The sequence below is a fragment of the Anabas testudineus genome, chromosome 15 (assembly GCF_900324465.2).
Source record: "Anabas testudineus chromosome 15, fAnaTes1.2, whole genome shotgun sequence".
Taxonomy (NCBI): Eukaryota; Metazoa; Chordata; class Actinopteri; order Anabantiformes; family Anabantidae; genus Anabas; species Anabas testudineus.
In genome coordinates this window covers 11,146,920-11,433,425 of record NC_046624.1, presented here as the reverse complement: position 1 = coordinate 11,433,425, position 286,506 = coordinate 11,146,920, and the positions used below count along the sequence as shown (strand labels likewise).

The following is a 286,506-nucleotide window of genomic DNA, read 5'->3' as shown; positions in this document are numbered from 1 at the left end:
ACTAAAACGTACAGTCAATGATTAATGTCCCTCTCAGAAAAAGAAATTATATGGAATAAATTAAACTACTGCAGCAGCAAATTGAAAAATAAGAATGTAAATGAGCTTTGAATACTTAATATCATAGAGAAAAATAGGCAATGAGGCCCAAAAATGATGAGGGATTAGCACAGAAACATGACATTAGCTCTAATGGCAAAGAGTAGATTTTCTCTACTGTCAAAATTTAACTGTCGCATCTGATTTTCTGCCAGGTAAATGAAAAATGGGAGATAGTGTATGGCAATCAAAAACTCTAACCTTGTTCATAAGGTAAAAAATAGGAACCAGTACTTTCAGTACTTTGAGTCTGGAATAAGAGAAATATTTATTTTGCAAATGCAGTTATACAGACTAAGTGGCACTTATCCATTAACTGATTTACTTCGGTCTTAGCATTAGTCTTTGTACTAATAAATATCTTACAGTGTATGGAAATTGCTGTGAATTATGTGCTGTAGCTTTGTTTACCTTCCAGTGCTGTACTCACGTGTGCATGGGAACAAACAAGCTCTTTAACAGTAGTTAAAATGCACTTTTCAGCTGCTATCCTGTCTCCTACATTATTCCTCTAGTTATCCTGCAGGAAAGAGGAAAGGTGTGAACTGCATCAAGTGAGGTTCTCTCAGTTGGAACCTTTAATTATAACTTCACAGTATCAGTTACAGCAACCTTGCACAGATGCTAAAACCCTCAGAGGCTTGGCTACTCTACCTTACTTAATCTGAGCGGGAGGCACTGAGACAGTGCTGTATCATCAGCCAATTCAATCACAAGCCGGGACGGCACCGCGTCCTGCATCAGGGTCCAATCAGAGCACAAAACAGTTCAAGTCACATGACCTGGCTTCTTAGCATCCTTCATCAACACCTGTTTTCTTTTTTTATTCTTTTTTTTCCTGCAATATTGTTATTTTCTTCTTCTTCCTCCCTGCCTCTCGCGGGCTCTCTTTTTCCAGAGGATATAGTGAGGACTGTGCGTGCAGAGCTAAAGACGCTATAAAAATTGCTGAGGTATAAAATCGAAAGTGCTCAAGCTGTCTGCGACTGGAATTGCTGGCTGGCTCAGGCCTGTTGGAGGTGGTGAAGAATCCCCGGCCAAGACCAGCTAACGCTGTAAATCAGAGAAAGTTTGGGCTTGTTTGTTTACATATTACAGGCTTTACAGTGGGCCTACTACAGTACACATAGAGTTGTGCTTGGCCCAGGCTATTGTATGGGTCATAAAACTAAAGAATATAATAGCTGTTTGCTGCTTGAACCACCCACTGCTGCACTTGTTCATTGCTAATACTGTTTTGTTCAGATGAGGAAAAACGTATGTTACGATAACAACAACAATTTAATTCAGTGGCACGTTGTTTTGTTCAGAATCACGTGGGTGGTCCTAAATGTACATGATTTCTAGCAAACAATTTGTCACAAAAGGTAAAAGCATTGTCCACACTCACGAATGACAGATCTGAATGTTTTTACACTTTTATAAAGGGGTATACAACTGCACTACTATTCAAAAAAAAATTAGTTGTGGAAAATGTGAAACATAAAGAATGAGTACCACTGGATAAACATTCATTTGAGTGATATACTTATGTTTATAATTAAAAGTTGATTAGCAAGAATGAAGGATGAATAACTTACCCAAAGCCTGACTTTTATAAGTCAGAACTCATTTATCTTAAACCTACAGGGTGATGGTGAGCAAAAAAGCGTTTGTGTGTATGTGTGTGTGTGTGTATAATCCCCAGTTGGTTCACCGATACATACTGTGGCACCCTGGTATACAGTACATTTTAAAAACATCCACTCAGGTGTTACTGTGTCTTTCCAGGTGCACTGTGAGCCAAAACACTTATCCTTAAGAGAGATCAAGCTTGCACGCTATCTTATCAGCTCTTACAGTGGTACGCGTACAGTAGAAGTACACTCAGCTGCTCATGCAGACCCTGCTTACAGGAGATCAAGCACAGGTCAGAGACTCCAACATACACTTGCTTATAATCCACACAAGTGCATCTTTGTACATATGTGTATAAATATGTGTGTGACAGAGAGAGAAGGGAGAACGCGAGGAAGAGAGTGTCGACAGCAGTGGTCTGCCTGTTTGGTAACAAGGAGGACAAGAAATGCAGAACGATGTGGCCAGTCACAGTTTGGAAATTCTTCTGTGGGGATATATTTTATTACACGTTGGTCTGACAGTCCATCCTTACACTGCCATAATGGATTTGCAAATACTACATCCGTAAAGCAAAATACATGTATGCGTATGTGTGTATTGGTAGAGCAAGAAAAGTGTTATAATTTTCTATATTTATTTCTGTTGGTCTGATTTAAAAGAGAACATACGTCATGCCTGACCTCTTACACGTGCACTCACACACACACAGACACACACAAAAGGAGAGAGAGGGAAAAAAAAAAGGAAGGATAGTGGAAGGTGACAGGTAAACAAATTCAGTGTCATATTCTCCTGCTGTCTTCACTGTGCCACTTGGCATTTTAATGGAAAGGAATCTGATGTAACATATAGTGGTAACTACAACAGCAGCCTCGTACCAGAGGGGAAAACTTAACTCCTCAGACCTATGCATTAAACATATTGTAGAATAGAGTGTAACATTTATCACTGTCATTCCTAGAGAGTTTGTGTAAATTTAAATGCGCTCAAGCATGCTGATCCTCCCCCCCACACACACACACCCCCACCACCCCCCCTCCACAAAGCATGCGTACAATGCCACACCAAAGCCCATTTTCCTGAAATCCTTCTCATTGTTCTGCACGACCATACCACCAAACAGCTATTCATCTTTGGGGAATATGCTGTACAGAAATGTCTTTGTATGTGGGGCCCTTTTTTCTGTTGCTCCATCCCATGCTTCTTGCGGCAGATTCTGTTCACCTACTTTTCATGGTTTACCGAAAATCAAAAGTAGAAATGAAATTAAATACAGCAAAATGTATCCAATAAGGCTGCATATTTGTTTCACCTTGAAACACATTCGTAGGTTGATTTCAGCAAGATATGCATAAATCATAACCAAAAAATTGTTATATGGCAAAACCTGTAATTTTATACCATGTTGCGAGTTTTATCATTTTGTAAAAACAATATTTATATATTGCTGTAATCTATTAATGGTTTTGAGTTTTACAGAAACCTTTTTGTCAACCACAAAAAGACAATTAAATAAGACTTTGTTGATTATTCATGACAAGTACTTTTCCTGGATTGTGAGCTGGAGTAAAATGGAACAATAATGCCTTTAAGTGTGGAATATATCAGGATAGTAGTGCATGGCAATACCAGCTGACACATTAAACATTAAAATAAATCACCTAACCTTTACAACTTGCAATGCAGATAACAGGAAAAATGACAGATTATAGGTTATTATTCGCCAAGATCCTATACATAATGATGATGTCATCAATAATGGCCACAATGTCATGGCTCCAGTACCTTTTAAAAAACATTTAAGGGAATTACTTTATTTTAAATCATCAGTCTATGTTCAGGCTTAAACCACCCAACTGAAAAAAAGAACAGAGTGTTGTAAAGATTGTAAGAGAGACAGAAAGAGAGGGAGAATGAAGAATGCTGAACGACCAAAGAGAAAGAAAAATGGGCCACGATATGTTTCTGTTACCAAATGGCACTCAGGAGTCAATTTACCAAATAATGTGAGCAGAACTTGACTGAAGAGGTACATCAGTAGTGTGAATGTGTGTCAGTGGCCAGCGGCTGACAAATACATCTCATCTGACAAATAACAGAAATACCACAAAGGGGGTTTACAGTTAGTGGTGGTCTTTAATTTTTGTCTGAGGCCGTTCGGTGCAAGTAGAAGTCGTCTTGACTGAAGCCAGGACATCAAGCCTGTAAATGTGTTTAAACGTTATGTTTTTATTGTGTCACTTTCCTTCTTTATGCACACAAAGACCACGTTTAGCCCTCGAAAGCACAGTATGTTCTGCAATGCACAAATAAATTTACGGAATTTGTATCTGTGTGTATTATAAGTGTTTACTTTGATTTGTACTGTATGGATTTTTGAAGGCTTTCATGCCTGCATTTCTCTGTACATGAATATTGTTTGTACATATTTGGATTTAGAATTTTAAAAGCAATCTTTACAATGTGAATAACATTGTTTGCATTGTGCATGTATGCAGTTTGGGTGACTTTTTACAGGGCACACGTCACCACAAATCCCTGAAATTACTCATCAGGCACATGAAAAAGAACAAATCTCATGGTTCACTTCTACTGGATCTCCATCAGAGCTCCACAAATCCCAACACATATCCAGCTGGGGAGGCACTTCTCTTCTGTGTCAGGCTCACGTACTTATCCTTTTCCTGCCCTTCGTTGTTTTAAGAAACTCTTGTATACTGCGGTATCAAAGTGAAAAACAAGATTTTCTTTACATGACTTTCTCATGACTCCTGCAGATTGATAGCTCCCATCCACCCTCTTTATAGATTATAGAACACATTACAGCATATTGTGCATTTCAGTAAGGGTCATTTTCAGAAAGCAGTTTTCTCTGCCTCTGCAGAAATTCTTAAATAAATTTAATTGTCTGCATCCACCATCAGAAATGACTTTATGCATTTTGCTTCATAATTAAGAGCTTTCACATCCATAAACTTAAATCACTATGCACAGCTGTTGAGGTGTAATTAAAGCATTAAATATGTGAACGATGAACTCCCGCTAAACAAGATGACACCAACACCCCCGGCACAGAACTTAGAGGTGAACTGCAGGCTTGGCTGGGCTTTTTCTAAAACTAAAACCCAGGCTCCTGGAGCGTTTCTCTCTTTCCTCTGTTTTCCAAATCTCAGATGTCATTCCCATAAATCTCACTGGTTCGTCTCAGCATAAGTAGCTGAACTGATGCTAACAGCATTAGCTGATGATTTAATGACACTGTAGATGAGGACAGTCATCCTCTTTTTATCATTCTGTCTTTTTCATCTCCGCCTGCTGGCTGAGGATACAGGGAATCTGTGTGTTTTTGTGGATGAGGGTGGTGGCGCTCGTATCTCATCCACCTCCATTATGCCAAGGTCACTCCATTGCTTTTCTTAATGTGATCAGGGAAAGTGTCACTTTTGCAGTTCTGTGGCAGTAAATAAGAACTGGCTCTAATTTGAACGTAGTGTACCAGAGGCCCTTTATGGGTTGTTAATTTAGTGTTTAAATACATTTAACAGTTGAGAGAGAGTACTGATTAGGCCAGCTCTCCAAGTGAAGGCTATTTTTCTCTCCACCATTTCCACTGACTCGCTGTAGATTATTATTGTTATGATGTGTCAGACGAACACTGAGCTTATTTCAGATGAAGTGAACCTTCAAAAGCAAAGAGAATAATAAAATTTGTTTTCACATAAATTCCACATTTATTTATTTCTGTGGTAAACTAAAGTATTTATGCACCCAAAATGCAAAAGTTGACATTTTAGGTTTGGTAATTTAAATAACTTCAAATGCGAGAAATTTAATGTCCGTTCACTTACGTTTTTAACATAATGAATTTACATGACACCAAATCTTTATACAGAAAATAAAAGATTTAATGATCACATATTTCATATGCTACATTTTATTTCATACCAACTAACATATATTAACATTGTTTTGTTTATGATTAGCAGTCAATGATTGTGGCTTTGGCTAAATATTGAAAAAAAAAAAGACTTAGAATTAGAAAATAGTTTCACTTTATTAAAATTTCACAAAAATCTGGTAAATTTGGTTTAGATTATTTATTTATTTATATACAACTCTTTCGTTGCCTGAACCTGAACTATTTGTTACCGATACAATACAGTGACTGTAGCATATCCACCCACAATTTGATGTCAGTTATACTGTTGTGAAGTTTGTCAGTTTTATTAAATGACATCATACATAAGGTCATACTTGTGTAGTAAATTGTACATTAATAGTCAAGTAAAGCCAGGACTAAATGACAGTCTGCACATTGTTCACCATGAGTCCAGCAGCAGCTGATAATCCCTCGGGTTTCTAACGTCTTATTATTTTAGTGTAACTCGCCACTTTCGCCCACTTCCTCCACCAGTTGAGAGCACACGACGGCCATGAAAGCCAATAAGGTCCAACCAGCCACCTCCACACTACAGATTTCTCCTGACACCTAATGCCAGTTATGAAATTGGTGGATAAGTTAATGTGTCACAGTAGCATTGATTTTTCATTTGCTTCTCGCTGCCCCCAGTCTCAGAGCCAGCCTGGGCCTTTCCTTCATGCTTCAGGATGGATTACTATGGCCCTAGTTGAAACAGAGCATTGTGGGGTGACAAGGGATCCAGTGTGGGTGTTCATGAGAGGTGCCACACCGGATTACAGGTGACACCCTACCACCGCCATCGGCTGTGCCAGGAGAGCTCAAATATCAAGATCAAGTACCTAACTGCAGTTTTAACTTACCATTTGAGAACAAAATAATACAATTTTAAACCATTCTTTAATACTACTTTTATGAATTATGTATTTATGGGCCCACCTTTTTTTTAACAGAAAATATAGATTTAATTCATTTCCTTTATCTGGTCTAAATTGAATAAAAATTTGAATTTGGCTCCAGTGATACATAGAACATTAAGAAGGTCTCTACAGTAGGGATAAAATGAGTGGTACAAGAAATCTGTGCCTGCTCCCTATGAAAGGAAAAATACGCTCACGTAACAACAACACGGTGCTCAATGAGCTATGTCCTCAGTTCCATATGAGATTGGTTAATACAAAAGCTTGCTGGTGAAAAACATTGTACTGCTCCCAGTGACAAAGACAAACTGCCTGTGTTTGGTGTACACGAGTCAAAGGGACAGGTGACGACAGGGAGGGAGACCAGGGAGGGAATTTGAATTTCACATCTAGGAGGAGGCAGCATGTCATTAAAAACCCTAATTTCAGTGTCAGGTAGACTTACAGGTGATCCATCATCTTGTCAGAAGAATTTTATTCTATTTCAAAGGAGTTCAAAGCAGGCTTTCCAGACTTTTTACTTCAGTTCCAATTAGAGTTAAACACAATTAACCAAAAAGTCTAGTCCCAAGAGTTGAGAGGTACCTGCTCGCTCAAGCAGATCTGAGGGAAAACAATTTATAATACAACTGAAAACAAATATCCTGCATAAATGAGAATGGAACCAAACTCCTTATGTGTTATCACCTATATCATAATGAACACATGATTATTGTTGTTCAAGTTACAAATTCCGCTGTTGCACAAATAGCTGCTGCACTGCTCTTCGTAAATCACCAGCAAACTGCATATCAGCACCCATGAATGCCATTTATTGGTACATTTCTAAATGTTAACGCCTGTCAACTCCAATCTCTCCAAAGGAGGCGCTCGGGAAATAAAATGCATCGGAGGGGACCTGAGAGTAGGACACACGTTAACCCAGATAGACTGTGACAAAACACCATTACCTTCTCCTGTTCACATGCTGACATACAGGACAGCTAGTAGTCCCCTGTCCCTAGGAGGAATCCATCTAAATGAGACACACATACAGACACACACACAAATGTATAACATTTTTAGAACAACTTAGGAGTTTTCAGTTTAAATAATGAATAGGTATTTATTATATTAGATTATATTATAAATCCATTAATGGTTGGATGTTTCTCTTAAACAAATGTAATTTAATTGTAGTGGAGTTTAAGTATAGTAGTAGTAGCAATAAAAAGTAGCTTGGAAAAGTAGCAAAAAGTAAAATTACTGAAGTAAAAAAGGAATTATTATTGTACTTGTTAAGATACAATATAGTAAGAACTATACTACTAAACAGTACAAGTACCTCAAAATGTATTCAGTAAATATAATAGTTACATTTCACTACTGCATGCTTAACTCGCTGACTGCTTTCTTCGATGAACTCTAACAGACGGGCTGAAAACCTTCCCGCCCTCCAGTGTGTCGATGTTGAATGGTGACAGACCTCAGATGGATGTGACACCAACAGTCCAACCACAGTGTGCTGGTGTCATAACATGGATATATAACCACTGTCGTCTTTACATCAGGCTGTCTAAATGGACAAAAATGCCAGGGCAGCAAAAAATGGCGAACAAACCCAGGGCTTCATTAGCAGAACCTTCCCAGCATGCTTTGCGATGACAAATGATTGACTTGGAACAATATCTAAGGCGATCAGGATAAAGTACCAGCCATTTCAAGGCTCAGCAAAATTCAAATTCTAATTAGACCTTGCACCACATTCCAAATAAAAATGGGTCCCTAGGTGGTTTACCCTATCAGGTGTCTCTCCCAGACCACTGAAACAAAACGAATAAAGAAAATGATTAAAGCGATAACAAAGGCATAAAATTCAAATTATAGCAGCATCACATCTGGGATCTGTATGTCACCGCACTACCATTTCTGCACTCTCCCTCTTTTTCTCTGGTGCTGTCTAGCCCATTCTCACACACTCACAGCATTCCCTTCTTTCTGCATGAGGGCAATGAAAGAACAGAAAAAAAGACAGAGCAGGAGAGAGAGAAAGTGAAAAAGCAGGGAAATTAAAAGGTAGAGAGCGAGAACGCAAATAGGCTCTCAGCTTTAAGGTTATTAATGACTCCTCAAAAATGTGCGACTTTTCCAATCTCTCTGAGAAGCGCTTGAAGGAGCCTGCAGATGAAGCTGACCTTCACAATGTTCTTTGGTCTTTAGTTAAGAAATTCACTCACCATTATGGCATCATTAGGGAAACAAGGATAAAATTACTCCATGGTTAATGACCTATAGGATCCCCACCAAAATTTGTTTCAGATCTAATAAAACTGAGCTTAACACACTCGAATGAATTATGAGGACTGCTACGCGGGGGTATTAAAATGTGGGGAAATAGATTTTCTGAAGCTAGGAGGACTGGACTTTTCAAATCAGATAGTAGAATGGAATTTTCTGGGCAATAAATTCTACCATGTCTCAATTTCATTTTTTTTTACCTCACAGAATTTTTCAGGCTATGATGGAATCTGTGAGTGGGATGGCCTCTAAAAATTCATTGCCAATTGCCGTCTCCTCCTCTATCCCCTTAAGGTAGATAGATTGATGGATGAATGGCTAAATGGGCAAATAAGTGGAGAAAAGTATAGCTGAACAAAAACTCAGTGTATGATGGAAATAAATGATTAGATACACATACAGATACTTAAAAAAATCCCAGCAGCCACTGAAAGAACGTATGATACGTTAGAAAAAAAGGGCCTTTAAAAGTATATAAAAATCTGATTATCTTGTATGTTTTCTCTTGCTTGCCTCTAAATATAGTACATGCCAAACTGGTCATTAGCATAATGCAGGGGCAGCTGAGAGGACACACAAAAACTCATTAAAGAGGACAACATAAAGCTGCAGGCGATGGTGCCTCTGCAACATGCAGCACATAAACATACATCAAAGTGCAAATACTAATACACCTATGAAACTTTGCATGAAATGTGATGAAAACTATGATAAAAAAAATGCCATTTTAAAATCAGCATTGGTTTAGCATGGTTTGGTTGCAGCCCATGAGAAGGGGTTTGTGAGCTAATGGCATTTGCTCTCTTTAAACTTTAATCTTTCCTATTAATTCCCTGCAACTGGAGAATGTGCGAGAGTTAATGTTCCATGAACGTGTTTCTCACTCTGCAATCTCTTCAAGCTAATTACCTTCAGGTGCTAAATGGGGGGAAATTGCAATCCATTTGGAAGGGAGAAATTTCACCTCCCCTTTGCCTATGTAACACTGTGGGTGCAGTTAAAAAGAAAGAAAATCAAACATAAGAGGCTTGGGCTAGAGTACATTTAATCAAAAAATGGACACTCTATGCAGAGCCCTGATTGGTTCTCCCTTTCCAAGGTAGCTTTGGGAGAGTAAATTGCTTCCTGTGGTTTCCCGCCTCACTGCTTATTTTGCAGGTCACTTGGAGGTCAGCAGGTGCAGCAGTGGACAAAACGCTGAACAGATGTTTGATTGATGTGGATCACACAGATTGGCAATCAAAGTTTTCTGATGAGAATGGAGAGGCTCACTGAATGGCCATTTTGAAGGGTGAACACCAAGGAGATACAGAAGAAGTGAAAATACAAATTAAAAGCAGATTAAGTCGACGTGACAGACTCATGGTTGCTTGTACAGAACATTAAATCTGTCAGTGACAGGATGAAGTTTACAAATGGTTCCAGAGTCAATCGCTAATCAGTAATGCAGGATGAACAGGCTCATTGCAGACAACAGCTTTGATAAGTTTTACCTTTTAAGGGCTAGTCTGTGGAGGAGGGTTATGCAAAGAGGAAGTGGAGAGGGTCAGGGCGAGTGAACAGTGGGGGTTCCTCACTCTCCTCAGAGGAGTCTGGAGCGTGGAGGGCCACTTTGTCCCCTGTTTGATCTTTGTCTTCAGATGGCACGGCAGGAAATTAAAGATGAAAGGAGATTCTGACTGCTATCTAATAAACACAGAGACAGAATGCCCTCATTTCAGGAACATATCCGGTGTAAATATGTCAGATCTGGATGAGCCACACATAGACCTGGATTAGCCAAGTCTTTTTGTACACAGTGTCCTGAAAAGAGCAGCCTCGTCACACTGTGTCAACCTTAAGAATTTGTTCTTATCAACACAACTTTATTTGTTGTTGAAGCCATTAAAAAGTAAAAAATTTAAAACTGCCTTCGTGAACATTTGTTTTTCTAATTCATTGCCAATGTCTTTCGATAATAATGCACTGTAATTGTCTTTTTCATAGCCATTAGATACAGTGGATGTGTTTAATTCATCACTGAATATATTTTATGAGCATACTTAAGAGATAAAATGATTTGTATCGGAACAAAAACTCCAACTTCTAATTTAGCTTACTAATGCCAATAGTTTTAACCACAGGGAGTTGGTGTCCTGATGTATAATGACAAAAAACACCAACACACATTTTTCCGGGCCATATTTCTTGTGTGTAATAATAAATGAATTATTGGAGGGGAGTACTACAAACAGTCCATATCTTAGACAAACACTCGTAGTGACGGCCCTGAGCTCCCACTGTGCTGAGGAATCTCCTACCAACAGCACTCCCTCCCATTTATCTCAATGGCTTAGAGCGGGACAAAAAGTGCGAGTTGGGAGGCTGAGGGATCAAGAGAGGAGCATCCCAGATAACTGTAGCTGTGTTTTTCTAGCGCCTTGTGAAAAACACTTACACGCTAGTAACTAAAACCCAAGAAGCAAGATAACTTACTCGATTGCACTCTGTGTGGCCTTTTGCTCGATCATTTCAATGCAGATTGCTTGAAGGCATAAGTAAACCCAGAACCACTGATGTTTTCTTGTGTTTTTTATTTTTTCCTGAATCGCTGTTTGAGAAAGAAAATAAATAAATAAAAAAATGTGCTCTTTATTGTTTTTCCCCCTATCTTCCTAAAATGCCAAAGCTATTTGGTTAAATCATTAGAGGTGTTATGGTCATAGAATGGCTCAGTCACATAGCATCCCTGTATAGTACTGAAAGGTTATTTTCTTCATGAACACTTGAGGGTCCACTGATCCCTTGTAAGTGTCTGTTGGAAAATGCATTGACATTTTACATGAATGGAAAAACCCTCCTCAATAGACTCTCTTTCATTGCTCTTCAGGTTTCAGGTCATTATACCCGCAATAGGGGACCACTCAACCTAGTTTGGTATTACCTCTGAGAAACCCCTTATGCTACTTGACTTACTCCATTCACAAATTTGGTTTGGAAGTAAGAGATATAAACCTCTAGTCTTGTTGTTTGTCTAATGAGCATCACTGTTTTGAGTTAATGAATTATGTTTGACTATGCATTGCTGTATTTTTCAGGCTACAATATAAATAAATAAAATATAATTACATTCATTTCTGTACAACTGGCAGCATATCTTATTTTTATTAATTGTTCTTGCTTCAAACTAAAGCTACAAGCTCAAATAAGGGAGCTTCACATTAGATATCTACATAGAAACATGTATGTGTACTTGCATGTGTACTTACTCAGAGTATATGATACTGTAGGTCCTGTAAAAGATGCATTACAGCTATAAGTCCTGCAAAAATTCTCAGTATGCCTAGAAAGAAATGCTGGATGAGTTATTACAGTGTGTTGTGTACTAAAGCTATTCCACTGTTCACATTGATAATCAATAATATCAAGATGTGAGAACCATTTAATTACAGTTGGGTTATTTTTACTACAAGATTATTACACTGAATTATATTTTACAGGTTTTGTTGTGTCCACCCCGTGTATGTGAATTTAATGTCAAGGGTAAAAAAAAAAAAAAGTTGAGGCAAAGTTTCTCTGATCAACCAAGGGTCAGATGCAGTCATGGGCACCAATCTCCATAGACAAGTCAATTCAATGCAAATGCTGAACCTGCCATGAGTTGTAAAAGCTTTTGAGATTTCAGTGAAAACAGGGTTCACATCATTTGGAAAGGTAGACTTGCCATTTCACGCACCAGTATCCCAGCAATCCGAAAAGACCTGGAGACATTCCTCGACAGGATTAGAATTTTACAATCACCAGAAAAACGACTTCAGAGCCAAAAAATCATCCTCTTACTACCTGCTCTTTACTTTGTCCCCCAAATTTTGATGTTAACAGCCTATGTATTCACTCTGGGAGCATTAATAAGTTCGCATTTTTATGTTTTTTAGGGATGTGATCTGTCTTATCTATACTATCTTACTGCAAATACTGAATAAATAACGTCCATTTAAACTAAATATAATTCAGGTGAAGAGAGCTACAACACAGAGGTGGTCAGAGACTATATGGATAGTAGCTGGCCAGGCTTCCAAGTCCAGTCAGGCTGAGTCGGTTCACACTGATAACGTAGGTAATGGTGTTTCTGGAAGAGTGAGGCCAGATGAAACACACCACATGGACAGATACCACAGGCATACTGGCCCCTTCTGTTGGAAAATTTCATTTTTTCCGGCAGGAAGCCATGAATGCTGAGGCTGAATCCAAATCCGGTTTTCCGCACTTTATCAGCGTGTGGCCCACCAAGTGGTGAGATGGCGGGGGGCGAGGAGGGCTAAGGGTGGAGGGAGAGGGATGGGGGGGGTGGGCATGATCCACTCAGCCGAGACTCTCCACTTTAATCCAATTTACAGCCTCCCCCAGCAAAAGATAATTACAACCCTTAAACCAGCTAGGAGAGGGGTAGAAAGAAAAGGCCTCACTCACCCAAACTGTGCCCCTGGCCCCTGAAGTCTCCACCTAGAGAAAGAGCGGAGGGGGGGGGGGCTCTGTTAGTAGGACTTAAGCAAAGGCATTGTGACAAACTAAGAGTGTGTGTAGCTAATGAGGCAAAGTGATTTTTTCCAGCAAATGGATGCCCGCTGGGCAGCAGTAGAATGCACCCCAGGACATCTATGCTCACTGATGTAGGGGAGGTGTATTTTAGGTTGGTATTTCAATAAGTGTGTGTGTGTACTCCATGAACTACTACTTCAACAATACGTCTGTTAAAAATAAACCATTATTGAGTGTTTTACCTTTGTATCAATAAGAAACAAATTTAAGAAAGGTTTGTTTATTAAGGAATATACACAAAATGCAAGTCATGTGTTTACATTGTTATTGTATTTTGCAATAAAGTGGGTTTGAATTTTGTTTTGGATTCTAGTTTTTTAAGGAAATGCTCTGAAATTAAAGATACATTTTTTTTTCTATGCATTTTTGCCAGAAGTATTTGATGTTTGAATGAAGGAATGGGGTTAACTTTTGTTAAAGAATGTGAAGAAATAATAATGAAGGGGCTCACAGGGGAGCGGAAACGGTGGCCAGTCCTAATTAATGGAAGGTGAGACACTCCCAAAGTCTCCCATTCACAAGCTCACAATGGAGGTCTCCACCAAGCAGAACCTGGAATGGAATATGGGAGGAGTGAATGGAGACTGGGCAAAAAAAAAAAAAAAGACAGACTCAAGCCCTCATTCTCTTTGCAGCCGTCTTTCTTATTGTATTTCTATTTTCTAGCATCAGCCCCAGGCTTGTGGTCCTATAGTCCACGTTCCATTCAGTGAAACTGTGTTCAGAGAATCCCACTGGTCAGTTTTGTAAATATGTGTCCTGGTAGTGTGTATGAAAGGATGGCACAATACCAGAACCTGTCGCCTTGCTCTTTCAAATGTTGTTCCATCCTCTCCTCACACTGTTACTCTCTCCCTCGCACTAGCTCTCCCTCTGTCAGGTAGCTGGAGTCGACGGCGCTGGTAGCCTATAATGCAGAGGGGACTTATTTTTTGCCACAAGTGAAGTCAAGAGGGGAGGGGTTTGTGAGGGGCAACAGGAGAAGTGTGGACCCACCTGCCACTGATTATCCTCCCAGTTAGAGGGTTTAGTCTTGACCTCTGAACTTCAGAGCTGCCCCACACCACTAATCTGTTAATTAACCGAGAAATACCCTGGAAAAACTTTGAAGCGCTATTATGCGTGTGAGTGTGTGTGTGTGTGTGTGTGTGCGTGTGTGTGTGTGTGTGCACAGAAGTGTATAAAGGGAAGAGACAACAAGAGCAACAGGAATAAGAGAAAGAGAGAGCAAAGGGTTACTGTATTCAGCTGGCACATTGTCTCTGCCATGTTACTGGATAAGTAGGACAATTGTAGTTTTATACAGTCATCTTTCCAGTCACCTTATTGTTGTACAGTTATTTCTTAACGTAAATTAATATACTGACACTGTAAACATGGTCTAACATGCTACAATATACTGACCTTAATTATGTTCTGGTGGTTTATCCATAACAATAAAGGATTGACTGATGGTGTTGATTGTATTATATTTAAAACATTACGCTCTTGACTGAAGTGATGATGAAGTGTTTCATCACTAGCACTGCAACTATACTTTTGGTGTGTTAAAAGTTATGCAATATATGACATCCTGTATAAAACTAGCTTTATACAGCCACCAGGTCCAAAGTCTGAAAACAATTATGTATTAACCTGTTTATCCATCTAAAGCAGATAATAGGAATCAACATTTGAACCTAGTTGTCATTTCCATTTAATTAGTGTGTCATTCCCTTGTCCTGACATCCTAAAAGGGCTGTTTTATTTAAGTTAATTTTTGAGACATTATTCTCCACTATAATGACCCCCCCAACACTAATATAATAAGCTATATTTTTCTTGGTTGATGAGACACACCTGTTAGCGCGGCTGTAAACAAACAAAAATCTCTGCTTTGACTGGTGAGGCAGCTGATAAGTGGGGCAACAAAGTCAATTAGTTCTGTGTTTATTAGTATGTGACAGGTGCTGGGTCATGCAGATTAACTCACAACCCTTGGAGGGATGGGACAACAATAATGGTGAAACATGTCCGGCCGACCAGAAAGTAAAGGTAGCAAAAGAAACATACCAAAGCCTGCTCAATTAATTATGTGGATTAATGAAGTTCTGCTTGATTAAATGCTGGTGGTATTAAAACACCAATTTTTTTCTCCCCAATGTGACACAATGGACACTCTAACATAAATAATGAAATCCTTCATGGTTACAGAAACCAACACATCATGTTGTAAAACACTCCTCCTCCAGCTCTCAGTTGATTAATTAAGGTTATTGCCCTTAATTATCCAATCACAGGTTTCATTCAGGTTTGACCTCTAACCTTCAACCTTGCCTGACTGGAACGATATTGATTAAAGGGAATGGCTTTTCAGCAACTGGAAACAACATTACCTTTAAAATAGTAGCTGACAGAGAGTCTTTTCATTGACCCACAAGAGCTATTGTTGCTATTGTTTTTGTACCCTTCAGGTACAATGAGCAGTTCAAACATCAAATTGCCCCCATTTAGACAACTATTACATTAAATAATTGTCAAAATGAACCAAATGATCAATAACACTCACTGTTCTCTGAAAACCACTGATGCAAAAAGTTACCCATCTTGTATTTCAGACACCATAATACCATGATTATCACTTTCAGTGTAACTAATTATTTACTTCAACTCTTTGACTCTATGTGGGGGCAGGTGTTAAGATTGTTTTTAAAGATATGTCTGTTGCATTGTTTTATGGTAAACTCAGTCTATGGTGAATAATCTCTCTCTTTTTTTAAGTACAGTGGCATGTAATGTTTGCAAATACAGCCACAGTACTGCTCTTGAATAACCAATCCATCAGCGAAATGCACCAATCAATGGTTTCTGTTATTGTCACCTGAAGCTGCTCACCTGTCATTGCAGCAAAGCTATGCCAGCATAATGAGCTATAGCTTTAATGAGTTATAAACTATGGTCAGCCCCAGGATGTCCTCTTCATCACAACACTTTGATCCAATTTATAAGCAGTCCTGTCCTGGGCTGTACTGTAATGTTCACTTCAGGAAATGTAATCTGTTAGGGTCGCAGCAAGTTCACAGATCTGCCATTTCTTTTTAGTCATTCATGTAGGATGAATCAAAATGTAAATCAAAATGTTTCCATGGAGACATAATGTGTGGCTAATGCTAGCGTGATGCTTTTACTTGCCGCTATCCTTGTTATCACTATGGGGCCCAACTATAAACAGAATTAAAATGTTAATAATTAACCAACCAAAGTCATGGCATAGACTCTAAAATGTAAAAATATTAACTGGGCTCTGCCCTGCAAGTTTTTGGTAGATGATTAACTAAGGTCACGTTTGTGTTTGGTCTCTTTAGTTTTTAGGATTAAATCCAACAGATTACTAAAATATTAGTTCTGCTGCACTTTCCCCAAATGGATTTGAAGTGCAGGGATTCATGTGAACAAAAATCCCCCTGGCAGAATTTGAAACACCACCGATGTGTCAACATATCAAATCACCATTGTGAAATGCCATGGCTGCATTCATTCCTTGTTTTGGTGCTTGTTGAACAAGGCGGCGTGGGATTGCTCTCCCTCACCCTGTGGTCTGTCCTCTAGGGTGCAAGGAATCTGAGTCACTCACTGCACATCAGGCTTTCCCCCCGGGGGCCCTGGCACTGGCAGAGACAGGTTAACAAACTGTAAAGGCTTCAACTGAGCAGCACACAAACTGTTTTCTCTCCACAAAGGGATTGGCTCCAGCAAATGTCATAAGCCTATAATGAGATAGCTGATCTCGGTAGTAAAGAAGAAAAGAAAAGAAAAATGCTTCCCCTCTCCAGTCAGTGGCTATTAGAGTCAGTGAGAGTAAAAAGGGGAAGCTTCCCCATTTTCTTAGAAGCCCTCAGAGGCTGGCCAACATGACAATGCTGGTCAATTAATTGGTGAAAAAGTGAAAATCCAATTAATGTGTATCAAGCTGGCAGTTTTGCATGATGATGGCTCATTAGGAGACCAAGCTGAGGGTGGAGGAGTAGATGGGTGGAGGGGCCTAAACCCCACTCATTAAAGCTCTGTCTTTCTCAGCGGGGTTTTAGGGACCAGCTTATTTATGCAACAGGTTCTAAACAAAACCTCAATGTAATGCTCATTTGGTAGATTTGAAACTGCTGAATTCCTAAATGGCGTGGGTGGGGATTCTTTGATTCTTCGGCCAAACTCAGCTCTGCACAGAGCTACTGTATTTATTCAGCATGCAGTCATACAAATGCACTTTTATTTAAGGTTTTGAATGCGACCGGACAACAACTAAATAAATGCATTTTGAATTGAGCAATTTATGTATCTATACATACCAGTGCATACAAAGTCATCTTCAGGACATAGACACATGCAGCAAATTGTCTTTGTACTTGTTCTATGGTTCTTGCTTCATGCTGAATGTAATACAGTATGTATTCAATTTATATATTATATCTGTTGCATTATATGGTTTCATGTTATTGTCCATTTTAAAAACTGTCCTCTTCGAACATGTAGAATTGATCGAATTGGCATCAAAGCATTTAATTGTTGCATTAAGTAACATTTATACACAACAGATTTTATCAAAAAAAAAATTTAAGAGCGGGGTGTAATAGCCCTATCAGTGCATTACAAAATGAGATAATGGTGCTCTCTCAGCCACTTCTGAACTCCACCATACGCTGACAAAATAAAGAATGTGCTCCCATACTCTTGCAGCCAGCTTGTGTTTGTCTAGCCTCTGCCTCTATGTGTAAGATTAATACTGTTGCCACACTCTCATAGAATAATGTCACTTTAATCTTGTTTGGGGCGAAATTCGAAGTGGAGTGTGTCTACTTGTTTCCTGAGATTACTTCATCTTTCTTTCGGCAGCGGTGTGTGACTCTGCCGCCTGCTGTCCCCTGGCGTTGGATGTCCCATTACCCTTCACACGCCGCAACTTTCTGCTGTTTGCACAACACTGGCCACAGGACCCAACAGGAGGCCAGTATACTATTGATGTTTTTAGTTTTTCTTTACTATCGCCAAGCTCATTTTTGCTGTGTGTAGCCTACTGTAGAGGACTTTAGCCAGTGGCAGTGGTAACAATGGCTGTTGTGAAAATTTCAGATGCTTTAAAATATTTCACAAAAAATACGAGTGCATCATGTATTGTTGCCGCTGTCTGCTTAAAAAGAGTGTGTATTTCTGGTTTATCCTCGTGTTTTACACATGCAAGTCTCATTTGCATTTGATTTTAGGCAGGACTGACTTTGTATTCAACTGATATTGTTCTGAATATAAGTAATTCACTTCTCAAATTGTACTAAAGGTTTCAAAACGGCTTTCTCTCTTCTCATTCATCACTAATAATGATTCAGTCCTATTGTGCAACAGAAAAATAGCCCTCCATACTCTACCACAAAGTTACCTTTTAGGGTTATAAGCCTTTTTAGTTTCCAGTCATTTGTATTTTTCGTATTCTCATTCAGTAATTTACAATAAGCATTTCCACATTTCCGCCATCTTGACCCCAGCATTTCTGAGTGAGTGAGCTGCAGTGCGTCAGCTATAAATCTCTAATGAGGCTTGATGTAAACGCCACAGTACAAACCACATAAACAACTCTGAACCTTTTTCACACACACACAAACACATGTACACACAAAACACGCAAACACAACCTCTGGTCCAATAGCAGTTATTCTCAATGTGTTCCTGTCTGTGTTCTGTAATTAATTTGTGTTTTCTCTTTGGTCTTTAACACCTGTAAATAATTTATTTGACTTGACTAATACACTGTATGTCTGAATGCAATGCAATAATTGAATGTTTAATATTCTTGTTCATGAATATGAATTACAATTTATGTCTGCTAATGGCCAGAGTAGCGCCGTAGCTTCTTTATATCTGAGGAAGAGAAACACTTTGTAAAGCAAGCCTTGTGCCTGTTTGGAGAAGCAGTGTGTTTTTTCCCCTCACTTCCTAATAATCTATTCTGTTCAGCCAGCTGCATACATTGACAAATGTTTCCAGCGTTAGGTATTTACCCGGTGAAAAGTAATAGATGCAAGGGTTTAAAAACGCCTGCTGCAAGAAACAGCAAGCACACTGGCAAAAAAAGAAAGAAAATCAGGAACAGGAAACATTGCCTCTTTTGTACAAGGATAAAATTTGAGAAATTTTATAAAAGAGGGGAGTTTTAAGACGTACTTGTTATTTTTTACTATTCATGAGGGTGTGGCTCTGTAAACATGTGCACTGTTTGACCTACAGTAAAAGGAGAAAGGGGCCATTTTCCACAGATGACTGTGAGCACTGCATTTGGGAGTTGGTAAGAGAGCAGTTCCGTTCGTTTGGCTGCACCAAACAAATGTGTCACAAGCTGCACTGAAGTTCATTCACTCACACTGCATTTAAGATCCAGGCTAATTCACTGCTACTCGCGGAGTAAAAACACACCCACATAGAGTGCTCCAGGGCTTTACTTTTCACTCTTTCTGATCTGCTGATTGCCTTTTAGTTTGCAATTTCTTTTATATCTCTTTTTCTGTCATTTATATTGGTTCAGCATGTTGTTGGAGGCTAATGAAAGCTGTGACATTGCATTAATGAGGCTGCTTATTTCAAGTGAACTCCACCTTCTCCCTTTACCTCACCCATGTTGTTCTCCCAGTCCACATTTCCTGTGCCACTCTTGTGTGCTCTGTGGTTGGGCTGTTAACACTGTGCCCACTCCTCTGTGTTCTTATCTCACATTTTTCTGATTTATATTTGATGCTTCTTACAAATTCTTTAGCAGGACACAATGTTGCTGATTGGGTTAGTAACTTCAAAATATGATGCCGAGCATGACCATGAAATAAGGATTGTGTCAGCGCTGATAAACAAGAGATTAGACTTTTGTTCATCTGTGTTCTTGACATTTTTTTACAATGTATCTGATGTACAGTATGTGTAATAACACTGTACTATTGCCTGTAACAAAAGAGGAGTAAATGAAAAATGATATTGTATATACGAAATAGCTAGAACGTGCATTGTACAACTTAAAATAACTGGAAATCAGGTGGATAATTTTGGAATTTAAGTTTTTTTTTTCATAATGATCATAAATAATTATTAGAACAAAATAGTGAAACTGAATATAAACATCTAAATAGGAAGAATGTCTCAGTGCACCACACATCCACTGCTGACAAGTGGATTTAAATGAACAAAACACTATTACAAACAGAGTTAAGAATCTGTTTGTGTTGTACGCTCGTACTCTCAGTTTGGATTAATGGATAACTCCAGTGAGAGACGCCTCTGTTCTTAGGAAAGACAAAATGACCACAGGCAGCCAAAGAATTTGGCGGTCAGTAACTGTGGCTGTTTCCCATACATATATTATTATAGCAATAGCAGCAGTGGTGATTGAATTTCTGACCTTTTGTTGAAATGGGAAAGGGGAGGGGTGCATTTCAATTTTTGTTGTGTCATTCATGTCCTAAAATAACTACAGGGATGAAAGATCATGGCTTGATTCAATTACTGTGCTGTGTAAAGGCTAAAGATTACTGTATTCTACATGGAACCTTGTACATATCTGAGATAAATATATATGCCGATTTCACAGGCTTTAAATGGATTAAAATAGGTTAGGCGAACAGCCACAAGCTTGCTCTTTGGAGGCAAGAAATGTTATTACATTCAGTTCACTTCATGGCTAATAAAAAAAAAAAACATACCTCCAAAAAATGCAATACACAGCTCAATCAACAAACATGGTGAAAAAATACTTTTTTCTTCTTTTTTCAGGTTCAGTATAATTGTAAATATGACAAACCTGATACTGGACTCCTCATACCACACAGTCCATCCAACACTCGAGAAACTATAAGCTGCCAAACTAGAGGAGTTTGGTGGAAGAACCTGGCCGGCTCTGCCAATCAATAGCAAAGTTCACATTAAAAACTGCTGACAGCTGTGGGAGAGAGTTCCCACTTTCATATAGCGCTGTCTGGCCCCTCCAGCTAACCTCACCATCACCCTCTCCCTTCGCAGACCTGCTCTCTTTATTAATCTTTGTCGCATCCCACAGCCCAACCCAGAGAACTGCCCCAGCCACGTTTTCACTTATCACCAAACTTTTGGCTCATTTCATTTCACTTTTTTTTTTTTTTTTATGAAAGAACACTTCACTTGATGGCCTTGAACTCAGGGCCCTGCACTCTCGACAGAGGGGCCCACCCAGCGGCTCTGTCTCACTATTGAAATCTGTTTGCTGAAGGAAGGAAAACAAGCTCAGCAAATTAGCTCAGCATGACGGAGAAGATGAGGTTTAACATTTCCCTCAGTACTTAAAGTTAAATTAGCTAATCAAGTAAAATAAATGTGTATAACTAATATTATTTAGATGGCAAAAAAAAAAAACATACTAAACAGGTCATACCGACATTTGAAGTTTTTGTTGATGTGATTTTTCCTTTGTTCCTTTTCACTGTATTTTTGGTTGTGGAAGCAGGAGGGTCCCAGCTGACAGTCACTGCTCGAAGGCGAGCTGTCTCTGGTTAATGCAGGCCTCTGCTGCCCCTTAGGGGAGGATAAAAAAAGAGCACTTTGAAAAGTTGTGCTATGGATAACATCTAATTTTATGGATTAAGGATTATTTGTTTCACTTTGAGTGCAAGTTGTTAAAGCCTTTCTGTCAGCTCTGACCCTGTGTGTGCATGGCCGATCTAATGCCATTAGTGCTGCTGATCCTGGGCCTCAGGATCTGTTGTGTCTCTATCAAACCTGCTTTATGCTATGTCTGTTGAACTCAAATAGGTTTGGTCAGAGGCAGCCTTAAACAATCTTGTTTTCAGGTTGTAAAAAGACCAAAGCGAAATCTCCTGAGGCTCGTTGCGCACCTATTTTCACAGTTCAAATTGTATTTTAGTCAACACTAAGCTGAACACCTAGCTTTTTTTAAGCCGTTTGAGGTATTATTTTAGCATTGGAGATGCACAACTGCATGTTGACTGTGCCATACTACAATTTTAGTTAGATTATGTGTAGTCAAATATGGCCCCCTGGGAATCAGAAAACTATAAAATGTAGGTTGCAATTATAAAATAATATCCTCCATTTAAAAAAAAAGAAATCAAGATTTAATGACAGACATTAGTGGTAACACTGAAATAATCCCCAATGAAATTATAGTAAACATAAAATGTATTGTTAATCTAACACATCTCTTGGTAATGTCACAGTCTTTTGTTTAAGTTTAATTGCAGTTTCTTTTTATAAAACATTTCAACCCCACATATGCAATATCAGTTTACAAATGATTAACAAAATGTTATATTATGGCACTGCAATTGAAAAGGCACAAATTTATGAAAGAGGGGTTATGAAACACCGCAGAAGAAAAGCCTGTTGGCAAAGGTCAGAGCAGGACATGTGACAAACTCTAAGGATTTGTGGATGTTAAAGGGGCTCAGCAGATGCTCAGATTTTTGTTGAATCAAATCTTCATAACAATGGTAGCTGTGCTCTTTCTACTTTCCTGACATGCTGGGTCAAAGTGCAAATAGTACTTGTGATTCATTTTGGTAATAGACTTATAACATACTTATCATAATAACCCTTATAACATCATAATTATTAATATTAAAACAAACAAATAAACATTATTCGGGTCTGTGTAAACTTCTCATGAACAAAGCTGTTGAAATAAAGTTTTTTCCAATAAAACAGAAAACTGTTGAGACCATGAAGCCTTGCTGTCAGAAAGTGTTTTTTGTTTAACTACATATGGAGCTATGGAGATTCTATAAGGGTGAACTGGGAAGAGTAATTTTCAATTATTGTTGACAGCTCAGGTTCAGTGATGATACAACTGCTGCACATACTCTGTTTGCAAGTTAGCAATCAATTAAGCTTGCTTAAAGTTTATTCCAGCTTTGCCAAAAAACAAAAACAGAACATATAGAGGCTTTGGGGTGTGATCTTCTGCTCTTTGAAGGCAGAGACAGTGATACAATTCAGGGCTAAGAGAAATTATATGCAATGTCATTATATCTCAAGGTGTTAAGTTCCTCTTTGTGAGTATTAATACATGCACTTAACCTTAAATCTCCAGACACAGCCCCTTTGGGCTTGTTACCTAAGAAATATGTCTCCTCTTTTCTCTTTTTCTGTGAGGTTCCCCCTGAAACTTGTCAACGAGACAATGTGGAAGGAAGTAAGAGATAAAGTTGCCGGGCTCTCTTTCTGTGCAGTGTTTATTTGCTGTGTCAAGGATTGAGAGATTACACTGTTTCTACGCAGTGAGGGAGGAATCTGGTCAAGCATTGCCTCAGGCTAAAAACATCACTTGAAGAGGCAAAGGAGGATCACTGACATCTGCGTTAAGAACAAAAATACTGACTTGGGCTCATTTGCTGTGAGTAAGAAGTCATCGATCATTTATTTTAAGTGCGGGCTGTTTACACTGTGGGGACTTTATTATGGGATGGGGGTACTAGAAATGTGGCCTGTACAGTATTAAATGGCTTCTCAGTTGTGGTAGACCCCTCTCTATTATGACAACACTGAAACCTTTGTGGGAATACTACAACTCAACATAGCATTAACTGTTTAAAATATCATTTGTATGCAGTATATACATTTATTCACTAGAGATTCATTTAAAAATCTTCTTAATGACTAAATGAAATACATCCAAATTAGGATAAGTCAAATGTGATGATAACTTAGTTTGTATTCATACCACAGAGAGCTACTGTATATAGTTTAATGTATTGTGTAAATATTCAGTACTAAATATTAACATTGAATTTTGAATTAAAATAATGTATTTCAGCCCTTGTTAGTGGTTACCTGTCCTTTGTGTTCACTCTCTAGACACCTCTCATCGGCAGTGGGGATGGGTAACACTAACCCTTATGCTGTCAACAGTGTGATTGATCACCAGCAGATAAACATCAGATCGGGGAGAGAACAGGACAGACATTGATCCCCAGAGGAAGAGAAGACTTGTCACACACCAGCATACACAAACCTCTGTGAAACATCTGTCAAAATACCACAATGACAGAGAACTGTACCTCTGTGACTAACATGGGAACCCACAGACAGCTGTCAGCTGCTTTGGATGCTAGTTGATGACCAAAGACTACAATTCTTTTCCATTACTTAACTCAGATGTACTGTGCTAATAAAGAAAAGTTAGAATAGTACACAGACAAATTCATAATATGATCAGTATAAGACGGTAGAAATCTCTCCCAATAAAGTTTGACAAAGCTTTTTTTTTATTATTATATAATGTCCCTATAGGACACCAAAGAACACATCCTCATGGCCTAAGGCACACCAAACAACAGAAGGCAAAATATCCCCTGTTATACTTCTGGCTGCGATAAAATATCCTGTGTATGTGTTTTTACAAAATGTCAGTCCCGGATGGTCACATGAAAATGGCTCACCTGGCGGGGCCCTGAATATGTTTTTCCTGTCATTAGCTACAGACCTCATGCGATGCCATACTTAAGAACAGAAGAAAAGGGAAAAGAAAATGAATGAAAAGTGAATGGTCAATCTGACAAAAGGGGGCCAGCCTTGCGTCGACAGGAAGAGAAGCATTAGCGCCCTTTATGTGCATGGCAGCAGATTTCTGTGTGCTACACTGTCAGTGTAGTTTTCCCTTAATTAAAACAGTCACAAGTTTCATTGAGCGGTGAATCAAAGGGTGGCTACACCATAAAGCAGATTCAACTCTGTAACCCTGAGTGTGTGTGTGAGTGTGTGTGTGTGTAGCATTTGAGAATCAGACTGAAGCACACACAGGGACAGGGATGAAGGGGATTTAAGCTGTGCCCATTCCCATGGTCAGTCACTCAGAATTGGTCATTACTGTCCTGCCTGGAGATGAAAACACAGCGATTAAGAATTACTTGGAGGAAAACATGACCACTTAGAAAGCTGCCTTGCCCACAACCCGAAGTGTGCACAGGAAATGTTTTTTAAATATATTTATCTATTCTTATTTGCAGTTCATTGGTCAAATCGTTGTTATTAAAGTCGCATTTAAATGCAACTTTCAAGAAAATTGACTTAGATCAATTATATTCTAATCACCAAGAACAACAGCTCATTGAATGTGCTGAGGTTCAGGTCCAGTTTCTTTCAGGCCAGATCCACCTTCTTATTTTGCCAAAATAAATTGTCATGTTAACCTGTCCCACGTTGAGCCAGAGGCGGCTTCTCCAATGACAAGGGAAGGGGAAATACTTGCTCCAGTCTTGTCAGTGTATGGAAACCTCCTCTCTGTGGTATTGTCATTCTCGGACTCTGTATCAGGAGAGGACCCAATCCTGATCCCCAATGACCTAATGACCCAACACTTTCCACACCATTTAATTTCCTTGATGGTAGAGGAACAAACCTACACCTATGATCACCTGATCATTAATTATAAATCATCCGAGGTTTGGATCATTTAAAATGCAACATTATTTTTTCACTCCTACCACAAGACAAGCTCTCTTGGTTTTGTTATGGCAGGGTGGGATTCCCCTCTCATGTTCCCTTCAGAGGACAGTCAAAGAGACTGAAGGTCATCAATTATGCATAAATGATACATAATGGCAGAAATTGCTAATCATAGCTCACGCAACTTGAGAAGGTTGGACCAGCAGAGTGACTGACAGAGGGGTGCAGAGGAGACAACGCAGGATAAAGTAACATCAGTGTCTATAGAGTCTTCTGTAGGGACTCAGCGTGTACTGATCTTGGTGGGGTACACAGAGGTGTACTGAGGAAGTTGGCATTTAAACAGGAAAGTGTGATGGTTGGACAAATAAAAGAAGAAGAAAAGTATCAATACTTTAAGAAACTTAATGAACTTTGATTGCCAATCATGAAACGTAATTGTCATTTCTCAAATAGTGTAAAGATAAAACTGCAGTAGTTGGACAACAGCCAACGTTTTGGAGGTAACGTGATAAAATATTAATAAAGATGGCAGTGACAGCAAAGATGGGATTGTATGATTATATGTAAAGCTGACATTCCCACAGTGAGCTTTAATCCCCAACTCTGGCACTTCAGATAGACCTTTCCTATGGGGCTCTGCATCTGGAAGACATTCAGCTGCACACTGTTACCTTTTGTTTCATGTCAGTCTAACATAACCTGGCTGCTTCTATGTTCACTGGGAGATTAAGAAGTGAATAGGAGGGCTTAGGATTACTTAGTGGGTGGCACAATGTCATATGATATCAATTTCTGTTGAGGATGCTGCTGCTATCAGTTTTCTTTGCAGTCTTTTATAACTTGCTTCACAAGGCGGATTCTCTTCAACAAAGAAGGTTGTCTTTATCATTCAAATACAAACATAAAATAAATATAAATGAACTTATGTTAACCAAACCAAATATATAGAGCTACGCACATCTTCATCTTCATCATCAACAAATATAATGTGTCTAAAATAATAACACAAACAAAATTCTGATCTTATATCTATTCAGTTTGCTCCGAACAAGAAGATGCTTATGTGAGCCATGCCTCGCCAAAAAGAGCTTTCTGAGGATCTACTATCAAGAATTCTTGCTTTACATAAAGCTGGAAAGGGTTAGAAAGTGATGTCTTTCATCAATCTACATGTAGGCAAACAATCTACAAATGCAGACACTTTGGGACTCTGGTTACTCCCAAGAAGTGGGCGGCCAGTCAAAATGACCCCAAGAGCACAACAAACACTCATCAATGAGGTAAAGAAACAACCCAGAGTGACACATTTGAAGGCATCATTGGAGTTTATAGTAGGTAAAACATCGAACTGGCAGGGTATCTATGGCAGGACACCATAAAGGAAGTTGCAGCTTACTAAAAAGAACATTGCACACACTGTATGTTACTACATTGTTTTTTAAACATTTGTCTTGCAGAAACTACATTTTGTTGCGTTTTGTGTGGATAATATTAGGTGCAGTGAGCTCTCAAGCCAGATTCAGCTCAGTTCTCAGCTGTCCCACCCATAGTTTCACTGTTTTGGTTCATTCTTATTTCTTCTTCTTCATATTGCAGAGTTTTCATTCACAGCAGGAAGCTGTTTTCAAAAACCCACTGTACACTACCTGCTCAGCACCAAAAAGAAGACAGACAGTTAATGGCAAGCTGGTGATTTCAGCTGAGCATTTAGCAGCTAAAGGGCCAGATCATATGGAAAGTTGGAGTATGGAGTTTTTTTTTCCAATTGCTAACAAGCATTGGTTAAAAATGAAGTCACATTGTCAAAAATCTTCAGGCAGTCAGCAAAACAGACATTAATGGGAGCAAACTGTGAATCACTAGTCATTGCTTTCACACAAAATCCATTCAGTGACCACAGATACCAAAATTCACATTTTTCAAATGCTAACATACTTTAGTTTATTTAAATGCCACCAAATCACAAGTCCGACCTTTCAGAATATAACTATGTAAACAATATGTAGAAAACTGGAGAGAGGGAGAAGAGGAAGCAGAGAAGACCAAGAGCTGTGATGAGATAAGAGCCACAATTACTAACCATGTGGTGAATCGTAGACTCTCTTCGAGAGAGGCTGATTTAAGGGTGCAGCCAAACAAAATCTATAAATGGAACTGTCAGTGTTTGGTTCCTGAGTGAGACTTGTTGGAGGAACCAGCTTCTTTTGAGACATGCATGATGTGTTTTGTTGGAGAGAGAGGCTTTTAGAGGTGAGATGAACTGTTTAGATGAACATGTTTGCAATGCAGGCTGTGTTTTGAAAAAGCAGTTTCAGTATTGACCAATGCTTGTTAGCATTTGAAAAAAACTAAATAATGATGATCATGTTGCATTCACAACTTGTTTCTACTGCCCCCAAGTGGACAAAGAAATAAATTATCATAGATTAAACAATGTTTTCTAGTACAATTACAGTTTTCTTTTGGTATTTCTGAGACAAATGAAGGATACCCCTGAACTGCAAAAGCAGAGGCAGAGCTACAAATAACTTTCCAAAAACAGAACAGTTGATGAGTAAAGCTGATGAGTAAACATAAGAATGGAGTTGCTCAGCAGTGAGAATTTTTGCCGTTTGTTGTCAGTCTTCTTTGTCACAATGACTGAGTGTCTGTCGAACAGGTGCTGTGATTACCCTGACCCCATTGTATTCCAACAACACAAGCTCCTCACACAGGAAGAGCAGAGAAAACAATGGTACAGGTGAGTCTGGAAGAGTTTCCCCTTAAGGGCTGCCCACCTGACAGTTTAAGAGGTGTGTTTGCGTGTGTGTGTGTGTATGTGTGTGTGTGTGTGTGTGTGTGTATGTATGTTTCTATGGGTATTATAGAATGAATTTTCAACTATTGGACTGAGGACATTTTTACAAAGTGAGGACATTTTAGCCAGTCTTCACAATGAGAAGAACGTTTAAAGACGAGGTTTTTAGGGTTAGGATTTTTTTGGTTTGGGTAACATTTAAAGGGGGGGCAGTACATGTGATGAATAAAAAATGATAACAAAGTAGATTAGCATGGCCTATAGGAAATGCATTATGTCACTGAGTGTCCTCACATTGACTGCCATACAAAGATGTGTGCATGTGTGAAAATGCTTGTTTTATGTAATTGTCCCATGTACTGTTTATGACACTTTTATTATATTGCATTTAGTTTTAGAAAATGAATCTACTGATGTATTTTGTATTTTTATTCATTTACCTGAGCTCTACACACTTGCCCTTCACACTCCTCCTCATAATAAAACCTTTGTCCACTCATTTCATCCACTCTTACACAACATCCATGACAAGCTTCTTTATCCGTAGTGCAGGTGTTATGTTGCATGATGGTCCTCATCATGGACTGCTGTGTACCATTCAAGATTAACAAGAAAGGAGACATTTGTGTCATTATTTGCGGATTAGTGCTGGCCTGCACCCTCTTTGAACCAACAACGGATTGAAGAGGAAGAGGCATAAGCAGGAATCATTATCTGCTTTGTCTTGAGCTGCAGGAAAACTTCCTGTAATGAGGAAGATAAAAACGTCACAGTAATTATCCACTAAACATATGAGCAGTCACCTGAGAGAGGTGAAAATATGTGACAGTATGTGCCGCACTTGTGGAGCTGTCTTGGTGATCTTGTGGGGTCTGCTGCCATCTGCAGGTTTTGCAGAAAATAAACAAAACATTTCACACTATGATTCCACTGGCATGTCCTTAGCTTTTGTATAAACATTATACATCCTGAAATTATCACTTGACATGGCAACAGTAGTCTATTTTATTGTGCATGAGCCACTTTGTAAACCATCTGCATTACTGACTCATGGGTGTCTCACAGAGCGTTCTATCTGTGCATGTTCAGGGAAAAACTGAGTGGAGCCCCTTAAAGAAGTGAACACAAGGCCTCTTTCAGGTAGAGCAATTCCAGAGGCATATGAGGGCACTCAGTGTTCCACTGCAAACATGGGATTTATTTACCTTCCAGTGAGGGGCAGCCAGTAAGAGGTGATGGAGTGTGCTTAGAAAAAGGTAGGGGTGCAGAGTGTCTGTTTGCACGTGTGTGTTTGCTCGAAGGGAGGAGAGCTGAACTGGTGTAGCAGTGGTTGTGTGACACTGGATAACTTAAGATAGAAAGCTGATGTCGGGATCCTGCTCAAAAAAGTCACAAAGTGGACACACACCCAAAAAATACACAGAAACATTCCATTTTAGCTAGACACCAATTAAGAAACATGTCTTTGTTTGTGTTTGTAGGAAAACTGAGGTGGGACAGCAGAGGTTTAGGAGAGGAGGAACATGGATAAGAGCCAGGAAAGGTCAGTAGGGTGGGTTTCCCATTTCCTGAGCCCTCACTCTTCTCTTTCGCAGCACAAGTAGAGTCATTGAATCTGTAAGAACATACAAGCACACTGTGTATATCTGTTGGTAGCATAGTTTAATGGCATGACAGTCTCAACCAGTGTAAAACTTTGCCAAATTATCTGCCCATGGTCTGGCTAAAGGGAGCAAGGCAACTATACAGAATCAAGTAGTCGCAAGGCACTCAGTTCATCTATGCATATCTTACAGGATGCATCCATTGATATGTTCATGTTTCAGTTTGGAGATTTTAGAAATGAGATAAGCCAAAAATTAATGGTCATGAGACACAAAAGCCTCCAAAGAGAAAAGCACCCAGTAATAAACTCTTTGCAGTGTACAGCTCCACTCCTGTTCCAGTTCCCAGCTCTGACCGGCTGAGGCAGTGTCCCTGGAAGTTTCCTGTTTTTTGTTTTTCCTGGTTTTGTGTTTCTTCCTTTCGGGGGCATGTCTCAGCTGGTCCAAGTAGTAACAGGTCTGTTGTTTTGTGTTCTGTCATCACTTTCTTTGTATCTCAGTTAGTCCTGTATCAGCTGTCTGTCCCGTGAGATGCCTTGTTCCTTTTCCCCTGACCCTGTAGCGTTGTACTCAACGGTTTGTTAGTAAGTTTCTAGTATAGTTAGTCAGTAGTTAGTTTGTTTGTTTCTTAGTTAGATCGTTTGTTAGTCCAGTCGGTTGCAATTTGTTAGTTCCTGCTTTGTAGCTCTTTGTGTTATAGTCTTTTCTAAATTTGAGGGTTTGTTGCCCAGAGCTGTGATTTGGTTTTCTAGTTTTCCCCCCTGAATTCTTAGTGTTTTTCTCTTGTCTTTGCACTGTGATTTGCTTTTCTTTCATCCTAGTTAGATAGCCATCGTCAGTTTGCCTGCTTTGCAGAGATTCTGCGATTCTGTGTTTTTTGTTTTTTGTTTGTTTGTTTGTTTTTTATTTGTGATTTTTGGTTTGTTTGTTTGTATTATCAGACTTAACCTTTGCATATCATCCAGTCTGCTCTGTTAGTTTTCTATTCATGCTGTTAATAAACTGCTAAAGTTAAATATTACCTTAATGCTGAGAATAATGGAAGACAGCAAAAGTACATTTTGATATAAAGATATGTTTAGGGAACATATCTTTGCCTACTATTTCCACTCTGTGGACTGCTGCTGTCTTACATAACTCAAAGAAAAAGATCTAAACATCATGTTGTAAATTGTTTTCATAAACATGTTTATCTTTTTGTTTATATTGGTATGGTCACATGCAATGCATCATCTCCTTAATCTGTTGACTTGTGAAATAGCCTCATTATATACAGTACATAAACAGTAAAATAATAATAAAATGTCTAAGATCAGATTGTTAGATTGACTACAAAAAGATACTGAATTGCAGTGTAGTCATTTTGTAATTCTACATGATCATCTCAGTACATTTCATTAGCAGCAAGTGTGTATAACATGACACCTTCCACATGTTGGAAAAATCTACAGCACTACTAGTGGTTAAAAACAGCACAGGCTACTTTGAGGAAACCTGACTGGGGATTGGACCTGACTTTTCTGTATCTTGTCCAAAGCCTTTCCCATTTTCTGATGTGCATGTATTCAGTTTCTGGGAAATGATCTGGTTGATGATCAACAGCTGTGATCTATAAAAAAGTAATTTCTCTTAGCTGGAGTGTGAATTGGCCAGAAAGAATGCTGACCTGAATGCACTCTTTGTTTCTACTTTTTTTTTCCCTGGCTAGTTATTCCCACCCAGCTTTTTGGGGATCCCTGACAACAGCATGTATGTGAGTGTGGAGCTACAACAAAGCCACCTTCATTCGTCATTTTGTCCGTCTTGAGCCTCTACAATCAGTGGTTAAAAAAAGACACTGATAAGAAAGGAATCTATGAAGGAGAAATGCCTGAGCAATGACTGAACATTTCCCTACTGAAAAGTCTTTAAAAGGAACTGTGGATCTCACAGAGCATGACTATGTTTTCCTCTGTCTTGATAGTGATCCATGCACTCAGCTATGGCAGTTGTCCACTGTGGTCAGTTAAATGTACAAAATGCAATACAAATACACTAAAACTGAATTATCATGAATCATTAGCACATTTCCTGTGTTTCTGCCACAAAACATCCTCTACAACCACTGAGCCACTGCCCCAGCTGTACATTTGTCATGTGCAGTCGGTCACTTTTTCCCACTGCTGAAAATACTTGAGGAATTGACATTACAAGGGCGTGACTGTACATTATAACATATTCTTATAGATGGACTTATGTGTCGTCATTGAACTGCTAAGAAGTCATTTCCATGTGTGACAGAAGTAGTATTTACATGTATAAGAATAATATTCATGTTTCCATAGCTTAAATACCAAATTTTACAAAAAGGAATAATTTTACATATTTCAATAGAATAAACTAACATTAACATCTGTGTGTCACATTTATAGTATCACATGCAGTGTCTGTGTGCAGGCCGTTGGTTTCTTCTGCAAGAATAATAACAATGTGATGGTCCAACAACATTTTAATAGCAAATACTCACAGCAAGTCTTTAAAGAAACTCTGAACTTTTCACATCCCATCAAACAATTGCACTCTGTGTCAGTAAGAGTTGTTTATTTCAAAGTGATTTTTTTTCTCAAATTCTTTGAAGAAACACATCTTACATGGTGACTATAAAAAGTGTGAGCGTCTTCATTCAGCTTGAGTTTGTTACATGTCCGCACGTCATAAAATATCAAAACATTCAAACAACCAGCATGACCAGTCTCTTCACTTTCTGTCTGTACGCCCAATTTGTTCCATTTATTGTTTCACTAAGATGAGGCTAAATACATTTATTTCAGCTAAAAACGGGCGATACCTTGGCACAAAAACAATGCATTTATTTTAGCAAAATAAAAACAGTGTATGAATGGAGCAGTGTCTGTGACCACAACTGTGAACTTAAGTCATTAATTTAAGACTTGGCCAGACTTAAAGTCTCACATCTGGTAAAATAAAGCTCATGTTGTAATTTTGCCCATGCGTTAATAAGATGTGGTTAGCTTTTTAACTCTGCTATTATTACTTTTTTCAAATACAATGACATGTTAATTCAGCATTCAAACATCCAACTAACTTTCTGGTGTAGGGTTGTGACAAAACTTGGACGTGAAACTTCAACTGAGACTTGAGACAAGACCTAAGCCTTGACTTTAAGACTGCTTATGACGTTTTTCCACCATGAAAACATTTAATTCCAGTTGACAATCGCATCAGCTCTCTAAAAACTCAATCTTAACTTAAACCACGTTCTAACTACACCCACTGTTTAGGACACACTTGCTATTGCACAGTATTCATTTTGGCTTAAATACTTCAGTAGTGAGTCTGCGCAACTCAAGGTCCGCCAGTTGTAATGTATTCATATTTATGTTTTAAACACTAAGGCAGTATATGGACCTCAGATGCATGGCAGTTTAAGCAGTGCCTCAGCCAAATCGAACACAATGCTGCCATTGAACCAGAGTCACAGTGGATACCTTTATATACCATCATGCATGACAGTTAACTCTATAGTACCTGGGTTTTACTTTAACCCTAAGGTGTGTGTTAATGTATAATGACACACAAGAATCACACAACCTTTAAAGGAATAAAGTACTAGTTAATGGAGTCAGGAAGTGATTAGAAAACTCCTTGTATAATAGTTTTGGTTTGTGGCCATGAACACACCTGTCTGACATAAATGAATTATGTCTGCCTTCTGATGTTGAGGCGTGAAGCTGCTTTCATAAAATCACACCTAAACTGCCTGTTTACTTAGTGCTGGGGCAGCTGTACTGGGAAACACATTACTTCTTCCACTATGGCAACTGGGAAAAACAACACTTGGATGTTGAAGACACGTGCAGGTAAGGCATATTTCTCCTTCTTCCTCCATAGTGTTACCTCATTTCACATAGTAACCTCATGAGCACTTTACATTATATCTATCTTGGCTGGCTTTGCTGCTATGGTATTTTCTGATGACATATTTGAATTAGACTACAAAGATACTTTAAAAGATGTGTTTAAATAGATCAAAGTACTGCTGGGAAGATGTAGATACTCTTCAAGAACAAAAAATGCAATTCCACATTCCCATTACCTCAGTCAGTTATGAAAAACCTTCAATCAAAGAGCATCAGGTTTAACCCAAAGGGATTCCATCTGCTGCCTGGCGTAGTGCACGTATATCAGAATACAAAGCAGGTTGGACTAGGCAGTATTAATCACTATTAATCATCATGCAGACATACACACAAACAAAACACATAACTTTCTCTTTCACTGTAGTGTATCCCTGAAAATCTAAACATGATCAGCTATCAGTAAAGTCTTACATAATACTCAGTCAGGATTGACATCCCTTCTTCATGAACATCTCATACAGCTTAGGTACCAAGCTTGTCAGTAAACACCGAACGTAAATAAATACTACTCTTTATCAAGTGGCTCTTCATTGTTACAATGAGGCACATCATTGGTCACTGTGAATATTATGGTCATACAGTTTGTGTCTTGTATGGCACCAAGTTTTGGTCTGTGCAATTATGGCTTCTCCTTTTTTTGATCCATCATGTGCAGATTCACAGCTGCATGTCCTAAGACTAGGGAAACACTCTATCCTCCAGTAAACTGATGGATTTATTGGTCAATGTCTTTTCATCATCCACAAACCTGTACCCAAAAAGCTCCATGGTGGGTCCGCACACTCTCTGCACTGCCTGAGCCAGTGTAAAAGGAATTCTAAATCTCCACTTCTCTGCCTGCTCTGATGAGTTCTTCTGCGTGGAGTAAATCCCGCTAGCTTCCTGCGTGGTCTGCGTGTTCCTCAGAATCCACTCCCTAGCCTGGGGACTAAACGGTATCCCCGTGAATCTGTACATCTCCTCTGCCTTCTGCATGGGATAGCGAGCAATATCCTCATAACGCACCAACATGTAGCGGCTCTTCAACCACTGAGGCTGGCTCAGCCCCACCTCTGCAGACATCCTAATATTGTCACAGTTTCCTTTGAGCCTCTTCACCTCCTCATCATCTTCAGGTACCTGGCCGTCCTGCGCCCAGGCCTTCCATGTCTGGTATTTTGAAGAGAAAGCCACCATGCGGGATGCTAAAATGGCCCGTGGATCTCGAACAAGCTGGATCACTCTCATATCCAGGCGAGGGTCCTCCATTAATGTCTGCAATGTTTCCAGCTGGCGCACGCGGACAGTCTTAATAGCATGGTGTGGTTTGGAAAGGCAGGATTTGGATGCAAGGGTCAAGTTCAGCGGCCCACAGCGGCGAGTCTTACAGTGATACCTAAGACAAGATTGTTAGAGTTTTTATACAAATCAGAGCTTATAAAGAAAACTCTTGTTTATTTTCTAAACAGATGGTTGGAGCACTTCCACTAAACCAAAGGAAAATGCATAAAATTATTATTTATACAGTCAAAAAAACTAGTTCCTCATTTTGATCATTAATAACGAGTATGCAAAAAATGTGCAATACCTCTCAAAGACATCCTTGATTACAGGGCTGCAGACATGTTCTTCACAGAGAGACAAACTGGACTCCCTGCGGAAAAGAGCTGGGGTGACATGGTCCTGAGGTGGGGGAGAGATGAACTTCTCAAGAAGAGAGAAATCACACAGGAAGAGCCCCTGGAGTACATCCCGGTAGATTCCTCCCAACACTGTCCCATTGTTTGCCTCTGCTGCCGTGGTCAGCATGCGCTCAACGTGCCACAAAGGCTCAAACAGGTAAAACATGTTCTCTCCATGGTGGTTGAAAAATTCACCTACAAATGAGGAGCCTGTTCGTGTGGTGGCCAAGAGCAGTATGTGCTTACGGCCACCTCTGTAGCTGTTCGTGCCTAAATCAGGGAAATTTGAGTAATTCTCCTTTCTACCAATGAGCTTAGACAGCAGCCTTTTGAGCATGGACAGGGAGCCATTTTGTGTTGTGTTGTTGTGATCCACTGGAGTCTGTGGAGTCTGCCTCTGGATCAGCTTGTCAGAGACCCTGATGGGATACAGAAGCATGACTAAAATATTATCAAGCAGCAGCAGATGAAGCAGAGTAAACACCAAAGACGGGTCTTATATGTCACATTTGGCATTTAGCTGACATTTGCATAAAGCTGCTGTATGTTGGAGGTGTGATTCAAACTCGTGTTGGGTGTGAGATGAGAAGATCAATATTGCTATCATTCCTACAAACAGCCAACAGTCTGTTAAACCCAAACTTCTTGTTTTTACCTAAAGATTCACTGTTAGGCAGCTTTCTTACCTTTATTCTAAGCAAAGACAAGCAGCTGCTGGCAGTAGCTTCATATTTATAGTACAAGTGATTGGTAACAATCTTCTCTCCTAACTGTCAACAAGAAACCAAACAAGTGTATTTTCTAAAATATAATGCTATTGCTTTAAAACAACAACCTAAAGCTTGCCATTGCAATATGCCTCCACCCAATTTCTGCAGCACACAAAATTTCTTAACATTTCATCATTTAAATTGAAGATTAATATTTTAGAGAGCCTACTCCCTCCCTCTTCAGTGAATCCTACTCCCAGAGGAAATGGGAGGGGCCCTGAGTACAACTATTATTTTCCCAGATATTATGATTCTATCTATTGCCCCCCATTCTCATACCTTGATATGATGTTGCTTTCCTTTTCGATGATAACCAGGGCAACAATACAGATGAAGGCAACTGCATATTTGGGCTTCATTCTTGAGTCCCGGCGTTGTAACTGGATGCCTAGAGTCTTGTGTGGATGTCGGTCATAGCTTGTCATGCAAAGGATACAGCTTCATTCTGCAATGAAAAAGACATTTTAGTAAAAAACAGGATGTGTTTAGATGCTATTCCTGGTTCCTAATGGCATTCAAATGACAGCAAACACCAAACAGAAGATGGAAGAGAGCGAGAGGCATAGAGACTTAGTGTAAACACAAGAGGTTTTCAGTGGCAGCGAACAGTGGAACACGAGTTGCACAATTTTCCATGTAAATTCCCAAGTATAATTTCTGGAAGTTACGAGTCTAGTTATGAGCCAATGGTAGAGCATGCAGCAACATGTTGACAGTCAAGTGATCTTTGATGCACCTTTTCAACGAGTAAATCAATCTTTACAGGTATACAGCTCAGGACAAGTCAGGGCTTGGTAGCTTAAAAAACAAACCAATCAGGCATAATAGTATCTTTCCCATCCATTGGAAGTGTTGCATTATGTCTGTATGTTTGAGGGTTATTCATGCAGCTGGAAACTAGCTTAAGCATAGCACTGGTGTAACATTGCTCTTCTGTGAGACTAATTAAAAACTGAACTATTGATGTGAATTTAATTTGAAATTATTAATTCTGTCTGTGGACTATTTTCATGTTACTGACATACACACCATTTGGGCTGTCAGGAACGTGAATAATTCCTACAAAGCATATCATTAAGGGGAAAAAACACAGTTTTCAAGGCGTTGTGAAGTAATTGTGTGCTCTGTAAGTAAATATCACCCAATTATCTGAGCTTAATACGCCATAGCCGTCAAACTGTCAGGCTGAAGCACTTGAGCTGTGCACTTTTACATATTCAAGAGTCACTGGAGCGTTTGGCAAATCTGACTATCTGCTCAAGCAGAAACACACATCACTCTGTTTATCTGACTACAAATTACATTAATGGCTGCCTTCAGAGCCTTGAAGCGGCATCTCATGAAGTCGCTGGGAGCTAAATCTGAAAGCTGTGCTGTTCATCCAGGGGTGCTGGTGTAAACAATTAACTGTTATGGGCAAATATTGAAAAGCATTATAATTTATATAGGTGCTGTTTATTATATCCGTGTGATGATTGATTTTAGTTTGGCTGTCATGCTGCTTTGCATTTGGCAATAAAGATAAAAAACGTGTGTGTGTGTGTGTGTGTGTGTGTGTGTGTGTGTGTGTGTGTGTGTGTGTGTGCCTGTGTCCTTTTAATGCTATAGAAGTCGTTTAGGGGGGAGGGGCCATTCAATTCCCAACATCCTCACCATTGAACCAGAATAAATAAAGACTAATGAATACTTGTGCATGTTATTAACCTCTAGTGGCTTGATGTGATGGGGAGATACTTTCACATATTCTAAATTAAATCAAGAAAAACTGGAGACTATAGCAGCTCACGTCTAAAACAGAGGGTAATATTGATTAGTGGACCAGCCACAGCCTCCATATTCGCACAATCATCGCTTATATCTACAATATATAAGGAAACCCCTACACATCACACGTGTGCTTTGACAGTAGTGGAAACAGGTCACATCTTATCATCCACCAGTATTTAAACATTTGTGCGTATTACGCGCACGGCGGCTGGATGTTTACTCCCTGTACCGCGTGTCAGTGGGTCTTTAAGTTGTTTTTAAAGCTTTGACTCGTTTCTTGTTAGGAAAAAACACACACACACACACACAAACACAAACACAAGATGATGGAGCTGATCGTGCAGTGGAGGTTACAAACCTTGAGCTGGTGTCTCTCCGTAATCGAGCAAAACATCCCGGATCCTATGAGAAGCGGCATCGTCCCCTCGTAGCATCTTGCTGTATTGTCTCGGACAAGGACACACTGCCTCATTGTATCCTGGGACGCGGGCTCCTTTCCTCTGCCAGATGGTCGAGGGGCGAAGCGGAGGTACTGCGGAGCTCTTGTAGAGACATCGACGTTAAAGCAGGAGGAGTGCGCAAGCGAGACTGATGTTTAGTGTTTGAATGAAATATATCGAAATAAAAAATAAAAAAAAGGCTGTGCCACAGAGGAGACTCTAGACTTTATAGACTGGATACACGCAGTGATTTACCCAGAATAGGTTTTTTGTTTGTGAAAATATTCACTTCTAACTTTTCCTATGCGCTGGCTCCCACTGCCCTGACTGAGCTGACTGTGGCCACGCTTCACACCACCGCTTTTTCCTGCGTGGGACATCCTGTGTAGGCGAGGTCACGTGATCCGCAGGCTCCCTGCGCTCCAGCATAAAGACCCCCACTGTTCGTGGGGGTTCCTCCACGACCTGTGCCACCCTGCATATTCGTTTGCAATAAAATAATGTTAAATAAACTGAAATAAATATAAAAATAGTTGTTGTTGTTGTTGTTGTTGTTGAGTTGTTTTCACTTAGTTATAATGTTATTTATACTGTAACTCTACTAATGAGAGTAATTTGTCCTGTACAGCAAACATATTATAGGACACATTGTGTTAAGAGCCGCTAGATTTCATTATCCATGGACAAAAATAACTAAATGACAGGATTCATCTGTCCTATGTTGTTCGATTTGTGACAACGTTACAAAACCAGAAAAAAAAAGTCATAAAAGGACATGTGTAAATGCTAAAATTCATCTGATTCAGTTTGGGTATGAAGTTATTCATTCTGCCTCACTCACTCATACTGAATTCATGTAAGTGCAGATCAAAACGCACAATACCAGTGATTTGATTTTGTTTTTTTGTTTTTTTTACTGGTCCACCACCTGTTTTTTACCACTTGGAGGCAGTACTGTAAAAGAATACACTTTACTGGAGCAGCACATCAAAGACTGGCTCTCAGCACAGGTTTAGTTTGAAAACCAGCGCCCAACATGAAGTTGGGAGGATAATATTTTACCTACAATTTCTACTATATACATATTAAACACTCTTTTTGAGTTTGCGCCGCACAAGAAGAATGTGCTTATGTAAAAAGGAGCTTTCAGAGGATCTACGATCAAGAATTGATGATTTACCTAAAGCAGGAAAGGGTTACAAAGTGATGTCAGAGACTTTAAATATTCATCAGTCTACAGTTAGACAAACAATCTACAAATGGAGACACTTTGGGACTGTGGCTACTCTATCAAGAAGTGGGCGGCCAGTCAAAATTACCCCAGGAGGACAACAAACACTCAATAAAGAGGCAACTCAGAGTGACAGCCAAAGATTTGAAGGAATCATTTGAACTGGGTAACATTTGTGTTCATGAGTTTACAGTAGGTTGAACATTGAACAAGCAGGGTGTCTACAAAGGAAACTGCTGCTTACTAAAAAGAACAGTGCTTAACATCTGAAGTTTGCCAAAGACCACATGATACAATGACAGTGACAATGAATGAAAGCATACTGCGAAAGCTACACAGACATGGTTTACCGACAACAAGGTGAATGTTCTGGAGCCCAGACCTCAATCCAATAGAGACTTTGTGGAAGGACTTGATAAGGGCTGTTCACACCCGATCCCCACGCAACCGGACAGAGCTCGAGCAGTTTTGCAAAAAAAAATGGTGTTAAGCTGTGTGAGCCTAACTGAGACCTATTCACACAGACTCCATGCTGTGATTGCAGCTAAAGGTTCATCTACTAAATACTGACCTGAAGGGGGATGAATATTAATGCAAACATTGATTTCACCTTTTATTGATCACGAGTGATTTATGATGTCAATAAAAGGATGGAACATCCAAGGGGTTGAATTCATTTCACAGGTACAGTAATGTATTATAGATAATATAAAGGGAATTGGTTTGACATACTTGCACTTAGCTTTGTTTTTAAGGATAATCCAATATACCAAGATAAACATGATAAAGATGATAACTACACCATGTGTGATGTGCTTGTGTTCTATTATGTGAACAGCTAAACCAATACAGCAGTGGTACCACATAAGTTGTTATTTAAACATATTCTGGATTTTATGTACTTAGAGATTAAAAGTATTAGATTAAATTTATAGTTTAGTTTGTTTTAGTTAGTTTAGTTTATTTACATATATTTTGTATGTTGTTGAGGGGCAGTGGCTCCTGCTATAACCTTCACCCAGCCAAACCTTATACTGGACTAGCTTGTTCATAAATTATTTTTAAATTATATACATATGTTGTTAGTGGTCTTCTCAGTCCATGATGACGAAGAAGAAGAAAAATGTCACATCTTGTAGGATTTTGCATGATGCTGTGGGTTTGCTGTGCACTTACTGCGGTTTATGAAAATGAAAGGCAGTTAACCTACAGTGTGCTCTGCATGGAGAGATTAAAAGAATGACCTAGTTTTAGAGTGGACCAGGACTAAAAGCAAACCTCTGCCCTTGGCAAACCACAGTAGAGATTATCAATAATAATCCAAAATGGTAAAGCTGAATTGGGTATCTTGACAACAGGTGCTCTAACAGATAGTGTGATCGTGTAGCATATCACTAAGCAAACTGCAGGAGTCAATGTATTGTTTGTTTTCATACAGCTGTTTAAAATTAAAATCATATTATTATAAAACATATTATACATGCTATTTGGAACAGCTATAACAGAAAAAGGATGTGATGGGTGTATTTGAGATATAGTTGGGATGCCTCTAATCCAAAATGTTCTTGATGTATTAGTGAAAAACAGTTTTATTGGTACATTAGTCGACATGTTCATTTGACATTTTTACAGTACCATCACGTTTCAGAGACATGTACAGGACGAGAGCCAAACTAATTCTACTTGTAGCTCCCTCTGTCAACACCGCCTCTTGATAAACATCCAAAAACATGCTCCACACATCAGCCTTCTGCAAATGATGCTGAGAAAAACAGTTTCTCATAAAGTATAATAACAGTATGATGTAATGTGAAATTAAAATATATCTTAGCTTCAACTATGACAGAAAACAAAGTGTGTAAAATAAAAAATGCAAGTCAATAAATGGCAGAATTATCTCAGAGGTAAAATAATACAATTTGTAGGGCAGCTCTAAAGCAAATAATGTCACTGAAAGCAACAGTAAACAGATTTATTTGTTTGCATTGTTTCGAAAGGATTCCAGATATTTCCATCACAGTACCCTCACGCATGAATACCAGTGGTTGGATTTTATTTTGTGATAGCTCGACAAACAGGTGCTGACTGACCTAAGATATATAAAGCAAACATAATATCTATGTATCATTCACTGATGCACTTAATTCCTAAACCCTTTAAATGATATTTAAACTTAAAAGGAGGACCCTCTTGGGGTATATATATATATATATAGCATATATATTTTCCTACGTGCATCCTCACATCCCTGTCACAGCAGCAACAAAGAGGTCGGCATGTGCTGCTTTGATTGAAAGCACAGGATTAGAAACTAAGAAGATGACTACAGAAGAGCAGTGAGCTCTTATCTGTTTGGTTTTTTACGCTGGTCACTGTAAAGACGTGCACATGCAGTATATAACGGTCAGTGAATACACAGACACACATCATAAGTGATTTAAGAGTCACGTGTACTATGACTGAGAATATAGAGGCTAGCGGTCAGACGTTTGTGAATTCACATCATATTACCTGCAATATGCAACGTGCAATAGGGCTACAAGTCAGTTCTGTGGCTTGCAGCAACATTGTTTGAGCTAACTATGTCTTGCATTTATGTACGGTATGTTGGACCTGTGTGAACAAAGACAGGGCCTGTGCATTACAGGATGAGAAGGGATTAGACCACAGTGGGTTAATCTTTAGGCTTGCCATCTGCCAGTACTATGAGAATTAAACCTGATGCCATGGCCTTTACCACCAACATACAGATATAACCTGACAGGTGAGGGTGGCCATCATGTTAAAAAAATAATAATAAAATAATAAAATCTAACATAGCCTAACTTTGAATGTGTCTCAGCCACTGCACTTGTGTTGGGTGCTGCACGTTCTACCAGGAAGACTCAAGTTAAAGTGCGCAGGCACAATTTAAACAGCAGACTGTTGCAGTTGCTCTCTTATTACAATGTCCCTTTCGGATTAATAAAGTTCTTTGAATCTTGAATAAAGCAGATTTAATTTCAGTATGACAATGGACTGTAAAAGGTTTATTCATGTGGGTAAATCCTCATGCATGTGCACAGGCACCATACAGTTGTTGCTGTGCACTCCACATTTTCAATGGGAATGGCTACATTACATACTATATTTGCATATTAGATATTACAGAACAGATACAGAAGATATTTTCAAATATGAATGCACACAGAAAAGGCACAACCCATTGGTCATTTTGGATTGAATAACTGCAAATAAAAGACAGAAAGGTGGTCATTGGGTAGTTGGAGGCAGATTTGCCCACTTTATTGTCTAGTTTACTCTTAAAAAAAAAAGTACCTAGTAAACTTGATGACAATAATAAACTAACCCATGGGCTGATGTTTGTAGACAGATTATTTAAGACAAATAGTGGAAACACATTAAGTTGATTATGATTTCAATTAAGAAAAATCTGTACAATTCTTCATTTATTGTTATTATCACGAATGTGGACCTAAAAACTGGAAATAATAGACAAAGAAAGATGCAACACACCAAAACACAAAACTCACATGCAAAACTGAACCTTTAACTTTAATATGGCTCAAATATGATCCTGCCTTGTTTATTTAGATTTATTTAAATGTTAGTACATTATCATCAGTATCATCAGCCCACACATGATTATTTCTACCATACAATTCAAACAGGAACTATAATCTCATCAGATCATTCACTGCTTCCATCTAGAAAATCCTGTTTATGCTTCTATTAATTGAATAATTCATAGATTTTTTCTTTTTGCAATGCAACAGATGATTGTGGAGCAGATGGTATTGTATACACAACGTTGGTGGGCTTAGTGGTATAAATTCTGCATAATTTTTAATCCCTCTACTTGTCCCTGATAGGGCTGGTCACAGCACTTCATGTAAAACAGCTACATGTATAATTTTAATTATTAAATTGACCTTAGTTACAGTACATTTAATGCAATATTTTCATTCCTAAAGCAGCAACAGCACTTTAAATCACTTACAAGCCAGTGTGCACTCAAGGCACTATAATAACAGAAGTAAAATATTACAAATGCTGACATTAGGATTATTCTTAACATGAGGGTTATTTAGGTATTAAAATTAACATTCTAAATATTTTTGTGTAATGATAATAATAGTAATAGCGCAAACTGACAAAAATCCCCTGAAAGTTGTTACATTTTCTTACCTATAGAAAAACATCTCTTCTATCAATCAATCAATGTTAAAAATCTTCAGAAGGTTGTGCAGCAAATGAAAGCTGATGAGTTAAATAAAAAAAAAAAAACGATATAAAATAAAATAAAAAATCCCTGTCTGTTATCTGCAAAGTTGTTGCATATCCCTGTTTTGTCTGCTGTGTAGACACAGTCACCTCCTGCAGGTTGGTGGTTGAAAAAGTCCAGGTGCACGGAGGGAGTCCAGGAGAAACTCTTAAGATGTGTCATTGGATTAGCATGTGAGCAGCTGCCTTTAGCTTTCGCCAGGAGACCACAAACACCTTGAGAGCCACATCTCATGTGCGGGACTCTCGACAGAGCCGTCTTCATGGTGCGGTGTCATGACTCCATTCTTTAGGATGAAGAATGTGAAGATATTACATTTGCCGCTACTTTTTGTGTTTATCCATGCCTGTGTTGGTGAGTTTCATTATTTAATTGTTTACTAATGGTACAGTAGGCACACTTTGCTGTGGTGAGATGGCAAATGGTCTATAGATATATTAGGAACCTACATCTGTGCTGATGACTGTAAATTTGTCTCATTCTTTTCTATGTTGTTCTTGCTTAACCTTGTCATAAATACTTGTGAGTTTGAACACTGGATGACTGACTGATTTAAATTATATTAGAACTAGGTTTTGATGGTAATATGAGCTTGATAACGCTAAAAAGTAAATTCGGATGACTATGACTTTTAAAATACCTTCCACCAGAGAGTACAGGTCTATGTGTAGAAAAGCTATTTTAGGAGGTTGATGTAACTCACCTGTAATCTCAGTCATGCAGGGTGCATAAACACACAGTAGACAGCTTGTTTTCTATCTGCTTAGTATTTAAGCCACAATGCAACTTTGATGTACCATCATTGCCAATCATGAAATACTGGTGCATATTGGACACTTTCAAGCCTTTAGTTTCAGTTTGATTTCTCTGTCCACAGCACGAGCAGACTTTGCTCCCTATTTCTATGACAATGGACCTTACAGCCAGAACGGGAACCTGGCACTCTTCAGCCTTTCAGAGGACACGCCTGTGGGTGAGCTTGACCTCTGACATACACAACATTTATTGCAAACAGCTATTAGACGGGAGGAGCAACCAATCAAACAAAAATGTGTCTGCCCAGAATGTTAAACAGTCTTTAATAGAACAGATGTTGTGTGGCATGTAAGTCGTCGCACTAACATGCTCAGCTGCTGGTGCCACCTGTTGAGTAGGGACATTTTACTGGCTGTGAATCCAGTGCATTAGTCCCTTGAAAGACCTTGCATCAGTTCAGAGTGCTTATCATACTGCAGCCTATGACTCAGCCTGGCTTGTTCCACAGCAGGTCTTGTCAGTTGTCAGCTTACCTACACAATGGCAATTCAAAGAGCTTCACATTCACCTTAAACTTACTATGTCTCAGTGGGCTTTACAAATGACATCCTCTGTCCTCAGACCCTCGAATCGAACAAGGAAAAACTCTCACAAAAAACTTAACTCACACTCTTGATTGTAATTGGCTAGAATCATGTCTGTTTTATGCTCATAAATAAAGAATCTTTGTCTAAAATTAGAGTTATGCAGTCCAAAGCTGTGCCCAATTTTACTAAGTTATAATTTCTTCCTTTAGGTACACAGATCTATTGTCTTAATGGTACAGATCCTGAGGGTCAGGAGGTGAGGTATGGCCTTTCATTTGATCCCGGTTCTAAAGAATACTTCAGTGTCGACCCAGAAAGTGGGAACATCACATTAGTGGAAAAGCTGGACAGAGAGGTACATTTAAGATTGGTGTTGGAGGTAATTAGGTTAGAAAAACCTTATTTTGACATATAATCCTTAAACATTAGTTTTGTTCAACATTGGCCACATCAACTTGTTTCCCATCTTCATCCAGAAACAAGACTCTTTTGATGTTTTTGTCAGTATCACTGATGGGCAAAGCAAGGTACAGTATGAACACCTGGTTCAACGTGAGATGATGTTATTTAATGCCATCCCACGTACTAATATAAACTTGAACATGTTTCACATGGGGTATTTTCTTCTTCTTTTCAGGTTGTGGAACGAGTCACAATATTTGTAATGGATGCAAATGATGAAAAGCCTGAATTCAAAAACATGCCTGCAATCATTGATGTACTGGAAGTAAGTTAAATGTAACACGTGTAATTTATTTAATCAGTTTCCACACATAAAATGAACAAAATATTTCATTAGTATTACAGAAAATTAGGAAAATATGTTTTTTATTGCTGTTGTTAGTTTTGTTCTTGATTTTTAAGATTTTCTTTAAGCCTTGTACTGTAAATTGTGACTAAAATATTTTTCTTTATTTCACATTTTAGACAACAGAGTCTGGCAGCAGCATTTACAAAGCTGAGGCAGTGGACAGAGACACAGGATCTGGGGGCTCAGTCACCTACTACCTCCAGGTATCACTTAACAGAGGGAAAATACTATGTATACTCACCTTGCATCTAATCTTCATCCACTTCATCCACTACACCTAAAAAATCCTTTAGATAGACACACAGACAAGAAATAGTTGAATTTGAAATTAAACTAATCAGTTCTGTTAATCTACATGTGAAAAAAACATTGTACAGTATAGTGATAACAAAGTTAACAGTTTAATTTTGTTGTGCGTGCACATAATTACGCTGGTGGCAGGGATTAAATCACAATTACATTTGTGTCAGGTACTGGAGGCTTAGAGTGCTGCTCTGGCAGGGGCTGGTAGAGAATGGCATTTTGCGCTTTGGACTATTAGGGCCAAAGAACATCTGGCCTGGAGTGACGAGGGAGGCATGTGCACATCTGGACACAACAGCTTTTACCTGCCTCCTCTGTCCTTGAGCATATTGGGTTCTTTACATCCAGCTGGACCAAGAGACTTACATAGGATACAGCGTAATTTCAAGAGACCACGTTGTGTTTTCATGCAGCAGTCTGACCGACAATGACCATGAAAAGCTTTTCATGACATCTCACATGTGGCCTTATTGGTGCCTTTGTGCGTGATTTTAATCTTGACTTCTTTTCTCTACAGAATCCACAGACCAATTTGTTTGCTATTGACAGACATAGCGGTGTCCTACGTATAAAACCTGGAGAAATGTTGGACTTTGAGAAAACAAAGACCCATTTTGTCACTGTTTTTGCAAAGGTAATGGATCTATCAAAACGTATTAAATGTTCCTGCACTGTTAGTGACCATAACAAAGAGAACTAATCAAACTAATTGACAGTACTCCTGCTCAGGGGCTCTGTCTTTGTTTAAAAGATAAAAGTAAATGTACATTTTTTCCAGGATGGAGGAGGTAATTATAACGGCAAGGAGCAGTTTCTTTCATCCTCTGCTACCCTGACAATTAATGTCATCGATGCACAAGACACTCCACCGTCTTTTATCGGGACACCATATTTTGGCTACGTTTATGAAGTTTCAGTGCCCGTGAGTATAAAATATCACACATTCTGATTTTACTCAATCGAAAAATAACAGGGTTGATATAGTAACTATACGTGATACAGGTATTTAACATTTTTTATGATTCTGTTACATTTATTTCTTCTGTATTATTATAGCCTGCTATGTTATATAATATCGACATCTAAATATTAATGCAGAAATCAGTTTCAGTGCAGTGCAAATAAGAACATGTCACCTTGTGAATGACAGCAAGCAGCTTTAATTGCTGGCTTTTTACACATTCATGCTGTCTTCTGCTTAGTTTTTCTTACAGAATGTGAAAGCCACATTACCTCCTTAGTCACAAAATGTCATTGCAGTGGTTCATCACAGAGGAGAGATTTCACATTTTGACTTTCATCCAAAAGACAATTAGAGCTGTGACATTTTCATTTACCTTTGAAGGCCCAGTGAAGGCCAGATGCCTTTTTTTTTTTTTTCCAGGGATCTGAAATATTCACTGTTGTTGCAAAAGATGGTGATGTGGGGAGCCCAAATCCAATCTGTTACTCATTTGATGATGGTAAACATTTCACTCAAAGAAGACTTAATTAATTGAATTAACCCAGACTATTATAAACGTAATAAATCTCAGATAAATCTTCTTGCCTCTGCAGGGGATGATGGCGTTTTTCACATCAATAAAACAACTGGTCGTATCACCCTCCTGACCCTCCCCATGTATCTGAAGAGAGAGATCTTTAACATTAAAGTCAGGGTAAGCTACAGGGCCATATCTGCATTCTTTTAAGCATGATTTATGTTAAATCTTTACACACATATATATATACAAATCTTCATATTTGTCAGTTGTTGTTTTTTTAATTACTATTCATGAAGTATCCGGAAGTACATACTGTAGAGAAACTAGAACTCACAAAGTAAAGCTGCTGTTTTTGAAACTAGCAGATAAAATGTTGTAACTACATCTCTACTATGTGGACATACTTTTTACTTCTTCCATCCAGGCTTCAGAAGTCAGTCCTGAGGGTAGACTCATGGACTATGGGGTGACCACCGTGGTGATCCGTGTGGTGGACCTCAACAATAATCCACCCACTTTCTATGGGGAGAACGGCCCACAGAACATGTTTGAGTTGACCATGTACGAACATCCACCGGAGGGGGAGATACTCCGGGGGCTGAAAATTACTGTCAATGACTCCGATCAGGTGGGGGAAGAGCATTATCATTGCCCACATTTCTCATACAGTAACACTGATTAATTTTAAAATGACTTCAAAATGTTCTGTGGTGACGTATTAATGAGCAGGTATCATCTTTTAGCTCTGACACAGTAAAATTGCCTTTTAAAGCTTCACAGTGATTGTTATTATGTAATAACAAATGACACCGTTATCTAATAAGACACGCGCATTCTACTATAATATTGTGTGCAGGCTAGTGTCTGTCTTGCTCTCTATGACAGGAGTTTAAGCCTGCCATTATCAGGCACTCCTTTTAAAATGCCATGGGCACACATTAAAAGGTACCTCTAACTGCCATTTGTCAGCTTATGCAAGTCTATGTGTGTTTCCAACTCCTTGCAAGGTCCAACTGGCTGGTCCAACCAAACGTATTCTGTGATAATACTGTTACAACATCAGGCTAAGCTCTTTCTGTCCACTGATTTTATAGTTCGAGAGTTATGTTGCTGCCACTGATATTCTGTTGATTCCCCTGACACCAATTTAATAACGAAATTATACAGAGCTGTTTTATTGATTGAATGGACTATATACCACATAGATTATATTGTATGTCTCCCTCTTCACAATAGGTTTGTAACAAATGCAGATTACTATAGATATCTTGTCACATCCATGCAACAAAGCTCAGTCATGTTCACCAATCAGACTTTTTAGTGCATGTTTTGTTTTTGCAGGGTGCCAATGCTAAATTCAATCTGAGACTGATTGGACCAGGAAGAATGTTGCGTGTTGTGCCTCAGACTGTTCTCAATGAGGCCCAAGTCACAATTTTAGTGGAAGACTCAGCTGCCATGGACTACGAGAAACATCATTTCCTTACATATAAGGTTAACCCATTATACTAAGTGTGCACCACAGTATTGCAGACTGAAATGAGAATAAAAACCACAAATACACACATTTCTCAACCTATGGCAGCCATGTATCACCTGCATCTGCACCTGCATTCTGCTCTTTTTGCACTTCAGCTCCTCGCAGTTGAGATTGATACACCGGAGAGATTCAGCTCCACGGCAGACATTGTCATTCATCTTCTGGACACCAATGACAATGCTCCCAAATTTTCCTCGGATTACTACATTGCCAGAATTCCAGAAAACTCACCCGGTGGCTCTAACGTGGTGTCAGTCACGGTGAGTGAGTTTTTATCCTGTCTAAAAATACATGCGATCACCAGTGCACGTCATTCTGGGCTAAAGAGGAACACTGATTTTAACAAACTGCCCAAGAGGGCCATTAATTCTCTAAATGTAGACTTTTTGGATGCTGGGGGTTGGGATAATATGTGAAAACATGTAGATAAAAGCTAGGCGAGGTAAGCTGCCAGATGGCTATCACTTTCACTTTGTTGTGTAACACTAAATTCCCAGATTTTTCTAATGCTGACTAGCACATGCAGCTCCAACACAGAAATATATGCAGAAATGACATGAAGATTTCTAATAGCATTTTCGGTTTGCAGAGAACTAGATATTTACCCTTGTCAGGTTATATCAGCCCTGTACAGACTCACAGCAACGGGGGGCTATCTAATAAATCCTGCCCTTGCGTGAACACCACAGAGGCTCTTTGCCTTGATCCGAGGCAATTTCAATCAGATAAAAGAACAGCCAACAAGTGACCTTGGACACATGGAGACAGCGAACAGGCATCCCTGCAGCGACAGGCAGACAGATTAGCCGATGCCCATGATGATGTCCCTATGACATCAAAAATCTGTCTTTTTATAGCTGACCTCTGCAGCATCATGTCCCAATCCAGCACAGATTCATGCTGTTTACAGAGTCCACGTTGGCAGACAGTTCCTCGTTCTCCTCACACAGTTTAACAAAGAGATGCAAAGAGAACAAGATTCTAATCTCAATATGTTGACCTTTGTAAAAGACAGAGAAAACAAAAAGAAAGCAATATTGTTCACTAGCCTGTGATTTAAACCCTCAGTAATGCTACTGTATGGCGGCATATGCCTTAGCTCTCTGAGCCACATACAGTATTACACTAAAACCCTTAAAGAGAAATTGCAGATTGACGTCTGTGAAAGCTGTGTTGATCTAATCTAATTTATCCAGTGAAACTCATAAGCTTTTTTTTTTTTTTTGTTTAGTTTTTTTCCTAAAATATGCCTTTTCTGTTTGTCTGCAGGCATCAGACCCAGACTCAGGACCCTGGGGTGAAGTGAAATACTCTATCTATGGATCAGGGGCTGACATGTGAGTTTAAGAATAAAACTGAGATATGTCTGGAGTTTAAGAAGAAATCGATTCAATATTCCCTATAAATTCCTCACCTCCTCATGTTTGTAGTATAACAATTAATACCATCAGTATTTGTCAGCTATAGAAAAGCAGACTATACTCTTTATAAAAACATAAAATGCACACTTTGTCAAGAAAATATTTGAATTAAATGTGACTTTTAACTACCGACCAATATACTCAGCAAAGAGCAACTATCTGAAAGTTGTAAAGGCAGTAGACTTGTTTTTCATGTTAGAATTCGGTCTGTTCATTACATCTAAGTACTGTAGTCCCTCTGAGGATTTGCTGGCATTTTCTGTCCACTCGATTTTTATTAGTTTTCCAATAGAAGTCTAACTTCAGAGAAAATAAGCTCAGGGGTCACTGCTGTTTCTCACTGATAACAGTTTCTACCCACAGCTTGCTTTTCCTTTCATCATTTTACATAGAGTCCTGTTTCCCTTAGATCACCTGTATTTCATATAAAGTTAATACTTAACATACTTCTGCCATACACCAAATGCTTTGTATGAAGGAATTTACATGGAAACTACTATTTTTTGACCTGTCAGTACAGATTGTGAGCTCTGTAGCAACGAATTAGAGGAGATACGTGATGTCACACGGCATCCAGAGCCCAGATTTCCAAAACAAGCACAGGAGAGAGATTTGGAACCCTTTTAGCTTAGTGCTTACTTGTTTGGTCAAAGTGATTTTGAAACTGTGTCACTTCAGATCACTTCATGTCCCTGAACATTTCTTGGTCCTACATCTGCAAAAACATTACATTTTAAATTTCCAACACAGAACTACGCAGTCCTGATCTTTGACCGTTTGTGCTCTGTCTTTCGTAATCCTCTAATGGGATCAGAGAAGAAAATAGACTGTTCTTAAACTGGCTACCTCCCACTGGGACAAAGTCACTGTAGGGTAACTAAACCAGTCATATCAACAGTTACCCGGTAAATGTTTTGGCCATCCTATTTGTATAAATGAGGGGAACAGGTCAATCTAACAAGACACAACATGTTAATCCCCATTTATTCTCATTAAGCCCAAAGAAAGTGAGCAAAGGTTTATATGCCATAGACATAATCAATATAAAGTGTTCTATATATAGTATAAATGTGTTGCTCTGCATTACTTGCAAAGTAAATTAGATTCAAATTTCATAACTCACACCAACATTTACAGATTTCTGATCCAGTCTGCATCAGGGATCATCTACACGCAGCCATGGGCGAGCCTTGATGCAGAGGTGAGGTCCAAGTATAATTTTTATGTAAAGGCTGAGGACGCAGAGGGGAAGTATAGTCTGGCTGAGGTCTTTGTGACGGTCCTGGACCTCAATGACCACCCACCTGCTTTCAACGACAACTTCCTCGAGAAGACCATGGTGATTGGAGCACCAGTGAAAATAGAGGTATACGCTGTCACGGTCAGTAAAACTCAGAAAAACATCAGCTTCATTACATTTTTAACAAAATGTACACGTACATGTACACAGGCTGTAGATGATGATGCAGAGATACCCAACAATGTAATCGAGTACGCCATCATGAAAGCAGAGCCAGACAACAACATCTTTGACATTAATGCTGACACGGGGGAGATCATGCTCAAATCCTACATCAAGTCCATGGCCATCATACAGAACATCACCAAGCAGACAGACTTCACCTGGTCGCTGGTGGTGCAGGCCCGAGACAGAGGCCAGCCGTCCTTCAGCACCACTGCCGTCGTCAAGATCGACATCACAGAAGAAGTAAGTTGCACCAAATTACATTAGAAAGTATAGCGTTCCAAAACCTGTGCACACATGACACTATGTGATGAGAGGTGATGTCTACAGTATGTCTACAACATGACATGATAAAATCCACAAGTTTTACATTTTAAATACCAAAAACCACAGTATGCCTAATCCAGCTGCCACTGAGCAGCATCTTTTAGATAACCATGACCAAGAATCTCCAACAGATATATGCTGCTCTTATTTCATACTTAGATACATCTGCAGCTGTTATGGAAATAATGAATGTTGCAATTTAAAAACAAAAATCTACATTATATATTTATAGCATGGGTCTCAGACAATGAACAATCTCCAGGTTGGCAATAAAACTGTGTTTTTCTACAAATTATTTTTAACGCAAGCCCCTGAATCTAATGTTTGACTGGGAGTAGAGCTGCAAGACAGAATTCAGATATTAAACATTGGACCGGTTTGTGTGCAGAAATGCAGCTTTCCTAATAACCAATGTGATCACAGCCAAGAAAACTAGTTTCACTGGTAGCTTTCGTAGCACTTTCTAAAAGTGTAGTCACTCAAATTTTGAATCTCACACAAATGCAATTGTCATGTTTTCAGATCAAATCCAGGTTTTTCTCATACTTCTTGGGCCTAAGGAAACGTCCAGGGACTGTGTTTGGGATATGTTTGACCATTGTCGCCCTCGCCATTTCACTGACAATCTTCATTTCAACTATGATATACTGGAACTCTGTGAAAAAGTCACGTGTACAATCTCAGGGCAAGATCAGAAAGATTATAAGGAGGCCTGTGCCATAAATGAAAGCTTGCCTTGAGACACAGCAGTATCTTTGTTTTTACTCTGTGGTACCAAGAATTTGTAGCCATTCATTTTCAAAGGATTTGGTTGTAGAACAAGGCTGTGTCTGTAAAAGAGTACAAGAGCACAACATGACCTATCCTCTCAACAACTTCCCATGCTCACATTATGACACCACAAGCAAAACAAATGAGTTCTGTTTCTTCTTCGTTTTTACAGTCATTTATATTTGTATTCTCAGATACTGAATGGTCTCAACTATAACCTCTCTGATCTTGTCTTAGTAGAACAGCAAATTAAAATAGATCATTTTTATTATGTTTAATAAACAGAATCATGCCCACAGAAGTAGAAAACAATATTTGAATTAAAGTAGCACATATGCAATGTATATTTTTTTAAATTAACAGAATTTAAACTTTTGCACTTCATATGACATTTTCAGCCAAATGATGAATAGTTGCCATACTACATACATACACAGGGCCATATTACCAAGTTTGTCTTTGTGTGGTAAACCATAACATAAGTACCATGGATGTGAATTCTCCCTGTGCTCTTTTACAGACCCAACTCAGTGGGGGGCCTTTGGGATCATTTTTAATGCAGAGTAGAAACAAGCCATTGCAAATCCTAGGCATGCTTGCTGGTGTCATTGTTCTCATGGTCATAGTCACAGTCATCATCTCCACTGCAACATTCATGCGCAACAAAAAGTCCAATCGGATCCTGCCTAACCGCCGTGTAAGGAGAAGGCAGAGGAAACAGCCCACCTGGAACTTCAAAAACCCCTTCAAGAAACCGGAAAGTTCTGGAGAGAAATTCAGAGTCGAAGAGGAAGAGCCAGAGCCAGAGGTCGTCGTGGAGAACGTCAACTATAACAACAATGTCAGCAACGTCGCGAGACACTGGCCCCCACCGCCCTGTGCCCCATCTCTGCCGCCTCCAGCACCCCCCTACATCCCAGGGGAGAGGCAGTGGGCTGTACCCAGTGTATCAGCAACAGTGGCACCCAAGCCTAGAAAGAAGCCAGTGATGACCAGGCAGGACACTGTGAACAAAGCGCTGGTTTCCGAGCTCAAGATGAGACTGGAGCAGAAGAGGCTGCTGAAACATCAATAGTGCTCGACAAAAACAATCTCACCTCAAGGTCCCGTTCGGTGTGTGTTTACGTGCTGTTTATCAGCGGATTGAGTCTGCACAACTGTCAATGCAGATATGTTTTAATTTTCATTTTTTGTAAATGTTATGGAGATGATGTGAAATGATAAAAAATTCAGAACACCTTCAAAATGGACCTAGAGGTGAGACTTTGTACTGCTTCAAGAATGAACTCAGTCATTCATAGTGCTTGTGTGTGTGTGTGTGTGTGTGTGTGTGTGTGTGTGTGTGTGTGTGTGTGTGTGTGTGTGTGCGTGCGTGCGCATGTGTGTGTGTTTCAGAAAGTTTAAAGACACTGAAACAGCAAGCAGCTTAATTCATTGTGACTGAATACTGTTTCTTTGATGGTGTGAAGATCATTTAGATCATTATTTCAGTTGATCATTTGCATTTGGTTCACGTTTCTGGGACATTTTGTAACACATAAATCCCACCTTTTGAACTATTCTTGACACACTAGTGGCTTAAACTTCTTCAACCCTGATCCCTTGTCGGGAATCAAGACCTTCAGATTTCAACAAGCGCGACTGTTTATTTGGGATCCAACCAAGCTCCTTACAAGAGATTTCATGACACTTGAACTGACTAAAGAGATCAGCCCAAAGGAAGGGAACCAAAGTGATCATGTTAGCAAGACCTTTAATCCCTCTGCGCAGGTGTAACACACTGTTTAGAGCCCTGTTTCGCAGCAGTCACGGTATGTTTATTTTCTGATTTAAAGGACTGAGCTTGATGTGTTGTACTGCTGTACAGTACTGTATATGAAGTGATATCTGTTTCATTGGTCTTCTTGTCAGCAAAAACTGTTAAAACGCTCTTAATTTTACTACCAATAAAACAACATGATTTGTAATTTCACTTGTGGTTTGAAAAAGTATTTAGATAATTTTAGTCAAGTAAAAGTAGTAATATCATAGATGTATTTTCAATATATTTATGTAGTTTAGTCTGATAAAGGGCATTATTATCTGTAAAATCATCCCATTTTATATGAGCTTTGTTTTGTGCTCTTAATTTGAAAAATAACTGCAACTGATAAAGTAGTGTTGTGATACTTGGGTAACTAGATTTTCTACCAATGACTTCACTTTTACATTAGTACTTGAGTTTTTAACATCAACAAGCAGGTAACTTGCTTTTCTAAACATAATTTAGCTTTTAACTCACTCAGTGGATTGTTTGGGAATTTAGCTTGGCCTCGTCACAACCAGCTACAACCATCCAGGATTGAGGAAAAAAGAAATAATTAAAAAAAAACAGGCCACTCATATTATTATTTTGTAGCCTTGACGTCACTTTGAAACATATCAGGTTTGTTGCCATTAGCCTATGACCAACACTTCCTTAATGAGCCTGCAAATACACTCTACAGCCCCCTTCTGGAGACAGTAGTGAAGCAGCTTGGACCACAGCACTCAGCTGAGGGACGCAGAAGGTTTGTAAAAGATTTGAGATCAGTGTTCCCAAACGCTAAAACTGAAGTCATGGCTGTAAAGAGGGAAGACGTGTTGAAATGTAACAAAAGCAGAGCAAGACATCCACATACTGAATAGCAGTCAGGTACAACAACAAGAATATGCATCTCATTCAAATGGCGGCAACTAGAGTGAGATGGATGAAGAAGGCTTTGTACACGAATATTACTGTTGCTGTTGTTTTTAGTAAAACCTCAGCAGATGTTCTGCAAATATGCAATATATTATCCTGACACAAGCCCTTCTCCTTATCTCCAGTTTCAGTGTGAGTACGACCAATTATGAAGTTACACTGAACCACTCACTGGGTACTTGTGTAGACATGCACACTATTTCAAAGTTACATAAAACATGAAATTTACAGATTACCCTCTCTAATCCAAGAAGCAACTTGTTCATCTTTGTGCAATATTGCGCTGTTGGCTAAAAACCAAAAGTCCATCTGCCCTGATCTAGTTTGGACTGACAAGATGTGTGCTACTGGCATTGTTGAACTTTTACATGGTTGTAATGATGCAAAGCAGGATTTTTCTTTTTTTTTTTTCTGCCTCTCAAACTGAGTCATATTATGCAGAACATTCATGTATGGTTTCAATAAGCGTGTAATACTTTTAAAGGTCAGTAGAGTTCCTAAGATTCTTAAGGAGCCAAACAATTTTTTACCTTTTTAGGTCAAAACTGTCACACACACATTAGCACGAACACTTTAAAATGTTACAAGCTGTTAATGCTCTGAAGTGAAATGAGGAAATATGAGGAGCGGCCCAACTGATCATGCATTATGCCATGTAAGAGGCAGCCGGGATTACTGGGCTATTTGATAGAGGATTACAGAGTTGAGAGCTGCAAAGAGCATTGATGCTTTAGAATGAAAGAAAGCGACACACAGGGTTCAAAAACCCTGGTAAATGTTTGAAGCAATGGAGTTTCTAAAAGGCAAATTAAATAATTGTTTTTTTTTTTCTGGAAAACATTTGGTAACTCTTGATCTTTAAACACTTACCTATGAGATAAGCAGCTGTCACATAGCTTATTATTTAAATAATACAGCGCTTTATACAACATCGGGGTTTGGAAGGAGAAAGATGTAATTCATTGCTGAAATTGAGTGTTTACAGAATCTGTACGGTCTTCCCATACACGGAGGATATGGATTACAACATAAAGCAGCACCAATCCCCCAGCCACAAATCATATAAACACATAAGAACAAGCAAGGAAGAGGACGTGTCTGTGCTCCAGAAAATGAGAGCTGCCAATCTTACCAATCTTTTTGTTTAAAACCCTGATTTTAAGTCAATAGACAGCAGAGATTAACTGACACATGGAGACAGAGGACGGGGCTTGTGTGATCTGATCATAAATTGACAGCAGGAGGGGATACTGCCGAGGATGCCAATGTTTGGGTATTATGTCAAATGAACAATGCCATTGGCTGAGGCACATCCGAAACGCCATCTGTCTGGGTTGGTCATCGTGGATCATGTGTGACGCATGGCTGCTGTGTGTTGTGGGAAACAAGAACTGTGATGTAAATTTGCAGTGACGCACTGAGAGGATTAAAGTGTTCTTGAAACTTTACAGTTTTGCACTGTATAGATTATTGATAATTCATAATTTGTTTGTAGGCTTGTGTCGTGGATTAGTTTAGCTCAGAGTGCTGATGGTTTTCCTGAGTTTCTGGAACCTTTAATTCACAGTTGAGCACAGATATCAAGTTTTAAAAGTGTTTTTACCTGCTGGAATCTTTCTTTGTCGTTAAGAAATGTCTTCTTTAAATATCCCCTGACAATATTTCCTTCTTAAGTTGCAGTGGAGAAATAGTAACACTGACATAAAACACAGTAATAGCACGTCAAACGGCTGCAACCTCATCTTTGCCTCTGATACACTTTGCATGGAACAAGACCTGCAAATTGTATACAATAGTAACTACAAACTATATAAAAAAACACCTATGATGCTTAACATGACTACACTACCAAGGTAGTATGTTAACAAACACGTGAACCCACACACACACAACGGAAGGTTTTTATTGTTCATTCATACATGAATGTTTCTTGTGCTCGTCTTTGTAACAGACGTGATCGGCATATTAAGAACCTGTGTGTCTAGACTCTAATTTCTAATATTTTATTATCAACATTAATTTCTAATATTTTATTAGAAATTAATAATATTTCTAAATGTCTAATAACATTACTGCACTATCACCTATTTCTTTCATGTAACCACCACATCTGGTTAATGAGACTTCTTTGTTCATACAGTATATATATACATGAGACAATATTTAAGTACTAACACATATGACAAAGATCAAGAATAAAACTATAAACCTACCACTGGAAAATCTAACCAAGAAAATTTTATAAAGTCATGCTGAGCTCTCTATTTACGTGAGTCACAGTGGCTTCATACAAAGCAGCAACAATAAAAAAAAAAACATATCATGAAGACAAGTCTCAAACTGACGAGACCCAAACTGCAGAATAATGTCTACACTGGTGCAAATCCTTGAATTACACTCTCGACATAATGGTCATCATTCACATCTTTGCAACAAACTCCTCGGCCTAGAACAGAGGAAGAAATAGAATTAAAACCAAGGCAGGCAATGTAATCTTCTGAAAATTGAAATTATATAAAAGTGGGCATCATTCAAAGAGGCTAATACAGGATGAGATGTTGGTTTATTACAAGTTCACTTGTTGATTTAACAAACTCAATATAGTTCAGCTGTGAGCCAGCTGTGGCCCCTACTCAGTCTGTCATCTGACCTCCTCCTCACCTTCCTGTCTTCAGTGGAATCTTTGTGAACCAGACCCTCGTCGCTGGCCGCCTGCAAGCTGTCAAAGGTGCCTTGCCTCTCTCGCTCCATGCCTGATGGTCTGCTTTCTCTCCGTCGATTCTTCCAGGACTCCATGATACCCTCCAGACAGGTGAACCTAGTGTCAGTGGTGCAGGCGTACATACCTATAGGCACTGCCAGCACCATGGCTAAAACTATCACCACTATATGAATCAGTTTCTCCCTCTGTTCCATCTCAGTAATGTCACTCCCTGTTACAAACATGATGCACTGGCCTGGACGTGGCGCCTGGTTCTTGAGTGTTACACAAATTTCATATTTGGTAGCAGGCATCAAATCAGAGACGGAGTAAGAGTGAATCCCAGGACCGATGTAGATCATTTCTTTTTTGTCAGCGTCTGCGTGGCCAAAGTGAATGGTGAACCAGGTTTCAGCAGGGTGGTCCAAGGCGGCATACCACTCGATGGAGATACCACGTACTGTCTGTTTGGCGATGCGAATGTCAATGTAGACATTTTCATCGCCAGCACCAGGTGCATCTGGGAAACCAGGGAGGGGCGATGACTGGGAGCCGTCAGGAGTTTGAACATCCAGGAGGATGCTGGCAGAGGAGTTTCCAATGAAGTTGACAGCGGTGCAGCTGTAGACTCCGCGATCAGCCACATGGACAGAGGGGATCACCAGAAAGGATCGAATTGTATCTTCATCCACTCTCTCCTGAGACTCTAGGAGAACAAAAGATGTCAAATGTTATTTTACTAAGCATGTAAGCATAATATGTTTCAACAAAATTCAAAACTGAACACAAATTCTACCTGAAGGTAGGAAGTATTTTTTATATTACATGCATTAAACGTATAAAATGTGGCATAGAAATGTTTTTGATTATTCAGTTTTTGTATGACTCCCTCTTTCTGATAAGGCACTTTGCTCTATGAGTAACCAATGGCTCTATTAGTGGGTAATAAATAATGTATCAGTCCTTTATGAGTAAATTATAAGCCATCAATACAAGTATTTAGTATTTAGTGTTGCTGGGTTGGTGTTTGAACAGGTCTTTATTCTTCACATTAAACTCAACTCCGATTTAATGATCATTTTATTAACTATTAATGATTCACAACTGATTTGTCAAACCAAAATATGTTTTAGCAAACTGTTGTACAAGCACTGATTACATCATGTAATATCTTGTATATATAAGTGATAATAGTACAGGGGCTCTACTGGGAGCAGCAGCCTGGTTGCTGTGTGTTTATGATGGACTGATTACTTGCAGTGATGAGCCACTATAAGCACTCCGCTCACAAAGATAAGTCTAATGACGCAGAGCTTTATGCAGCATCCCAACACGGCCCACATTAGGTAGACTACGTTATAATCTCCAACACTCTTGATCAACACTGATGGTGTTATGCAGCTTGAGAGAATCAGTAGTGATTATAACGCGGTGGGCCAATATCCAGACTTATCCCTCCTCATCTTAAGGAGGGTTTAGAGGGGTCTGCGATTAAAGTTTGTGATTAAGTATCTAATTTACCACAAGATATCACTCGAGCTGGGTGTGTGGATAACGTACTCTGGATATCACACTCTTACCATGAAATCCTCTGATTATCTTCAGACCATATGTCCACCACACCGCGGGGTCTGGCCTGGCCTTGGCGAGGCAGCGCAGCGTGATGTTCGCGCCCTGAGGCAGACTGATGTTGGAGGACGCGGTGCTGACCACGGGCTTCATGCAGGCCTGCAGCTCTACCTCATGGAAGAACTTGCCCGCCCTAAAGTCCGGCCCTGAGCAGGTCAAGTAGGAGTTCATCAGTATAATCGGAGGGCTTAGGGATCGGATGAACTCCACGAAGCCCTTTAGGCGGCAGTCGCAGAGCCAGGCGTTGTCGTGAAGCGCCAGGACCACGTTCGGCCCGACGGCGGTCGCCTCCCGCTCCCCCATTCTCTGCAGTTTTTGATATAGAGGCCAGTTTTGGAAAACATCCTTCGATATGACCGTAAGCCGATTGAAGGATAAGTCTAAGTAAGTCAGACCTGGCAAATATTTTAACGCATGCTCCGGCAGGACGTCCAGCTGGTTGTGCTTCAGGTCCAAGATCTTGAGGGCCGGCGTGTCCTCGAACGCTGTCCATGGTACTGAACGCAGCTTGTTCCCTTGCAGACGGAGCTCGGTTAAATTGCCCAAACCCTCCAGACCCTTTGAGTTTATCACTGTGATGTCATTAAAGTTCAACCACAAGTTCTCCAAGGCGGGTGTTTTTGAGAATGCTCCTCTGGGTATTTCAGTAAAGTGAGATTTTTCTATTCTGATTTTGGTCATATCATCTGGAAGGTTCTCAGGGATGGCCCCAAACGCGCTCTCCTCCATGCATATGAGTGACCTACAGGGAAGAGTATAAATAAGCTTTGTTTACCGTGTAGCCTTATCCCTCATGGCCGCATTTTATCACCTGTGGTAACTGGTCAGGGCCACAAATTAAAGCTTAAAGTGTCAATCTAACCCAAAACGTGTATCCTCTCCACTTTAAATGACAAAATATAAACTCTGCCCTTCATATATCCACATAGCTCCATGAATGATGTAACCACCGTCACCCACTAACACAACCTGTCCGGTCATGGACAACATGAAGCCTTACCTTCCATGACGGTCTTCTATACAGCTGCACCCGCGTAAACATTGAGAGTACGTCTCATGAACCTGACTGTTAAACAAAACTATAGCCAGCAAGTAACAAATTATGTCCATAGTCTGCGAAAAAAGCCTTAAGTTGAGAGCTACATTCGTGCTCAAGACATGTCGAGCGCAGCAGACAGGAGAAGCCTATTAATCCTAATCCGTGACGTACCACGCACTGAGCAAGTGGCATCTGATGCTTGGGAAAAACACTTGACACTGATCCACTGTGTGTTTACGTGGCACCATTTTCTGGAAGGTCAACATTTAAGAAGAGGTTCTAGGTTATAACTACTGTGCCTAATGTTAGTCTAAAGATTGTTTATCACACAGTTAAATCAACTACAAAATAAAGTAGTTGTAAAAGTTGACAATCCACTCAATTTGAGAGTTTTAATCAATATGATGACGTCAAAACAGTTGGAAGAAAACACATATTCACTTACTGGGTGTGTATATATATAAAAGTTTATTTAGCTATATTCAAATAATATCATTGGAATGAATAGATCTACATTTAATGGGTAAATGGTAATGATGCCTCTAGGTGGCACAAAACAGGTACATAGAGATATTTCAGTGTGTGTCATTTCAGTTTGCATCATTTCCACCCTATTTACATTGTGTCATAGTTCAGTCCATTCTGTAGTTGTCTCCAGCTCCAGCTTTATCTCCGTTCACCAGCGTGTTGAACCATGCCTATGTGTATATCTTCTCTGAAAACTTATGACAGATATATACAGAGGCACAGACTTAACCTTTTATGTAATTGTACATCACCCAATATAGTATTTACAAATCATACACATGCATATAACAATAATAGTGGTGTATCTACTTTGAGTTCCCTTTTAATCAGATCAGGTTGCACAGGTTTCTTTGCTGCGTCATGCAGGTGACACGAAACATACGTAGATTAGAATGATTGTTGCTCTTTCGGGTTTTGATGTGTTTTTTTTTTTCTTACAGGCTTAGTGATAAAAACATTCTTTTAGACGTACTGTAACAGCAGTGTACTTGAGTGCCATGTTACTACTAATGCATGTATCACACTCCAGAAAAAAACATCAAAATGTTGGATATTTTTTAAACCGATATTTCCATTATAGTGCAGCGTGCAAAAGTCCTTTGATAGAAGTTGGCTCTCTGTGGTGGTGGAGTTGGTGGCGTGATCCAGCGAGGAGGGACGGGTGGAGGGGAATCCCATGGTGTGGGCGTATGAGGGTGAGAGAGGGGGGGGGCTGACGTCAGAGTGTTGCTGAGGTCCAGAATATGGGTAGTGATGGGGATATGGATGTGGATGGAGGTGGGGATGGGGATGGTGATGGGAATCTGAATGGGCATTGGGCTTTAGACTGGGATGCGGATAAGGGTGAGTACGAGGAAGATGGCGTGGAGCAGGAGCCGGAGCTGGAGCATGACGTCAGCAGAAGTATTCATTAGGCTGTCCCTCTATCTTAGCTGTGGCCTCGGAGTCCAGGCTGGAGCGGGCTGACAGCAGCCTGTTGGACTCCTCTGGGTTCAGTCTGTTCAAATACTCGCCCTCGAGCCCTTTGGCTTTCGTCCCAGGCGACAATGTTTCAAAGGTCACATATGAATCTTGGATGTCCTTGGATTTCTTTCCCCAGTACTTCTTAATGCGTCTCTTCAGCGCCCCACAGCACACAATGACAGTGAGGGGAACCGCAATGACACAGGCCACTGTGATCACAATGACATTAATCAGCTTCTGGGTGCCAGTAGCACTGGCTGCTTCATCAGTGGAAAAAATGACACACTGCTCCTTCTTGGGGATTAGCCCCTTTACACACACACAAGCAATATACTTGGTCCTGGGCACTAGTCCTTCAATTGTTACCCGTGTCTGCCCCGCCCCAACATTGATCTTCCTCATGTCCCTCTCTCCAAACACAGCATACAGCACACTAAATGCTGTTGTGTTCTTGGCTTTAGGGGCTCTCCAGTTCAGAGAAATTGTATTGTCTGTGTCCCCTACAACCTTTACTGAGCGAACCACCCTGTCCGGGTCCTGCTGTAGCGACGAGGTGTTGGCCGCCAAATTGCTTAAATTTGTCTTCTCCAGATCCAGCAGCACATCTGGGTTGGAGGAGGTGGCAGGGACTGGAGTGGCTCTGTCAGCCAGGCTGTAACTGGCCCGTCCTGGATCAGGACCAAGCCCAGGTAGAATCCCGGGATCGAGGGCAGGCATAGATGAAGGGGTGGAGGTTGGGACCACATATCTGGCCACCAGTTTCTCCTGGTAGGCAGCTTTGCCCATCTGGTTGGGTTTCTTGACTTTGGATTTTTTTTCATTACTCGTTTGGTTCCCCTCTTGTTTGGGGGAGTTGGAGATGATTAGAGAAATGACAGCCTCTGCATTCCCTGCATAGTTAGTAGCCTTACAGATGTACTTCCCTGAATCTCGATATAACACAGCTGGAACACTGAGAATAGACCAGGTGATTCCATCCTTTGATGTTTCCTGCTGAACTGTGGGAGTAGAAAAATGAGAACATGCAAATTTATTACAAAGCACAACATAAAAAAAAATATTAAAAGATGATGTGGCATTCGAGAAATATCTACTTTCATAAACAGACAAAGAGATGTCAAACAGGTGATTATACAATATTGCGCTCATCGTAAAGAGTGTTGCATAACTCACAGTTGTGGTCACAGCTGTCAGTCAGACTTAATACCATTCTATCTTCACCGGTGGCTCTCTGTTTAATTAACAGCAGCACTGCAGTGCAGACCAAAGCATCTTATGCCAGGCAGTGAAAGCTCCTGACTCACCTGTTCCATTGATGGGTCGCCCATCTGCCCTGCGCCATGTCAAGTCTGGGATGGGGACCCCAATGGTCCCACAGCGAAGAAGCACATTGTTTCCAACAGCGCTCCTGACTCGAGCCACTGCTGTGTGGATACGTGGGAGCTGACAGCGTCGCAGCTCTGCATCACTGAACAAGACCCCTGAGACACTTTCTGGAGCTGAACACCGCAGCCTTGTGTCAATGAATGCCACTGAAAGAGTTGGAGACTTCTGGAACTGGATCAAGTCATAGAGCCGACAGTCGCACACCCAGGGGTTATCATGGAGACCTGAGGGTGAGGGTATAAGTGAGGATACAGGAGAAAGACAAGCATCCAGCTGTGTACAAAGTGATAGACCAGCCTGCAGATGGCTGGTATGGATGTTAGGATGTTAATCCTGTAAGAGGATTAACATTTAATTCATAAACTACATCATGACTAAGACCACAGCAGTGATGATGATGATGATGATGGTGGTGGTGGTGGTGGTCTTCTGGTGATCAAGGTCAGGTTTTGCTGTCATTTCAACGTACTGTCTTTGACCAAAGCATCAACCTTTCGAGTTAAACCTAGAACATCTGTCCACTGTTTGAAATATGAGGGTAAATTAAATCCAGAGGAGCAATTATAAAAAAAAACTTTGTCCTTCTTACCAGTCACTAAACTATGGCCTTAATTTTAAGGTATTTTCCATCCAAGCTTCATTAAAACAGAATGGTTGCAAAGAGTAGATATTTGTAGAATAGCATAAATATAAAAGACAAAGAATCTGAACAAAAGCAAAACTTTTAGTGTTGGGTTTAGGACACAGCCTTGAGAAAATAATTCATCTTAGCATAATTGTATTAGCATTAACCAGTCTTAACTAAATACAAGCGACGTTCAGGCACTGGTTGGATGTCATGATAAACTCTGTCCTTACCAAGTATCATTTTGGAACTCTCTGGCCCTTGCGCAGGTTTTACCGCCAGCCATGTGGACAACACCTCTTCCGGCAGGGTCACAAGACTATTGCTAGACAGATCCAGGTAGGTGAGGTTCTTAATATAAATGGTGGCCTCCGAGGGCAGCGAGGTGAGCTGGTTGTTGTGCAAATCGAGAAGTCTGAGGCTGGGCATATCCATGAGAGATTCCCAGGGAAAGGCGGTGAGGGCATTCCCGTCTAGACGAAGTTCTTCTAAGTTTAATAGTCCCCGGAAACTGTCCGGGTTCAAGGCGGACAGCGTGTTGAAAGACATCCACAGGAATTCTAGACTGGAGAGGTAGTTCAAGGCTTCGCTTGGTATCTGCTGGATGGTCGTCTTCTCAATCCGCAGCTTGGACGTGTCAACAGGGAACCCGACAGGCACAAGAGATATCTCAGGATCATTGCAAATCACGCTCCTACAAGAGGAAACACACAAACGAACGCGTGTTAATCTTCAACTCACCCATCCAAAGGTTGGGCATTTTAACACATGTAATAAAAGTAGAAACAGTCAATAAGATATTATCAATACAAGTCTTAATTCATGTTTTGGAGTCTAAACGACACCAAAATATGATAAAGTCACATGTGGTATCCAATGGCTAATAATTCTGGAAAAAATACTCATTCCCCCTATCCATCCGAACATATAAAACGCATGGATAGGGAGGTTAAAGTGCCTTTCTGAGATAATCCTGCATTAAATAAAATTGGACCGATATGCACTCCCTGAATTATCTTGTGCACACGTTTTCTGCTCTATGCAAACATCTGTCCTCATATCAGGACAGGACTTTCCCGTCTATAACGATGCGTCTGTGCGCACAAACCCAAAGGCATTATAGTGGGGTGCTGATTTAAAATATATTCTATCTGGGCTTCCTCCTTACCTGGTCTTTGATCCGTCACTCAGATTGTGGTAAAAACAGCTGCACTGCGACGGGCAGGAGCTCACTGGGGAGAAAAGTACACCTGTGGCCACGTAGAGCCCCAGGAGCAGGACGAAGAACATTTTGGCCCACTTTTACGCATACGCTGCTTGACTACATGCGCCCCGTTTGCGCCCACTGAAGTCAAAAAGACTTGTTTGTTTCTTTCATTTACATGAATATCATCCGCATGGCTTTGTCCCACCGCTTCGCTGTCCCATAGTGATGAGACTGCTATGAGTCCCGAGATAAAAAGGATAGACAAGGATTAACGAAAGGACTGGCGTTCTTTTCATTTGGATGCGTATTGCATCCCGGAATCCGATAGGCTCCGCAGAGACGTCCCTATTTATTATTACAGAAAAAACACTTCCGAAATGGTCATAATCCACCGTGATGTTTGGATTTTTTCTTTCCCTCAAATGTAGCTTGTTCATTTGAGCCCTGACGTGACTGTTAATCTCAAAGTGGACAGCGCTGTGTTTTACCACAAGGTGGCCCCTATATCACAGCATGCGGCTCTTACCTCGGAGTTCGTGTACTCAACAGATCATCATCAGATTCATATAACAACCACTATAACACAGACTAACAAATAACTCTGCTGTCAGAAAAGTATTGTAATTAAAACAAAACAATGACATTATGTGTTTCTCACGCAAAATTAAAGAAAAAGACAGCACGTTTCTCATCACAGAAAATAAAAATGTGTTTCACTTTAACGAGTCTACATATTAGACCCACATTGTTCCTATTTGGATCCGCCTTTTGTCACTCGTGTTTACATACAAGCACGTAATTACACACAGAGATCAATTGATTAAATGGTTGATTAAAGGAAAACTCAGTATTTGCCAAAACCACGCAATCTATCAGAGTTTAAAGGTTTTTTAAGGTATGCATGTTTAAACCGTTTAAATGTAAGAGCCTCTCTGTGACCTTTAGGTTTCACTTCAATAATCCACTTGGACAGAATCCCACTCTAGAGTAAATACTTTGAATTGTAAAACTTCTGTTTTGCACTGTGTGTAAATACTACATACATTTCATCATACCAGACGTTCAGTGTTACACTTGGCTCGCACTGCAAAGTGTGCTGACTCTAACCTGAAGTAAATAGTAAAACACAGGCCTCTAATGAGCTTGAACACACTGGCAGCAATAACCCTCTTTACATGTTACATGAATTAAGATAAGAGTTTTTAAAATAGGTTTACGACAGTATAACAGACTAATATTTTTAAACTTTGAGTTTGCTTTGCTCTTTTTCTCTGTATCCTATGTGTAGATGCTATACTGTATAAGAGTCTTCATTAATCCATCTTGAGTATTTGTATGTTATTTTAGTTTCCTTAACATTTATATCAAAATCCCCCCTACATTACAGGCATATCAGTATGTAAGGAAACCATGTGACCAATCTATATTATACTGCATCTAGTTAATCTCATTTACTAAAGCCAGGAAATTTAAAGCACAACATCATTGTTTTATATAAACAAATATACTGAAGGTTTTCACTATTTTACAAAATCGCTTCTGGGCAAAAGCAGAAGAAAAGCTTAAATGCACAACATGCAAATTGCATTTTAGTTGTATTGATTTTAAGAACAAACTTCCACAAAAATAGGCAAGTTGATGCAAAACTGGGACACCAGCAAAAATAATGTTGGGGCCAACACCAGGACACTGGAATGCGTGAGTTTTCAACATTAATAACAGAAATGGAAGAAGGTTAACCTGTTGTCACTTTGTCTCCAATTTCAAATCAGAAATAATGTAAGGTTTTGTTTTGCTTTGTTTTCATAAAGGCTGCATAAATCATCTGAAACCATATCTATAAATTGTCCCAAAATGAAAATGAATAAGTGATCTTGACAATTGGCATTTCCATATGATTTAAGCATGTTATACACGTTCAGCTAAGATTCCTGATCCTATAATCCTGAGACTGAAATAGACTTATTTTGCCTCCTGCCCAGTGGCATTAAAAGCTCCAAACAATGTTGCCACTGAAACATAAAGAATCCATCAGGGGCGGGGGGCGATAGCAGGATTTCAGGCAATTTACACACTTTGTTCATGGCTGAATTTGAACACAGGCTCTTATTGTACAACATATTCTGCCCTCATCACACAGCACAGCCAGGCTGAATGAAGCCTCTGTTGACACATGTTGTGTCTGCAGTGCCAAAGGTGCAGTATTTGTTTTCTCTATCCTTTTAAAAAGATGTCAGAGTTGGGTTAATCTCCTGAGGTCTGTGTGTGTGTGTGTGTGTGTGTGTGTGTGTGTGTGTGTGTGTGTGTGTGTGTGTGTGTGTGTGTGTGTGTGTGTGTGTGTGTGTGTGTGTGTATCTATTTCAGTACTACATGAAAACTAACAAATGCATTGCTCCTAAAACAAATGCTGACGTGACGCAAACACAAAGGAGTCAAAGGATTAATAAAGACACATATCAACAATACTCACACGGATACTACACCGTATTTACAATCATTATATTATTAGTATATGCTATATTTTGCCTGCAGATGAAAACATATAACACGTCTTTACACTTAATCATTAGTTATGCACAGTATTTGTGCACAACATGGGAGAATAATGTGAATATTATATTATAGATTGGTAAATTGGGGGTGGAGGTTGGAGGGTGTGTCATGATTTGAAGGTTTTGTTTTGGTATTAAACGTCAGTGTAGCTCTGAATGGCAGGAGACTGAAGCTCCGCAGACACCTGTTGTGTCTCCTTAAATCGACACCGGTCTGTGATCAGCATCCAACGCGCCACCTCGTCGTTTTTTGCATCAGCTTCTGCTCCAACCTCACCGGGACAAACGGACACAAAGGCTTGTTGTGCAACTAATTGCGAGCTTTACTGTTGCTGCTGTGGGTAAATACGCATTAAGGGGTCGCGGTTTGTGTGGTTGTGTTCATTAAGACATTCCTGCGCGGATTGGGGCGACGGAGCGAGCGCAGCTTTACATAATAAAGCGCACGCTTTTCACGTGAGACGCCCCTTTAAAAAGCTGTTTCCCTTCGCTCCCACTAAGGCGCATCGTAAACAAGTGGACGGAGAGGAGTGGAAAAGTCTGTGGCAGCTGTACTTTGTGGTGACAAGGGAGATTCACGATGGTCTCGTCTCACCCTTTACCGGAGGGCTTCTCCGACTTTGACGTGTTCTCCCTGGGATCTTGTCTGCTGGTGGAGGGTGAGTGCTTTTGTGCCTGGACTTCAGAAACATACTATGAGGGTTACAGCCGGGTAACATTAACCTCTGACAGGACCTGCTGCCCCCCGTCTCTGACAGTAGGACGGATCTGTAGCTTTCCAAGCAAATTAGCCTTCACTTATAATCTGACAACAAACGAGCTCAGCAACTGTTTAGTGTCATCATGAAATGTCCCTGTGCTTCCGTGTGGCGCGTATTACGCGTCATTTCCATTCATGACTGTTTTCTCTTTGCTCCGCCAAAGGTCTGCTGGGGTTCGTCCTAAATGCCGTGACAGTCGTTTCTTTCCTCAAAGTGAGAGGACTGAGAACCCCCAGTAATTTCCTTGTGTTCAGCTTGGCACTGGCAGATATGGGCATCTGTACGAACGCCACCATCGCCGCTTTCTCCAGCTTTCTGAGGTGAGTGCTGTAGTGAAGGTTTGACCTTCTGTGGCCAAATGAACTGTAACCAGCAAACAATACACTTAGTGGTAAACTATCCTCGAGATGAATAATGTGTAATGTATTGTATGTTACTGTAATTTAATGTATAATGCAGCTGCACAACTGTCCCCAGGGGGAAAGTGGAGAAGGGGGGTCAATACACTGCTGAGGCTGTGACATGATGTGCACTAGCAGAGGATTTTCAAGCGGTAATCAGGAAATGAGAGATGCTGCTCTCAGTGTTCACAAGTTCGGGGATTATATATATTGTTATTGGTTTTCAGGTGCCTCCTGTTTGCTTTGATTATCCTTGAATCATATCTACAACTCATAGCAGCATCATGCTATGGAAGGCGTCTCAGTACCTGAGACATAGACTGTCCAGAATTAAGGGAAGGATAATTGCAGCTAAATACAGGTGCTCGAACCTGGTTTACAGAGCATGAGGCTTCACACTGGGTCAACAGTTTACCTTTCAGTATGACAGTGACACAAAGCAAATAGCCAGAATGATGCATTCAGAGGGACGGTTTTTACTAGACCTTTGCTGATGACTGAAACACTCATCTGCTACACATCCTTTGTCTTAAGGTACTGGCCTTATGGTTCTGAAGGATGCCAGACTCACGGTTTCCATGGCTTTGTGACAGCTCTCGCCAGCATCCACTTCATTGCTGCCATTGCCTGGGACAGATACCACCAGTACTGCACTAGTAAGTCAACACCAGCTTCTTTCTTTGCACAGCAGCTAACACATACAGCAATTAAAACCAAATCCATTTTATTTTCCCTCCCCCAAGGAGCAGACTCTGCACCCTGCTCCACACACATTCACACATGCTCTCAGCAGGTTTTTGTTCTTTGTCTCCAGCTGATCTTAAGACCCCTGGCTATTCTGGAGAGGCAGCTGGTCAGCAAATGGCCTGTTGTCTAAATTTGCCACAGATTGTCCAAATCAAAATGACACAAAAGGCCATTGAACTAACCAACACTATAGATGTCACAATGAGAGTTTTAGAAACAAATTTATTGTTGGTTAAGAACTTTACTAGAATGACTAAGCAATCGTATTGTTATTATTAAAGAGCGTTTCAGCAGTCGTGTGAGGCTATTTAAACGTGCATTCACATTGTTGAAAACACTAATGATAAATATCTTGAACATGTTCTTGACAGGAACAAAGCTGCAGTGGAGCAGCGCCATCACTCTGGCTGTATTTATTTGGCTCTTTTCTGCTTTCTGGTCCGCCATGCCCCTCTTTGGATGGGGAGAATATGACTATGAGCCCCTCAGGACTTGCTGCACACTGGACTACAGCAAAGGAGACAGGTACTGCCAGCTCACACACATAGACTTTTCACAGTGTTTTTATGATAAATAGACAAATAGAGATATCTTTAAATTTGCTGTCTGGTGTTAAAAGAAGCTTATGAGCCGTTTATTCATTTTTCTCTTCACAGAAACTATGTCTCCTACTTGATCCCTATGTCTACCTTCAACATGGCCATCCAGGTCTTCGTTGTCATGTCCTCTTATCAGTCAATTGCAGAGAAATTCAAAAAGACTGGAAACCCCAGGGTATGTGAAAATCTGCCTTTAGCAAGAATTTATTATACTATGAATATGTCAATGGATACGAGCTGATTTCAGACTGAAGTTGGCATAGCATTTGTAATTTTCATATAAACACAGAGGCAGATATGCTCACTTTTGTTTCAGTGGATCCAATCCCAAATATTATTTCATGTATGATGCAGGGGAAGTCCAAAAACCCGATAGTTGCTAGTAATGTCAGTAATTATTAGCATAAGCATAAGTTCCTCACATGGTCCATATTGAGTGTAACAAAACAAACTGTGAATAGCAGGCATACAGGCTGTGACACACTGCATACAGGTCATTGCTACTGGGTGCTTCAGTCGGGAATGTTGACAGCAGCTGGTGTGTACTGAGAAGAACAATGGATCTGTGAAAAGCAAGTTCATTAGTGGAGTTCCTCAGGGACTGAATTACGTTGCCTCTCTTCATGTTGCATAAGCCCCTTACTGACAGTGATCAGAGTTGGCTGAAGAGACTTAAATTTCAAACTAAAATGTTGTTCTTCGCCAGAACAATGCAATTATGCGATGGTTACATCACATGCAGTCACTCATCGCCCAAATTGTGGAGCATGTGACATCTGCGTTTACATTTAATTTATATTTAGTCATTTAGTATTTTTCATGTGTCACCAGTGTGCTTGTCAATATAAAGTCATGTTCTGGAGCTAAACCTTGTTCACACCCTCAGAAATATATTGTAAATTCCAGTTTCCAAAGGCAGATTTTTTGGCAAACATGTATAAAATGATGCAGAGACCAGGCACAGGTTTGACTGTTTCACCGAGGTTAAACATCATATTGCTTCTATGTGAAGTGTACTTTGACCCCTGGATTACAACAGCCTACTCCCTTGCTCACTAGCTGTTCTGTTTTCTAGTTGAGCATGGGCAAATGATCTTAACACTGATAGTATTTTCCCCCCAGACATTATCCCACGCATGTGACTAGCCTCTAAGTGAAAAACCTCATGACACAAGGCATTTTTTTTATCCTTTACTTTTTATGGTTTAACAGTAAGTGGTCAGTCTTGTTCTGATCCTCTCTCCCTCTTTTTATCCTTTACCTTCTACAGTTCAACACCAGCACTCCTCTTAAGGCCATGCTGTTCTGCTGGCTCCCTTATGGCATCCTGGCCTTCTATGCTGCTGTACAGGACGCCAACTTGGTCTCCCCAAAGATCAGGATGGTAAGAACAAATAATACGAAATTGCAAAAGTATCCTTTTATACTATACTTTAATATATTACTACAGTAACTGGCCAAAAAAAAAAAATCAGTTACAGTCCTCTTTTCCCCACATTTATTTCCATGCACATTTGCATTAATGTGCCTGTGGGATTAAGGTCTGGACTCTGTGGTGGACAATCTACATGTGAAAATGATGTTTCACTCACTGTAAGCCACAATTTCACAATTTGAGTCTGATGAGTCCTGCTTTTGTCATCTTGGAATATCCCACCAAATTTTGTGGTGTGCTGCATTAATTTGTAATTAAACATGATCTGATATTAACAAATATAATGTGCCTAAAACAGTAACACAAAACATTCTGGTCTTTCATGTCTTTAATTAGAACAACCATAAAAACCTATTAGTGATACTGGAAAAAGTATGTGAACCAGGCACTTCCTGTAGCTGTGTACCAAACGTTCACATTGTTCAGGAGGAATTGTAACCCATTCTTCCTGCAGAACAAACATCAGGCATTCATCAATGTTTTTTTAGTAAGCAACAGCTTCCTTCGTGGTATTCTTCTTTTGTGTTATTATTTTAGGCACATTATATTTGTTAATACTCTTGACTTTGATGAAGATCAGATCACATTTTATGACAAATGAATGCAGAAAACTATGAAATTCCAAAAGGTTCACATACTTTTTCTTGCCACTGTAGCTAATAGAAGGTTTCCACCTACTTTCAGTAAATTCAGGTGTTGACATTTTTTAGGCAGGCGGTGTATATTTTAATTTCATAGACTCTGAATTGTAAAGCAATGTGTTTACTACCACAGGTTGGATGTGTGTTCACATATACAGTAAATTGATAGACACTATACAACCTGACCTTTTTATTTCGGTGGCAGTTTTAAAAATGCATGAGGATCCCCATATTCTTGAAGACGTCTTACACCGTTAGAATAATTACATGTATGTTAATCTGTATTATGTAGTGACCACCTTGCTCCTTGCACTTCTCTGCAGATTGCTCCTATCCTGGCCAAAACCTCTCCCATGTTCAATGTCTTCCTGTACGCTTTGGGAAATGAGAACTACAGAGGAGGCATCTGGCAGTTCCTCACTGGAGAGAAGATTAATGTGCCTCAAACTGAGAATAAGTCCAAATGAACTAAGCACGCAAGCATTACACACAGTTACCGTCCTGGTGGTTTCTCTCAGGTACCTCGATGTTTCTGTTTGTGAATGTATGTGCATTTAATTGTATCTTCAACTGTAGCAGTCAATACCCCTTTGTACGAATCCGTCCTTGTATTTTGTAATGTGATTTGATCCAGTTCTACAATGATAGCATGAGTACAGAGTGTGACAATATGATTAGCTGTTTCACAGTTTTCTCTTAACACTTTTATATTATATCTAAGCACATTATGTTTTATATACGTCACCAAGACTGCATTTTTTACATTTATAACCTAACTAGTTTGATCTTATACCGTATGTTCTCTGCAGATACAAAAATATGAACTCATGCTTTTGTCATCAAAAACATTTGCGCCCCGGCCTGTCCAATACTGATAAGAGAATTAAAATAAATTAAATTAAATCCTAGCCTTACCTTTCAGTTAGTAGTTAGTAATTACTTCATGCCTTTAACCTGCTACCGTTCTACCTCCCTCAGTTTCAATTAACCTGTTAAACCTAATAATTTCTCTCTCTCTCTCTCTCCCTTCTCTCCTCTTGTGTGTTTGTGTAGTCTGTCCTCTTGATAGGTCCTCAGTGGTGGAAAGGATGCTGGCACATGGAACTTGCTTGATGTCATTTCAGATCATATTATTCATATACAGTATCTGTATAATCTACAGTGTGGTGTTGTCCTCCAGAGTGTTCATATAGTAAATTTATCATCCTGCTCTATTTCCTTTTGCTGTTTGCAAAAGAGTGGCATTTTTCGAGGAGGGAAAACTGAAAGATATTAATGTCACAACAAAGGATTGAGATTAATCACATTTCTGACCTTGTTGGCCTTCATACAGTTGATAAAGCATCCTCCCTCGTTAACATGCCTGTCAATTAAATAAGAAATTGTGTACAAGCCACTGATGCCTTGTCATGCTCTGTTGGGTCATGAGTTATTTCTGTATCCAGGGCCGGACTGAACTAATCCACTGAACAAAGAGCACTAACAATACACAGCGCCCACAACAAGTCGGAGATTAGTTGCTGGCTGTAGATTAACTTGACGTGCAGATCGCCTGCAGATTTGCATATGAAATCAAGACAGACACGTCTGTACGTCTTCAAAAAGCATTGAAATAAATTAAATCAGCCTCAATAATTGATATTTAATTAACACAATTCACTACTACTAGGATAATGCTTCAAAATATCATCATAAACTTTACACAGTATTTCTATTTATGTTACTGTATGTGTTGTTTCTACTTATGCGGAAGTAGTAGTAGTTTTTCCACTACTGAATGTGTCTTAAAGTGAAGCAGACATTCAGCCAGCATGATGAAGATAACACCCAGAGGTTGCAACATACAGTGGAAGTCCCAATTGGCGCTTCTAAGCTGATTAATTGACGACAGCCTGTCAGTGAAGTGGGTTGTTGCATAATTATGTGGCAATGACACTTGTGCATCAGGCAAATCCATGCAGCCCCTGTGCCATCAGCATCGTTCCAGCTTTTCTTCCAGCTAATTCAATCATCTGCATTAAAACACTATGGATTAGACTGATATAAACGTCCTTGAAATAAGAATTCATTTTCAGTGTTGAACATATTTTTTATGTTTTTATAATCAATACAAAACTTCTACCCGAACCTTCATGATGTGATTCATCAAAGTCCACAGACATTCATCGACATATGGAGATGTCATCTGGTGGGAAGAGCTACTTTGACCCAGCTTCCTAAACAACTGCAGGTCATGATTAACTGCCAATATGAATGGATTTTTAATTTTAAAGAAGATTATGTAGGAAATAATAGTAACAATAAAAAATTACTAAACACCAGATAAAACAGCAGTGAGCCAATAGAACTAAATTTATTTAGCTATATATATTTATATAGCATATATATTTCTAATTCTTCTTTATTTTAACAGGGCATGCATCTATAGTATGTCTTGTGTCTGTGAAATAGAAAATAATGTTAATGTACAGTATCTATGTATGATTTTTTCAAGGATCAAAATAAAATGATTGACTCAGCTGCAGATGAAATACAACCAACAGTAAGTGAGTTTATTAAATTGAATGCTACATGTTTTTATGTTGTTTATCATATTTGTATGTGCACAGGCCTTTTAGTTCATACAATAAAAAAACTTTTAAACCCAACAAACAACTGCTGGATTACATCATACTTTGAATCCAAATGTCTGGCAGGAGACCATAGTTTACTTTCTCCCCAACAGCTTTCCCTCTGTTACAGTCAAACATATTCAGGTACTTAGAGTTCAGTGAGGATTATGTCTAGTCAACCAATGAAGTTTTCATATGGGCTTTTTGAGAGGATTACACAGCAACATGACCACGAGTGCAGGACAAATAGAGAACAGAAGAGAGTGAGGACTGCTGGAAAAGAACAAAATGTTATATGAATCGGTTTGAAAGTGTGTGTGTGTGTGTGTGTGTGTGTGTAGTCATGAGAATACTGCTGAGACTTACCCTTACTGTGGGTGAAGAGGAGAATCAGTCTACACTAGAAGGAAATAGCATGCAGTTAATTTGGGCTACTGTAAGTTTATATTGTTGAACAGCTGCTAGAAATGGGGGTGATTGTTCCATAGTAAGAGATGCAAAAAAGATAAATAAAAATACAGGACAGTGGGCTACAAATGAACATGAGTAAATACACTAAGACTGACTTTTTAGAAATATTTAACCCAAGAAAACATTCAACAATAACTGAATTTGAAATGGGACAGAAGTGGTTTGACAATTTAAAACGTGTGAATGAAAATGAAAGTAACTTTTTTCATGTATTTTACATTTCAAACATGGACACAGGCACAAATTTCATGCAGATGAATTTCAAAATGCTGTTGGCACATCTGACCTAGCCATTTCACTCTGTCTTTAAAATGAAGACTGGGAGGATGTAGTTAAGTAATGTTGTCCTTTGACCTTAAAGGTAGGTTTAACATAACAATATCATTAAGTGTATTATTTACCATCTAAGTTTAGTACTTTAACACTGAATTTATGACATTTGCAATCACAGGGCCATATAGATGCAAAGGAGGTGAAATGTCAGTCTGTTGCCTCAGGTCAACTGCACTTTCATTACTCCCTTTATTGTCCTTACTGTCAGATGTGAAGTAGATTATATAACCCCATAAGACGGCACATACACAGACACACCAACATATACACTCTTACTGAGCAGTCGATGGTAACGCTGAACACAGCTGCTCTTCCAATCAATTCCCTGGGCTTGAGAAATGACGCCATTTCTGCACAGTGTCATTTAAATCAAATGAATGGTCAATAACATACAACCAAATACATGCCTTACAGATAAATTGGACATTAGAATAAAACATATTTGTTTGAAGAAACTGTATTTCTACAGGATTAGTGCTTCAGTGTAATCTGGATTAAAGTGGAGCTGTGCGTCACTGCTCTTTAGAAATCATTGTTTTAATTCATTTAATCGTTCACTTTGACCAGTTAAGGTTGGACAATATTGTGACCACTGACACTGACCTACACACACACACATAAACACACACACACAAATTTAAACAGAACCCAACATGTTGTAGAGAAATATACAACAGAGCACATGCATGGTAAGCTACTCACTATCTCCTTATGATTAAAAATACATTTTAATATTTTCAATTTAACCTTTTGAAAACACAGGTGAGCTTGTGCTTTCCACAATGTTCCACTCAAAATAAAGATGACATATCTATTTATCCAGAGGTGATATATGGAAATTAAATTCTCTACTTTTGTCAAATATGAAACTTTGCGTTCAGTTGGATTGATTTTATATGTGGGGATGATGTTTTTTGTAATCCACTCAGCTACATGAATAATGTTATTATCAACTTTTAAGCAGTATGCACGCAGCTTCTACAAAAGAAAGCATTTTCTGTATTGCTTGTCATATTTCATTTTTACAAGAAGATTCGAGAGATCATCAAGTTATTACAGTGCATCCTGATAATGACTTAAGTATTTTATAATGTTTAGGCTGCGAACAATTGACCGCTGTGGATTGGGATTTTATATGGACATTAATAATTTGGCAACCACTCAAGATTACATGGTGATCTAGCTAGTTTCAAATCAGAGCAGAGCAAAAGCAGATCCAGTCCAGTTTGGAGGACAGTCCACCATGTGCAACAGTCCAGAGGACAGTGAACTAAAAACAGGTCATTCTCCCTAAAAATAGAGGGGATTGAAAACACCATTTTAAAGTTAAGTAAGTTTAAACTGTGTTTGCATTGACTGTTTATTTTGCCTATCTATATCTATGTGTGTGTGTGTGTTTGAATGGCTATCATTGTGAGGACCAGCATGAATTTTTAACCTTTGGAATGAGGACATTTTTACAAAGTAAGGAAGTTTTAGGCGGTCCTCACAATGAGAAGGGTGTTAAAAGAGCAATTTAGGGGTTAAGACTAGGTTTTAAGGTTAGAATTAGGTTTTAGTTAGGCTTATGGGGAGGCAGTTAGTTGTGATGGTTAGAGTTAGGATAAGGCAGTACATGGGATAAATTAAAAATTGAGTAGATAGATCAGTAGGGGACTAGGGAATGCATTATGTCAATGAGTGTCCTCACAATGAATGCCAAACATACACAGTATGTAGCAGTCTCCTGGGTTGACCAGAAGCCGAAACCTTCATGACACTGCTTTAGCTTTTCAGTATGTTTAGCGAGGGAAATAAATATGATTATCAAAGCTGTTCTTTCACTAATGTGATGTAACATTTTATCTAAAAATAAAACTTGTAAGTCCCATTTTTGGTTAGATTCCTAACTTCCTTTGACTAAGCTTCACCCATCTACGTCAAACAAAGCTCCAGTGGGAAAGGACAGACTGGATTTGTCAGATTTGATTCAAAGAAGCTGGAAATAAACGGTGTGTTTGGTCGCTTCAAATAAAATACTATTTGACTTGTTTTCTCTCTTACAGTGAGGCATGTACGGTCCCTTCCAAGAGCATCGGGTTTGCTGTAAACATTCTGGTTTAGGATTAAAAGATGGAAATGACATGAAAGCTTAAAATTTGAGCTTTTATTTGACACCTGGATATGTTAAACAATACAGAGCACATCACCCAAAAGTTTAAGTGAGCATTAGTATTGGATCAAGCTTTTAAAGTCAATTAAAATCAATATAATTTGATATTTTGGAAATCCCTTCTTTGCTCTAATGCTAGTTTCTGTGTAAAATGCTTCTGCCCACCTTTCATCCTGCTGCTATTATTGTGTGTTATTGCATTAATAAACACTAAACCTTAAGTCTGTTCCAGAAGCGGCCATGAAATCCCAAGACACAATATTACCTTCATCATGCTTCACAAATGAGCGATTCCTTCCCTCATCCACACTTTGGCCTTTCCATCACTTGACTAATTGAGGTTTATTTTGGTCTCATCGACCCATAAAACTTCAGAACTTTTTGGAGCCTGGCTTTCCAGTTCGTACCCTGAGGAGAGGTTTGCTTTTTTTGTTTTTGTGCTTTGTGTTTGTGCAGTGCCTCTGATTTATTTTTCCCTCTTCTTAGGTTCAAAATGACTTGCTTTTCTCCCAAAGATAGTTCCATGGTTTTCATGTTGTTTTACCCTTTTAACTGTTACATACTTTCATTGACTGTATTGGTTTGTATAAATGACTTGCTGTTAAACACTACTCCTGATTTTACAATGCTCACTGATCAAAACACATCAGGAATGAAACCAAATGTACAGCTGCTCAGACATTGACTACTTTGATGGCATGCAACCTTTGTCTTTTTTGAGCTTCCTGGTATATTAAACATTAAAATTGAGTCTAAAATCAACCTGTGGCTGTATCATTGTGTGTAAACAAGGCCTTTCTAGAAGCTTTAGAGTAGTGACCATGTTATAATGTGAAAATGCAAGGAAGGGCCCTGGGCTTTTTATTTATTGTAAATATAGGGATATGAGGACATCTACTGGCTGAACAATGATGTGACTCTCAAAGACAAAACCAGCCAAAAATTACTTAGGAACATAGATTGCTACTGAAATCTCGTGCCTTTTTAGAACCATTTGAAATAAAAATCTACATGGTTTTACTGTCTAGTAGGCTTACTCTCTCCGTCTTGATTACATTCATGAAATCAGACCTGATTGAATCAATGTTTTTCAGCAAAGGAATCTAGACTTTATAATATTAACATATGGAATAACATATTCAGAGGGAACCTGTTAGAGTCCACTTTTCAGGTTTCAGGGGCTCCTTGACTAGTTTATTCCTCCACTGGTTGACAATACTGCTCTGTCTTTTGTTTCCTATCTACTCTTCAATCTGTAGTCTCCAGCAACAGCTGACAAGCAACTTAGTATTATTAGGCCTATCTATTTTGTATTTATTCTGAAAATAAATAGGGTTAAGCAAAACAAAAGAAGAAGAAAACACTTTATATGAAAAGAGATTTCAAATGAATCCAATCAAATTGTCGGAGACTTTCATTCTAACTCTTGAGAGAATATGTAAATGATAAAATAATATTTATTTTGAAAAGGCTTATCTCTTAACATGCACACATAGATTCACATCAGAATCAACCGTCAAACGCCACAGGAAGAAGGAGATGATGAAGTCCTTCTGCTCCAGTAGATGGCAGCGTCCACCTGCGACTCCACGTCTCTCGTGCTGAGTGAAAGCGCAACAAACTTGATCTCATCAAGGTTTCTTAAGTAATATAATTAATCATTTTAACGATGGTAAGGGTGAGTGTATGGACTTCCTATAAAGGCTAAATATGTTCAAAAGAAACAGAAAAGAAATGACCAGTACAGTTCAGTTTGTGGAAATAAAAAAACAGGATGTAGATGCAGTTCAGATAAAATCCTGTCAGATGTTGACACAACTCTGATCTTTTAATACTAATTTTGATTATTTGGGTGTGGCATAGTTGAAAATCAGTACATTTGTTCTGTCTACCACAGTCATCACATGAACTGGAAGGTGAGAGCTCAAGATCCCCGTTACTGGATGTTTTCATAGCTACTGAACAGCGTGGATGTGGACGATTGGACGCTGGAGCGAGCTACACGAAACTTTGGTTTTCTTGTCTGTTATAGTTTTGATCTTAAGCTTAAATAGTCTATAATAACTAGATTCCCTTGGGTTAAAAGCTAAATGAGCGCGGATTCTAAACATTTAACGATTTTACCCTTATTTTCGACATAAATAAAATAAAATGGTGTACTTGTCGTTTTAACTGGAGAAAGCTGAATGGAACAGAAACTGAAGCGAGCAGATTCAGCTCTGCTTTGGAGCAACCGACTGGACTGCAGTGTGCACTCGGGAGTTTGTGTTTAATTAGCATAAAAGATCTGGAGATGCTGGAGACCAGCAGGACTGTGCGTCACAGCCATCAGCAAGATGCGAGGGGGAGGGGGGACACCTATGGGAGCCAACTAACTGCAGTATGTGTTCCTTCCGCGGCCGACAAAAACCAGCCTGGTTGATGTGAAATGATGACTTAGCTCACAGCGTTACAGGTGACTGGAGATAGCTGGGCAGCTGGGAGCGTCTGGGAGCCGTGGGCGCGCAGCAGTCGGACCTAAAACGGCGAGTGCGCTGATGGAACCGGCACAGTGAGCTGCAGGTGAATCCCCGACTTACGAGCGCTGTACGGGACCAGCGCGTCACCTGGATGACGGGATAGGAGACAATGAAGCAAGCGGGGACAGCGGGCATAAAACGACTCCAAGTCACGAGAGCGGAAAAGAGCGTGCGATGACGGACGGCGCGAGGCACAGAGAATAGGTAAAGCAGAAGAAAGTTGTCTAGCTCGTTAGTAGGGCTCTCGGTGCTGGATAAGACTACAAAATAAAACACACAACAGATGCGCCGAGCGTGCGTAATTCTGTAAACAAATCAACAGGGGCAAGCCGATTTTATTTTTTAAGGGACACTTAAGCCAGAAGGAGAGAAAACATGGAGCCGGAGGGGACCACAGAGGGACAAGCCCCTAATTTGGCTCAATCCGCCGCCTCCAAACTGTCCCAGATGGGCCAAAGAACTAAACAACTGGGCAATGTAATCAAAGACCCAGATCGGCAGAAAAGGATTATTCTAATAATAGTTTGTACAGCACTTTTGTTAGACAACATGCTTTACATGGTAATTGTACCAATTATACCCGATTACCTTGAAGGGCTACAGAACGCAGCGGAACATGCCCAAGATGCTGCATCGCACACGAACTCCACTAACAGCACCGTGCCCAGAGTGGCCAAGGGGAACTTCGACTTACAGATAGGTATTCTTTTTGCCTCCAAGGCCATCCTGCAGCTGCTGGTGAACCCACTAAGCGGCACCTTCATAGACAGGGTCGGCTATGATATCCCACTTTTCATCGGGCTCAATATCATGTTTCTGTCCACTTTCATTTTTGCCTTCGCTGAAAACTATGCCACTCTGTTCCTGGCGCGCAGCATGCAGGGCCTCGGCTCTGCTTTCGCGGACACCTCAGGGATCGCGCTGATCGCGGACAGGTACACGGAGGAGGCTGAGAGAAGCAAAGCGCTGGGTATCGCCTTGGCCTTCATCTCTTTCGGAAGTCTTGTTGCGCCCCCCTTTGGAGGAGTCCTATATGAATTTGCAGGAAAGCGGGTGCCCTTCCTGATTCTGGCCTGTATCTGCCTCGCTGATGGCGCATTGTGTCTGACTGTGTTAAAACCTTTCTCTAACCGAGAGAGAGAAAACATGCCAGTGGGTACACCTATATATAAACTGATGATTGACCCTTACATAGCTGTAGTGGCTGGTGCTTTAACAATTTGTAACATCCCACTGGCTTTTCTTGAACCCACTATTGCCAAATGGATGGAGGAAACCATGCATGCCAGTCAGTGGGAGATTGGCATGACATGGTTCCCCGCCTTCTTCCCTCATGTTTTAGGTGTGTATCTAACTGTCAAATTAGCCGCAAAATATCCTCATCTCCAGTGGTTTTACGGAGCTATAGGTATGGTGTTTATAGGCGCCAGTTCCTGCACAGTGCCAGCCTGTAAAAACTTTGGACAGCTCATGATCCCGCTGTGCGGAATCTGTTTTGGCATCGCCTTCGTGGATACGGCGCTCCTTCCAACGCTGGCTTTCCTGGTGGATGTGCGTCACGTATCAGTTTATGGCAGCGTGTACGCCATAGCAGACATCTCTTACTGTGTGGCCTATGCCCTGGGGCCCGTAGCGGCTGGACAGATAGTGCACAATCTGGGCTTTGTTCAGCTCAACTTAGGCATGGGCCTCGCCAATGTACTTTACGCACCCGCGCTCCTTCTGTTGAAGAATGTCACACAGATGAAGCCCTCTTTCTCCGAGAGGAACATGCTCCTGGATGATGGCCCGACAGGGCTGTATGACACGATTAAGATGGAGCAACGAGAGAAGAAGAGAAAGGGTTTGTGTACAACGATCGACGAGAATGGCATTGAAACCTTTGCGCAACGGTCACATTCGGAGGAGGAATCCTCTGGAGGAGAATACGCGTAAAAGACCTTTAACTATGTGTGTAACACTATCGAAGTGCCCATGTAGAGTTGTGTGCATCCCATCAGATCCAATCAATTGCATAACACGTTTAGCATTGTGTATTAACACCAGTTATGTACTGACTTTGGTGACAATTCCTCCGGGTTCTGTCAAATCAAGCAGCGTAAAAGTTTTTGCAGTAGAAAGGCGCTGGCTGGCGTGTGTGAGAGTATTGTGAAAGATTTGTTGAGTTAAATGTCTATTCATTACCAATATTTATCACTGTATCAGAAACAGACTCATATTGTATTCAGGGATTATGTGTAAGTGTAAAGAAAAAAGAATTATAATAATGAATATGTCTTTCAGTGTAATCTGTCTGTATTTCGCCAGAGTTGTGCTGCTAAACTTAATATGCAATATTGTGTCACACGGCAGTTTCAGAAAGATACAACAGATGGAACTGAAGTGAAATCTGCGTCTTTTTGGTTCATGTTGTTTCTTTTGGATGGTGTGCTTCTGGAATGCATAGCCTCATTGTATGATCTGCGACTGTACATACATGTATATTCATGTATATAATTAAACAATATCATGTGAATGATACAGTTTGCGGTTTATTCCTTCTATAAAAGTTATTTGTTTGGGGTAAATGACGATTTCCTTTAATTCTACAACAAAGGAATCCACAAAATTTGCAAAATAATACAGTGATACTTTAAAAATATGGTTATAATTTAATCGCAGAGTGCGGAATTTTCACTTTTCCTGGATTTTTTGCCTTTGCTTAAGCCAGTAAATATTATTAAGGGCTCATACTTTGTAGTTTTGCGATACTTATTACTGTAGTAAAATAGAACATCCAATAACTAAATAGTCGTAATACCTAAGTCAATTATAAAGACTGATTAAAAATAGATTTAGAACCAAATCCAGTAATTACTTAATGTGGGATCCAGCTGTGGCTCCTGTGTGTAAAATAAATCAACAGTTTGTCAAAGCGTCTGTGCCTGTCCAAATTGCAAATCCTTGCATACAATATTACATACACAACGCAAATTAAAACAGCTACAAGTAAGAGAAGGAAGCAATGCATGAGCTCAAATTGCTCAACAAGGAGTCCAGAGGAAGACATTCGTGCAAAATACATCCGAACTGTTGTTGCGCACAGCGTGTGAAGGTCTAAATCGTTGAGTCGTGTCTAAATAAGCTCGGGTGAGGATGAAAAGTGCCAAATAAACTTCTCGGCGAATAGCAGGACTTCTGGGAGGAGCTTAGCTGCCAGGAGGGTGAGATACCTTCTCAACATCTCTCCTGAGCAGGCGAGGGAGTTGTTCTCTTGCCATGCTGGGGACTGAAAGATGCTCAAAAGATCCAAGTAGTGAAATTTAAAAAAGAAATCCTGCCAGAAATGGATTCAAGTCAAGATGGACAAATCTAAACTTCTTGTTTGAGTCCTCGGGAGGAGCGGGGCTGTTTTTGTCTCTGGTGAGTAAAACATTTCAATAGTGTGTGATGGATTATTTTTACTTTGGTAAATGTATTAGAATTAGTTACAGCAGCCTGTCAGCATTTGTTAGCGTTGATGAGCAATGCAGAACATAATACTGCCCGTTCCTGTCTTGTTATCACAGGGATGCATTTGTATTTGTCTTCTTCTTCTTCATTTGTCTTAATTATCCAAACAAGAGTGCAACGTTTAAAGACGAGTGGGCTCGCACTGTCAGTCATTTAAAAGTGCCCTCATTTGCATTCATTTGATGCTGATGATATAGGTTTTAGGGAAGGACACAGCCTGTCTCAATAATCAGCATCACAGCCCCTGTGCTCCGTCAACATGCCAGTTCTGGACCGAGAGCCCCCCAAAGCTTTAGCGGGCTCAGAGGTAAAAATATCATGTGTCATTTATTTTGACATGAAATCTATTTCACTGGAATATACATCACCTAACTATATGCATATACATATTTTACAATCAATAAGGACATCCTTTAAAAATTATTTTGCATGAAGGTTTAAAATTAAATTGTACAGGATGTCTTTTTTTAGCCTAAATATTCTCTAACTCTGAGTTAAGTGAATTAATTGTTAATAATTCTGACTTGTAGTTTTTTCAGTCAAACAATACACTTAAAATGTATTAACATTATTGCTTAGCTAAATACTTCTTAACAAAAACATGTAGGTGTTATTGGAGCTTCTCTACATGTTGAGCTGATGTGCAGACAGTGCAGAGTGTAGTAGGGTGATGAGAGTGTTTCCTCCCTCACACTGCAGGGCCTGGCAAAGCTGCCACTCCCTGCCCTGAAGGACACTCTGGACATGTACCTGAGGTGCATGAAGCACCTGCTCACAGAAGAACAGTTTAACAAGACCCAACATCTAGTGAAGGAGTTTGGAGCCCCTGGAGGGGTGGGGGAGCTACTGCAGAGCAAACTCGTGGAAAGGAGGGAGAGCAAGGCAAACTGGGTAAATAAAATCAAAGAGTAATGTCTTGTGGAGACAAAATCAAATTAACAACGAATAGTAGAGATAGCAACTCAAATCACTGTGTGACAAATGGAAAGTATGTTTGAATAATCTACATTATTCTCATTTAAAGTGCAGACAAATTATGCAGCAAATTACACTGTGTTGAGATTTAAGTGATCATTAATCATTGTTTACATTACTGGAAAACATTTTGACCCCTGTAAATCCACATCTCATCTTGTGTTTTACATGCTTGCAATCGTGTCCCCATTACTTCCAAATTCCTTCATTTCCCCCTGCAGGTGTACGACTACTGGCTAAATGACATGTACCTGAATAATAGACTGGCTCTGCCCATCAATTCCAGTCCTGCAATGGTCTTTCCACAACAGAGCTTTAGGGCCTCCATCGACTCTTTAAGGTATAAGGTACTGCAGAACAAAGACAAATGAGTCATGAGACAAAACCTCAAAGTGTGACATAATAACACAGGACAGATAGTAATCCAGTAGTGAGAGTGATCTTTTTGTCAGAGTCAGGTAACAAGTCATCCCTTGTTACCCAACCTCTGCACGACACCCATTAAAGAACAAGCTGTAATGTTCACGATTTTTTTTTTTTTTTAAATCAGAAAGATATCAAGTGACAGGCATTTTGTACTGTTTCCAGCATGAAGAGTTTAATAAATGATTTTGAACAGAATAAATTGATCATAGACCAGCTTTGATTGATTACAGCAAACTGAATACATCCCTGCTCACACAGATGGATAGGATAAATTACCTTGAGCGCTGAGAGGCCAGGCAAGGCGATTGGTGGCAAGGCTCACAGACACTGAAGGCTGTGGTTTGGTTAAAGTGGCATTGATCTGAGACTTGCTCCTTAACCACATGATTTACATGAAGCAGTTACACTGTTAAGTGAGATATAGCTTTACAATAAATCAAGAACAAGGCCAAATACAGAGAATAATTAGCTCAACAGCATGTGTGTGTATCGTAAAAGAATTTAACAAAGCAATGATTTTGCTTTTTAGGTTTGCCGCACACTTAATTTCTGGCATTTTGGAGTACAAGACTTTACTCGACACGTAAGTTAACGTGCAATGCGAGCACAAATTGTAGCAGACTATGTTCATAAACAGGTGTAGCAGCTGTGTTTTTCCCATGTGTGCAGACGTGCCCTGCCTGTAGACTGTGCTAGGGGCCAGCTGGCTGGAACCCCTCTGTGCATGGACCAGTACTATCGTCTCTTCACTTCCTACCGCCTACCAGGGCCTGAGAGGGACACACTAGTGGCCCAGGAGAGTAGTGTCATGCCAGAACCGGAACACATTATTGTTGCTTGTAAGAACCAGGTCAGACAAAGTGAAAAACAAAACTGCCATAGACTAGTTATCACAGAGATGTACATGATGACATCCTGTTTCCTGTCCTGTTCAATCTGAACCTCTGCCTAGTTCTTTGTGCTGGATGTGGTGATCAACTTCCGCCGACTGAATGAAAGAGATTTGCTGACACAGCTGGAGAAAATTGTCAAGATGGCTGACAACGAAGAAGAGCTGCTCCCACCTATTGGTCTTCTCACTTCAGATGGGCGAACAGAGTGGGCAGAGTCACGCAGTGTGCTCATGAGAGGTCCGTTTCAAAATAACCTCTAACGTCAGGTGAATGTCAGTGTCTCCAAATTGAATTGTTTCTACTCATTATCTTCTAGAGTCTACAAACAGGGACTCTCTGGACATGATCGAGCGTTGTCTGTGTCTGGTTTGTCTTGATGACGCCAGTGGTCCTGAGCTGAGTGACAGCGCACGTGCCATGTTGATGCTGCACGGAGGAGGACCGGCCAAGAATGGCGGCAACCGTTGGTACGACAAGCCCATGCAGGTCTGTGAGCACAGTTACCATGTGAGGCTGTTATCCTCCTGCACAAGCATGTTTGAGAACTGGTTAAATAAAGATTACTGAAGAAAGAAAAGAGAATGAGAAAGGAAATGACTTACAACTTTATTGAATATAGCACGATGGTGTCAGTTTGTTGTAGGAGCTGACGGCTGTTGTGGAGTCGTGTGTGAACACTCCCCATTCGAAGGAATTGTCCTTGTCCAGTGCACAGAGTATCTTCTGAAATACATGTAAGGATTTTAATCCATTTGGATCTTTGAAATGCTAAATGTATGCTTTGAAACTGCAATTAAGTTCTGAAGGAATGCTAAGTTACTTTATATCCCTGTGTGACATCAGGATTGGCAGCCCATCAAAGCTGGTCAGAGCTGCAAGTGTGAGCGAGCTGCCTGCACCTCGCAGACTGCGCTGGAAATGTACTCCAGAGATTCACAAATGTCTCGCCTCTTCTGCTGACACACTGAAGAGGTCTTGGTTAACTTTGGTTTCTATACAGTCCAACAAATCAATAACGGCTCAAATCAACATTTCCTCTTACTGTATTTCCTCAGGCTGGTGAGAAATCTGGACATAAACGTTCACAAATTCTATGAATATGGAAAAGAGTTCATCAAGAAGCAGAAAATGAGTCCAGATGCTTACATCCAGGTTGCTCTTCAGTTAGCCTACTACCGGTAAGAAAAATCACATCACTACAGCAGTCAGTCTCACATGTCATATTAACCCAGACCTCCAAGCCACAAGGCTTTTACTTTGTGTATTACTCTAGATGTCATGGTAGACCAGTGTCAACCTATGAGAGTGCTTCCATACGACGTTTTCAGCAGGGCAGAGTGGACAACATCCGCTCTGCCACACCCGAAGCCCTGGCTTTTGTAAAAGCAATGACTGATGGGAAACTCAGCACAAGTGTAAGATGTCTCACTGTGGAACTGTCAATTTCCTTTGGTTGTTGCTCTGCTGTAAATAAGACAGATTTCCTAGTCTAATACTGATTGTCAGTTGTTTCCTTCTCCAGGATAAAGAAAAGATGGAGCTGTTACAAGGTGCCATAAATGCCCAGACAAAGTACATGATTCTGGTAGCTATTCTCCAATCTTGTCCACAGATATCGAGTCATACAATGTTGATTTTTAATTATTATCAAAGAAAATACAATAACATACATTTTGTTTTTCAGGCTATTACAGGTCTGGCAATAGACAATCACCTGCTAGGACTACGTGAAATTGCACATGAACTGAAGATAGAGAAGCCAGAAATATTCAATGATGAAGGATATCTCATCAGTAATCAGTTTGTTCTCTCTACAAGTCAGGTACAGGTACATTTTAATAAAATACCAGTTTCAGGTTTTGCTTTTGTAATTGCTAGACATCATAACTCTACAGCAGCATTTGAGTGCAATGGTAAAAGCACAGCACTGAAGCAGTGACTCTTCCCTCAGGTCCCGACTACTGTTGAGATGTTTTGCTGCTATGGACCCGTCGTTCCAAATGGATATGGAGCGTGCTATAACCCTCAGTCAGAGCACATTATCTTCTCTGTGTCCAGTTTCCACGAGAGCTCACAGACATGTTCAGCAGAATTTGTCAAGTGTCTTGTGCAGGGACTCTTGCACATGAGGGATCTGTGCAACAACTGCAACTCTAGCTCGAAAATGACGGAGCGGAAACAATGTCAGACGCTGGAAACCCACACGCAAACAGAAACAAACTGGCAAAACAAAAAACCACAGAGACCTTCGGACTTGACCAAGAATCAGCAAACACTACCACAGGTTGTGGTGAAGACAGAAGACCAGACTAGAGCGGAGGCTCAAACCCAGACTTCATCGCAGGGAGAAGCACAAGGTTTGGAGAACGGAAGTAAACGATAAAAAGTCAGCACTGATGGAGTAACTTTTATTGTGTGTTTGTGGTTATACAATGTATTTCCGTTGAGTACTTCTTAAAATATACACTATAACTGTGATGCAAAATAATCTGTAGAATTGATTATAACCATTTTTATTCTTAGGAATATCAGAGGTGTGTGATACTTTCTGTGGCTGTTTCAATAATATCCAAGCAAGGCAGGAATTGAATTACTACTACACATAGATGAACACTTGAGCCAATTTTGAGCTCTTGATCATTGTTTTGCACTTAATCGAGATTAGTGAGCCAACGATAAGACTGCATTTATTGTTAGATGACTACCTGAGCTAGAAATAATGTTGACGGGAAATGAGCAAACATTAAAATGGGGGAAAAAAGGAAATGCAATCCTCGAGATTCATTCTCTCACTTACATATCAGTTTGTCTATGAAGCCTGTCAGTCAGTTTGACAAAGCATAACTCGTATGTGACTTATGAAAAATGGCCAGTTGTCTCAGTATATGTCAACCTCCTAAATGCATGCTGCTATTTAATCATTTTCTGAAGATTACGATACATTGGGAATCTTCTATGCAACTGTCAGTTGTGCTGTCTTCATTAACTGTTGTCTATTGTATCAACAGTGTGTATGTATTACTTATATGTTTGTTTTAAAAAGTATCTTTATAAAATAATGTATACGCTAAATTAAAAATGCCAAATACTGTGCTTGTGTACATAATACCTATTAGTTTAAAAATGTGAAGTGATCAAACGTGTAAATTTATGAGCAGAATATATCAATTCAGTTATTTATTTTTGTATGATATAATCTAATGTTGCAGGGTTTAAATGTAAGTTTGAAAAGGAACTTACTAACCAGAGGTGACCACTGTGTTTATCAAGATATTGTATTCATATAGAGTATCATTGAACATTAAAGCAAAGGAAAAAAAACTAAACAAACCAAGGACTCCTGTGCATCTTTGCTGCTCATACAGTAGATCACTACTATTTGTGTTTGGATAGAAAAACTGTCACATTCACCTAATGAACATTACAGGTGCTGAAGCTGAAGCAACTGAGCATTTCAGCAGATGCTCTAATGATGCCACTTTATTAGAGACATCCACCACACATTCACATTCACACCTTTCACTTCATGTATGCGCCACTTCTTCTGGGTGGCAGATGAAGTGCTTTTTAAAGAGGCAACATACTTCAGACTCTCACGTTGTTGTGAACCATTTCAGCTTGAACTGTGGCTGTCAGGAGGTCTAATTACGACTAGTTAATGATGAACAGAGTCCAGCTGTTGGTGTTGGCAACAGGCGTATTGTTTGGCACAGTTACCCAGGTAACCAACACCAACAATGCCGGTAAGCGCGCAGGTGACGCTCTGCTACGGACCTTATGAATCCAGCGGAGTCGTCCAGCACAGGACGGTCCGACTGCAGGGTCTCCAGGGTATAGTATGGCTCTTCTCCTCTGTGGATACCATGTGGGACATGTGCATGCTGTCTCTCTCCCCTGGTCAAACACTGTGCGTCCCCACTCGTTTGCAGCCGCCCTGAGAGCGCGCGGCCACCGGTGCGTGTTGGAGGAAACCAGCGACTGGAACCTGGTGGAGCTGGTTGTCAGCGGGGAGCTCGTCTTCAGGTGTCACATAAAGCAGCTGCACTTTGGTGAGTTTTTTTTTTTTTTTTTTTTGGAGGGGTCTGATCTTGACGCACGACCACCACGCTTGCGTGTGACCTCATGCTGACTGTGTGATGTCACAGCATGTCATGTTTGGTTTTGTCTGAAGGTGGAGACGGGAAACTGGATCCTGTTTGCAAACAGGCCGTAACCGCTGTAGAGGACGCTTACTGAAGATAACCAACCTGGCTGATTATAAAAACACCCATGAATATACGGTGCAGAGCTCTTTTGTGCCTTTTCCAATGAATGACCTATACTCACTGGCTACTTTCTGAGGTTCACCTGTACAATCTACTGCAGATCACAGCAGCTCTACCACTGTGGGTAGGACTAAGCATTTCCAGTCATATAGATGGGACAATGCCAACATTTCACTATGGGCATGGTTTACTAGTTGATCTGTGAGCCATAGCCCCCTGTGCACTTAAGTTGCATAATGTACTAGGAACTTGGAGGAAAGATGTGAAGAATCAACAGGCGCCTAAGCAATTTAAAAGAGATCCATTAAGATTTAGATCAATTTTACCAATAAAATTAAACTGTGTTTTACAACCAAACACAAAGCTGAACTTAAACATGCAGTATTTTATTTCACATTTTATTATTTATTATTATCATTATTATAAGTCCTTGGATAAACCTCTTTTAAGGGCATTAAATATGTCAAACAGTGGGTGCACATGGCTTATTGTTGATTATCCCAGCTGTAAGTGAGACAATGTGAGCTTCAGTGTTGTTATAGAGGAAGCGTATTGTTTTGAAGCATTTCTAAGCAGAGTAGTAACTAATATCAGTTCTGCTAAATACCTCGAGATTTTAATTTGACAACCAAATGTCAATAGTGCTCTCAAAACATCCAAGGCTTTGCTGTGCTTATATGTGTGTGCGTCCCTCAGCCTCCAAAGAGGAAGCTGAGCCTTATGTCCTAAGTAGAAAATATGGCTGCAAGTCTCTGTGCCAGCTGGCTCATGTCTCCTGGTGAAGTGATGTGTGACAACAAACACACACTCCTTCACTCACAGCTAAGGTAGCCATGGTAAATAAAGGAACAAAATCTACTGATGTGTTTAATTTCAAACAGTTTTTAAACCTGATTCATGTTCTTTGTTACACCAGTCTCTTATGTGTGCATCTCATGCCTTCTGCTAACGTCTGTTCAGGTCTGAAGATGATAATGTCTACCTCCAAATTCCGTTGTTTTCTCTCTTTAGCCAGTTCACAATAGACTTTCCCAGTGCAGAAGATCCCCCTCTTCACTTGGACTTGCAGGACCATCATCAGGAACAAACCTTAGTTTAGTTAATTGAATTAATTTAGTGCATACATACTGTACATTGAACATGGCGTGTTCACTGTACAGTAGTTGTACCAATACTTACAACACATTCTTGTTCGTAAGAAAACCCACCATTGGCGAGATCATCAAAACTGGACCTTGCATCTGGGTGCCTCTGCAGAGACTCTGAAGTGAATATAATCAGCTGTGAAAAAAGGAAAGAGAAAAGTTTCTGTCAGTGACAAACAACAGATTGATTCTGTCATCCATATCTTCATTGAAAACTCCAGAGATAAAAGTTTTTATCTCTTTTCACGCTAATTTGTTGCCACCATATAGCACGCAACATCAGCATTGGGAAAACAAAACATTTCTTTAACAATCAAATAATTAAAACCCTTTGTGCTCAGCCAGCCAAGTCCAGAAATTCTGAGATTTTCATAAAAAACAAACAATATAATTCCCTATTGGCCCTCTCACTAATTTGCTCAGGAAGTAATTTTCTCATGCTTCGCAAAGCATTGCATTTATATGCAACAGGGGATCAGTTAAGACATTCACTGTGGCTGAAAACTGAGAGACTGAGAAAAGAGCTGTGCATATACAAAAGAAAAAAGAGAGAGAGAGAGAGAAATCTTTAATATCCCAAAACTTTATCCCCAAACTACAGCTAGTTTAGGGGTTCACAATGTTAAATAAGAACATAAAGCATCATTTGAGTTATGAATGATCTATTAAAAGTGATGCATGTTTCTGCAAACTGAGATTTTTTGTGCATGATTGGGATACAGTAATGTATCAATCAACAATAATTGTTAACGAAATGCGAAGATGAAAAAAATTTAATAGATATTAAGACATTATCTGCTTTCGTGTTTTCGTGTTGAATTATGGTGGAGATGATGTTCAGTCTCCACTGAACATATACAATTACAGAAGAATTATAAACTGTACTGTAGTCAAACAACATTTGACTTTATGTAGAACAAACTGTGTCCTACAGTCTATAAACTGTCTTTCAATCTTTCACATACACACACAGGAGGACAGAGAATAGTAATCCCTTAGTATGTTTCCACTAATAGTTTGATCAATATCCCATTTAAAGATGAATCTGGAAAGCCTCTGCTGACACAGCCCACTGTACTGTGCTTCCCTCTTCAAATGTTGCCTCATCCCTGCTGACCCTGAGTTAATGCTGAATACCAACACTTTGTAGGGCATAATAAAGGGACTTTTTTAGCTTTAAAGAAATTGGCAATCATCTCTTAGGCCATCACTGAAGTGGTCTTGACCTCAGCACAGCCACTGAAACAGAACGCTATTGGCAGCTAACATTAGAGCATTCGAACTGGTCAATGCAAAAACAAGCTCAACTGAGATCACAGTGATCGTTACACACAGCCACAAAGTGACTTATTCAGTGTCTCCAGTCTTACCTACACTTTGATAAGGAGCTGTTACAGACAGTGTAAAGAGCCTGGTTAGCCCAAAGGTGGTTCATGAGAACACAGATATGTTGATGGTGGTGCTACTTACAAAGATTAAGCAGCATTGAAAAAATCAATGTCATGATATAATCTGCTGCTAAGTAAGATATAGTATGTATTACACCTAGCAGACATTAATAAATGATGTGTGATATAAACTAAAACGATCTAATCTAACCTAATGATTAGTCATTAGTGTTTAGACGAAAACAAACTGCATAATCATATCATTTTCTGGAATAAACAACTGTCTTAGCAAAACTGATTCTTTAAAACGGTTCTTTACCCAGTAAATACAAGTTAAATGTGCACTTGCAAACACATAAAATCCTGTCCTAAAAGACACTCTGTGAACAGTTTCCTCTCTACTGGTCTTCAGACACTCTGAGGGGCCAACAAGAGTTGATGTGAGCAAAGAGCCAGGCTTTAACAAGCTCTGCCAGTTCGTTCGCTCACAGAGTAAGAATCAGCCTTCAAAAGCAGCTCGATCAGACAATCACTTAAACCCCTTTAACATCACTTTAGTGACATGTACACACAGAGACACACACACAGCACTAGAGGTTATGTAATGGTCAGACGGAAGAACTGCAGGAAATAAAATCTATTGATTATTATCTTTAATGTGATAAATTACCTCCTTGGAGACTAGATGATCATGATTTGAGTACTTTGAATAATATCATCCATAATTATGGACCAACGAGGGAACATAAGGTACTGTTTATACAAATGCAGGCACTTTCTCTTCAAGAAATAATTTGAATTAAAGAACATCAAGAGACACACATAAAGTCATGCTTCATTTTCTTTCTACACTCCAAAAAGGACACAGAAAATCTCATAACAATGAGGTCTTTATCTGGGGTTGCCCACCTCTTTCTTCATTCTTTTATTCACATATACCCAGAAACACAAACAGACATTTCCTGCGCCTGGGGCCCCCATTAGTAAGGGAAAGGGGCGCACAGCCCAGCGCATGTAACTCACCCAAACACAATGACTGAATCCATTACTCCACACTGTTACGTAGATCACAGAAACGCAAGCAGGTCCACTCAACTGTAACATGCCAATATGCTCAGCTGTTAAGTTGGGAAACAGAGTCATGGGGGATGGAAAAAGTACAGGTGGAAGAAAAACAAGGTGGTAACAACCAAAACAAAGGTAACTCAAAGAATAAAACTGACACCATAGACACCTAAAAGAATGAAATAAACAACAGGTGATGCATGTACTGTTTGACTGCTTTCATTTTCTTTCAGCCAGGAAAATTACCCTGCTAAAGGGGACAGCAGATATGGAGAAGTGAATGTCGGTGGTAAATGCAAGGAAAAAGAAAAAACCCTGTTGTTAGTGTGATGTATGTCACTGTGAGCTGGGGTGGTGGTGGGGGGGCACTGTCAGTGAATATGGGCTGGTGGAGAAATGATAGGGGACAGACGAGACAGGCGCAGTGAAAGGGGGAGCTGGTTTTGTTCATGTGTCATTCGTTCCATGCCACACCGTGACAACACCATGTGGGCTTCACAGATCCCAGGAGACTCTGCTGACGTCTTCTCTCTGTCCGACTATCTCTGTAGAACCCCTCCTCAATTACTTAATTCACTATCATTAAGAAGATATTCTTTCTTTAACTCCGTCAGGCATACTGACCCTGACAGGCTCAACAAACATTCTGAGCAACATCAACTTACAAGTCTTTGTGGGGCTGAGTGACATAGTTGGAATCATTACCACAGTATTAGTAGGGATTTCCAAAATCAGCATACACTCAGTGGCCACTTTATTAGTTACCCTATTCCAGTATAGTCCAATACATTCTTTTTTTTATCTTACCCTGATGGTAAAATCATATACTCTTCATTTAGGTAAATAACTAATTTAATACATTTTCATCGACAGTTCCTCAATGACCTGAACAACAGAAATATGTGCTGTAAAAATGTCTCATTTCATCACAGTATGATTCAGCTAAAAGTTGACAGTGACTTATCCCAGAGCTTTAGTACATCTCTGTAATGAAAGATGAAGCTAATTTGTGATGAGTGTGTGAGCTCATTCAGTAAGTGGGTAGATTATGACTCCACAAGGACTCCCAAGGTGTAAAAACCCAGATGTAAAAAGAAAAAAAAAAACAATATACTTAAAGCACTCTCTCTATTCAGTAATTACACTTGAGGTTTCTTTAACACAGCAGATCTGCTCGTTGGCCCATAGCTGAAACGCTAGATGACATTTTTTTATTTATGCAAAATAAAAAAAGTCATCTAGATCCCTGTGTCGATATTGACTCACCTAAAAAGGGCCATCTTTAAGAAGGGAATGGAAAGCCATGTATTCACCCAGAGCTCATGTCTGTCTGCTGATTTTTCACCCGCTCAGCTTGGCCACGCAACATACAGGACACACCTGGAGAACACATATACAGAGAAAACAAATAAATTATGAAAGAAAGATGAAACAAAGTTATGTCTTAGGTGGACACTGGAAAAGGGACTGATGAACTTTATTGTAAATAACAATACAAAAACCCTTGTGGCAGGGTTAACACCATCTGCTGTCAGGAAGGGGTCTGTTTAAAGTGATCAATTTTAATTTATTTAATACTGTGTGACACATACATGATAGAAAATATGCCAAAAATGAAGAAATTGTTTCACTCAGGTTTGTGTAGTTCACAAACCTTAAGCGTATTATTCAGGGGCATGTATCCTGGTATTACCTCTAGGACCTCTATTACTATCACTGCTAGCCTGTCTCCTGTAAAAAGCAGCTACACTCACTAGGGTGGATCTTAAAATCTTCCAGAGGCACTGAGCTCGCTCTCAGGCCAATGTGCTGCAGAACGTCCTAGTTCAGTCCAGAGGGGGACACAGTTCACGCTCTTGGGCTCTCCCTCTGTTTTCAAGAAATCTACACAGAGAGAGAGAGAAAGACAGCTTAATTCCAGCAGGAACACAAAGAATTAAGTACAAATGAACTGGATTTACTTTATTTGCCCACCAAATTATCAGGTTTTCTTATAACGTGAAGAGACATGAGCCAGTGTCAGACATGCCTCTTCGCATATGTTGACAATTTTCGCAACTTCCTCCAGCAACCACATTTGGTATTGTGAAAAAAGGACAATGGGTAATGCCACATAGTAACTGATGCAGAATGTTTTACCTTAATTAAAGGACGAAGCTGTTGAACCAAAACTGCATGTTTCTGTGTAGAGACAGCGAGAAAGAGGGTATATGCAGAGAAAGTTATAAGAGGTGGAAAAATTCTCCATCAGCAAGATAGCTCTGCAGTGCTACAGTATATTACAAATAGGCTTTTGTAATACTCCAAACAGCGGGCCACACAACAGAAAACAGTGTCCATCAAAATCCTGAAACTAGCACAGAGGTACTGAGGCATTTCTCTGACATGTGGGACGAAAAAACGTTTCAGAATGGATGTTGCAATGAATGACGCCAGAATATGAGGTCTACTTCAACTTCATTGAGCAATATATACTCTGTGAGGGATTGTGAGGTTAGGTGATTCAACTGAGGCAGCAAATTGAATCTCAAATACAGCAGTGCTGGCACAATATGTTTACTCGAAGGCTAGGGTAATATCTAACTGTGATTTAATGCACATAGTCCAGCAGATGGTGATACCAAATAAAACAGCATACAGTATCAGCTACCAACATACAGTATATTTAACAAGAGGAAACAGCATTAAATCACAAACCGCACATTCCTGCTGCATCACCACTTCGCCAGTGATGAGCTTGTATGAGTACTTTTTCAACACATGCTCCTGCCAACGGATCTGTTTGTACATCAGTGCCTAAGTGAACGTGGGCTCCATTTTATTATGGCTAAATCATCTGTAACAAACCTGTCAGAACACACACTTTAAAAACCAAATATATGCATGTCACAGACTAGGTCAGTGACGACATCCTTCTGAAGATGACCCCACACTCTGCAGCCGCCTGACAAATGTACTTGACAGACTCTGGGTCATCAGCATTCACATGGAAGATGGAGGCGTGAACAACCTGTGGGTGGGGTGAGGAGGCGAGCAGGCGTTAGGCAGACGTACCACATGCTGGATATACTGTTTGCATTACATACGTGACTTGACGTCAATGTTTACTCCCTCTCTTGTATTCTCCTAAATTGTGATTAAATAAATTCTATTCAGTCATAGTTATTTCTTGGAGAAGGAATTATTCTAATGCAATTTGAACATTTGTAGCTGTAATGAGGTGATAAGTTGATAACTGATCAAAACAATTCTGATTGTTGGTTAATGTTAAAGCCATTTATCAAGCATCCTTTATTATTCACAATTGTTTCCAGCTTCTCAGTATGAAGAAGCTGTGGACTTAATATGTTTTATGTCAATTAAATAAAACAAGTACTCTGAAGATGTCACCACGGGCTCTGGAAAATTGTCATGGCCATTTCTCATGCTTCAGATTGAAAGATTGTTCAGTCAAAATCTAAATATAATAACCAAAAGCTTAATTAATAATGAAAATAGCCATTAACTGCAGCACAAAGTCAGACTGCAGTGCTTCCAAACTCACAGCAAAGCACAGACTTACCGTAAATTAACCGACTAAATTAAAAATCAAAAACATAATCAGAGTTGATTTATTTGATGAAAACTGTAAAAATAAAGTGTGGGTAGATGAGCAAAAGATGGATTTGTAGATGCAGACAGTAAGGATGACCTAGGAAGAGACAGCATTAGTATCTGTACCCCACATAGGTTTTTGTTCTGACAAAGCCCACCTGAGAGAGCTGGTCAAGCTCAAGATCACAAGCAACATAGGAGGAGACAGGTGCAAATCATATTAGGAACACAGCAAAGACGAAGGGGGCCAAGAATAGACTTATGTACGCTCAGCTGGACAAATAAGAGGGCACAGAGGCTCTCATTAGCTTTCATTAGGGAACTATAGTCCTGGTGACAATACATAATGCAACGCTATGTCCTGACGTACACAGATGAAATCAGAACATCTCCCTCTCGGTCTCGGTCTCTCTCTCTCATCTTCACCAGCTATTACTGTAGCCTTCGATCGATTTCTCTGGCCATTCCACATCCTCCGATTGTCAGTCCACTAAATGAAATGAAGAAAGACAAGAGGTAGGCCTCAGATAAATGACAGCAGTAGGCTGACCAACCCGTATGTGAATTTGGAGAACATGAAGGGGCTTTTCATATAAAGACTATTAAGACTCTTAGGTCTGACGAGTTATGCTATCCTGGATTGGAGATGTTTGTATAAAATATGTATACATACACATATGTGTATAGTACGAACCCTCATGCTTCATATATTTGTCGACAAAGCCTTGACAAACCAATGTATGATTACAGCTGCAGTTAGATTTGACATCTGATGGAGAATAAGCTAACACTTAGTTATAAGTTGACTTCTCTGAGAAAGGAGCCCCGTGGGAGCGCTTTTATGTCTTTGTTCACAGTCACACACAGTCCCATTAAGACTGCAACAAGCTGGGAATAAAACTGACTCCTTTGCCAAAATACAGAATTTAATAAATCCCTTGGATACGTCCTCACATTAATTTAAGGGCAAGAGGAAATGTTACCACCTGTTTTGTTTAAGTAGTCTCTTTGATATTTCCATTTTCAAAAAGCAGCCGGGGTAAGTAGGTTAGAGTTAATCCTGCAATTTGCATAACCTTGTGCGGTGACAAACAAATTAAATATTCCTTTTAATGCAAGGACGCACGGTATAAACAGCTCCCATTGCTAGTGGCATCTGTTTTGGCAAGTCTGGTGGATTTTCCTTGACGCACTATTCACACACGTCGGAGATGTGAATGGTCAGCCACCAGTGGTTTGATGACATCTTTTAATTCTGTACACAGATACTGCTTTTACATTTAAAAAGGTGCTCGTGAGATATGAGATCAATTTTAACATTTGTAAACCTGTGTGTGTGTCTCTGTATGTGTGTCTTCCTACAGCTGGGCCGGCTGAGTGTTGAGTACCTGGTAAGCTCTAATGAGCGTGTGTACAGCCAGGTGGTCCTCTACCACTTTCTGTGCCATGTCTGGCGAGTGGGACAGCACTCGGCCCTGGAGCAGAGCGGAGGGGTGTCTTTCTCCCGCCTCAGCAGACGGACTGGAAGCTTGGATGTTACGGAAGAATGCATCCCAAGAAGACTACAACACAGGGAAAGACAGATCCAACAGAGACAAACAAATCCATCTCAAACATGGGCCAAAACCATCCCTGCTGCTTGGTGACTGATAGTGGATGAAACGTGTTTGGTGTTTTCGTGCTCTTTTAGTCGCAATGTAGCCACAAAGGAAAACAGGTTGGGCAGAAATCCATGATGCAGCTACAGCTAAAATGTAGGAGCCCCACATAGTATGTGCTGCTGTGTTTTCACATTTAATTATTGAATATTATTTTATTTGTCAGTGTGGAGAGAAATGACACATGTTGAACACTGTTACCTTATGAAGCTTTTTTTTTTTTATTGTCCTCCAGTCATGCAAAGTCTTCTCTGCATAGCTGAAGCTCTTTGTCACAGCTAAGAGAACAGGCACAGTCCCACACTGGCAGCCTTTCCAGGGACTAACCCAGTTTCTAACAGGGCCCGGCCACATCCCCACAGCCAGTGTCTCACACCCGCAACTACCGGAAACTGACTCATAGCAAGAGAAAGTAGGACGATAGCCATAAACATGGATTATTGGCTATATAACTATATACCTATTGCACCTATTACACCTTCAGACTGAGAAATGCCTTAGTGTCAAGTGACTTCACAGTTGGTTATGCACATATGGAACCATTCAATTGCACACAGCTTCATTATGGATTAAAAAGCGTGTTGTTTCGATGGGACTTCAACTGATGGAAGCTGAACAAAAAATGCACCCTGTCAGCTGTTGCCTGCTCTCTCTGCACAGCAAGCAGCCTACTGCACCCAAAGGTGCTAGTGGTGCCTTGGTAACAGACCAGTTCAGGGGCACCAAGAAAGGATAACAATTATCTAATTTAATTATATTTTCAGATCAGTCGTTTTCAAGCGATGTAAATGTCAGGAATCATTTATTTTACTTATTGCTGTCAGATTTGAACCAGACGAACATAAAAAAAAAGCCCCTGCCACTCCTCTTTTTTTTCCCTCCAAGCTACAACACACATATGCTTTTCTCCACAGTGTTAATTATATAAGTCACTATAAGCCAATTAAACTTTCATAAAGGCTGAGCATGAGTCATTTGAGCAAGTGGTTTCAGATTGATGGGCTTCTACCTTGAGTGGGTTAAACAATAAGATAATTGGCCCTCCCCTCCCTCACTCCATCCTCTTTTTCTTCCCCCTTTCCCAACCCCGCTGTCCTCCTCATCTAGATTTTCATCATTCTGGCACTGAGCGAACAGTATTATCAATCATGACAAACGCTGAAAAATGGGAAAATAGAGTGAGCCTGAGTTGCAGGAGCATCTGCCAGACAGCATAGCACAAGGCTAAATATCCAAACATCACCTTAATCCCAGCATCATTACTTTTTTTCAAAGCTGTATGCAGTTCTACCCTTTCAATAACTGGTTTTAAATGTTGTCAACCATTAATATATTCACTGTGCTCTAAAGCCGCATTTACTTCCTTTTCCTCAGTGCTGCTTGAAAGAGACTCCCTTTTCATTATTTGCATTTGTGTTTGCTGCTGCTCCCTGACTGACCTGGAGAATGCAGGGTCAGGTAATTATGAACTGAAATGCCATTTTGTTGTAGTGACTTTGCTGCCTGACAGAGATGGAGTGAAGACCAGTTGCTTTTTGGCATTTTATTAATAGTGTTCATTGATGAAAAGACCTGTGCTGCTGGGTAACATTACGGTCTTGGTGTTAAATTACATCCTGTTCAGAATAATTACATCACTATAGGGGACAAAACTGGACCAGCTATTAGGTGTATAAAACATTACTTGTGTTTGAGGAAATTAAACAAGTGGCTACTCTACAATGTCCTATTTCTGGTGACATGTAAATTGTTTTTGACACATGAAAAAGCTAATAACATTCAAAATATGTCATAAAAATATGCAATATTCACTTGAAGGATTTGGAAATGTGTGATTGAATCCAGGAGACACCAGTAACCTTAATAAAGTTCAATGTCTAGGTTACCCAGACTCACAGCAGCCATCAACAGTTAAGTCTGCAAAAGACACTGACTCTGTGCGCGTGTCCACAGCTAATCTGGTCAACGCCACCCTCAGTACAAAGAGCAGGGCGAACCACATAATGTATAACTCACTTAGCCAAGCCAAGCCTACACACCATTTATGGAAGTACACGTCATGACGTTATTTAGGAACCCTAATTTATCTAATAAAGCATGTTTGGAGGCAGAATTAAATTTGTCTGAAAGCCCTTGGTACACGTGCTATCACAAAAATCAATCACATTTCAAATGATTAAATAAAGCATGACTCCATGAAATTAAGTGACAAATCTGTGGTGCCGAGACATAGTTAAAAACCTTCGTTTTGAACAGAAATAAATCATGTGATGAAGGAAAGAGTCTTCAATAAAATGTATTATTTCTATATGATCTGTGAATAATTAAATTACCCTGACAGAAACAAATGACATAATGCCGAATGGTTTGTTTGCTTAACATTAAAAATGTTGCTTGTATTGTAGTTATCCATTGGTCAGTAAATCATACTGATTGATATAATTTCATCAGGATATACTTTAATTAAGAAATTATAATAAAAAGAGTACAGCCTAAAAACCTAAAGTACATTACTATGCAATACATTTATCACCTTCTATTTATCAATCTATCATTAAATAGAGTTCACTGTCAATCAGAAAATATCCGTAAATAATAGAAAACATAACCACATCCCTAAATGAAATGTTGAGTAAAAACATTAACAAAAATATTTTTCTTCGTGCAATCCTCTTTATCTGCGCCCTGCCTTTCCTTGTAAATACAGTATCAATACTGTGCTTAACGATGTATATGTCAAAATAATCAAGTTACAGAGAACATAATCAATGGTCTAACATAACAGCGACCATAAATATCTAGTATTTGTTCCATTTAAGATGATTCTCCATTTTACTGATGCTTTGACGCATTAAAATAAGATTTAAGGATAATATGTGTGTCGAACTTAGATATCCTAGAGGATATAAAAGAGCAGCATATATTTGTAGAATATTTGATAAATAAATATTACCCATGCATAGACTACAGTATGGCATTCATCTCTGCATTCAGGACCCCACCACAGCCTGTGTATGTTAAATAGTGAAGACAATTCCTTGTCCAAAAAAGTGGTAAACACAACATTAAGACAAGAAAACCAAGGAGGATTATCGTGTCCTGGAATTATCAATAGTGAGAAGTGTCCACAACCATGCATATGAATATTTGGCAATATCTGTAATTACTATAAAAAAGAAAAACTGACAAACAAAGGAACTCTACATCACATTTAGACTAAAGAAAGGCCTAACAGCAACCAGGATTTACTATTGCTATAAGTCTCTGAAACATTTCACCACATGTGGTGACATACTAGGAGGCTCCTATAATACCATCAGTGAGAAAGGCAAAACAGTGTTTTGGTAGTTTGTGTGTTGGGATCACAAATTTAAAGGGAGTGTGTGTGAGAGAAAAGGTGATTGTAAGCACAACACTGAGCACATTCAGGTTTCTGAACCTGGAGTCCTATTAATACTAAGAGACAAGAGAACAAGGTGAAGTCAAAGCTGTCGCCGTGTTAATGAGAGTCTAACGTTGCAGGTGACATCCCAGAATCCTTGGCAGAGTCTGGGACATTGGTGGGTGTGGCAGAAGAAACCCTCTCATAGATGAAACTGTAGAGGCTGACATCAGGCCGAGTCGTGAGGCAGTTCTTACACACGACACTGGAATACTGGTTCAAAAGGGTGTAAAGCTGCCCTGTAAGGGGAAATGAGGGTGGAGGAGAGAGGTGGAGGGGTAAGGAGAAGGAAGAAATACAGAGGGAGATAAAACAGGGTTTACAAGACAAAAAGGACAAAAGGAGCAAGAGTCACACAAAGAACAAGTAAGCAACATTGAAACTGTCACACGCACACAAAAAAACAAAAAACTCGTAAAAAACAAAACACAAAGAAAAATGAAAGCGTGTTTGGGCTCATTTATAAATCAAGTGCACATACACCCGCACACAAGCCATGAGCTTTTTCTCTGTAGTTCCACTTTAGGAAATGGATGGCTAGAGGGGAAATTCTATGAAAGGCTTCAATAAATGTCAACGGAAGAAAAATGAAAAGAGGGGGAGGGGAGAAGATGGGGTCAGTTCAGGCAGTAATCCACTCTGCGGCTGAGGCTGAATAGATGGGGCAAAGAATGAAGATGGCCCATAAGGTGGAATAACTTAAGATACAGATGGAGCATATTCTGTTATTTATGCAAACTGTCCCTGTAATGACGGCAACAAGGACAGCCGCCATGTGCTGTAAGAGCTTCAAGAGCCCCACAATCTCAATAGTGGCTGATATCATCGCCATTCCTGTTCATTATGTAATGTCAGAGCTCAACAGAGGAAGGGATGACAAGATAATAACTGTGCAGCTCGGTCAGAACATCTAACTCCGGCAATAAAATACTAAAAATATTGCTTGCTGTTTTGCAAGCTAGACTTACCAATGGTGACTTGTCTCTCGGTGAGGAAAGTGTGCATTTCATGAACATCTCTCATAAGCTGAGCGTCTCCAAATGTGAAGTACGCCACGTCCCTGCCAGCCTCGGCTGCGGCCATCAACTGAATCAGGGCTAAAAAAAGAGAGGGAAATTCAGGCAACAATATACTGTATTAGCATCATTAGTATCCTTGACGTCCAGAGTGAAATCATAAACGTGTAATTGACCACTGAAAATAAGCTACGGAAACTATGTAATTGGTCAATAAACTAGATAAGGTACGGCTTCTGACAGATGCCAGACAGGCAATTTGTATCAGAAGAGTAAATAATACTACCCATAGCATAACCTCATCAACTGCACTCAATCTTCGAGTCTTTCTGCAAATTATGTCTTAAGCTTTTTAAATATTTAACACAATGGATATTGATTCCAGATTAATGAACACACAAAATAAACCATCATTTGCAAATCTGTAATTTTTACCACAGCTTACCCTTATGTAACTACCACATCTCGAGTTCACTCCCAGACTTTAATGTAAATAAAACAGTTATTGCCTTCTAAAAATACTAGCTATGCTATTTCCAGTGCTAAGAGGCGGGTCCCCAGAAGCTAATATCGTCCTCGGGGACATTATAAAGTACAGTGTATCTATTCATAGTGCTGTAGTGGAAATGAAAACCTTCACCAAACTGTTCACATACTAGTGTTAATACATTCAGCTTCATTCATAAAACAGGACATTTGTGAGAAGATGTGTTTGTTAGTCCAGCACATCCTGCATGAATCTAGGCATACCACAGCAGATGCACCTGTTAATGAAAATGTGTCACTGACACTGACACAAACACAACTGGCATAAATAAGCAATGGTGTATTTGAGGGGACAGTAAGGGGCTGCTTATGAAGAGTGATGCTGTGAGCCCACAGAGACCTGCAGGGTGGATTTATGGTGTCCCTTCCCTGCAATCAATCGGCCTTTTAATGGAAGACATAAATGTGTGCCAGCTGATCAATAAAGGGAGGGAAGGAATGGGTGAGTGACATCCTGGGAGAGCTACTAATTGACCAAGGAGAACAGCATCTATGACAGCGCCGTACAGTCCTGTGAACATTGAAATGTCCTTCAGCAGGGGCTTCCTTTTCTGGGACAAGTAGTGCAGATGAGTGGGTGATCTTGCCCAACCTAGCGATATTAACATGCTGCTACCATTTCAGCTCTAATGTACAACAACTGTGCACTTTTTCATACTAGTTTGTATACAGTCTTCTGCTTGTCCTCATTTAGATGCATGTTTGTAATGTTTCAGCCAGTGATACCTTTGAGTCGCGTGTCTCCACCAAAGGCTCCACAGCCCCAGTTCCCTGTGGCTACTGCAGATAGGTGCTTGCTGTGGGCATTATTTCGGAAGAACCCACAGTATGCCTGGGATGGATGCACAGGGAGTAGGAGGAAGTGAAGATGAAAAAGAAAAACAAGAACACAAGGAATTTTTTTTTAATCTTTTCTATGACCTCTTTTCACTAAAACCTAAAACTCAACTGCAAGATCTAGACAATGGTAGTGTTTTCAGCTCAGAGGGTTTCATGTAGGCTGGACATCAAAAAGGAGAAGTCAAAATAATTTTTTTGTTAATAAGTTTTTGTGAGGTGCATAATATTACCAATACTATCAGCTGTTAGCTGTCAGTAGACTTGAAATTCAATGGTATTACACATCACCAAGCTTTTATTCTTAAATTATTATTGTAACGGCCAATTCATGCAAATCGATACTTAGGATTTTTTCATCTTTGCAGGCAGTATCTGACAAAAAGTTTGCTTTCATTAGCTTTTAGCCAAAAATCATATGTATGATCTCCAGCATTCTCCTATTCATCAACCTCTGACAATGACATCTCATGAAAGACACCAAGAGCTGAAGCTATATCTTATAGTGAGAACATGCAATGTTGTATTTAATCCAACTTTGATGTGTAAACAGACTGAAGCACCACCTTGTTAAGTTCTCTGGTCATCTTCTCAGGGAGAAACTGATCTAAGAAGTTCCTGTATTTAAGAGCATCGATGGCCACAATCTCTGTACATCGTCTCTGCCAGTCATCCCTGGAAATTAGAGAGAAGCAATGAGTAGATGTGACTGTCAGTGACATAGAATGATCCTCACAACTTCCCCTCAGCTTTTCTGACTGAATTAATGATTTTGAATTTATATATCAAACAAGAATCCAAAAAAAATGTAACTGTAACAATACCTTGGGGTCTCATCTGTGTAGCTGTCCTTCCATTTGTAACTCTCTGCATAACCAGAATATTTACTGTACTGTTCAGTGCCTGCAGAGCAAGAAAAAAGTGAAGGAAAAAGATGACATTACTCAGGATTCAGCAGTCAGAGCACACAGTGGGCCTAAATCTGTTTCAGCGCCTTATTTCTTAAATCAAATTTAGAGCTTTCTATGGTCCCCTTATGAGTACACAGTATCAGCTTGTATTGGATTGTCATAAATAAAGGCCACTGATTTAATAAGTAATCCGCTTTGGAGTTAGAAATGAAAAGCTTTCAGCCATAATAAGAAGAAATGGTTAGAACAGAAGACGCTAACCTTCAGAAGCAACTTGAAATACATGTAATATCAACATTTCATTCATTATCATTCACTGACAGGGTTAACATACATCTGTTTCAAAGACATAAGCCTTTGTATAGCTTACACTGTACTGGTACAGTATGTGCTCAGAGTTTCCTCCTTTGTTGCTCAATTCTGAAAATCATGCCTACTAAAGGCTACATTCATTCACATGCATGAGCAGCAGGTGTTAAACGTGATTAACAGAGCCTTTGTGGCTTTATTGTATGTACTATCAGTGTACTAACAGTATGGGGAAGATTTTTAGTTAGCCTAAATAACCAATAACCAAAAAGCTCACAATTATCTGAAAAGTAATGCAAAATGTTATTCTATATAACAGTTTTTATTGTTCTATAACTCACTTGATGTAATTTCAAGCACATAAAGTCTACTAGTAATCCAAATTTAAGATAAACCTGAACTCCAAGTGTGAATTATGTTTTTCTACTGTATGTTAGTGTGACTCAAGCTAATGGCCTGTATTAGAGTCAGGATATAAATCAACAATGACAGTACAACTGGGGAAAATTAATCATTTTTCTTAAGCCTTTACTAAGTGAACAAAAAGAACATTTATTTTAAAACACAACACTAGCGACTCCTAACGACAAAGAACAGACTACCCATATCAAATTCTCCATCAACAGAGTTGTTCTCCTCCTGCATCTTGATCCTATTTATCCTAGCAACCTCCATCACTTCATCCTTGTATACAAGCTTCCATCACTTGATTACATCATGAATCTATAACTTCCGATCTGAAAATGCCTATAGACAAAAAGTGATATGATGTTTAAGTTCCAAATGAGACATGTTAGGACACCTCTAAAGAGATATGATTAGCTGCCGAGAGAAAAGCAAAGACAGAGGCAGATAGATATAAAGAGTCTAGAAACAGTGACTAGACTTTGAGAGGAAACGCTATACGTGCAAGGAATATTCTCAATGTCTTAATGAATCTATGGCGTAACTTGCCCATTCCATTAGTGGAGCAATGACCTTTGTTGGGCTATAAATTCCTTTCTGTCCAAATGTAATAAAGTTAAGTGCAGAGGTGGAGGAGGGAAAGAGGGAGGCAGACAGACTGATTGGAAGCATGATGGGAGGTGACTAAGCACTGAAGGTGACTTGGAAGAGGTGGGAGTTTCAGGGAAGACAACACGACGCCATAGAAAAAAAGATAATACTTGGCTTACTGAGAGGAAAGTAGTAAACGAGACAGAAATTTGTTTTTACATGGTAGCGTTTGGTGGTCTTACCACTGTGGATGAGCGTCTCTAACACCATGTTGGCCATTCCTTTCAATATTCTGTGTACACAACCAGCCTATGAGCAACACGTAGTGTATAGGAACAGATAGAAAGTGTGCCCATTGACCATGCAAGCTCCTAGTATCTTCAAATTTGTTTGTCAATTTTTCTATTCTTGTTAGGCACAAGTTCAAAGGAGACTCTGCAGAGAGAATCAATCAAGTGCAGACATTTGGGAGCACCATTTATATTTGAGTTTCTGTTTGCACACAGCTAAGTTATTATATATGTACTCATGTCAACAGGATGGATTTGTCAAACAGCATAATGACGCCTCTGGCTCATTTTATATGCCAGCGAAACAGAAGCACAGGCACAAAAGTGGATGTTAAATATTTGTTTTTCTACACTAACTCTTATAGAAATAGTTCAGTAAATATGTGGTCATTAATCTGAATCTTGATAGCTATAATGGAGCCAAATTTCAATCAACATGTATGCACTTGTTTGAACTAAATTATACCAGCATTTATATAGCATTCATATGTTTAGTGTATTAATTGCACATACGATTGGCTACCAGTAATAAATAAAGTAGTGCTTGAATGTTTGCAAACCCTTTGGAATATTCTCTTTTTGGCATAAATATGAACTTATACGTGATCAGATTTTCACTTTAGTCCTAAAAGTAAATAAAGGAAATCCAACTAAAGAAATAAGACAAAAAATTAAGTCACAAATTTGTGTATGTAGCAAAAGTATCATGATACTGCTACTGCTTTGTTTTACAGATGTGGGAAAGTTCTTAAGCTGAAATCAGTTTGGTTGTCACCAAACAAGCCCAAACCTTCTACTTTGGTCTTAAACCATCCACAGAACATTCTTCAGTATCCTTGAGGCTTTTCTGCATGGTCTTGAGTAAATTGTACACTGGTAGCAATGTTCTGTTTGGTTTCCTCTTTGTAACACTGCCATGTAGACCATTCTCTGTTTCTGCTGGTGGACTCAGTGGTCCACTTGTCAGCAAGTGAAGCCTTTATGCTGCCTTTACACATACTGTGGCTGGCTGTTACTGGACTGTGTGGTATTTAGCATGTAATTTACATGCTTCGCCACTTGACAGATGTCTTCATGCAACATATGCACTAAACCAATCTGCGATTTTTTTAAGACCCAGCGGGTTATACTGAGTGACTTTGCTGGATAAAATGAATTACACCTGTAAAATAGATATAGTAAAAATGTAAAAAAGTTTATTTATGTTTGAATGTAGCATCAGTTGCCTGGACATTAACCTGGGGCTCATTGTGATCTCCTGAACAATTACGTGCCTTGATCTTCGTGTAATGTTTGAACACAATCCACCTGACATTTAACTGGTGGAGTCCAAACTCTCAGAATGTTTTCTGATCCTTTTCCAGACTGGTGAGCATCAACAACTCTTCTTCTATGGTCTTCAAGAATCCCCCATGTTTGTCTGTACTATCAATATCAGACTTTGGTAATTAGGACCCCGATTTGTGTTTTTGAAATAAAACAGAGTCTCCCAGACTCACCTTACTGTCATTCCATTATTAAAACATACGACTCTAATTGCCCATTAAAATTAACTGACAATGGCAGAGGTTCACATATTTTTAGATTGGATCATTTAGCAATAAATGAACAAAGCTGAGAAGCAGGAAAATTGCAGGATGGTCAAAGAAGGAGGAGGGAGGCACGCAAGAGGGCAGAACACTTAGGTCAACCTAAGCACAGTGAGTTTGAGGTTGAAAAATAGAGCAATTCTTCTGGGGAGAAATGAAGGATACATGGGTAGTCCCAAGTGAATCAATGCAATGGATTTTCCTTTGAACTGAATAGATGGGCAGGCAAAAAAAAAAAAAGAATGGTGCCCAATAAACTCACAGGGCTGAACGAACAAATATCTAAAAGATGAAAAAGCAACAGCACATATTATATGGATGTGTGTTGTTTCTAGAGGAGTAACAAAAGTACAAAATGGCAGACAGCATCAAGCAATAAAGGGCCAATACACCACATGTAATAAAAGTGCACTACATTCGGAGTATGCACCATGTAACCATGTTAACCATCTTAACTTAAGAACAGAAACAAAATGACCTATAGATAATCACCCATTCAGTTAGTGCTGCTAATCTGGTGTCAAACTGCAGAGCGAGCAGGACAAGCAAGGCAGTAGAGAAACTCTATTCTGCCTAACCACATCCTCCACCACCTCTGGGTTCCTGTCATTCCTCCAGAGTGCTCTGGATCTGCCCTGGGATCTCTAAATATGGACACATACTGTAAAGGAATTCTTCTGACTAGAATTTATTCATTAATGAGATGATGGTCTGAAAAATTATTTACGGGCCAGCTTCCTTTTCATATCAAAATGCTTATATCTCTTGCAACTTCTCCCAAACCAATAGGGTCATTTTTATTTTCATTTGTAGATCCTGGGGCAGAACTACAGCATGAGATTGACAGAAGCAGCTGACTCTCAACCCACCTGTTCCATATGCAGTTGCAAACAGCAACTATATTTTAAACTAGATTTATATTTCTTTCTTTAATCATTATTGGATTTGTTGTTATGAATATTTGAAATTGTCTGTTTTATCCCATTTAATCAACAAGCAAAAACAGTGAAGCCACATGGAAGGAAGCAACTGATTCCTAAGTCCTAAAATTAAAGATGTATACTTTGAAGAGCTTAAGATAAAACAAAGTAAAGAGGTCTACTAATTAATGTGCTACAATGCAGGATTTAAAGGCTGATGTCAAATTATTCATGTGAATATATACCTGTGATGATGAGGCATTCATTGTATTCCAAAGCTTCAGTGAAGAGGCGAGAGACAATAAGTTCAGGGTTGATGAGGAACCTGATTTCTTCCTGGACCAGTCCATGTCCAGTTACGCCTCCACCTACATACATATTCGCAAAATCTACCTAGTGAAATAAATGAAAAAAGGAAAGTTAACCAAAATGACACAGTCTGTCTTCACTTCTGTTCTTAACATCATCGCTGTCAAACACTCTTAAATTGTCAAAATCAAATAATATATAAAGATAACCTTTGTGTATTGTGCGCAAGATACAATGTGATCAGTTAGACTATATATTCACAACAACAAACATTGATTGAACAGCGTCAATACATTGCCTTTTGTCCTGCTCATTCAATGCAGTTGAAAAGAACTGTGAGGTTTAGCTACTGTCACTCCCATTATTTGAACAAATGACTGTATTAGTGTCTCCTTATTATCTGTCAACCACTGTGGTCATTTAACACAGATAAATGTCTAAGGATCATAAGGCTGCTTCCTGCTTGGATATAATCAGATCAGGTAATTGTAGCCAAACACATGAAATCTAAAAAGATACTTCAAATACCAATAAACTACATTTAATGCTGAGCAGATTGTTAATATAAAATCTTTTGCAATCTTGTGCAACGTCTATTTTTATACACGAGGGTTCTGAGTACACCTGGGGTCACGATCACCAAAATAATTATGAATTCCGCTCTTTTAATACAATATTACTTTTTTATCCAAAGCCAGAGAAGAATGAAGGCAACTCAATGAAAAAATTAAATAAATAAATCATAATGAAAGAATATAAGAAGCAAATGCAAGCCAAAACAATATTTGTTAGTGAGAGCCTTTTTCTTACCTTTTTAAAATGTTATAAGTATGTCTTTAAATAATTGGTAAATCTGTAATTTTGGGATTGGTACAAAATTTTCACCAAGATATTGGTGTGAATTTGAAACACACATTCAACACCCTTAGGATCATTTTGGCTGATCCCCTGACTCTTCATCATATCGTTATCACCAATTACCTGTAAAATTAATTACACTAAAGTTGAAGCAAATTAATTGCTATTACCAGAATTAACAAGTAGACTGAGAAATAAAGTCAAATTATTGATGAGACCACTGTATTATAGATGCTTGTGTTCTTTTTTTCTCTGGGTCTTCGGTTTTAACAAACAAAATACGTTGACGTGATCCTCGAACTTCATGCTATGTAGGCCCACTCCTTGTTTTTGTTGCATGGACAAAAGGACAGTCCACTCAATGCTGATATTTAAACAGTCTGTCAGGGGTGAGGGTTCTGCTCACTGGGCCACAGCTATGTCAATCTGTGTGACAGTGAGAGTGTTTGTATGTGTGTGTCTGTTTTCTAACCAGTCGCTCAAGTCCTCACCTCCTTCGCTGGTTCACCACTAAACTCACCCTCCTCACCCTTCAACCTCACCTCCTGACAGAATGACAACCCACTCTGCCCTATCACAATTCAACACAAAGCCGGCACCCAGCCTGCTGAGGTAGCCATCAATCCGCCTGCAGGACTCCTGGCCCACTGGGTCGCCACAGTTTTTCTCTGCACATCTCTGTCTCCCTCATCCCCCACCCCAGGGTACTCTTCTCCACCCTTGCCTCTCTGAGCTATTCAAGTGTATACATCAGCTGTCAACCAGAGTAAAATATGCATCAGCCACCCCGGAACACTGAGGGGAGTGAGGAGAAAGGGTGAATCAATGCAAACACAGATAGAGAACCAATAAATGTCACAGATATGCAGAAAATTTATACAACCAAATCTGAGCTGAAGGTACCGGACAACTACTCAGAAATGCTCTACTTTACTTTGGTTGCTTCGTGCTTTGCTTGGTAGAAGGGGTGGCCATGGTCAGAGTCATGTATATCAGGTTTGACTAAACCAACAACACAAAGAAGGCATCATACATCAAATCTGAGGTCAAAAATAGATTTTGACACTGGGTTTGTAGTACCACCATTTTTAAAGAGAAGGCTTTCACAATGATTGAGGGACAGTGACAGGTGCACTGACTTTTATTATCCCAGGCCAAATAACTGAATAAATAGAAATAGAAGCAAAACAATAAAAGAATTCCTACCTGCAGCATCCCGTATCCATCATCCTCTATCGTCCCCTCACAAGTGATATGTAGGTGTGTTAGCTGAGTCTGGGACCTTTGACAAAAAAAAAAAAAAAAAAGTCACATATTCAGTGTTCACCAAAGTAGCATTGACAGTTTGTTTAGAATAACCAGCCAGGTAACATGCTAATATGTTTCCAATACAGGATGTGTGATGTATCACTCAAACAACATATGCACCTACTGCCCATATGATAATAATATTTATATTGTACTCAATACAATGTAGAGGAGCATAGAGTGTTACCTTTCCCAGTTTGGTGGATTGATCAACATTTGTCTTGTGAATGTAACAAGACCCTTGGGTCCTTGCAAATGGAAAAAAAAAAACAATTATAATGCAAAAATATTAATTAACTGAAAACGGTTTGATTTATCACATATACTGTATCTATAATTTAACATAATGTGAGATGTTTTTCATGCTTACTGGTTTGTGTAACTCTCCTGAAGTAACACAGCAGGGTTTTCAATTTCTCAATTTTTCTTGGTGAAGAACCTTCAAACAACCTGGAACAAAGGCAAAAGGAATAAAGAGTCTACAAAGGAAATTTCTGAAAGGTATCGACAAACTTTCAAATGGCATAGTATCTGACAAAGCAACATACGTTTTATTGAAAACTTTATTGCTAATAATGTTTTTTGTATTACATGAAATTAGGTGTTACATTTTAGGTAGGCATTTTCAGTGTTAACGTTTCATTATTTATAGCTGACAGCACAACCATGCTACAGCATGTCATAATGAGGTAAAGCTTTCAAACTGGTCTTCTACCTACATCTATCCTTCATACAATAATTCCTTGTTTAATTTCTTTAGTAACCATAAAAACTAGGGTCAAGTAAGGCAGAGAGCAAGGTACTGCATGGACAGCTTAAATCGCCCCATGCTGGTACTCTCCCTCCATTAAAAGCAACCCAAGCTCATGTCTAATTACAGTTCTGCATTCATCTTTCCCTCCCACTGCTTTCTGCCCAGGCCAGTTAAGAAATAGAAACAGGAATAAATTAAAAAAAAGGCAATACACTAAAAGCCTTTAAAAGTGAAACACTTCACATTATCTATAAATAAGGATGAGAGTTTCAGTGTAGCCACAAATCATACCTTACTGAAGACAGAATAGGACCTAATTATGAAGGATTTATTTACAAAATGAACTGCAACAACTTTTATGTCTAGGATAGTCATATTAATTACTGGTTCTTATCCTATAACCTTATCTACTATTTAAAATGTACCAGGAAACAAAGTTTAGGACAGTTTTATCTTTACCAATTAGGGTATTTTCTTCATGAGTCAGGCCACCTCAGATCACAAACAAACAAAAAAGGATTTATTTCTCAGTAATGAGCTTTCATTGTTAACCAAACTGTTAAGCGGATTTCCTGTGTCATTTTCTTCTCAAACAGAGAAAAACACAGACTAAAAACATAAGTCTCCTGCCTTCTTTCCTCCCCTCGAATCTATCTATCACTTAACAGAGGACAAACCTTGACAGTTCTGCCAAAACAGCAATCAGCAGATTGCTTGCTGCTCTGCTTGTCGAAGACAGAGCACTACTGTGCCCAATAAGCAAAGTGACGGGCACTCCCTCAATTACGGGGGAAGGGGAGGGCCAGTAACGATCCAGGGTCCATTTTTGACTGCACGGGTCGTCTTGTCGTGTCTCATCTTCTCAGACCAAGACTTTTTCTTCTTGCATTTCACTTCAGGCAGAAATGCTGATAGTGACAGCAAGCCCAAGTGCCTGCAATCAAGTGCTGGCATGGGTCTGAAACGACTAGCCCTGCAACTGGAATCAATGCTTACATCATTACAGAGGATTCGTCACTTAGCTTGCCACTAAGATTTGATGCGAAAGGAAGATACCATGCCCTCATACAGATGACTGATTGTGAAAGTACAATTAGGGTTAAGATAAAGATGAATGGGGGTATGTGGTACAAATCCAAAATAATCAAGATGACCATCCGTGGGATTCATAAAATAATACTGCCACCCACTCCCCAGGAAGAGCAGATGGCTAATTAGACTCTGGATAGCAATTAGCATCCATGCAGATTGCAGTGAATATCAAAAATACATATTATTAAACCAACCCTTCAAGTTCTGCAGACCCTACTATGAAAATAAGATACTACCAAACCAATGCCTTCAGTGTGCCAGGCAACAACACCAGACGTTATTATACGTACATATCACTAATGAGAAGACAGTGCCTCAAAGAAATGCAGGAAAATTGAGTTGAGGTAAAATCTGGACTATGTCTAATGAATACAGAGGTGCATCCAGACTATAAATACAATAACAGAGGTGGAAGCAAAATCTCATTATCATTCAGTTACTGACTGCACCTTCACCCATACACAAATTTTTAGACATTATGATTTTTAAAGCAGATACACTAATATGCTTACATATTATTATATCTGTTAGTGTATTACTGGCACTGACACACTAACAGAATATGTCAGTGTCAAAAACTTTCCACTAGATTCATTTAGATGTCTGCTGAAAGTCATATTATCAAATAACAACAATTAAGTCTTACATCAACAGAGAATAAGCTGATTAACAAAGACTCATTCCACAGACAACCTAAGTGCAATACCAACACCCTCATCTGCCAAGCACATTCATAACACCAGTAAAGCAGAGGCTGTGTTAGATACAGCAGCAGCACTCCCACTTATAAGTAAGGGCCTGAATGTACACTGAAGGCATCACTTACCTTCTTCTCAGGTGTACTAACAATTTGTCTCAATTAGCCAAAGCTGTCTTAGCAGACCACTGGTTCTGAGTAGGTAAAAACACAGAACACCAATTTAGCACGCCCACTCTGGATCTGTCTCCCACACATAAAGACAACAGAAACATGGAGCCCTGCCCACAGTCCTGTCCTAGTCTTTACAGAGGCAGGGGCAGTTACCGCACTCAGGCAATTCATGACTCTAAAAACCTCAACATGCTCTTGACAAAACACCAATGAAACACCATAAGCTCTGACTCTGTTTAATAGCCAGATCCAACCAGTTCACCTTGCTATGACCCACTGCATGTGGTCACAATGGACTTACTAAATGAGAAGAAACTTAGTAAAAACACTGAATTTATCTAATAGGGTTTTCAAGTCAGCAGTGCCCCCTTATGGAAATCACTTTAACTTTCTCTGAATAATAGGTTGACTTAAAGCAGAGTGGTCAAAGACAGCTGTACTCAATTATGAACATAGTACACATCTCTGAGTGTATCTGATGCCCAATTACTGGAAAAAACAAGAATGACAACAGTGAAAGAAAACCTGACCCCGTCCTGCTGCAGTAAGACCTAGAAAAGAGCTTTCATAGTCACTGAGGACTAAAAAAAAAGTTAAATGATGCTAAAGACTGCAACCATGCTCTTGTCTGGCATCACAATAAGCTTCTCCTCAAAGTGAACAGACCAATGAGGATGACTCAGGATCAATATACAACATCTAGTCAGTCTCCTGCTTAAAGTAATGGCTTAAAGAGGGACTCAGCAAAGGACTGAATGGGCAAATTTCATTTTGTGAAAAGAAAAGTGCAGCTAAAATCCTCTAGTGAACTATTGATCATTGTTTCATGTCTGTCTAGTTTTCTGCAAAACTAGACAGACAGAGGGGTGGTGTGCTGTTTACCTGTAGAAGTTGATTTCAGGATAATTGCAGTACTCTGATTTGCGTGAGTTGCGTCTGGGGAATGTGCAGAAGAAGGCATTGGCCAGAAGACAGGCTATTTGCTCCTGAGACAGAGTCAGGGAATGGTTCATCCTTGACTTCAGTAAGGGAATTGGCTAGATGAGGGAAAGAAAGGAGAGCAATCAAAACAGACGAGCAGAGGTGTGGAGTCAAAGCAAAAAGATAACTGTAAAGATAGAAAGACAGAAGATAAGAATAGGAAACGTAGAGACATAAGCTAAAGAAATGTATAAGGTTACATGAGTGAAATAATGTACATCTAAGGGCTAATGGAGGAAGGTAATTAGTTTAGCAATCTAACAAGGAGAGGAGACAAGGAGGGTTACATTAAGTAAATGGGTGGTAGTAATTAAGGTCCTGGTTTTCTTGCTCTCCTCCAGGTTTGCTCAGTCAGACACACAGGGCCCATCTATCTTCACTGATTAGGGCTAAAGAGCCTCCCAAGGCTGCCCAGTTAGCAGATCAATACCACCTCTAATAACACACACATAAACAGTATCTTGACACATAATACTGTCAAATCTTCACCGTCTAACTACTATAAATGATTTTGAGGTTAGATCTGTACCAGAAAATCCCGTCTTTAGTTAAACTTGACCATTCTGATTTTCTGCCCCTGGTTTCTGTCTCCAATAATAACCTGATGGATCTTCCTATCCTGACCGAAGTTGGAGCTGATTTTAGTTTATTAAATTAAACTCTGTGAGACATAACTGTATTACAAAAATACCAATCTTGGAATTCTTGCATTGCTATATTTGATTACAGATCCCGAAAATGAAGACAAATGGGGATGACAGAAGGGGATTTAATAGATCTGACAAAGATCAGCCCCATTTAACGCTAATAAAAGATTTTTGCAGGGGGTCATTTCAAACCTTGATTCCACCAAACATGTTACTCAGAGGACGAATGCCTAGTGTGCAACTCCAAAGGCAGACTTTTTAAAATTCATCACTAGTGTCGTGGAATTTCCTAAATTGGATGACAGGGCATGAGATCGACAGTCCTCTTTTTTAATGGAGCATTTCTTGATGTGGTCCAAAAAGGGGCATTCATTATCTACTAGTTGTAACTCCTGGTCCATGGTTAATATGGATCATCTAAAACTTTGCCTCTCCTCCCTTCTGACTGCACTTTAATAATTCCTTCTATGTACCTCAGCTTCTCTCTTGAATTTTTGTAATTTCCTCAAATCTCTCTAGCAAACTGAAATAAACATTGTACTATATACACATTCAAAACTTTGTACATGCGCTTACCATGGTGCAGAGGCGTGGAGCGCTGAGTGCAAGGTCGACCATGGCTGGTAGTATAACCTCAAACAAGTGCTGTACCTCACAGTGCTCAAGATACTGGAGAGAATAGGAAAAGCAAGCAACAAGTCACTTGATGAAAATTTTAAATTGTGTAATAAGTTTAACAGTAAGGTCATAACCCTTTACCAGTAACCAATATCTAACAAAGGTTCTCTCATATCTAAAAAGAAGACTGTGTTAGTGAAGGCAACTGAGTTGTTATATGATAAACTCTTCCTCAGATATCAATAATGCAGTTCAGGAGTTAAAGAGGAAATAGAAATTGCGTAGAGATACACCATACACAGATCCTGTTTCAGAAGGAACTACCATCAATCTAGGGGTGATCCCACCATGACCGGGGCAGCAATACTTCAGCCTATAGCTTAGCTCAGCATCCATCTGCAATTCCCTCTAAAATAAACATCCAGTTATTCCATCATAGACTCAGATTTACAACGCAATCACTTATGAGTGTATCGGCTTCGAATGTCACTGTCATCAATCACCTTATTCTATCAAGGTAAGCAGGGGAGCCAGTGCTGATTAAATGGACCTTCTGGAGCAAATGCAAATGACCAATTGTGGAGAGAGTGGAAGGGTGGCTTGATTTTCAACAGGAAGTCTTTGGTGGGTGATTTGACCGGGGGCATTTATATGGCTGCAGAGCAGGTCTGACTAAATGCTGTCAGAAGTAATGAGCTGGCAGACATCATAAAGCGCTCCTGTGGGACTAATAGATGGTAGCTGGTGATTCGAGTGAGGATGAGAGCAGAAAGAGGATCTCTGGGCTTTTCCACAGCTACCACAGCTGGTCACAAAGCTAACACAGAGGTTGGGATACACACAAACGGCACCTTTCCAATCAACAGAAGACAGAATTCCAGCAGGAGTGTCCAGATTTACTGCTGCATAAGCTAATGATCAATTACACTCCGATCTTCCAGTCATTCTGATCCTTAATAATTATTCTCATTTTCTTGGCAGTTCAAACTAAGCACACCTAGATTCATATTTTTTTTATTAAGCAACATTTTTCAATTAATTTAGTGTCAAGCTCTGACATGACAATAGTTTTTAAAATCAGACAGACAAAAGCAAAGTGACAAAGCACAAACTGATGGCGATAGAACGTGATGTTGTCTTGCTGTCGAATGCTTATATACTATTGGAACATCAGCTGTACTTACTCCCAGACTGCTTTCCTGTTCACCCCCTCAGACATTTATCAGGAGGTGACATGGTGACAGTTTCATTTGGCAGGGGAGAAACACTAAGACAACTAGCAGACAAGCCCTAATTTGGGTAACTCTTCTTTTTTTTTTACCCCTCGTATGGCTATTTTACATTGAGTGGCGTGTCAATCACTGGCCCAGGGGTAATGTACCTCTTGACAATTACCACAATCCTGCACAAATATTGCGGCAGACTTAATTAAGGGGCTGAGAACAGTTAGGATTTAAACTGACCATGGTCTCTCATGCTGCATCCATAAACTGATGGAAGTCAAATTGACAGAATATGATCCCAACCATTCAGTATTACATATCTGAGTACTGTTAGTAAACTTTAGTGTTCGAGCCTTGATTTGTGCATATGCTGTGAATACCGGCCTCTCTTGATAAATATGAACAAACAAATGCAGCAAATAAATGAACAAATAGAGGAAAATGCTGCACTCAGGGCAGTGAGTGGACAGTTGGCATCGCTGCCACAATAGAGTCCTAGAGGAGTGACTTTCTTTCTGGCCTTACTTAGCACCGCTACAGATTTAATGGTTCCTTTTAATTAAATTGGATTAAGCTATAAAAAGGCACAGGCTGTATTGATCTACTGAGTTCCCTGCATTACTCTGAGAAATTGTCTTAGAGAAGTGGGGATCATTTTGGAATTGTTTGAATTTAATTAAGTAATCACTAACAAGAAGGGCTGAACATCAGGTCCATTTTCAATCTGAGTAGAATGAAACAAGTCTCAAATGGTCCCTTTTAAAATAACTGTAAGGAGTTCATTTGAAAAACTAGCTTGTTTCTATTGAATCTAATCAAACATGAGCTTATATACATAGAATCTGACAACAAACTACATGCTTTACTAAATATAGGTAATCAAGTTCAGCTTCAAGTTTCTATCTATTCGGAGAGTCCATGATTTTATTGGCCACTTAAAGGAAATTCGCTAACATGCAATATTGTTAATACACCATCTACAAATTTAATGTAAGAAAAAAAGAGGTGCTTCTCAGTGTAAAGATGTACTCCTAAAATTCTAAAATAGTTTTAATAGTTTTTTGATTACCATGAAAGAGGCCTAAATAATAATGCCCATGGGAAGAAGTCTGTCTAACAAAAGGTATGTAATTACACTCACTGACTGTTGAGACAGAAGATAAGGATTGTTAAAAGAGAGGAGGAATGAGACAGAAAGAAACACATTCCCTTGGTTCACCTGCAACAGCTGCTGTTACTATGCTCTGTGCTCATCTGTCCTAACTGTATGATGCATATTTTGTCCTGTGAGACTTCCAGGTACTGGGAGGGGACGACGCACACTGATGGGCTTGAAGCCAAACAGAAAAGAACAGACTCCCCTTGCTGCAGCAACTCTCGCTTCATTATTCATTAAGGTAAAACTTTAAGACATGATTAATCACGGTGAGTTAAACATACACTGCCAGTCTCTGCAGGGCAAAGTTTACAGGGGCTGGCTAGTACAACTGTGGTGCACACAAATTGTTTCATTTTACTGACAATGTGTTTATAGATCAACTATAAAAAATACAAATGTGAAGCCCTGTTATACAACAAATAAAAACTGCTAAACAATGAAGTTCTGTGTTCCTTTGGACAAGATTTTCTCATTAAAGAACTGAATTAAATATTTTCTAATGTGTTCAATTTTCAGCAAAGATGTATACCCAAATCAATATACATTTAAATTATTTTAATCTTCTTACTTTGTGTACAATGCAGCCTAAAAAGGGGAAAAAAAACAGTCACATTTTGGACATCTTACCTCTGTGCAAAGAAGGTTCAGGGCAGTGAAGTCCCATCTCTTTGCATGGGCCGTGTTGTATCTTAATATTGCATCCTGACAAGGAGAATAGTTGTTTTTAAACATGTAAAACAGTATGGCTATAGATTAACATCATTTTATGCACAAAAAACAGTAGGATTGTAAGATCTTTAATGCATCACATAAGGAGCTATAATTAAACTCTGCCACCATGTGGCTGTTTAAGGAATTGGTCTTGTAACCAGGAGCAGATGTTCTGTATCAAAGACACCCTAGTGAAATAAAGCCAGATGATAAAGTGGATGGTTACGAGAAAGATTCCAATTTTATTACAGTGGCTACACTGAAAAAAATGTATTGTTCTTTTTTTTTCCTTCTCTCTACACCAAAAAGCACTTACAGAGTAGACAATTCTACAAAGTGTGCAAGGACGTTTCACATGTAAAACCACTTTCCACAGTTTTTTTTACATTATGTTAACACAGTTAACTTACCCTCACATCCAGAGAGCTTTTGAACCCTCCCTGCAAGGCAGTTTGAATCAGCTCCCAACGACTTTGGACGCCACCTCCATCCTATACAACACAACAAAAGATTTTACTACAATGTTTCTACATTAATTAACATTTGGTAGTAAACTACAACTAGTATACCTCAGTCTCCATAGGAAACAAATTCTTCTCAGAGCAGGGCATCTTCACTGACACATCATCCCACGCATCTTTGAACTTAGTGGGATATGGGACAGGGACCTCGCCCTCTCTGAGGAGATCCGTCTGTAAAATGCAAATAAAACATTAGAGAAAACTAAATGCCTTTAGATATTACAGTTTCTTTTAGAACAGTAACAACTGAGAAATAGTCACTCACTCAGGCTCCGTGCATGAGTGCTGCTACTACTACTGAGATTAATGCCTAAGGCTTTATTTTAAAGTGAAATTTATAGATAATAAGCAAAAAAAGTCCCTTTTTGGTAATTTGGTGATATGGGGTACTTATACTTGGTAAATCAAGAGATTTACCAAGTCCTTTGGTGGATCACTACTTTCAACAACTGAAAGTATTTTTAATGTAGACATAAAATTTTCTTAAAACAGTAATTAAAATTCTAATATCATCATTTGGATTTTGGGGGGGTGTACAGATGGGAGTCTAACTTGGGTGTCAGTGGCTGTATAACAGCGATGACAGTGTTCCTTTGGGACTAGCAGCAGATGACACAGTCTGACAAGAACGCCCTGAGGGGATCACGGAGGATGACTTTGCTCTTCCTAACACCGTCTCATCTATCTGCATTTAATCAGCCTTCTTACAGTTTCTGTGCCAATCTTCCCAGTGTAGTCCCACCAAAAAATGCCCAATCACAAAAAATACGTAGGTGCTGGCTTACCCTGACTGCGACAGTGTGGTTAGGCACTGCTTTCAAGTGAGACAGAGGAGGGGCACATTGGGGCATTCTGTTCAGCTCATTTATGGGTGTCCCCCGCCATCCTTTGTCTATGTATGGTGGTGAAACACTGTGCAGAACAAAAACAGAACAAATCAGTGTTAACAGTGTTACTTAAGGAGCACAGTGGGGCTACCGCACAAAAGAAGAAGTGAATTACTAATCCTTAAAAAATATATAAGACATTTTTACAGAGAAGTAAAATGTTCACAAGTACCTTTCAAAAATTACACCTGACTTGCATCCAATTAAGTCCTGGTTCACATCAGATAAGCCACTGCACTCTGCTATCTCAGCATCCTGAGTCCCCATGGTAACCACATGGGGTTTTTCTTTGGCCAGACATCCAGAATCAGAGTTGTTGACAAACTGCTGAGACTCCACTGCTTTAGCATTTGAAAAGCCAGAATCTGCACAAACACTGCCTTCATGCTCCTTATCTGCGGAGTTGTTGAAGAGAATGGTTTTACCGATCGGACTGTCAGGACTCAGCATCTCCACATCATTGGACGTACTCGCACCCTTCCTAGGACTAAGACAGAGGGCGAGTTTGGGGTTTGAAGAGTGTGTATCGACACAGGTTGTTTTAACAGGGTGGGGACCAGGTGAACTAGGCCTCTTAGATTTATGTCCATTAGAATATTGTGTTTGAGCTTCGTCACTTCTGCTGCCAGAAAGGTCAGATTCATCCAGCCCATCCGCAGACCCATAATCCATTGACGGCTGAGATACTACGTCATCTGGTGCGTTCTTTGTTTGTATACAGTCTTCTGTAGTTTCATCCTTTGGTGGTCCACAAAAGAGTTCATCTTTTCCATCTGTTAAGTTTGTTTTTGGCGCATCATTAACTACATCCTCTGGCTTGATTTCAGCAGTCCCACTGCAGAAGAACATAAAAATAAAATGAGACACATCTTTGTTATTAAATTGAATCTGCTTATGAGATTGTTATCTTCTTTTTTTCCCCAGGACTTTGATCTCCTCTGGTTAACATATTCTATATTCATGTTTTTCACTTTGCAATCTAAACAAATATGTGAAGTACTCAAAATCCTTATGACTGGCTTTACCTTCTTTGAGAATCCATCGTTTCATCCGTCTTTAACAGGTTAAACAGGACGAAACAACAGCAGCTGTTTAAAAAAAGAAATGACGGCAGATGTTAAAAATGTGGAACAATTTATATTGTTTAAAACAGGCCTAATAAATTATGATGCACTGTAACTAGCTGTCTTTAATCCGGAGTCCGTGGATTTATCCTGGAAACAAACATGAAGCTTTGTTTACGTCTGGTTTGGACTCAAGCTGCACTCAGACTTTGTGGAGGACAGACTGTAAAACGTAAAGTTAAAGACGTGTTTTCGGACTTTAGTCCACTTTTCTGGTCATAATAGAGCGCAGTTCATCTGGCTGCAACCAGGCTGTCATACACAGTATTTCAGGTTTCAGTTCAGCTTCTTTCCTTGTGAAAGTATCGGTTTCAGAGAAAAGGAAAAGCTGCTGCTGAGAGCTAACATTACAACTTGCTAACCACCCGTACAGGGGGTTACTTCTAACATTACATTCACGTTAAAACAGTTGGCTCGGCTATAAATTACACAATATTTCCCGAAGGACGTCGCTTTTTATCTAATGCAACACACGCTACAAAGCAAAGGGTGGATAAAATCGTAGCTTTCGTTTGCTCTGATGTTAAACGTTAGTTGTTCCTTGCTAGCGTCGATTATTGTAGATAGCAATAACGTAACTCAATATGATCAAGCTAGCAGTGCTGTCTCCATTACAACCAAGAGATACAACTTACAAGCATGTTCCTCTTTGTGCAAGACTTCGGAGTTAGCTGTATTACATAATTACTTATATTCTACATGCATCCATTTGTCTCCAGACCACATATCTCTTGAATGTAATCGTCCTGTTATCGTTATAGATTTACTTTCACTTCGTTGTTGCAGCTGCAGCTTCTTCTTCTTCTTCGTGTTTTTTAATTGCGGTTACTAACCTCTATCGGAGCATGACCGCCACCTGCTGCCTCGGAGTGTGGACCACAGATTAAATCCCACTTGATGCATAGTAAGAAAAGTTTTACAGCTCACCAGCTTTTCAGATTGATTTATATGCACATTGAAACACACTGTGGCATTGTTTCTGAGACTAATCAAACCATTAAATTTATTATAAAGTAGCAGTAGTTTAAGTGAGTTATACAAGTTATTATACAAAGTGATCACCATACAACCATCATTATGTAACCCAGTGACGGTCATTATATTCAGACAGTAGGAATAAGTTAAAGTTGTTTTCCACCGTTTTCTAACAATCAATCAATCAAATCATTTAATACATTTTTTTTGAGACATTGAAAATAAGTAGTATGACGTACAGCAAAGCTCCCCAGCTGGACTCAAACCCAGCACACTGCCCTTATGGGGTATGCACTCTAACCATTTGGCTACCTAGGCACTCCAGCAAAACAAATTATTAATGATTATTCAACTTCCCAGTCCCAAATGATGTGGAGAACACTTGGGACTTCTGAAGTATCTGGGAGTCCGGAGTACTTCTTCGCTTTGCCTAGGTGGTAATCCAGTATTGACACTATTGCTCTTACTTAATTTACTTTTTATTGTTTCCTATAATAATTGATTCAATTTATACAATAATTGTTATTTCTGACTGTCTGACTCTAAGGAAACTTATGTCAACCCTGTTAATCCATCTGAAATTTCTGTATAAAGTGATAAGATTTTTTCATGTTTTTCTTTCATCAGCATTTGTATGGAACTCACACTCAAAATAGACTCTTCATAATATGACAATATATGAATCATTTCCTTGTATCAAACTTTATGAATATTTGATTCTTAATATTCTCGATAAATTGTGCTGTGCAAGAGATACAGTTCAAGTAATGATGAGAGTGCAAAAAATAAAAATAGACATCTCTGATGAGAGGAAAGCATAGATGAGTATTATTGTGCTATGACAGCAGCAGAGAAAGTTACTGCATATTTAGAGGGATGTTAATGAAGACAACTGTAGATTCTGCTCTAGGAAGACAATGTCTTTGCATAGCTCCTCAGGAGAAAGGCTTCACAATCTTCATTGATATGTAATTCTGAAAATAGAATATTTAAAAAATCACTCATACGGCAGTGAATGAACATTCAAATACATTTTAACATAATACCAACATTGTTATTATGAAAGAAAACAAAAATGTAACTCATAGTGGCTGCAGAAATAATCAAATACTGCAAATTGCACTGATTGATCTTACGGGCAGTGAGTAGAACAGGATCCCCAGGAACAAGATAACCAGCAGAAGAAGAACCACTCCAATGAAAATCCATCTAAATCTGCGCCAAACGATGAACTTCATGGTCTTGCAGGGATTTGTAAACCAGAAGAATGACGTGTCAGGGCGGCTGTAGAATGAAGACAGATAGTATTATTCAAAGTATGTAAACCGATGTAAAACTATTTGCAATTGTGTTTTTGAAAAGACAAATTTCCTACTTTGGTAGGTCCAGTTTGGGATTCATGTTGGGCTCATCTCTGCCTTTCCCTGCAGGTCTCTCCTCCATCTCCTTCTCCTCCACTATCTCCAAGGTCATCTCTACTTTTCCCCTGTGAAATATTGAAACAAAGATTTAAACAGAAACCAGGTGAAAAAAAAAACTAACTAGAGAATTTGCTGTTGACATAAACATACACCAAGCACATGTTTTCCATCCATCTGAATTGCACACGGCCACCAGCCTCGAACAGACTTCTGGGAGAAGAGCGAGTTGGGTGGTGGACGTTTGGAGTTCATCATCCCTGGCAACATCTTCAGGCTGCATTTTTCTGGGGTCTTGGCAGGAGGAATCAGATTGAGTAGGTCCAGCTCAATTGACCCTATGACACAGATTTGGATTTAAAAAGATAACATTTATTTATGTTGCACCGGTACAGTGCCCACATTATAGAAAATCTGTTTTTCAAGGTTTCCCCTTTATCTTGTGATGGCACAAAATGGGATTAATATCAATGCTGCTTCACCTAAGTAGTCATCCAGGGAAAATTTGTCATTGTCCCAAATCTGGATTGTCAGTTTAGGAGGAATCCGAAACTCAGTTTTGTCCAGATTCCAAAAGTGGTCCTGTAAAAAGACAGAAACCTTATTTGTATAATGACTTACAATTATACCGTTGCAACAAAATGCATATGGACATGAACTACAATCACTTGATGCTTTGTTCTTGAACCATGATTTCACTCACTTTCCTTGAAACGACACACAGCTGTTCTGCAGGCAGGTAGTCGAACCCAAAGATGAACCTCCAGTTAAAATTTCCATCACCATCCAGGGATCTGTAGTGGACATCAGTCTTCTGCTTGTCCTCCTCCATTCCTGGCATCCATCTGGGAAAACATGGGGAGATTTTATCCAGATGAGCTATTTTTAATTAAATCCAATATATATTTAATTAAGACACATGAGGAAACTATTGTACCCTTTCACATAGATGTCACTCATTTTTTCTCCAGTGATGCTTGTCTCGTCCAGAGTAACATCAGCTGTGTTCCAAATGATGGCCCGTAGGAAGTACCTGTTTCAAATACATTATACATACATTATAATTGATCCTTGAATGGATTATGATAAAATATTATTTTGTCAAGTGCTCTCACTTCTTGGCTTTACGTGGAGTGATATCACATGGAGGCCCTGGCAAACCAAAGCTCTTAGGGAAAATGTCTACCCACATTTGAATTTGTCCCTGTATTTGCAGAAAAGGACAATTCTCTTTAAAAAAAAGCTGTTAAGCACAAAAAGGTTCATTCTGCAGAGCACAGATGTTCAAACACTAAAGAATGTTCCTAATTATATCTTTGCTAAAAAAAATAAATATCACTACTATTGTTTTAACCTGAGATAGGTTGGGTTGGTGGGTGCTGCACAGGGTTCTGGTCTCCACATGCTCTGGTACCAGGCCTTCATTTCTGAGGACATGCAGGGCCAGTCGCTCTCTGGCTGGGCCCAAGTGTGAGTGGATCACAGTGTTTGCCTCTGAAGAGGATGTAAAAGATCACAAAAGGGAAACAGAGAACAAAATCAAACTGTTAAGGCTAATTGTTATTCTACATAAAGGAAATTCTACATAACAATACTACATAATAATAAAATAGACTTATAAAGTAAATCATGAGCAGTACCAAAATCTTGCAGGTTGTATTGTCTTCCTGAGAAAGACAGTGAGTTTCCATCTCCCTCTATGTGTGGAGGAGGAACACCTCTCATTCTGGCCAAGTTCTGGAGGATCTGAGATGGCTTCAGCTGGTCTCTCCACTGATTGATCCCTGACCTACAACAAAACAGGATCAATTAGGTCTCAGTGTAATGTTAACTTAATCACAGCATAGAGGTAAGGTTGTTTTGCACAGATTAGCTGAGAAATGAATGAAATTAAAAGGAGAAACCCCTGGCGTAATTTTCAAGATATGTCAGCATACTGTAAATACAGGTAAGAGTACATAAATACACAACAAGGATATACTTACACAGAGTAAGTCTGTGGCAAGCCACAGCACGACCTGAATCGGGACAGGAGCCTGTTTTCCAAATCAATGACTGTCTCACCCACTTTGTCATCACTGCTCAGCAAGTCATAATCATACACAGCAATCTTCAGGTCCTTGTCTTGAGGTAGGAAGCAGGACAGCTCAAACATCCTGGATATTAATGATGATTCGAATGAATTAATTTATTTTTAAGGTATGACCCTACACACAAAACTGTGTTTTAATCATTTGAATAAACAAAAAAGGAACAAAAGGGGTCACAGTGATGACACACCTCCCAAACTCTGGGTTAAGGGTGTTTGGCTTGTAGTGGTCTCTGTCATCCAGTGTTTTCTTCCCCAGTGTAATCTTAATGTATGGGTCACACTGAAATTAAATGCAAAGCAAAAAGGGTTATAGCTTCAGTAGCAACAAGCAATTTTCTTCTTGAATCTAAGACTACATACAAGAGTGGTGACTTCTCCTTCAATCTGGATAGTTTCTCACTAAACTAAGGTGGTTGTTCAGCAGTAGGGTCATACAAAACTCACCAAGCCATTTGTATCTTTAGGCTGCAGGTTAATACAGCGGACTATATATATTCTGACCAGACACTCCTTAGGGCCACTCTCAGGAAGCTCTGTGAACTGGCGAGGTGGTGCTGGAACCCCTGGGTCATCAGGCAGTGGGTAAATCTTGAATGAGCCCTACAGCAACATAGCAAACATAACAGCCCCTTTGGTTACATATACTGTAGTTCTCACCTAAAATTAATTATGATCATAGCCGAGGTAAAAATAGGTTATAAAATTATACAGTAAATTAAAAAAGCGAGGAACACACTGGCACAATTAAAATATACAACCGTTGAAATGTACTAAATCATTTTAGGCAAGGTAATGTTTTTATATTGCTAATATTTTTAAGATAATGTAATGTTTCACTATGGTATATAATAAATTATGTACAACTTAATTGCTTATCTGGGACAGTCTAGCATTTCTAAGCTGTTTAGCTTCCACTGGAGGGCAGACAAAGACTACAAGATTAAGTGCAAATGGATTTCATGTAGACGCAACAGTGGTTCAGTAATGGGATGCCTTGTGGCAGACAGTAACATTCCTTTACCTTGAACTCTCCCACCACAGAGGGATCCTCTTCCTCATCCTCAGTCTTTCCTCGTTTAAGTTTGAAAGTGCTGCAGAAATCAGTGAGTCCCTGGAACTGTGCCACGTGTTCCAGTTCACCATTGTATACCTAAAAACAGATGATCCAATAAGGTTAAATCGTGTGTTTTCTCACAGCAGGGGAATACTGCAGTTTTCTTAATGCTCGTGATTTTGGATATGTTGCTGTAAGTTCTTGACTTCCAAGAGGACACAACAAGGACTTTCTAACTGCAACCCTGTCTGTCACATTTCGATACCTTTAGCTTGTAAAAACCATTGTAAACTCAAGCACAGATTAAATCAGTTCTTGTGTTTTTGCAGTGTGTGATGGCATGTCCTCACTTGTAATGTGTCATATCCCTTTTTCAGGTAAGGTCCGCACTTCTCCTGCTCTCCGACAGAGGCATAAAACTTACTCCACCAGTCTACTGTCTCCTCCTCCTACACAATGGAAAATAATGATTGGCCTAATTTAATTTTTAGAGACACTATGTATCAGCAGACTAAAAAGAAGGCTGAAATAGGAAAACCTTACCATTTCTACTTGAAGCTGTAATGAGAAAATCAAAAAAGCAATACTTTTTAATAAAAACACGCAGATGTATAAAGCTTGTCAGACTACTTATGTGGTTACTTCTATTTACCTCAGTTTTCATTATGGGACGCTTCTCAATGTCTATGACAACATCTCCCTGAGCAGCAGCTATCATTGCAACTGGAAGTTAATGGAAAAGTTCATCACTACTCACTGTAGCCAATTGTGTGTAAGTGATAATCAATGCACGTGGTTGTAGATGTATACTGTACCTCTAGCAGACATGCAGACATCAGTATTAATGCGATACGGATCACAGCGGAACTCCTCCAGACAGTCAATGGTGCACTGACCCACTACAGGTTTCCTACCGAAGGGTCGGTGGTCAATTACCTTCAGCGTAATGGGAGGGGTGTACATGTCCTCTTTGGGAAGAAGCTGTAGTGAGACAACAGGCCATGTAAGAAAATAGTTAAAATCAATGAAATACCTGCAGAGGTCTTAATATTTTCTCTATAAAGTTTAATAAGCAGTACCACTTTGAGAAGCAGCACAGATCCAGGGAAGTTTGGGTTCTTTTTGAAGTGCTTGATGGCGGCAGTTTGAACAATCTCACCACCACATTCAACTATCAAACTTGGGGAAGAAACTGTGGCCAACTGGTAGGTCTTCATGTTCCTTAAGCCCCAAGTCAAGACCTGGTTTCAAATAAACACATTAACAACACTTACAAAAACTAGTATGGGCAGATTGAGGCACTGGCATAGTGGTATGAGATAAGTGAATGGAAGAAAGTGAGTTACAGTTGAGAAGTGAACCACAGCAGGTAACTTAGGGTTAGGCTGGTCTTGTCTAGTCCTGTAAAGTGTGTGAAAGGAATTTATAGAAAATGTCAAAGGAGCTGGATGGTTTACCTCAATTGCGGTGAGCTGCACTACAGGTCTAATTCCCTGGGGAACCATGTAGAGCTTCTCTCTGTGCCGAGGAGGGGTCAAGGGCAGATCCCCATCCTTCGCCTGAAGGGCAAAGCACCCCCTTAGCATAGTTTCACAACCTTGATCTACAGTATGTTTATTTCCTGTGGCGAGTCTTTTACACATTATAATAAATGTAGAGAAACATGGGCACATGCTTCTTTTACCTTGTCCTTCAGAAGGAGCTCTGCAGCCACTAGGACATCCCCAGCATTGCGTCCCTTTTTCGTGACTGGGAACCACAGCAGTTTAGGGCTGACATCCACACTGGGGTTCAGTTTCACCAGTGGGGGGCATGTGCAGCGACCCATAGGCTCATCTTTACCCTAGGGAATCAAGTACAGCAGCACACCAACACACAGCAAAGCCTGATTACTGTACAGCATATGCATCATGGGCCACAGTTGAATGTCTATGATAAAACCCTATGATATTGTAAATTGATCAGAATTTGATAGATTAAACACATCACATACCACTTGATCACTGTCATAGAGCTCCAACACCACATCAGGAGGGTTGCGGGCAATGGTCTGTGGGTCTCCATAGATTTCAATGTCCTCAAAGATAAGTGTCTGATCCCACGTGGGGTTCAGAGTGGCCCTTTTGACTTCTGTGGTCTTACTTACATGTAGGAATGACACGTGGGCATATGGATCTGGAGAGGACAAGAGGATTAAAGTGATTTAAGCTGAGGAAGCAAGTGTGATATTTTCATATTAACTTTCAGCATAATGTGTAGATGTCATTATTCCCTCTTGATCCGGGTTGCCCATTGTCTGCATGTTGTATACTAAGCCACAAATTCACTGCTTTGTTTTTACCTGAGAAACTGTCTTTGTCCATGGCACAGAGATTCCTTGCCTGATACACGTACACCCTGAGGTGGTAGGTATAGGACCCTGAGGGGAGACTGTTTTTATCAACATGCTCGACTGTGCCACCACTAAAAAGTTTCATAATCTCACAGGACAACTGATACACTGTTAATTATGCATGAAGACATATTTTTTCCAGTGTTATCGTGCATTAGAATCAGTTAGGAAGTATAAGAAACAGAGCCTTTAATCAGCATCAGTGACCAGGAATGATTTTTATCTGATCAAAATACTTACGGCTAAAGTAGCAGGAAACAGTGGGTGTGTTGGCACCAAACAGTTTTGCTGCATCCGTTTTACTGGTCTCGTCCACATCAACACCCTGTTAACAAAGTGTAGGGTGAGGTGCAAGAAGGAAAACCTCACAGTAAACATGAAAATAAAACTTGAAGAAACAAATGCAGAACTAAAACAAACTTCTTGAGTTTTTTGCCAATATCTAACAGGAACAGGGACATGCTGGGGAATAATTACAGGATGTGACTCATTTGTCATTAAATAACTCTTGTTGTCATGGCAACTACCCTGTAAGGGAATATTTAAGATTACAACAGAAATTCATTTCTCACAGGAGTTAACCAAAACCCACTAGTGCTCCTTCCAGTCTGAATATAGCAGAGGCCCCAATGCAATCTGATGGGACCATCTTTCTCCTCCAGCGGCGGCGGCGAAACGTGTCAGAGGAGCGTTCCTTCCTGTGGAACTTCCAGCCAATCAGGGAGGAGTATTCCCACCCTTCCCCTGGGTCTCGTCTCTGAAGAATAGACAAGAAACGAATGGGAACCTGCACTCATGTCTGTCAAGTCAACTCTTCTTCTCATCTGCCACTTCCTCACCTCAGCAGTAGCGGTTTTATTAGATGTCTTCTTCCTCGGTCTTACAAGTCTCTTCCTGCGATGGACATGGTACATCTTCTCTGCTGCAACCCAGGATTTGGGTTTATCATCAGGAGGAATGGTAACCCCATATTCCCAACCTAAGGTCAAAAGAAACAAAGAGGTACAAACAGACCTGGTTATAATTCACTCATTGTCATTTTAAACATGACAACACATGTTTAAAATTGTGAAAACGCACCTTTCTCGTCTACAGCTCTGTTGCTGTCAAAGCTCCAGTCGTCCTCCCAGGTCCATCCGGGTGGACACTCAAACTCTCCTGGGCTCTGAGCCTTTTCTCCATTCTATACAACACAGACACAATGTCAGTAATTTATGTCAGTTATATCTAGATAGTATCTTTATATTCCACTACCAATAACAATCACAATCCTTGTAATAGCAGTTGGTGATAAAAAAGAAGATACTTTGGGCCTTGATGAAGTCTAATATTCACTACACTTGAAGCTTATCTTGATCTCCATCACCAACTCCTTAGGGACATTTCTGGCTCTTTAACTGGTAAATGCTCCACTATATTTGTTGTCTCTAAGATTGTGTGTTTAACATCTGTATATTACCACATGATTTATCGCAGATTTTAAACTGAAGACAATGTCCCTGTCTGATGTGTCAGTAATGAGATTACATCTAAAAACAATAAAGCTGCAGGTCATAAACCAAAACAATGAGCTGACAGATGGTAAAACACTCCACAGAGCTGAGGAAGACAGCAGAGTGTGGTAATAATAATCACATAGTCACTTGAGATTTTTTAGCTATTGTTCAACTTAAAATAATGGTATAACCATTTGTAGCAGCGCTAATTAAATCACACATCTAAACACGAATCCATAAACAGTCATACGCCACAAAGCAGCTAAGTACATTACTGCACAGGGGAAACTGATAAGATTGAAAATAACTCAACAAATAAAGCTTTTGTGCCGTTATCGTCACCCACATTTTTCATAAAATGTCCCAAAAGTTAAACAAGTGTATGCGTGTGCACGTGTGTGTGAAAGAGAGATCAGTATGTCGTACCACGTCTGTGTAGGGCTCTGCAGCAGGCTTCCACTCCCCACCAGGGAAACGTGTTTCATTCTGAAACACTTCGTCTGTGAACTCTGTGTGGCCTGCGTCTGCTTCTGTCAACAGGCTGCAGAAAACACCACCGCAGCACATAGGCTGATGAGAGGTTTTGTGACTCAGACAGTAGCTATGCTAGACCATGATAAACAACTCAGGAAGACTGGGCTCAGAGTGCTTAAATGATTTACATCGACCTTGAAGGGAGAATGTAAGCACGTCAGAAGTAGGACTCACTAATGGAGGGAAGGAGTCTCCTTAAACCAAAACATTGGCTGATGCTGAATTCCTTTTCATTTCCTCTAATTGTACTCATGGTTTGGTTCTGTGCTGTGACTAGTACAAGCATTCACTGTGATTACTGACAATTTTACAGAGCTGCAATAAGAAGTGTATTCAACTGCACTGTGATAAACAGGATGTTTGCACTTAACAGTACAAGCTATGAATCATGAGGGAGTTTGTGTTCGTGTCTGATAAACAGCGATTCATAAACTTACCATCGCTCAGGGTCAACAAACCAGTCACCCTCCCATTCCCATCCTCGTGGTGGCATAAAGCGTTCTTGTTTGAGTTTCACCTTTCCAGTCACGTCTGAGAACTTATGGCGACCAACCAAACCAGTGGTTCCCCACTTCCCAAACACCTGAGCCTGGTTCTCGTACTGCAAAGACACAACAGCTGGTAAAAACTCAGCAGTGTTTGCATATTTTTGAAATTGCTAATATTCTGTGTTGCTACTGTACCATTTCAGCATATACACTGAAGTTTCCCTCTGAAAAGCTGTTGAACTTCTTCTCATCGGCAGAGAGACCAAGCCACATGCTGACCCGCAGTTGAACAGGGATCTTCACACCTTTGTTTTTGTCCATGGGATACTAACAAATGAGAAGTCATCAGAGTGAGTCTTTCTGAAATGAAACAATGTCATAAAAATAAACAAATGTGTTGCTGTATGCTGATTACACTTGTACCTGCATGAATATGGTCTGGGTTCGTCCACAGTGTTTGCCACAGGACTGTTCACTGACGCTGGAGTAAAGGATCTGGTTGGCTGGAACCCGGGCAAAGGCCACCCGTTTCTCTCCTCTCAACATCCAGATGATCACATCTGGCATGCTGTTCTGAGGCTTATGGAGACACACAACATTTCAGCTGTATAATTCAAGTTCTAATCAAATGTGCTTGAGGTACACAGAGTGTATTTTCTAGAAGTGTGCGTCGGGCTGCATTTAAATTTGCAGTATAATTTTTTTCCTGACCTCTTCTGCCAGCTGCTTAATCCTGTCCAACCAGTCTTCAATGTCGCTGACAGTAGCCTTAATATCTGTGGCCTCCTCTCTTATGTGTTTGGCTGTCTGTTTGATGCTGTCTATAGCAGCATCACGCAGGGTTTTCATTTGGAGATCCAGTGTGGTCACATTGGGGTGGCCCTCCAGCACTGGAAGCTGGAAACTGTCAGAGAAGAGAACAACAACAGAATTCAGTGAAAATTTGGATGTTTGTACTGAAGATTTGTGACCAAATGCAGAGTTACAGCTATGTAATTATGATATGTAGTATTACTTCATAAATCCAACAGATATGGCGTAGGATCTGTCTGGCTCTGTCTTACCTGTCTAGGTCCTCAATAAACTGATCGATTAGTTTGAGCCACATATCTGCTAGACGTGTCTCTGACACCTTGGCTAATATGGCTGTTTTTAAAGAGGAGAGGTGGGACTCCTAAAACAGATATTCACAAAGACAGATAAAAACCAATTATTGAGCAGTTTCGCGTTTTAAACATGTGTGATATTTAGGCTAACACTGTGCCAATGTGCCAATGTGACTTATTCTCACCAGTCTCTCAGCTATGAAGAGCAGAACATTGACAGTGTCCAAACGGTGGCTGATGTCTTCCCAATATGAAGTGACTATCACCACAGGCTTAGTGTCAGCCCAGGGCAGGTAATAGTAGTGATTACCTGTGGGAAAAAAATACATGCACCCAGTCATTTTAAACACAAGTTGTGGAGTTCATCTCATCCTTATTTACTGAACATGATCTCACTCTGCATGATCCCTTAAATACACAGACACACAGTGCAAAGACATGGTTCAACTGGATCCAGTCAGGATAGAGGACACAGTGGAAGTCCTAAGGAGACAAGTACTCACAAGTGTCCTCTGTGAGTAACAGATGTCTCACTGCTCCTGAATTGACTCGATTGTTGAATAAAACAAGAAAGAACCAGTGTCCACAGACACTGTGCATAAGAGACTCAGGTCAGCTGGTAAAATGCACCAGCGACGTGTTTTTTGATGTTTTACATGCTTATTTTACTTCTGTGCCCAGATATGCTTAAAAAAGGGTCTTTTCATTTTTTGTATACGGTGATCCATTTACAGCCATTTCACCAAACCAATGAAACTCTCACCAATGTAGATGAAAGTGGTACATCAGAATGAGCCAGCAATTTGTGGTATAACAGTTGTGATACAGCCTTTATACCACCAATTGTTGTGTCATTAAAATAATAACTATCATAACCTAGAGAAAAAAAAACAAAACAAGCACTAGATTATGTCTAAAGTTTAGAAATGAAGAATCAAGTTTTCATTTTCTTTTCATACCATCAAATACAGCAAAACTGTACTGGGTGGTGGATGCCAAGGGCTTGCATGTGGAGTCCAGCTTGTTACCATAGTTGCCGATGCTGACCTCAAACTGAATTGGCTCACCAGGCTCTTGCAGCATGCATGCACTGTGGAACACAGCGCACATAGAGTACTTCCTCCTCCGCTGGTATTTCTGCCCTCGGTAAAAAGGATGTGGTAGCGTCAGAAGTTAAAGGAGAAATATTGTTTGTCTATTTTCTCTTTCATGATTCCAGCAACAAATCATGAAAGAGAAATAGTTGTTAAACAATAAATGACTTGTAAAATCTAAATCTACTACCAATTACTGGCTTCCAGTATAAACAGTATGCAATGTATACCTGCACCACCAGGATGTCATCACTGGAGATATTATCAACATTTTTATCAATCTTTCCATCCAGCTCTGTAGACAGCTCAACAAGGACTCTCCCCCTGTATGCAACCCCTTCACCCTGCAACAGAAATGGAAAAACCTTATGCCTACATACTTATGAAGATGAAATATCATACGTCTAGCGTAGCGGCAGTATTGTTTTACCTTGCCAAAGTTCAGTTCTTCATATGGGTCGGGCAAACCAGTGAATTCTCTTGGGCTACCATACAGGTTGACATAGCAAGGCCCAAAAGCTGGGAGAAAACCAACCTCTGATGATGTGTTGCTCACTGCAAAACAGAGTTTATTCTGTTTAAAACCCACCTGAACACAGCTGGCTTAAACAGTGTGTGAAAACAGATTCACAAACATAAGCAGCAGGTTAAACAGAGCATTATTTCCACAATCATTGTACTATAAATCTAAATACTATATAGCTTATCTTTTTAAAAATATGTATGGCCATATCATTGTTTTGTTGTAATGTTTATTCCATAAATATAAATGTCATATTGCATCATTACAAAATTACCATCCATCTCTCCACCAGAGGACGAAATTTTGCTCAGATTCAGAAACGTTGTTCCTACAGCGTCATCCTTGGTTAGACGATCCCTGCAAAACAACATCTGACATCTTAAATATTGACTGTGATATTAAAGTAATTTATGCAGCTTTTAGTGGATTTCATCTCTTACCAGTCGAACACAGTCAGCTTGATAGATTCGCACATGGAAGGGAACTAGAGTGGGGGTGGAAGTTAAAAGATGTTCATTTGTGCTGAAGTTTTTTTTAAATTAATACCTCTAAATATGAGTCTTTTATACCTTGACTTGAAGATTTATGATTTGATTCCACTCTGGATTAGCATTCTTCTCTATGATTTTGGAGCACAGCTAAAACAAAGAAAATATGGTTGTAAATTAATAGTATTCATCCAGAAAGAGCATTGAATAACATTTTTTCTCATTCACTGGATATGAAATACCTTCTTTCCAGCAAAGCTGACTTCCAAATAGGGATCTACCAGGTTTTTTCTGTCCCCTTCACCGCCAAAGACTTGTTTTACCATCTGAACAAAGGCATCATCCACTGCAACATAAAATAATTTCTAGTAGTAGACGCTCATTTAAAGGATCTGATTGTCTTTGAATGGAATAGGTGCAGGAATTATTTCTAACTTATGGGTCACTTACTCTGCGGCATATCCTCAGCACGGTAGACTTTAAGGCTCAGAGTGGCCCATCGTAAAGTGACACCAGTTGGCACCAAAAGATTGCTTTCTATGTCATCCTGCTCCCCACTTATCTCTCTCTTCTCACTCTACAACAGCAAGAGTAGAGGAGAAATAAGTGGAAACGAGGGGAAGAGAGGAGAGAAGAGTGTGTTTCATGGTGTTTTCCTATACTGTTTTGTTCTTTGTGTCTAGTGGAGAGAAATTTGATGGAGAGTAAGAAGGCATGCTCACTGGTGGCTCATCTCCCGTGCCCATAATAATTATGCTGACTTTCAGGTAACCTCTGGCCACAGAGCTGGAGTCATCAGGATCACTCAGGAGAAGCCATTTCCTCATAATGGCATGACCTGGGCGTGTTATAATTTTCAACACATTCAAATACCTCCACATATAATAGTGTTCACAAACAAATCTTCACAGAAGCTAAAAAAAAAAGGAAAGGTTTGCATGACAGACCTGGTTCATCGTAGATGTAGCTGACATCCACCTAGTTATAGCAAAAATAAAAATGAAAAACAAACAAACAAAAAAAATGTAAGTTTAACTGATAAACTCCTGGTAAATTGAGTTAGTGAGTGAAAAATAACTATAGGCCAAAATGCATATAAAATAAATAAGCATTTAAAAGGACATAAATTTGCACACCTTGAACTCTCCCATTAAGCTGTCAGCTCTGAGAGAGAAGGAGTCATAAACCTGTCAAGCAAAGAGACATTGCTACAGTACATTAGTATATGTAGTAATTCCCTGATCATTTGAGATGGGCATTTTACTTTCACAAAAAAATAAGTAAATAAATTGCAATTATCTACGTACCCGAATACAAATGCTCTCGTCAAGAAGTGCAGAAGGGAGCATGTTAATGTTGTAGAAAAACATCTGATGGACAGAAAAAGTAATTAATTCTTTTGTCACTGTAAACACAATACAGTTTGATATCTTGCACATTTTGTTATCTGTTACTGTGGCAAAACACTATAGGACTTACAAGTTATTAAGCTGAGATGCTTTGGCAAAAACTGAGAAAAGGCAAAAGGCATAAGAGAGGAATTAGATGCAAGCAATAGCTGAGGACATTGCATTCAAGCTCCATTGTCACATCCCCACAGCAGATGAGAGAAATACCTCTGGTTGTTAATGAATATAGTTAAAATTAGGTGGCAATGTAGAGGATACTGAAAATAGAAAAGCAAGGTCAAAGGTAAGAAAGTATGTGACCACTAATATACTGTAGCTATTTAAAGAGAGGAAAGTATATTTGTTTGGTGATGGACTCGTACCTCATCAAAGACCGGGTTGTTTCCTCTTCTGATTCGAGTCCTTTGGGTATGTCCACATACATTCACCTTAACCACTGGCTTGATGTTGTTGCCAGGAAGCTGTCGACCCTCGAGAACCCGAACACGAATCTGGACAATCACAAGCAACGGTGAGGCAGCTGAACAAACAGTGGGACAATTATATTTCAAACAGGTACCACTGGTTCATTTGGCTTGACAAATACCAGACACAAGCTTGCTCAAATACATTTCTGGACACATAATGAAAATGAGGTGGGAAATTAATTGCCCTTTTTTGCAAGAACAAAAGGATGTTCACATGTTGGCAATTCTCCAACATGGTGGATAAATATTATAATTCATTATGCATTCAATGGCTCAATCTTCAGTGTATATTTACACTGGTGAAGCCTGCTGTCATGTCGTGTTTAAGAACAAGATTTCCCTCCTAAACGGGTATTTGTGATTATCCAGGAACCGAGTAATCAAAATTCAGACAATACCTGGAAGTCCTGAGGTTTATTGGCCAAGGCTCTGTGCCTTTTATGCCTAAGACGTATTGGCTTGTGACTGGGTTTCCCAGGCTGGTTGGGTAAGTTGGGAGCTGTCGAACTTCCACCATGAACTCCTCCGTCCATGTCTGCCTCCCCCTCATCACCCACCTCACTGTCTCCTAGCACAGCAATCATAAACTTTGAATATTCAAAAATACTCATTTACTGTTTTTGTGTGTTTAGTGGGATTTGTATCCATTTGTAAGAGACAGCATATACTGGATCTATGTCCAAAGGAACTTACCAGCATCCACATGAGACACATCCGTACCAGGTTGATCATTTAGATTTGGAGTTGTATTAGCTGGTGGCTCATATCCAATATGCAAATTAATGGTTGCCTGAAAAAGAATGTTTTCTAAATTAGCATGATCAGCTATACTGTATCTGTAACTGTACCAAACAAATTCTGCTACTTCCTGCAGCACTATACAGATTCCAGGAGTCATCCATGTCCTCTTCCATGTCACAAAATTACAGGTGTCGTACATAAGTACATGTAATTACTTTAAGAACAAGTTATTAAATAAATGCAATCACCCCAATAGCCTGTTGTTTCTCATTGATCAAGGGCACATTCTTGGAAGGGAGGGACTTCAACTGACCAGTGGCCAAGTCCCTCAGAGAGATTGTTGCCGAACCAATGAACCTGAAACACAATCACATAATCGCGTCCTTTTATTAGGCATTCACACATACATTAGAAAATGTTGAGGCCTGAATGACATTTGTTGGAAGAGGCAGTAACAATTAATTGCTTAAGGAAAAAAATGGTAAAATGTTTCGCTTCCATAAGCTGTGAAAAACTTGAGTCATTGCCACGATGGCAACTGAACTGTAGACCCAACTATTGCTGGTATTATGAATAGCTAAAGATTTCCACTTCTCAATTTCACTTCTTCAAATATTGTCAAAATTCAGGCCACAACGCCTACCAAAGTTACTTTGTCTCCCAAACAGTCACGCAGCAAAAGTGACAAATTGTGGATTGCAACACCTTTTGTGACGACCATTTTCCACCTTGAGTAACTCATTTTGAATAGTATACCTCTCTCTGTGACAAGGACCATCTGGTTAAACAGGCAATAAAAAGTGCACAAGAAACACTAGGAAGATGGAAACAATTAACTTTTCCCACAGGAATGTGCTTGTTGCCTTGTGCCCAGTTTGATGGTGGACAAATATAGAATCTCAGAGGCGGGTGAAAAGGCAGCCTTACTGTAAGTAAGCAACATGAGAACAGACACAGTCATATTAGTGAAGATCGTCTTTTTCGACTCTCTTGTAGTGTCACTATTTATCATTGCATGGAGCTTTAACATTTTATTTATCCTTGGAAAATGTGCAGAATAGGAATGTTGGTTTGGGAATTTACTGCTCCTATCACTGCAGAGGCCACAGGCAAGAACTGGTTTACACAGATTAACTTCTGTATACATAACTCCCCAGTGTATCTACAAACCATAACATTTAATGTAATTTCAGGTATTTGGTACTTCACTATAATAAAAAGCAAGTTTTTTTTTAAATACTGAAAGAGTAATCAGAGTGGTAAATACTGCTACTTTTTATACCATGTACAAAGTTTTATCTGATCTGTCAAACAACAATGAATGTGTGCTCAACATGTTTTCATTTTTGGATTGAACAAATAATATTCATATGACAAGCCAGTGCAAGCTACAGACAATAATAATGGAAAAAGCTCCACGTGCATACATAACTGAGGATAACTAAGCCTAACCCACCAACATCACCCCCACACGCTGTGACTGGATCAAAACATTTACATTATACACAACATGTCACTAGGGAGACTAGTCATTGACCCATATAGACAAAATGACAGAGACACACAATGTTTTAAAAATCAACATATGTAAGAAAGGTAATAATAAACAAACGTTTTATATAGAGAGGTTCAAAAAAGTGTTTTTTCCTTTTAAGGCAACATTCCTCTCCTAAGAGCTGGAGACACAAGTGTGTTTTTACTCATGCTGCAAGTCTTAACATGATCCCAGTGAGTCCTGTGGCCACACAGCTCAGTGTAGTCAGGACATGTTACTGTGCCCCTTTAAAAACACACACTGGTGATAGTTAACAGTAGAATTGATAGTCAAGTTAGAACAACTGAGAGATGAGCACTTTCACAGATTATAATCATAAAGCTGAAGCACAGTAGTTTGAACTTAGCTTATCATTACAAGACCAATCTGAAAGTGTGTGTGTTGGGGGGGTCCTATAATGACTCAATACACTCTGTCATGATGCAGTTACTCAGCAGCCCTCCTCCACAAACACAATACAGAAGTGTAGTTCAATGATTAACAACTTGTTAGGCCGGGAAGTACATAGAAAAATCACCAGTATTAACAGTGAGTCAGGGTTTGAAGTTAATACTGGCATTTGTGCTGTGTTGGCTGAAGGTCATTTATACGCTTAAAAAACGAAAACACGTTGAGCACACATTCAATATTGTTTGATAGATCACGTCTTAGCAGAATGCATATTTAATTAAACATCACAGCTACAATCAAATATGTTATAATTTCTGTGTATGATGCTTTTCATGCACATACTTGTGTTTGCCGATTGTCTCATAGTCTTTCACCACCACGTCAATGAATGCAGATGCATCCAAGGAGGAGCCTTTCAGATCAAATTCAAGCACCTGTAATTACAAAGAAGCGACAATTACATTCACAAACATACAGTAGTTTTAACTCTGTTAATAGCTCTGAGGAGCAGCAGGATATCCACCACACAGTTAACTAGAAATAACCACTTACTTCATTCCAAACAGGATTCAGTTCATTGTTGATGGCTTTGGTTTTCTTCTTTTCACCTATGAGAACATATTTATTATAAAGCAAATAAAAAACAAACCCTACCACAATATAAATCACTTATAGCGGACATAAATAAGTTTCTTTAAATACAATTAATTAAAAACTCAATAGTTAACAATATTTTAGTTTTGCTTGAAACTACACTTTATGCATCAAGGTGCCTAAATAAATCCTAATAATAAGGAACAGGAGTTGTTCTTTGGGGGATAGAGAGTTATTCTCGCCTTATAAGGATGCTTCTTCGTTTTGCATGAATCACTGCTAAAATATTGAGATTCAGTTTAGAGGAATAAATCAACCTAAACTACTATGACTACTATACTGGCTTTACATTTAAAAGTGAAGTAAAAGTGATCTCCAGCTGATAACATCTAGGTGGTAGTTTGAAGGACATGCTACAGTATGTGCATGTACTAAAGTGACCAACAAAAGAAAAATAAAGCAGTCAACCTCACCTCTAAAGACTATCGTAGTTATCGGATCTGGGTTTCCAATTTTCTTTTTTGGGATCCCACTAGCGGACTCTACATTGACCCGCAGCATTTTTACAAAGTCCAAATTTACACCAAGAAAAGCATCCTATTCCGCTGAGGTGGAGCCCTCACAGGGGGAAGTGAAGCACAGCTGTGCCGAGCAGATGAATTCCGGAGGGCAGCCTCATTCATGAGTCAGAGCCATGAAACACAGCACACCAGCCTGGGTCAGGTGGGAAAAACGCACCAAGCATCTATCTGCATATGACACATACCCTCCTCTTTGCCTTTTTAATACTTATAATCTTGACATCATTGTGCAAGAACATATTTTTTTTTAATGCCTCCACATGCAGACTTCTCCTGTACTGCAGCGCCACCCAGTGGTGGCGCTCATGATGCCCCCTGTGGCCAAATTTAATTTTAGCCGTAAAACTCATTAACAGTATATTCTCTGTTAATATTTGTCTATCTTGTATCTAAATTACAAATCATCTTCGCATATGTTGGTAAGACGTGAACCTGTTGCTTAAATGATAGTATAACTTATTTTAAACGTTTTCATGCTGAACTCTTCTTATAATTTAAGCTAACGATTAGCTTAGCTAATTGACGGATGAGTTAATCGTGGGAAAATGAAGGCAGCACAGTAACTTATAATCTTGCTGTTAAACATTGAGTTAACTAACCTGGGTAATTAGCTGCCCTCTCTGGCTCCACAGGTTACGAGGTGCTGAGGAAAGTTAGATAATGTTACTACAGTCATACTACTGCTACTGCAGTACTAATGTCAGCTATTACTTTATCAACACGTTAGCCTAATAGCTAAGAGTAGCTAGCTATATGCCAGCTAGCTGATGGTAGTTTATGTTAGCTAGCTAACTTTAACTGAACTAGCAAACAACTTTAAAGCATATCTGATACTGTCGTTACCTTTTTTTTGTTTTTATTGAATTATCAACGTTGTCTGAGGAAATCCAGGACACAATATTCAGATACTAATTGAGCAAATGTAATTTTGCATGTTAAGCTAACGCTAGCTATTATAAATGTTAACCTTAGGTGATAGAGAAACGGTGTTAATTGCAGAATTTAAAAAGAATATTATTAATTTATTGTTGTTGTAATTATTGCCGAAACAGTCTCGCATATTGATCTATTTATTAGCTGTTCTGTAGCTTTTGATCATGTTGCATGATCTTCATTAGCATATGGATTGTGTTAGCGATGTTATTTTAACGCTAATGTTTGTTTGTTTGTTTGGCATTATAGTGTTCCTAATGTTTGGTCAACTCTGACACAAAGTTAGTAGCAACTTTACAATAAATAATAAATGTTGCAGAGTTAATGATTTTTGCATTTGATTATACTGTAAAGCTAATTTCTTCCTCTTGCAGTGTTTTTTAAGCAACCAATAAATAACTTGGACCCATTCAGAATGTTTATGTTTGAAACTGTATATCCTAACAAATGTTTAGGATTTATTATTTTTATGTCACGCTCCTGTAATATCTCTGAACAGGTGACGGACATGGCATCCTCCAAATACAAGGTTTCCCTCAGGAAAAAGCTCAACTCAGAGCTTCGGATGGTTGTCAGCAGTCTGAGGAAGGAGAATGTCTATCTGAAGAAAACCCTGGTTGAGATGTCTCATCAGCATTCAGAACATTACAAGCTAGTAGAGGTAAACGTAATGTAATCACACTACTTAGTCAAACAATTATGTGTTATGTGGTGTTTTTGGTAGGAAATCTTCAATCAACTAGCCAAATGTTGGTCACTCTATGCTATTGCTACACAATCCTGGTGAAATTGGTGATAGCTTTGCACAATGTTTGTTTTGCTGAGCATCAGTAATTAGTCTATTGTTTCACTTTGTCTTTTTGCAGAGGTTCCTCTCTCTTGAAACTGCGAGATTGGAGAATTCTCAGCAACGGGCCGAAGGAGATAAGACAGCTTTGCCATCAGAGCAATGCAGTGAGAGAGGTGGCAACCAGATGGACGTGGTGGACATGCGGAGACAGAGCAGCATATCTAGTTATGCTGGAGAGATAGAAGAAATCAAGAACAAGATTGGGAGAGTTTCAACTAAATGCCAGAATCTTGAGAAGAAGTTTGAAGGGAAGAAGGTACAGTAAGGCTAATTTTATATGTATGTGATTCCTAGACTGTCTGAAAACATTCTTTAAAAGCAGAAGACAATACATTTATGGAAAATATGAGAGGTAATATTTTGTCCAAACAAAAGTGTCTGTTGCAATTCCAATGTGAGCATTATAACAAATATAGCTCTTACTAATTAACAGTGGCATTTTATTCAAATGTCTCAGCCAGCCATGACTGTGGGGAATGTGTTATGTGGAAAATGAGTGTGTTTGATTTGTAAGCCACAAGATGGCAGCAGTGTTTTTAATAGCCTTCTATTTTACAATGAATTCAGATTCTCCATAAATATACATTTACATACGGAGCATGCATACAATGTCATTACCGTGTGATTGTGCCTATTTTATTAAACATACATTTTAGGTTTCATATCCTACTGTACCTTTCATTACACCATAGCAGTTGGGAGTAATGGTTTGTTCATTCATTTATGTTTAATACACTGCTTTATTTTCCTGCTTATTAGAACTTCAAGTCAAATGCACAGGGCTCCATCACCTGTGTACAAGAGCTCCAAAATCACCTCAGAGATGTAAGCACTTTGTTATTGCCACACAGTTGAAAATGATCTTTTTCATTAATTCCTAATGCACATTTCTATATTTTTTATGTTACAATAGACTATATGTTTTTTTATTTTCACATGTGTACTTACTTTTAAAGTGAGATCATGTGTCTGTAGGCAGTATACATGTCTTGCTAAGTGTCTGTTATGGAAACCATTCCCCTGTCACAACTCCTTTTTCTCTCCCTCTCTGTTGTGCTGCTTCTTCTTTTATTCAATCCCCTGAGGCCTTGGAGAAGAACAAGCAGTGGCTGGAATATGACCAGCAGCGAGAGGCCTATGTGAGGGGAATTCTGGCCAGAATGTTATGGCTGGAGAAGCAACTGAATGAAGCCAATCAAGCCCGTTCACAGCAACACAAAGAAGACCATTCAGATGGTGAGCCAGAGGGACAGTGGGCAGTGGGCAGTCAGCAATAGGGCAATAAGGGGCAACAGACTGACACAACAAGGTTTTTAAGATGTTAAGATTGCCCTGAAGTAGCCCACTGTGATGATATGGGGGTTTGTACTGCATCTTCGAAATCCCAAATTGTGTTTTTTCACTAAGTGGTGCTAATGTAAGGTGACATGTAACAGCTTTGACTGTGAGGATAAGGTTTTCTCCTCTTTTTTAAACTCTTTCTTACCCTAGACCTTTTACCCCGTGTTTCTGTCAATAAAGAGAAGACACAAATAGTTGAAATGCAGGAGCACTATGAAACACTCTTACAGAAGGCCAAAGATGAGCTGGAAGTGCTCAGGAAGGAGGTTGACATGACTCATCAGAACCTGAGAACAACCCAAAACTGGTATGTTCAGTGTTGGGGGAAAAGAATATGGTCATCGTTACATATGGTCAACATAGCATGGTATTCAACATGACATACCATTTTTTTTGTAGGTGCATAGAAAGGGAGATTGAGGTGGAAGAGCTCAAACAGCAGCTGAATAAAAGGACAACAGAAGGCGATTGTTGCTCTAAGAATGAAGATCTACAGCTGAAAGACCTGCAGTGCAGGCTGGATGAGGAGAAACGCAGAGCAGCTACCTTTGAGCTACAGGTATGTCTACATTAAACACAGCAGACTAAAATGTTTAAAGATCCTACTTGTCATACGAAGGGAGAAGAAGTAAAAATAAAAAAAATTTTCTCAGGCAAATCTCATTCAGAAGTTTATGGTAAATCGGCACCATGCAGACCAGGAGAAGATCGCAGAGCTGGAGCGACAGGTGTGAAGGCCACACTTAATATCAGCTGTTTCAGTTTTGGCCTCTTATCCTCTTTAATTGGATAGATCCTTTGTATCAACTAGAAACTCAGGAAAATAATCCTACCAGCCTTGATGATGGCACATGTTAATTACATGTAGAGTAGGATCAACGATTTATGCTTCAGACGAACACTGTGTGTCAGCCTGACTTATCTGCAGATATTAGTTCTCACATCAACAAGGGATAGATTTTTTTAATTTGAAAATTGTGCTGCCAACTCCTACACAGTATTACAGATTTAATTGCAGTGGCAACTTTTTTTTTATTGTAGATCAAGATCTCTTCACAAGACCTTGAGGATGAGAGGCAGGATTGTTCGTATTTAACAAAGCAAATGATCAGAATCCTGAAGACACTGCAAAAAAATAGAGACCATGTGACAAAAGAGTCAGAGGTTGGCATAAAAAGAACAAAGGACTAGATTCATAATTAATATTAGTAATAAAACTTAAAGCTGCATTAACAGATTTGTTAATGATCTCTTGGGGAGATTTTAGCTTGCTGACTTAATCAACAAGAATCTTATTAACTGTTACTGATGGATGACTCCATTTATTCTGCATTAGAGAGACCAGCAGGATCACAACTCTTGTGAGGCAACAGGCCCCCCCGCCCAGCTGTCCAGACAGAGCCCGACATCCTCAGCCCACAGCAGCTTGCTGAATGAAAGCCTCCTGGAGTGTCCTAGCTGCCAGGCCGAGTATCCTGCCAGTCACTACAGAGAATTGATGAACCACCTAGAAATCTGTCTTGACTGACCTAAACCTCAAATGTTCTGTATCTTTGGTGTGATTAATTGTTTATGACCCATGCTGTTCGACCAGAGGTAAAAGTTATCTTAATAAATTACAGTGTTCATTTGACAATGATGTGTTTGTCATTAAAATAAATTAGCTGTAAAATCCCTCCTGCCATGTATATAGCCTAAATAATAATAAAGGAATTTTAATTAGCTTGTTACTCATAAGGTTATGACACTTGATAGTAAAGGATAGCATGTCTAAGACAGTGAACCTGGTAAATACTAGTGAGTATGTTAAGGGTATCATTTAGCTTAAACTTTGCCTGAGACACAGACAAAAGGCCTTAGTTCTTGGTTGCAAGCAACCATTTCTGAGGTAAATATCGCTGTAGGGTTTGCATATGATTAAAAGCCTATTTTTAAAATGCCCTCAAATCAGTTACTATACCACTTAGGAAATACACCTGGTAAATGTCTGCACCAATTAAATAAAAGGTGTAATGGTGGTATTAGACAGACAGGAAACATGGGGGGAAAGAGTAGAATGTACAGCAAAGGTTTCCAGCCAGACTTAAATCAGCCAAGCTGCAGCTATGTGGCATGTGCTGTAACCATTCAGCTACCAAGGAGCTCTCTGTAGTGCTATTCCTAAAGAGGTGAACCACAGTGGGAGGCAGAATGGGCTGTTGACACAGTAGGAGAGAAAAGCACAAATAGAATCTTGTAATGTTTGACTTCCCTTTAGGTAACAGCATCAATAAGGCACCACCCCTATCTTTCCTCCTCCCATTCTCTGGTATCATTTTATGCCCTATCAGCCTCTGTATTCACTTATCTGGGAGTCACTTCAGTGAAATCTCTTTGTACCTTCTCAGCCTTTATGGATATTGACCCTCACACTCATTTAGTTCATTTGCAAAACTTCACGTATTTTTCCTTCTTTTCTGAACTGCACCACTCCGATGATGTTGTCAACACTATTGTCGAGACCTTGGTTATCTCCGCCGTCTTTCTCATCTCTGTGGCGGCAAATGCGGGAGCAGCAGCCCTGGTAACCTGGGAACGCAGACTGCTGGCCAACAAGACCATCCTGACCCTCAACTTGTTTGTGGCTGACCTGCTGTTTGTCAGCACAGTCCCGCTGATTGTGGCAGTGCGCTGGACTGTGTCTTGGACTCTGGGGTATACAACCTGTCACACCATGCTGTACGTCTTCTGTATGAGCGGCTGTGTCACCATCACTACTCTGGCATGCATCAGTGTGGAGAGGGTCCAGGCTATTCTCCAGCTGCAGACTGTGCCGACTTTAAACACCAAGATGGTGTCCGCCACCATCTTCTTCATCTGGGCCTTTTCTGCACTCACGTCCATACCCCTCAGTTTGTTCTTCACTGTGATGAAAGTGCATATCCCTGGGCAGGTATGGCTGAATTAGAATGAGAGAAAAAGTTCCCTGCTATTTTCCTACCATTCATATTCTTTTTTTTTGTGTATGTGTATTTTTGTGATTTCTCAACAGGGACATGTACACATCTGCACTCTCATTTGGCCTAACACAAGTGGAGAGATTGTGTGGAGTGTAGCTTTCTCTGCCCTGTGCTTCCTTCTCCCTGGAATAATAATTATGATCAGTTACAGCAAAATATTACAGGTAGGTTTATTGTAGTCACAGATTCCCAGCCATTCTTTAAGGGTGACATTTTATGTATCTTACGGTTAACTCGTGTCCATGTATCCATAACGACTTTCCTGACATTTGTGCCATAAGACACTGAAAATGGGTCACAAATATATAGGTTTACATATAGAAAATGTTTCTTCTTTTTCTTTTGGACCCCACTTTCTTTTTAATACCAGTACATATTAATATCCACTATAGTTCATTTAGTTATGACATTTTAAAAGATTTCTTATAAGAATTGATTCCAACTCGTGTCCATTCATTTCCAGACATATCTCTCTTTGTACCCACCATGAATATTAGTCATGTCTCTGTCTTGTGGGAACAGAGACGCATGTGCTTTATTAATTACTGAAGATGAAAACGGTACCTGTGTGCGGGGGTTCGAAGGTTTGCGCTATCAACTGTCAATATTATATTGAGCAACCTGTGCCACCAGTGTGGACATTAAGTGATTCACACAATAGAAAATGATTCTGAGAAGCCAGACATTGACTTTGTCTCGCAGAAGACTTTATGGATGTTCCAGACTCATTAAAGGCAAACATAAAGGTTCATGCTCCTTGTGTCAATCCATATCTGTCAGGTTGCATAATAGATGACTTTATCTTTTGTCCATGTGATGTAATCTAACAAAATGTCAGTGTTGATGTAGTATTATTTTATTTTGTATTACAGATCGCTAAAAGTTGTAGGCAAAGGTTCCGGACCCGAGACAGTCAGCCCAATGTTGGAGGCTCTGTTGAGTACAATGTCTCCCGGCAGGATATGAAGCTCTTCCGCACTCTCGTGGTCTTGGTGCTCTCTTTCTTAATCATGTGGAGCCCTGTTTTCATCATCACCTTCCTCATCCTGGCCAGAAACTTCGTTGGTTACCTCAACATCTCTTCTACCATGTTTTTCTGGGTGGTAACTTTCACACTGGGCAACTCAGCCCTAAACCCCATCCTCTACTCCGTCTGCCAGTTCAAGAACTTGTGGCGTAGGCTCTGCTATGGTTCGACTGTTGTGCCACTGACAAAAGGAACTTGTGGCCCTGCTCGAACATGAAGGACACATCAGATGGAGGACTCGAACTGGCATAATCTGAATACTGTAGTGTAACATGCAATATTTGTTTGCTTATTTCACTCTATGATTGATGATGTTCTTTTTTATTATTATCTGCTCATTGCTTCTTTACACACAGGTAGTTTGTGAGATATTGATGCTGGTGAACTGATTTTGACATAATAAAAATGTTCACTTATCATCATGTGTAAGAAAAACATTTTTTATCTAGTATACACTAGTAGGACTACGTAAAGTCAAATATTTACCTGCTGGACCAGAGGGACAACTGAAGTATGTGTGGATGTTTGTCTTGTGCACAACCTACTTGCAGAGACACAAATTTCCCAGTGATGAATTAGTGTGTTAGGTAATTATTACAATATAAAAATTATATAAGAAGATGTCTTCTTCTGCCATATTTGATCAACTCTTTGGTATAATTGGTTTAAAAAATCAATGCACCTCTGACTGGGATGTATCTTAGCTCTACATTTCCCTCTAGTGGGGAGGTCAGCCCATCAGAGAAGACTTTCAAGGCAGAAGGTCTGTTTCTACACCAACAGAGAATCAAAGAGTGTGTTTGCTTTGGATATGTATTATGTGTGTATCTTTAGCTATACCGACATATTAGTGCCCATTAATACTATGATACTGATTATTAGTTACAGATAATTAAAAAAGTCCCAGATAAGACACGTCTGCCAGACTCAAGCGTATCCAGTATAGCTGTGGCCAGATAGTTGGAAGACTGTGTTCTATTTGGGTGATGAATGATGACATTGATGAAGTGTGAAACAATAACATCCAGTGTTCTCCATTTTGTCCAAGAGTTGCTTATGAAAAAAAAGGAAAAGACATTTGTCACTTTCTGTTCCTTCCAGCGTCTCCACGTCCACATTTTCCTTCTCAGTAGTAATTGCCTTTAAATTGCCTGTGTAACAACTTTCTACTTATTCTTCACTCTTCTCCCTCACTCTCAAACAGATGACTCAGATTTTGATGCTGCCCTCATAAGTGCCCTGCTTTTATTTTTGCAAGTGAAAGTGTAGTGTCATGATATACAGACACTGGGTATCAAATGGTGTAATGGCATCAGGTGCAGAGAGGGCAGCATGCATTTATTCAGAAACCTTTTAAAAACCCCTACACATGTTTCTTCCCAGAAAGGGTCTGACGTATGCGAGCCTGCCTGGCACAATGAGTAAACAGATGAATCTAACGACTCTGGAGGGATCTCATAAATTAGATGGAAGAAGAAGACCTTATAGGGCTCCGGGAGGAGCTGCTGGCACAGCAGAAGAGAAAAGTGAAATAAACATGATGGGACCAACACTTTTCTGTCAACCTGTTCTTTGTCTGTAAGGGGGGGGTGGGGGCCATTTGAACAGATGTCTGAATGACAGGCGGGCTTCCCCACACCCCTCGGTCATAGGTCATCTACATTTTGCATCCACCAGTCACCATGGGAACCACGTGCAAACCAGGAAATCAATCTAAAATGTGCAAAACGCAGTGGCCACGGGAACAAAAAACACTGTAATGACATTAATAGTAATACTGCACGCAGGCTTTTGTGATTACAGGACGTTGACAGTCTAGTGCGACACACTGAGCCAACCTTGCAGCTATGTTTCCATCATAACAACACATCTTCATCGGGTTTCCCACCCGCTTCCCGCATTGAGAACCCGTGTGCGTCTGCGCCACAGTCAGCAATCCGCTGGCTCATGGAGGGGCTTCGTTTTGTTCAGCTGATTCACGAAAAATTACACCATTCCTTTGCCTTTTGGGCGGAATCCTTTGGGAGTTTGACACACAGACTGGAGCGTTATCTGAAATCATAGGCGTGGTTTTGGATGGAGATGCATCGTCTGCTCCCGCTGGGATCCCCACCTGCCCTCACACCGCGTTTGTCACCGCGCCAGCTGCTATTTTCCTGAGCGGATTTCAGCTCGGTTTGGTTTCGACTACAGAGGGTAAAGATCTTTTTTTTCTGCCTTGAGGTTTGATCACCTCCAAAGCAAGAGCGATCGGCGCGTCGCTTGGCCTCCAGGCAGCAGCAGCAGCAGTGGGGAGAGTAACCACAGCGCAGACCCCGGTTCATGTGCAGGACTGTTCGACGCGCAGGTCGTGCCCGCAGTGGTTTGCAAAAATGGAAATGACATGCAAGATGCTTAAAGGATCGCAATGGCTTGGCGTTTTTGTGGTGGTGTCTGTTTTACTTGGAGTGGACGGCAAGAAAGCCAAGCAGCCTCGCTGCCCCTCATTATGTACATGTACCAAAGATAACGCGTTGTGCGAAGGCGCAGGACTGATCCCTCGCAGCTTTCCTTACGATGTCATATCACTGTAAGTCACATTTATCTTTGTTTTGCTCTCAATTCAATCCAAGTTTTCCGTGAAATGATTTTCAAATCATGTACAAAATACAGACTGTGCCCAGTCTGCTGGTTAAGACGTGTGCTGCTGCTGCTGCTGCTGCTGCACAGTAATGCATATCCAAAGAACAGACTGGATTAACTGTTCCTACGAGACTGTTTATGCTTTGAGGGTAAACAGTTTGTCTGTCTGCCGTGTTTTTTTTTATTTTTTTTTTCTCCTCAGATCATTCGTCAAATCTGAATTCACTGAAATCCCGAAAGAGAGCTTCATCCACACCCCTGCCCTGCACCTCCTGTGAGAAATCTCCCTGGAGCTTCAGTCTTTGTTGCATGTTTTGTTCAACGCCATGTTTAATGTTCAAGTCATCTCCCCTCTGCTGGTGCCACATATTAAAATACAAAGCATTATGCAGCATCGCCAGCTGATGAATTGGGAAGCTTAAACGCTGATTGTTTCCCTACATGCCTTTTTATATCATGGCAGAATAGCCTCTCTGCCCGGCATCCACCCAAGCCTGGTTTTAAACATATCTGGATCAGGTCTGGTTTCAGGGAATCCCTGCCTTTAAAAGAGGGAATCCCCTCCACTCCTGTCTCATGGGGTGGAGTCATCATGCCCTTCAAAACAAACATGTAAGACTCCAGGAATCCTAGCGGAGTATTCATCCTTGTCTTTGATGTATTTTGGGCTATCACAAAAAATAAAAGAGAGTTTTCTATCAGATCAGGCCAATTCTAACAGTATACAGTCATTAATGTGGAAAGACAACTTGTTATTATCAAAACTGTGGCCACACATTGTAAAACATTATCCATGTATCTCTCTACGAAGTCTCTTCACAGCCAATAATCTGGAATCTATAAATGAGGATGCTTTCCTTGGTCTTCCTCATCTGGAGTATCTGTGAGTAAAGGCACAAACATATCGTGGAAGCTTTTTCTAAGACAAGCTTGTTTCCCTCCTCATGTTTTTACTCGATTGCTGTTCTCAGATTCATTGAAAACAACCAAATAAAGTCGATATCACCATATGCTTTCCGTGGACTGAAAACCTTAGTGCACCTGTGAGTATACATTTACAGTTTCCTTCGCAAATATAAATGCTATTAGAGTGTAATCACGTTGTAAGGGAAACCATGTGGCTTTCTGTTTCTCATCAGCGATGAGTGATGTTATCTGTCTGCAGGTGCAGGCAAGCACTGTTCCAATAAAACACTGACAGTGTGTATTACCCAATATTTATTGCCACATAGACATTTTCCCACCATTGTGCAGTTACTTTACTTAGAAAGCAAGACCTTGCTTTGTTAATTGGCCTCCACACAAGTCAAACCTCTGAGAAACTACTTCAACAGAAACATCTATGTTTCCCCTCCTTTTCGAGCAGAGAAAACCATAAAATGCCTAAGGCCGCAGCACTAAAAATAGCTTAATGTTTCCTCCTCATAAGAAGTGTTGGTCCTGGCCTCTGTCTCTAGAGTGGCAATATATGCCCAAGCTCTTGAACAGACGTCTCTATACTCCACCACAAGGAAGCACTGCAGAAACCACATCCACATTTGGGTTTTGTGAAGCTCTGGCAGTTCCTTTTATGCCTGCTATCGTTTAGAGAAATAATATAAAGGGGGAAACGATGTGAATTGTTATAGAACAGTTGTCATCTTTTCTTATTATTCCTCGCAGGAGTCTGGCCTACAATAACCTGGAGACTCTGCCCAAAGACTTATTCAAGGGTCTTGAAGCCTTAACGAAAGTGTAAGTATGAATTTTAATCTGGCGTCATTCGCAACACAGATATAAACTGTATAGTTAGTTACGTTGTATGCTATCGTGGACAATGAGCTCTCTGTACTGTCCCTCATGAATAGAACACTGTATCATAATTCTACTTCAGCCAAAGGATGAAAAATGCGTGGGCAGCTGGTGCTTTTAACACCATTAAAATTACATGCAGCAGCAAAGAAGAGAGATGGTTTGCAATCTATCACCAACAGAAGACGTTCAGACGTCCTCTGCTGTCCCTCTTGATATCAGTGAGGGTGCAGAATAAAGCTGTGAGGGCGAGAAAGCAAAACCAGCAGTCACACCCCAGTGCTTTTGAAAATCAAACCCATTCACAAAGCTCAGAGCATTTCTGAGGCCTTGGGGTTCATTTTGTTGTTTTCTCCCTTTAGAGATTTGCGGGGGAACCAGTTTACATGTGACTGTAAGCTGAAGTGGCTGGTGGAGTGGATATACAGCACCAATGCTACAGTGGATCAAATTTACTGTAAAGGCCCAGCCTCACAGCTGGACAAGAAGATCAACGATCTTGTGCCGCAGTCCTTTGACTGCATCACCACAGGTGGAGCATAGAAAATTCTGGTGTTTTAATTTATTTATTAATGCACCTCTCTCTGATGTTGTAATGCTAATGCAGATACGCTAATAAAATAAGGGTCTTTTTGTTTCTCTCAAAGAGTTTGCTTCCTACCAGTCACTGAAGTTTGAATCCATATCTGTGGAGGCATTTTCCTTTGGTAACGACCAGTATGTGGTGTTTGCTCAGCCCTTTATTGGGAAATGCAGCTTTCTAGAGTGGGATCATGTAGAGATGGTCTTCAGAAACTTTGACGATATTGACAGTAAGTAATAGTTATTTCAAATAGTGGTTGTGAATATAGAAGTTTTTTTAATAAAAAGGAGCCACTAGATGGAGACAAGTAACTTAAGACCATGTGAAGCTGTACTGTTTTCGTCTTTTCTCTTCACCAGGCACATCCACAGTGATTTGCAAACCTCTGGTCATTGATAACCAGCTCTTTATCATTGTGGCTCAGCTGTTTGGTGGCTCACACATCTACAAGCGTGACACTTCAGCCAACAAATTCATCAAGCTTCAAGGCATCGACATCCTCCGAATCCGCAAACCAAACGATGTGGAGACTTTCCGCATTGATGGAGAGTCCTTCTTTGTCATTGCAGACAGCTCCAAGGCCGGTTCAACCACGATCTATAAGTGGAACGGTAATGGGTTCTACTCTCACCAGTCGCTCCACCCATGGTACCGAGACACTGATGTGGAGTACATGGAGATCTCCTCCAAACCCCACCTGATCCTGTCTAGCAGCTCCCAGAGGCCGGTCATCTACCAGTGGAACAAAAGCACCAAGCTGTTTGAAAGACGCACAGACATCCCGGAGATGGAGGACGTCTACTCTGTGAAGCATTTCCAGGTCAAATCCGACCTCTTCATCTGCCTGACGCGCTTCATTGGTGACTCCAAAGTGATGCGCTGGGATGGAGCCCTCTTTAGAGAATTGCAGACCATGCCCTCGCGTGGCTCCATGGTTTTCCAGCCCTTCGCTGTGGGCAGCTGGCAGTATGCCATCCTGGGCAGCGATTACTCTTTCACCCAGGTGTACCGCTGGGATGCCAAGAAGGGTGAGTTTGTCCATTTCCAAGAGCTGAACATCCAGGCGCCAAGAGCCTTCTCTCCTGTTTCCATAGACAACCGACAGTTCCTGCTGGCGTCCAGTTTTAAAGGGAAAACTCAGATCTATGAGCACCTGGTCATTGATTTGAGCAATTGAGCGAGTGCTTCTATGACTGATTGATTGTTTGTGTGGTTATTTAGTGTTTTTTTGTGTTTAAAGAAGGCTGTTGCAGAAGATACACTGAACACGCTCATCGTTTGATCCTAACTTGAGCAAGGCAGGCATTACTTATTTTTGAAACCATCTATTGAGATAGGTGCATGCATAAATGTGACAATAAACGCATGCATCTCAATCAAGTATATGTGGCTGAGATACATGCTGAGTTCAATGCATGCAACTCAAGTTAGGATTAGATCTAAAATGTTATCAAGACATTAATGCATGACCAGAGCCTCGTGCGACATCCATGCTCATTAATCATCAAATCTGTCATTGCCCAGTAGGTTATCTTTTTTGTGTTCAACGCTCACGTGACTCAACAATGTTTATACATTTATAATATCATATATTTATCTACAGAAAGTAATAATGAAATGGTACTTTTTAAACCTATTAACATGTTTAACTGAACAAATCTGCCAAAATGAAATGTTTACATTTTTGTCTTTCCACTTGTATTCTAAAACATTTGTAAAATAAGCTTTTGTAAGTTTAAGAGGGACCATGCCAGTTACACCAGTTGTTGGAGAGAATGAATGAAAATTGTTTATAAGTTTGGAAAATGACATGTTGTTTGACAACCTACCTGTATGTCCTTAACATTTTTATTGTTGATGGTTTGTATGACATTTAAAGTATTGAAAATACAGGTTTTCAAAAGCAGCATAGAAAATATTTAGGGCACACCTTTCACAGTTAAATGAAACGCCAAGCATATCGTTCATAAGGCTTTACCCTCGACTAACATGTATGCAAAACACGGTACTTGTGTCATGATTCGGATTAAGTTACTAATATCATGCCATTTAGAGTGAATAAAGGTTTACATCATGAACTGTCCACATCTGAGCATTTTGCTGGCACTGTGTCGCAGTGTAAAATGCCAACATCTTGTCAACAAAGCAACTCAACTCATACTAGCACATGCACTCCATCGTCCAAGGTCAACTGTCATCTTGAAGTTAGTTGTGTAATTATGACAAAGCCATGAGAAATTAAAAGAAATGAATACAAACAAATAAAATCCTTTTTATTTTCTCCAACAAAGTGCACGCCTCAATTCTACAAAGCAGCACATTACAACGTAATGGAATAAATACAATAAAATCCGCTGAATTAAAAAAAAAAAACAACAAAAAACACACAAGCAAGGAGATACACAAGTACCTGCACAATCACACTGGTGGCAGGTCTAAACCAGGCTCTTTAGAAATTCAAACTCCTTGTAATGGAGACTGGGTTTTCATGTTTCTTCAGTCCTTTGAATGAACACATCCTGTCCTCTGCTTTCTAAAGTAAACCCATTTAAACGCTGCTCTTTTTTTTGTAGCTGAGGACTGCCAAATAACATGAAAGAAATACAGGTGCATACTCTCATGTTCATACACATCACCCTTGAAAACTTGTGCAATTGCAGCAGGATCTCCAAATCACCTACCTACTGCTGAGAGAAAATAAAGTGAACACATTTTCAGTTTTAACTGAAGTTACTACTCAAGTCTATGTGGTGCAACTTAGTGATTTCTTTTTTAACGTAGGCAAATAAAATACATAAAAGGCAAGGGAACACACCCCTTAGTATTCCACAAAATAATTTAGTGCTCTTTAAATAAAATTAAAAACACCCTTTTCATATGGTGGCTCTTAAAAAAAAAAAAAAAAAAAAAAAAAAAAAGAAACTCACAGACCAAAAGGAAAATGCTCTAAGAGACATCAATTATATTAGGAAAGAACTTAAATTCCATGAAAAAAGTAAAGACAATTAAATTCTGTACAGAACGCAAAGTAAATATACAATACAGTACCTGCAGATGTTATGCATACAGTACAATTCTCTTTTTACATAGTTTTAGTATGGGCTCCAGCCTGATCTATATACTGACTTAACACAGGTGGAAAAGCAGCTGTTTTAGCTTCTGTAATTTTAATGGTTATTCAGCGAGGAGAATAAATCTTGTAGTAGGTGTTTAGAAAAAGAGAGTGAAAACATTATTGCGGGATGGTCATCTTCAGTTGCATACTGCATGAGTAACATGAATGTGTCCTATGACAAGGAGCAGCGGACTGATAAGAGAGACAGAGGGACGGATGGAATTAAAAAAAGGGGGGTTAGCTGTTTTTGCTATCTCTCCATCACAGAGGTTAAACCTTGCAATATCTCCATGATCCACTACCCTGTACAGTACATTCGTGGCCAGTATTGCACATTACCAGCCAAAGTCCACCCTGATTCTGTGTCGTGACAACCATCAGTGCTGAATTTTGTCCCATAAGTCAACACTAATCCAGTGATGAGATGAGACTGTAACCAGAGCTCACCAAGACTGACTGGGACTCCATCTGCTGTCACAGTTTGAGCTCATTGGCAATTTTGCAGGCGATATTCTTGAAGGCGATGGACGTGCCCGATATCCTCTTGAAGCGCACGCCATTGAGTGAAAGGCGGGGCAGCTTGCACACCTCCATCTCCCATTGGACCAGGTTGTCCTGGCGAGCATCGCCATGGACACAGAACAGCAGGAAGCGTTCGCGCTGCTCGTAATCGCAGCTGTTGGCGTCCAGAACCTTTCGAATTTCCCTCATCATCTCAGCAGGCTCCATGGAGGAGGTGGTCTTCATGCTCCAGGTGAAACGAAGTGAGCGGGGCTTGGAGTCCCGTCCACTGTCCTCCTTAGTATCACTGGATGCTCTCCTAAAACAGTAGAAGAAGACAGAAGGTAGAGTTGAAGGAGGCTGGTTACAGGCTTTCACTGCAATGTGTCTTAATCAAATTCTCACCTTGGTGTTTCTGTCCTGGCACTGGCCTCTCCCTCACTAGGCACCCTGAAATAAACCAGGAATACACTGTTACTCCCACAAGCTGGTATTAGCATGTGTTCCCCCATCCACTACCAACACCACCCCCATCATCAATAGACACAGAGAAGGGTGTCAGGCATCATGCCAGGAAGGAATCCACACTCCTGGGTATCAGGGTTCAGCACAGAATGAGATGACTGTGATTTACTGAGACAAACTAGTGCAGCTCCTTCACAATAACCCGGTGCATCCTATGTTTCCTGTCTGCTCTCTTTCCTTAATCCCCACCAATATGTAAGAAGGAAAATAATGTTTCTAAATCTTTGAACCCACCTCCATAATTCTTCTGATCTTTTCCCTTATGCTCGGTGTGAAATTGGTGGAGAGTAAGGAGAGGAAAGCCAGGAACTTAAGAAGTAGATATTGTGGCTTTGTACAATAAGAGTTGGTGAGCCATTTAAACTTGAGGTGTGGACACAAGGGAAGGAAATACACTGCATAGCAAGGGTGTCAGTAGGCAAGGATGTGGTGTAGTGTGCAGGTATGTAAGGGGTTAAGGAAACACGGGCCAAGGTCATAGTGGGCACAGAGGTTTTTTTTTTTTGTTTTTGGACGGAGGGACAGGTGCAGCAAACGTTGTGTTCTCCTACCTCCGGGTCGACCTGAAAGACAGAGCTCTATGCAGGGAGAAAAGGAGAGAAAGCTATGAGCCTCTACCAGCTGGGCCAGAGCAAAGGTGACACAGGGAGCTAACTGCTGTATGAATGAGGAGGCTCTGGTCTTAGGTTGTAACGCTGACATGAAAGGGCAACAGCATGAATGTATAATAACCTTCAAGGTTTGGGAATAGACAAGAGCATGTTTTAAAACTGCTTTTTAAACAGGCAGCAAGTTTGTGTGATGAGTTCTTAGTATGTACAACTGGAATATCATAGATAAAGTAATTGTGATCACCAGCATCACAGGAAAAATAATATTTCATGAGCACTGACCTGCGGACAAACTTGGAGGTGATCTTGCTGATGATCCCAGTGGAGGTGCCCCTACGCTGCTGAGTGAGAGCCCCCGTATCGTGGGATAGTGTGGGTGAGGCCGGGGGTCCGTTGTAGGTAGCACTGCGTCTGTCTCTGAGCTGAGCTCCGTGGAAGGTACTGCGACTGGTAGTACCGCGGGGGAAACGGTTTTTCTCTGGGGTGCTAATACTGTGTGCAGATGGAGAAGTGGAGGGACCTCGAGGAGAGGAGCTGCAACACAGTGCGAGAGAGCTCAAATTATAATGTCTTCACCCCTATGTGTACCAAAAACAGCCCTGTACATTTAAAAGGAACACACAAATGTCGTTTAGCTGCTGTTACTGCAGATGACGAGGGCAGGATCGGGCTGCTCACCTGGCTTTAAGCTCTGTGTTGTCGTCAATAGGGGGCAGTGTGCTCTTTGAAGGGTGCCCTGACGATGACATGGACTTGGTGTGGCGAGGTCGTGTGGCGCTTATAGCAGTTGACGGAGTGCTACCTGACACTTCAGTTAAACTGGGGACCGAGGGAACATGAGGATTAAAAACTGTACAAAAACCTGCTAAATTGTACAACAAGGCTTTTGTTACAGTATGTGTTTAGATAGGTTAGACAGGAAGATTTATTTTTTTGGAATTTGTTCTCTGTACCACATTGAAAATGAAAATGAAACCTGATTATAATCTGACTATATTTACCTGCTGTCTTTGCCATTGGGAATAGCTGAGTAACGGTCAGTAGAGGATCGTTCACACACATACGTGTTCCTGCGAGTCATCGATCCATTGGTCTGTTCATGCGGACACCAAAACACATTTTTAGGTTTCAAGCTGTGTATTAAACACAGATAATCCATTAAGGTGAAATAAAATACATCTAAATGTATGTTTCCTCTATTTCCTCACCCCCACAGCACTTGTAGTTTTCTTCCTCTCCTGAACCCCTAATGGTGAAGCAGGAACATCTCCTTTGGAAGTGCTGAGCTCCAGCCGACGTGCTCCATCCCACTCCTCCCTGTGGTCACTTTCCACGCTCAGGGCTTGGCCACGCTTTGTATACGATACTGCCGGGGGCACAGATGGACCCACTAGGAGAGACACACATATGGTAACAGACTTACATATGTTCAACCAACTACATGCTTATTACTGTTTCTCTAATGTCACAGATTTTTAGATGAAAAAAGGACAAGGACGGTGTTTTTGTTTCAACAACATCAAGCAAAGCTGCAAAAGCCAGGATTTACACATAATACAATCTGTCTGATAAATAGCGCTTTTTTTTTCAGATGTTGTACAGCTACAGAAGCCAAAGTGAGCAGGTACAAGACAAAGCTGTTCCCCTCCTCATGCTTTGAGGTGCTGTTCTTGAGGGAGCTGCAGGAGAGCAGCAAGCCAGAAGATGGCGCCAGACACAATGGTCCCACATGACATGGGAGGAAGCTGCTAAACAACATGAACAGTGGTTGAGTCCCTGATTTGTGCATTTAAATAACCATATTAAACAAAGAACTAGTTAGTGTTTTGATGTAGACGCCCTATGAATAAGTCTAAGTTTAAAGAATGACATGCGCTTTTTTATCATCACCGAGTTAGACAATTCGTAAAGCTTAATCAGCTTCATTCAGTAGATAAATAAAGCTGGTAGTGCTCCAGTGCCTTGCTCAGCAGCAGACCGACAGAGTGGATAGCGCTATCTGGCCAATTCTCAATAACTGAAAGCAACTTCCTCCCACACAACATGCAGCCAGCAGCACGCTCAGGGCAGGGAAGGAAGAGGTTACTTTACTTGGCTTCTCTACGACACCACCACCACCACCATCATCATCCCCACCATGATCACTGTAGCGGCGCTGCTTCTGATTGGCCGAGATGCTGCGTGTGACCTTGGGATGGGCAGGAGAGATACTGGAACTGTTGTTGATGTCACTGGTCGGTCGCTGTCGCTGACCCAGAATGCTGTTGGTCAGGGGCTCGTTCCCCTCAAACTGAAAGATAAAGACACGGGTTGACGGATATGGTCAACACTTCATCTCCTGGAGATAATTCTGAGATAATTTCGTATGTGTGCACTAACCTCTGGAGCTTTTCTGCCCAACAGCAGGTAGGTGGCCATGACATCATCATATTTCTGCCCTTGTAGAGACTCTGTGATCTCATCTTTAGGGAAACCCATCGTCACCATGAGCTCTGATAGAGGACAAAGAGTTAGTCATGGATATTTCATACTGTACAGATTTACATCTACCCCCACACACATACCTATTCTGGCTGTATCACTAAAGTCCGCCTCAGGCTCGATGTAAGGTTTTAGCTCCTCTTCTTCGTGACCCACATTCATCCAATGGTCTTTCATGATTTGCTAACAGAAAGAAGACAAGACAACTTATGTATGTCCAGACCAAGTAGTCCATATGCAATTTCAGCCATTTATCCTTTAATGGCAGATAAGCAATCGTGACTCAGGTCTGTTATATACCATAACTGTTAACTGGAAGTTAAATGACTTGGTGGGCAGATGAGAAACGGATAACTTCTTTGTGAAATCACAAGTTCAGCTGGGGCTATACAACTGTGTGATCAATTGTAACTATCAGTGGAGAAATCTTTACTATTGAATTTCAGCCTGGTTCTGAATACAGGGGTTATATCGACTCCGGACAGATTGAGTGTGAACTGAACTGACAGCTATATATTTTTTACTAAGCTCCAACCATAGCAAATAACATCCAAGCGTCAGACTGTTGATTGATTCTTAATTACAGCAGGAATTATGTGCTGCTGTATTTATATGATAATGAACAACAACAATAATAATTCTGAATGGAGACCAAAGTACAGTTATCATGCAATGCAACAGAAATGCTGGTAATACCTCCAAACTGCCTCGTTTGACAGGGTTGAGCACGAGTAGTTTCTTCAGCAGGTTTTCACAGTCTGTGGACATGTAGAAGGGAATACGGTACTTTCCCCGCAGGACCCTCTCCCTCAGCTCCTACACACCAAGTCACAGACAGACAGAGACGTAACCAAATGAGAAACCAGCAATAAAAATACTGCAATAGTAGTTTTGTTGTGTACCAAGCTGTAAACAAAAACATGTTAGCAAACAGTTAAACAGCAAATTCACTTAACCAGCAGGTACAGAGGAACATTAGAATTCCTTTAGAGTCATGTGTCTGATTGATGAAAGCTATTCAAGCTATTGTAAGTTCAATACTGTTCTTCTGAGGATTCGATAACTGAACCCTTTTTTCAATGTGTTTCACAGAGGTGAAAAGCTTTAATGTGTTCACTGGTCGAGTCATGACATGAAGTATGGCTGACAGTACAGTATTACATGTTACACACCTTTAGGTTTTGTCCATCAAAGGGCAGTGAGCCGCTGACCAGTGTGTAGAGGATGACCCCTAGGCTCCAGACATCCACTTCTGGTCCATCATACTTCTTTCCCTGGAAGAGTTCTGGAGCAGCGTACGGTGGGGATCCACAGAAAGTGTCCAGCTTGCTGCCCAAAGTGAACTCGTTGCTGAAGCCAAAGTCTGCTATTTTGATGTTCATGTCCGCATCTAACAACAGGTTCTCTGCCTGCGGTGGAGAGAATTGGGGTAAATTACCATGTGGGCTGTTAAGTTATTTGCATTGACAGAACATGACTGATTAAAGAAGAGGGTAGACTACTTAAATATAGATACTTAGGAGCAATCAGATATCAGAGCAGAGACAACCCTCACCTTTAGATCCCTATGTACTATCCTCCTCTGATGACAATACTGCACTGCAGACACGATCTAAAACACAAACACACATGTTACAGCACACAACTTCTAAATTAAATATTAAGAAGGAAAATTATTTAGATGGCACTTTTCAAAACAGCAGTTACAGGAAGAAAATAAGGAGATATAGCTGTATAAAATACATATACAACATGGGTACAAAGAATATTATGTTCATTATTAATTAATCTGTTAATTATTAGGAGAAATTAAATTATGTTTATATTTCCAAAATCTCCAGCAGCTTAAGTTTATCTTATTATGCACCAGGCTAATGGGAATACCATTTCATTTGGATCATACAGCCTCTATGTTGTTAATTGTTGATCAAACTTGACATTTCTGCGCTTCCACAAGCAGACGATGACAGAAAATGTTTGAGCACCAATGGTCTATTGTCCTCTTTATCCAAAGCCTCTGTAAATTACATTCTCATGCAAGTGGATAGCCATCAGTTGCCATGGCAGTTGGCGGGGAAATTATACAAACATATGCCAAAATAGCTTCAGTACCAATGCAACAGAAATGCTTTTGTTTTTTTTTACTCTTGCTCACACATGAACATTTTTAACCTTGGCGAATGTTGAGCTATATGTACCATGACACACAAAGGAACATGCACAGTGTGTCACACACAGGTCCTCTGAGTCATCTAAGACCACCATTTTGGGATTTCAAATATGATGAGCATGGATACAAACGTTTGTTCTTATGCTTTACTAAATAGAATAAAAAACACATGAATGATGTCAATTCTACTTTTTTATGTAACAGCAACAGAAAGCATGAAAGAGGCTAAATTCATTATTTGGCGTACTGCATTGTTCCTGTAGCACCACTAGGTGTCACAGCAGCATATATAAGGAAATTGTTCTCAACCTCCTAGTCTCTCAGACCAAGCAATCCGCACTCCTCTGCAGTCTATGACGAGGCTTGATCTTGGTGCATTCAACTTTCCCTCTGAAAACAGTACAAGAAAGACGACAGAGGTGCGAGCAGTGATACCGATGACTCACCTGTCTGAACTTGGCCCTGGCCTCCTTCTCCTTCATTCTGCCATGAGCCACTAAATAGTCAAATACCTCTCCTGCAAAGTAAAATATATAATGTTAACAAAGAACCTGTGCATTTTCATATAACATTCATTATTTTTCCCTCAACTAGTTGTCATGTATTCATGCTGAGATGAGCATCCACAAGTGGCATGTTTCAGTATTTGTATTTGACATTGGTAATTGCTAAAGACATAGACTTACAAAGATCAAAAGTTTTCTGTGATGAATATTGCATTAGAGGCTGATTAAACTTACATGACCTGATGACATACAGCACAGTGACAATGTTTTTGCTTGTCAAATTACTACAGAACTGATGCTGTGGAAATAACAATCAGGCATGTATTGAGAAAATGAACCAAATGTCACATTTAGTGGACATGCATTAATGCTTGACTCACCACCACTGGCATACTCCATCACCAAATAAAGTGTCTTCTCTGTCTCAATCACCTCAAATAATTTCACTACAGGAGAGATTGGGGAAAGAGTTACAAATGTGGCAGCAAGAAAACAAAGACCAGAAAATCAAAATTTTTAATTTAAGTGAATTTTGTTCGATCCAGCAGGGGGTTTGGTTCATTTAGCTTTATGTTACTGCATGTGTATCCTGTGCAGTCATCAAGCTGCTGCTGATTTAAACGTACCTATATTGGGATGATTCAGTATCTTCATTATTCGGACTTCCCTGAAGAGCTGTTAAAACAAAGAGGAACATTTAATGCCTTCACAAACATGTTAAATGTCATTACAAGCAGTAACCCTAAGTGTCTGCTCTGTCTCTGCTGGGAAAGCAAACTTAGAAAATGTTATTAAGCACTGATTGTGGATCAGAGTGAAGGGAACTGAGCCACAATAAACTCCTAAGTGTGTACACATGTGTAGCTGGATTACACTTTGCAGGAACATGAGAAGCGGCGAGGATCACGGGACTACTGTACAGTGTAATGCAATATGACTGACGCAGTGACAATGTCGTACTAAACCCTGCCCTACACTGATAAGGAGAAGAATTACAACTTCACTGACATGCTGCAGTTCAGCCAGCCGGGCCAGTTGGCCATCCAAACAGCCAGTCAGCAGCATCACCCACAACCAGCCACTGCAGTGTAGCAGGACACAGGCTTACAGCCAGTTAGGCATCTGCTGTCTAATATAATCATCTTAACATGGACATGAAAAAAAGAGCTGCAAAATCATATTGATGCCTTAGTCCTGCAGTTCTAGAAAACTATATGCAGCAGAATTTGAGCTCCTATACAAGATTTAATTTCCTACATTTCCCCAAAGTCGTTCTGCTGCAGGAAAGGTTTCTATTCAGCCTTTAGAACAACTCCTAAAGGGAAAATAGCACGTTCCTGATTTTGTCTTAGCAGAAGAGTGCAGAGTAAGAAAGCAGACCTTTCACAGTTTCTACACTCTGTCCTCAGTCTACATGTGACTGTTTATGTCAGACGAGCCTCTGCAGCCACTTAGAGGTGCTGTTGAATCATTTACATTCTGCTGATTCCCAGTTGTGCTGTGCTGAGGCTGTGTTTGAGTATTAAATTTCAACACTCACTCGAATGGATTTAGCATCTACTGCTACTGGAGACGGAATACAGATTTTTCTATTTGCTGACCACTCTGATAAAGCAAAAAAGGTCCTGAGTGATGCTTTTATGTCTTGGCTATGTTTTCTATTATGTCTGACATTACCTACTGAAGACATGATAAATATGAAGAACTTTGTGATGTTTTCGATCCCTCAAAGTAGCCACGATATAGCACTTTTGGCAATATCTTACTGTAACAGTCACAACTAACAGATGCAATTTGTCTAAAGTGGTTAAAAGTCAGTGATTATTTTAAGACATCAGTCTAGAAAACGACAAGATCTTTAAAATTCTTTTCATGTGCAATCATAAAATGATGATGCAAGATGAAGCTGTCTTTCGCGAGGATTGCCAAAAGGAAAGGAAGAGAGAGGAGATCCCTCTGCTGCAGAAATACCAGACTCAGCAATTAACAGCACTTCTAATTGGAGACCACTTCTATGCTTCTCTCAGTTCAAGTAACATGCACACTATGTCTCCCCTACTGAGGAAGTCCAATTAAATATCTGCTTGGGCCAAGCCAAACATTACACCAGTTGAAATCTGTACTTTTATAAGATGACTGCAGATTTGGGGCTTTTTGTTTCGGCCACCCTGTCAGAGAAGGTGAACGAATGGCATTTACATGTGTGGTTCCCACCACGAAGCATGGAGGAGGAGGTGTGACGGTGCTTTGTTGGTGATTTATAAAGAATGCAAGACTTCGACACTTTAACAGCACGGTCACCACGACATTCTGCCGCAGCATGCCATCCCATCTGGTTTGAGCTCTGTAGGACCAGCTTTTGTTTTTTAACAGCAAACTGACCCAAAAACACTTCAGGCTGTTTGATCAAGAAGCAGTGTGATGGAGTGCTGCATCAGATGAGCTGGCCTCCACAATCAGCTGACCTAAACCTAAATGAGGTGGTTTAGGATGAGTTGGACTGCAGAGTAAAGGAAAAACAGCCACCAAGTGCTCAGCATATGTTGAAGCTCCTTCAAGACTGTTGGAAAACTGTATCAGGTGACTACCAGAGATCAAATCAAAAGGTGGCTTCCAAGAATCTAAACGTTAAAACAGTCTTTGCTTTGTTTAACACCTCCCCTGCTTAATGTATTATTCTGCATGAGTTATTTCATAGTTTCCACATCTTTAGTGATGTTTAAACAACATGAACCAGAAGGAAAAATGAGAAGGTGTGTCAAAACCTATGACTGGTGCTGTAAATGTCTATGTTTCTAGGCCATCAAACGTTTCCATTATACCAGTGTGAGCAGGCCCAACTGTCTGGGACCTCTCAGCTTGAGTCTGGTTTAACAGTATGCATGTACTCACTCACTCCCAGAGTCTCTGTCTCTACTTGCTTGTCTGTCTCGCTTTTTCTCTCTGCCTGACACCTTTGATCTCATTAGACCCAGCACACACATACAGTTACATACAGAGCTGCTTCAGAGACTTTAAAGAAGCTCTTACATATTTCTTATCATTAAAATCTCCCATAAAAGATCACCTATTAACAATAAGACCATGGTTTCAAAGTCTGGTATAAATTATTTTTCTGTCCTACACAGCTCCATTGTTGTCTATTAGAGCTGCCCTGGGTGATACCACCTGTAGTCATTGTAGCTCCCACAACCCTGCTGCTAAAAGACTTACTAAAGCACTAAATGTGCAGTAAACCACAGCTGTCACTAACACATGTACCACATTTAAACATTGTTTACTAAGAATTATACTACCCGGCTGGCATTTTAAGTATTCCTTTTAAAAATGTCTCTGAACCAATGAGCTTAGGACTGAGACCCACAGACAAGGTAGGGAAGCGACTGGATAGTAAAGACAAATTCAAGTACAAACAGAATAATGTCATAGTGAAAAAATATGGTTTTGTCTAGAAAAGGTTTCGATTCCTCGGTGGCTCTGAATCGCGAGCTCCATATTCTCCAGCTGCGATGCTGGCCTGAGAGGTTCCCTCACGGTTACGAAGTCAATTAGAGTTGAAATACACTGACACAATAACCAGAAGATGCCCTGCAGTTCATAAAAATACACACATAAGTCACAACCTCATTTATGGGTCCATTCATGCACATGCTTTCACATGTGATGCATCAGGCCAGGACAAGAAATTCTTTATTATTCTGAATGACTGATGGACTAAAGAGTCTATGTTTTATCTCTGTCTATTATCTCTTTCTCCCCCTTTTCATTTGCGTCAATCCCCTGAAGCCCTTCACATGGGAAGCACCCGTGCAGCCACTTGGAAACGAACATTAGAGCAAATCTGAGAAAGGCAGTGGAAAACAACAACAACAAACACCATGCCTGTCAATACGGGCTCAATGGGGATGCAGCCGCTATAGTGGCTGACAGGAGATAATGAGTTTGATCTTTGATCCACACTAGTTTTAATATCAATAATATCTACAGGCACAAAGGGGAGTCACAGTGTGGCTTAAAATTTTGCGGTAAGAGCGTAAATAGAGAATATTTCTGTCATTTTCCTTTGAGGCAGACTGACCTTTCAAAGTATAATGAGTCCAAATGGTTGGTTCAGATGATTAATTGAGACAGTGATTGTAGAGAAAACAAAATGTGTATCAAACACATGAAAACACACTGTTTCCAATGCGCCTGAATCTAAGTAGTCTGTGCCAGTGACCTACTTCCAGCCACCCAGGGGCACCCAGACTCCCAAACTAGCCTTAATTACAGCAGGGTCCCCATGCAGAAGGAGCAGAACAGAAGATATCAGGCTGGGAACACGAACTGGCTGGACTATTTCAGTCACAGCAGCACAGCTGCTCATTCAACATGGAGATTATTGATAGGATGAGTAGCCTGGACGCTTTCATGGCTCTAACGAGTGCGTGCGTGCATGGTTTCATGTGCACAAACAGTGCTTCAAAATCACTTATCAGTAAATCACCAATGCTTGCTGCATGTCAAAGACTGTGAGAGACAGAAAGACAAAGAAAGGCAGACAAGGGGATCAAAAATGTCACTGACAATCAGACTCACTACCGTGTCCTGTCCTCAACTCCTGAAGTGCTCAAAATAACCTCTATGACAGAAGGCACATTGCTCTGTCTCTGTCTCTCTCTGCTACAGGTCACTTGTTATTCATTGTCACAACAAAAAACACACCTTAGCTGCAGATTTCACTTTTACCAAAAGGCCCAATGTAAGCCTCGGTCAAAGCCTCATTTACAGTATAGTGTTTAGTATCCATGAACATGTATAGTAAAGCACACATATCTCAGCAGCCTCAACATCTGAGTTGTATTATGATTCACCTCAGACAGTGTTATCTGTCTAATCATATTCCACTCATCTGAACAAGACCAAAGCTCCCTTAGCTCGTGGGCACGATGGAATTTCAGTGGCTAATGCAGAGTGACAGGCGCAAGACAGACACAAACAACAACCATTACGAGAGCTTGACCCCATGGTGGGCTTTTTGCAATTGGCAAAAAATACAGCCAGTCAGAGCATATTTTCTGAATGGTTCCTGACTGGCATTAAAAAACTGAACATGTGACACCATCACACTCCGGTATAAGATAGTAAAACGACTCTGAGCCACTTTCAGAATAGCGATTTCAGATTTTGGAGAAGCTGCCAGTGTTTCTCTCATTTCTCCATTTACTCTTCTTACGTCTTACTCTTACTTCAATCCCTTCAAAGCCTGTTTTGCGTCACAAACCAAATAGCTCCACATTTTTCCAAATGTAAATGTGTCTTGCAATATTTCACTCTATCTGAAACATCGCAGTGGCATGTCTGACTTGTTGACCACATACCCTTTAATATTTCATTGATGTTTTCCTTGTTGAAGCACTGAAAAGAAACAGCTCTTAATTACAGTTCAGAAAGAGATAGACCGCAGTGGGATGGTGGGATGAAAGCTGTTTGCTCAGTGAAAGCAGGGATTAACAGAGAGGACTATTTTAGGGCTAAAATGCCTAAAAACCATGACAACGTCAACATCCCTGACCACAGATGACATGTGATGCATTTCCTGTGGCCGATCTAAGGAGGTGCTTTGGAAGCTCAGCTGACCTCATTTCCTGTTACACCGAAACCACCAAAAAGTCACACCAGGGCAGAGAGCCAATGTCCAACAGAGCAACAGAGCAATGCTTCACTTTAACCTCACTATTTAATGTGGCTTTGGTTGACATCCTTTACATTGAATTAACCATGGGAAACACCAGACTGAAAAAAACAAGCTCAAGGACATAAGTGATAAAAATGCTAATTTGCAATCATAGTCCTACTGGGAGATATGTAAGAATGTGTTTGCATGTGTATATGAGTGAATTAATGGCTCCACATGTCTGAAATGTTACCACAACTGTGACTGTTGTCTGTGAGCCTTCTGCATGAACTAATGGATCACCTCTGTTTGGCTGTATGTGACACGCACGCTTGCGTGTGTGTGTGCGTGTGTGTGTGTGTGTGTGTACGGGCATGTGGCTGCATAGGATCTGCCAGTGTTGTGCTGTGCCTACAGTGCCAGATGGTGTGCCCACAGCCTGGCTCCTCTGAGACCATAAAAAGAGAGATCAGTGGCATTTTGACGGACCAACTTGAAAGAGCCGCCGTTAACTGTGAGTGCAGAAGTCATGTGGCCACATCAGACCTCTCCAACCTTGCTCACCCACACTGACAAATAAACAGGGTCAGAAATACAAAACACTAACACAACCTAATGCTAGCTGCAAATATAGTCCTTCCTGCCGAGGTTTAGAGCAGGAGAAGGACATAATGTTTACTTCAGATGCACCAGAAAATTCTTCCTCTGCTCTTCACGCATGCAAAAGGCCAGAGTCACTAAATCAATAACTATGTCCATCTGTTGTTTATATCTGCCTCTAGAAATAGCCTGGTCATCTATACAGAATGAACCATGAAAACACTATAATCAATTTACTGTCCAAGAAGCCATGTTGCCGAGCTACTACGACTACTTTCTCATGGATGTTGGACAGCAAAAGAACCCATCCTAACACAGGCATTTGTGTATGGCTTCTTAATTTTTCCATCCATTCACTTTAAAAATTTCAATGGGTGACGGTCGCAATAGGAACCGAGACACCCCCGGGCGATGTAGTGAAATTCAGTCTAGACTTATTAAGCATGAGGAAATGAATTTTTATTTTTCAGTCTTTTATCATTTGATTGAGATATTATTTGACCAGTCCGATGTCTCAAGAGAAACCAAGCTAACAATGCATTAAGGGGAATGTTTCCTTTAATGCATCCACATTACAGCTTTCACAAGGCTAGAATAGGACACTCTGAGTCAATGAGACAATCGATTTCATCCGGAGACGACTGCTGCATTACAAGACAAGCTTCTGCATTGCAGATGGCACTTCTGTATACCATTACAGCAATCTATAGTTCAGAGCAGAGGACGTTAAAATATACAGCTACACACACGTACAGGCTCCACACATAAATACAAGCATCTCTACGCTTGGAGCAGATACACAAACACACCCAATTTAACACATGAATACTTGTGTACATCATGCAAAACATCAACATGCACACATGCTATTATATCAGTAATGCTCATCCCCAATAAAAGCTATAGGATTTCTACGTATTGACCCTCTCAGGTCTACTGCAGCTGACATCTAAAAGGCCCACTGAATAATTGATCAGGGAGATCCTGATTGGCCTGTTGTCTCACATGATATGTCTGCTTTGCCACGTTCCTCACCAGGCAGGGGACAACCTGACCTATCGGGTAGGTAGCCACTCATGATTTAGACAAGACCCAAATCCGTGAAGTCAGAATTAGTTTGAATTCAAAGCCACACACAGCACTTCTAATTGCTCATTACTCTACTATGCATGTGCAGATTAGAAACCACATAACAGGGTGTTTAACAAAAGAGCTCAGACAATGAAATCTATCTCAGGCAGATTATCTGAGTATGGAACTGAAAGCTTGAAATTCTTACAGCATCTTTGCACCGACTGGCTGAAGAACTGCAGTCAGATCCCATTAAGGTCCAAGTCAATTGCAGATTTGCTTTTCTTGTGAAGAACAACTCTTCAAACTGAATAATATTAGAAATGAACTGAAAACATTGCCTCTTTTTTACAGATACCAGTACAAGTAGGATTTGAGCCAGAGCCTAAATAAACCAAAATGGTCCAACATTAGCCTTTTACAATTATACTCCAATTAGCACAGCATTCATTTTTGTCCACTCACAATTCACTCTTGTCATCCTCATTCCGACCAATGTATGATGACAGACATTTTTGGAAGCTAATTATTGAGATTTTTTTGTCATTAAGATGCCTGCAGCAACACTATGTTCTCACTTGTTTGGGTCACACAGTGATAAATGCCATCAGAACATGAACTGCCGTTTATGTACGTGTCATTAGGCACCGCAGCAGTCGCTTGCTGTCGTGTTTATCCTTTACAAAACACTCACATTCAACGAGCAGCAGAGCTGAGCCATACTACAATAATGTCATGACCTTGGGAAGAATTTCTGTCAGTTGTTATTTTTAGATTAACAGTAGATGATACAGGCTCATAATGTAGTTGCAACTGGTTTCCTTACACATGGTCTAACCTGCCCTGAGAGTTGTACAGTATGTGTATCAGTGTTTGTGCCTGTGTTTAATCAGCATAAAGAGCTGGATTTGGAATCTGGAATCAGGAAACAGCCCCAAACCCTTCTCTTCTAATTGGTTATGACTGGTAGAGAGGGGTAAGTGACAAACAAGCAGGCAGGAGTTTTTAGCTGCTCCTAACCACAAACCAACAAAGAGTCAAGAGTTGAGTGGGGGGGGGGGGGGGGAGCTGGAGATTAAACAAGCCTTGTGGTCTATCCTGACTACATCTGATTACATTATGTAAAACAGCACATCCTGAGCTCAAAGAGCAAAGAAACAAAGCAGCAATAACTCAAGAATGACTCATGGAAAAGCCACAAGAGCTGTAACCAGGACATGTTGTGTTACCATGTGGCCATAAAAGACACACTCACCTTCTGTAGACTGGTGGGATTCAGCTGGGTTTTGTCTATAATCTTCACCGCCACCTAGAGAGAGAAAAGACAGAGGAAGGGTAGAGAGCAGGATATAGATAGAAGCAGATAAAAGAAAACCGAGACGTCAAAACTAATTCCAGTTTTGTATTTTTGTTTTAGCTGTACAACAAAAGCCTGTGTTGAAATGAACTATCCTCATTATTTCACTATTCTCCTATGAGGCGGCTTCAACACAACACATCACATGAATTGTTGTCCTCAGTCTGAACACAACTTAAAGCCCTTCTACTCAGTAATCTGTGAAGAGATGAAGCTTTCTTGGCAGGGATAAAAACAGAAATATGTATTTGTCCATGACAATGAATACAAAATAAGTATATGTAAATGCATCCTCAACACCAAGACAATCTTAAAACAGGCAGGGAGTAGCTAAAGTAAACTGTCCCTGCTTGGCAGCCAGGCTTGTGTTAGTCTATGCGACTCTGCAACTCGGTGATCTACTGTTGGCTCGGTAGACCTTGGTGGGCAGCAGTCTGATCCATCCATCTAACTAATCACCCCAAAGTGCACACTGAAACAGACCTGCCGTCCTCACTTTCTCAGGGCTCAGCAGCTTTCAGAAAGCCACTCGCTGAGCCATACTGCAGACTCACCAGTAAACTCATACATTATGCTGATAAGTGATTGATGCAGCAGTTTAACAATATAATAATACTTACACATAGCATTTTGCCACTGCACAAAACGATTTAACAATAATTATACTTTCATTATGCAGACTTAAGAATGACTGGGGTTACGCGGTTCATTCGAACAGCATCAGAGCTGTGTGGCTTCTACAGACCTCAAGAGGACACTTTTGTTAAGGCTCTGACAGACAGTAAATAATACAACTCATCCCTGAAATATTTTAGTTTGGACGTTTATACAATAACCTAAACAAACAGAAAAGTGTCTCCTCAACACACACTCAGAGACGTTTATGAGTGTTTTCACTCTATACAATGTACTAATGTTATTAAGACTTAAGTCTACTTAATCCCCAACATGTGATGCTTAGTTAAACTATGAAGACCACACTAAAAACTTAGATTATGAGATATCAATCCTGACTTTTGACCTCTCTGTAGCAAGGAAAATGGAAATAATTTAAATAAACTACTCTTTATAAAGTCCATTACTGACTCTGGTCTTATGAGAAAAATAATAAAAATGACTCAGAGGATGCAGACGCTGGCTCTAACCCAAGAAGCCAGTAAAGGGTAAAACCGTGAAGCAAATGTGGAGTCATGGTGGAGAGAAAGTAGGTTATTCATCCTGAGCAGGGTTTCCCTAAGACCTACAAGTTGCTGGGACATTCATTCCAAAAACAAAAGCTATACTCCATAATCACACCAATGTTGTGCAGGAGCTGTGAAAGAGTCTAGCAGGGAGAAGAGAGGGAGCAGAGTGAAAGAGAGGCTCACTGTGTGTACACGCAGTACGCAGGTGGTGTCTATTTGCAGCCTGTCTTAGGTGGGCAGGTGCACAGACAGACCTCTCTCCTCTCCTCTGAGCCTCCTCCTGTCATGGGCAAGACTCTGAAACTGTGTGTGTGTGTGTGTGTGTGGTGTGTGTGTGTGTGTGTGTGTGTGTGTGGTGTGTGTGTGTGTGTGTGTGTTGATGTATGTCTGCAGGTGCTGGACCTCATGTGTCAATCTATTGTTCCAATTTCCATTCTTCCCTTTGCATGACTCACTCTTGCTACTGTACAAACGATTCCATTTTTGTTCTCAGATTGACAGCATATCGATGAATGCATGGATGGCGTCACCATATCCAAGTGTTTGTGTGTATGTGTATATGTGTGTGTGTTTTCTCTCTAATGGATTTGAAGGTGAATAATTCAGTTTTATAGTGACAGAAGGGCAATGTGTATCACTGTTAATTATTCAGCGCATTCGTAACACACGGGCCATATGCTCCTCACTGTACGCAGGTCTAGTGATTGTGCACGCACTAAACACAAGTGAATACTCAGACGTGGACGGAAAAGGTTGTCAGAGCATCACCGGTGATGCAAGTGCTTTATAGTATGTGTGTGAGCTGTATTATTATTTCAGTATAGGGTCAAAACTATTTTAGTATTAGGTCATGTCTTATACACAGAAAATACACAGAATATCCTAAACACTCTAATAGTTATCAGAGCTGGGTGATATTTTTAAAATCACTGCAACATTATTATTAGGAATATCCATACACTGTAAACAAACTTCTAATTTTATTATATGTACTTTATGTCACAGCAGCCTGTATACACTGTACACAAACTCTAGGCATCAACTGATGTACCTGAACTACCTACATATACACAATACATGGAAAGCATTGTAATTTAATGACCTTGAGTTTGATAACTGTCACATATAAAGCTCCATATGTATACAGTAAAACAAAAACTTGAGTGACCCTTGTTTTTGGAATAGGTGATTCTGGCAACAACATGCTGCAATATTATGTGACGATATGGTCATCATTATTACAGTGTCACCTAAATGCATCAGATTGATAACTTTACCAAAGCACCCCTCCCTAGTGGGTAAGTGACAAGGGCATACTGTATGTTTCCATCAGTGGTGTTGAGTATGTGTGTGTGTGCACGTCCTGCACTCTCCTCAGCGGACAGAGGACACTTCACCTCGAACGGACTGCTGCTCTGTCTCACCTCCTTTTTGCTCCAAAACCCTTTTTATGTTTTCCACTGAAGCAAAATCTGTTTTCAGTGCGAGCTAAATGTTTGCTGGCTGGAGACTCACTACAGTTCAAGCTGCGATAGCATCAGTTTTAGAGGGTTATGTTTTTTCCACCTGTTCCCTTTCTCACTCTGATCTATGTCTGTGCATTCTGATGAGCCAGCAAAGGCACTCAGGCACACAAAGCACGCCTGACCTTCGCAGCAAACAGTGGGTAGCGTGCCCAGTATGACTGTTTAACATTTGCATTAAAGGACACAGAATGGATCAAACTGTTGCCCTAGAGAATATTTCTACCCCAAATAGTTAAACTCAGAGGATTAAAGGACGCCAAGGTCCAAGGCACAGACATGAGAGGGCATCTGAGATGGATCACGGCTGACAGTGATTGTTGTGGGTCCTGCTGAGTGAAAGACAGTGAACAGATCGCAGGTCATTGTTTTCTCCTTAGGGAAACAGGAGCTTTAATTACAGATACACCAAAGCAGGATGTCGATCATTCTGACAGGTCAGCAGTGTATGCGTGTGTGTATTGGTGTGTGTACGTGTGCGAAAGAGTGATATAACAAGAGAGGGCTTGATGTGACCTGGCTGGAAGAGCTAACATGGTCAAGTACAGTATTGTCATGATCTGAGATCACTGCTACTGCTACAGGCCAGAAAACTGTCCAGACTGGTCTTCATGACATTGTTCCCAATTCTGATCAAAGTAATCATCACAGCTACAACAGTAAATATAATAAAATAACAGAGAATAAATGATTTATAAAACATAAATAACTCACCTCTCGTCCGGTCAGGACGTGCCGTGCCAGCTTCACCTTGGCGAAATTCCCTTTGCCAATGGTCTTGAGGAGGCGGTAATTGCCGATATGAGGATGCTCCTCTGTGGACGTGAAAGAGTTGCGACATCGCGGCAGGCTGTGGCGACTCGCAGACTTTGTTGGGGGCACCGGGGGTTCAACAAAGCCATCCACAGACGAGTGCTGCGAGAAACCCACACAACTGAAAATGAGCAACATCCTCATCCGCTTTTCTTGAACTTTAATTTAAGCAGGTACCTATCAAGTCCCTGAACTTTATGGAACCCAGTAATTCCAAAAGGACCTTTCCTATTGCTACAGTCTGCTGCACACACACAAACAATGCAGCAGAGGTCTGCTGTCGGAGGGGGTTGTGTGTCTGCCAAAGCTATTCTCTGTGCAAACAGTGATGTACCCATTAACTGAGCCTCAGCCCTAAGATGAGGATCCCATGTTCCACATGTACATGTGTGTGGACACTGTGAGCCGGCTGTATCGGGAACTGTGTACACTCCTCTCCTTCTGTGACTTCTTAACCTCTTAAGACTTTATCAGCAATAAGATTAGATAACAAAAGAAAGTGAACTCCTTTAACTTTGGGCCTTTAAAACTTTCTAAACAATGTGCAGTGCAAAGCCAAGTTATGATTGCTGGCTACACAGAACACAATAGGTCACTGCCTTTCATAAGCAATATACAGATGAATTAGGCACAACACTGGCACAGGCTCTGTGCAGTCTCTGCTGGTCTGTTTTCCCTTCTCTACAGCAGCTGTTAATGTCAGTCCAGGTCAGAGAGCTCATGATCCTCTGCTCCTGAGCGCCACACCCAGTCAAAGAATAAAGCCTTGTTCTAGTTACCCGTGCACCCCTGCTCTCGTTTCACCGGAGAAACGCTACACTCTGCAGGGTGCACATCACCTCACCTAGCCGACATCCTGACAGAGGGAGAGCTAAACAGCAGGATTCAAACACCCCCCCCCCCCCCCCCCCCCCCCCCCACCCAACGTCACAGTGTGTGTGCAGATGTGAGAGAGAAAGGTGGGCAAAGGGAAATGTGGTTTGCAGCTGGTGAATCGACACACTAATGACTTTAGTGGTTACCATCAACTTCAAATCATGTCAGTGGTCAGTGCAGCTACACGTGCATGTACACGCAAACAAACACTTGGCCTGGCTCTAGATTCAGGCGATTTGGGCCAATAATGCTTGATTCTAACAACTGACTTGGTTTCATTCAACATGCTTTAACTCTCAGCCACTGATGTTATTCCTTCAGGGAGGCTGGACATAAAAACAAAACAAAAAACACACATCTGCACAAACAAAATGGCCAGGAGAGTGCTTCTTCTATTTTGATGCACTAAAAGCCACTCGTCCCTCTGAGTAATAAGCTGTTATGCAATGCAAAGTTCAGCTGCTAGTGGACCCCAGGGTTGCACGCTGTAGTCAAAGAGAAGCGGGCCAGGCCGGATGGCTACTGCCAGTGCTGCTGAGACGGTGCTTTAGCAGCCGCCTAGCAGTCTAAGTCTGTGAGACCTGAAGCAGCATTTGACTGACAGCTATATTAGCAGTCCACTAAGCTGGGGAATTACTGGACACAGAGTTCATCATCGAGTTAATATCAAGCTCTGTTAAGTCGTGTGACGTTCAGATTTGAACTGTATCACCTAAAGATGCCAAATCCAGAAAAGTCTACTCTGAACTGCAGTGCTAAAAAAAAAAAATAAAGCACTATTTTTAAATCTGGGAACAATATTCAAAATACTGCTGGAGGCTGTTTTCCACTGCTTGTAGCACAATGTCATATAAGGCAGCCTGAGTCTGTGCCTCGTCTTGTTTCCAGGAAAATCAGATGAACCTAGATATGTCAGAGCCTGTCAGCATGCACACACACACAGCAGCCCTCATCTGGACTGATCTTATTTTTATTATTGGTTTGCTGTTTTGTTTGAGCAGCGGCTGCTTGAAAACATTCCTCCACACGGTGAAGGAGAAACCTCCAGCGGTTTAAACCATTTCTGCGCCTTGTTAATAAACACACGTCTGTGTGCCGCCTCAGCTCATCAGTGTCGTGGCAGCAGAATGGTGAATAATAACACTCCCTCCTCCTCCTCCTCCTCCTCCTCCTCAGCACTGAGCGTGCAGTTACAACAGGGCCCAATAGGTGATGGATGTCACATTGCGATGCTACTGAGCGTTGCCATTGAAAAGTAGGGCAACATCCTCCCCCACCCTCCCTAAGCATTGACGTTGTGAACTACAAAATACCCCCTTAGTTGCACGAGTGGAGCAGCACCATTTCCCACAGGCCACATAGGTAGCCCCTTTTCATTCTCAATGGCAACATTCAAGCATTGCATGTACCATTATAATGCCAGCACACTGACGCAGTGCGTTGTTAAGGCTTGTCTTATTGTGTAGAGGATCTGGGACAGACACAACCAGAGCTGCACCTTCATTCTACCTTCATCTGGATCCCGTGTTTTATTCCCCGTCCAGAGGGGAAAAAAAAAGAGGAGAAAGCGCAAAAGTTCTCAGCTGTCGGATCATTGTGCAACATTATAGCCTGAAAAGGCGCCGTCATAAACCTGCGCTGATCAGTGCGCAAAAACAGCCGAGATCCCCCGGTCATTATTATTCCGCTCCCACATCCGGCATCGCGCCGGTGTCTCTGGATAACAGCACTTACATTCTCGGTGTCACGCTCGTTCACCGTGGGCAATGGCGTTCTGGTCGACATCTTGTGCGCTTCACAGGCCGCTCCGCGATGCAGCGGGCTGGGGCAGAGCAGACACGGCGCGGTCCTCAGCGGGGAGACCGGTGACTGTCCCTCTCTACATCCCCTGGAAACACCGCAAACGGCGGCCTTTTACCGCAGCATAGCGCGCACCGGGCCCAGCCGACACGCCAGATTTTCTTATCCGCTTTGTGCACTTCTCTTGTCGTAGACTAGTAGCTTACAGACAAGGAGGAAAGAGACTGAAAGAGAGGGAGAGGGAGAGAGAGAGGGGGGCAGGCCAGGAAGATGCGTCGGTAGCGGACGGGTCTGCGCAGCGCATCTCAAACCTCCCACCAGGAAGGAAGGATGGATGGAGGGACCTCTCTCTCTCTCTCTCTCTCTCTCTCTCTCTCATGCCTCATACACACACTCCCATTGTCTCATTTTTGTACATCATTATTGAAGTCATCAGAAAACAGTTAAACACACAACTGAACAGTGTCCACAAGAATTAGATCAGATCCAGACCAAAACCAAACAGAGGGAGTGCACAGCCTGGTAATCTGGTCAATATTACTGTGTGTAGCCTGAGTACACAGACATATTTAATCATGCAGCATAATCACGACACATTTTCAGCATGACTGAAGAGATGTCATCAAGGGCAGAGTCAAGTTGGCTGGAAGGATCTAAACACAAGAGCAATTCCATTGATTTATGTGTTTGGGATTTTCGTGGATATTCCAACTCTTTGGTTTGAACTTATGAGTGGAAATATGTTTTTACAGCACAGTGATTTACTTCTTCATGTGGTCTATGAATATGACAATGTGGCAAACATTGTCCAGAGAGAGGCCTACCTCAAGGAGAAGGCCTGTGTCACTCTGCAAACTGGACAGACTTTGCCATCTGTTGGATCATTGCAGCATTACACCTCTCACAGTTCCTCCATTTATGACTGATAACCTAATCAAACTCTTATGGTAGAACAAAATATGAATAGCCGCCTGCTAATAATAGATACAAATGTTTATTTTTAATGACTTGACTCCGAGTGTGGTCATTGTAAGGTGAGGTGGACACGCTGGTGTGCATGCGCAGTCTTTCCACTAGGTGTCAGGCTCAATCTGCTGTGTTTTTCCATGCTTGCCTTTCTGTCCCATAAGATATGAATGCACTGACATGTCAAGTGTGATAAAGAACAAGCCATACAACAGGACCTAATGTCTCTCCATTACTGAGTGTTCTTCTTTGTGCAGTACTGTTATGGTACTCTGGCACACAGTGGCCCTCTCTGGGTGTTACATGACTGATGGTTTGTCTCTAACAGCAGAGGTCCCAATCATAACAATAGACGCAGCATGACATAACCTATCACAATAAGTGATGGATATGGGATCTGAAAGCCAGTAAGGACATGAGGTCTGTTTTTGTGGTTTTGAGGAATCTGTGGTTTATTTTCACCAACTGCAAACTTGGTTCCATAACACTGGTTCACATAAGACCTTCCCCTCCCTGTGAGGGGAGTCGGGTCAGAGTACTAAATTTCATTGAAAAATGTTTTGCCTTCAATATGTTTTTAGGTAGAGATATCAGAACAATATGCAAAGAGATAAGATGGTTTCAATAATAAAATAATAATCATAATAATAAAAGAGGTCTGGCACTGAATTTTGGCATGTAGATTGGCATTTTTGGAATTCTGCATCTGATCCCAGCATGGATCAGGTCCCAACACAGCAGATCTTATCCTCTCTGAGTCCTAGCAACTGGAACTAACCAACTGGAGCTAAATTATTCCAGCAAAATACATCCTCTTACCACTAATAGTGAGATGTTTGGCTGTGTTGCGCTGGAATCTATTTTAGATTTGATAACATCTCCATTTTTTTGTCTATTCACACATTTACACATTTTCAGTTTTGATGGCGTTAAGTCAAAAATCTAATAAAAGAGACTTGGTCACTGGGAAAGGTAAATTAAGATACCTAAAACCAATCTGGCACTGATGATTTTGTGCTAAAACATCCACAGGACACTCTTCCTTTGTGCCTGGGATTTGCATTCTGTACCTGAGTTGCACTGCTGTGGAATGTAATAGGCACTGACACCGGTTTAATGAGTGCATGTACACCCAGGGCCAAATGCAATTACATGCTCTCACAAGCAACCATCAAAAAAGAGGCAGCTGTTAACAGCCATTCATCGCGGATGGTCATGCAGTTATCTGTATTTGCAGGGCAGAGGGTGAGAGGAAAGAGTAGAAAGACAGAGAAGAGAGGGGGGAAGAGACTAAACTCATTATGTGATAGATAGTGGAGTAGCATCTGTCAGCACTGGCACTTTACCATAGCTCCTTTTGACTGACTCAGTTTCACCAGTGAAAATCAAACCACGCTTTCCCAGTCAGTAACAATGTGTGCACACATCCTGCAGAACTGTGGGAAATACCATGGACCCTCAGGAAGGAAGACGTCTTGCATGCTTACATTTAGCCACAGTCTCTGCCTCTCACATTTTACAATTACATTCAAAGAATTAATACCGTCAATTTATCTGGAAGATAAATGCCCAGCAATGTTTGAGAAACCCAGCAGGTTGTTAAATGCTGAAAGTATTTTAAAAATCCTCAAACATTCTTTAAACCATCTGAATGAATCAACAGTCTGTCAGATCAAAGACCAAAAACAGAGATGAGGAGCCACCTTCAGTGGTCTGGTCAGCTCAAATCCACATCACATCGCCATATTTTTTTTCATTTCCAAATTTATTGTCATTTATCAGCCTTCACACAGTTATTTCTGGAACCTCACAAAGGTTTTGTACCACATTTTTCAAATTCTGCATGCAGTATTCCTCCCTGTGCACAGGTTTAGCTCGCTTTGTCTGGATTAGGAAAAAAGGGAAATCATTTTGTCATGCAGTGGATGGATTTTTTCTCATCAAGATACAGTAGTTTTGGGACTTGTGGAAATACCTTCACAACTGCACAAAACATTTGACATTCTTGGATTTTCAAACATAGCTGGCTTTGTATTTTTCACGGAACTTGTGCCAACAAGATCAGGTTTGGATATTACAGTCAAAACCTGAAGTGTTGTGAATTACCACTGCCCCAGCATGTGTTGTCATCTATTTCACATAAAAAAAAACACAAAGTAGACATTCCTGCTTCAGAGACCTGTTAACTGCACACCTTACAAGGCAGAGCTTGCACTCTGCTGTCTGCTCTGACAAGTCAATAAAACCCACTGGTATGCTGAACATTTTTGGAAGGCAAGATAGATATGAGGCTGTGCTGGAATTTGATCAGGCGGAGAGCCAGTCCTCTGTTCATTACAGAGCTTTCCAGCAGTAACACACCCTCCTAGTAAGCACACCTCAACCTCAGGAAAAGTATTAGTGACTGGCACGCCCATAACTCTTGCCCACCCTTGGCCTTCCCTCACCTGGTTGTCTTTATCATCCCGCATGCATGTGTTCACACCCATACATGCTACATACAGTACACAAACATCATGTGCTCTCTCGATTTCCCCCAGGTTGCATAGGGAGGGATGGCAGGGAAGTGGAAAATATGAAAATGCAGGGCAGATGTGAACTGACAGGGTGGACTGTGAGCACTGGGTGTAAGTGAAAATCTAAAGATTTAGCGGCAGTCGCTTTGCAGTCAGGTGGGGCTATACTGGGAATAATGTGAGATCACCGAACTATGTACACCCCAGCTGAGCTCATACATTTACATACACATGACAGATTTGTGACATGTTAGCCATTTCTGGACAATTTATCTGAAAATGGGTTGTTTTTTATTTCGAGATTGTGGTAATTTATTATCATAGCATAGCATTTGTTAATCATAACGATAACTGAAATCACTGATCGGGTTCGCATATCCTTGAATGGCATGACAAAACAAGTTGGCATAAACAGGTTTAAATGACTGTTAAAGCTGGGTTTTCACACTTTGGATTTGTTGGATTGTCATTTCTGACTGTGTATGAATGAGTTAATGAGTTTGCCAGCTCTTAAGAGACCCTTGCACGTTTCATCCAGGGCTTCACAGAATTTTCTGGATACTGGACAATGGGAACATCAAAACAAATTGTCAAAGGACATGTGAGAAAGGGTAGTTTAATTTCATATATCAGGAAAGTGTTTAAACTCCGAAACTGGCCACGGTCAGGTATACCAACAAGGATTACAGATACAAATATCAGATAAATTGGCCAAGATGCAAAGAAAAACCCACAAGCAACTTCAGCTGGAGTACAGGCTTATTTGCAAAAGATGGTGTGGCTGCTTGAAGATGAAGTATTTGAACAAAAATGGGCTGCACGGTGGAGTTGCCAGAAAAAAAACCCTCCTGCTTACAAAACATCAAACAGCACCCAGACAAGCCTCAGAACTTCTGGAATAAAGTCAGTTGGAGTGATGAGACCAAAATGAAAATTTATGGTCGTGACCATAAACTCTGTGTTTGGAGTAGAGCCAACAAAGCCTATTAAGAAACACACACCATCCCTACTGATTAACATGTTGGTGGATCTCTGTGTGAGCTACAGTGGAACAGGGAATTTAGTCAAATTAAACGCTGCATGTTTTTAGGAAATACTGGTGGAAAATTTGCATTCACCAGCACGGAAGCTGCTACTCAGACCCTTCAGTGACTGGAGGAGGACAAAATGACAGAAGAGAGTGGCCACTTTGGGGAGATCTCAAACATGCAGTTCATGCAAAGACAAGCCAAGAAAGTACAGGGCCTGGACGCGAAGAGTGGACAGTCTGACCACCTGAGAAAAGAAAGGGCCTCATCCAATAAGAGTGCAAGCTGTTATTGGTGGCAAAGCCGGCAATATACAGTATTAACATCTGAGGTTATGCAAACATTTCAATTGGGACAATTTCATTAATGCTTTTATTATTGCGATTCTGTGATGGCTCAAGATGAATTCAATTAGATAGCAGCTGTTTCTTTTACAAAAATGATGCACTAACAGTCATAATGGTGAAAGTCAACCCAATCTGAAAGGAGCAAAAATTTAAAAAAAAAAAAAAAAATTAAGCTTGAAAGAAATGTCATTCAAGCACAGATGGAACAAGGGGGACTTTTTGGGATTATTTGCATACAAACCATGTCCTTTACAAGTTTATTATGTATTAATTTTATTACACTATGGTATGTGCTGTTTTGTATTGTGTGCATACTCACTTGCATTTAACGGCCCTCTGAATAAACATGTCTAGAGAGCTAGCTGAGGCAATATTAAGAATGTTATAGGTACTAGATCTTATCTTTTTTTTGACCCAGCACTTAGTGATAAACATTATACTATTGAGAAATGTATAAAAGAAATGTAAACTTTTTCTCTGATATCATAAAAGGCTATGCCTTTTACTGTTACTGTACTTGGGGATAATTATCATTCCTGTTTATGATGTTTTCCCTTGTAATTATGTCATAATTCAAAGGCTTTCCCAGCGAGCTAAAAACGTCCAGGTACGTCATCATATAACAAACTCTTCTCTGAGGTATGGGCCTATTAATTGTCAGGATATAATTACATTCACAACACCCCGAGGGCCCGTCTCGTTTAGTCATCTTAGAGTTACTGCTCCAAACAGTAATTAGAGAATGTAATCACACAGGTATGGACCTCCAGGATTTATTTTTCAGCCTGACTGAAAACTGACTGAAACGACATCTGTGGTTGGGCACCGGGCGGGGAGTGTTTACAACCTGGCATGTGTTCAACAGCCACATGCAGTGGCAACAGACAGCATACCATACCTGCAGAGTTCACAATTTACATACACAAACACGCACACATGGATCGGCGGTTCTGCTAATTACTTTGACGTATGCATGTTCTCGTTAGCTTAGTGATTTCTCAAATGGCATGCATGTATGTGTTTCCCTGTGAATGCCCTTGTGTGGTTATGCCACCCTCATGTGGCCCTTTCCGCCAGTGTTAACAAGTGACCTCATCCCGATCTCAAATGCCATCCAATAAAATACTCATTTCTCACCTCTTCATGCACTCTCTCTTTTGCCATTAAAACAACTATTACCTCTTTCCCTGACGCCCTCGCTAAAGAGCACAAGAAAGGCCCATAACCTAAAAAGAACATAACGTAACAGCACACTATGGACTGAGAGTGATTTCCCAATGAGAAGTGATTAATTACTCAAGTTTCAAATACGTCTTTAAGACGATATGCTTATTTTTATGTTTCTCTTTGGTATGTCTTTGATGAGCTTCTCAAGCACAATAAAAACCCAGAGATTTTATGTTCTTGGTATCAACACTGGAATACCAACCAGGAAAAATGGACAGCTGGCCGTACTCTGAAGGGCCAAGGGGTCTTGGGTCACTTTATGGAAGATAGTGGTAAATAAATCAACTACAACAACTAGATTAACCTTCAAATGGTATTATTTATAGGAAATTACCTGGATGATATCTGTCACTAGATGCTAAAGCTTAAAGTCTATAACTCGCTGATTTTGATCATTCTTACTGAATTTATGTTCCTTTATGTTCCCACTTCAAACGTCTTTCCCATTTCTTGTTAATCAACAAGAAATGTAGAAGTATGCCAAGAAGGCAGGGAAGGCTCAACCTGCAAGCATCCAAATCTGGATGTAAACACAATAATAATAGAAAAAAAACTTCTTTGCAAATGTTTTCTGGCTGAGGAAGGAAATACACTCATACACTCACCATGTTTGTTGGTTCTCAAGGATACACACAACACATTTTGGTAAGGAACACAAGGAACACAACTCTTTCTCCACAGGGCACCTTTAAAAGAGTGTTCTGTGGAGCATGTGCTGTGCAGGACACACATTGTGATTACAATTCAGTTTCAATGATCACTTCAATGATCAGTAAGAGCCCACAGCTGTATATTTACCCTGGGGTTTAGTGTGAGTGTAGGATTACTGTAGGTATTCCCTGACTCGAATGGAGAACATGACCTCCAGGTTTTGTTCAGCAGATAAAAACAGTATTCTGTAGATGCCCTCATAACACTGAATGGTGTTTAGAGACCAGCTTATCTGTGCCAGCTTTTAATCTTCACTGACTGATGAGGTTTCTATCGATGCCTTGATAATGATATATGTGCTTCTGGGTAGATTTGACAGTCAGCTGGGATAGATAACTTTTAAAGGAAACAGTACTCAAACACATGACCCCAGATGAGTTCAGAGTATAAAAACAGTAAGAAAGAGAGGACAAGTTATTGCATCACTGGGATTTTGTAGTGAGGAGATGACAGAGGCTAACAAACATTACTTACGTTATTACAACTTACTGAACTTTCATTGCCATTCATCTCTGCTCTGATCTTCAGCCAGGGACTTGGGCTTTGATCTACTTAATAAATCTAACAGTGATTAATGAAATGTCCAGCTATATGCAGGGAGATTAAGTTAATTATCTCCACTATTACCCAGGGTGGAATATTAATCAAGAACAAGAACCTGAAAATGTTGCTCTTCTTAATAAGTTCAGCACATGGCTGAGTCACAGCAAAAGTGGGTGAGCAATGTTTTCTCCCGGGGGGTTGAATCATGCACGGACAGCAAAAACACAGCTCCAGTGAGCGGGGAGCTAAAGATGGGGTTAGGGGAACAATGACACATCGTGTATCATCTTACATGTCCCAGCGCTGCTCTGACTAAAGCAGAATGATTGAGTAACAACTTACCATAAAACCACTCCTAACCAATTTATAAACATGTCGTGTGTGTGTGTGTGTGTGTGTGTGTGTGTGTGTGTGTGTGTGTGTGCAGGCTTCACATTTGTCCCTCAGCACACATTGACTCAACATACTATATTACTGTATCCCCCTCTGGATCTCTTTAAATAAGATAGATATAATGGCAGGGGGAACATGTTCACTGCATTTATCATTGTAATATTCAGATGAAATCATCCTCGTGTTTTCCCAGCAGCATGGGAAAAGCAGCGGAGCGTTTCACACAACTGCTGTATTTTCCATTATACTGTGAAGGCAGATCTTATTCACTTTGGTACAACAGCACACAGTGCAGAACGGCGTTTCTTGATAATCAGTTTCTACACATTTTAATCATCCATCGTGTTTTATTCAACAATATAAGTTTTGCTCTTTAGAGTACAATCAATATAAGATAAACATGACAAAATATATTTTAAATAGAAGAGAAAAAACATTAAGGCATTTCAATAAAGGAAGTTAACAGTCTGGACAGCATGTATGATTAGATTAGTGTTACATTTTTGTGTTTATAACTGTAAGGCACTATGGCATGATCACTGCTGGAACCATATAAATGGTTTTTGGACCAAGATGGATAGCTTTCTACACTCACAGAGTTGTGACAACACGCCGGTTTCTAATGTGGTTTTCAGTGCAGTGTGTCTACAGTGTACAGTGTTTCAGCAATAAGCCAGAGCCGACACGTGGAATCATCAAAGGCAAAGAAGGTAGTGAAACATTTCTTATTCAGCCAAAGGGGTGGTGGCATTGTATTAACGCTTTAATAATCCCCTGTGTCGCACATGAACCAGCTACAGGGCAAAGCACTGCAATTATCTTTATCACGCAAGCCAGCTCGGTGCCAGTGTGACTTCTTGACTGGAACCAACATTAGAAAACGCAGCTGTTCCTCTGGAGAATCGCCGTGGCACCAGTGAGCAGTCAATTGGCCGATGTGTGTTATGAAAAGCCACCATTTCCTGTGCATGTTCAAAAATCTCTGTTATTGCCTCTGTGATTAAGGGCTGTTAGGATGGCATCACAGAAACATAAACAGCTCAACCACATCCACTGAACTCGAGGCAGAGAACAAGCTCTTTCTCACTCTTTCCTTTTCTCTCCCTCTGCGTTTCACACTTTCACTTGCTTGCATGCTTAAACAGAGCCAGACACACACTCTCTCTCTCTCACATACACACAAACATCCACGCACATAAACACACAGATTTGTTACCTATGTACATGACTCAACTCCTGTGAGTTAAGTCTACAAGCATGAAACCTGTTGTCATACAAAGTTTAGTGCTCTCTCAACTCTCAACAGGCATATTCCCTCCCTTTACACTTCTGAACTGTTGTGGACTGGAAATTATTACTCATGAGTAAAACTACACACAAATTTGCACGAATAGCGTGGCACAGCAGTACTAACGCCCACAACATTTATCAATGAAAGCTGTGATTTGCACAGTCTGTGAATTATCTTGTATCTGGCATGTACATTTATTTAGAGTATAGGGTTTTTCAGTGTATCACTGATGCACAAACGGGTTATTGTCACTAAACTAAGTGATAAATGTCAGTACAGCTGCATCATAATGTTGTAACAATAAGAAGATGTGTCCACTAGGCCTCTTTTCCTGAGTGCCACTCCTCTTTTCCCAATTGGTTTTAGTATGGAAGTAGCAAACAAACACTGCAAGTGAAAATGCTGCATGCATCAGCTTTCTTATGTCCACTTCAGACACTTAATGTCAAATTGCTTATGTATTCTTTAAGTGCTGTTGCTGAAACACAGTACGTGATTCTGCAGGACTCTAAAACCCTTAAACACAAGGCTTCCCAGCACTGTGATAGAAAAAAAAAAAGATGTCTAGTGGTCACATTACAGCATGGGCTGTTCGATCTTGAGCAAATCTATTGGAACTGCTGCTATATGAGTCTGGGGCAGCCTATGTTATATGGTGTAGGCATGTACTGTATGAAAATGTAAAGTATGTTATGCTGATACAGGCATCTGCTGTGCTACACTGCTATGTTTGTTGAACCAGACATGGCTGATGGGAATTGCAGTGTTCAGAAAGCAAAGGGCCCAACTATGATGGTGAGCCGGAGCAGTGAGCTGGAGCGGTAGTTCATGGTCAGATGGTGAGTGATCATCTCCAGGTCCACAACATACTCCCTGGGGCCAGACAGAGGCTTGGTCAGCACCAACATGGCACTCACGTTGCTGGAACGCTGCAAAACATCGACAATATGGAAGAATGTGAGTACAGATTTATTATGTCTCTTGATGCAAAATGAACATTAGTAGGTTATAGTACATTGGATTTGAATTATTTTTCAGCCAGTCCAGATTTCTCCAGATCATCATCAGATGGATTACCATGATTCTTTTTTAGACATCCATTGTTCCCAGAGGGTGATGTGCGGATGTATTATGAGAACTGGATAAGAAAGTGGGAGAACACTAGTGACCTAGCAGTCAGAAACTACTGTAGCTACCTACTCCAGGTACTCTTCACAGCTCAGTGCACACAAGAACTCGATAAAATAATAAAAGTGATATTGGACCAAATTTGGATTATTAATATAAGTTAATTTGCCAGTTTAGTGTAGATCAGAGAAATGTATTGACCTTTTTAAAGCTGCTTCTCTGTAATAATACCATATAGGAAAAATATTTTCATGGGCCAATGAGGATTCACCTGAGCAACGTGGCGGGTTTAGCCACAATGCCAAAATTGCTCCATTGCCCAGAATCGCTGTTTGTGGAATTCTAGGGTTGAACCCTGCTGACTTTGGTCATCCCTTTAGTTTTCATCTAGCACCACCTGCAGGTTAACTTTCTTGGCTCTTACTTAAAAGTTTCAACAACTACTGGAACAATTGCCTACTAATGAGGCACAGATAATCAAGTTATCAAGGGAAATCATTGTAATGTGAATTGTAATTACTTTGGTGATCACATTATATTTCAACCAGCACCACCATCAGCTCAAACCTTTAGCTTTATTTTGACCAAATACTTACACATGACTTAATAACATTTCAATCAGCTTCAGTTGGACTTTGTGTTTATTGTTAATTAGTAAATGTTAGCATGGTAAAATGGTAGAAAGGTAAATGTAGAAATGGCAACATGCTAAACATGGCATGTCAGCAATGTCATTTTGAGCAAGTTATCATGTTGAAGTATTTAACTTGAAGTAGTTCCTGTTTCCAGTCATTTCTGCTGACCCTTTATAATTTTGTAAGCGTGCTGGATAATATCTATGGGCGGGACACAATCACTGCTTTTCACTTGTCATCTTGATAGCGAGAAGGCTTTTAGTTTGAAACTGCAGATTTAAGCCTCATGACAGTATTTAATCTCACCTGCTACAACCCCTCCCACCTCTTACACCCAGAATAATTCCCAGTGAGTCTTACCCGCAGGAAGAATTCTCCTCCCTCATTCCCAGCTTTGATCCGGAATGTGTTGTGTGTGTTGGCGTAGATATTGGTGGCCTGAATCTGGAAGATGTCGGCTGGCACAGTCCGGTCTGCCTGGATGCTCATGTATTTGTAGACAATTGATGGTGGGAGACCCTGGCACTCAGCCTGAGACCGGCAGATACAGCGACTGCAAACACACAATTACGACGATCTCTGTGAAACTGGCTCACTTCGCGATAGTGAAACAAAAGAACTGGATGATGTTTACTCACTTTTCAGAGGTTTTGGTGTAAGGGGCCTCACAGGGGTTTCTGGGATAACAGCGGAAGCCTCCGTAATAGTTCCAGCACATTTCATCATCTTGGCAGTTATGGGTCCCTGTCTCACACTCATTTATGTCTGGTGATTGGCAGAATGACAGAGAGAGAGGAAAACAGTACTCAATAGTCAAAAATAGCTGGATGACAGAACTAGTATCCCCCTTTTCCAAAATACACACAAACTCTACACGCTTCATGAAACCGAACTGTGAAAACAGAGTCAGAAAAATTGAGCACGTACAATTTGGAAATGGTGTTTTAGGGTTGTTGCATTTCCAGAAGCTCTGGAGATGCAAGGAAACACAAGAGGGAACCCCCCCCCCTTCCCCCCCAATGCAATCTCACACGGGCCTAACTGCAGCTCTTTCCTCCATTCAAATATCCCCATCAAATGCAACCAAAACCACACGGCTATTTCTGGCACAGCAACTTGGATTCATCACCCTCTGACACAACGGGCCGGATTCAGTGCTCTCCCTATAAAGCCTGCACCTGACCAAGGGGGAGAGGAAAAAATAACAGCTTACCCTTTGAGAGCATGCTTCAAATAAAACCACTTCAAGAAACCAACATCATGCACATAAATTCACAGAGGTGGTTTAGCGGGGCAACACAAAGTTGCTGTGTTTGTGTTGCCTAACCTCTTTATTTTTTGGTGACAGCACCGGTTGAGAGTGGGTTTCACTCCTGCTTTAGAGGTAGAATGGTACCTGATAGCAAGAATATGTTTTGATTAGCTCAGGAAGAGGAGGAGGGGAGGGTTAAAAGGGCAGAGCGGAGGGCAAGGTAAAGAAATAAACTAAGAAGGGATAAAAAGAGATGGAAAAAGGACTGCAGTACCTTGACACAACCTGTTTCCCTGGAGCTGATATCCTTCTGGACACTCACAGGAGTAACTTCCTGGGTTGTTAATACACTGATACTGACACATGTAGCTGGAGAAGCTGCACTCATCAATATCTGAACAGAAAATACGCACATACACAAACATGGGAAACGAGTATGAGGCAGTGCATTTATCTACTTTTGTGTTATCTGTGTATGTATACACAGCATGTTTGTGTGGTGTGTGTGTGTGTGTGTGTGTGTCATTGAGTATCAGTGTCCACCTTGGCAGGAGACTGCATCTTGTGCCAGCTCGTAGCCATGCTCACACTGGCAGAGGAAGGATCCGATCAGGTTGTAGCAGTGGTGCTCACATGGACTCTGCACATCACACTCATTCACATCTGGAACAGGGTGCAGGTGATATAATAATGATAATAATTCTGGTTTATTACGACTTTTTGTTGCTTTGACTTTTGTTGCCATCAATCTGTTGATAATGACACTGTTCTCATCGTGTTAACAGCTAAGACTTGAGAACATTAAAAAGAAGTCAGTCATGCCAAAAAACACAAGCTATCAGATGATCACACACACAAATCTCCTGAACGCTTAACAGTATTTGGGATAGAAAACAAAGGCGAACAATCAATCTAACCTGTCTGTTGTAAGCATCCATCACAGCTAGACACCTACACTTCAACCTTTGTCTCTGTAATCTATCTTTTGACCTCTGTGTGCCAATACTGTCTTTGCTGTTTATATTTAAAGGGTCTCTTCTTCACATTTTTTTATGTATCTGTCCTTTAAGCTGATCATCCTTCTTTTTTGTCGGGACCATTTTGGGCATGAGCCATAGGAGGCAATGTTACTCAAGATCACGAATACTTCATAAATACTTAAACATTAGTAACAAGATCAAGAGTCCCTTTCATTATAACGTAACATAACGTGAAATTTGTTTTCTTATTAGTTTTATTCATGCATTTTTGTTACCTGCACTTTGATATGTTTTATTGTGTATATGTTTATATGTTTTATTCTCTTTTGCCCTGTTGTTGTGTTGTGCGTCTTTAAAAGCAATAGTTAAAAAGAATTATCTGGAAACATGATTATTATTTTAAACTCCTGATATTGGTATTGAGGATGTAAATAACAACAGGTGGCGTTTCGGTGACTTACCAATACAGCTGTGGTTGTTGCTGGCCAACTTGTGACCTGCATTGCATTCACAGTAGTACGAGCCCTGGGTGTTCACACATCTGTGCATGCAGTAGTTGGTCAGGGCACACTCGTCTCTGTCTGCAGGAAAACACACACACACACACGTACAGGACAGGCATTAACATATGAGCTATTCTTCAAATCAGTTGCTAAAAGATGTCTTTAATGAAATTAAAAACTGAGAGCATGTTTTATGGCTGTGAATGACTCACCCACACAGTGGTCTCCGCTCCTCTGGTAGCCTGGATGACACTGGCAGGTGTAAGAGCCTCTGGTGTTGTAGCATATCTGTTCAGCCTCACATGTGTGTCTACCTGTCGCACATTCATCAATATCTGCAAGAAAAACACAAAGAACCACACAGACACTGAAAGGGAAGCCACACAAAGGTGATGCATACTGTACAAAGGAACAAAGCAAAGCAGCATGTCTGGACTCAATGTACTCCATTAACTGTGTGACAGTAAGATCTGGGATCTCAGACACCATCACATCACACACGTGGGCATAAACACACATGCTCGCACAGCAAGCAAGAAAGAAAGAGGGCTTTTATTCAACGGGGCTGGGTAAAGGGGAAAACACAGATCATATCTTCTACTAACAGCGCTGATTTTTGAAAGGCGAGGTATATATGTATGTGTGTGTATGAAAGACAGGGAGAAAACGTTTCACTGATAAGTCATGTGCTTTCTACCGTGACGCCTCCCTCTCTCAGCAGACATCCATCAACCCAAAAGCACACAGATCCAAACACATTCACTTTATATCCCTCACCCCATCATTTAATGTACTGTATATAATATGATAAACAGTAGTTTGATGTTAGTATAAGAGGCTTGAAAACAGAGTGCTCCTGCCAAATCAGTGAAAACCATTTGCGGTGCAGCTCTGTACTGTCAACAAATCTGATGGTTTATCACTGACTGACTCCATGATAAACAAGCTTTCAAAAGTGCACACGCAACAAGTTACCAAGTCCAATTTTAAAGCTAAAAGATTTACAATCAGCAGTGTCTTAATGATTTATTAATTGATTAAACCTCCAGAAAGATATTTTTTTCCATCAAGTTATTAGTTAGGCTTTTAGCTGACATTTGGATTTTCCAGCTTGGACTCAAATGCATGACAGAACAGTGGAAAGACTCTTCCATTATATTGATCGTGCAAACACATTCTCAATTTCGGTTTATTTGGAGTCTCTTAGAAGGGCATTTTCTTTCTCACCATAACTGCCTCATCCTCTTTTTTTCAAGGTGTCTATCTTTATCTCTCTCTTACACACACACACACACACACACAGAGATGCACTCACACTACAAATACGCCCATACCAAATACTCTCATCCCTGTGGGCCCACCAGCAGTTCTCTTGGGTGGTCTAACACAACTCATCAAATTGTATGCAGACAGCCAGTGGGCATCAGTTTAAGAGCATGACAGACAGTTATCCTCAATACCACACACACAGACACAGATACACATACGCAGCAAAGGAGAGAGCACTATCACTGCATTGAGGTTTGATACATGGCCAACCTATCAATAGCCAGATTGGAATATTAAAACTAAAGTTGCACTCGGTCCTTCATTGACAGAAGTGATTGTATTATCCCTCCTGCAAAGTTTAGCCACAATGCACTTGAGACAAAAAGGTTGGTGTGATTTATAAAAAAGCCCACCATGCTGCTGCACAGATATCTTGAGCTGGTATTCACTTAGTAAATGTTTCACGTGATGTGGTGTCAGCTGGAAAGGCTCATGCCCTTCCATGAGTGCCTCAAATTCTCAAGAGCGTCCAACATCCAGTGGGACTGGTGCTGCTGAGAAATTGGCTTGATTTTCTGCAGAAGAGTCCATGAAACAAAAGGCAGACAGAAGCTAAGTTGTCTTCACCCCTTAAAGGAGCGAAAGCAGAGAGGGGTTACAATGTGCTCAACTCTATGGGGGCACAGTGATAAGATTAACTGAGTACATTAAGGACAAAAGCAGGGCTTATCTAAAAAGTGCACACGAGAGACAGCAGGTGCAAATTGCATAGAGGGAGGAATGCACCGACAATGCTTGATGCTTACTGACCTGCTTTGCAAAAGACAAAGATAAAAGCAGTGTTGTTCTGGAAAATCTACACTCTGATGTGGCTGGAAAGGTATGTGGGAAAGTGCATCCGCAACCAGAACCAGGAGTACATGAGAAATTGAATGCTAAGATTCCAGCAGTATCACACAATGGGATACTGACCCACTTGCACCAGTCTGAAGGCTTCGTGACAAAGCTGTTTAAAAAGAACCTGGAGCATTAGGGGGTCTGGATCACTAATGGTGGTAGACCTGCAGCAACCAGATTCAGCCTCTATGGCCTCTAGTCTTCGAGGCAAATCAATAGTTCACAAAGATTAACAGGGTGATGTGCTCGTCAGAGAAAAAAAATATGGAGGTGATAATCATGCACTGCCAAAATATTTGAATGAATGGGAACAGATAGTTAGACAGCAAAAGCCAGAAGCTGACATAAAGTTGCTGTGAATCACAACCGTACCTACTTACTGGAGGTATTTGGTGATTCATTCAGACTGGAAATGCCCTGCCTTCTGGCAGAAGAGACAATACATGTCTGAGACTCCTGATTCCTCCAGATAAAAGTCCTGTTTGTTGATACTGTCGCAGTGCTACAAAGCAACCAAGATGCCAGTGAAATGTTATGGTTTAATTTGGCAACTTTGCCATTTCCTCTGGCATCAACACATGATAAATTACCAAGACTTAAGACTCTAGAGCCAGGCTAGAGGTGCTGTGTCACTGTACCCTGCAGTGCTAATATCTGTATGCTTACATCCTAACACTGACAATACTAACATGCTCATGGTTTGCAAATGCAATGATGTGAACGTTTACCACCTTAGTTTAAAGTAGTGTGTTAATATGTGCCATTATGTTAAGTGCAATAAAAAAGTTGATAAAAGTTGCTATGCTCCTTCAGCGTTTGACTTAGCACACTTTACTGAATCCAGGACAAATGTGGAGCCAGAGCTTGTCTACATATGACTTCAAGACATTGGCCTATGAAAAAGCTGCCAATGGCAGCATTTGCTCAAATTAAATCAGGTGCTCTTGAAATGAGGTTGGCGTGAATTGCTTGGCATCAGTTGTGCAAAATTTACAGCACTGTTGGATAGAGTGGTATCGCCTACTTGAGAGACTACGTAAACCATTAAACAAGGTGTCACTGGTGCGAGACTGACAGCTGTGGCTGGGTCGTGTTCCGACACTTTCCTACAGCATGTAAGGTGTAAAAACCATGAGCGGTTACAGAATAAAGTAATTACACATTGTAAACTCAATTGTTTAAATGTAAACAGTGCAGTGATGCTTCCTAAGAAGTCCTGAGTGCAGAAAAGTCTGAGTCATCCTCACTCTTTGCAGGAAAGCTTGGAGAGCTCTAAATAAAAGCATATGTGCTGACTGGAATCCAAAGGTTCATTCACAGGAATATCTTGTGGTAACTGCTACTTTGTCACTAAACCTTTAAGAAGCTGCCAATATAAAGTTCCACAGAAGTTTGTGTGTGTGTGTTTGCGTGTGAGTGGGATTGAGGAGGGGGGGGCATCCCATGCTGGCTGACTCCAAGGTCCCATAACATCTCCACAGCTTACCACATGCAGGCCGGTGCATACAGTTTACACAGGAAAACAGATCCAGTGTTTTTTTCCATCAAGTCCGACAAGCAACAAGTCATCAAATGCGATGATGTGTTGCGTGTGGAGAGAAGTAGCTCTGTTCTCCGAGGTCAAAGGTCTCAAAATGCATTTAATGGCAGCTTATTTAACGCAGCTTGTCCTGCGAGCGAGCCTGCTGCAACATCACGAGAAGAGATAAGGCTGTGCAGCAGAAGAGTGGAAGATGTGAAAGGAAAGAATGAGGAGAAAGGGTGGAGGCTTTCTTTTAAACAAAAAAGGACTTTTTAAGATTTGAAGTTAGATTTATGGTGGTGTGTGTGTATGTGATGTCAGAGTTAAAAACTCCTTGCTTTTCAGAGAGATTAATTCTAAATGCCTTGCAGGAGTTGGGGGAGTAATGGGATGGCGGGAGCTCAAAGAATGTGAGCGTATGTGTACAGATGAATGGGTGTGTGTGCATCAGCGACCCTGTTTAAGGAGCTTGAACATTAAATAGTCTTTTTGGAGATTTTTCGCTGTTTTAGAGTGAATTGACACTCTATGGCGATATGTGGTTGATTAGTGTGTGCAATCATACAGTATGTGTTAGTACATGCATATGTGTGGAAAAAAAAACATGCATCCAAAACAGAGAGTAAAAATTGTTTAGCCTGAACTCAGAACAATGTGTTATTTGCTCCAGATTTATACTGACATGATAGGGCTTGTTATAATTATCATTTGAGAACATTTAGTCTGGTTTTCACTGAACCCCTGCAATGGAAAGCAGGAGCTGTTCCAAAAAACAGTTGGAGCCACCCTGCTGTTGGACAGCTTCTATGTTTCCTTCTGATTATTGGATAATTCAATCTTTGGGAAAGCAGGGGGCAAGATGTGCAATGTTAATAGCCCATAAAATTTCTCAATGTCAAATTTATCAGCATGTCATACAGCAGCCTCCGAGCGTTTGGTTTCGCTTAACACCTTAATGTCACCCCTCCTGGCAGGCACTGCTCGGCATGTTGTTTGTGTATAATTCTCTCTGCAATGCAGTGTGAAATGCAGTTGAACACAACCTCAGGACAAATGGGAGTGGTAGTGATTCCCTTTCAAAGCAAGTCCAAACAAAAAGCGCATAAGAAATAAAAAACATTCAAGACACTCGCACCTTATATTCTGAGTATTTTCATCCGTATTAGGGCATGAAATATTTCCATGCCTCAGTTATTGACACCACTCCCAAGATTCCCCTCTCATCGCTCTCATTGTTCAGGAGGAACAAGTGTTTTAGTCATGCTGACACTTACAAAGTGATTTCTGAGTTTGTTCCACACTCTTCTAAAGGTCGGGCAGAGTCTTGACGTTCTTGAAAATCCGTCCAATGTGCCAGCTACATTCCCGACTGATAATAATCCTTCCTGTCACTCTGAAAATGTCTACAAAAAAGAAGTGCTGAGCAACTCTCCTGCTAGTCAATGTGGAAAAAAAAAATCAATCACATTGCCCAGTGATGTGTCAGTAGTCAGGTTGTAGTCTTTTATGGCCTTCAAAGAAAATTTGCAGTTTGGGGAAGAATGAAACCTGTGAACACAGATACTGAAAATATAGCCAAAATTTTACTGAGATAAGAAGAAGCAAGAGAAACAGTGTGAGAAACAAGGACTTGCACGCGATTGCATGTGAGTGTCACCCAGCTGAGCACAATGGTGATTTATAGCAGCCCTGTGTCCCTTTCCATCATGAGGTAAACGGAAAGATCAACACATGTAAGCACATCAGAGAAGGAAGCAGCTGGCCGTTGCACAGGCACCGACCTCGGGGAGAATAATAACAACAACATTACGCACTTACACTGAGAAGGCACGGCAAAGCTGCTTCCCCCATGCTCCCCCTTTGCCATCGTTGATGTGATTGCAGGGAGGAGCGAGCAGCAAACAAGCAACAACAGCATACTGTACAGCAGCACTGCACAGGCCAAGAGAGGGACAACCTGCATCATGCTTGGATATTCGCGGTGTGAAAGACACCCAAGTCCTATCTGGCAGCATTAACTAGCTAATGAAATAATCTCACCACGGTATGCTCATTAAAATGTAGGACTGGAAGACATTCTCTGAAATGTGTTGATTTATTTCAATTAGTTGTGCACTCTTGATTTACTGGCCTCCTAAGGTCAAGACCTTAAGAACTCAAGTACGGATATCAACAATACATCCAGTAACCCAAACAGCATTAAAGTTCAATTTCTTACTTCTGTATAAGTCCCCAAGAAGTTGCAACATCAACATGTTTTCTGACACAGTTTATATTTACAGTTTATAACACAAACTGAGTTTTGAAAGTCAGAAATCTTCGCAGTGCTGGTTCATTAGTTCTGACTTTTGACTGACACTTATCAGCAGGAAATTATCTGCTGATATTCCTGTACCTTTATTTCTTAGCATTTCTTATGAAGGCTATAGAAAATACTGACTGGGTTATTTTTTAGTTAATTAATTAATAAAAACTTATTTAAATCAAATGTTAGAGAACTATTAATACAATGGGGGAGAAAAATGTCTGTTCATAGCACGTCTAAGATATTCTAATCCCAGTCCTCCCGCTACATGGCCAACAATGCCATCCCTAGAAAGTCTAGCTTGTACAATTCAAAGGTTTATACATGCAACACTAGTTGTTACAGCTGAAGCTGTAGTGTAACAGGTGCATTGAGCTGGACAGTAAAATCACAGGGCACTGGGACAATCACGAAGTAAAGGCGCACTGATACAGGACAACACAAATCATCAGTCTGAGCACAGGTGGACGACAAGAGCTTAGCTTGTAATTGGAGGGTTCAACAGGCACAAAGGTTTTTGACTGAGTAACCCTAAACAACATTTGTCAGTTTTCATTGAGCAAAGGCTTTCAGCTTGATCCCACTTCCTCCTGTTGAGCAATAAAATCATTGCAGAATGTTTTAATTTAACATCCTGTATCGTGTTCACCTCAGCGGCGAAGTCTTGATGGGAGCAACAAACATGAACAAAGATATCATCTGGAGGAATTTCCTGAAAAGCTGTTATCGCTTTCTGTGTATGTTCACATTGTCTGTGGATCAGCAGAGCTAGTTTCTTCAAAATACAAGTTTAAACTGTAGAGGTCATATCTTGCAAGCCCGCTGGTGGATATCATGTTGCGCTCTCTTTTTGATTGTTTTGCTCAATGCATTCCTGCTGTTCGCAGATCGATCCGACGCTTATCTGTCAAGGTGCTGAGTAATACCAACCATCACAAAAGATGGGAGCAAACGGAAAAAAAACAACCACCACTGACATTCCAGAGATATTCCTCCCAAGTGCATTGCATCTGTGTGGAAAAATGTTATTGCATGTGCTCAGCCTTGTTCGGAAAAGTACACAAATTCTCTGTCACACAGGGCTTAACGCACTTAATAGCATAACATATTTAGGAAAGATTTCCAACCACTGCAGGTGAAGAGTGTCCATATGAAACTGAAATTAGCCAGGCATGTAGTGGCCTACGTGACCTCAGGGAACCAGACAGGTAAACAGAGATGGCATGTCCATTCATGTCCCATACTGCAGTGCTTGAGTATCTAATTTAGAGATGAAAAATAAATAGGTAGCAGCTGAAGTATGTAAACTCAAAGAGTTGTCTTTGGCCATTTCTGTATGTCTGAAGTAACTGAAAGCACTGTTTGCATTTTTAAAGAGGGAGGGTGCACTCTCAAACAATGTTCAGCTGTAAATGCTAGATGCTGAAAAACTAGTCCATGCATTTGTTACTTCTAGATTGCACTATTGTAATTCACTATTAATAGCTTGTCCCAATAACTCCTTAAAACGCTTTCAGTTAATCTAAAATGCTGCAGCCAGAGTTCCTCATAGTTCCATACTTTGTTTAGGTTCATAAAACTTTCCTTTTTTATAATGTTGTAATGTATAGTTAGAGATGGCTCTAAACCATCTCTTAGTTATGGTGCTGTAGATAAGTCTGCTGGGGGACTCTCCTCTCCTCTCCTCTCCTTTCCTCTTGCTACCATTGCAGGTCATTTACTTTGTCCTTCTCTCTTCTGCAGTTGTGGTTCTCCTCTCTGTCTCCCTCTCTCTGTACTCCTCTGCAGGTATCCCCAGCTTCTGATCTGTATATTTCCAGAGTTACTGACCCTCCCAGGGTTTTTGCTGCCTGTTGTTGTTGTTTTTTGTTGCCTGCTGTTCTTTTTTCTCTCCTCTTTCCACTCAACCCAACCGGTCGAGGCAGATGGCCGCCCACATTGAGCCTGTTTCTGCTCGTGGTTTCTTCTGTTAAAGGGATATAATTCTGTATACAGTTGTATTTTGTAAGTCCCTTGAGATGGCTTCTGTTGTGATTTGGCAGTATACAAGTAAAATTGAATTGAATCCATTAAAAGTCATACAATAGCTGCTCTCCCTATCATCCGATGACTGATCACTCTTGCTGGGCAGCCTTCTTTTCTAGGATAAAGTAATCGCATCTATGATGAAAATAATAGTTAATATGGATGCACAAGACTACAATATACTGCTTGTTGACATCTCTCAGCAGTAAACAAAGAAAGCATGTGTGTATATTTGGAGGATGGGGAGGTCATGGAAATGTGAGGCATCATTAAGCTGTCATACATAACAGTAAAGGTTGATAGTTTCTCTGTGTGGCTGAGCTGGAGGAGAGCGCCAACTTCCCCTATGTGTCACTACAACAACACACGCTTCGGGTTCAGACTCAGGGCCAAAGGGTTTTATTCACATTTGCAAATAATTACTCACAAGGGAATGAATAGTAGAGCTAGATTTAAAATTAAACATGTCAGGGTGAAGTGTATCATATAATTTGTGGTTTGTTTCGCTTTTAATCAGCATAAAGAATAGTGCACTTTCTCAGTTTAAGAAACTGTTTTTTAACAATTTAAGTTGTGTTTTGGAAAAGTGGGTTGACTTTGTGCAGAGCATTTACCTGATCCCTCTGCTATTTGCCACACACTCAGCAGTAAATCACCAAAACAACTCAGCAGCAGCACAATCCATGACTCCGGTGCAACCTGACTTAAGTCAGTGCTCCAGCACTCCTGTGGTTATTTGGTCAGCGTCAGCCTTTCATCTTCCCCTTTGCCCTACCTGACTCGGCACTAGAGGTTTCCTCCACAGAGTGGTGAGTTAGCAGGGAAGAGGCCTGATGTAAGCGCTATTTGATACACTGAGGTTTACCCCCATTGAAAGTTAATGGGAGTTCTTTCACTAGGAACATATGCAGCCAAACAGCCACTGTGGAACAAAAACTGATATATCCAAGAACAACTGGCTCATTGTAGCAAGTTAAAGGTAATAACAGAGAAACCAGAGACTGATGTAAACAAAGATTATATCACTCTACCAGCAGAAATATACACCCACATAACGGCACGAGACGCCTTCCAGTTAAAGCTCCAGTCACTTCAGAGCATTAACACTGACAACAACACCCTATCTTTGTTTAGCCAGTGACTGAATTGAGTATTACACCCAATGCCAGCTCGCTCATGTGGTTACTTTAGCTGATATGCTGCCATGTTTTACACTCTAATAAAACCTAATTGGGTTCCAATTCAGAGAAACACATAAAGCACCTCACACATATCATTGCCCCAGGTGTAAAATTAAATTTGTTACTTTCATTGCAGCTCTGTGACTACAAGCCTTACCACACAACCACTCACATTGCCTGTTGGCAAGAGAAGTTCCCAACCACTGAACACATGTACTGTAGGGTAATGCATACCATACAGTACCTTGCCCCCACCCATCCTGCCTGAATAAAAAAAAAAAAAACACCTCACAGATCAAGACAGATGAAAACTTAAAAGCTGTAAGAGGTTATGGGTGATAGCAGGCATTCTCTCTCTCAGGTGCAGCTATAAACATCTGGCACAAAGCGGCGATGAAGAGCACCAGTGTGCGTGCGTGCGTGTATATGTGTGTGTGTGTGTGTGTGTGTGCGGTGAGACAAAGAACGAATCTTTAAACCACTCCCCATTTGAGAAGATCAAAGAGTCTAGCTCAAACACAGGATCACACCCACATAGTCCTGAGCGGCTACCAAAATTACAAGCTAGTCACAGCCCAGTGAATCTCTTCTGTACATGTAAGGTGTAAAGTCCATATCTCAGCACTGAGCTTGCCACCAGATTATACAATCTCCTTCATTTGCCTCTGAAGCAGAAGACCTCAACACTCGAAAGGAGAACAACATTTTTTACATTTTAGGAAGAAGATCAGCTCTGGCCAAGAACAACTTGCAGTGAGCTACCAAAGAGTTTTAAAAACATGACATCACAGTGAGAAAAGGTCTGAATGTAACACATCTGGTAGCTACACGTGGTTTAGCTTTTGATGAGCATCAGCCAGATGGATGAACAATTCACCTTCCAAAGTCAGTTTATTGAGACTTTAAAACATTCCCACCTTCATTAACAAATAAATATACCCAATTCAGACACTAAAGTCTACTACTGATATTCGGGAGATGAAAAACACTTTCCAGTATCAACATTTATTTCTGTAATCAGAGGCCAATGCAATGTACAGTCAAACCTTTAATATTGTGGAAGCTTTTGGAAAGAACTCATAAAGAGAGTGTGGCAACGAACTCCTTTTGCATTTCTACCTAATACTTTATATCACACATCTACTACTGCTGACAGAGTCCAGTTCCTCTCATGAGGAGCTTGTCAACACCGCTTTATGAGATAAGAGGAGCCATCCCTGCGTGTTGGTGTAAAGCAGTAAAAAATAAAAGGCTCGTACTTCAATGTTACTTCATGTTGTCCTATAGCTGAAGAGAGGGTGAGGAATGCTTGGCCATCTGATCTTACCTCTGCAGAAGTTCTGCTCATCTGCAGTGAATCCGGTTGCACAACGAGTGGTCCGGCCCGGCTGCGGGGGCCTGTGGACCACTGGCGGAAGCTGAGGTTGACTTGGTTGGCCTGGGGCGACGGGAGGAACAGGGTCCACCTGCGGCACCTGTTCTCCCTCTTTACTGATATAGATGACAGCACTCTTGGGGAGGCAGAGGTATCCACCAAAGTGGTTAATACACTGCATCCCTCCTTTGCAGGCGTCATCCAGCAAAGCACACTCATCAATATCTAACATAGAAAACACAGAATGACAATAAGAAGGACATTACATATCCAATGAATTTGATGAAATTATTCAACTGGATAAAAGGAGAGTTGTACTATGTAATAAATAGTCCTTAAAAGGTAAGGAAGTTTGCCATTTCTCACCTCTGCACTGCTCTCGGACTCTGTCATACTCATACCCTTCCGTGCACTGTGAAGGACAGATAATATTACACATTAATAATACATGTGCTGCCTCTGTGAGCATCAACATACTATATAAAATAAATACAATCATGAAACCTGAATTCTCTATTAGCAAAACAAAGAATCTGAAACATGGGTTATGTTGAGGGTATCAAAAGGACGTATCAAAAGAAATCGCACTCTTACTGTGTAGGAGATCGGCTCCTCAGCCTCCTGAGAGAGGACATGCGTAAAAGCCGCACAGAGAAACACACAAATTCCCAGCATGTCGTCCAAACGTCGGATCAACGCTGTGAAGAGATGAGCAGTGAAATGGTTAGAGCGTGCGAGATCATTTTTATGCTTGACAAGCCTACAAGTTTTAATACACGTGATTACATCATTGATGGAATTGCTTGACGAGTCCCAACATCTCCCGCTGCTGGCATGATGTTTATGTTGGCGTCGCTCCAGCTAAATCTGCGACTTCAACTAAGTGACGTGTTTTTTTTTTTGTGTGTGTGTGTGTGTGTGTGTGTGTGTTTTCTTTCTGTTGTTTTTCTCCTGAAGGATTAGCGCGTAATACGCGTAAAATCGTGCGTAAACATGCCCCTTGTGTGTCAGGAAAATGCACGAGTTAATCAGCCATGCAGAGCTCACGTTGATTCTATATTTGCACAACACATGTCCAGTCAAACAAGCTGCTCAATCACATATCAAGCGTATTTTTCCTGCTTTGCCCATCATAACGCTGAAGATACTGGCACTTGTTACTGGACGAATCTCGGAAACAAGCGAACTACATCATAAACATTGTTACTGTAGATGTCTCTCTTTTTTAAAAAAAAAACTTGTTTCACATTTACACTATTAGTTTTTAGGTGTACTGTTTTCATCTGATCAATGTGCAGTAGCTTTGTCATCCTGTGGCGCCTTGGCGACGTACCTGCAATTACCTGCGGATCTTCGTTGCCTCCTGGCTCCTGGCGTGCTCACGACTCCGGCTTATGCTTCCTTCTAAGTCTGAGTGTATACGCGCGATGCAGGCTGCCTCCTGTCCCGCGAACGACTGTGCAGATGTCGGATGGTTGTCGGACTGCAAGCAGCACTTGTGATGAATATACGGTTCGTACAGTATGAGTGGTGATGCAGCGGAGGGGGGTGGGTGAGTGGAGGGGGGGGCGGTGTACCGGGCAGGTTGAGCTCCGGGGTTTTCTCTCACTGGAGTACAGTAAATGATCATCAGACTGAAGTGGCTCCCCCTAAAGACTGATGACTTCTGATTAAAACGGTTATCACCACATTAAAGTATATAAATGATAATATAAGTATATAAATGAACTGATTAAACAGCTTCACGTTGTTTGTGAGAACATATTTTCCTGCGTCTAAATACAAGCAGAGTTAAAAAGAAAGAAGGAGTTAAGGTTATGCCACCGTGTCCCTGCAATGGTCTATAAGCACTAAACTTGTACCTAGAATTTATTGATATAATAGAAAACATCATATTAAGATTTGAGTCTACTGTTACATTTTTGTTATTTTGTATGATTTCAATTGATTTCTAGGGGTTACTCTGGATGATTACCCATTTGAATTTTTATATGCAAATGAGCCTCTAATCATTAAAGATCCTGTCATGTTAAAAAAGGCCCTCTGTGCCTGTTTACATGTACAGTATGAGTGCAGCAGGTGGTAAAATGAAATCATATGCTGAAGACCTCTGTCAGCAACCACTACATTCGCCTCTAATATATTTCATGGTGTTTACAAGATGCCTGTGCTTCAGGAACATCTGTTGGAACTGGCATGGCTTCCTGGATTTCCCATGGGTGAAGAGACAGCAAGCGATTGTGTGTTTGTGTGTACTCATGTACATGTGCCAACAGCATGCTGTTATGAGTGGATAGAGCTGGACTTGGCACCACTTCCTTTAATGTTAACCTTCTGACATTTCCTCAGAGGGTGTGGATGACAAGACTGCAGATAGATTCTGCATGGTGCAATATCCTGTAGGTGCAGAGTCAAACTTTTCTTGGCAAAAAGTTGATTCCTCTCTTCCAAAACATAAATCCAGTGTTTAATCTTTAATGTAAGAGTTTACCAGGTTTAACACATCTGATCACATGATGACTCAATGCACAAATACAGAATATGGCAAGGGCATAAACTGTAAGTGATGTAGAACAACTGTGCAAAAATAAATGGTATTACACACAAAACAATTGAGCAAAAGGTTTGACCGTTCACTAAAAGTTTATTATATTTGGCAAGCTATTCAACAGATCCACAAATAGGCAGATAAACTTGATGAATCAAAGCCATTTTAAGAACAGTTCACAGTTTCTAAAGCAATTAATAGAATGTGAAGGGCAATCCCCATGGTCCTATTCCTCACTGGAACCAAGTGCACCTCTAGGTGTGAGAAAGTCTCTAGTCAAAGCAAATTTTAATTCTCACACTGATGTTACAAAAGCACTGGGCTAAGTGATGATCCACTACATCCCAACATCTTGGCAAAAATGCATTAAAAGAATATTTACAGAAAGGTTAGCCTGCATGAAAAACATGTTGCCATGTGACCTTAAATGACCTTCCCATTTGGACTTCAGTGAACAAGAGGCGAGTATAATACATCAGATAGCACAAACATGCATTTAAATGTCAGAATGACAGATAGGACATTAGCTTAACATAAGTATCATTTTGAGTTGCACAACAACTCTGTGATCATTATTCCCTAATCCCCCCAGCCCACAATGGTGACTAACGCACGTGTGCGCGCATGCACACAGAAATATACACTCTGAGAATAGTTTATTATAACTGTTTAACAATTCTAGCAGAAAAAATACAAAAATGGCACACTAAGGCCTAATCCACAAGTGAAGTACATTTGTCAAACCTAGAAGAAGCCAGTACTGTGTGACGTTTCTTTCAATGCTGAAGGCAATGCATCAGGTACTGTTGGCAATTAAGCATCAGCCAATCAGTTCCTGATGCAGTATCATCCACATCAGAAAGCTCTTCTTTCACCATCAGCGCAGCAGTAACAAAGGCTGGATAGTTTACAACATATTTAGGTACTTCTACAATATCTCCTAATAGTCAGAGGAGTGACATAAACATAACCTAAACTCACAAAAAGAAGCCATTATTATTCTTTTCATCTTATTAGAGTACAATAGCTGTTACTGTACAAAACACATCACTGTAAGTCAAGATGGCAGCAGAAGCATCTGGAAAGTGAATTCATGCAAATTCAAAATGGGCATGCATTATGAAGGAGCTGCAAGAGATGAGGCTGCACTTCAAAAGACTGTCGAAAAGAAATTTTTAAAAAGTGTGGAAGAGAAGGAAGAGCAGACAGAGAGGGTATCTGTGAAATGTGCTTGTGTAATTGCAGTGACATCTTCATTGAGAGTCCTCCATCTCTTTCCTGTGTGCTCCAAAGGGCGTAGCTGACGCCAGTCGATGGGGAGAGCAGCCGAGGCGCTGTGTTTAGCATAATCCCAGAGGCCATTGTGAGAGCAGCTAGTGAACGACTCACAGTTGCCAGCTGAGATTTCACCAAAACACAGCAGAACACAAGGAGAAATGGATGAGACAGGAAAATCAGAAGTGAAGGAGGAGAAGAGTGGAGAAAACACTAGAAACTGGAAGGATTGGTGGAGCTAATGAGGAAAAAAATATGTGCACCACATTTTACATTGCATGAAATCTGAAAAGTAATAATTTGTATGTAGGTGTGGGGATGGCTGCAGGGTGATCAGGGTGGTTGTGGTTATCTGTGGTTAGCGTGCAACTTCAAAGAAACAAAGTATAAAGTGTGAAACATGTTTTCTTCCAGGTGGACTGCACCTGTTGGCCCTTATTCAGCACTGTAATTTGATAATCTTTCCCCTTTTTTCTTCTTTTAACCAATCACTAACTGCTTTGACTTGTAACAGTCAGACACAAAAAGACTAAACAAAAGTGTCACATAGAAGGAATGTGATCATTGCACATTGCTTCTATTGTGCAATGATCATTACCTTAAGCTACAAGTTTAAAACTCTCTTTGCTCACGCTTTCAGGTAGGCGGACGGTTTAGATCCAACCTTTGGTAAACAGTTCAGTCTCCTCCTAACAGGCCTTAGAAAACACTACGATGAAAAATGACAAAGAGATTCTATGGTTCATGATAAGGAAAATGGAGATTAAATAAATCCAAGCATATTAGACAAACTGCAGAATCTCTCCAGGTGATTGTGAGAATATAGCACCATCACAGTTGCCTGCAGAGATTACCCAGTCAGCCCAAGGATTCCTGTCCAGTCTCTCTCTCTCTCACACTCACACACACAAACACAAACACTCACATGCACGTTAAGTTCCGTGGTGGTTATGTGTTATATCTATGAGAGTCAATTGGCAGCAGATGGTTAACACTGATCAGGATCAAGACCAAGCTTTAACCCTACCCCCCACCAATCTAAAAGGTCCTGTGTTACCATAGTGACAAGGCCACGGCACGTGCCTCCCATTGTTGAGCTGCATCCTCCAGGGTCAACTGCACACCCAGTTAGAGGTCAGATGTCACAGAGACCTCTCACTCAGGTCGCCACTCGCCAGCCTTCAGCCTTTGACCTCAACAAACACTGAAACAAATTAAGAGATGGGGGAGAGAAGGGAGAAAGAGATGAAAAACATTAAACCTATTTAGACAACAATGCTGGAAGATTACATGGAAGTTCAGGATATTCTGAAAAACATATATATCCATTGTGATTCACATGTTTTTAGTACAGATTAGCAGTGTGGCCCTGTGTGGACAATGTACAGTAGCGTTTGGTGGAGAAGCACTCAGCATGTTAAAGTCTGTCTCCCTCTTGTGGTAAAGAGTGATGCTTTGAAGAGTTTTACATTTTATGTGGACAAAAAAGGGGCTCTAAAATATATTATATGAGGCGTCCTCGTAGCCTAGTGGGTAAAACTCACGCCATATGACCACTAACTTGCTGCTTTAATACATTTATTAGATGTCCTCCCGCTTTCCTCATTGTGTTTTCTATCTACACCTACTATATATTAATATAAATAATACACAAACAAAAAATGTAAAATGTTGATAACTAGTGTATCAAAAATATGGCACGTGATTCTGAATGGCTTTTTATCATTGAGGTTTTTAGACAGTGGTTTAGTCGTGCATTCTGCTGAAAAAGCCAACTGATCCTAAAGTGTAATTAGCAAAACACTTTCAGCCATTGCATATTATACTGTTTGTCCAATTCAAACATATGTCCAGAGATTTGTGGAAGTCTGCGAGAGATACTATCTTTGCCATTCGGCCTGGATGCATGTTGGAATATTCAGGTCATCGAGTTGCAAAGTGTTGCTCAGGCGTTGACAAAAGAAAAATCTTAAGTTTATTAAACGGAACAGGCTGACAGTCCACACTTTGTTAGGCAGTGAATGAACAGAGTGGTTTTGACAGGCCTAACCTCTTAAGCTTCGGGTCCCACTGAGCTCGGCACAGCTAGAGCTAAATGCCATCTGTCCCAACATCATGAGCCCCCCTCCAACCCGTACTCCAACAGTTTAGAATAAAAATCATTCAATACTGCTATTATAGAGAAAATAAATATCATTCTACACATCTGGTATCAAGTCCCTACACCTTATCTGCAGTAAAGGCTAACTTTGTTGTTTTATCTGTTTTTCAGTGCTGCTATATGACTAAACCTGAAAATAAATGAGCAGAGAAATGAGAGCACTAAGAGGGGAGTGAGACTAAAAAAACTGAGAAGGTAGAACTGGTCAGTGTAAGCTGATACCAGTGACCACTGAATAGTTTCATTAAAAAATTAGATTAAGAAATGATTTTGTAAAAAATATTAGAGTTTGAGCCTTATGTTGGGAAGTTCACCATCTTTACTGGACATTACTGGTCTCACGCTAACAAATGATCCAAACCACAAACTTTTTTCTTCAGTTAGTCTCTCACTGTGACTCATGAATGGCTATTCTAAATTAATTTTTTAACAATTTCATTTTACGCTTTACTGACTTCCACATACAACACTGAACAATAAAATAATGATATCACCATATGAACTTTAGTCTTCATCCATTCACAGTGTTGTGTGCTCCGTTAGCTGTCATCTAATGTTAGGAGCAAAACATGACCTTTGTGTCCTGTAGCCAATGTGTGTGCTTTAGCTCTTCATTAAGGCTCTGGACCTTCACTGTACAATCAATTGTCTTCCTCTAACAAAAAGACTGACGCATTGTATCAGTTGGAGGTAAATTTATCAAAGGATGCCAATACAATGGATAAAGCAGCCCAAATTATGAAACAGGATGGTAAGGGGCTTCCTGGTGAGCCATATTGTACTGTTTGTTGATGGTCCAGTGTGGACTGAATGAAATGTGGTGACATTCGAATAGAAAACAGTGCAGTGAGTGTGAGGGCATACTGAGAAATGCAGATGTACACATAACGTGTGTAAATGTGAGCGCATGTCCAGCATGGTGTGGGAGAGCTGCATGAAATGATGAGGGAATGTATTCGCTTATACAAGATCAAGCTGAGAAACACAGTCAAGCCACAAACCTTAAAGGTGCAAACTGGCTAAAAACAATTAGGATCGCCATGAACTGATGTGACGTGTGTTTGGGCCCCAGATTTTCCGTTAGAGGAGAAAAAAATGCATAAGGAAAAGGATGGACTGGTGGGATAGTAGGATGAAGAGTGTGCTGAACATGATATTTGATATTTTGAAATAGATCTTTTAGTTTGGAGTAAAAGGTATCAAACTGCAGCAGTACATGCTGCACTGAGGGTTTTTCATCCAGTGTGAAGCCAATAATGCCTTTTATATGACAAAATATTTAAAGACACCACCTTGAACTCTAAGAAACATTTTCCATACTTTTTGACAGGAATTGGCAGACTAATCAATAATAAACCAATCGCTAGTTGCATCCTCTTACCTCAACAAAAAATAATCTGCTGACAGGAGAATTCTTCATTTCCTGTAAACACCCCTCTATAGTTCTGTAGAGGCCTGTTTTAATTTGCCATTCGCTCAGTCTGGGACTGGCTGCCATTTAGCCCCTGCACTGCGGTCTCAGATGAAATGGGCTGGTGGCACATCAGACTACTGACTGTCCTGACCATATTTACATCCCATCTCAGTTATTGGACACATAATTCCTCCACACATCTCTTTAATCTTATATCACCCCCACACACACATATACACACATGGCTGACTACAATTATAATTTCATATGCCTCAGTGTATCAGCCACCAGAGCAATTTTCTTCCATTTAAATGTGAATTTATGTCTCATGTAAATGATGGGGAAGTCAATTTAGGCTCAGTGGAGGACTGGCCTTTTCCCAGGGAGCATTCTATTATAGGCCTCTGGTCATTTCAAGGTCCTGTTCATCACCTTGATTCAACAGACAGCACCGGCAATGAATGAGACCTTGCAATGTTACCAACATTTTGCCTTACCTTACCTAGATAAAGTTTAGATAAAGTATCAAGCAATCATACATAAAGGGAAAACTTAGAAGAGAAGAAGCTTCTCCACAGCAGGAATATTTACCCCTCCGCTCTTTAACATGGGCCAAATTAATAAAGCGATTCCCTGTATTACACATAAATGTAATAGCTTCATGTTTTCACTGAATGTACAAGTCAATGCTTTTGCTTTGTCAACTAAAATCCATGTTTAAGATGTACCTCAAAAAGGAGGTTCCTCTAGTATAGTAAAGAGTTTCACCTGCTCCTTTTTGGGATAAATTAAAAACGACATGGTTCTATTATTGTGGTAACCTACACCACACTGTGTGAATAAACTACTAAATTAAAACCTCCTGGTTAAATCACTTCTTACATCAGTTGCTGGTTTAAATGACACATTTCGAATCCTGAGGGGAAAAAAAACCCTGACAAAACATTCTAATTAGTGCTTGTCTCATAGGGGGTTATTGGCTGTTTTATTGGCTGAATCAGAACATGGCCAGCAGTAATATGTGACCTTTACAAAGAGCATTTCTTGACACCGTGAACACCGCATCACTTAAGACTCTATCAGAGGGCAGATTTCTTTATGCATTTTTCTGAAAGGGAAAAAATAAATAACTGCAGTAGTAGGAGCATTCAAAAATGTTTGCACACTTTAGAACTTCAGGGAACAATAAATATGTTAAAGAAAAGTATGGATGGGGTAAATCTGCTTCTGTTGTAGTTAAGGAGTAAATGTGAAGTGAACCTTTCAGCTGATCAAACTGTGTTTAAATGACAAGACCTTGACCACATTATCTATTATCAGCTCTTATCGCAACAATAACCCGTCCACCTGCTGCTTGTCACACATGCTCTCCAAAACCCTCACATGTGGAACACACAAAATGCAGAGTCCTTAGCATACTCTACTTCTTATCCAAACCCCAAGGTCTTTGCACTCCTCTATCAAATACAGCTGGCTTTTGCCCATACTATAGAGCCATTGATAATTTAATGACATCATTTCTTGGTTTACCAAATGTTGTTACACTTTAATTCCTAATTAGATGATTTTGGAAGATAGAGATGATGGAACAAAAACAAAACATAGGAAGGATATACGTATGTACTGACGATAATGCTCAAGCATAAGGACAAAGGAAAAAGGAAATTCATATGGGTGTAAGGCGCATGTGAAGCTCTATAAAAAGTGACAACAGGTACATTCAGGGAAACAAGATGCCAAGTAGTCGTGAAGAAGCATCTTTGTTAAGGTAAAAAAAACGTGTGGAGTAATTACAGTGATGGAAGGACCCTCAATAATATGCAATGAACTAATACTATTTACAGGACATACAGCTGTGTTTGTGACGACGTTAATGTTATTAACATAATTTTTGTGCTGATGTAACAACAACCACAGAATCAAAACCTGACTGAACACGGGAAAGTCATAATGGACATGACTGTGTATATAATGATTAGTTAGGCTGTAAAATTTTACTTCTTGCCGTAGCTTAAAAGCCTATGTCACCACAAAATTTGTTTCGTCAGTTACGGTGCGTGGTTAAGACAAAATCCGGAAAAATGCAGTGTTGCAGGTAAAATGCTGTGTAATTCCAGACTCAGAGAAAATACTTGAGGGACCAGCAAAAGAGCAGTGCGGCTCACCGTGCATTTGTGATTGATGGTCTCTGTCTGTGCAATAGCTGAGTGAGCAACATGTACAACTCTCTTATTCACACAGTTAATGGCATGCACACAACCTATAGTGTGCTCAGTTTAAAATATGGGCACTACAGCCCATACATGTAACATACATGTGGAGCATCCCTTTAAGTAACATACATCAGGCCCGTCATGGTGGCTCACTAGGTGAATATCCATACCATGTTAATTGCGACATCTTGGTGGGAAGAGCGACCTTGGATCTTTGTCACGTCCTTTTTCAATCCCTGTCTTCTATGATTTCTTTCTTCCATCACTGTTAAAGAAAACAAAAAGTGACAAATCTTTCATTTTTAAGCCTTAAGACATGTGCATAACACACGGATTGTTGTATTTGATAACAAACTGATAACAAAGATCAACAATATTGCACACTGTATGAGAATATTTCCCCCAATCCTTGATCTTGTCACGTCTCTGTTGTCTGTAGCCAAGACATGTCTGGTCTGGCTTTTGGCCAGGCTGGGCTGGTCGCCACCACGGCCCCAGCAGCCTAGCAGGCAGGCAGGCCTAGCTTAATGCTGACACATCGCTAACATCAGCCAGGGAGAAGAGACCTCTGGGAGATGCTGAAACATCAGCATAGCACCATTTCAGATTTACAAGGAGGGATACACTTGCTCATCTGCAGCAGGATAAAAAAAAAGTCACACTAACATTGTGATACACTATTTTATAAAAAATCCCCTTTGAAATCTAAATAATTTTATGTATTTTAAAACATACTGTTGAGCCCGTGACAACGTCTAGTGGCAGAAAATTGTGAAAATGCAGTGAAAAGGCCACACCCTTTTAAATAAACCCATGAATATTCACATAAAATAAAAACTGTTGTTTTTCTCCAATCTGAAAAACACACCAACGTATTGATGTAGCCCTCTAGTCAGTGCTTTCTGTTCAATGCAGTATTAAAGGTATAGCACGGCAAAGTTTCAAGACAGACGACTAGTCGACATAGTTGATAAACTGTTAAAAATCTTGTGTTTAGTTTAATTTAAACAGCCATATAAATACATTCAAACATTAAAATACTGTCTGTTGTCTCATCATGATTTTATAATAAAAAAAGTAAGGCAGTAGTAATAAAAAAACAAACACCTGATACCTGTAAAGAAAATATACATCTTCGTAGGGAAATGGACTAAGCAGCATTACCACTGGTGAAAGTGGATCTACAGATACAAATTAGGATCTTATTTAAACTTCGGCATAATGAAGTGGGTTAAAATTACACAAAGGAAACAAAAACGTCACTATATGAGCTGAATGAGCTAGAAACTGACTCCACCCAGCTGCTTCACGATATTATTTGCATTCACATTTATATGATTGTAACTGTTTCCATTTGTGTTTAGCAAGCTATGCAAATGAAACGATCAGAAATGAGCGTGTCATTAATATGCACACATGTAACCAGGAGTCCCACTGATTGATGATGCAAACCTTGTCCCTATAGCCTTGTTTGTGACCTCTGACTTTTCTCCCCTCGAGGGGTTAAACTTATTACCCTTTGACTTGTGTGACCTATGCTATGAAAGGAGCTAGATTGAACGATGACCACAGCTTTGGTCCTATTGGCCACTCTCTGACCAAACTGTGGCCGGAGGGCTGACCATCCAAACCCTATAGGGATGTGACCCTGGCCCTGCCACACGCTCTGTGGATAATACTATTACCAGGTCAATACAAGCCTAAAAAAGGGGGGAGAACCCTGCTTTAACCTGAAGGATGAGCAAAAGAAAGACATGAGAAGGAGATATTGTGAAAGAACAGATTTGCTGGTTGGATTTGGAGGTTATTTGTCAAGTCTGTTTGGACAAATGACCACCAATTTTATTTGTAAACAGGAACATAATGACCTGGAAAAATTGTGAACACCTTTCACAATATAAGTACAATAGTCCTGAAAACTTCAGCATTGCCAAAAATATTGTTACTGCCATACGGTACAGACAATACAGCATTCTGAACAGACAAAAACTCCAAAATCACTGAGATCTCTCCTTCGTTTAAGAAAGAAAGTCAGTTAGAACAAAAAAAAAAAAATCATCCCATAAAATTGTGCTAAAACTCAATGTGTTGAATTAATCTAAGATATGTTAAAAATTTGGAATTAGAACTACATAACTTAGTTCTTACGATCATGCTGCACATTTTATCAAGATACTGACAAAGTGTGCTGCTTTAAGGTGTACCTACATCTTTAGCATGAGAAAAAGAGTGGTAAATTGGTGGTTTGCCAACACAGAACATTGCATATAAGACATGTGCTCGCTTGCTTCCTCTCTCTCTCTCTCTCTCCCTCTCTCTCTCACACACACACACACACACACACACACACACACTCCACTTTACAGGATTATTAGCTATTTCTGCTGCCATCTCCCTTATTTCTTCAATAAAGCATATACTCTGGTTTGGCCATTGAATAATTCTTTATGTGACGTTGACATTTTAAGATTAGAAGTCAAAATCAGCTGATTATTATATTTTTATTTGTTTTACTATTAAGAATACTGCACAATGTGAAAACAACTGACTATAATAACTCTCCAAATTTAGTGTGCTCATCACTAACTCTTTCACACTTACCATTGTCACTATCGCACACACACACACACACACACACGCTCAAAAACCCTTAATAATCTGTGTAATTGCAATGATGCTGCCACGTATTTCCACTAGACTTGATTTGATTGAAAGCCTCTACCCAAATGTCATGAATACGCATATACAGGGTGTACACTGGGCATACATAATGCGCTTTGTCTCTCTCCACCCTTAAGAGTTGAGCACCAATAAAAATAATAAAATGGAAGACTAAATAATGCAACAAGCAGCCAAGGCCATGACCCCCTATACAATTAGTTTTTAAAAAGGCATTATTTTATGCAATAAATTAAAATGACACTGAGACACATGTAGCTAATAGAAACCACTCTGCTAAAGTTGTCAGACCTGCAGCTACAGTAGAGCTTGTAAACAACCATACACACATGCATTCAGTGTCACACTAACACACACGCATTCTCACAATAAACACATACACATTAACAGCAGAGACTCGCGGATTACTCCGACACATGAAGAGAGGAAACCTTCGAGCGAAGAAGGAGAGAACGCAAACCAAACAAAACTGAAAGAAAATTTGAGATAAATGGCAGAAAGGAGAACAAAACAAATGAAAATAGCACCTTTAAAAGCATCCATGTGATGAGAGAAGGGTGGGACACCTGCAGAATCTTGCATGGTCTATCCAGAGCTCTTCAACGACTGCTCCCTCATGGAGCAGAGTGTGTATGAGCCAGAGAGAGAGTATGTGTGTGTGTCAGTGGCTGAGGGAGGGGATCCTACCCCTCCTCCTTAGTACTGTGCCTTCTTAACAGGATGGAGGGGTAGGTGGGGCCACTGCAATAAAGCAAACACACATACACACACACATTTTTCTATGGTTGTTATGTCCTCGCTTCTCTCGCTCTTTCCCGCCTCCACACTTCCATCTTTCTGTCTCTTTCCAAGACTTGTTCTCTCCCTCCTTCTCTCGCAGACTTGCTCTCATTCCTCATGCCTCGTGCTTCCCTCAGAATCTCAGTCTGTCTGCAAGTCTCCTACACTCTCCCTGCACCTTTCATCTCCCACCCCTCCCTCCCACTTGCCCCTATCCCGTTCTCTCTGACTGTATAGTAATATTAACATGCTCTCATTAATCTGGAGAGAAGAGGGACATATGCTGTTTCTGGCTGGTGGTCCACAACCTGCTAAACTCCTGGTGTGTGTATCCCATTGGTCTCATAATACTGTAGTGCTAAGATTAAGCGGGACAGTCAGAGAGCATGGTGTGTTTGAGAGATGAAAGGAGAGGAGAGAAACAACAGGAAGAGGAGCGTGGTGCCATGATCCACAGCAGTAAAGCACACTTTTAAAACCTTTTTCAGTTCTCCTTACTCCGGGTCGCTGTGCCTCCTACCCCTTCATCCGGCCATTCAACACAAATCCCAGCTTATTTGAGCAATAGTATCCATACATAAATCATTCCCTTATTTCACAGGCCACACGTTACATTGAAAGTATTGATTTTTCTCTCCCCCCCTTCACGCTGCTGCACTGATTGCAAGGAAACCCTTTACAACGGTCACAAACAGGAAGTGGAAAAACAAACCACGGGTGTGTTTCGATTGACCACAATGGCGGACTCCGAAGCATTGGTCGCAGCTCTAACGAAGGGGGATCAATGTTTTACTGCAGATACAACATGTGATGGACACTCCTAGATAACATATAAAATATAAAAATAGCAATTAAAAGACGCAGAGGTAATCAGTAAAATGTGCAGAGCAGTTAAAAATGATGCTTGAACGGAAATTTTACAGTCACGTTTTTCAATATCTACAAATGTGATGTGAGCCCACACAGATAATTTTATGTCTGGTTTTAGCTACATAAAGAAATGTGTCATTTTGGAGTTTTAAAGGTGTAAACACCAAATCTTTCAAGGTAAGATAAAACAACATTAATTAAACTCTATATTTAAAGTAAACCACTATCCTTAGATTAAAACTGACCATACAGGAATCAAACACTGCTGTTTTCATGATAGCACAGCTGAGGATACTTTGAACTCTGACCTTATACTCCTGCCTGTGCTCTGAAGCGGTGACCAAAGGCTGGGGTCAATCAAAATGAAGGTCAGCAGGGGTCAAATGGTAATGACCCCTCTCTGGTTACGCAACCACATCATATCAACCTCCTCCAAGCAGCATCAAAACAGCATCCATCCTAATCAGAGCAGTACACCTTCCAGGAGCACGAAGTGATGCTGCCTCTGCATAGCGAAATAGATCAAGGTGTATGTGATAAAGGATTAAAAAATGAAATTAAAAAGCTGGTAAAGCAACACAAAGTAAGAAGTATTTGCAACTGTGGATTGTAATTAATTCTAGCAGTGCACTGCTAGAATGGAATTTATATTAACAAATCAACTGAAGAATTTCATTGGAAGAAAATGTGATATAGTCTTTGGCTTACATTATTTTATAATCACTATATTGTTTAACTTGTGATTGACAAGACTGATACCTTTCAGAGCAGCTAACACGATGAAGATGAGCAGCAAAATGTGAAACGGCGGGAATAATCCAGCTAAGTCATAACTTAAAAGCCTGAGAAGGAGCTGCAGGTGCGAAGCACTAAAGAAGTTATTTAGAAGGAAAGTATGGGCTTCATTTGCAGCAGCATTTCTCCTGTATAATGCATTTGCTGGGTGTGTTGCACGCCTGTGATGAGTCAGCACAAAATAAAGAAGGTCTCATGAGTGAATCAAGGTTTGATTACGGGTTTGATCTGGACAATAAAATGGTGTGGTCCACAAACAATGATGCAGGACAACTGTCAAAACTACTGAAAAAGAATGCAGTTAAAACACATCCCAAGAGGACAAGGGGTTGATCTTTAAGAAAGGATGACACAGTCTTAGGCTAGAGAAACTGGGTTGGAAGAGAAGGGGGGAAGACAGATGAAGGGGTGGAGGGAGTGATCAGAGGGGTGCCAGACACAAAGAGGCCAGGCCATGGCCAGTGGCACGCGATGGGCAGATTAACCAGCGTTTCCTCCCCTAACTGAAGTATTAGGACACCTGACTGAGTCCCGCCAATGGCAGCCAGCCAAGGATTTGTGGGGGGGAAGACGTAGCTGGGGCTCGCCTTTCAACACTCAGGCTCTTCAACAACACAAAGAGGGGTGGGGTGGTGTTTGGGGGTAGGGTGGGGTGGGGGGGGGGGGCTGATGGGCTGGTGGCTTGGAGTTGGGAGGGGGCTACAAGCCTTACCCCTCACCATCTGCTGCCCAGGCTAAGTGAGGACAGGGGTATGGCCAAAGTGCAGGGTGGAGTATGTGAGCGCATGCACAGAAAATGCATGCATATCTGCATGCACGCACCTGTTAGTGTGTCACTGGGTGACACACTAACAGGGTGGGCAAGTAGAATGGCAGATGGACAGGGCATACTCCGGGCACCAGAGCTTCGATGTTAGTCATCCCACATTAAGGAGTATCCCCCTTCCCCCACATTCCTAACCCCTGCTAACTAATCCACATTGCCAGCCAATTCTTTATGTTTTGCTCAGTTTGATTAAGACATCCATGATTAGAGACATTATGGGCTGGGCGAGGGGCTGTGCGTGAACCGCTTACCCATGCGGCCGTTTACTGTAATCAAAGTCAGTTAGACGCAACGCCTTCTGCACATACACCACTAGCAGGGTGTATCATTTATTCCAACAGGGAAGGCACCATTTATGTATTCTCCATTTTGTCTCTCTAAAGAGTTACATCAAAACGAGGATGAGATATGAAAACACCCCTTTGCCAGAAGATAGCTGTAGAATCAAACGCTCATTTCTCTATAGTTGTGAGGATACTCATTGGCATCAAGCACTACCTATCCTGTCAATCTGACCTTATCCTTCAAACCCTAACCCTAAAACCAAGTCTTAACCCTTAAACAGACTTTAAAGTCTTGAGAACTGGCCAAAATGTCCTTAGGAGAGTGGTATCAAAGTAAAACTGTCCATGTATTCTCATTCAGTATTTAACAATATTCCCCCCTTGTTGCGTGTCTTTATTCACTCATTATCAGCGAGCTGTTTATTTCCCCCTATTAAAAAGGGGGTCAGAGCAGCAGACAGTTCAGTCTTGCTGAGCAGTAATCTGAAAATGCCTGTAATCCTCCATTCAGAGCCCTTCTGGAGACTATGGTTGTAGTGTGGAGAGGTGTAGCCTCATCTCCGTTTAGCAGCCATGTGTCTGACTAAGCCTGACACACAACCAGAGCCTTACAGCTGCCAGGACACACACAGAGAGATGAGACACAGCAAAGCTGGTCTAGTCACTCGCTGGAATAATTATGCCATTTTCACCCTATACAATACAGAATGAGTGCAGGTCACTGAACTTATTCAACTCTGCGTTAGAACAAGTGGTAATCTGACAGCCAGTGAAATCACTGGTTCATGAACGTGCCACAGTACACTAACAAAGCCCAGTGTCTTAAGTTTGACATGAGCACACACACACACACACACACACACACACACAGCAATGTAATAATAACTGTTTACTGCAATGCATTAGCAAATTAGTCCCTTTAGTATATGACACGATCCTTTCATTAAGTGCACGTAAATTCACTCAGGGGATGTCTGTAATAAATCACAAGTGAATCCTGTAAACAAACCTCACTTCCAACCTGACAAATATTCACTGGGACAGAAACGCTGCACAGTTGTGGGCTACATGTCTCTGTGTGTGGGGGGGGTCTGGGTGCTTTGGAGCACTGTGCATCATCTGAAATCTCAAACAAGTGGAAATAACATAGTTCACAGTCAGTAAAGAGCCTTTTCTTGCACAATACATTTGCAGGATCCACTTTAAGTCCGTGTGCTCCTAATTACAGGTTCGAGAGTTTAAGTGTAAATTGCTAAATGGCTGCAGTATGAACTTTACCTGAATGTGGGCCGATATTCTGGTCACAGTTTGGTAGTTTTGTAGTCAAACAGGTCTCCTGACGATTCAACCCCAGCAAAGCGGCGCTGCCCTCCTAACGCGGCGCTTGTTTACCGGGACTCCGTGTGACTGACCGACTAAACCAGACGAGCATCCCGCAGCCAACACGCGGTGTGGAAGTAGCGACGAGCAGCTCTCCTCTAAGTTTGCAGCCAAAGCCGTGTTCAAACGTCCCAACTCGACACACACACGTCTCTTTTCTGTCCGCTCATTAAAACATAAACGTCCGAAGTGAAAATCGCCGCTCCGACCAGAAACTCCTGCGTTGCGCGGCAACCGCGTTGCTAGGCTGCCGTACGCTCGTGCTGCTGGTGGAAAACGAGCTCGTGTGTTTATTGACTAAAAAAATAAAATTAAAATCAGAAGTCTGAGAGTGTAATATAATATTTATTTTATTATTAAGAACAATACTGCACCGTTTACAAACAATTTGCATTATTTTAACCTCAACATCACCAAGAGATTATTGATACCTTCTTGTTGCCATCTATAATGTCAATCAATTACTATGGCAACACAATTAGGCTCCTAATCTATAAAACTAGTGTGAGTAAAAGAAGTGTAGAATAACAAAGGTGAAACGGTATAGTGTGTTGTTCCTATTAACAACCCCTGATAAAGTTTAAAAAATATTTTCCCCAGCCTACCTATACAATAACCAGTAGTCAACTGTTTTTAGAAATTAACCAACTGAGCTAAATAGAGTGTGATTTTAGTTGAAATACTGCCTTATCTTGATGGTCCAGTTAATTTCCTGACAAAAACTACATCACAAAGTCAGTAAGAATGATCTAAAACACTACCTTTTAAAGCTTTTGTAGAGTATCTGTCTTGAAACTGAAACATCTCCAGGATATTGAAAATCCCATGAAATATAGATCAAATAGCACTGCTGAACATCTGCCTTGAGCAGGCCATCCTCGAAATGTTTGAGAAAGGCACTTGTGTGGGAGGTCATGACACCATCAGAGTAAATGCAATAACTAGTGTAACACCACATATTAATAGAAACACACAATCCTCACCTTGATGATGCTCCAGTCTTTTTTTCCAAAAGACCAAAGCAAAAAGACCGTTGATATTGTTCATATTGCTTTATTTCATATTCACTTGAATAGAGAGAATTATAGTTAATTTAATCCATAAGAACCAACGGTGACACCAACACTGTGTGTGCACCTTTTTTTTTTTTTCGGGTGTAGTATACTCCTCTTTGTTGGGTATCACTAACACTTTAAGAAATATGTTCCACATGGTCTATTTGGTTTGTTTCATGTCCTTTCAGTAGAAATTGGTCTGGGTTCTTATGGGTTTATATTTCTTTATATTATTTTATTTTCCTATGTGAGCAGTTCATTTCTGTGCCTACCTTTAACACAAAGACGAACAATAAATGTAAATTCAAGTATCAGAAAATATTAAAAACTAAAATTTACTTTTATTAGTCACTGAATTGAAATGTTTGTCAATTTGACAGCAAAAGCAAGTTACAGGTTTATGTAGGGATTTTTGGATTACAATGACCTATTGTTACATGTATAATAAAGAAAATGGTCTGTTGTCATCCCTTTTTGTTAGGTGTGTAAACTGCACATACTGTGGCTTCGTAAATCTCATTGAATAACAGTGGAATGCGTCTGTGTCTGTTGCAGACAATTGTCAAGGATCATTTTGTGCTCATGTTTGCAGAATCTTGCAGCAGTGCTTAGCAGAGCAGGAGAACTATGATGCTGCTGGACGGGTGGCGGGCCTAGAAAACATGGAGGAAAATGGGGATTAGTGAAAAGCATTTATGTTTTGTTTTTAAATTTGGTGGGATTTAAAGGGATCATGGTATGCTTTTTGAGTTCTGATGCAAGTACTTTTGTGAAGTTAGAAAGTTAGATGCCCATGTTACACAGTCCGTAGTATATAGTTAGTAGTAGTATGTAGTAATAGTATTTAGTAATAGTACTTCTGTGAAGAAAAATAACTTTACTTTTCCCAAAGACAAAACATAAAAACAACAACAACAACTGATACAGTTACAGGCCGGCAACAGACTTTATCTGTTCACAGAATTTAAAGGATGACTACTTCACCACCCGAAAATATTTCAGGTGGTGAAGTAGTCATCCTTTAAATTCTGTGAAGAAAAATAACTTTACTTTTCCCAAAGACAAAACATAAAAACAACAACAACAACTGATACAGTTACAGGCCGGCAACAGACTTTATCTGTTCACAGAATTTAAAGGATGACTACTTCACCACCTGAAATATTTTCGGCTATGTTGTTGCTGAAGGATGATGTATGATGTTATAACTTATACTGTATTTGCACTTTATGAACTTTAAAGATATATCGTCTTGTATCAGTGGAGCTGCAGAATAAAATGTAAACCATAAATTATGGATATTCCAACTTTAATGATAGAATATAAAAGCCATTTTACTGCTGCACTTGATAGAATTGATAACTGATTAATAATAATAATAAATAATTATCATTTCAATCATTGACTATCAAACATCAGAAAATATTTCAAGATTCCTTGTATAACGTCCCTCACAGCCAGATTGGTTTATTGTTATATGAAAAAGTAACAAATTTACACATTTGAAGCTGAAACTGGCTCATATTTGGCATTTTTGCTCAATAAATTGCTTAAAATGGCTGTTGAATAATTTGCGTGTGAACATCTAATCAATTAATTGTTTCAGCTCTAGATAACGACAGCTAATATCAGTGCATTCATGACCATATAAATATTGTATTAAGATAAATTTTAAATGTCTTAACCCATACTCCAATAAATCTTTTTTACACTGTAAAGTATTGTAAGCTTCTAAAACTAGAAATCTTGTAGAAATACCAGCTTCTAGAGAGACACCAAAGGCTCTATGTTGTCCTGAGTCATAGACAAACAGAAATCGATGCTTATCTTTTTAACCTCTCCATCTCACTTAAAGGTATTGTAACTTAAACATACTCTCTGCATTACTGTTTCCTATTCACGAGTCAGCTTTGTTCATTCCTCTCAGGGTTAGTCAGAATATACTGTACAGTTATGTGACCACTGAAGCCAATTGAAATATAAGGGGGGATATCAGGCTTCCTAACAGTAAACAGAGTAGGGCAGCAGCAGAAGGAATCAGGGGGCCAAATAAATGCTGCAAATAAAGTGAGCTTTTGGATGAACACCAGCGACCAACAGGACAACTGCTCCAAATATAAAAACATTTATTAATTTGAAAATTTGTGGTTTGCTTTGACAATAGTTAATGGCTCCTTGTGCAACTCGACAGATCTTGAGCAGGTACAGAGATGCATTAGGAATCAGATCATTCACTGCAGTAAAAGTAGCAATGCCACACTACGAAATTGGTTCTTACTCAGTATTTATTTCACAGTTTTAATTACTTTACAGATTTTCAACACAAAATATAATCAAACCTAAAATTATTTTCTATTATAATGGATGAAGCAGCTGTCAGTTCCTGTATTGATTCAAATCGGCTCCACCTTTACCAGCTGCTGTTTTTATTTTACACTAAGTCTCTATAGTAACACAGACATTTGTCCTTGCTTTTTCTCATGAGATGTTACTTTGCCACATGTTTCTTCTTTTGGTAGTTTATTTGCAGTTTACAGCAAACGTGTGAAACATTTTTCAAATTAAATGATCAGAAATTAGTTTTTTCACTCCTTGAATCTGGACATGAATTAAGATTTCTGCAGACACTTTATTTAAAAGATGGACCAAGGCTGGACTAGACCTGTTTCATATTATCAGCAGCATCAGCTTCATATATTTTGTCTGTAGAATATTAATTTGTGAAGTAGGCCACTATAGTTGATAAATGTAATGTAGTAAAAGGGTACATCTGACGTTACTTTAATCTGAAATGTAGTGATGTCAAAGTAAAGTAGTGTATTTAAGTAGTGACAGTACATCAGCAGATGATGATGTCTGTAACACATTATAAATATTGTTACCTCTTTAAAAACGTCTCTGTCGTTTGCAGGGATTTCCCAAAGCTCCGCTGCGATATTATAAACTTTACGTTAACGTGTGTTTCCAAACTGACAGTGAAACATTCAGGAGGATAATTGTGTGAGACACGGACGACTGCATTCTTTCATTTATTTATTCGCAATCTATTTAATAATACTTTATAATACTATAAAATGACACGACTTACCCCAGAAGACGCTAAACAGCCATTAGTGGACGTCGCTCTTCTTCATTGCGCATCTCCACAACTCATTACAGTATTTTACGGCAGGTGGCAAAAAAAATGCAAATGTCGCGTTAGCGCCCCCCAACGCCTCGGAGTGCGAACTGATTTCTCCTCATTCAGGTCTTAGGAAAATAAGAGATATGGCAAAGTTTTCCCACTGAACAGATAACAGTAATGTTTTGTTCCCTTTATAATAAAAAGACAATATTATGTACAATAAATTAAGGTTAGTCTTGGTGGAAAATACCACCAAATAAAAAATAAAAATAAAAAATAAGTCAGTTGTGTGTTCCCAGTGCATGTTTCGTTCTGAATAATCCACCAAGGGTGGAAATATTTTATTTGCACACATTATTAAATATTATAAAATAAAAGATGTGGGCATTTTGGCTGTTTACTAGGCATGTAACCAGGTTATGTCTGGAAATATGTACATTTATTTTTTTTATTTGCTAAGTATCAGAAAAAATAAATATATAAAACTGTTACATGAGGAAATTGAAACATAGTCTTAGCATAATAGTTGTTTTTATATTACCCCATGTTAATCCTATAGCAAAATTTTAAAAAAACACGAGAATCAAATATGGCCATATTTAATTAACTAAACTATTTTTGTAAGTTAGATTACTTTCCCCTTTATTCTTAAAAAAATGATTAATTTTAGGCAAATTGAAAGTATTTTATTTATCTGCAACAAAATATAAACCACATTACACTTTCTAGAAGCCTTTTTTTCCCTTTGTACAGAAGATTTTAGTGTTGAACAAGCCTTTTTCAAAATTACCACATGTGAACAAGCATCACAAAGACAAAGAAATCAATTCATTGGAAAAAATCAAGTTTCATAAATGTGTAATGTGAATCTATTTTCCGCGAACCAGCTTTCGAAATGCAGACAAATGTGCATTTAAAGAGACTCATTCCCATTTATTTTGGTCTGAAACTACACAATACAGAGTTTAAAAAACAAACCACCCTTTACTATGGCAGCTCCGTAAGAGCACAATATATCCAACAAATTACATTTAAAACAATGACTTGGAATATGAAGGAATGTAGTGCTGGTTCATGTTTTTTTTCCCCCTCATGGCTGGCAATACCAGTACAAACACAAAAAGAACACATGACCAACCAAACGAACAAAAACAAACAAGAACGAAAACAACAGAAAGACTTGGATTAAGCTACACATTGTTCAATCCACCCTTAAATACTCTTCAATATTAAAGTTATGTGTTGTTAGGTTAGGTTTTGCTTTGATCAAGTCCACCATATTTTGGCACAACAATGTGGCTGGATTATTTGTAGCACGATATGTCCCCTGCATTAAATAAGCAATGCAAAAACAGTGCTTGGGCTGTGTTGCTGTGGTGATGTGAAGAATTTGCAAATTCAAAAATGCAAAATGTAACACTGCCTTTTCCAACTAATGTGTAATATCTGCAAAACAGAAAACTGTTGCTCAAATTTAGCTCTACAAAAACCATTGATGAAAACAATACAGCTTTTTTTTTTCCTTAGTATCTTTACCCATTGTAAAGAACATCTCACCTGAGGTACCATTAACTTATTCTTCAGTATCAGAAACCGCATTCAAACTAGTTCAATCAAAGTTACAGTTCACAGCTGTAAGTCTAGTACAAACCAGGGTATGTACTAGACTTTTCTTCCTTTCTTTTTGACCCACGACCTCAGAGCCTTGACACCAGCAGCATGGTCAAACAACTCGTCTGCCAACACTAACCTCTTTTTTTTTTTTTGTTTTTTTTTTTTTAAAGAGTACAGGTCAACACCTCTCCACAAGCCACATGTGCACACACGCTCTCCTAACAGGCTACTGGCTATACTGGCTTTGCAGGTTTTATATCATTAAATGCCAATTTCTTTGCTAAATATTAAAGCAGGACTGGGCTCTCACTGATTCCTTTATCTTATAAATGCGGCACACTTAGTGTGCAGGCTCCTGGTCAACGGGCAAAAACTGACCCTCAAAATGAAAAGTTTAATGACAGAATGAAGAGTGATCCTGACTTCTGCACAGAGCAAATATTAATGATCTGCTATTTCTGATCATTTTTAATCTGGCATTTAAAAAAAGAGCCTAGCATGGGACACAGTAGAGACTTATCAGTTAGTTGTTGAGTGTTGTTGTGGCACAGTGAGGGTTAAAATATGATCTGCTAATAAAAAACAAACAAACAAACAAAAACAAAAAAAAAAACAGGAGGAGTGTTAACAGATATGTTAGGTTGCACTACACTGCACCAGCTGGAGGATGATGATGATGGGAAACCCTGGTTTGTTCACAACTTTGTCTTCATGAAGTCCATTAGAACCGCTGTGTGTTCCTACAGGTCATTATCTGGGGAGAAGAGAGCAGCCAGGCCAATAGCCTCAGTTTTCAGTATATCCTTGTCTGATTTTGGCTTTTTAAAGAGCGATGGAAGATTCCGGATATGAACCTCCTTCCTGAACTGCTGGCACAGAGCTTTCTGTTGGCAGAGGAAAGAGAGAAAAGGGTTAAGCTCTCCCACAAAGAATTTCACTACACTTTACAACCCTGTTTTGCAGCTGCACAGTTTTTTTTTTTTAAAGCAACAGAGCTCATAAGATTTTTAATACAGCCAGAATCACACTGCTGAGTAATGACTTGCAATATTAAGGCTCTCTGACCAGTCATAAGTAGTCTACAGTGAGGTAGAGTGAGCTGTGATGGAGAAGCACTGCTCTCTAGTGGCTAAATGTGGCATTACCCCAACAGTTCCTGCTATGAGCTTCTTGAACTGGTCTTTCCTCTTCTTCTCTCCGACCTTCTGGGCGTTAGGGTCCATGAGCCTGTGATCATACTGGTCCAGAGCTTCTACGCTGATGTTTGGGATCTGGGTCATCACTGCTTTTAGCTCCATGTAGCGAGGCCGCTAAGACAGATAGCCAGACAGATGCATGCGTAAACAAGGAACTTGAAGTCCCTACAGCTAGAAATCTCCACATATATGCAAAGTTACCTTACTTCACATGCAATCTCACAATGACTGTTAATTAGCTTTAGTTTCGGAGATAGACCACTGTTCTGTAACCTTTAGAGGGGAAAATCAACCAAACAGACTGAAACAGTGGTTGTTGCCATTAGCCTCACCAGGTTTTCATAGATGAGCATAGCGAGCTGAGTGAGGGTAGAGTTGCAGACCTCATGCTGCCCATGAACCTGAAGACTCCTAAGAACACTGGTGTAAAACCATGTGACAGCCTCAGGAAGAAGGTTACCCCCAACAACCTGAAAAGAAACAGAGTGAATGTGGGAGGCTAACTTTAGAAATGAGTACGATACTTTTTACCTTTGAAGTCACAGATGAGTCAGTATCAATTTCAACATGTGGCAAAGGTTTGAATGAAAATACTAAAGAAGACTGACTCTTATCTTATGAGGTTAAGTATTAACTGCATAATATGCTGTACTTCATGCAGTCATCCAAACAAAGGCTGTGAGATACTTAAAATGTAGTGATTATACAAACAACAAACACCATTAAAAACCAACAATGATCTGATTGTAGAACAAGTGTTCTCTGTGTAGCCAAACTGGGTGTGGCTTTTTCCTGTGTGCCATTATAGCGGCACACAGTGAATTATAAAACATAGAATATGAGTAGCACTCAGTGTGGGCCCACGCTTTAATTGAATGTTCTTGAACTGAATGTGTTACCTGCCGCAGAAGGGTCCAGCAGACTATGGAAGCAGTGCGATGACAGTTAGTAGTGTCTTTCCATGACAGTGAGGTGAAGGAAAGGGTTAACAGGGACATGTAGATGTTCTGTAAAAAGAAAAGGAGAAGTTTGAATATAGCATTTAATGTGTGACTACACTATACTCTGAGTGGTATGAGACCAGTCTCCTACTTCGTGTTTCATCAGGCATTTTCCCAGCTCAGTCAGCTCTGCTGTGGGCTGGGCAGGAAGCGACGACTGTACTGAATCCATCATCATATCTTCCTCTACAAAAACAGATTTCAAGCAAAGCACTGAGACATTTAGCAGAATAAAAACAAAGTCAACTCCATACTTTCTAATGTGTTCCTTACCATCTATTTCCTCTTTATTTGTTGCTGCTTCATGTGCTTTTCTGGAAATACAGCTCACAGCTACGAGAGAAGGAAAAAAAGATGTTTTATAGGCCAATAAAAACTCACCTGATTGAAAACTGATCCAGGAGCTCTTCTTTAAGACTATAAAGCAAGACCAGTTGCCACTGAACAGCACTTTTGAGATGGCAAAATGCATACCCCACCTCTATATTTTTTATAACACATATACAAATATGGAAATCAGAGCACTTACTACAGATGCTGAAACTTACTTAGAAAATCCAGCACCTCCCTAGTGAGCAGGCGTACCAGCTGCTCCTCCAGCATCTCCTGAGTCACCTGGCTCTCCTGGCACACCACCTCCTCTTCATCCTCATCACTAAAAACACAACAACAGGTTAGTCGAAATATCCAATTTGTAGCTTAGACACAGTGCCCCAGTAAATAATGAAACCCTAAAGCTTACTTGATAGAGGTTCTCTGGTTGATCACCTGCCACTTGACATTGAGTCTCTATAGTATGAGACAGAAGCAACAATACACAAAGCATGACAATGCAATAAGTACATAAATAAACCAAGGTGAGTGATGGGTAAATGATTATGAGATTAATAATACAGACTGTGTAACAGAAGAGGAAGTATAGTGATCCTGACCTGCTGCATGTAGGCGAACAGAGGGCCCAGCAGAGGGCAGAGGAGACTGTCATAATACTCTGGAGGACATGATAACACCAGCTGCCTCAAAAACACCCGTACACTTGTTAAGAAAAAGTAGATCACAACGTAATAGCTCAGCACACAAAGTAATAGCTCAGCTTTGAACATGCAGAGCAGTATCGGTTTAAACGAGTTTAGGGCAAAGATCTGGACCAATGCCTATCACCAAACCACTAATTATGGTGTGTAGGAAAAAAAAAGTTAAATGACGCAAAGGCAAACAAGGATATGAATCATAGGGCGAAGTCTGTGGTCAGGCACATGGTCGAGGGAGACAAAAACAGAGCCAGCTATTTCCTCAGCCAACCTCTCGATAGTGTAGAACTCCTGCTGCAGGGACATACCTGCATTTCCAAGGACATGGAAGCTACAAAGGTAAAGAGAGCAGAAGATCAAAATAATTCAATCTGCACAGGCATGTGAGATATGATGCAAAAACATTTTGGAAGAAACTGCGCCAACAATTCTCACCAGTTGTCGTATAACATGTTGAAAAATCCCTGCATGCGCTCCAAGTTGGTTCTATACACAGGAGAGTCGTAAGTACTCAAAAGATGCTGGGTGAGACCTGGAATATAGGCCACATCAAAAACATTTAACCAGGTTTTTCAGATAACGGTTCGAATGATGGGTAAAAAGTATGTGCAGAATCATTCTCTTACCGAGAACCATATTTTTTTCTGCATCCATCATTTCATGGGCCCTAGAGAAGGTCTCACTCAGACGAGCCAGGTTCTCTGGTAGGAACAGGCTGTTCTGAGTCCTGCAGTGGGAAGCAAATAAATGAGACTGTTACTGACAAGAACAATAGCAGGACATACTGCTGAGGTGATCCATGGTTGTTAACAGACCATAACATTTTCTAATCATATGTAAATTGACTCATAAGTACATAGAATTATCATTACGTTTGTTTTGTCACAGATTTATTCCCACAGATTGTCAGTACAAAAAAAAAAAAAAAAAAAAAAAAAAGGTACAATGAGGCATAATGTCGACCCACAGGTGTACCTGATTAGAGCCAGTAGGTTTGGCAGCATCACCAGAAACTGGGCGGTGCAGGGATTTCTGTAGATGGGAGTTCCGGCAGAGGTGTAGCTTACCACAAAGCCACCAGCCTTGGCCTCCTCTAGGTCTGCAGGCCAATGTGCCCGCTTTACTACTCCCAACATGGCATACAAACAGAAACTTAACTGGAAGAAGGTCGAAAACAGAGGAATACAGTCAGCTTACTTGAAGACTTTGTCAACCAGAGGAAAAAAGCAAGCCTCAAAGCTGAACTAAGGATGGTAGTAAACAGGTCTAATACATAAATCCTTGAACAGTGCATGGAGCTCACATCCTACACACACTTACCCGTCCCCTATTAAGGCCTGCTGTGTCTGTATCTGTACTTTGCTCAGTGACCACTTGATCAGCTCCAACAAAGGACAGGAACGTGGCAGGGTCCCATAGGACACTGAAACACAAAGTAATTATCTGTCATGATGTTAAAATAAATAATGTTTAATTTGAGGGAAATAGAGAATATTCATACGCACTGTCTCATCTCATCTGAGGTCCATTCTGTGACCACTGGGGCCATCAGTTCATCTAAAAAAGCTTTCTGCTTTGCAAAGTCTTTGAACTGGTTACTGATGAGCACCAGGGATTCCATTAGTGAACACTTCTCCATGTGAGTCAGGGTGGCATCACTTGTGAACAGCTTCTTCACATGATTGTAAAACATGTCAAAGCAGGGCTGGGCAGGAAAAAAGCAAACTGTCAACATTTAATCATGTCTGTTCATAAGAACAGTGTCCGTTCCCATTTAGTGCATAAGTAGGGCAGAAAGACATTTACCAAGATGAATTGTGAGTAATCCCGGCAAATTTTAATGATGGAAGAACAGGCGTGCCTCCTCACGTTCTTCACAGCTCTTGTCCGAGGTGCCTGAAGATATTAGTTTAAAATTAAATTATTTAGTCTTAGACATAAAGGATGAGGAAAAGTGCTTATATTTGGTTCTGTGAAGGCAACTCACCTTATTGTCCTGAGCAACATCAAATGTGATGGCACTGAACAGCTGCAGAGAAAAGAAGAACATACTGTGAGGTTGATTTTGTAAAGTATAAGTATAAAGTGAATTTGTATCCGAGACACGGTTCAGTCCTCAACCTCACAAACCACCACATCCAATATTATTCCAATTACCATAAGCCTATAGCTATACACAACAAATAATAATTAGGAACCAATGATGATGATTTGGCTGACCTTGTAGAGGACCTGCGGCAGGAAGTGTGGTCTATGTATGACAAAAGGAAACAGGGCAGAAATGTTGGTAAGCACACAGGACAAGATGAGCGGGTCTTTGGTGTCGTAATTCAGCACAGCCTGTAACAGCTCCATGCTCTGATCAATGGGCAGCTTCTACACAGAAAAAAATAATCAGAGTGAAAAAAACACTTAATATCAGTATAATAAATATAATTTACTTCAATGATTTAGAACTGTTGCTGAAAATGGCTTCTTTTACCTCCTCTTCAAGACTTTTGAAAATCTGTGTAGTCATGCACTCCATGAAGACTGTCATGGCATCCCACTGAACCACCGATGGGGACAGGATGGAGCATAGGCCCTCTGCAGTCTTAGCTAGTGAGGTGCAGAGAGAGAAGAGACATTCATCAGTTGCATATTGAAATTCAGGCCACAATGCATCACGACATTCGGAAACAGAGTGGTGTAGTTAAAAAATACAATAAAAAGTGGGTTACATGAACCAAATCTACCACAATCATAGGTAATCCCCCTCTGTGACCTGGTACGGTAACAAGAGTGAGGGCAAACACTTACATGTGGCATCCCCCATGTCAATCGGGCTGGCAATCTGATACTGTAACCATTCTGCTGCTATCTGAAAGGCCTCCAGAGGAACAATGCGACATGCACTCCTCACCACCTCTCCCTGCTGTGCTCGAAAAGCTATGAAGCAAGAAAACACCCTGATAAAACCATAGGAATTAAATAATAGTGGTGATTGTAAGTAAAGGAAAACGAAATCCATAACACTTACAATTAAAAAATGTGTTGAAGTCCTCGTCACTGTCAAAGTCCACACGGGAGTGATGACAACTTGGGTTGTCGTCTCTAGATGGAAACCCAGTCTGAAGAGACAAAGACAGAAGAAAGGCAAAACCTTTAGCAACACCCCGCTCACAGTCCATGTACAATGGGAATATAGCACTGACACGACTGTCTCACCTTGACTAGGTTGGTCATGGACGCTCTGAGGTATTTGATGGCCATTTCTACAACAACCGCCTCCTTCGACAGAGTTTCATGTCTGAACAAAGCTCCCCAAGTAGCCAATGTGGATGACTTCAAAAACTAGAATGAGAAGATTCATATTCTATTCACTTCAATGCAGTCTAATAAAAATATTTACAAGTAGGGTCCACCAAAAAACACTCACCTGACTGGAATGTGTAGTGAATGCTAAGAGGGCTTCTATGTACTTGTTGAGATTTGCAGGTACATCCACCTCTACGTCTGAACCCTGTGAAAGAAAAGTGATATTAAAGATAACTCTAAACAGTAAAAACATGTTCCAACAACAACGATGACAAACAAACATGTGAACACAGAAAATAAAGTGTGGACATTTTAGTATGAACTCACCACTAATGAGCACAGCTGACCTCCCAGAGCACAAAGGACCTGACAGAGCCTCTTCAGGAAAATATACCGCCGCTCCACCACCTCCACTGCTCTAAAGGTAGATATACATGGGTGTGTCAACGAAAATCCAGATGTACTGAGTAAGTGTTCAATTCTATTATTTGATAACTGTTTTACACCCGTCTTAGTGCTCCAGAGTAGACAGATTTACTCACCGTGATTCAGAGGATTTCTGGCATATTGTTAGTTCATCTGCTGACCTGTAGCCAGACAGATAGAAATCATTTAATGACACCGAACACCCTAAGTTGAAGAGTGATGATAACGAATGAGTTGTACTTACTGGGCTGCAGATAGGATGTAGTGGATGGCCACGTCATCAAAAAGCAGCATAAATGGCTTCCTATCCTCTAGTTTACCCTTTGGAAGAATGACCAGATTGATTATTTATGGCTTCTTATTGTATGTACATAAAAATTTCTGAGTGAACCGACAGTAGCATGATATTCTATAGTGGACAAAAATTTAAAAATATCATCTGGGATTACTGGAAATCGTAATGGCATAATTACCAAAATTACAGAGTTAGTGATTCATGGCCATTTTGTGATGTAGCTGTTAGCAGAGTTCATATGATTCTCCATTACATTCTGCAGGCTCTCTTGCCATGTCATTTCAACACATGTTTTTCCTGTGACTCACCTTCCGGCTGATAGCAATGAGCAGGCACTCGGCTGCTTCAAGCTGCAGCTCCGGTTCACTCAGTAACAGACACAACATCTCCAGTAGCTGGCAGTTTCCAGTGGTAATGTACACCAGAGACACCCAGTCAATGTAGCCTGCAAGTGTGTTCAGCGTAGCCACAGCAACTCGACAGTGAGCTCTGGCCTGTGATTAGAAAAATGTTATGCAAAATAATAAAAAAAAGGTATTCAAAGCAAGTTCAGAAGCAGTTCACATTAGGTAGAGTAGAAATACAGAGATGCATTCTCTTACATGCAGTTCATGTTCTTGTGACCCTTTCTGCAAGAGAAAAACAAAAACACAAATCAAACATTACTGTCATTTTACTAGTAAATTAAAACTTTTAGCGATACATATAATCATGTATGAACAGTCTAACTAGATATTATTTAATTAGTTCTTTCTGGAAAAATGTTAAGATCATACTGACCAGTTTACGGTAGTCCTCCACATTAAGGTGTAAAATGGCCATCAGGAAACTGAAGATGCTTTCCATGTTTTGTGTTAGCGTCTGCTGAATGTCCCTGCGTCGCTGGCTGGGCAACGTCTGGAAGGTGATCACATCTTCAGCCAGTCTCAACAAGATCAGCATCACCAGCTCTGTCTGTGCTTCCTATAAAAAGAACAAGTGAATGTCAGTATGAATGATACAACGTAGGAGTATAACTAATACTCTGCAATACTACACATATGTATGTGAGTTATTATATAATTGTATTCAAATTGCATGTATGCTGCACCACACAAGATACCTACCCCTTCACTAGTGAGAGCCTCCATCTCTTTCAGCATATCTGGCCAATGCTGAGGCCATTCCCTCTTTATCATTTCCACTATAATTCGTGACAGCACATCTTTTATGTGACTCTCCTCCTCCAGGATAGAACGAGTGCCCTAATAAGACCAAAAAGAATCAGATTAGCGTCTACAACTGTGACACAAATACACACTTTAAGTTGGATTTGACCCATAAGACTGATTGTTATGTTGTTAACAGCCTACTACTAGAACACTTACTTTTGACAACAGCTGCATGGCACACTCCTTCAACTGGACTTTCTCTTGTTGTTGCATGTTGTTCCAGCGAAACCTTTAACAAAAGTGATCTTTCAAATGTGCAACTTTCAGCATGTGTTTATTTCTTTTACTTGGCATAAGATGCTCTGTTACACTCACTTGATGACGTGCTCCAGGATTTGCAAACCAAAGTGTCTAACTACAGCTGGCTGGCTCTTGTCGGCTAACTGAACGCCACATGGGACACAGAAGGAGTTCGTCTCTTTAAACTCTTCACAAAACTGTAGGGAAAAATAAAACCAGTTTTATTACAGACAACTACATGAACCAAAATATATGAGGGCTTTCAACAATGCCATAATAAACGAGTTATTACACTATACATCATGAGTCAGTGTCAAGTGGCAAGCAGTACAGCCATACATAACACACTTAAATAGCATAAAGCTAATCTACAAACTAGCCATTTAGGATAGTGGCAACGTTGCTATTAGCGTCGTTTGGCTCCGTATTTCACAACACTTCGCAGAACTAGAGTATTTAGCCGCATGTTAACATTTCTATGAATGAAAGAACATGAGTCGACAGTGAATGAGTTGATAATCTTGGCATAGCGGATCCCTCGCAAAGCATCTGGCCAACATCCCTGCAAGCTTAGCTAACATTGACGGACATAAACGGACTGTATGAGCAATACTGTCAAAAACCCCACTGATGAAAACTGACTTTTTATTCTTTCTTCTTTCACAGCAGCCCCAGTAACTGACAAGCTCAGCTAGCTAGCCCCTAGCTAGTAACCCATAACGATGCTACCTTTAGGGCCTCCAGTCGGTAAATGTGGCTTGTTTCTGCATCCATTATCACATTCACAGCTTTAATAAGCTGCTCACACATGGCGGCCACCTGGTCAGCCATGACTCCAGGTAGCGTCTGACTCTGTTAAGATGAAATCGAGGAGCTCCCTTATGCAAAACACCGACACAGCAGTGAGCTGCGTGCGCTCAAGGAGGCACCAACGTGCACAAAACGTGCTAGCTACCTAGCTGCGGGTTTGAACTTTTCGCTCGCCGTTGAATAGGAATTCTGGGAGTTGTAGTAAAAAAAAAAAAAAAAAAAAAAGCCCTTTTTAAAGATCGTCTATATCCTGACAGAGAAATCACTCAGTTAAAAAAAGTGTTGTACACTTGTCTCTCAGGTGTTGGTGCCATTTTATAAAACCAGCGGTGGGAAGTACAAGTACAGTAGTAGTAAAATAGGTTTTTGAAGCACTTTAAACCCATTATGTGATACTTTTACTACATTTTAGAGGAAATATTATATTTGTACGTTTGTCTGACATCTGTAGTTCGCCTAGAAGTTAGGATATTATTCAGTTTCATATTGATATCACTATTATAACATATTGTTTTAGGTTAGGATAAGATAATACTTTTTATTGTATGTAAAGTATTAAGATTAAGCTTTCCCCAACTATACGAGGATTAGTGATGTAAAGATTGAAGCATAAATAATTATTATATTAATCAAAATATCTAATATACTGTACATTGGTTTGAAAATTAGTTATTCTGCATATTGAGTTATTTAGCTTTGGGTACTTTAATTATATTCTACTGATAATATTTTTGTACTGTCATCATCATTATAAGATCCCACTGCTCCTTCCTCTTTTTAATATCCTGCCATCATTTGTACTTATTACTCAATTTTGAATGATCTTTTTCCTTTCTCCATAATGTCCCGCAAAATGTCATTACATAAACATAGCAACATAATTAATCTAACTGTGATTAAATATAAATCATCGTGTCCTTGTAACCAGATATTTCTACACTGTTGCATTGCTAGTACTATTACATTTAACAGATTACTTTTGGTACATTTCCTGAGAGTGCAAAACGTTCACTATACTAGTTAGAAACCTCAAAATGTGGTGTCAGTACAGAAGTAGTTGAATAATCTGTAATGTGATATGTTCTTTGACAGACGGGCCGTGCACACCAATCACCTCAACTTTAGCTTCCAACGCGTGGATTCCGAGCAGAGTGGGACCTCTGCCTTTTACCCCCTCAATTCAGCTCAGGATCGTTCCTGCCTTTATTGTAAGTTGAATGCGTTGCTAAGAATAATGTTGTCCAACCGCATAGTGTCGACCTAGAGTGAATCTCTACACAGACGAGGCTTTGTTTTTAGGTGAGCTCCTCGGGAGTCGGGACAGGTCTGGCCGGTGGGGGGGTGTTTTCTCCGCGGCGAGGCGGAGCTTGAATTCCAGAGAGGAGCGAGCTTCCTCCCGGTGCGTCACTCTGGGATAGGCTGCGGGCTGTCGAGCTGCTGTGTCAGTCAACGGGGCTTCGCTGATATACCACCTACGCGTCTGCTGGTAAGGAAAACGTAAAAATATAAACTGTTGGTTTCATTTGTGTTTTATTTGTGACTGAATTACTCAAACGGGACGGTTTTAATGGCGCCTCACGCTCGTAATGAGCCGTTACAAAGTTGGGAGCGTTGCTCACAAAACAACGACGGAAACTTTTGCGGTGGAGGCCTTGTTATTAGTAGCAACAGGTCCGCGACACAGCGTACGATGAACATCTGTAGCTTATATATGTTGTTTTATTTAATTGAATTGGTGAAATAACGATGTGTCGTATTGTTTTGTTTTTTTTAATACAGGGCGGGACACGAACAGGAGAAAGTAGCCTTGCCCGTCGCGGGTTTAGGCTCCGGCATTAAAGTGATTTCGTCGCTTTCGTCGAAACTGCCAGAGGGGATTCATTTCTGTGCTGGTTAGCTAAATGCGGTACGAAGCTAAAATGATGCCGGTGAGTATTTTATTTACTTGGCCACAAGTTCTAACACAACATGACATAAATGGCTCATGTTTATTTTTCCCACTGAGTAAAGCTGACTAAGTTACCTGGACATTTAAATCGACGTGACATGGTGGTTGCCTCGTTAACGTTACTATGGCAGGACTGATGTGTTTGAACGGAGCATGTGATTATATCCTACTGTAAGTTGCGTCATTTGTTTGCTTTCTAACATAATCCACACGCAGTCGAAGTCCCCCCAGCTTCCTTGTTATATGTATTTACATATTCGTTTATTTTGCTTAGTTAGTGTTTATATAAACCTGTTCTTCTCGGACCACACAACAAACACCTGCCAAGTTTGCCTGGCACTATGCTAACCTCGGCTCTGGACTCATGCCATCCCCATCACCACCACCACCACCACCACCACCGTCATCATCAGAGCTCCATAGCTTTTGCTGCAGTGTAAGCCACTATCTCTCTGCACGTCTTTGATGTGTGCAGAGAGGGCAGAGAACAATACTCAGTGTGTGTGTGTGTGTGTGTGTGTGTGTGTGTGTGTGTGTGTGTGTGTGCTCGCTGTACAGAAACAACCTTCCCAACAAACAAAGTGTGACATGTTTTTCTTGTAATGGCGTTTCAATCCTCTGTTGCGACTTGCATGGAGGTAAAGGAAGTTCATAGTGTAGCCTAGACTAAATAGTAAGAATTCAACCCTTGTTAAATCCTTATGTTCAGAACTTGCCTACCTGTGAAGGTCATGGGGTGCACCCTCAAATGTGTTCACAATTGATATGTGGGTTATGCTTTATCACTAATTCTATAAAATAATGGGAATAAATAGTCCCTTTACTGTTTGCCAGACATCAAGGTGACATTTATATTGCTTATGTTATGCGACTTACATAAAAATAAAAACTTCATATTTATGTACAACAGGGGAAAGCAGCAAATATGCACAATTTAGAAGCTGAAAGTTTGGCATTTTTACTTGGCTGATCATAAACAAATCAAAATGCCATTTCAGCATTAATAGCCAGGATTTATATTGAAGGATGGAAGGAAAATTGGAACAATAATAATACAATATTTAGTTGTTTTTTGCTGTTTGCTATTATTTTGCCTCAGCTTCTCTGGTCACACACTGTACTCTTTATATCAGTGACTGAAGTAGTAGTTTTAGTCTAATCCTCTGTGAAAGGACTAATATTGCTATTGTCTGCTTAGACCTGTGTTTCCAGTGAAACGGCTTGATCAGTAAATTAATCAGTTTAGCAGTTGAGATAGAGTTGCATTTGGATGACTCCTTTCTGGTGCATGATCTGGCACATACTCATTTGTTATCTCCAAGCTTGATTCTAATTGACACCACATATAAATGATTACCACGTTTTCATACAATATCTATGTCTTTGTAAGCCACATGAGACCTTGATAATTGCTCCACATCACAATCGTCATACCCCAGAAAGCGTCTGCATGTGTATTTTGGAGGGTTTGAATAAGATGCTGCTTCTGGTGTTTGCCCGATAAGAACAAAATGGCCTCTATGTAGACATGCCTGATATAATGTATTGTCTTAGAAATTGCACCCATAGCCCATGACCTCTCTTGTATAGGCCAGAGACACAGGGGTAGTGAGAATGTAGTGTTGTAATTGCTGGCTGGGATTGTAAATAAGGGGTCACTGTTTCTGAACACAATGAGCTGCAGGGTCTCTTTAACACCACATTGTGTGATCAGCAGAGCATATTGTGCGTGCGTGAGTGCCTGTGCTGTGGCAGAATCCTGATAAGACGATCACCCTTTATTGAACTATAACATGGCATAACTCATTTACACCAGACTTACAGTTGTCTCTTCTTGGATCTATCTTTGCTCTGCAGACATGTAGTGATACTATTAGGCCAGAATCATCTACTGGTTTAAAAGCCCACATTTTGTTTTGGTTAATCTCATATACTGTAAGTCCCTAATTGTCTCTTCCATGGTATGATTTTCTTACAGTATGTATTGTTAACATTTATACCACAGCAAATCCCACATTTGCTAGATTTTGTATCAGTGTTATGGTGGTGGGAAAAATAGATGCTCTGGGAAGCCGTGTTTGTCAACAGAAACCTGAGTAAGCTTTTTTTTTTTCTGGACACCACAGGTTTTTTTGTTTACTCTGTGGGAAAATATGTGCTGGGTATGTAAACAGACACGTCAGTGATAGCCATGGATGACACTGAAGAACAATGTTTTGACTTCTGATAGGAGAGGAGTTATCAGAATGACTAGTTGCTGGAAAGACTGTAAAATACAGTAGACACATAATGACATGACAATGTAATATAGTGTAAAGGACTGTTTTAAACACCACACCATCTGAATAGTTTTTTAATAGTTGAGAAGCAGGCTGGGTAATGGTTCTTAAATGTATCCAGGGTCAACTGGTACATAAAATGTTTTGTCCAACAATTTTGGAAATCAAATAGGGTATGTTTATTGCAAGCAGTTGTACCACTGACAGAGGAGCCATGTGTTTCTAAGATAGTGTTATCCTGTAACTATAGTATGGAATTTATGTGATGGGACAATAACAAAGTTGTTACTGTTCTTTTCAATTTACTGCTAACTCTGGTTAGTTTTGTTTTGTTTTGTAGTCTGTTTACCATTGTGAGTGTACAAACTATTGCCCGGGAACTAAATTTAGCTAATGTTCCCGAGTTCCCAAAACAAATTCCTGCAGTGTAAAAAAGGCTTTTGTACTCTGCCTACTCCAGTTATTCACTCACTCCTGCTTTGCTTCTGACTCTTTTGCATATGGCAGATTAAGCAATACAAAGGCATCATTCAGTGTGCTTTTATTTAGGGAGCCAATTAGTTTATGTTCCACATTTTAAGTGCCAACACTTGCTTTTAGTTTCCTGTTAGTTACCTATTTGGAAGGTGAGTCTTGATAAAAGATTATTTTGCATGTAGGAAATTCCTGTCACTAATGACCTTTTACAATTCTGTGAGGAGCACTATTTTCACTCTGGGTATACTGTATGTCTATTTATAATATCTGTTATTATAGATATATAATTATAGATAGATAATTATATATATAATTTGCAGAGCACTGCAAAAGTGGACATTATAAGGTGATAGGCTAAGTACTGCAGTGCAGACGGAGAGAAGGGGTTGCACTGATCGAACAGTCACAACTCAGTGCAGCTACAGTCTGTTGCAAAGTTTGTTTTCCTAAATTTTGCAGCTGAATCCCTTTGCATTGTGCTGTTTGTTACCCCTGACCTTTTCACACTTGCTTCCGAATTCATTTTAAAGAAAGGGTGAGAGAGAGTGAAAAAAAGACAAAGAAAAATAATGCTTAAAACTATAAAGGTTGTTTTCTGCTGTCTTGTCTTTTTGACTGCTATGTTAGATATGTGCCAACTTCTGAAGCTGTAGCAGAGACACACACAGTGTATTCACAGCAGTGTATTACAGACTTAACATAATCAGATTCAGAGGTGACTGCCTCACCAAGACCTGACTAATTTGCTTACCACAGCTATATGTGTAATTGAAAGTGTGTGTGGACAGAAGTCCAGTAGCAGTGAGACCCTTCTGTAGCGGTGAAAAATATGGCACCTGTAATCATGTGCTGCTGTCCCCTTGCCCTCACGCTGTTGACTTTCCCACTTGGGTCATTTCTATCTTAGGCTTTATTTCAGATGTTGTCTATCTGATGCATTCAGTCCCAACATATTCTAACAAACCTGTTCTACTACATATACATGACTAGTATATATATGACTAAGTATTTAGTCAAAACCTACTGTGACATTTATTAAGTGGCATAGTATTATGTTAAACTATTATGTTAAAGTATGTTTTTACATATGAATACAAAAATGCTTAAATTGTTTAGAATGTTTATCCTGTACTTCATTATAATTTTTACCCATGTTCACCTAGGAAAATAATTAGCATAGGACATTTTATTTTATCTTTTGTTTTTACTTGTAATAATCAGAATTTTCTGTGTCAGGATGGACTTTTGTTGGCTAGTTATCCTGATATTGCAGACTAATATCATTATAGTACAATCCCTTGTGATTTGTCTATTTGTGGATATGGGATACTGCAGTGGCAGACACTTTTGATCACTCTTAACTCAATATGTGGCCAATTGCATTTGGACAATGGATTCGAGAGACTAATGCAGTAGAATTGACCCTTGCAGGGAGAGAGGGGATTTTCAAGGTGGGACACAGGAACTGAAATCCTATTAGTACTGGCTAAAGTAACTTGATCAAAGCACAATTCTCCTAACTTGTTTTTAATTTTACTTTATCCTGCCCTTACTTTGAGAAAAGTATTACCTGCTATGTTTATGTACACCATTCTGCTGCAGTGCACATGTACTGTATGTTATCTGAACAATCAGTGGGAGTGCCATGCACACAACATTCCTTCCTGTAATTGGTTGCAGCTTGATAGTGGACTCATCTCCACTATCAAGACTTAAAAGTGCTGTACTTCTGGGGTCTGCAATTGGTGGTATCCTCTTCAGGGTCCCCTGGCTTTAATGGGAGAAGGGATTACAAAATGCAGGGCCACATCAGCACCTTATGTCTGACTCTAGCTGGTTCTAGCTGATATGTTGAGGATATAGCACCTTGTCTCACATCTCCCCACAGACACTTCAGCTTATTTAACTTTATACTGGACAGACACATTGACAAAGAAGGTGGTTTCCATGCAATAACCCAGAACAAATGTTACAGTATATGTCTTTGTTTTCTGTCTCTCTTTCACAACCTCTCTTTTTATCTGGGAAGGTCAATTTAGTGCTGCCATCTGCAGTCACTCTCTTGCTCTTAGGTGTGTTCTTATTACAGTCTTTTGTCTGGGGGGTTTGATGTTACAGCTTTTCATCTCAGAAAGCCACACACTTCACACACACTATCTATGTTATTATGTCTAGAAAAGGTTTGTAAGTATGCACCATTGACCCAAACAACTATATAGGTTGTAGTTCAACCCAGGTCACTTTAGTGTCTAGTTTTATGGATTTATACATCAGATCAGTAATATACTGTTGGTCCTTAGTTACCCGGGAAGATATCTCTTTTCATTTTAAGGCATAGTGGCTATGGCCTAGTTGCCGTTTGTTAAATTTAAGCTTACTACTATTGAAAGGCTATATTTTTATATAGCAGATTAACTTAATCTCTCAGATATAGCCCTAGTGACCAAGCCTTATAGCTGCTCTGATTTGAGAACATCTATAGTACAGACTGCTAATGACCACAAATTTTTGCAGTGACTATAATTATCATTTTGCAATTCTGAGCTGTCACAACACTCCCAAACCCTGGGAGACAGCTTTGACTTAGCTGATGTTGTGATGGAATTAGAAATATAGCACCAGAATAATAATGAACTGCAGCAGCAGTGGCAGCACATCTCTTTTTCTCTTTCCCCAAGGAAATATCTTTGCCCTTTCTCAGGTAGAAAGAAAGTGCAGGTCAGCAGTTGCTCCTGTCAGCCACTCTGATAGACAGAAGGCAAGTGTAGTACATAATCAAATATTGTTATATAAAATACAAGTCGGTACTTCTCACCCTTAATACAATATAAGGTTACGTAATTTCGTTTTTGGTTATATGCAATGCTGCTGTTTCCCTGTTGTTAACATAGTTGTATCAGATTGTTATTGAGCTGTTTAATTTACTCACTGTTGTATCCATTAATATTTAATGAATTCTCAAGTTGTCTGTTTGAGTTAAAGTCAGGGCACTCTTCCCACCTATTTGTCTAGGTAGACCACTAAAGGTATTCTCTGTTCTCAGTTAGCAGAGGCTCCACAGTAGTGCATGAGCAAATTGCTAACTCATCTAGACTGAGGCTAGAATTTGGTAGTAGTGGTCATGGATCATTAACTTTAGTGCTGAGGAGAACAGGTTTTCAATGTACCACAGACTCTATTCCCCTCCCATCAGTGTTTCTGTCTTCACACACTTCTTCAGTTTTGCCCTCTCCCACCCTCTGCCCCCTTACTCTGTTTGTCTCTCTTTCACTGTCCAAATATTAACAGGGTCATTTGAATGTCCTACATTGCTGGGAAGTTGTAGTGATGTCAACTGCTCCACCCTTATCTTTCAGTGTCTGTTTTAGAATCTTTTACCAAATGCAGACTACAGGAAATTGATCCCAGTAATGTTTTTCCTTATTGCCATTTATCTACATTAAATTGTTGCAATTAGCAGTCAGAAACTGAATAGTCTTGGTTTTAGTTTTGTTCTCTGGGGGGGTCTTCCACCACCAAGCTGTGAGATCTTTTTTGACCAGTGAAGAAGACACAGGCAGTGTCTGTTTTCAGCTTTCTGTACTGAAGACTACTGACAAAGATGACTCACTGCTATTTTATTCTGTTGATTTACATCCCCATGGAACAAACCAATTGAGTCATGTCTTCTGAGTCAGACCACCACTTGCTTTCACCTTCACCTCATCTCCATAAAAAAAAAACTTATCTTGTGTGGGTGTGTGTGTGTTGCTAAGGACATTTCCTTTTATTCAAGCAGGGCTTCATTTAAGAAGAACAGGGGCATAAAGCCATGCATCTCAAGGCTCTTACACTGTTTCCCAGTTCTGTACTTTTGTTCCTTCACTGGCTGCAGCTGCTCTGTATGCTTGCCCCCCCCCCAATCCCTTTGTGTTTGTGACCCTGCTGACCTGATGTTCCCACTATGGCCTCTCTAGACACGGCTGTTCACGGCAGCATGCTGAGAATAGAAAAACCTGAAAGTATAACCTACAGGTATATCGCACAAACAACAATGGTGTTAAGGATTAAACACGTATTCCTGATCCAGACATTATTCCACATGTGTATGGATGAAAGGTAGTGCTATAACATTGGTTTTGTCATGGTCTTAACATAGCCCTAGCTCCTGATCGGAATACATTTACATGTTGACATTTGGCACATTGGTTCCCAACCCTGGTTCCCAAGGCACACTGCCCTGCTTGTTTTACAACTATCCCTGTAGTAATCAAGACAAGAGATAACAAGTGCCTTCAGAAGGTGCTGGGTAACATATTCAGAGATGTAGGGTCTGATTTTTCTGTTGGAGTTGGACAAAGTTCTATTATAACAAAAATTTCATTTTAGAATTTCTTTAAAATGTTTGTAAGCAATGAAATAACTTTCATAGTTTCAGTTTGGAAATGTCAGCATTTGGAATGTTTGTTGTTGGACAGCTTAGTTTCAGTGTTTTTTTTTTTTTTTTTTTTTTTCTGTTCTCACCAGACTTTCCCATTCCACTGTTATCAGTGATGGCTTCTTTGAGATAGTCCGTGTCTTTATAGCTAGACATAGACCAGTCTCTACCTGTCAGACACAAAGCAAATGCAACTTTAACCAATAGCTAACTTACCCAGAATCAGAGTGCTTGGCAGAGATTTGTGTGTATGTATGTTTGTCCTTGCAATTTAAAACAGCAGTGACAGTGCTAGTTAGCAGCTACGTGAGATAGAGTTAAATGGCGTTATGGGTGCTAGCCTCTGGCTTCTGTGTTGACAGAGAGGAATGTGAACTGGGAAATGTATAGCACTATCAGTAAAACAGACTTATCACTCACACACAAACACACACACACTAACTGAACCACACGGAAATAAGACACCAGTTACAGATAATTATGGTGTTCACTCTGCTTCCACCAAGGTCACCAAGATCCTCTATCTTCTGTTGTTATTTAACTTATCTTCCTAATTCGCCTGGCTCTCTGTCTCTTTCTATGCCACCCTTTGTCCCCAGATGTTCCTGACAGTATACCTCAGTAACAATGACCAGCATTTTACTGAGGTTCCTGTTACCCCTGAGACACTGTGTCGGGATGTGGTGGAGCTGTGCAAGGAGCCAGGAGAGACAGACTGCCATCTGTCTGAGATGTGGCGTGGATCTGGTGAGTGACAATGCCAGTTTACCCAGTTATATCTGTCTACACACTATGCATAACGTGAGATTATCTGTCACATACAGCTATATTCCACAAACAAAGCAGTATCTCAAGAGACAGGAGTCTGTGTGCAGACACTTGTTTGTCTTCCTTTAATTAAAGCCAAATTGCTTTTCAGAAGTAGACCATATATGGTGATTAACTATGTGGTCAACTGCTGGGTAATTTCTTTATGAAGGGCTTATCTCTTTTGGGTCTGCAATGCAAATTAAGTAGAGCCCATAATCCCTGTAACAAACACAAGCACGCAGACATCTTCCACATTTCTTAGGTGGGAGGGGGGGTTGACTTCATTCCTGCCCCATTTTCCCCATCTCTAAGAAGGTATTCAGGAAGTATTCAGAATCAGATCTCAAGAAGCCAGGCTTTATAGCTGTTTCCATGGTGATGCTGCCATAAGAGTGAAGAAAGTGCCAATTACTGTCTTTGAGTACTTCCACAAGTAGTCTAAAAAGATTGTCTCATTTATCACTACAAGCTGCAGCTGACTCTCCTTAGAAAAACAGCAGTGACATTTTGCAACAATTTCAGATGTAAACTTATTAATAATATGTATGACACAGTACTTTCTGAATTGTTTTTCAGTCACTTCATTATAATAGAATATTGGTTTTATTGACTTCTATTTGACAGTTACCAGTCTGTCCATTTGTAGAATGAAATGATCTTAAGCAGGTTGAAGAAAATGTCTGAGGAAGTGATGATTAGTCCTTTGGCTCAATATCAGAGTAATTGACAACTTATCACAGTTGTTTTCCCTGAGGTCATTGCTCTGAAAGATGGACATGGAGCTGATGAAATGAATCTCCTTTAAGTGTAGGCCTTTCCAAGGTTAATAAAGTTAGAGTATTTCAGTGTTCACTGTAAGAGCATGTTTTGCTTTATGTGTGAGTGCTGATGTGTTTTTCTGTACTATGCCTGCAGAGCGAGCTGTAGGTGAAGGGGAAAGGATGCTGGATGTGCTCCAACGATGGGGACAACACAGGGCAGAGGTGCGCTTCTTTCTGCGTCACAACCGAGCCCCTAGCAGGGAATCAGGTAAATGCTCATTTCCAATACACCCCAACCACACATACAGCAGAATATAAAGAAACTTGCAGAAGCAAGGGTATCTTTGGCCACTTATGCAACCTGTTTGAGAATGAACCAGACCACCTCCACTCTCTAAACTACAGGTTTGTATCCAGAGATGGATTTTATATTAGTTCTTAAATCCTCAAACAAGACATATTTAAGTTTACTGTTCTGGTAGACACTTGACCAAATGCAGGCGGTCACAATAACATTGTGATAAGCCTTTTACATTTTGTAGGAACACAGAAAACTCAAGTATTTTGCTCATGCACTTTCCTCTCAGCCCCCAGTTATGTAACTAAGCTCTACTCGCAGCTTAAGTCTGGCCCAAGGATTAGTTGGCTGTTTTCTCTTCCTGTCATGTTAACCTGCTCTTGTTTTCCCACACTGTTAGCTTAGCCTTACTCAGTGTTTGGACTCAAGTTTTGTATAACCATATTTTTATTAATAATGGTTACATTTGGTTCTGTGTTTTATTTATGGAAAAACTGTTGTAATGAGAGTGAAAAACCTTTGGTAGTGGGACAAAACCTAAAGAGGGATCTCAATTGCCATGACCCATTCACAGACTGTTACGTATTAGGTTATTGTCAGATTATTGGTGCAAAGAGCAGTACGCCCATTTGTTTCCCAGAGGAAGATCATTTTGCACCCAAGTGTGTATGCTTGTTTGTCAAAGACACCGACAGGCAAAAATGCAAATTAAAGTTACAGTCACTTTTCACAGCTGTCTGTAAAGGCCAATTGTTTGCTTTTGGATTAAACTGAGGCAGTTGCCTTTGATGAAACTCTGCATGAGATTAAAATGTCTGATGTGGTCTTCTATCATATTGGCTACTCAGGAGGTACAAGAAGCTCTGAGCCAAAGAGAAATGGAGTGAAGGGCCCGCCCGACAGAAGGATGGAGAATGGGGTAAGTTTCTGTATCTTTTTTTAGACTGTTTGAAATCTAGCATGATGATTTTTAAACAAAAAACCTTTATTGTCTGTGAAAGAGAACACCTGAGTGATTTGACCTACATCGGCTTTTTATTGCCACTCATTAGAATAACATACAAACAGTTATTACTTCTACACCTCATTATAGTACCACCAAACCATTGTGATTTTTATTCATTATCTCCCTGTGGATTATAGATTTTTAATATTAATCTAATAATTAATCTATCTAACAACAGCCAAACCTTTTTCCCCACAATAAAAAGGGGTACAAATGAATTAAGGAATAAGTCATAAATTAATTAACTACCTTCATAAATTACATAAAAGGTGGCATTCATCTTATTCTGATGGTTAAGATAGATGAATAAAGAGATTATTATGCTTCAATATTCTTCCTACCTGAGACTTTTGAAAATAATAATTTGGTTGCAGGTTTTGCTTTTCTGACTTCATGGCTACATTTGTATACTTGTAATATTGATAAGCATTATTGAAAAATGTCAATAGATAGCATATGTATCAAATAATTAGTTTGTGTTTTTTCTCTACGTGTACTGACTCCTCTCCCCTTCTCCTTCCAGGTGGCAACACCCCGAATGGACATGACGCTAGCTGAGCTACAAGAGATGGCTGCAAGACAGCAGCAGCAGATAGAAGCTCAACAACAGCTCCTTGCTTCCAAGGTGCATAAAGCAGAAGTGCAAGATGAAAGAGTGGCGAGACAGGGACTGGTAGAGAGATAGGTGGATAAAAGGGGAAAATAAGTGAAGATGAAAGTACAAGCAATAGGTGGAAGGACAATATAATAACACTCACTTAAAAAGAACTTCACAAGCGAACGAATGCTACTTCATTCAGTAGGCTTGCACACCATATGAGTAAACAAACCGGCATTGCTAGCACTGCCATCAGCATCACCTGAACAGTTCCTGATAGAGACTTGTGTATTCATCTTAAAACCTGTTTGAGTGTTGTAGCACAGAGTGTTGTAATTCAGGACAGATGATTGATTTTGAAAGTTCACATTGTTAAGCTCCATGCAATGTTTTCTTAGCCCTTATTTAACCAAGTATGTTGACATAGAATACATCCCTGCTTACAGGAACAGGAAGAAATCATATTCTGAAAACAATCAACAGCTCTTGACCTACTAGCCCCTGAACATTTGTTTGTAGTTCAGTGCCATGCCTTAGCATACACGCGTGTCCAGTAGCTGCTGAGGAAATCATACTCAGCCACTTATTACTTGTAAAACAAAATTAACAGGGGCATGTTTGCTTAATTATGTTTCTCAGTGTTGTCCTGCCCCTTCTGTCTACAGGAGCAGCGGCTGCGTTACTTAAAGCAGCAGGAGCAGCGTCAGCAGCAGCAGGCCTCTGAGCAGGAGAAGCTACAGCGCCTCAGAGAGAACATTGAAAACCAGGAAACAAGGCTCAAGAAGGTCCGTGCCCTCAAGGGCCAAGTGGAGCAGAAACGTCTCAGCAATGGCAAACTAGGTTAGCTCAAGTATTCATCTCCTGCTCAGAATAATATATGACTGCAAGGATTGAAGATTTGATTTCAGTAATTAAGACACACTGTTTTTCTTGTTGTTGATGTTTCTGTCTTCATGATATTTTCTTCTACTGGTTGTTTCCCCTCTCCATCTCTCTTTCATCTTCATTCCTCCCCCTCTTCAGTGGAGGAGATAGAGCAGATGAACAACCTGTTTCAGCAGAAGCAGAGAGAACTAGTTATGGCTGCATCCAAGGTGGAGGAGCTCAGCCGACAGCTGGAGTTGCTCAAAAATGGCAAAATGGAAAGCTTCAATGACAACCAGAGTTCTGTGGCTGAACTAGACCGCCTCTACAAAGAGCTACAGGTGTGCAGAAATAAAAGTCACTAAAAGGAATCCAACAGTGAAACCAAAATGGACTCCAAAGTTATTTTCTAAATGACCAAATAAATTGAACTGTATCTTTTCTCTGTCCTTCTTAATGGTCAGTTGAGGAACAAGCTCAACCAGGATCAAAACTCTAAGTTGCAGCAGCAGAGAGAGAACCTGAACAAGCGCAACCTGGAGGTGGCTGCCATGGACAAGAGGATCAATGAGCTCCGAGATCGACTGTGGAAGAAGAAGGCAGCACTGCAGCAGAAAGAGAACTTGCCTGTAAGTATTAATGACACCACGGCAGCATTAAAATATATATATATATATATATATATATATATATATATATATATATATAAAACATCCTCATGTGTCATCTTTTCTATTTTGTAAAAGTGATGGAAATGGTTTTGATCAGGGCTCCCCCTAGTGGCCTTAGAGTAAAGGCTATTTGTATTTCTCTTTACTTCCTGAAGCCTCAGATGCCCTGGCATTCAGAACTCACCATTGCCAATGTAAGGCACCTTAGCTAATCCCATGTGTGACTCCCCTCACTTGAAGGAGTTAACTCCTATGCTGCTTATTCCATTCTATGATCTCTCCATCTAAGATAGCTTGTGGGTATCAATCATAGCATAGATCATGTCATAGGGTTGTATCTGAGGTTACACTCCCACTTCTTCTCTCGGTTGTGTGTTTTCAGTCTCATTTGATAGAAACAACTTCTTAAGATGAGAAAGGAGTAATAAGTACAGGCTGACTTCACAGACAGACAGAAATGTCAGGGACGATCTCTTCTTGGTGCAGTCTTGACAGAAATGGGAAAAGGTTATTAACCTGTTTACTGAGGGCAAGAAATGATCTTATTAAAAGTGCTCGTTTTTCAAAATACATATATTATATATTATATTATAAAATACACGATAGTACTCAACACAACTGGAAATCTGCAAAATGAATGGTCCAGTCTTGATGTTAACTCTAATAGGTTTATGTTCTATGATCACCGCTTGGTGTCTCCCTGCTGCTGTGCTCCTGTTTCTCCTTTCCAGGAGTTGTTTTGTACACAGGTTTCCATGACTATAAATAAGATTTTAGCAGTGTGTTCTGTTAAACACACTGTGAGGAACAAAAATGTGCACATTCACAGCTGGAGGTTAAATGTTTGTGTGGACAAAGCAAAGATGATAAACTAGCCAAAATGAAAGCATAATCATACTGATAGGATGGTGGCAGATTTTATCTTTCCCTTCCTAATTTTCATGATTGATTTTACTCTGTTTTCTTTGCACTTCTCTGATTGTGTTTGCCTAATCAGGTTGGCTTCCTCTCAGATGTAGCGTGTTTCTGTATTAACTTTCTACTTCCAACCAAATTAACTAAATGAATGAACTGCAAAGATTGTTTTCATGATTTACTACTGATTCATACCTTCATAATACAAAGTACTAGCGTAAGTAAATAATGCTGTTTCTGTTAAGTAATGTTTTTCTGTGGTGTAGATAAAAACTTTGCTCCATAAGAATGCCGCACATAATTTTACTAAGCAAATACAATGTATAAAATTGCAAGAGGCCTCTAGGTAAAAACATAAATAATATATTTTATAGGTGCATACCGAGCTCTGCTCAAAGCTTCATAGATAAATGAGCAAAGTTTTACCCCAATCTAGCTTTGAAGAAACTAATTTTTGATGTCCACTTGACATATATAAAAAAGTAAGAACAGAGATGAAGGCCTGAATAGACCCTACTGTGAAGGTGATTTACCCATACCCTGCCTAGAATCATAATGAGTGCTTTTTACACACTAGCACAAAGACACACTCCATCCAAGCTGCTATTGCTGTCCTCTCCAACCAAACAGCAAGGGCCTGGCTGACGTCACCCACTAAACACGCATAACCATACTGACAGGAGAGAGGTAGTCTGAGAGCTGTCAGCCTAGAGTCGTCACATACCATCTTATTCACACAGTTAAAGAACACTTACAAAATATTACAGTAGAAAAGGGCAACATTTAGTAATTTTGGTATTTTGAACTGCTGTTGCATGTTTGTGCTTTTGTTTTCTCAAGAATGGCTATCCTGGTAAAGAGAGGGCTTCAAAAGACACTCCTCTTCAGGTAACTAAACTAGCATCAGAGCTAAACATTCATGTCTATTTTCTCTCTGATCTGATTTATTGAACATGACTCCAGGTTCTATCAATTCTTTTTATTATTTTACTTCTAACCCTTGTTTGAAAAAGTGGGATGTGTTTTTTTTCTTTTTCCATTATTGTTTTAAAGCGTCAGCTTGCTGCAGTGTCATAATCTGTATGACAAGCTTATTATTATTATTATTATTATTATTATATAAGATAGTTTAAGTACCCAACATAAGTTTAAAGTGAATCTGTCAACGTGCCAACAGCATGATTTATTTGATTAAGCTATAGGTCAGACTTAGGTTGTTTTGTCTACATGAACTTTACATCACTGTAATCTAAAATGGTACATCAATAAAATGAGAGGGTTTAATTTGAAATGAATGTTGGGACAATATGTTGCATCTGTTGTACTCAGAGCGTATATATCTCAAACTCAGTGAGTGTGTCACTGTAATGACCATTTTCCTAGCCCCACCCACAGGCCAATCAAATGAAGACTGCCATACAATTGTTTTAACACTTGACACCTCACCAGAGAAAACCCTCTTGATTTGAGTTGCAAAGTGCCCTGCTCTACTGCCACCATCAGGCCAATTTAGCATTTTCATCTCTCTAGTGAGAAGACACTGAATATAATCTAATTTTTATTGTCAAATCAACATTAGAGCTTTAGAGGACTGCTGTGACCTTTTTTGTTGTTCATTATTGCCTCAGTATTAACAATAATTTCAGCATGTTTTCTATAATCCTAACCTCATTACCAGTCTTTACTATCATTACCAGCATGTCAGTTAAACATTTGGTTACCATTTTGGCATTGTATGTTTGAGTCTGAATGGTATGTGTTCTCTGCTGTTTATAATACAAGATATTTTAATTACTCACTGACTTTAACAACAGGATCCTTATTTGTTTTTGTTTTTTCTTTGTCTCTTGTACCCTTTCACTATACAGATGCCTTCTGATGGCCAAGCTGGACAGCAGTCAGGTACATCTCGTGTGGCAGCAGTTGGCCCATATATCCAGTCATCCACCATGCCCCGGGGCCCAGCGAGACATGACTTGCCTGTAAAACTAACCTACCCAGACGGCACTGCCACCTTACCAGCCCACGACCCACAGAGCAAGGCCAGTACAGGTGAGGAACCAGAGCCAAGACTGTCTGTAGCCTTTCACCTCTTACCTCAAGCCTTTTCGTTCCTGACAATCACTCAAATCTCTGCTGTAGCCAACTTGGCAGTAAGACTTCACTTTGTCTGTTCTGTAATTTTATGTATAATCGGCAATTCTGCAACTGCTCAGCTGGAAGCTCAAATTTTAACATCACAAATATTCAAGCAAACTGAAAGAACAGTTCTTGACTATTGTTCCCTCTTTCTGCTGTGTGAATCAACTTGGAGTGTTTTGTTTTCTAACTGAAATGTGACCAAGACTGTCATGCCTCCAGCAGGAGAAGGAGAGTCTGAGATGTGCTGTTGTGATGTCACTCTGAGCTCAGAAGGTAGCTAGTTACCTCCCGGATGGTTTGCTGTGATCTAATCGCTGAGCCTGAAAGTTAAAATCTTTATTATCCACACCTCTGACATTTTCTGAAGAACTTCAGACGAGTTTTGCATGAAGTAATCTTACTTTTATTGCAACAGTATGTGTTGTTTTGCAGTGTCATTCTTCATGCTAACACTACCCTTAGTTATGTGTATAGGTTGTTATTGATGAATAGGCAAAGTAGCAGAAGTTGCAAATTAATGGTCATTGTAATAACTAGACAGTAAAGGAGTAAGACCGAAATACAAAGATAGTGAAGTTCAGCTTTGAACAGTCAGTGTTGGTCTTAACTACTAGGTTTATTTTCAAGCTTAAAGCATTTTGGTCTTTGTATTCTAAACAGTGAACTAGATTTAGAGACAGGGACCGTACATTAGCAGAGATTAGCATATCTAATTCACTGCATATTTCTAATAATGTAACGCCACACTCATAATGCGTCTAGATTTTGCGTCATTACTGATGCAAAATTGTGATTTGAAACCCAAGAAAGACCATCATAGCTGACCTTGATTTTGAACACATGCAGCATACCTAATTTGAAAGTATATTTTTTACGTTCAAAGCACTGATGAACATTAGGTGGGCCTGCAGTGTGTTGCATGATATTAAAAATGAATGGTGCAATACCAAAATTAGTCATTGCAAAACAAAAGCACAAGGGATTCCCTCATTTCTTTTCTCACCTTCCCATTAGCTCATGTTTTCTTCTTTGAAGGAAATTCACATACAGGTAGTAAAAGTAACAGGGTTTTCCTACTTTGTGATGCACACTGCACACAATTGTTTCTGCATGCTAAATTGATTTGCAGTATGAAAAGAAGAGAGATGGGGATACGCTGGACACAGAGGAATTTGCTCTTAGTATACACCCATTCTGATTTTCTTCTCTAGCGGGGACATTATGCAAAGTATTAGGCAGGCTCCTGAGGTTTGTGCTGGTTTCTGTGTGGCCCCTCAGGGGGGCCTTGCCTGGGCCCAGCCGGCAGAATGTCTAGAGCGAAGGGAAATCTGCAGCTCTAAGGCCATTTTGTTTTTCTTGTCTTTTGAATGCATCTTCCTCAGAAGCCATGTTATTGCTTAAGCCTCTGAAAGAGCTGCGGGCTAAGAGAAAAGGTACACAGTAGGATTGTGTGTGTGTGTGTGTGTGTGTGTGTGTGTGTGTGTGTGTGTGTGTGTGTGTGTGTGTGTGTGTGCGCTTCCCAGCAGCTTTGTTTCAATTTGTTTATTTTTTTACCTGCAAAAACAATATTAGTTACTTTTATAATTTTTCAGCTGGATCTTTGTTCCTGTTTTGCTGCTGTTTGTTGAGCTTTTTCCACAGTTTCTTTTCTGCTACTCTAAATGGGTCAGTTGGAACAATCACTATAACTACAGTTGAACGGACATTCTGACAAGACCAATCAGGTCTTGTTCTCAAAGTGTATGATTGTTGCTTTATTGTATTGGCATAGACCTCCTATGCATTGAACTACAGTCTGCATCCACTGCAGTGGAAATGATGTTTTTGACTTTAATCTGACTAGTTGTAGGAGCCCCGTGCTTTTGTGGCTCAACTGTCTGTGGATGTCTGTGAGTGTGCATCATCATTGGGTCTTGATGAAATGATGGGTAAAGAGGGAAGCAAAATACTATAAAATTAATAGCTGCATTGGGGTTCAATAGCATTTTATTTTTTTGTTTCTTTTTTCTTTTCAAAATCCTGTGGTACTGTACATGCTACCATTTAAACCTTTCTTGTTTCCTTTTTTCCTTATCTTCTTTGGGTCCACCAGGCCTTCAGCCTTCCAAGCTGGCAGACTGGGGTTCTTCAGTTTCCGAATCCAATACAAATGGTCATGGTCCATCTTCAACACTGCCACGAATGACCTCTCACTCCAACTCTAACTCAGAACAAGGTAATTACATAGACACATGCTAACACTGCATCGCTTTACACTAAAATTGCTTCCTGTAATTGTGACAACAATAACCCATGATAAGGCATAACAAAAGCTGCTAAATGGGCTTTCACTCTCTCTTATGAAAATCACTGATTAAATCTTGTAAATGTGGTTTGTGGATAGATGAGATGGAACTCAAGAGGGACAGGAAGGTGCGTCCATATTCCATGTTTGAGCCAACAGAGGTCCCCACCACCTCCCTCCGCAAAAACCAGAGCAGTGATGACCTAGTCAGGGATGCTCAGGTGAGAGGAAATAAAAACACATTCCTTACATCCTTAACATACTCACAAGAATATATCACTGGTACAGTTTGGTCGTTACAAGCAAAACACTCCAGCATTAAATTTGCTCTTTCTCTCCTCTTATCTCTTCAGTCTGCTCCCAAGGCTCCAGTCAAGGTGCCTCCACCTGTGCCCACTAAACCCAAAGGCCCTGGTGTTGTGCCCTATGGCAAACCAGGCCTCAACACAGGCACCTTTCCTAAAACCAAGCCCCACAGCCAACAACCCACAGCAGCCCAAGGCCGCAGTCCTCTCCCCCCCTTACAGAGCCAGACACTCCCTCTACCCTCCAAGCAGGACACTCCACCTGCAGCTACAGTACGGCCCTTCACCCCAGAGCTGCCGTCCTCCAAAGAAGCCAACCTGAGTAAGCCTCAGACCTTAGCGGCCAGCTCCATATACTCCATGTACACACAGCAGCCTGGTTCAGCAAAGCCTTTCCAACCTAGCGTGCAGGGTGCTCTCAACAGGGCCCAAAACCGCCCCAATGGATTTGTCAGTGGTAAGGCCAAACTTTAACATTTTTTATAATTGGTGTGTGAGCAGTCTTACTTAGGTGCCATAGATAAATGTGATAAAGGGATAGGTATACCTATAGACTAAATAATATTTTCTGATTTAGCTCAAAAGTGGGAACACAGAATTCTTACCCCTGCAGTCGTAAAACAAATTTTCTGTCTTTTCTTCTAGTATATGGTAAACCAGTGATCCCCAGTGGAGCCTCCCAACATCCAGAGAATCCATACTTGGAGCGCCGTTCTCCTGCCCCAGAATCTGAGGTTGACCATAATGGACCCAGCAACATGGATCCAAGCTCATCTGTGGGGCAACAGCCAGAAACTGAGCGCATCCCACGGCCCCTCAGTCCCACCAAGTTGCTTCCTTTCATTTCTAACCCCTACAGGCATCAGATGGATAGTGACCTTGAAGCCCTGAGAAAGAAACTCTACAATGCTCCAAGGCCCCTGAAGAAACGCAGCTCCATCACTGAACCAGAGGGTCCTGCAGGCCCTAACATCCAGAAACTCCTTTATCAGAAGACCACACTGGCAGCTATGGAGACAACTGTGACTACACCAACCACTCCCCCCTATAGTGGTGAAGCAGAGAAGACAGCTGAGGGATCCATGGGGCAACATATTCAAAGCCCTCTGAGTGGTGCTGAGAAACACACTTCAGAGACAGGACAGACTCTGGACAGAGGACAGCTCCCATCTCACATTCCAGGTCCTAATATCTCCACTCCAGCCTCTGCTGAAGAAACCAAACCACCTTCAGCCATCCCAGAAGATGAGGAGATTATCCCTCCTCCTCCCCCATCCCACCCACCACCAAAGCCAGATTTCCCACCGCCACCCCCTGCTGGCTTGGAGGATTCTGACCTGCCCCCTCCACCTGCAGAAGGCTTCCTTGATGAATTCCCACCTTACCCACCACCACCATACCCCAGTGGAGCAGAGCAGGACAGCTTGGGAGAGGAAACCTTTAACATGAAAGCACCTGAGGTCACTGGTCAGGTCACTCTGCCACCGGTAGGAATCGCCTTCCTAAATTGCTGAATTACAGTTGCTATGCAGCTATCATTAGTCCTGGGTTTTCTATGGCTTTAAATATTTATTATGTTGAATGATATTAGGGAACTTGGTGTACATTAAAGATTAGATTTGTTTGCTTTTGTGCAACATGTGTTTCTAAATCCTTCACGTTAGTTTCACTGGGCAAGTTACAATCACACGTTCTACTTTTCAATGATGTGCTGGTCAACAGCAGTGACCTGGTCTGATGTTATATAAGTTACATAATCTCTATCAAGTACTGCTATTGTTCTGGAAAAAATGGGCCTCATTCTTCTTACAGTAAGCGGATAGCCACCTGACTTTACCCCATTTACGTGGATGCTTTCTGTGTTGAAAATAAACACCAGTTTGTATTTACTTGCTGTTAAGCTCTTAGTGAAACTTCTTAAGCGGTTTTTATTACAAAGTGCAGGTCTGCTACAAAAAGGCAAACCAAAGAGATTTCGGTGTTATGACCCACTTTCACCCTTTTCTCACCTTTTGTAAACTCCATTTAAGACCCAGAAACCTTTTTACCCTATTCACGCCATCCGATTAGGGTAATTGTTCCCAATCGAGTTGCATAATCGTGGTTTTTGAGAAATGAATTTGTGCCTAACAGCTAGTGCTGCTAAACTGGATTAGCAGTGTACTAAGAGCTGGAAATACAAGTCCCTCCCTTGCCCTCAGTCCATATTGAACACAATCGTGCATCCACTCTAGGAGGACAGACTTAACAATGAGACTCTAGCAGTCTTCTGTTATAGATTTACATAGACAGATAAATAGATAGATTGTAATGACTGTTTAAGGTCGTTTGTGTGATGCACAATTATGATTGTGTCTTTAGGGAAAGAGAACCAACTTGCGCAAGCCTGGCTCTGAACGCATAGATCACAGCATGAGAGTGAAATTCAACCCACTGGCTCTGCTGCTGGATTCCTCCCTGGAGGGAGAGTTTGACCTCGTCCAGAGAATCATCTATGAAGTAAGACATTTTTTCCAAGGATTTGCTAAATGTGTTTTTATAAGCATTTTTTATACTATGTCAGTAAACTACAATAGGATTGTTTATACATAAAATATGGTATTTCATTATGTGCTGCTGTCTGCCTATTCCAAACGCACAGGTGGAGGATCCCAGTCTGCCCAATGATGAAGGCATCACTGCTCTACACAATGCCGTCTGTGCTGGACATACAGAAATCGTCAAGTTTCTGGTTCAGTTTGGCGTTAATGTCAATGCCGCTGACAGCGATGGCTGGTGAGTTCAAGTTCAAGTCACTGCTGTTATGTTTGATATTGGCTTCTTCATTTGAATCTCAAACTAATCTGAATTGTTATTTTTATTCTTTTATGATTTTTCAACTCTCATATTTGGACATCTCTGAATATGAATAAATATATATATATATATATATATATATATATATATTCAGAGATGTCCAAATATGAGAGTTGAGATATATATATATATATATATATATATATATATATATATATATATATATATATATATATATATATATATATATATATATATATATATATATATATATATATATATATATATATATATAAATATATATATATATATATAGTAGACCTGCAGCATGAGCTGGCTGAAACTTGAATGTAGTGTACTTCACTGTCTGATTGTAACAACCAAAATCCAGTCAACGTTTTCTGAATTTTGTCTTACTCAGCACTTTTAAACTCTGGCAGTGGTTATTACCTTTTTATATGGATTGTTTTTCTGTTTTTCACTCCTCCACCTTTTCTTTTCTTACTCTCTCTCTAAAACAGGACACCTCTTCACTGTGCTGCATCCTGCAACAATGTGCAAGTATGCAAGTTCCTGGTGGAGTCTGGCGCAGCAGTGTTTGCTATGACTTACAGCGACATGCAAACAGCAGCTGATAAATGTGAAGAGATGGAGGAGGGCTATACCCAGTGCTCACAGTTCCTCTATGGTCAGTGAAAGCTATTTTATTATCTTTGCTTGTGCTGTGTTATGCATGATACTCTCTTAAATTTTCATTTTATTGTGTTCTGTGTCTGTTTCTATCAAGAGAAAACTCACTAAAGTTCTGATCTAATTCGTTTTCTGTGTTATTTTTAATGCCTCGACTTTCAGGAGTGCAAGAGAAGATGGGCATCATGAACAGGGGTGTGGTTTATGGCCTGTGGGACTACACAGGTGAAAACCCTGATGAACTGTCGTTCCACGAGGGAGACTGCATGACCATCATCCGCAGAGAAGATGAAGATGAAATCGAATGGTGGTGGGCGCGGATGGCTGACAATGAAGGTTACATTCCTCGCAACCTCCTAGGGGTAAGTCAGTAAAACTTTTCTAAGGCTGACAAGTGCGTTTCATTTTATGCATACGCATTTATGTGCAAATGCAATGTTGACGTGTTGCTGTTCTCTCTGATAGCTCTACCCCAGAATAAAGCCGAGACAGAGGACCTTGGCATAAAACACAAAGATCCCTGCGCAATCTGGTCTGCCAGAACTCTCCAAAATGCACACACATACACAGGCTTTAACAGACTGGAGATGAGAAGGACACTGTTCACGTGAAGAGACGAGGACCAAACTAAATGAAGGATCAACTATGAACTCTTTCTGGCACTTTTCGATATCTACTGCAGTAGATGTATCTATTTTTCCAAGCTACACTGTGTACTCTGTACTTAAGATGCTAATTGTTTTCCTTCATTCCAATGTTGTTTTGTTTTTGTTTGTTTTTTGTAATTATTGTGAAACAATTTCTAAAGTGACAGAAACTTGTTCTGTTGGGCTGTACATTGAACAAGCAGTATTTTTATGTCTAGAGAGTAATTTTTACACCGAAATAGCCCTTTAAAGCTTGCTTTCTGGGCTGCTGATTATTTTCTAAAACACTACACTAGGATCTCTGTGCTGTACAAGGTGAATGTGTGAGTGATGATGATGCTCTGTTACCATGACAATTTTGCGGGGCTTGTTTCTCTCCATTTGTGGTGAGTGATTGTGCCACTGAATAAGTGCACAGAGGTGTTCAGTTGTGACCACCACAATTCTGGCTAAAACAAACGGGAAAGAAAATGTTTGGAGGAAAAACACTGATTGAATGAAGCTTTTTATTGATCTGTTGCTTTTCTGTTGCTGTGGTGTGTGAAACCCAGGAAGCCAGTCTGCATTCCTACACTGACACATGGAAAAAAATGCTATAGAAACTGTGTATACGTGTATTTCTGTCACACAAACTAGTGAAATGTTACTGTAGCAGTGAAATTGGTAAGGAAAAGGACTTTCAAACTTGTAAGAAGCCCTTTGACTAAGAAGATTCACTGCAGCATCAATTTTAATATTTTAATACAGCTATTCCATGACATCAGGACATAACTTAGAAAGGCAATCATAATATCAGAAACTTTGTCTTTTTGTAGCAATCACTAGGTTATGACTCAATCTATTGTAAATCCAGACAACAATTCATAAGTCAAATTATATCTGACAAGCAAAAAACACGATTCATCCTGTACCTCTCTTAATGCAGATGTATTTATTTTTGTTACTTTTTTCTTTAAGCCTTTTGTCAGATCTATAACCACAAGTGTACTGTAGTATTTCAAACATTTACAATAAAATACTTTGTACTAAGATTCTGTTGTTTTCAGTATAAAGTTTTTATAGTCTCAGTAGTCTGACCTCTCTTAATACAGACTTAGCCATGTGCCTATGGTAAATGGATGACTTTCACACAGCTGTATCCTCCCAGAGTGATGAAAAAACAATTGGGATCATGTTAAAAATACATTAGTAGTGATGATTCTTTAACTTGTCAAGCTTTGATAAGTTGCCACAGGTTTGTTATTAAGAAGAAATATGTCAGTGTACAGGAAGTTCAAACATTTTTCAATCTGAAACTTTGAAGTTAAGAGATAAAGTGAGTACTTGACTCTATGTTTAGCATAATTGTTCTTCAGCTTATGATTATTATTTTGATACTGTGTGACAGTTAAGATTAAAAAGTAAAAAGAAAAGTTTTAAATTACAACCATTACAAAGTGTGTAACAACAAACTGTGATGTAAACCTGTTTGGCCCTGTGCCCAAATATGCAGTTAGAGCTAACAAGAGACAGGTGTTTGTAATTATACGGCTGTTTCATTTTTGCATTAATTATGCTCTTATCAAAGGCAGCGCGTTGGAGATTGTTTTCTGTTCTTGATGAAAAAGTAGCCAAGACACTAAACAACGTTTTCGTTTCACATTTGCTTCACTGCCCTGAGACATAATTAATTACAGAACATTGCTGCCAATTAAAAAAGAGAATTTGTCTCAATAAGGCTGTGGAGTAGATGTAGAAAGTGGCATGAAAGTACAGGACTTGAGTACATGTACTTTATTATGCTCCACCACTAATGTAGACAGACCAGTAGGAGCCACACTGGACTGGTTTAACATCTGACAGTGTGCTGAGATTTGTGTGTAGACCAGCAGAAGTGATAATCTACATCCATAACATATTGTATGTATGCATGTGAACCAACCACTCCATCTCTTCAGGTACCGCTGTTGCCACGGTAACCAGCACTACTGATGTTCCTTCTTCCATAAGCTCCAAAGAACTTCGTCTGTTGTTGGGGTTGATGCCGTTGGATGTCGACGACACAAACCCCATACTTCACAAATCCCCTGCTGAATTACCAGGAGTTGAGATTCACGGCTGGATTCAACACGAGCACTGGCCACTGAACATGACTAACCGCATTCACAATGGATTAAAAGTTCTGTACAAAGGAGACGAGCAGTCACACGTGGAACGTCAGATAGCTGCTGCTTTTTCCTTTCCAGTTAGAGATTTTATTGATCTCTGCAGCACATTAGCACAAAACCTTTGTTCTCCATGAGCAGTGTGAAGCCCCACAGCGTATATACACACAGATAAACAGCTGATCCTTCTTGCCATGTGCAATATATAACTATATGTGACTATATATATGACTATATACGTGTAATCCTGTGTGCAACCCCTCTGAGCATGTTATTTCAATGGGTGTGTGTAGAAGTGATGGAGCCAGCTTTCCTCACAGGCGCTTTCAGTTAGTGTGTACATAATATCCACATTCAGTGGGATATGGGATCTGGCTCACTTTGAATCTCATCTTATCTAGAAATGCAAAAGCATATTTTTACCCCCCCCCAATTTTATGGTGAAGAGGAAAAGAAGAGGAGCGGAAACAGGTGAGGCAGGTTTCGCAGGTACCAGTTTATCTGGCTGTGTGAATGTGAGTGCACAAGCAAACAAATAAAAACAGAAATAGAAAAGCAGAAATACATTTATTTTTACTTTTAAAAACTAAAATGTTATTTTAGTGGGGGAAAGTGTTTGTGCTTAATCTAATGATGCATATTGTTGTGTCCCTCTGTGCACACTAGGTGGCAGTGTGACGCCGCCCTGCAGCACTGAATGGGACAGGTTACATCTCTGCACCTTTTTTTTTTTTTAATCCCACTTCGCTTCGTAACCTGAGCGGGTTGGAGCTCCTGATTCACTCAAGGAAAAAAAAAAAAAAGTGGGCAGTAAAAAAAAAAAACAAGAAACGGACCCATGAGGGACGTGAATCAGTTCCTGCTGGGGAGGGTGGACCACCTGTGACGGCAAACGAGTGGAGAGGAGTCGCTCCTATGGCTGTGTGTCATTCAGTGGGTGTTGATGCGTTGAAAGTCCACTTGGATTATCTGAAGCTCAAGGAAACGTACACATCCCGCATTTCGAGGAATTTCTGCTTGATTCAGGTAAGACATGAACATTAGGAATAAAACACTTTACTTCTTCTCCACTTTAATCCACGTTTAGGAGTCCCCCCCCCCTCCCTGGGATTTTTCTTAAATGTGATTTAAAATGTAGGATGATCAGATGGGGGCAAAGTGCGTCTCAGTGTGGGATAGATAGTCTCTGAGTTATCTACATACTTAAGGTGTAAGACATCACCTATTGAGGGGAATAAAAAAAAAAAAAATAGTAAAACAGCTCGAGTGGTGCGTAAAAACTCCCGGTGCGCCGTCGTTTTTCTTTCCTGCTTCCTTCTGCTGCTTTACTGCGTTAACACATCTCGCAACAGCTGCGTTGGCGGCGTGACTTTCAGTCTGTCATGTGTCCAAAAGGTATGTGGATGCGAAGGTAAGCCGCAGCATGTGATTCCTAAAACATCTGGCAAATATTGCCAGGAGCTTGGTGATGAAGGTGCTGGAGGCGCATGATTGATCTGTTATGGATGATCAGTCATGTCCTGTTCGAGATAAGGGGGGGTCTGTGCAGCTGTGATCTAATCATTAGGTGAATAGAGAACCCCATGTAAACCCAGTGGACCTGCTTATCTATCTGTTTGCTCTTTAAAAGCATGACTAAGTGGAATGAAATGCAAAAGATGTGTTTATTTAAATAAAGTACGTTATTGTCATGTAAATAGCACATTATGGTATATAGTATACTTATTATAGTTTTGATGAATTCAGCTTCAGCACAGTTTATGATAAATAACGTATGAAAACAGCTCAGAGAAAAGTCATAAAACAACATTTATTCTCCTACTCTTCAAAAATACTGTCAGTTTAAGTTAAATAAAAATAGTATCCAGTTATTCTTTGTATATTTTGACCTCCCTCTATTTCTCTATACAGTGTGTTGTGTGGTTATTTCCATATTCTGCCCTGGAAGAATGATTCTTCCCATGTTGCTATTCCTGATGTTTTCCCCTTTCCCCTTAATTTGGATTATATAATGCAAATAAAATTGACTTGACTGGAGGGCCCTTTTAATATATTCCTGAACAAACTGTAACCCTGCTGTTTCTTAAATGAGATTGATCATGGTTTATGTGGGTTTAAATCTCTCTGCAGCTCTTGGTGAAACGTGGATTTTTGACTTGAGACTCCAACACATTGCTGCATTTAAACCCAGACACATGTGATAAATCACGATAATTAACATTTCAGCAATGCACTGACCATACACTCCTTTATATCTTTTGTTGTATTCTTACACTAACTCTCTTTAAAGAGCTCACTGTCACATACACAAAGTGACTGTGTCTAGTATGAAGCTACTGTACTGAGAACAAATGGAGTTCAGTTCAGTTGGCTTCCTTTTGTCTGGCTGTGAAATCAGAGCGTTTTAAAGCAGGCGTTGAAACACAGCTCAATGGCTTTAACTGTTTCCTACCATTTATGACACACACACACACACACACACACATCCAGCTTGAGTTTCAAGTCCTTTTGGGACAAGTGTTGTCTGTTGATGGAGCTGTCACTGCACCGCTTCTATTGAGACGGCTTTACAGACACTTCCTAATTGCCTGATAAAGTCAGTTTCCTTGAATGTATGTCATGGGACCAGGAACTGGCAGCGAGATCAGGAAGCAACCCAGATTAGAAAAGTTAGATTGTGAGTGGTAGTCGCTGTGATTTCCTCTGGGTCTGCCTCATTTGATTTTCAACATATCTCATTCTACGCTTAGCTAAAGTTTTGACTCGTGTGCTCAGTGGCCAATTACCAATCGAAACCTTCTGCATGCAGGACGTCTGGGATACTTAGAGCAAGTCAGGGGTAATAGATTTTAAATGACAGAGAATCAGGAAGGCTGTAGTTACTGGCTCTTCCCCTCTGCGCTGCTGGACATTAAGATGACACTTTACCTCCTCCTTTATATCTCCTTTCTCTGTCTGTCATGTTCCTGTGAAAGCTCAGAGTAGACTCTTCCTCCCAGGATTATAAGACCACATCAGGGCCAACGTGACTGAGTGATTGAAAGGATTTAGACCCTTGCAGTCCGTTTGAGTGATTTCATGTGCATGAGTCAGATAAATGACTTCTAAAGAGCCCTTCAGCTCACCTCTTCTGCCATCTATTTAGAGGAGCTTAGACAGGCTGGGAGGGCAATTGACACACCTTTACAGTTTGTCTGACAGGCCTCAGGAGAGGCAGCACATCCTGACAGAGAACTGCTGCCCCCAAAGTATATTTGCCTCACTAAGAACAGGGGAGAGCTGTAAAAAAAACTATAAAGAACTGTTCAAATTAATGAAAAAGTTGTCTCTACCAAAACCGCCACATTTCAGGAGTGGAGATTTGTGGTTGTGAGGTTATAATGAGACCAGATCGTGCCTTTTTTTTTTTTTTTTACATTTCAGAAGTATTTGGATTGACAATGGTTTAATTTCACTTCAGTGCTGTAGAAATGTCCCTTTGAAGATGCCTGGAACACATTTCTGTTAAGATTTGTGTGACTTTTATGTCAAACTTGCTTTCAAAGTGATGTATTTGCAGTCAGGGAAGCCTTTCTGGGAAAATTCCAACATCTACAATGTGTGAGAGTCAGCTCCTGCTAAGCTGTTATAATTTGAGTAACTTCCAAACAACGATCTTTGATCATCAGTTCATCTGTTTATTATTTTTGTAAATTGCTTGTTTTCTCCAGCGAAATAATCCACAACATTAGCGTAAAATAATCGATGAATGAATGGGAACATTTGTGAAACAGAATCTGAATTGTTGATTGTTCAGCTTATTTTCTTAAAAATCACTTAAAAATGGATTAATCAACTAGAATTCCTTCTGATTAACTCTCTAATCGACAATCGTTTCCTGGGCATTAGCATCTATTTCCTGATTTTGGACTATAATACCTTTTAGCAACTGGCTCTATACATTCTTATTTTCAAAACAATCCCAGTGCATTTTTATAGTTTTCACGTCTCTGCTGAATAGTTCATATCATATCAAATAGAAATCAACTGAAACCTGTCACTGCTGGGGGATAGACAATTAATCTCACCCATCACAGTTATCCATCCGTGCATGCTGCTGTGTTTGTCCATAACGTCGTGGACAGCTGGGACTCAGACAGAGTGCAGTGACAAACACACATGCAAATGACTTTACTTTTCTGCATTTTTTTGTTGTTGTTGTTTTGGCACCTTTTGTTTTTGTTGCATGTGCGCCAACAGATTTACATTGGTGTGTGTGTGTGCATGATTGTGTGTGTGTTTCTGTATGATAAAAGCAGAACATTCAACACCTTCGGGTGCTAGAGGCATACGTTCTTTAATGGAAAGCGCTAAAGAGTGTGACTGTTTACTGTGTACATTTGGAACTGGGAAAGCTTTTTAAAGACAGTGGTGGAGTGTTGAGAAAGCCAGTGTGTGTGTGTGTGTGTGTGTGTGTGTGTGTGTGTGTGTGTGTGAGACACAGAGAAAGAGAGATGTCACCAATCCCCTCAGTAAAAATGGATAATGGTGTTGCTCCACTGTCTGCAGTGTATCCTCAGTGCTGCTGTGTCCACTGGCGCATGTCATGGTGACACCCACATCTCTACTCTCCCCTCCTCTCTCCAGCTCACACCTGCGAAAGAGGGTCTTGTTCCGTCAGAATAACAATTGGCATTCACGTCACAACGCACAGATTATCATATTTCACAGTCTTTCCTGGTTGTGGCTCCTCTAAGGTACAGCCGCTGATTGAAGTGCTGTCACATCTTATCGATCTAGATCTACCTCCACATCAACGTTTAAGCGTTTGCTTGAGATATCCGCACGTAGCTTAGTGTGGTTCGAGACTTTGTAAAAGACAACCTGGTCTTGCAAGGCGGCGTTGATCCGCAAAGAGCACCAAATAATATATTGAGCGAATGCACTTTATGTGTCTTTCATATCTCTGTCATCATCCCTGTGAAATCCTCCACATCACAGTTTTTTAATGTGTTTGAACTCTGCCGCTGAACTTCATCAGCGTCTCTAGTTTTTCAACTTGTCCTCTTGACTTTTTGAATTGTCACACTTTCAGGCACAGTGCCCACGTGCGCTGCATTTTGTCTTCTGGTGTAGACATGACTGCTAACACGGTTGGTTCACGTGTGTGTTTTCTCTTTTTCTTTTTTTTGTTTCAGGTTCCTTCAGCACATTGAAAGAGGCCGCCTGCTCGTCTGCCAGTGTTTGTCTCTGTGTGGGTGTGTGCGCCGTGAAGGGGTGTATGTGAGTCGTGGGGTGAACATGTCTGTGTGAGTGCATGCACATCAGCTCCAAGCGTGTTTGTCCCATGAGACGCTCGGTGGAGATGCAGGGAGCTCTGTCCTCTGTGCTGCAGCTCCTGCTGCTGAGCTGCTCTGTGCGTGTGGCAGCTGGCTACCCATTCAGAACGCCTCTGGACCTGGACGTGACACCGCGCGTCACCGTGTTGAGCAGCGGTAAGCACGGACGCATTTGTTCCAAAATCATTTAGTGTGTCAAATGGCGTTGAGTCAAGTAGTGAAAATTAAAAAAAAAACTCGTGACTCATTATATGAATTTTAACGCAGTGCTTACGTTGGAACCATTAATCATTTGGTAAAAGAAGCTGCCAGGTTTTTAAAAATACTCCTCGAGGAAAGAAACTCCACACATGCTTTCTCTTTATGTAATAATGCAGCCACTGTCTACTGCCTCTTTTTTCATCTAGTTTTCAATTTTTTCATTTTCTCCCACCTCACATCCCCCCCCCCTCCACCACCTTACTCTCTCCTGACACAGCTCTTTTCTCTTTTTCCTCGCTCTTCCCTCACTTCTCTCAATCTGCACTGCGCGCACATTCACTTACCTCTAGTAATTCCTACACCTGCCCTTCTGTTAACTATGATATTTTTTCGATCGCTCTGTGATTATTATTCATTTATCTCGTCTGTGATGGCATGCAGCCTGAGGTGCCACAGAGACAGAGGCACATGAGTGAAGTGCTTCCCTGCGGAGCATCCAGGGACACTAACACCACTGTAGGTAGCTGCGAAGCACTGTAACCATGACAACTGTTGTAGTATGGTGCAAAATAGCTGTATACAGTATTTTTATTTTGTGTAAGTGTGGGCAAGTGTGTGTCCTTTAAGCTGCACTGTTATCTGATCCTGGACTTTATTTGTTGATACACTGACGTGTGAAAGAAATTTTCTCACGTCTCCACTTTCACTTGCAGCCAAATTCACATATAAGAACTGCTCTTCTACTCATCCTTTTTCTCCTTTTCTAAACAATTGTGTTTCTCACAATGCAACACCTACTTACACTTTTCATTTTCTATTTTTTCCCTGTTACTATTCTTGCTATGAACCCTTATTTCAATCTCTGTAAATCACCGGTTAGTGCTAGAGCCTACCCACAGGTACACGACTCATCTCCCTGTCTGCCACCCCATCGCTCTCTCATCCACTCCCCCTCCTCTACCATCCATCTCTCTCTGCATGGACATAAGCTCTGTCTCTTTTACTCAAGATTGTCTTCTCTAGTTTCATTGTAGTGCACTGCCCCCTTTTAGGTCCCCTCCCTTCGCCGTTACCTCTTGTCTCCGTTTCTTTTCTCCTCCCAACTTCAATATGCAAACGTATCACTAATCTCTTTAATCTCTGTTTCTTAGCAACCTAAAGCCAATGCTTCGAAACATGTGTGCTAGTGAAGGTGCATGCGCGCGCGTGTGTGTTTGATGAGCACATTCAAACACACACATACACACCTGCGTTCTGTCCTCATTGCAACTTTTCCTCAGACAAGGTTAAAATTTTTGAGTTATTAATTTTACACTTCAAGCTTTCAGGTTTGAAGGATGTGAGAGTCTAAAAGTTGGCAAAACCGAGATAGATGGGTAAAAAGAATCTAAATAACTTCACACACACTGATTTCAACCTCACTTCGATGTCGTTCCAAAACTGTGAATTTAACTTTGTTTATTCACAACCTCCTGAAACAAATCTGACCTTTAAGTGTGGATTTGGAAGTAAACCTGTCTTCACAGTCCAACGCCTAAAGGTTCAGTGAGTGTTGTGTGTGTCCCTGAACACTGTGTACTGTGCTGATCAGTCGAGGTCCCTCCAAGGGGCAGCTCAGTAAATAATGTGATCAGGCCTCGCTGTTTTTCCCTCCCTGTAGAATAAACAAATCATCTTATCTCACATGATCTTGTAAGATGAGACTAAAATGTGCTGTAGGATGGTCGTTTGTTGTAATGTATAGTTAAAATAGGCCAGATAAATATCCTTGTGTTGCATCACTCTCACATTGAGGTTGTTTTGAGTTACCTTGCTTCTACTGTCAGGCCCTCACACACACACACACACACACACACACACACACACACACACACACACACACACACACACACACACACAAACACACACAGGGAATTGTGTGTCTTCTTCTAGATTACGCTGAGGGAACTCGAGTGTTGTCTCTTCTATAATGCATTGTCTTCAGCCACAATGAGACACTCATATCACGTAGGAAAAGTTATTGCTCTGAAAATCCCATATAGGTGATACTCTCCTTCCTGCTGCAGAGAATGAGGGAGGGAAAGTAGACACCTGGTCACTCAGGAACAGCCTGGGACAGGAACTCGCTGCTGCTGCTGGAGTGGATTGTGTTTTGCAGCAGCTGATAGGAATCTTAATGACAGCTTACTTGATAACTATACAGTCTTCAGGGGGAAGCGGATTGGCTGAGGATGAAGGAAATGTGCCACATTTCTCTTTGGCCCTCTTAAGCTATTGTTTTCATTAGTAGGCATGAAAAGTGTCTCGCTTTGAACTTAATTGCTGTCAACACTACGCCCCAGCTCCGTTTTATGTATGAAACACACTGGCATCTCAGGACTGTAGCGAGTGACTTTATGACACATTTAGTGTGTGTGTGTGTGTGTGTGTGTGTGTGCTGTATGTCTCTTTGCTGAGTGTTTGCAGGACTGAACCTCATTAGTATCTTACCCTGTCAAACAGATACATCTAACGCCTGGAGAACAGTATGGGACCCACATAAACATTAAACCACAGAAACCAACACTGAGAATCCTCCACGTTTGTGTCTGTCTCTACATTTTCCATCTTTAAATGCTTTACTTTTTGTGGTGTAGCTGAAGTCCAGTTGAGTTTAACATGAGCTATTATCTGTAGTAAACATAGATAATGTCTCAAATTTAGTTTGAGTGTTCAACAATCGCACAAGATGAATAGAGTGAGAGTTTCTGTCAGGGTTGTTTAAAAAAACAACAACATCTATTTTGTGCCTTTAATGTGTCCCATCGTGATGGTAATACCTTCATGCGCATTCAGAGGCTTTGTAAGCATCCATGGAAATGTTTTAATGTACAGCAATCTGGCAGTGTGACCACACACAAACCAACATAGCAATAGAGTCTGTAGTAATTGGGTGAAATCAATAACAGTACTACAAATAAGTTTATTCCTGGAGTATGTGAGAAAAATATGAATATAATAAGAGGATGATATGTTTTTTGCTGTCCCACAGATTATCACAGACAATAAATATCTCCTCTCCTCTCCTCTCCTCTCCTCTCCTCTCCTCTCCTCTCCTCTCCTCTCCTCTCCTCTCCTCTCCTCTCCTCTCCTCTCCTCTCCTCTCCTCTCCTCTCCTCTCCTCTCCTCTCCTCTCCTCACAGGTCTCCAGGGTTGTAAGCATTTTCAGTCCTCTGCTGCTGTGAACTACACCACCATGTTGCTGGAGGCAGACAGTGAGCGTCTCTATGTTGGAGCCCGGGGGGCTGTATTTGCGCTCAATGCCTCTGACATCTCAGCCAGTTCAGCTCTCACTGTGAGTTTGTTTGTTTTCCGTGTTGCTGCATGTTGTGCGCCTCATATCTTTATCTCTGCCATGGCTTCATTTGCATATTGCACAACAACACAAAAACTTTTGGGGCAACAATATTATATTCAGAGTCAGAAGTGTTTCCCCCCCCCCCGAACCTTTGTGTGTTTGGGAGTGTGTAGTCACAATAACTCAGAGTTACACCAGAGGAGCTACTTGGTGCATAAACTAACATATTAATAGGAAAAATCAACTAACGTATCTTCTCTGTTTGTCTTTAAATAGATACTAAATTCATCATCCACATCCAAAATCATATTGACACTGAAATTGTTTGTCATGCAGTAACTAGCAAACTGTCCACCACAAATCAGTGTTAGCACTATTTATCCTAAACTCTGATGTCTAAAGGTGTCTTTTTTATTTCAAAGTATGCTCGTAGACACTGTTTAGTATTGTATGTCTTGCTGTAATTGAGTCTAGTGCTGCATGTTGGAGGATAATGTCAGACTTGATCTGTTTTCAGTACCTTCTGTCAGCACTCGTGTTGATGTGTTTGCTACCTGGTGACAACATGACATTAAACTGTTATGGTACTGCTAATACGGCAGTGTTTTCTGTCACCAGACTGTTTGTGTGAGCACAACACTCCTTCTCCACCACTCCTCCATCTTCTCCTAAAAATAAAACAGATGTGTTTCATCCAAACGTATTGACTAAAAACTTATATATGAATTGGAGCACAAGCTGTCAGATCTGTGCTATTTTGCTCAAATGTACAGTTTGTGATATAAAACTATCTACTGTAACTCTTTGTTTCACTGGATGTATGTTATGTACTGCATTATAGATTGAGTGGGAGGCCTCCCCCGAGCAGAAACGCCAGTGTCGGCTCAAGGGAAAAGACAATAAGGTATTTAGTTGTTCAATCCCCCTCTTGTCCCCCCTTTTGTGGTTGGTTCTCTCTTATGCATTGCTAATTATTTCCTCATTGTAATATTTCTTGTGACTTTCTCTTCCTCTTCCAGACACAGTGCTTTAATCACATCCGCTTCCTCCAGAGGTTCAACTCGACTCATCTTTACACGTGTGGAACTCATGCCTTCAGTCCACTGTGTGCATACATAGTACGTCCAAGCAAAACACATTACAGCGCTGAATATCTTTTTATGGCGAGCGAGCTAATTAAATGTATTGTCCTTTATAGGACGAGAAGAGGTTTGTGATGTCATCCCAGCCTGAAGATGGCAAAGAGAAATGTCCTTATGGCCCAACAACAGGCTACACTGCCCTCATTATAGGTCAGGCACTTCAACTTTTACCAGTCACTTCCAGAGTTTCACTCGACAGCTTCATAATAAATCGTTTTTTTCTTGCAGACCAGGAGATGTATTCAGCTTCCCAGTATGAGTTTAGGAGCTTTCCAGATATTCGCCGCAACTTTGGGTCTCTCAAGCTAAAGACAGAAGATGCACCCACACGTTGGTTGAATGGTGAGTTAATAGCCATTTTTGTCATTACTCCCTCAGGATTAAATGTAGTTATCTTGGTGATACTAGCACCGTCATCAAGGTCAGCTGCACCTGCATCTTTCTTATGTTTTCACTTATAATGTTATGACATGTAGAATATTTGTTATATTTAGGCTTACTGTATATCAGCAACCTACCCAAAGACTCGAAATAGATACAGTGAACAAGGAGGTACAAATGAACAGTTCAATTTAAAGGTCAAAATATATTAGAGATCAAAGTTTAAACCTATATGTAAACCAAATGCAAATAGAAGAGGGCCTGAGGTAGAATGAAGAATACCAGTTGTATACACTACACAATGATAGCAGTAAAAGAGTATAATAGTCTAATAGTTCCTAAAATGTGTAGGATGTAACTGCTTACAGAAGGTAATGAAAAATAGATTTATTTATCAAGATAATAAAAACACTCAATGAGTCAGTGCATCTCATTCTTCTCCATGCAGAGGCTGACTTCGTGGGCTCGGCACTTGTGAGGGAGAGTTTGGGCAGCAGCACCGGCGATGACGATAAGATCTACTTCTTCTTCACAGAGAAGAGCCAGGAGCAGACAACAAGTTACAGCCACAGCAGGGTGGCACGAGTGGCTCGGGTTTGTAAGGTGAGAGCAGATTAGAAAGAAATACTGGAGGTATTGTACAGCTGGGAGTGAAGCCCGGCATGCGGCTGAGTGAAGTCTTCATTTATGACAGGAGAAGGTACTATAATAGATCAGGGGCTGGATGGAGAGTGGATTTGTAACAGAACTCCAGTTTGATTAAAGGAGCAGCTGATGAATGGGTTGCAGTATAGCTTGGAGCGAGGGGGATGGATGACTGCAGGGGAGAGGCGGACTGTTTAGCATCGACTCATGTCTAAAATATGAATGATTTCATTTATAGCTGCCCTGCAAGGGGTTAAGAAAAGCAAGAGCCGACCGCACACTGCATTAAACTTGTTGTTTTCTCCTGTGGCACCTTAAAATGTAGTCAGCTCACAAGTTCTCTCCTTGAAAGTTTGTCAGCATATTTGTTTTTTCATCTTAATAGAAATGCCCCGTGGCTGCATGTGTGACATTTGCAATTTGCCACTGGCTGAATACATTTAGAAGTTAAAATCAAAGGGCAAGAGGATGTCAGTTGTTTGATATTCACAGCAACTGTGGCCTTGAGTCAAGCTTTTCCATTGTGAACCTGTCAAAACATTTTTTTTGGGGATCAAAAATTGGTGTTGAGATGTGTTTACGTGAACTGTGTGCGTGCGTGTGTGTGTGACACACAGTAACAAATTCACTCCACAGTTCAGCCTACTGGTGACAAATGCACCCATACACAAACCCGCTGATCGCACTGGGGAGTGTCACCTATGGGATTCCATAACCTTATTGAACACGTCGTTATTGCTTTCTCTCGCCATCTGTTTCACTCTTTGGGAGATTTGCCTCTCCTTGTGTGCCACCTTGAGCTGACAGTTGAGTCTTTTTTTTTTCTTGTTGTCCCAGCTCTTACCTCAAATAACCCTCACTTCACCCTTCTTTCTTGTCGGCTGTCTTTTCTCAGGGGGACCGAGGAGGCCGTTTAACCCTCCAGAAGCGGTGGACGTCATTCCTCAAGGCCAGGCTGATGTGTTCTCTGCCTGAGTATGACTTCCACTTCAACATGCTGCGCAGCATGTTTGTCATACCTGGCCACACACCACAGGACACAGTCTTCTACGGCGTCTTCGGCCTGGAGTGGTGAGTGAGGATTTGTGTTGTGTTGTTGAGATCGCTGAGTGGGGGCTTTGAGGATGCAAATGCAAATGAGGAAGACAAAGTTGAAAGGCGGCAATCGATACACAGAGACAGTCTAAGAAGACAGGGATGAGATGAAAGAGTGGGATGAGAAAAAGCTAAGAGCTAACTTTTTATTGAAGTTGGTTGGAGGAGTTTTCCAGCAGTTTAAGGGCAAACTGTTAATTAAAAATGCAAATTTAGATGGATTTAAAAGAAGATTTCAGTCCAGTTTAATGTGACGCTTCACTGACCCATTCCTGTTACTCTGTAGAAGCATTTATGCTGAACATCTGTGGTTGGTTAGTGTTGAGAGATTTACTACAGGATGTTTGTCTCTGCATGAGCACCACCTCTCCAGTCTCTCACCTCAACTTGTACTCCACCTCTGTGAAACCAGTTTGCAGTTTCCTTCTCCTTCCCTTGTGCTCGTCACAGAGATGCACGATTTCTAATCACCTTCATACCATCTCTGTCAGTGCTCACTCCTTTCCCCCCTCCCACGTGCTGTCCTCCATTTGTCTCTTTCCGACATTTCAACTAGGTGTGCAACCGATCTGCTGTAATTCTGCTGTTGTCACTATGGCAGCACTGGGTTTACTGCTGTTATTGTTCGAGGCCTGTGCTCTGGTCTTTCTCAAACTGTGTGTGTGTGTTGTTGTCTTTAGGAAAAATGTGAAGGCATCTGCTGTGTGTCGCTTCTCTCTGCCTGACGTCCAGAGGGCCTTTGAAGGACCCTACATGGAGAGCCAGAACTCTGACTTTAAGTGGAAGGAATACACTGGAAAGATCCCTGACCCACGACCTGGAACGGTAAACACGCCCATGCACAGAGAAACAGCCACCGCTGCCCTCTCGTAACACAGAAAAATGTCTGAGTCCTCTTCAGCCTCATACATGAGAACCACAAACTCCTGATAAAGGGAGGAAGCAGAGAAAAAGAAAATGATTTTAGACAATTCAGCCTCAAGCAAGAGATCGAATCAGCTTATGTCACTGAAACCCGGGCTTTGGCGACAATGAGTTAGTGAGGCAGGAACATTATCCTCTGTAGTGTCACGTCAACACTGTAGGACTTAATTTAGTTTAACTGAAAAGAGAACTAGTCAAGGGTTTTATATTGGGAGTGTGAAAGCCTCTTAGATGAGTTGGTTCAAGCCATTTAAAAAGAGAAGAGAAGTTGATTCCTTAGTCAGGTGCAGAGTAGCCGACATCCCAGCACTGGTTGGCTGCTCAGAGCACACAGGCTCAGTTTAATCTTAATGAAAGTCACATTTTCCCCGAACAAAGTCTTCCACAGACTCTCATTTCTTTGTTGATCCCTTAATTTTTCTTGCAGACCAGCTCGCTAAGCCTCATGACATCCTCTCTCCCTTCCAATATCGGCTTTTATTTACTCAGAACCATATTACAAATGACCTAAAAATGTCTTTTTACTTGCAGCCCACACCGTGCCTCGTTTCTTGCTCACTATTCCTCCACTCATTGCTTTCTTTGGCTTCTTTTGCTGCAGTGTATAACTGATGCTCTAAGGGCTAAGGGTATAAACATCTCCATCTCTCTGCCTGATGATGTGCTGGACTTTGTCAGGAGGCATCCTCTGATGTCCCAGCAAATCCAACCTTCAGACAAACGCCCCCTTTTGTTCAGGAGAAGCACAGACTATACACACATGGCTGTCCTCATGGTCCAAGCCTTAGATGGACAAACATACCCTGTATTATATATGGGCACAGGTGAGTATGATTTTAGAGAAGTTATCAATTGTGCAGTCTTTTAAAGACATAGTGTGACAATACAGCAAAGTCCACTAATTTATCTTGTAATATTTCTCCTGTTTCTGTGTCACTCAGATGAAGGCTGGTTACATAAAGCCGTAGAAGTTAAGGGTCATTTGCACATTATTGAGGAGCTTCAGCTGTTTGATGAACCACAGCCTGTCAACAGTCTAGTGATATCTACAAAACAGGTAGCGCGTTCGACCATCACTTGCACACGCACATCTGACTAATTATCTCCATCCTCCAGTATTTGAATTTGTTCCCCTCCCCCAGATGAGTGTGTATGTGGCCTCCTCGTCCAGCGTGGTGCAGCTGCCGCTCTCTAACTGCAACAGATACACTTCCTGCTATGACTGCATCTTTGCCAGAGACCCTCACTGTGCCTGGAACGGAGACCAGTGTGTGGACATAATGGCACACGAAGACAGGTGGGTGCTGTACGTGTGGCGTGTGTGATTGGATCAGGTGATTAAATTGCCACGGGTGACCTTTTGTGAGTGTTTGAGTAGGTATCACTGTGCCCTGTGAAAGTGTCAGCTCCTAGAACCGTTGCACAATCACATCAAACGCTATTGACTGTGTAAATATACAGTAGCGTGCATCTGTGTACTTAAGGTGTACTGATTAATCTGAACAGACATGTTACCTCTGTTGAAAGTTGATGATATGAAAGATATGACATCATTATAACAGCAAGAAATAGACAGAATTTGAAATCTGAGTATAAATTGAAATACTTTATTAATCCCATGTACCAACCATGCTAAATATTTTTTTGTTACAGCGAGTAAGGTTTATTCTGTGCACTAATATGCTTATTGTTATGTTTTCCACTTCAGATCCACTTTAATTCAAGACATCGAGAATGGCAGCAAGGGATGTGAGAACACGCAAGATGGTATGCAAATCTCAACTGCTGCTAGGTGTTACTGTTTATAAAAAAGTTACCTTTAAACACAGTGAATGATGAAAGGGAGATTAAAAATAGAGAGTCTTAGGAAGGACTCGAAAGATGCGTAGTTGTCATCAGATGGCATGAAGGCCTGTTTGAAAGTTGATTATGCACTCTGTGTTGGCAAAATCCTCTCCTCCCTTCTTTAATCACATTTTTGCCATCTCTGGAGAGAAATCTGTTTGATATTCAAGACAGGCAAATTCCTTCTCTCACTTTACTTTCAATCTGATAAAATGCAGCATCTTCTGCCTCACTTGCTGTTCTGTACAAAGTAAAGTGATGGTATGTTAGGGTGGGGGGATTTTTTTTTTTTTTTTTGTAATTGGAGTTTATTACTCAGTACGTTTGGACATCCATTGATGAATTTAGTGGATTTTAAGCCATTAGGACATGAAACGAGTCAGAAGGAAAGTTGTGAGTTTTATTAATTAATATGTGTGTTTCAGACGTTGCCCTGCGGAGCCGCTCTGTGCGGGTGGGTGATGACGTGCTGCTGCAGTGTGAGCTCAGCTCCAACCTGGCGACGCCCTTCTGGACTCTGGATTGCAGCGAGCTGCAGGGTTATGACCTCAACTCTGGCTTCAGAACTGGCACAGACGGCTTGTTGATTATTGAAGCTCGGCAGGACCAGAGTGGGCTGTACACCTGCTACTCTGTAGAGAACAATATCAAGGTCCCCATAGTAACTTACAATGTAACCATCCGCCCACCCTCTCCTTTACCTGTGGTGCCTCCTGATCTTATCGACACCCTGCCACCCCCCACTGAGCTTCCAACCTCCAAGAGGCCCCTGCCGCCACCCCCAGCTCCTCTTCTCCCACACTCAGATCTGCTGTCCCCCAGGAACATGGAGGTCATGTACCTGTCTCTCATCACCATCCTCGGAGGCCTGTGTGTGGTCCTCACCGTAGTCCTGATCTATGTGGGCTTCTGCTTGCAAGTGGGCCATAGAGGCAAGTACTCCTTACGCGCGGCAGCTGCTGCCTACCCGAAGAAGCACAGCAAAAACAGGAAACAGCACAGGAGCTCCTCTCACATGGAGCTGAAGACGATCTCAAGTCACTGTAACGGCAACAGCATTTGTAATGGAGTTTCAAAGCAGCAAAGCAGCAATATCCAAGATGGAGGACTCCTCCAGATTGTTCCAGGTGAGGGTAAGACGTCACCCAATAAGGGGCTTCTGCCCCCAGCCCCTCCTCTGCCCCCCACACTCCAGCGTGCCTCTCCAGAGTATGACATCCCCAGTGGGCTGTCGGCTACGCTGCCGAGCATGCTGAGGAGGATGAATGGGAATAGTTACATGCTGCTGAGGCAAACTGACTCTGAAAACACGTCTCCGGTCTGCTACTCCTTCGCTGAGGAGCTCAACAAGATCCTAGAGAAGAGGAAACACACTCTGCTGCTGCCCAAGCCGGATGAGAGCTCTGTGTAGAGATATGTAGCTCCCCCTGTGGTGGGAGGACTGTGTTTTTATCTGGTGCTGAAGTGCCTGCCATATGACTCATTATTATTATATTACTTTACTTTGGATTTTTTTCCCCAAGTGTCAAATATTGAGATATTCCTCTTTTGAAACTTTAAATTCCCGAATTTCCCAAATTGGAACAAGTGATACTGAGAAATTCCAGCAAAGGATGAAAAAGAATCTACCTCACCTCAGTACTGCCTAGAAGGCCATGTCCAGTCTCAATGATGTCTGAGGGCTCACATCACAGTTGCAGAAGAATCTCTGATCCACAGAAAGCAAAGCGAGACACACAGACTCCCAACGAGTTGCAGAGTCCCATGTGAACATAAATACATACGACGACGTCTGCTGCAGGGCGTCCATATTCGGCTCAGTTGAAACTGGAGGGCAGCTAGCCAATGTTTGTTTGAACTGACAAGTGCACAGATGGCCTATGCATTTTTAAAACATGACATTCACACATTTTAAATATTGAGGGATTGGACGTGGTGAGCGAGGGAATTTGGATTGCAGTTTTTTCGACTTTTACAGACTTAACCAACACAAAATAACACACAGTAACTCATAACCCTTAACACCAACCTTCACTGAGAAACTGGTGAACTAATCAGTATTTAATATTGTTGTTAATTCTAATATATGGTTAGATAATTAACCAAATCAAAGTTGTTTTAATACATTTTATTATTTTATAATTAAGCATTATCAACATAATATATTATATTTAATTATGAATGAATCATAATATTAAAATAATAATTGATATGCAGTATTAATAGTGATTACAAATCAGTGACCTATTGCCACAATTAATTGTTTATTGGTATTTATGTAATTTGCAAGTATTTTGTCAGTAAAATATTTAAAACTACAAATAAGCCTTCACATTATCTCGGCCTTTATAATGTTTCAACTCGTGTCTGCTATAAATTGGTAACAAATTACCACGACATATGGTCCATAATATGTCTAAAGGTCTACTAACAACCAAGAAAATACTGTTATTAGATCCTTACATATTTAAAGAAATGTTAAATAGTGATTATTTCACCAAATAATCAACCAGAAGAAAATATGGCAGTATTATTGATCTGAATGCACTTTAAATACCAATTGCAAAGCACTTTGGTTAAGTTATTGTTTGCTATTATGGAGTTTGACACTGCAACCTGTCGAGAACCAGTGGACCAGAGGAGCTTTCTGATTGGATGTTGTGGATGTGAAGAGCTACAGCAGTGCAGTCCACAGCTGTGTCTGCCGGATCCTGTTTAAAACAAGCGGCCTAGAAGGGAAACACCGACTGTGTCTCAGCTGAGTCTGAATCCACCCACCGAGTGACACCCTGCCTGAGACCATAACACAGGATGACAGCTAAAAGCATCCAAGGTAAATAGTTTTTATATCTTACAGACACATCTGCGACACAAGCGCTTTGCCAAACTAGCACTTAAAGAAATAGATCATGGAGTTAGACCGCGTGACCTGTGCACGGAGCACTGGCTGGTTGCATACAGCACACGTACAGAACACAGAGTTTACTCAGTATTGATCTCACAGTTTACTGGATTTAAATCCACTGATATGGTGATAACTGCTAACAGTCTGTTAATGTTTAGGTACAGAGATTCTCACATAAAAACATAGTATTATTCACAATATTGCAGCACCTCAGGCAAATTCACAGCCTGACAGCTTTAATTTCTGATGACAGAAACTCAACCAAGGAAGACATTAAAGCAACCACTAAGGCTTCAGCTCTGGATGTTATGTATGGCACACTAACATGCTTTTCACAGTCAGCTAGACGTCTCATTTCTTGCGAAACACATTTAATTGCCTGTTGAATAGAAGAGATAAAACAGCTGATCTTCACAAGTGAAATGCATCAACCAAAAAAGCTTTTTAGCATTTTAGCTCGATAAGTGACTTAAATTATCAAATGATTATCAGAATGAATAAGAGGTTATTTTTGTCTTCATCTATATTCTACTATAGTAATCATGTCTTTCAGTCTCTCACTCCCATCTGTTTTATTTTGCTTATCAACCTGCTCATGCTGCATCTCATTGTTCTTCTGTCAGAGGGCAGTATTAATTAAACACGTCTTGTAACAAGTTTGACCTTATTGCAGAAAGACAACGAGTGAGTTAGAGCTATTCCCAGAAATCTGCCCAACACACACAGTGTATTTTGTCATACCCTCGGATGCAGGGTTTGTATTTTATTAATGTGTCTATAAATTGTGAGGCCAAAACTATTTAACCAAGATATGCTTACATGCATATACAGCAAACAATTCATATATTCTCCACACATGATCCTGTGGCACGCTTGTGTAATCACACATTAGTCTGAATCTTACAAGCCTGTGATGTCAGGGTGTGAGATGGTTTATGATCTCTGAGCACAATGTTTCAAGAGCCGAGCTTTCACGTCAGGGGCACAGATCAAAGACACGAAATAGAATCACGCAGCTGCACACTCCACACATTAAAAGCCTTCATTAGAGCCCTTTGCCCTCATTACAAAGCACAAGACAAGTGGTTCACAGCAGCAGGGGTTTTATTTGTCAAGTTTATCACTGCAAAAACACTAAAAATCTGTGTTGGTAATATGTAAATACTTTATGCTTTAAACCTGCCAGGGCAGTCAGGTCTACTGCTTTGACTGCTTTTGAAACACAAAGCTAATGTGGAGACACATGGCTGACACTCATGCCTGAATAATGTTCCACCTCTCTCTGTCTTTTTCTTCCTCCTTCATTTGCAGGTCTGATGAGCACAGGTCAGTCTGAATCTCTTAATTTCATTCCTAGAGATACCATCTCCCAACCAGCGTCAGATGGTAGGACCGGCTGCAGAGATGTTCTTTTAATGAGCAGTGAAATGAAATTCACCGTCATTAGCGGACAGTGAAGCCAGGGGAGAAAAAGAGGCTGGGTAAGGGCTACAGTATGAGAGTCTCTCCACCTAGGGCACAGCTCTGCTTCCTCACATCTGGATTGAAAAGTGTTGACTGCAGTGTTTTACCAAGCAGCATTTGTTCTTCAGACAGTGGCTCTTTGTTTGCAGAGAGCGTCCTTGTCTCTGTTTGATGCAGATTTGTTAAATCAAACTCAATATATAATAACTCTTTTCTCACACTTGCTGCATGAATTGTATCAACCTTATTTTATATTATGTCAAGGAAACAAGGATAACTCACCTTAATGTTAATGAAAAGTGCCAAGATTGATGTTTATAAGTTCTTTTATTGCAAAACCAGAAACTTTTGGTATTGTAGGGGTTTTATTTCGCAATTTTGTACATTGTGTTTTGGAAGTTATTGTCAGCGTTGCTGTTGAAGTGCCACTTTAGGATGGTCACAATTTGCCTGTGGTGCAAAAAATGTGATAAATAGAAGCACGGTAGCCTAAAAGCATGCAGAGGCTGTACTATCCCCACTGAATTTAATATTAATAAACCACTAATGGATGAAAATACACCAATTTACCTATTTAGCACAACCATTCAGCTTTTGTTTCTCTGTTTCTCTGTTAGTTCATTTTTGCATGTTGCATCATGCTTGTGCACACAAACACACAGCAAATGAAATGACTTCACTAAACTCACAGAATAACAAGCCCGTGTGATCCTTCGCATTTCAGTCACAATAAAACTTTGTACTCCAACCAGTTCCTCTCCTTATTGCTTGTGTATATTCAAACTCTCACATTTCACAAAGAAAAGTAGTTCAAACAAATCTTTGCCCTGTCAAATGACTGGAGCAGAGCCCAGGTATGTTGCAAGAGGAGGCTTAGCGAACTGTGTCAGGTGGTAAATACTGTCAGACGCTCAAGAAAAAGGAGGCGTCCGCATGGGGAACCAGGCCCAAGAAACGCTGCATGGCACAGCCTGGTACGGAAAATTTAGCTGGAAGGTTGGTTTGCTAAGACTGCTTAAATACAACAGGGCAAAATATTAACAATACATGGACCAAATGACTAAAAATTTAATTAAAACATGGAGCTTTGGTTCAAAAATCTAAGGCTGATCTTTCCTAAATGTCACAGTCTGTATACAACACTCAGATTTTCCATTAACCATTAGTCTTTTTCTTGTGTTCTAGGGTGATAGGGCAACACCCTGTTTTCAGACAATAACTTGTTATAATATATATGAAGCATGCCTGTTCTATTTATAGGATAGGCTTGTCCTGCACAGATAAACAGACAAACACAGCCAAAGGGTGATTTGTAAAAGCGCCAGGCACCTGTAGTGCGTACATCTTGACATGCGATTAACAAACTGTCGTGGTTGGTGTGTTATTTACGTAATGCTGCCTGCGTTTAATCCGGGTCAACACAAAGCGCTTGTTGTACCTCTTGAGTGGCAGACTGATATATAATTCAGTCATTTCCTTCTCTTAAGCGTGGAGGAAAAACAACTTGCAGCTGGTCTGATGAGATTCGTGGCCTGACACATCACTGCATGTGTACACGAGAGTGAAATGTTTAGAAAGACGTCTGGGCTCAGTGTAGATGTTGTGGTCTAAATCAACACATACATGAAGTGGAGCACACAGGTGATGCAGAGTAGAGGCTTACAAGCAACAGTCAGGACTCCCAAAAGACCGGAAAAAACACATTATCACACATTTCTCTATCATTAGATTTTTTTTAGCCAATTTAGCAGCATGGCTTTAGGCATGGCAACTTCAGATTGAAACAGCCAAACACCTACTAAATGCATTAGGACAGACTTTCAACACCACTGTGAGGTTGATATTTGTTACTTTAAATGAAATGTCTCAAAACCTATTGGATCTTTTTTGCCCTATCATCTGGTGCACATGTACATCAGGATGGTCTACATCATTACAATCACTTTGGTGACACCTTAATATATCACCTAGCACCATAAATTAATTTTATCCATAGCTGTGATTTATCTGCTTCATTGTCTGATAGAAATAACCTGTCAGGTAGTGTAATCTGAGATTAAGATATCTGTTCTATTCCTGGACTAGATTTACATCTCAGACAAAATTTCAACAGATCTTCTTCCCTGTGAATCCAAGCTGTTGATATTTGATAAAGACCATCCCAGGAGATACAGATGAAAGGGCTTTCAGTGACAGATGAGGATAAAAAATAGATTTTAGCTCGCAGACATCAATCATAAATCAAGGTAACCTTCAGTGAGACAGAGCCGAAAGCGTACATAGGTGTAGAAACCATATTGGTGTGGTTTATAATTCCCACTTTTGTTTTTGCCCCTGTTGGTTCTATCTTTTCTCCACTTCCTTTTTAATTTCTTTGTCTTGTTTATTAGTTGCTTTTACACGCTCACGTCTAATTCTCATTCAGACGTGAGCAGATGTGGTTTTGTATTTTTTGGAGAGGGTTTGATTAACTAATGTGTTGATTAGAGACAATGAAGACATAAAGGTGTTTTTAAATCAAATGAGCTAATTTTGTGATTATTACTCTGGAAAGCACAAATAACTTATACGTGGTCACCCGCCCATTATTGCGCAAAACTACTGTAAGGTGGATGTAACAAAGAAATGAAAGTTACTGAGCTTAATTCTGCATGATGTCTAATGTCGGATGTCTGCAGTTAAATTTTTAATCTCCTCTTTCCCCATCTATCCATCAACCCTCCATATAACTTTCCCGGACTCTCCAATCAATGCCTGAGTCTTTGATGCCTATGTGATGTTGGAAATGCCAGGCAGACAAAGCTATTAGAGTTCTGACAGTGAATGAATGAAGAGGATCTGGATTCTCAGTACAGTAAAGGACAGTATAGTTAAAGCTGCTCGGACAAAAGACACAGAGTCGTCTTCACTGTGGTGAAAAAATGAATAAAGAAGAAAACTAAATGTTGTATTCATTCATTTTGTAGATGTAATGAAAACTATTCAGAGTACCCTGTTATTTATGTGCGCAGCCAACAATAATCCACACAATTATAATGTTAGATGCTGCTTCCACTCTTGATATGGTCTCGTGGATGTCACCAAGCCTGTCTGAAAAGGATGCCTGTTGAACTGACAAAGGGAAATTTGTCACACTGCACTTTTCTTCACCAAAACAAGCCAATACTGTTGCTGGGTCGCGTAAACAAGCAGCTCCTCTGCCTCCACCCGGACCGGTTTGACGCCAAAAAGGCAAACGTATCTGCTGTCACACACTCCCATATCAATCAGCTCTTTATCTGCTTCCTCTGTTCAGCTCGATCAGCTTTTCTGTTTGTCTGTCACTGTTTCTTTGGAGAAGACACATGCCTGTCAGACAGGTTAGCAGATATACCAGATAAGTGAGTGAGTTTTTTCAGGCAAACTCTCTGAAGACTGATTTAATAAAAAGATAAATGATGAATTTGGCTATACTGTGTAGTAATGCAAGCCGAGTTAAACAACATTTGACTTTTGCTGCATTTTTCCTCATAGCTGTTTATAAAAGTAGTGAAAGAAGTAATTGGACAATGAAATTAGTTTTGTAGTAAAGCCACCAGGGAGAGAACGGACACACCTGTGAGACTG

General features: G+C 40.3%; 18 protein-coding genes across 32 annotated transcripts; 10 read left to right on the top strand and 8 right to left on the bottom strand.

Moving 5' to 3' along the window:
• Positions 1-32,728: 32,728 nt before the first annotated feature.
• Positions 32,729-39,167, bottom strand: chst3a (carbohydrate (chondroitin 6) sulfotransferase 3a). Of its 2 annotated transcripts, XM_026356899.1 has the most exons (4): positions 38,735-39,167; positions 36,889-37,054; positions 35,746-36,258; positions 32,729-35,553 (listed from the first exon to the last, which is right to left on the bottom strand). In XM_026356899.1, exons 2-4 carry the CDS (start codon positions 37,032-37,034, stop codon positions 34,857-34,859), a joined length of 1,356 nt encoding a protein of 451 aa, XP_026212684.1. In that variant the 5' UTR covers positions 37,035-37,054; positions 38,735-39,167; the 3' UTR covers positions 32,729-34,856. The 2 variants fall into 2 exon arrangements, with proteins under 2 accessions (XP_026212684.1, XP_026212683.1); XM_026356898.1 differs by lacking the exon at positions 38,735-39,167 and having other exon boundaries at positions 36,889-37,273.
• A 5,440-nt stretch (positions 39,168-44,607) lies between these two features.
• Positions 44,608-54,872, top strand: cdhr1a (cadherin-related family member 1a). Its single transcript, XM_026356157.1, has 17 exons — positions 44,608-44,686; positions 45,210-45,305; positions 45,885-46,030; positions 46,152-46,202; positions 46,313-46,402; positions 46,603-46,689; positions 47,307-47,423; positions 47,568-47,711; positions 48,174-48,252; positions 48,347-48,447; positions 48,698-48,901; positions 49,615-49,767; positions 49,909-50,073; positions 51,083-51,150; positions 52,372-52,600; positions 52,685-52,942; positions 54,318-54,872. The coding sequence occupies exons 1-17, from the start codon at positions 44,608-44,610 to the stop codon at positions 54,870-54,872; spliced, it is 2,622 nt and encodes an 873-aa protein (XP_026211942.1).
• Positions 54,873-59,114: 4,242 nt separating this feature from the next.
• Positions 59,115-61,959, bottom strand: lrit2 (leucine-rich repeat, immunoglobulin-like and transmembrane domains 2). Its single transcript, XM_026356333.1, has 3 exons — positions 61,850-61,959; positions 60,801-61,591; positions 59,115-59,926 (listed from the first exon to the last, which is right to left on the bottom strand). Exons 1-3 carry the CDS (start codon positions 61,957-61,959, stop codon positions 59,115-59,117), a joined length of 1,713 nt encoding a protein of 570 aa, XP_026212118.1.
• A 1,351-nt stretch (positions 61,960-63,310) lies between these two features.
• On the bottom strand, positions 63,311-66,680 carry lrit1a (leucine-rich repeat, immunoglobulin-like and transmembrane domains 1a). Its single transcript, XM_026356209.1, has 4 exons — positions 66,559-66,680; positions 65,624-66,084; positions 64,684-64,989; positions 63,311-64,377 (listed from the first exon to the last, which is right to left on the bottom strand). Exons 1-4 carry the CDS (start codon positions 66,678-66,680, stop codon positions 63,311-63,313), a joined length of 1,956 nt encoding a protein of 651 aa, XP_026211994.1.
• A 2,642-nt stretch (positions 66,681-69,322) lies between these two features.
• rgra (retinal G protein coupled receptor a) lies at positions 69,323-75,127 on the top strand. 2 transcript variants are annotated; one of them, XM_026355761.1, is made up of 9 exons: positions 69,323-69,490; positions 69,651-69,808; positions 70,074-70,230; positions 70,846-70,967; positions 71,430-71,583; positions 71,715-71,832; positions 72,928-73,041; positions 74,057-74,251; positions 74,787-75,127. In XM_026355761.1, exons 2-8 carry the CDS (start codon positions 69,730-69,732, stop codon positions 74,198-74,200), a joined length of 888 nt encoding a protein of 295 aa, XP_026211546.1. In that variant the 5' UTR covers positions 69,323-69,490; positions 69,651-69,729; the 3' UTR covers positions 74,201-74,251; positions 74,787-75,127. The 2 variants fall into 2 exon arrangements, with proteins under 2 accessions (XP_026211546.1, XP_026211545.1); XM_026355760.1 differs by having other exon boundaries at positions 69,323-69,808.
• Positions 75,128-82,195: 7,068 nt separating this feature from the next.
• slc18a3a (solute carrier family 18 member 3a) lies at positions 82,196-84,276 on the top strand. The gene has a single exon (XM_026353817.1). The coding sequence runs from the start codon at positions 82,196-82,198 to the stop codon at positions 83,753-83,755; it is 1,560 nt and encodes a 519-aa protein (XP_026209602.1). The 3' UTR covers positions 83,756-84,276.
• A 1,265-nt stretch (positions 84,277-85,541) lies between these two features.
• On the top strand, positions 85,542-89,989 carry chata (choline O-acetyltransferase a). The gene is made up of 14 exons (XM_026354292.1): positions 85,542-85,619; positions 86,012-86,203; positions 86,509-86,627; positions 87,243-87,296; positions 87,383-87,563; positions 87,666-87,843; positions 87,923-88,092; positions 88,240-88,340; positions 88,450-88,578; positions 88,662-88,784; positions 88,880-89,021; positions 89,129-89,191; positions 89,291-89,428; positions 89,558-89,989. The coding sequence occupies exons 1-14, from the start codon at positions 85,572-85,574 to the stop codon at positions 89,987-89,989; spliced, it is 2,070 nt and encodes a 689-aa protein (XP_026210077.1). The 5' UTR covers positions 85,542-85,571.
• Positions 89,990-91,233: 1,244 nt separating this feature from the next.
• On the top strand, positions 91,234-93,222 carry c15h10orf53 (chromosome 15 C10orf53 homolog). 2 transcript variants are annotated; one of them, XM_026353819.1, is made up of 4 exons: positions 91,234-91,437; positions 91,536-91,655; positions 91,778-91,886; positions 92,883-93,222. In XM_026353819.1, the coding sequence occupies exons 1-3, from the start codon at positions 91,344-91,346 to the stop codon at positions 91,840-91,842; spliced, it is 279 nt and encodes a 92-aa protein (XP_026209604.1). In that variant the 5' UTR covers positions 91,234-91,343; the 3' UTR covers positions 91,843-91,886; positions 92,883-93,222. The 2 variants fall into 2 exon arrangements, with proteins under 2 accessions (XP_026209604.1, XP_026209603.1); XM_026353818.1 differs by having other exon boundaries at positions 91,236-91,437; positions 91,778-93,222.
• Positions 93,223-103,154: 9,932 nt separating this feature from the next.
• Positions 103,155-125,450, bottom strand: parga (poly (ADP-ribose) glycohydrolase a). The gene is made up of 18 exons (XM_026355582.1): positions 125,276-125,450; positions 124,542-124,604; positions 123,689-124,351; positions 123,415-123,541; positions 122,678-122,800; positions 122,519-122,599; positions 122,025-122,099; positions 118,974-119,066; positions 117,652-117,806; positions 114,423-114,502; positions 114,240-114,300; positions 113,951-114,026; positions 111,823-111,970; positions 107,387-107,465; positions 107,129-107,237; positions 106,452-106,557; positions 105,132-105,260; positions 103,155-104,402 (listed from the first exon to the last, which is right to left on the bottom strand). Exons 2-18 carry the CDS (start codon positions 124,556-124,558, stop codon positions 104,221-104,223), a joined length of 2,304 nt encoding a protein of 767 aa, XP_026211367.1. The 5' UTR covers positions 124,559-124,604; positions 125,276-125,450; the 3' UTR covers positions 103,155-104,220.
• Positions 125,451-125,613: 163 nt separating this feature from the next.
• myofl (myoferlin like) lies at positions 125,614-144,198 on the bottom strand. Of its 2 annotated transcripts, XM_026354995.1 has the most exons (53): positions 143,930-144,198; positions 143,415-143,470; positions 143,205-143,296; positions 141,166-141,274; positions 140,870-140,966; positions 140,575-140,744; positions 140,072-140,200; positions 139,608-139,670; positions 139,437-139,487; positions 139,248-139,278; positions 139,023-139,138; positions 138,751-138,877; positions 138,543-138,646; positions 138,382-138,450; positions 138,253-138,296; positions 138,087-138,169; positions 137,720-137,844; positions 137,520-137,633; positions 137,155-137,332; positions 136,381-136,505; positions 136,154-136,263; positions 135,801-135,993; positions 135,513-135,668; positions 135,285-135,416; positions 135,039-135,202; positions 134,494-134,608; positions 133,652-133,754; positions 133,411-133,550; positions 133,164-133,328; positions 132,812-132,896; positions 132,521-132,598; positions 132,173-132,354; positions 131,864-132,022; positions 131,637-131,738; positions 131,259-131,420; positions 130,995-131,160; positions 130,832-130,902; positions 130,723-130,737; positions 130,530-130,628; positions 130,147-130,275; positions 129,570-129,725; positions 129,314-129,405; positions 129,019-129,189; positions 128,674-128,822; positions 128,388-128,527; positions 128,149-128,237; positions 127,971-128,066; positions 127,737-127,878; positions 127,516-127,615; positions 127,187-127,371; positions 126,991-127,100; positions 126,752-126,899; positions 125,614-126,589 (listed from the first exon to the last, which is right to left on the bottom strand). In XM_026354995.1, the coding sequence occupies exons 1-53, from the start codon at positions 144,015-144,017 to the stop codon at positions 126,551-126,553; spliced, it is 6,114 nt and encodes a 2,037-aa protein (XP_026210780.1). In that variant the 5' UTR covers positions 144,018-144,198; the 3' UTR covers positions 125,614-126,550. The 2 variants fall into 2 exon arrangements, with proteins under 2 accessions (XP_026210780.1, XP_026210781.1); XM_026354996.1 differs by lacking the exon at positions 125,614-126,589 and having other exon boundaries at positions 126,758-126,899; positions 126,991-127,101.
• A 141-nt stretch (positions 144,199-144,339) lies between these two features.
• LOC113159444 (centrosomal protein of 55 kDa-like) lies at positions 144,340-148,778 on the top strand. Of its 7 annotated transcripts, none has more exons than XM_026356122.1 (11): positions 144,350-144,456; positions 145,220-145,251; positions 145,470-145,631; positions 145,837-146,076; positions 146,580-146,645; positions 146,906-147,056; positions 147,312-147,468; positions 147,561-147,720; positions 147,815-147,889; positions 148,203-148,325; positions 148,498-148,778. In XM_026356122.1, the coding sequence occupies exons 3-11, from the start codon at positions 145,479-145,481 to the stop codon at positions 148,687-148,689; spliced, it is 1,317 nt and encodes a 438-aa protein (XP_026211907.1). In that variant the 5' UTR covers positions 144,350-144,456; positions 145,220-145,251; positions 145,470-145,478; the 3' UTR covers positions 148,690-148,778. The 7 variants fall into 7 exon arrangements, with proteins under 7 accessions (XP_026211906.1, XP_026211907.1, XP_026211909.1 ...); XM_026356123.1 differs by lacking the exon at positions 144,350-144,456 and adding an exon at positions 144,898-144,959; XM_026356121.1 differs by lacking the exon at positions 145,220-145,251 and having other exon boundaries at positions 144,340-144,456.
• Positions 148,779-149,553: 775 nt separating this feature from the next.
• Positions 149,554-151,404, top strand: LOC113158395 (free fatty acid receptor 4). The gene is made up of 3 exons (XM_026354291.1): positions 149,554-150,093; positions 150,193-150,324; positions 151,033-151,404. Exons 1-3 carry the CDS (start codon positions 149,554-149,556, stop codon positions 151,402-151,404), a joined length of 1,044 nt encoding a protein of 347 aa, XP_026210076.1.
• A 1,739-nt stretch (positions 151,405-153,143) lies between these two features.
• lgi1a (leucine-rich, glioma inactivated 1a) lies at positions 153,144-159,101 on the top strand. Of its 2 annotated transcripts, XM_026355598.1 has the most exons (9): positions 153,144-153,524; positions 153,555-153,756; positions 154,012-154,083; positions 154,621-154,692; positions 154,781-154,852; positions 155,472-155,543; positions 155,963-156,132; positions 156,248-156,412; positions 156,543-159,101. In XM_026355598.1, the coding sequence occupies exons 2-9, from the start codon at positions 153,560-153,562 to the stop codon at positions 157,358-157,360; spliced, it is 1,638 nt and encodes a 545-aa protein (XP_026211383.1). In that variant the 5' UTR covers positions 153,144-153,524; positions 153,555-153,559; the 3' UTR covers positions 157,361-159,101. The 2 variants fall into 2 exon arrangements, with proteins under 2 accessions (XP_026211383.1, XP_026211382.1); XM_026355597.1 differs by having other exon boundaries at positions 153,144-153,756.
• A 457-nt stretch (positions 159,102-159,558) lies between these two features.
• On the bottom strand, positions 159,559-181,226 carry LOC113159091 (serine/threonine-protein kinase MARK1). 2 transcript variants are annotated; one of them, XM_026355594.1, is made up of 18 exons: positions 180,907-181,226; positions 178,198-178,398; positions 174,675-174,728; positions 166,719-166,767; positions 166,473-166,538; positions 166,033-166,103; positions 164,972-165,028; positions 164,589-164,825; positions 164,113-164,232; positions 163,500-163,599; positions 163,315-163,427; positions 163,027-163,225; positions 162,144-162,325; positions 161,937-162,028; positions 161,614-161,754; positions 161,218-161,469; positions 160,205-160,249; positions 159,559-160,118 (listed from the first exon to the last, which is right to left on the bottom strand). In XM_026355594.1, the coding sequence occupies exons 1-18, from the start codon at positions 180,955-180,957 to the stop codon at positions 159,773-159,775; spliced, it is 2,376 nt and encodes a 791-aa protein (XP_026211379.1). In that variant the 5' UTR covers positions 180,958-181,226; the 3' UTR covers positions 159,559-159,772. The 2 variants fall into 2 exon arrangements, with proteins under 2 accessions (XP_026211379.1, XP_026211381.1); XM_026355596.1 differs by having other exon boundaries at positions 163,072-163,225.
• Positions 181,227-189,036: 7,810 nt separating this feature from the next.
• On the bottom strand, positions 189,037-206,586 carry efemp1 (EGF containing fibulin extracellular matrix protein 1). 2 transcript variants are annotated; one of them, XM_026356490.1, is made up of 11 exons: positions 206,400-206,586; positions 205,661-205,764; positions 205,433-205,478; positions 205,019-205,291; positions 194,705-194,827; positions 194,451-194,570; positions 193,553-193,672; positions 193,284-193,403; positions 192,396-192,522; positions 192,118-192,310; positions 189,037-190,923 (listed from the first exon to the last, which is right to left on the bottom strand). In XM_026356490.1, exons 2-11 carry the CDS (start codon positions 205,739-205,741, stop codon positions 190,762-190,764), a joined length of 1,365 nt encoding a protein of 454 aa, XP_026212275.1. In that variant the 5' UTR covers positions 205,742-205,764; positions 206,400-206,586; the 3' UTR covers positions 189,037-190,761. The 2 variants fall into 2 exon arrangements, with proteins under 2 accessions (XP_026212275.1, XP_026212276.1); XM_026356491.1 differs by having other exon boundaries at positions 206,410-206,586.
• A 21,651-nt stretch (positions 206,587-228,237) lies between these two features.
• LOC113159567 (exportin-5) lies at positions 228,238-237,743 on the bottom strand. Its single transcript, XM_026356335.1, has 33 exons — positions 237,511-237,743; positions 236,857-236,978; positions 236,698-236,770; positions 236,437-236,574; positions 236,111-236,293; positions 235,933-235,959; positions 235,639-235,824; positions 235,280-235,356; positions 235,152-235,196; positions 234,937-235,027; positions 234,731-234,814; positions 234,520-234,645; positions 234,332-234,422; positions 234,112-234,240; positions 233,795-233,910; positions 233,533-233,688; positions 233,300-233,341; positions 233,119-233,208; positions 232,818-233,017; positions 232,633-232,735; positions 232,288-232,469; positions 231,939-232,039; positions 231,748-231,844; positions 231,507-231,643; positions 231,214-231,311; positions 231,024-231,070; positions 230,830-230,936; positions 230,555-230,614; positions 230,373-230,467; positions 230,180-230,287; positions 229,613-229,750; positions 229,230-229,394; positions 228,238-228,968 (listed from the first exon to the last, which is right to left on the bottom strand). The coding sequence occupies exons 1-33, from the start codon at positions 237,610-237,612 to the stop codon at positions 228,825-228,827; spliced, it is 3,660 nt and encodes a 1,219-aa protein (XP_026212120.1). The 5' UTR covers positions 237,613-237,743; the 3' UTR covers positions 228,238-228,824.
• Positions 237,744-238,939: 1,196 nt separating this feature from the next.
• Positions 238,940-262,074, top strand: tp53bp2a (tumor protein p53 binding protein, 2a). 2 transcript variants are annotated; one of them, XM_026354675.1, is made up of 20 exons: positions 238,940-239,077; positions 239,371-239,519; positions 247,312-247,459; positions 248,438-248,551; positions 249,430-249,500; positions 250,111-250,212; positions 250,851-251,025; positions 251,209-251,390; positions 251,514-251,678; positions 253,476-253,523; positions 254,504-254,687; positions 256,870-256,992; positions 257,161-257,282; positions 257,415-257,823; positions 258,012-258,853; positions 259,728-259,865; positions 260,008-260,141; positions 260,684-260,850; positions 261,015-261,214; positions 261,318-262,074. In XM_026354675.1, the coding sequence occupies exons 2-20, from the start codon at positions 239,493-239,495 to the stop codon at positions 261,357-261,359; spliced, it is 3,393 nt and encodes a 1,130-aa protein (XP_026210460.1). In that variant the 5' UTR covers positions 238,940-239,077; positions 239,371-239,492; the 3' UTR covers positions 261,360-262,074. The 2 variants fall into 2 exon arrangements, with proteins under 2 accessions (XP_026210460.1, XP_026210462.1); XM_026354677.1 differs by lacking the exon at positions 253,476-253,523.
• A 2,351-nt stretch (positions 262,075-264,425) lies between these two features.
• LOC113158813 (semaphorin-4G-like) lies at positions 264,426-283,651 on the top strand. The gene is made up of 16 exons (XM_026355068.1): positions 264,426-264,669; positions 268,821-269,117; positions 272,345-272,496; positions 273,341-273,403; positions 273,519-273,617; positions 273,698-273,791; positions 273,870-273,983; positions 274,471-274,625; positions 275,563-275,738; positions 276,443-276,587; positions 277,288-277,510; positions 277,628-277,743; positions 277,829-277,983; positions 278,395-278,453; positions 278,957-281,364; positions 282,748-283,651. The coding sequence occupies exons 2-15, from the start codon at positions 268,940-268,942 to the stop codon at positions 279,940-279,942; spliced, it is 2,715 nt and encodes a 904-aa protein (XP_026210853.1). The 5' UTR covers positions 264,426-264,669; positions 268,821-268,939; the 3' UTR covers positions 279,943-281,364; positions 282,748-283,651.
• Positions 283,652-286,506: the final 2,855 nt, after the last annotated feature.

Excerpts from the sequence above, each read along its gene's own strand:
- lrit1a (XM_026356209.1), bottom strand. The coding sequence starts at position 66,680 with ATGTTCTTCGTCCTGCTCCTGGGGCTCTACGTGGCCACAGGTGTACTT. Across the intron at positions 66,085-66,558 it reads AGTGACGGATCAAAGACCAG|GAGCGTGATTTGCAATGATC; the intron begins GTAAGGAGGAAG and ends TTCCTCTTGTAG. Across the intron at positions 64,378-64,683 it reads GCGACCCATCAATGGAACAG|TTCAGCAGGAAACATCAAAG; the intron begins GTGAGTCAGGAG and ends CTACTCCCACAG.
- LOC113159444 (XM_026356120.1), top strand. The coding sequence starts at position 145,440 with ATGTCACGCTCCTGTAATATCTCTGAACAGGTGACGGACATGGCATCC. Across the intron at positions 147,057-147,311 it reads CAAAGAAGACCATTCAGATG|ACCTTTTACCCCGTGTTTCT; the intron begins GTGAGCCAGAGG and ends TTCTTACCCTAG. Across the intron at positions 147,469-147,560 it reads CTGAGAACAACCCAAAACTG|GTGCATAGAAAGGGAGATTG; the intron begins GTATGTTCAGTG and ends TTTTTTTTGTAG.
- slc18a3a (XM_026353817.1), top strand. The coding sequence starts at position 82,196 with ATGGAGCCGGAGGGGACCACAGAGGGACAAGCCCCTAATTTGGCTCAA.
- chata (XM_026354292.1), top strand. The coding sequence starts at position 85,572 with ATGCCAGTTCTGGACCGAGAGCCCCCCAAAGCTTTAGCGGGCTCAGAG. Across the intron at positions 86,204-86,508 it reads GGGAGAGCAAGGCAAACTGG|GTGTACGACTACTGGCTAAA; the intron begins GTAAATAAAATC and ends TTCCCCCTGCAG. Across the intron at positions 87,844-87,922 it reads ACGCAGTGTGCTCATGAGAG|AGTCTACAAACAGGGACTCT; the intron begins GTCCGTTTCAAA and ends ATTATCTTCTAG.
- parga (XM_026355582.1), bottom strand. Across the intron at positions 117,807-118,973 it reads CTCCACGCCTCTGCACCATG|CCAATTCCCTTACTGAAGTC; the intron begins GTAAGCGCATGT and ends TCCCTCATCTAG. Across the intron at positions 111,971-113,950 it reads ATGGATACGGGATGCTGCAG|GTAGATTTTGCGAATATGTA; the intron begins GTAGGAATTCTT and ends TTATTTCACTAG.
- cdhr1a (XM_026356157.1), top strand. The coding sequence starts at position 44,608 with ATGACTCCATTCTTTAGGATGAAGAATGTGAAGATATTACATTTGCCG. Across the intron at positions 47,712-48,173 it reads TTTATGAAGTTTCAGTGCCC|GGATCTGAAATATTCACTGT; the intron begins GTGAGTATAAAA and ends TTTTTTTTCCAG. Across the intron at positions 48,902-49,614 it reads CTGTCAATGACTCCGATCAG|GGTGCCAATGCTAAATTCAA; the intron begins GTGGGGGAAGAG and ends TTGTTTTTGCAG.
- lrit2 (XM_026356333.1), bottom strand. The coding sequence starts at position 61,959 with ATGGACATAATTTGTTACTTGCTGGCTATAGTTTTGTTTAACAGTCAG. Across the intron at positions 61,592-61,849 it reads ATAGAAGACCGTCATGGAAG|GTCACTCATATGCATGGAGG; the intron begins GTAAGGCTTCAT and ends TCTTCCCTGTAG. Across the intron at positions 59,927-60,800 it reads GATAATCAGAGGATTTCATG|AGTCTCAGGAGAGAGTGGAT; the intron begins GTAAGAGTGTGA and ends TTGTTCTCCTAG.
- c15h10orf53 (XM_026353819.1), top strand. The coding sequence starts at position 91,344 with ATGCCGGTAAGCGCGCAGGTGACGCTCTGCTACGGACCTTATGAATCC. Across the intron at positions 91,438-91,535 it reads CCGACTGCAGGGTCTCCAGG|CCGCCCTGAGAGCGCGCGGC; the intron begins GTATAGTATGGC and ends ACTCGTTTGCAG. Across the intron at positions 91,656-91,777 it reads CATAAAGCAGCTGCACTTTG|GTGGAGACGGGAAACTGGAT; the intron begins GTGAGTTTTTTT and ends TTTTGTCTGAAG.
- efemp1 (XM_026356490.1), bottom strand. The coding sequence starts at position 205,741 with ATGCTGGGAATTTGTGTGTTTCTCTGTGCGGCTTTTACGCATGTCCTC. Across the intron at positions 205,479-205,660 it reads AGGAGCCGATCTCCTACACA|TGCACGGAAGGGTATGAGTA; the intron begins GTAAGAGTGCGA and ends TGTCCTTCACAG. Across the intron at positions 194,571-194,704 it reads GAGCGGAGACCACTGTGTGG|ACAGAGACGAGTGTGCCCTG; the intron begins GTGAGTCATTCA and ends GTTTTCCTGCAG.
- LOC113159091 (XM_026355594.1), bottom strand. The coding sequence starts at position 180,957 with ATGTCGACCAGAACGCCATTGCCCACGGTGAACGAGCGTGACACCGAG. Across the intron at positions 164,826-164,971 it reads TAGTACATAGGGATCTAAAG|GCAGAGAACCTGTTGTTAGA; the intron begins GTGAGGGTTGTC and ends TCTCCACCGCAG. Across the intron at positions 160,250-161,217 it reads ACCTCCAAGTTTGTCCGCAG|GGTGCCTAGTGAGGGAGAGG; the intron begins GTCAGTGCTCAT and ends GGTTTATTTCAG.
- tp53bp2a (XM_026354675.1), top strand. The coding sequence starts at position 239,493 with ATGCGGTACGAAGCTAAAATGATGCCG. Across the intron at positions 251,679-253,475 it reads AGCAGAAAGAGAACTTGCCT|AATGGCTATCCTGGTAAAGA; the intron begins GTAAGTATTAAT and ends TGTTTTCTCAAG. Across the intron at positions 257,283-257,414 it reads ACCTAGTCAGGGATGCTCAG|TCTGCTCCCAAGGCTCCAGT; the intron begins GTGAGAGGAAAT and ends TTATCTCTTCAG.
- lgi1a (XM_026355598.1), top strand. The coding sequence starts at position 153,560 with ATGGAAATGACATGCAAGATGCTTAAAGGATCGCAATGGCTTGGCGTT. Across the intron at positions 154,084-154,620 it reads ACCCCTGCCCTGCACCTCCT|TCTCTTCACAGCCAATAATC; the intron begins GTGAGAAATCTC and ends CTCTCTACGAAG. Across the intron at positions 154,853-155,471 it reads CTGAAAACCTTAGTGCACCT|GAGTCTGGCCTACAATAACC; the intron begins GTGAGTATACAT and ends TATTCCTCGCAG.
- LOC113158813 (XM_026355068.1), top strand. The coding sequence starts at position 268,940 with ATGCACATCAGCTCCAAGCGTGTTTGTCCCATGAGACGCTCGGTGGAG. Across the intron at positions 273,792-273,869 it reads CTACACTGCCCTCATTATAG|ACCAGGAGATGTATTCAGCT; the intron begins GTCAGGCACTTC and ends TTTTTCTTGCAG. Across the intron at positions 276,588-277,287 it reads CTGACCCACGACCTGGAACG|TGTATAACTGATGCTCTAAG; the intron begins GTAAACACGCCC and ends CTTTTGCTGCAG.
- LOC113158395 (XM_026354291.1), top strand. The coding sequence starts at position 149,554 with ATGGATATTGACCCTCACACTCATTTAGTTCATTTGCAAAACTTCACG. Across the intron at positions 150,094-150,192 it reads AAGTGCATATCCCTGGGCAG|GGACATGTACACATCTGCAC; the intron begins GTATGGCTGAAT and ends ATTTCTCAACAG. Across the intron at positions 150,325-151,032 it reads GTTACAGCAAAATATTACAG|ATCGCTAAAAGTTGTAGGCA; the intron begins GTAGGTTTATTG and ends TTTGTATTACAG.
- LOC113159567 (XM_026356335.1), bottom strand. The coding sequence starts at position 237,612 with ATGGCTGACCAGGTGGCCGCCATGTGTGAGCAGCTTATTAAAGCTGTG. Across the intron at positions 233,689-233,794 it reads TCAAAAGTCTTGAAGAGGAG|AAGCTGCCCATTGATCAGAG; the intron begins GTAAAAGAAGCC and ends TTTTCTGTGTAG. Across the intron at positions 230,288-230,372 it reads AATGCCTGATGAAACACGAA|AACATCTACATGTCCCTGTT; the intron begins GTAGGAGACTGG and ends TTCTTTTTACAG.
- rgra (XM_026355761.1), top strand. The coding sequence starts at position 69,730 with ATGGTCTCGTCTCACCCTTTACCGGAGGGCTTCTCCGACTTTGACGTG. Across the intron at positions 71,833-72,927 it reads AAAAGACTGGAAACCCCAGG|TTCAACACCAGCACTCCTCT; the intron begins GTATGTGAAAAT and ends TACCTTCTACAG. Across the intron at positions 73,042-74,056 it reads TCTCCCCAAAGATCAGGATG|ATTGCTCCTATCCTGGCCAA; the intron begins GTAAGAACAAAT and ends ACTTCTCTGCAG.
- chst3a (XM_026356899.1), bottom strand. The coding sequence starts at position 37,034 with ATGACAAGCTATGACCGACATCCACACAAGACTCTAGGCATCCAGTTA. Across the intron at positions 36,259-36,888 it reads GAAAGCAACATCATATCAAG|GGTCTCTGACAAGCTGATCC; the intron begins GTATGAGAATGG and ends GTATCCCATCAG. Across the intron at positions 35,554-35,745 it reads ATCAAGGATGTCTTTGAGAG|GTATCACTGTAAGACTCGCC; the intron begins GTATTGCACATT and ends ATCTTGTCTTAG.
- myofl (XM_026354995.1), bottom strand. The coding sequence starts at position 144,017 with ATGCTGCGGGTCAATGTAGAGTCCGCTAGTGGGATCCCAAAAAAGAAA. Across the intron at positions 134,609-135,038 it reads TTTGTTGACCCTGAGCGATG|CCTGTTGACAGAAGCAGACG; the intron begins GTAAGTTTATGA and ends TGTTTTCTGCAG. Across the intron at positions 128,067-128,148 it reads ACTCCACGTAAAGCCAAGAA|GTACTTCCTACGGGCCATCA; the intron begins GTGAGAGCACTT and ends TATTTGAAACAG.